This window comes from Leuciscus leuciscus (genome assembly GCF_965113295.1).
Source record: "Leuciscus leuciscus genome assembly, chromosome: 13".
In the NCBI taxonomy this organism is placed as follows: domain Eukaryota; kingdom Metazoa; phylum Chordata; class Actinopteri; order Cypriniformes; family Leuciscidae; genus Leuciscus; species Leuciscus leuciscus.
In genome coordinates, this window is record NC_138737.1 from 11,957,104 (window position 1) to 12,191,720 (window position 234,617).

General features: G+C 38.2%; 12 protein-coding genes and 1 long non-coding RNA gene across 25 annotated transcripts; 5 read left to right on the top strand and 8 right to left on the bottom strand.

Moving 5' to 3' along the window:
- Positions 1 to 4,703: 4,703 nt before the first annotated feature.
- Positions 4,704 to 127,869, top strand: nfic (nuclear factor I/C). 6 transcript variants are annotated; one of them, XM_082187922.1, is made up of 12 exons: positions 4,704 to 4,895; positions 52,734 to 53,265; positions 90,444 to 90,515; positions 92,444 to 92,518; positions 96,643 to 96,766; positions 99,131 to 99,255; positions 102,619 to 102,729; positions 104,186 to 104,370; positions 104,949 to 104,975; positions 108,040 to 108,199; positions 111,784 to 111,869; positions 118,661 to 127,869. In XM_082187922.1, the coding sequence occupies exons 1-12, from the start codon at positions 4,797 to 4,799 to the stop codon at positions 118,679 to 118,681; spliced, it is 1,617 nt and encodes a 538-aa protein (XP_082044048.1). In that variant the 5' UTR covers positions 4,704 to 4,796; the 3' UTR covers positions 118,682 to 127,869. The 6 variants fall into 6 exon arrangements, with proteins under 6 accessions (XP_082044048.1, XP_082044049.1, XP_082044052.1 ...); XM_082187925.1 differs by lacking the exon at positions 4,704 to 4,895 and adding an exon at positions 22,691 to 24,653; XM_082187924.1 differs by lacking the exon at positions 4,704 to 4,895 and adding an exon at positions 24,668 to 27,345.
- Positions 5,512 to 13,990, top strand: LOC309513209 (uncharacterized protein). Its single transcript, XM_082188952.1, has 2 exons — positions 5,512 to 8,282; positions 12,187 to 13,990. Exon 2 carries the CDS (start codon positions 12,202 to 12,204, stop codon positions 13,636 to 13,638), a length of 1,437 nt encoding a protein of 478 aa, XP_082045078.1. The 5' UTR covers positions 5,512 to 8,282; positions 12,187 to 12,201; the 3' UTR covers positions 13,639 to 13,990.
- A 5,493-nt stretch (positions 127,870 to 133,362) lies between the features above and the next one.
- On the bottom strand, positions 133,363 to 135,679 carry smim24 (small integral membrane protein 24). Its single transcript, XM_082187930.1, has 3 exons — positions 135,525 to 135,679; positions 135,192 to 135,327; positions 133,363 to 134,205 (listed from the first exon to the last, which is right to left on the bottom strand). Exons 1-3 carry the CDS (start codon positions 135,589 to 135,591, stop codon positions 134,109 to 134,111), a joined length of 300 nt encoding a protein of 99 aa, XP_082044056.1. The 5' UTR covers positions 135,592 to 135,679; the 3' UTR covers positions 133,363 to 134,108.
- A 9,878-nt stretch (positions 135,680 to 145,557) lies between these two features.
- On the bottom strand, positions 145,558 to 148,781 carry dohh (deoxyhypusine hydroxylase/monooxygenase). The gene is made up of 5 exons (XM_082187929.1): positions 148,641 to 148,781; positions 147,837 to 148,166; positions 147,674 to 147,750; positions 146,708 to 146,957; positions 145,558 to 146,014 (listed from the first exon to the last, which is right to left on the bottom strand). The coding sequence occupies exons 2-5, from the start codon at positions 148,105 to 148,107 to the stop codon at positions 145,698 to 145,700; spliced, it is 915 nt and encodes a 304-aa protein (XP_082044055.1). The 5' UTR covers positions 148,108 to 148,166; positions 148,641 to 148,781; the 3' UTR covers positions 145,558 to 145,697.
- Positions 148,782 to 149,850: 1,069 nt separating this feature from the next.
- LOC309511908 (putative nuclease HARBI1) lies at positions 149,851 to 151,815 on the bottom strand. Its single transcript, XM_082187280.1, has 2 exons — positions 151,489 to 151,815; positions 149,851 to 151,330 (listed from the first exon to the last, which is right to left on the bottom strand). Exons 1-2 carry the CDS (start codon positions 151,672 to 151,674, stop codon positions 150,143 to 150,145), a joined length of 1,374 nt encoding a protein of 457 aa, XP_082043406.1. The 5' UTR covers positions 151,675 to 151,815; the 3' UTR covers positions 149,851 to 150,142.
- Positions 151,816 to 152,815: 1,000 nt separating this feature from the next.
- fzr1a (fizzy/cell division cycle 20 related 1a) lies at positions 152,816 to 157,669 on the top strand. Its single transcript, XM_082188525.1, has 14 exons — positions 152,816 to 153,004; positions 153,665 to 153,787; positions 153,911 to 154,042; positions 154,147 to 154,210; positions 154,751 to 154,881; positions 154,982 to 155,061; positions 155,146 to 155,329; positions 155,455 to 155,520; positions 155,607 to 155,709; positions 156,138 to 156,322; positions 156,407 to 156,640; positions 156,784 to 156,888; positions 156,994 to 157,086; positions 157,175 to 157,669. The coding sequence occupies exons 2-14, from the start codon at positions 153,719 to 153,721 to the stop codon at positions 157,214 to 157,216; spliced, it is 1,488 nt and encodes a 495-aa protein (XP_082044651.1). The 5' UTR covers positions 152,816 to 153,004; positions 153,665 to 153,718; the 3' UTR covers positions 157,217 to 157,669.
- Positions 157,670 to 158,568: 899 nt separating this feature from the next.
- On the bottom strand, positions 158,569 to 165,621 carry haus5 (HAUS augmin-like complex, subunit 5). The gene is made up of 19 exons (XM_082188524.1): positions 165,405 to 165,621; positions 165,263 to 165,325; positions 165,133 to 165,165; positions 164,495 to 164,519; positions 164,265 to 164,397; positions 163,724 to 163,883; positions 162,448 to 162,523; positions 162,147 to 162,232; positions 162,001 to 162,055; positions 161,781 to 161,908; positions 161,607 to 161,685; positions 161,379 to 161,512; positions 161,002 to 161,164; positions 160,841 to 160,921; positions 160,594 to 160,739; positions 160,233 to 160,329; positions 159,872 to 160,010; positions 159,297 to 159,429; positions 158,569 to 159,149 (listed from the first exon to the last, which is right to left on the bottom strand). The coding sequence occupies exons 1-19, from the start codon at positions 165,494 to 165,496 to the stop codon at positions 159,047 to 159,049; spliced, it is 1,926 nt and encodes a 641-aa protein (XP_082044650.1). The 5' UTR covers positions 165,497 to 165,621; the 3' UTR covers positions 158,569 to 159,046.
- A 4,206-nt stretch (positions 165,622 to 169,827) lies between these two features.
- Positions 169,828 to 201,348, top strand: LOC309512647 (uncharacterized protein). Of its 2 annotated transcripts, XR_014211122.1 has the most exons (12): positions 169,828 to 170,003; positions 170,129 to 170,357; positions 170,973 to 171,293; positions 177,571 to 177,716; positions 193,603 to 193,640; positions 193,918 to 194,022; positions 194,133 to 194,210; positions 194,375 to 194,499; positions 194,731 to 194,789; positions 194,965 to 195,114; positions 196,391 to 196,413; positions 199,894 to 201,348. XR_014211122.1 is itself a non-coding variant. In XM_082188342.1 (11 exons), the coding sequence occupies exons 3-11, from the start codon at positions 183,499 to 183,501 to the stop codon at positions 199,993 to 199,995; spliced, it is 723 nt and encodes a 240-aa protein (XP_082044468.1). In that variant the 5' UTR covers positions 171,170 to 171,293; positions 177,571 to 177,716; positions 183,440 to 183,498; the 3' UTR covers positions 199,996 to 201,348. The 2 variants fall into 2 exon arrangements, 1 of the variants encoding a protein (XP_082044468.1); XM_082188342.1 differs by lacking the exons at positions 169,828 to 170,003; positions 170,129 to 170,357 and adding an exon at positions 183,440 to 183,541 and having other exon boundaries at positions 171,170 to 171,293.
- Positions 183,576 to 187,637, bottom strand: LOC309512649. Its single transcript, XR_014211124.1, has 3 exons — positions 185,603 to 187,637; positions 184,900 to 185,557; positions 183,576 to 184,017 (listed from the first exon to the last, which is right to left on the bottom strand). It is a non-coding gene; the product is annotated as an uncharacterized lncRNA (long non-coding RNA).
- On the top strand, positions 187,677 to 192,738 carry LOC309512646 (uncharacterized protein). Of its 3 annotated transcripts, none has more exons than XM_082188341.1 (6): positions 187,677 to 190,026; positions 190,233 to 190,340; positions 190,547 to 190,654; positions 190,853 to 190,972; positions 191,173 to 191,292; positions 192,175 to 192,738. In XM_082188341.1, exons 1-6 carry the CDS (start codon positions 189,885 to 189,887, stop codon positions 192,297 to 192,299), a joined length of 723 nt encoding a protein of 240 aa, XP_082044467.1. In that variant the 5' UTR covers positions 187,677 to 189,884; the 3' UTR covers positions 192,300 to 192,738. The 3 variants fall into 3 exon arrangements, 2 of the variants coding, with proteins under 2 accessions (XP_082044467.1, XP_082044466.1); XM_082188340.1 differs by having other exon boundaries at positions 187,680 to 190,026; positions 190,535 to 190,654; XR_014211121.1 differs by lacking the exon at positions 190,233 to 190,340 and having other exon boundaries at positions 187,701 to 190,026.
- A 2,417-nt stretch (positions 201,349 to 203,765) lies between the features above and the next one.
- On the bottom strand, positions 203,766 to 207,990 carry LOC309512644 (torsin-1A-interacting protein 1). 2 transcript variants are annotated; one of them, XM_082188335.1, is made up of 9 exons: positions 207,778 to 207,990; positions 206,616 to 206,726; positions 206,341 to 206,472; positions 206,043 to 206,228; positions 205,788 to 205,967; positions 205,567 to 205,677; positions 205,302 to 205,415; positions 205,062 to 205,121; positions 203,766 to 204,971 (listed from the first exon to the last, which is right to left on the bottom strand). In XM_082188335.1, exons 1-9 carry the CDS (start codon positions 207,848 to 207,850, stop codon positions 204,178 to 204,180), a joined length of 1,761 nt encoding a protein of 586 aa, XP_082044461.1. In that variant the 5' UTR covers positions 207,851 to 207,990; the 3' UTR covers positions 203,766 to 204,177. The 2 variants fall into 2 exon arrangements, with proteins under 2 accessions (XP_082044461.1, XP_082044462.1); XM_082188336.1 differs by lacking the exon at positions 206,616 to 206,726.
- Positions 207,991 to 208,092: 102 nt separating this feature from the next.
- On the bottom strand, positions 208,093 to 214,568 carry LOC309512645 (torsin-1A-interacting protein 1). Of its 3 annotated transcripts, XM_082188337.1 has the most exons (9): positions 214,441 to 214,568; positions 214,164 to 214,248; positions 213,502 to 213,570; positions 213,162 to 213,230; positions 210,723 to 210,776; positions 210,034 to 210,435; positions 209,622 to 209,813; positions 209,427 to 209,498; positions 208,093 to 209,287 (listed from the first exon to the last, which is right to left on the bottom strand). In XM_082188337.1, the coding sequence occupies exons 2-9, from the start codon at positions 214,183 to 214,185 to the stop codon at positions 208,506 to 208,508; spliced, it is 1,662 nt and encodes a 553-aa protein (XP_082044463.1). In that variant the 5' UTR covers positions 214,186 to 214,248; positions 214,441 to 214,568; the 3' UTR covers positions 208,093 to 208,505. The 3 variants fall into 3 exon arrangements, with proteins under 3 accessions (XP_082044463.1, XP_082044465.1, XP_082044464.1); XM_082188339.1 differs by lacking the exon at positions 213,502 to 213,570; XM_082188338.1 differs by lacking the exon at positions 210,723 to 210,776.
- Positions 214,569 to 218,311: 3,743 nt separating this feature from the next.
- aldh9a1a.1 (aldehyde dehydrogenase 9 family, member A1a, tandem duplicate 1) lies at positions 218,312 to 233,946 on the bottom strand. Of its 2 annotated transcripts, none has more exons than XM_082188991.1 (12): positions 233,793 to 233,946; positions 229,250 to 229,427; positions 227,991 to 228,136; positions 224,734 to 224,863; positions 224,515 to 224,649; positions 224,154 to 224,350; positions 223,367 to 223,507; positions 222,310 to 222,498; positions 221,038 to 221,125; positions 220,749 to 220,890; positions 219,204 to 219,316; positions 218,312 to 219,058 (listed from the first exon to the last, which is right to left on the bottom strand). In XM_082188991.1, the coding sequence occupies exons 2-12, from the start codon at positions 229,398 to 229,400 to the stop codon at positions 218,964 to 218,966; spliced, it is 1,527 nt and encodes a 508-aa protein (XP_082045117.1). In that variant the 5' UTR covers positions 229,401 to 229,427; positions 233,793 to 233,946; the 3' UTR covers positions 218,312 to 218,963. The 2 variants fall into 2 exon arrangements, with proteins under 2 accessions (XP_082045117.1, XP_082045116.1); XM_082188990.1 differs by having other exon boundaries at positions 229,250 to 229,418; positions 233,793 to 233,936.
- Between the last annotated feature and the right edge of the window lie 671 nt (positions 233,947 to 234,617).

Consider the following 234,617-nt stretch of genomic DNA (forward strand, 5'->3'; position numbering starts at 1 on the left):
ATTATAAAAATAATAATAATGTGTCCTCGTAATCTTTAATCAAAATAACTTCCCCTACCTCTTGCAGACATCTCTTCTCCTCTCTGATGACGTGTTCACTGACGCGAGGGCGGGACAACCTGTCACTCATATGACATCACAGCAATAGTAAACCACAATGATCCAATCAATTCCCGACAGACAAAATCAAGTCCTACCCTACAGTTTTTCTTTTTTGAGAAACTGTTTCACTCAAATATACATCACAATAGGGAAAAAAATACTATCACAACTTTCTTTTCATGCCAACTTTGAGGTTGTCTGACAGAAAACAAATACAGAAATACCCTATAATATGGACTTTACACGTTTGCTCATATCCTGTCCTTCAAAAATCCTTTCTAAAGGCTTTTTGTCTCAGAAGGGGAATATGTGGGCATTTGATGCGTCCTTGCAGAGTGACTCTGCAGTTTCACCACACACTCTCCTTCAAAAATCATGAAAAACCTTTAAGAGAAGGCAATTAGAGAGAGGAAAAGGTTACTGGCAAAGAGCATGTGATTATTGTCAGAATAAGGATAGATCACGAATCATTGTGGATGACCAAGGAATGTACATGAGTGAGGTTTCCAGCCCCCAGCTGGGATGGAGGCCTGGCTTGAACCTGTTGGAACTGGATTAGAATTCGTCAAGAATCATCTGCTGTTCTGACTTTCAGTGTTGCTTTTTTGGTGTCAGCCATGATTCATTTCACACAGACCTCATTTGCCATGACCACGTAATAGAGGTTGATGTGCCATGACAGATCATTTGTAAACAAGCAGGGCCAAGTCATTAATGACAGCAATGCATAAACAACATCAGCATTTAGCCAAATCTGATGCAGTGACTAGCAGTTCACACTATCATTTAGGTTAGTCAAAATGACATTCTTGTCTGAGGTTTGCTCTTTGTCTATTGTCATGCCCTTTTCTAAAGTCAAAGAGTGAGTATGGTTCATGTGGTTCGTTTTAGCATCACAGAGAGCTTTGTTTTCTCCTGCATGCTGGATGTGAGTTGAAGTGTCTGACCCAATATCCTGTCCTTACAAAATTGTGGTTGGCCAACAGCCCTCTGGCTGGAATATAAGTCAGAAGTATTACTATGTACTTTGGAGGCCAACAAGCTTCTATAAAAACAAGTTATTTGTTGTTCTGACTTTCCCATTTTTTCAGACTCAAAGATAAAGAATACAGTATATATTATTATTCAGTAGTTAGTTCTCAAATTTGATTGAACAAGCAGCGTTTCTGGAGTGTGAATTGATTCCAACAGCACTGGGAGTTTTTAGTGTTTATTTCACTCCGCTTGTCTGTTCCAGGCAGACTCTCAGTCTGTTCATTAGTGGTGGGTATTTTTTGGGGTATTGGTGGGACTTTTTTCAGGTTACATCTTTACGGCAGTAGGTGTAACTGACCTTTATGAGTTAGTCATTAAGGAAATTATTCATTCAGCTGATTCATTTACTTGACAAAAACAAGTAAGTCTTTATTGGTGAGTCATTGATTCATTCACTCAACTGATTTGTACAGAAAAACTGATGCATTTGTGTTGTTGGGTGACGTGAAACCATTCTGGCGTGACTTCTTTTGAAACAATTGTCTTTGATGGATCAAAAATAGACAAAGTAACTAGCAATATTCAGTGACAGCCTAATATATAAGTTACTCAATATTTTGAATAAAAATATTGATGTATAAAATCTATTTGAATATCAGCATGGCTGAGATTGCTTTCAATCTCCCGACTACCAGCATTCTTGCTCCTATCATACGCTATTGCTTATAGCCTATATATTTTTGCTAATGTAACACCCTGTCTACACTTGACACAAACTATTGTGTCAAAAAAGCAAATATATAACCCATTAAAATCAATGACAATATGATCTGGATTCGTCCTGCCTTGCCTAATCGCCAACAGTAAACGGATTTCCCGTTCTGACTTACTACACATGCGTCTTGCTGTAGGCTACTTTGAAAAATATGTAAAAGGTTTTTAATTAATAAATCTATTTTAATAAAATAAATCTATTTTAAGCATTTATGCAGAACGGTGTTGATTCATTTTTAATATTTATTTGCAAATGTTTTAAAATATTTTTTAATTGTATTGGTTGCAACTTCTAAAATCTTTTAATTAAATTAATTTTAAGGATATTTTTAATTATTTACATTTTTTCTATACTTGTACCATAATATTTTTGCAGTCACCTGCATATTTTAGATTTCTCTTGATGTTTTTTCTTGTATTATTTTATCTATGTACTGTTATAGAACTAAATTTAGTCATATGCTGCGCTATGTTGTAATTACTGTAATTTCGAGATACGATTCGTGATGTTCGCTTCCTCTGACTAGAATCCATAGAATCATGCGTTTCTATGGAAACACTATTGCTAATACAATGCTACAATATATGTAGGCTACAATAACATTACGATGTCCAGCAATCGATTTAAATAGCACATTGGGTTTAATTAGTCGTTTAATGACATCTAATGTTGTCAGTGCCGAGAATTTTCACGTGAACAAATACATAGATCCGACTATTTTACTTGTGAACTTTAATCGCCCAGTGGTAAAACTTTTGCCAAGCGTGTCAGAGGTTCTGGGTTGTAATCCGAATAGAGAGTCTCCGCAACGGATAGAAGCGCGCGTCCGTGTGAAGCCTTGTTTATACTTTCGCCTGGCTCCGCAGCGGCAACGAGCACTTTGATCACTTGATTTAAAAAACAACACATTTCAGCGCTAGATCGTCTCTTATTTAACAAACGACCGAAATAAATGCTGTGCTAGTTAACTGGAGATGTTTTATTTATTTGTATTCATACATCCGTGCCGCGAGATGTTTTAAAAAGTGGTGGGGACAATATCGACCCTGGCAAAAAGTGGTGGGGACATGTCCCACCCGCAAATTACGGCTATGCCAGAAGTAAAAAGCTAAAGGTAGGCTATGAACGAACTACACCACGGTCCCACGACTTCGAAGTCACCACCAGTAAGTGCCAACAACTCTTTCAGTTTTTATCTAAAAACATTTTCCCAGAATGTTTGAGTTATATCAAATATAAGCACAAAGAGGCTGTAAAATCAGACCGAGCTAAACTGTTCAGCTGATGACGTTTACTCTCCTCGACAGCCTCTGTAGTCCGATTTAGCTGCTTGTTAGCAACGACCTTTTTTCAAGCCACGTAACAGCTTAAAAAAAATCAAGAGTGGGGTATTGATGTATTTTATGTTGTAGAATAAAACATGAAAGTGTCTTGAGCTTGTGTTCACCACAGACCTTATTTTAGCAATTCAACCAAAACCTAATTCAAAAACCCCATTGATGATAGAACCGGAAGTGCTAAAATGCTAAATCTGCACCACTCTCTATTGTAATTACAATCTCTATGAGGACATGGATGCTTTGACAAGTTAAAATCTCGTAATTACGAGATTTCTACTTGTATAGTAATAGGTCTATCCACATTACTTTGCAACGCAGAAGTAAGCAATTTAAAAAAAATGTTCCAGACATCCGATTCATCAGGTCCCTTTCCACAGGTGTATAAAATCAAGCACCTAGATTATGAATGCAGACTGCATTGTGCTTGATTAATACACCTGTGGAAAGGGACCTGATGAAACCCATGAATAGGTGATGGAAGCGAACAATATTAAGTCATTCATATTAAGGTTAAAAATGGCCACGCCCGCTCTTTTATGAAAGATAGGGTGGCTAGTAATATGTTTAATTAAAAGGGGGCTTTTGACATTTAGTCCTTTGATGCATGATAAAAACAAAACTTCCAAAATTAAAAAAAGGAAAAGAAAAAGCAAGTAAACCAAACAAACACTGCCCACATGTCCCCCACACTCACTCAGCACTCCTGTGGCCAAGCAAGGGCCAGACTTCTCATTGCCATGTGGTGGATGGAGGTGGTGGGAAAAAAACATTTTAATTTCCACATTTTTGCAAGAAAAAAAAAATTAATTTCTTCTCCCAGAAATGTTTTCTATTCAGGTCTGTGTGAATCAAAGATGATGAAGAGGACAGAATCAGTGCTCTGGTTGCCAGCTGTGTGGTCTCAAAGCGGGAGATTCACTACTGCATGAATACGGGGCTTCTGCAACTCGACTCCAATACACAGCCATACAGATAGGAAACTCGTGATTTAACAAGGTCAAAAGAAAAAAAAAAGTCTGTTGATGTTGGATGACATCATTGTGGCCAGGTCTCGACGTAGGATTGACTTTTTGTTGTTCAATTGTGTGTGTGAGCTGTGCTTGTAAGAAAATAGCATGTTTGAATGCTGCACACTACGTATGTTCTCTCTACCCTCATAAGATTTTTGGCATCAACTCTCAATTTCTTCATACATGTGCTTTATAAAACCAAAGCAGTGTGGTTTTGTGTGAGTGTGTGACTGTTAACACAGCTGGCATTAGCTGGTCTGTCTAGCAGCCGGTGGTGGTGGTGGTGATGTGGTCTGGGTGTATGCATGTTCTGCTTAAAGAGTGTGGACTCTTGAGTGGGAACTGTTGTCGAAATCTTAATCCTTTAGGTCTCACCCTCATGCTCTCTCTCTCTCTCTCTGTCCCTCTAAACTGTCCAGTCTCTCTCTGTGCCACACAGGGAGGTAAAGATGAGAGCAAGAAAGAGGCAGCTGAGGAGGATTTGCACTTCTGTTCCTCTTGTTTCTCCTGTTTGGCTGAATTTGGGACTGCTCTAAGAACATCCATATCTCCTTTTTTTTCTCTCTCTTTCGCTTCCTGTATCTGTCTCTCTTTATGGAGCTCCCCAGCATCACACACACGAGTGGCAACGCGGCAGAGAATGCCGTGAAATGGCAGCTGTGTTATGATATGACAGCCAAGACCTGGTGGATGGTGAGTGTTATTATTTTACCTACTTTAAAGAAACTTCAAGCTAACCTACTTTAACATGTTCAACCTGTTGCAGGTTTTGCATATATGTATCTCTTTTTTTTTTTTTTTTACCAGTCATGATATAATTGTCAGCAGAGTAATTGTTTGAGGAGTCTGACGTGTTATTTGTTGTGTGATGAGCAGGTGACCTCAGATGACTTTGGAAATATAGCTGAGCGCTATGTTGTTGAGAGGAAGCTTTTGTGATCTAGACGCAGTTTCTGGAAATGTGTTCTTCTTCTATAATTCATTGACATTGTAGAAAATGTACTGACTTAAACATTTATTTGACCTAATTTGAATGAATAAATTAAAACATATTTCATATATTTGATAATTTGAGATTTTATGTGCAATACAATATTTTATTTAAATAAGTAAATAAAATAGATATAGATATAATTTGACTTTTTAGATATAATAGATATAATTTGACGTTTAACATCTCTCTCTTTTTATTGTGAAAAACAAACTCATTTTTTATTTAAAGGTTATCAAACCCAAACGTTTTTTTCTTTAACTTACCTCATATAACGGTCCACGGTGCTTTGTTGTAATGATTCCAAAATGACATGTGGCATAAAATCAAGCTGTTTTGGAGCAGAATACTTTGAATATCATTTGAATATCACAATATGTACAGCTCCTGTTCTACATGGGCTGATTTTGTTAGTTTCAGATTATCATTAGCACATGAAGTTCCGTCCACGTGTTTTATTTCACATGCTTTGTGTTTTAGCTTATCCTAACGTGTTCTCCAGAGTTGGAGAGCCCTTTTCTTCTCTCAGCCAGTTTCTGTTGGAACGCTCTTTGTTTGCTCAGTGTTCAAGTGTTCGGTTTTGCTTATTTATTCATCGATAATGGATTGATTCTGTTCCCTGTTTCGTCTCTGTTATAACAAAAGTGATTGCCCACCCTTTATCCTCCTCTTGCTTTCTTTCTTCCTCTCTGTCCTCCCTCCTTTTCACTCTTTACTGCGTTAGCCACCCATACTTTTGTTTAAATTAACTTGGCAATTAACATTTGCTATGAGCCTTTACTAATAACTAATCACAAATGAAGGGCTTTGATTGTTTGTCAAGCCCAGTTTGAGAAATGGCCTTGCTCTCGGAGCCGGTGTTTCACACATGTTCTCACTCATTCACTTCATACTTTGATCCTTCTTGTAAGCTTCACTCGTTCGGTTCCATACATACCCCAAAACTTTCTCTATAAGAGTTTTTTTCATAATTTGGTTAATTTAACAAAAAAAAAAAAATCTGCTATTCTTTAGACTTTTATATGGTATGGTTATACATTCTAGCAAGCTATTTATTTCCTCCTATCTTATAATACATCTTCAATGCATTATGCAGTTGCATTAGGTTTGTTGTTAAGATTATATCAGGTGTAATGCATATAAAGTGTTGAAGTCATATGCGACTTGGTGATGTTTTTTGACTCAGAAGTGCCCAGCTCAAGACATGTGGGTGGGTTACACATGTTGTGCTGTTGTAGCCACAACCTTTTGAAATCACATCTGACAAGCGGAAAATGAAAATCAACTTACAACAGAGAGAAGCAAAAATGTTTTCAAAGTGATCGCAATTCATCTTGTTTTTTGCATTTTACGTGTGGGTGGAGGTGTTTATGTTTGCTTAGCTCCTCTATAGACTCCCTTTTCATAGTAACTTCAGTGCTGGAGGTCTTCTTGGAAACAAGAATATATATGTATGTAGATTTATGTGTGACATGTAAACCTGTGGGTTTCTTAAATGATCAGGTGTGTGGCACTTTGCAGCTCACAAACATTCATTTTATTCACTATACTGTAGCTCAGAAACCGAAGATTGTTTGAATACGGTCAAATCTGATTCCCAAATAAGAGGGAGGGGAGAAAACTTAATCAAAGAAACATCTCCTCAGAATTTGGGATTTCCTTAAGTAGGGCCTAAATTGTGCAGAGGAGATTAGGTTTGGCTAATGGGGTTTTTGAAAGCTCAGGGTAAATCAAACTTTTGGGTTTTAAAGAGCACACACTATTAGAACAATCTCAGATTTTTGTTGGGCAGGGCCATTTGGTCTCTGGGCACACTAGAGGTTTTCTTGTGGCTTAAAGGGATTGTTGTTCATCAAAAAAAAAAAAAAAATCATAATTTACTCTCCTTCATGTTGTTCCAAATCTTTCTTATGTGGAACACAAAGAAGGTGTTTTTTTTTTTTTTATGTCTTGCGTGTTTTTTTTCTTCATACAATGAAAGTCAAAACAGCATTGGACACGACTGACTTTAATTGCATGGACAAACAAATCTATAATAATTTTTTCCCCAAAAAATATCGTTGTTTGTGTTGCTCAGATAAAGAAATGCATACGTTTGGATCAACTTGAATTATTTTTACTAAACGATTTCAAAATTAATTTGGTGAACAATCTCTTTAAGAATTCGAAAAATCAATAGATTTTTGTATATTACTGGCTTAATTGCTTTGTTGATAACCTGCAAAGTGGTGGAAAATGTTAAAATCATTTAAATACTCAATTTGGCCCGGTAAATGTATCAGTTATTCGATTTTCTTATTAAGCAGAACCTTTTTCTGCTGCCATGCTTGACATCCAGCATTGTGACGGTGTAGTGACACACGTGGTCAGGCTTACATCAGCATGACATGAATTGCGAATACCAGCATCCGTAACACTTTAGACTTAACAGGAAGTACGCCTCAGGGTTGTACCGCCAAACCCCATTAAACAGCAGAGTTTGATGGTAACTCAAAACAGAGAGGATGGCAAAATTTGTACCAGAGCCCATGAATCTTTCCCCCGTAGTGATTTTCTACAGCATGAGAGTGGGACAGCATGGGGGTTGTGGTTCCAGCCCGTGACTTCAGACGTCTGGAAACTGACATGAATCATTCCCAGCACTAGAGAGAGCAGAGAGGCTAAAATTAGAGAGAATGGTCATTGAGGAGAGGAGACACACTAACAGGCCTCACAGATGCATCAGTCAGTACCGGCTGAGGTGGGAGGGTGAATCCCCCGGGCATTTACACGTTTCTTTAGCCATTTACCGTATTTGGGATCACGTGATCTGTGACTTTGGGTGTACAGGTGTAGATGAACCTGTGGCTGTACAATGGTACAATGATAGTATCAGTTCCCTATCCGTCTCTCTCTGCGTACGTTGTGACCGACAAATAGGAATCTCGCTAGAGAGGCCAATCTACTTTGAGTGAAACTAAACGAGCCAATGTACATTGGTGTGCAATCATTTGCATTAGCTGTTAGGCGATGCAGCGCGGGTATAAAATGAGCAGCAGGTGCGATTGCACTTCAGCTTTTTGCTTCGGAGCCGAGCACTTCGATGCTGTGTTCTCTACAACAAGAGTGTTATGAAGAGCAAGCCAGGGCTCCAGACTGCGACCATTTTTCCTGCCGGTGCGACCAAATATTTATTCAGGTCGCGCTGGCGCGACCACAACGTTGCCGAGCAGCGAATCCAAACAAAATGAAAGCGGAACGAAAATGCGCTACTCATTTATGCTTCACGGACCGTTTATTAGTTCGGACCAATAATAGACAGCGCAGCGCCCTGAACTTGCCAGTCGCGGGCGTATGGTCGCGGGCCGATCTCGATCACGCGACATTGTTACTTGGAGATCTAGACTCTGGAGATCCAGTGAAGAAATCCATTGAATTCACTTCAGAATTAATAACATCATCGCTGCGAGATCCAGTGAGAAACATTCCGATTCGGCGCAGAGTTCTCTGTTATAAACCATAGATATCAGATCAAACAGCGCTGACGTGGAAACCGGGAGAAACACTTATAGAAGGCTTTCAGTCCACAAATCCGCAACATTCACCATGGTTTTAGGCTAATGTAGTAACTCTAACCATAACTATGGTATTGTGACAGAAATAGTCAAACGCTTACAAGTACTATACATCTTTTTGCAGCACTTCAAAACTATAATATCTTATATAAATGTTATTTTTAATGTGATGACCAACACATTTTTTGTTCATCCTTCAAAGATTGTCCTGAAAGTAAAAAATGTAAGATGTAGGAAAACTCTTTATTTAAACACTTATTAAAAAAAAAAAATTATAATAATAAATTACTATTGTAAACAGTAGGATGTTATTGGCTATTTCACTCTGTAATATCATACATTTTTTCACTCGTTTTGCTTTTTAATTAATATTAAGACATTATGAATGATAATAATTAAAGTTAATTTTATCTACACCCTAAATTAAGCTTAGTGCTTTATTGTCAGCCCCAGTGCTACCAGATATTTTCTGTAGAACTCATTGGCTCCGGTGCTGCTGCCCTCAAATGTTAGTCTGGAGCCCTGTGAACTTAATAATAAATAGACTTAACGTACATATATTACAATGTGCAGTTTTATTTTAAAGAATTTGTCAGTATTACAGTTATTTGGGGGGAAATTTGAATAATTGCATTGCAAGCTGATTTAAGGTGTGCCCCTAAATGTTCTGCTTGCGCTCCTAAAATTTGCAGTCAGGGGCTACAGCGCTCCTAGTAAAAAAAGTTAGTCTGGAGCCCTGCAAGCTCTCAACGGGACCTCTCCAGTCTGGTGCGGGCGATGCGGCGTGGCAGCATGGTCGAATTCTTCTCTCTCTCTATCTTTTTTGTTTTTTGAGCAAAAACAAAAAAGCTGTTTTTACAGCTGGTAAGGTGTGCCGTGAGAGCGCCGAAAGGCTGTTTTTACGGCTGGTAAGATCGCCAGCGAGATAGACATCACACGACAGGTGCACATTCCTGTCTGTGTTCGCTGTGACCATTCCCCTGCGTGCTGAGCACCAAGGGGAGCAGTCTCTAAAAGAGCTTACACGGGCAGAGAGCGTCTTTTTAAAGATGTCACTCTACATGTGTGTTTCTGGATGCGGTCGTTACCTGGGATCACGGGATGGTCACGAGCGCTGTATCGCGTGTCTGGGCATTGAACACGCTGAGGCAGCATTCGTGGATGAGTCATGTACCCATTGTGGGAAGATGACCATCTCGAAGCTACGGTCGAGACTCTCGTTACCGCAAAGGGGCAGAGTCCCTGCACCTTCGCCGCGATCCAACCCTCCTCCGAGTGTTGCTTTAGGCGGTGTTGTGGGTGACCTGAGGGTCACGGTGAGCGCGCTTCCTTCAGGGAACCAATCCCCTAGGAACCCTCATCCCTCCCATTCTCCGCAGCCAGTAGAGCCGCCAACGGAACGTGCTGGACCATCTATGAGGTGTGTACCAGTCATTTCTTTCGGCGCCCCATGATGAACAGATGTCGATCGCTGCATCGAGGGTGGGTCAGACTTCTCTGCGGATGACGATTTGGCGCCGCTGCCCCCTTCGGGTTTGACAGCGGTGCCCACGTCGGACCCGGAGATGATGGCCATGCTTTCCCAGGCCGCCAACAAGATCGGGCTCGTGTGGAACCCTCCACCGTGTCCTGAGCCCTCGAGGCTGGACGATTGATATCTCGGGGTGGCGCGCTGGTTCTCAGCAACCCACCCCGGTGCCTTTCTTCCCGGAGGTGCATGAGGAGCTCACTGGGGCGTGGGCGGCTCCTTTTACTGCCAGAGACTGTCCCGGTGGCTCCTCCTCCCTCACCACCCTTGATGGTGGGGCGGCTAAGGGTTACATGCATATCCCATCAGTGGAGCAGGCCGTTGGTATGCAACTGTGCCCTAAATCTACTTGGAGCAGAGAACTGTGTCTCCCTTCCCGGGGCTGTAAGTACTCGTCGGACTTAACCGGCAAGGCTTACAAGGCCTGTGAGGAAGCCGCCTCTGCCATACACGCCATGGCGTTGTTGCAGGTCCATCAGGGTGAGGCACTGAAGGACCTGCACGAGGGTGGTCATGATCCCCAAGTTCTCCAAGAACTTCTTGCCGTGAATAACCTCATGCTTCGTGCGACGAAGGTGACCGCGCGGTCGGTGGGTTGTGCGATGTCCACTATGGTGGTCCAGGAACGTGATCTCTGGCTGTGTCTGGTTGACATGAGGGAGACTGACAAAGTCAGGTTCCTTAATTCCACCGTGTCCCAGACTGGGCTCTTCGGCGTCGCGGTCGAGAACTTCGCCCAGCAGTTCTTGGCTGTACAAAAGCAGACTGAGGCGATTAAACACATCCTGCCGCAACGGTCGGTTGCTGCCTTCACCCCATCGCCTGCGGCCCCTAAGTCTGATCATCACCGGGGGCGTCCTCTTGCGTCTGCCCTCGCTCCCGCGCAGCAGCAGCAGCCTCCACCTAAGCCCCGCCCATCCAGGCCCCCACCAAGAAGGGCGGCAAAGCCAGGGGTAAGCAGCCCTAGGACGGGCAACCCGGAGGTGGATGGGACTGCTCTCCAGGAGATGGTGACCGCACCGCTTCCTCCCCCGGAAGAGGGCCGGGTGGAAAATCTTTTGTTCCCTTTTATTTGTGTTCCGCCGCTGGCCTTAAAACCAGCGGTACCCAAATTTTCAATAAAAGAGCACTTTCTTCCATCTCTGGGCCCGGAGAGCAGTGGGAGGAGAGAATCCTCACCACCCTCATCCGCCTCTTCTATCGCCAGCGGGCAGCAGCGAGCAGTTCGAGAACGCATCCAAGCCACCTCCTGCCCCGTGGAACCAGGTAAGTGTTGCACAGCACACCCAGACCCCGCCACGGGCCGCCTCCCAGAGAGAGCCCCACTCGCTGCCCCACCGCGGGTACACCTACGGACCCCCTTTGGTCCTGCTTGTACGGTCTCTGCAAGCCTGGTTAGCGCTCCCCAGTCTGTCTCGTTGGCTCATTTGGACCATCAGGCTCGGCTATACGATTCAGTTTGACCGGCGTCCCCCCAAGTTTCCGGCCATCCACTCCACTACAGTGAGAGCAGCCGATGCCTATGTCTTGCGGGCCGAGATCGCAGTCCTACTGGAGAAGGACGCGATAGAGCCGGTCCCTCCAGCTGATGTGAGGTCAGGGTACTACAGTCCCTACTTCACTGTACCCAAGAAAAGTGGTGGGTTACGACCGATCTTGGACCTGCGAGCTTTGAATCAGAGTCTCCACAAGCTACCATTCAAAATACTCACGCAGAGATGCATTTTCGAACGCATCCGTCCCCCAGATTTGTTTGCAGCGATCGACCTGAAGGACGCGTACTTTCATGTCTCGATTCTTCCTCGACACAGGCCGTTTCTGCGCTTTGCGTTTGAGGGCCGGGCATATCAGTACAAGGTTCTGCCCTTCGGGCTGTCCCTGTCTCCCCGTGTCTTCACGAAAGTCACGGAGGGGGCCCTTGTTCCCATGAGAGAACAGGGCGTTCGCATCCTCAACTATCTCGACGACTGGCTCATACTGGCACACTCTCGAGATCAGTTATGGGAACACAGGGACCTCGTGCTCAGGCACCTCAGCCAGTTGGGTCTTCAGGTCAACTGGGAAAAGAGCAAACTCTCCCCCGTGCAGAGGATCTCTTTTCTCAGTATGGAGTTGGATTCGGTCGCACAGACAGTGCACCTCACAGAGGAACACGCTCAGTCGTTGCTGAACTGCTTGAAGATGTTCAAAGGCAAGACGGCGGTCCCACTGAAATATTTTCAGAGGCTCCTGGGGTATATGGCAGCAGCAGCAGCGGTAACTCCGCTTGGGCTGCTCCATATGAGGCCGCTTCAGCACTGGCTTCACAGCCAAGTCCCGAGATGGGCGTGGCATCACGGCACTCACCGGGTGACAATCACACCGCCAGACCTTCAGCCTGTGGTCAGACCCCTCGTTCCTGCGGGCAGGAGTGCCCTTGGAACAGGTGTCCAGTCATGCTGTGGTGTTCACAGATGCCTCTGCCACCGGCTGGGGTGCCACGTACAACGGGCATGCAGTGTCAGGTCTGTGGACGGGCCCCCAACTGCATTGGCACATCAACTGCCTCGAGTTGCTAGCAGTACGTCTCGCTCTGAGCCGCTTAAAAAGCCCGCTACAAGGCAGGGACGTGCTGGTCCGTATGGACAACACTGCGACCATTGCGCACATCAACCGACAAGGTGGTCTACGCTGTCGTCGCATGTCGCAACTTGCCCGCCATCTCCTCCTCTGGAGTCAGAAACATCTGAGGTTGCTTCGCGCCATGTATGTCCCTGGTGTGCTCAACCGTGTGGCCGACGAGCTATCACGAGCTGTGCTCCCGGGAGAATGGCGACTCCACCTCCAGGCGGTTCAGCTGATCTGGAGAGAGTTCGGGGAGGCTCAGGTAGACCTGTTTGCCTCCTCAGAGACCTCCCATTACCAGCTGTTTTACTTCCTGACCAAGGGAACACTCGGCACGGACGCACTGGCACACAGCTGCCCCTGGGGCCTCCGCAAATATGCGTTTCCCCCAGTGAGCCTACTTGCACAGACCCAGTGCAAAGTCAGGAAGGACGAGGAGCATGTCCTTCTGGTGGCTCCCTATTGGCCCATCCAGACTTGGTTCCCAGAACTCATGCTCCTCATGACAGTCACTCCCTGGTCCATTCTTCTAAGGAAGGACTTTCTGACTCAGAGACGCGGCACCCTATGGCACCAACATCCGGACTTCTGGAAACTCCATGTGTGGTCCCTGGATGGGACACAGAGGTTCTAGGTGACTTACCCCCAGAGGTACTTAACACCATCACTTCAGTGCGGGTGCCGTCTACGAGACGTGCGTACGCCTTAAAGTGGAACCTGTTTGTTGAGTGGTGTTCTTCTTGCCGAGAGGACCCCTGAAGATGTTCAATAGGGTCTGTGCTTTCCTTCTTGCAGAGCGAAGGCTGTCTCCCTCCACACTCAAAGTACATGCTGCCGCTATTTCAGCATATCACGACCACATTGATGGCAAAACATTTGGAAAGCACGACCTGGTCGTCAGGTTCCTTAGGGGGGCGAGACGGTTTAATCCTCCTCGACCCCCCTCTTGGGACTTTTCCCTGGTGCTTTGAGCACACCAGGATGCTCCCTTTGAGCATTTGCAATCAGCTGACTTAAAGCTTCTCTCCATGAAGACTTTGCTGCTGGTTGCACTGGCCTCTATCAAGAGGGTAAGGGACCTGCATTTTCGGTCGACGAATCGTGCCTAAAGTTCGGGCCGGGTGACAACCATGTTGTACTGAGACCCTGAGTCTGGCTATGTGGCCAAGGCTCTCAGTTCTCATTTGTATGCTTTGAATATGCTGTAATGTGCGTGCAAGTCATACATGTTTAGAATGACATGAGTGTGAGTAAATGAACACAGATTTTTTTTATTGTTGGTCTATCCTATTAATACAGCTCGTTTTGACAGCTCAGTTCTGCTCATAAATTTACAAACCCTTTGCAGAATATGCAAGATAATATTAACAAAATAAGAGGAATCATGTTTTATATGCTGTCTTGAATAGCTGTTTTAATCACTTAAACATTTTTTACATATAATTCACAAGACAAAATAACAGAATTTCACATATGAATCAGTTAATAGTGAACCACTGTTCTTCAGAAAAATCCTCCATGTCCTGCACATTCTTTGGTTTTCTAGCATCTTCTGCATATTTGAACCCTTTAGTGACTGTATGACTTTGAGATCCATCTTTTCACACAGAACAATTGAGTGACTCATATACAACTATTACAAAAGGTGAAAACGTTCACTGACGCTCAACGCAGCAACACAATACCTGGGAGGTGAACATTATTTTTCCTCCTTATTTATTAATTTAGCACTACCCTTCAGAAGCTACATTAGATATTTACATGTTTCCCCCGAAGACAAAATAAGTAATTTACCATCTAATTCCGGCTCATAATGCACATTCTGTAGGGGGTATGTAAACTTATGAGTAGAACTGTAACTGCTGAAACTGTAGAGCAACTAAATGAAGTCTTAATGCCTCACAATTAAACATTTCCTGTCATGCCAAGTGGATCTTAAAGCTTTAGTGCTCATCTCTTAATGAACTGCAGAGCAGAGGCACTGAAAAAGCAATCTTTTGGCCCCCGGATAATCCACCACCTTAAAAAAGGAAAATATTTTGTTTTGCATTTGCATGCCAGTCGTCCAGTATAATCCTGACACCATCTGTGAGAGGGGATCTTCAGACAGCTGCATGCGATGTTGTGTCTATACTCTCTCAGCCTTTGGTCATCCCTATAAATGCTTTGCTTTAGTACCCACTACCCATACTATCTACTTGATTCAAAATGCAGTTCATAAAATGTTGATACTTTGAACTGTACAGCATGAGGGTTAAGAATCAAACAAAAAAATCCATACAAGTCTACCACTAATATTAACACTAGGGGACAGATGTCTTTATAAGGCTGTCACAACCCTAATCATTTGTAGGGTTCCCAAATACAACTTATTTATCTGATTAACTCATTTGTTACATCAGCCTCATCTTTAACACATTTATGAAAACATCTTAATAAAAAAGGCCTATATATAATTCTGTTTAGGCTGAAATATTACATGTCACCACAAGGGGGAGACAACGCTTCGCTTTTTCGTTTGTCTGGTGTAGTTACGCTAACTATATATTTCTCCAGATAGTTATCCAGAGAATGAAGAAAATATGTTTGTTGTACGATGGCAAACTTACTTAAATAACTAGTCATAGGTTAAGTTAAATAATTAATTGTTTAAAGGTGAAAAAGATTTGACCTATGCATTACTTTTCACCAATATTTATTATTTTATCCTGAGTTGCTTTAATACTCTATGCCTGCGCTAAAGGTACTTTTCATAATTTTTTATTTAGGGTTGTCACACTTAACTCTTTTGTTTTTATTCAGAACAAATCCAACCAGTCTACTCTAGCCAAGGCACCCAGTAACTGGACAGTGTCCCAACTCCGAAACACTGCCGCTTCAGGCCAAACCTCATGCATCATCTTTGTAGTTCTGTAAACATGCGGCATGTAACATTGTTTATCTGTGTTAGAAAATGGAATTAAGCTTTGAGGTGTGTCCAAAACTGAAATACAAAGCACATGAAAATGATTCATATAGTTGGGATAAAGCACAACACCACAGATACACATCTGTAAAGGGTCAAACATCTCATATTGCTTTATTTTTTTTTTATTTTTTTATTTTTTTCATGATTGAACCTTAACCACAACTGAACAGAATTTTTGTGTGACGTGAAGCTGTTAGGTCATAACAATTTACATTTTAATATAATTAAGTAGGTGCTACTTGAACTTAGACAGCCAATCAGGACTAGAGTTTTCTCTTTATGTATTTTATTTGAAGTCAAATAGCTCATTTCAAAAGTTAGCCACTTAGCTCATTTTTAGCTTGTGCGATGCTATCATAACATCTTAATAGTTTTGCATACTGCATACTCTAGTTAGTACATCATCTTTAAAGGAGATGTTAAATATGCTTATAGTTCACCCAAAATGAAAATTCTGTCATCATTTACTCACCCTCGTGTCATTCCAAACGTGTGACCTTTTTTCTCCAACGCGTTGTGATCTAACCCTTTAAGCATCTTAACAAAGTATGTAAATACATAATATGATACTATACACATGCTATTATAGGCCAGGCTAAAATAAAACACTCATGCCAGGTTTCACAGACCAAGCTTAAACCTATAGTCTCAGACAAAAATGCATGTCTGAGCTGTTTTAACTTATCTCTCTCTTTATCCACCCTATAGTGAAAAATGTATATACCAAAATGTATTTGAAATACATTTATTTTATTCTAAGTATACAAATACATTTACATATTTATGTTGGCTACTCAATATAAATACCCTGAAATTGTACTTTTGGTACTAAATTGATACACTTAAAATATGTGTAACACTTAAAACTAATTTAGCTAATAATGATGCACTTTAGTTAATTGGAAGTAGTGCTAAGGTCCAACTAAAGATATACTTAAGTGTGCTTGATTGTGCTAAAGTGGAACTATTGGAAGTATACTTTAGGTACACTTTAAATATCTAGCATTTAAAGACTGATATACAGTGATCTTACCTAATAGTGCTATTAAAACACAGGTTTAATATTAAGAAATGTGCATTGTGCAATAAAAAAGTACACCAAATAAAGTTTAATTACAATAATTATATCAGTAAGTCTCAAGCGATATGTCAGTAAATATGTTAATGGATTTGTAGAATACTTGGTGTGAAATATAGGTATATATTGGTATAGTTTTTTTTTCACTAGGGAAGGAAAACTTGAATGTTAATTTCAATTCCTATAATTGTCAGTTTTATTCTGACTTATTCTGACTTATTTACCAAGCCATTTTCAAGACTCAAATATCAGCAGCTAATCTCTTTTAAATGTAATATATCATTCAATTAACGAAGAGATCATTAGTGATAGCTGCTTTGCTGTAGAATATGAGCACTTGACCTAAGGTCTTGACATGTGCTAACTAATCTGCATGTAATTAGAGTTCTTGGACTCTGCTGCAGGGTGCCGGGTCATTAGCTTATCACAGCATAATCACTGGCAAATTACTGCGGTGTAATCATTTTCTAATAGCCATTAGTGGAGTCCCGCAGAGGATTCGGTGATTCATTTCAAACATTATGCAAATGGTGGATATTTGATGCTGAGCAAAGCTCTTTTCTCAGCATCAGACTGTCTTGTTCATGGCTGCTCCATGAACCATGAATCATGTCATCATGGGAGCATCTACTGTATTATGGATCCATGTGTTAGCTCTGTCAATTAATACTGGAGGTTTTGCCATCGGCTTTGTGGTACATCATTGATTACTTTTGTTGTTTGTATGTTGGGCTTTGCTGTGAAATGAGTAAACTATCTGAACATTGGCTGGTATCTCATTCTCAACTTTATAAAAACTATAGTGTGAATGGAATTACATAAGAAAATGGACAATTCTTGTTTTTATGGACTATTACAGTATTTATTATAAATGATTAATCTTTTTTATTTTATTTAAATTCTTCCCTCTGCAGCAGCGACATCTCTTCTCTTCTCTGATGACGTGTTCACTGGTGTGAGTGCGGGACAACCTGTCACTCACATGACATCACAGCAATAGCAAACGATAACAATCCAAGCAGTTCCCAATAGACAAAATCAAGTCCCGCCCTACATTTGTTCTTGTTTGAGAAGCCATTTCACTCGGATATACGTCACAATATAGGGAAGAAAAAACTATCGCAACATCCGTTTCAAGCCGACTTATGGATGTCTTGCACTTTCAGATTGTATTTGTTTTAAATACGTTTTTGTGATATATTTGTGCAAACAATGATGATTCTTACATTTTGTCGATATACTGTCCAAAACGTATCCTACAGAGAATGTGAAGCGTCGTCATGCCGCATTGCATGCTGGGGTTGCGCTGCTATGTTAAGAGGGTCTCCCTCTGCTACTGATGCTGAAATTAATACAGATACCTGCTTACCTTTTGCTTTGTATTTGCCTTAAATTTAAATATTCACATTCATGGTATTGTCTTCAGGGCTCGGAATTGCCTTACAAATAGCACTGGAGCCCTATTGGTCAATGGCTTGGTGATATGTGTTATGAGTTTATCTATAAAGTGCTGCAGGGATGATGTAAATTTATAGGTCAACCCGGAGCATCACACTGGTTCCCTCGACAAATACCCGATAGGATTTTCCATTGGCTTTTGGAAAAATCGCAAAAAATAAGCTCTGTGACCAACAAAAGTTAATGATACTTTTTGTCCATCAAGATAATTTTCACAAACGAACACAACTTTTTGAATTTTGAAGCCTAAATATAATCGCCAGAATTAAAAAGCTAAAGGTATGCTATGAAAGAACTACCACGGTCCCTCGACTTCCACCAGTAAGTGCAACTCTTTCAGTTTTTCTCTAAAAAACATTTACAAACTATTCTAACTCAAACTTTCAGGGAAAGAGTGCAATTATAAGCACAAAGAGGCTGTAAAAGCAGACTGAGCTAAACTGTTCAGCTGATGACGTTTACTCTCCTCGACAGCCTCTGTAGTCCCATTTAGCCACTTAGCAAACGCCTTTTTCAAGACATGTAAGTTTAAAATAATTATGAGTGGGGTAATACTACTGATGTATTTTGGTGTCTTGAGGTTGTGTTAACCACAGACCTTATTTCAGGCATCTAACCAAAATCCCATTTAAAAAAAAAACCTATCGACTTTTGGACGATGGAACCAGAAGTGCTAAAATGCTAACTCGTTTACAGGTTTAGGCCTACAAAAATGCTTCATCCCTGCACCACTCTATTACTAGTCACGATTAAAGTAACTAAGCAGAAAAATCAAAGACCAGAATTGAAATTATAATGATCTTTATTAATCCAAGGGAGCCAACCAACCCTGTGACGTCGAATGTTTAAGTACTACGTCTGCAAGATAGTGGCGGCCTGGCCACAAAAGCTATAACACAAGTTATTTCCTTTTTTATTTAAAATTGCTACATTGATCGTGTTTGTTATGTAATTTTTGATTAGAGTGGAAATCCATTTACTAAATAATGTTCATTTGACTGACTGCTTCATTTACACTTTAATGTTACACCTCATGATATCTGTTGGCAAGCTTTTATTTAGAGCACTAAATATAGGCTACAGAAATGTTGTTTAATATAGGCTATGTGTTAAAAGAATATATACTTATGACACCATTAAAAAAAATTCTCCCCTCATTTGCACCCTGAAATTGAACCGTTTATTAAAATGTGCACTGAGAGAGAGGCTGACTTGATTTGAACCACTTTTTATAGAATTGCTTGGCTTAGCCTAAAGGTGACTGTAATATAGCTCCACAAATTATCCAAAATGGGAAAATTAAGCACAATTTGCACTTAAGCATTCAGATGGCAAGAGCAGTGAAGGAAAAGTTGTTCCTCTTTGAGAAGAAGGTGCAAAGTCTTGGCAATGGACTGCATGCCATGGATCTGTGTCTTGAGAGAGAGAGTTTCCAGACGTTTCCCCCTCCCCCTCTCATTTTGCAGTAGTTTGGAAAAGTGAAGCTGTATTGGAGACTCGAATTTGCCTAGGGCAGTATATATGCGTCTCTGTGGAGCAGGCCAATCATGTATTACATCCACATGTGATTTCATGACAGAAACGGCCACAACAAGGCAAAGTCCACATGTGCTTAGAGTCTTTACTGCAACTACAATGATGCCATTTGAGGAGGGGGAAGAAAATACAAATATATGACATACTAGATCTGCAAGGCACTTAAACAGCAGTTAAACAGGAAATTAACCAGTCATTAGACGTATTTTAGACTGGTATTACTTTAAAAAGAATTAAGACCATTGTAAGCATCTTCAGGCTTTAACAAATCCACACTTTATTCATGGTACACTGCAGTATTTCCATCTCACCACTAGTAGGAGTATGGCACTGTTTTATTCACTGAACACTTGATAGAGATAGTAATTGATAACCTACCTAGTACTCACTGTACAGTCTTTGTACACTAGAGACCTCATCTGTACAAACTCTTATAGCTCTACACATAGCCAAAATGACATCACATTGTAATTTATTTCTTTATTTTTTATTTTTTAAATAAAAAGGAGCAATTTATAATTTCTTGGGTTGGCTATATCACTCACAGAAAAATTATGTGACTTGTATGTATTAGTTAAATACCATAAATCTACCCAACAGAATCAGGATCAATCACAATAATAAGGATATAGCTAAATATCATTTTTGGTATAGATCTCCCTATGAGCTTTGGATTGCTTTCCACAAAATAATATCACAACCGTTTTTGGTCTGCCCTCTCGAGGATGTCCACTTTTATGAGTCAGAATGATTACTTGCCTGCAGGCTATTTTTTTATATTTTTTTATTTTTTTGAGATTATATCTTACATGCTTGCTTGGGTGAGTTAAGAGGCTAAAAACAGACCAAACATTTTATGAGATGGTTTAGATGACATATGATCTATCAACTCTCACATATCAACACAACAAACCTGTGCAGTTCATTTAACTGGAATGTCTGAATGTTTACTTTATGATTTCTCCTGATACAAACCGAAAACAAGGATAGAGAATTGGTTGAGTCCTTTTTTCACTTAGTGTTTCTCTAATGACATGTCCAAACCAGCTCTATACCTGTCCTGTATACAACAATACGCCAAAACACAGTTCACATATTATACATAGGTATTTTTATATTGAATCACCCATTTAGAGGACAATGCAAATGTCATATTCTCCTTCTAAACGTTATTGTATATGTAAATCTGTCATTTGTGATCTCAGTAAAAATTACATTGGCATCTGGCATATTGGTGGACTTCTATACATTTACTTGTTTAGATGCAAATAATAAAATTGCCACTCTTGCATTGAATTAGAATATAATTACATTATACATTTTTGTTGTAAATAGGAGCATTACACTGTCACTTATTGTTACCTAAAACATGATTCACTTTGAAGAGATGATTTTGCCCCTGTGGGCAGTTTACTCAGCAAACCTGGTATCTGCCCTGCTGTGGTGCTGGTCATTTGTTCTTTGTTACACTCTTCTCTGGATTAAATGCCTGTTCTTTGTCTTTCAGGTACTTTCAGGTTTGACAGTAAAAAATGAATAGTCAATTTGTGTCAAGCTTTTTATTTATTTTTATTATTTTTTTACTTTTACTTTAAGATTTTGTGTGTGGGATATGTGTTTGTCTCTGTTTGAAAGCCTGTACATGTGCCTTGTGTGTTTTCTGAGCATACCTTATAAAGTTAGAACTAGAAATTAAGTGCTCTAGTATAACAATATAGCCTATTGCATTGCATGCGTGCGTAAATATAAGACTGTAAATTACGGGAGTCATCGGGAGATCAGCACCAAAATGTTTTTCAGTTATCCAAAATGTCATTCAGATCTATAAACAAAGTGAAAATAGTTTAGACAAAATCTGTTTGTTTTCATAGAGTGGAGCAGAAGTTTTTTGTTTTGTTTTTTAACTCAGAAGTTTAGTGGGTGAAACAAAAGCGCATGGGGGATGAAGCGACCCAAAATACGCGACTGCTTTCAAAGTTGCCAACAAATACATGAGGACATGTGGATTTTGGAGTCTTGGTTTAAAATGGAAAAACTTATTTAGATTCTTTAAAATAGTTAACTTTTAACATGTTCAATTAAACAGAGCTTATACAAGTATAGCATATATAGGCTAGCATATTTAAGTTAATGTATGTATAGTTCCAGTCATGCGGCCGAAATGTTATTTCAGTTAAGGAATAAGTAGCCTAGGCTAAAAGTAAAATAAAGTGTATTTTATTTATTTAGGAATAAATAAGTATGGTAACAGCATAGGAAATTATACCATACTATTTAACTTGTGTTAAAATAGTATAAAAATAAACGCTTGAAGTTAAAATTAGGCTATACGTAATCTCAGAGACTATACAGATATTTTTGTTTTCATATCTGAATTTACGTGGGTTTGAAAGTTTGCGCCTATAGGAAAGTTATACAAATGAAGCTTCATTCTTAATTTTAGTAAATTATGCTTCAGAATATTAATAAGGGCAAACAATAGCCTAGCATTAAAAAAAATCGCGTCTTTCAAAATATAACAAGTAGGCTAAATAAATGTCATTTTTAATCATATTAATTATTTTAATAAAGACACAAAAATATTGATATTTACTGACCAATACTTTCATATTGACCCACTGCGACTTTTTAATTTTTATGTACATAAATGTAATTTCTCTCTCTCTCTCTCTCTCACACGCGCGCGCACACACACACACACACACACACACACACACACACACACACACACACACACACACACACACACACACACACACACACATATATTATACAATCTTCACTCAGATAGGCTATTTCTCAAAAAAGCCTGCCAAATGACGGGAAGGATAAGCAAATATGTTGCTGGCATAGAGGTTTAATGAACTCGCGGTTTAACGCCTTTGTGCTTTTTCATAAACATACACACAAGATGTGGCCTACCTGTGCAGTGCTCAAAGAGAAACCTTTAATAGAACATTTAACGTTGTCGAAGTTTCAGTCTTGCTTTTCTTCTTCCTTGGAAAAAGCTGCAACAGCTCCCTGAACTCTAAAGCCAAATGTTTAACCTTTCGAGTTCCTCATCGGACACTATCGGCCGGAGCCAAGAATGACAATGAATTTTATTTCTGCATGCAAGCCTAAATCGTACATTACATATAAAAGACCACTAAGTTTTCCTAGGCCTACCTGTCTTTTAGTTTATTTATGCTCTAAATGCCCAAGGTGTCTTGTAATCCTTTGAGATGGGAGTAAGAGTCACGTATAAGGACCCTTCAAATGACTGAGCACTATAACTTAAAACGCAATTTCAAGGGATACTGGCAACGTGGTACCATGCCAAAGGTTGTAGTAAACCTTGTTCAGTTTAACTCGTTCAAAGCAAATACATTTGAGAATAATGATTTTGTTATTTTTCATATAAAGTTAGACACACACGCCCAAAGAGATGTCCACACAAAACAAATGCACTCGCGCGCTTTACGCACGCACACTGAGACAGATTTTTTGTTTTATTGATAGGCCTAGCTATTGTTTATCTTGGCGACAGGGTTGGCACAACTCTACAATCAGGTTTTGAAGTTATTTGAGCACTTTGTGTTTGTTCTGTCATCACTGGTTTAACATTCTTAGCCTTGCACCATGTGGCCATTATAAATAAGGATATCTTAAGTTATAAAAGTTACTAAGTTATATGTATTTTATTTTATTTAAGCTATTAGCTTAAAAGCTGTTTTTATAAAATGTTATAATTTTTTAAACCATTAAGTAGCCTAAGAAGTAGCCAACTTGAACCAATACACTTGAGTGTAGGCTATATAATTTAGTTATAATTAACTTAGGATGTTTTTTCCCCCAAACAATTTTAAGGTTTTTCTTTATGTGTTTACTTTACAAATGTAATTGATTTTTCGGTCATGCATCTCCACAGTATTTTATTTATTTTTTTAATTAGCCTACTCAATTTGACCTGAACAGAATTTGAAAACATGCATGCTCAAAATGTATGCATTGATGAATGTATTGCAGTCATTTCGTGCATTACATTACAATATATATATAAATAACTTATGACAAAAATTGTCACGCCACTGACCCATAAATAAAGTAGCATATAGCCCACACATATAAACTACGCCATCAAGTGCAGTTCTTCTAAGTGAGTGGCTCCACTGCACACACACACATACACACACACACTGACACACTCACGCCACCCCCGTATTTCATCAATTCCTTCTCCGCGAGGACCGTAAGATGTGTATGGAGCTCAGAACAGCGTCTGTGTTGCCATTCGTGTTGTAAGAAACAAAAGAACAGACGAGACATTGATTCCTCTCTATACATAAGGACATCTATGCGTGCCGCATGTGCAATGGTGCAAAGCTATGAGACCGACGTTTCAGCACTGTAAATTAAAGATACACGACCAAAACAACAGCCAGCACCTTCAGCCAGTGCACTGCAGCAAGCCGTGCATTACTGTAAATCCTTTATTTTGTCCTTCTGTACCTTATAACGAGGATTTCCGATTGGACGAGGCTCGAAGACTTCGCGTGGGACGTTTTGTATTTGGTCAGTGTCCGGGTTTATTTCTCCCATCCGAAGAGCACGGATTACTTCTTTGCGAAGATAAATGGATACGGAGTTATAAAAGCACCCGACGAGATGACCAAGCGTTGAACTGCAGAACTACGAAAACCTCGAAGCTGTAACTTTTTTTGGGGGGGAGGTTGGCAGTTTCGCTTCGAAATGGTACGTTAACAAATCACTTTCATCATTATTATGTCGTTGCTCCAAAAGACGAAGGAGATCACGAGTTGTGCACTCTTAAAGTCAAATGAGATCATCATCAACACACAGGCGCCGTGTTTCGGTTTTCCCTCTGCTTCCTCTCTTGCCAGCCGGTTACTCCTTTTCTCGTTGGTTTTCGGCCAAACAAGGTTTTGTGGGAAAGGCTTAAAATGCTGGCGCTTAATTTTCGCTATTGAGACGTGCAATGGTTAAGATAGCTACCCTGCGATTGGGCTTTTCTCCTGTAATGAAAGTTATTTGTTTTGTGACAGCCGAAGAAAAAAATGCGTGTGTGTGTGTGTTAACCACGGGACCCTGAAGGCCAAGTTTAAGTTTAAAGCCAGTAGAGGCAGATGCCCAGCATTCGAGTTTGCACAGCAGAAAATGGCCGCAGGCTCGCCGGCATGAATTTGACATCTACGCCGACAGAGGCGCTCCCTCCACGGCAGAAGTCTCAGTTAGTGCGCCGAATCACAACCGGGAGTTCGGCATTGTTTCAGAAAGTGCTAGAAACTGCAGTTACTTGTCATGTTCGCGTGGCAGTTGCAAACTTAACCTTTAAATAAAACAAAATAAACATGCTTCACGAGACAGTGTCAAAATTGATTTGACCCGGGATGGTTGTTTACAGAATAGTTACACTTAGTTTGATACACTTTTACAAGTGCTATGTTGCAGTTTTCAGGCATGTAGGCTACCATATGCTTGCAAGTTATTGATTATGCAAATATGCAATGCTACATGAATTTCAGTAGGCTACTATTTTAGGCTTATATATCAAAGTAGCCTACAATAGTATGACATCTTTTAAAATAGGCTATGGTACAGTACTTTTTTTTGTAAGGGTAGACTTTCCCTTCAAGGGAAGACATTCAACAACAGACTTAATAGCTATCTTAGTCACTGCTGTTACCTGTTCATTTGTGCGTATATTAACACAAAATAAAATCCTAACATATATAGCCTAGCTTTGCTCTCTGCGGGGATATTTTCAGTTTATGTTGTAGCCTACTTTCAGGAAGTATACGTCTTCCTTTCTCCTTCAGTTTTTGGGTTAATAACATTGCATGTTTACAGTAGCCTAATAATTCAGCCTTTTATAATTGTTTTATGTTTAGGGCTATGTTCATGTTGTACTATCTACTCAAATCTATTCTTTCTCTTTAAAAAATATAATATTCTAATGATCGAGATTGAATATGTGACAGTTTCAGAATAGGTTTAAGGATAAAGAATGACTCTTATGAATATGACTATTTTCTAATGATAGGCACGTTAGGCGATAATGTTTTGAGGCGTCGGGGTTTCAGCAGTGTTATTGATTGTCAGCTCTCTCCCTGGTCGTAGTTCACAACTAGTGTACACGTTTTTTCAGTGCAAATTCTAAAGAAATAACAGGTGTTTGTTTTAATAGCCTGCCTGGTTTTACACTTTAATTTAAGTCAATTGACTCCTAGTTTATTTGATCTGCGTGTGATCACTCCAACAAAGTTAAACCTGATTTCTACAAAGGTTCAAGCTAAAAAAAAAACTCGAAAAGAACACGTTTAAAGTCCTTGATGTGGGTATCTATCCACGAGTGATTATTAGCTACTTGTAGAGTTAGTGATTATAGATATCGAGCCGAGTTATTTTTCTTGCAGTGGCTTTATAAACGTTTGTAATAATCAAAATATGCATTACCAGGGAACATAATCTAAATTAAGAGAATTTAGAATCGCGCGCATGATCTTCTATTTACTATTCATAATTAGACTCGTTTCAGTAAATTAAGTGACTGATTGACAAGTCATTACCTTGTTTTTTAACTTGAGACAGCTTTCTTCTATGTGTAAAGCTAACTTGCCTTATCAGACACTGCCAATAGTAGGCTATTTTACGCGGGGTGATTTTTTTTAATCCACTCCACTCACATGAAGCGATACGCCTCGAACACTTTGTCATGAATGGATGCATGCATGTGCGCTTTCTGTGACGCAATGTCCGCGCGAGCCTGGCTCTAATCGCTACTTTAGCTGGTGAGTGTTGCAGTAAAAGTGTTTGGAATACGCGCGCGGGTGAAGCGCGCAGAACATTGCTGCGCCCGAACTGGATCAGCGCGAGAGGGGAGAGCGGTGCGTGCTCATTGATGAAAAGGGGAGAAAGTCGTTTGCCAGTTTGTTACGCACCAAATGAGCTTCAGAAACCGAGGCAAATAACGTTTTTTTTGTTAATTTCACGGACTTAACGGATGCCCCTGGACAGTGGAAACCAGAGTTAGCCTCTCTTGCTCCTTCAAGTACTTTCTTTGGGATGGGCTATTTTCATAACGTCATTTCATTCCTCCCTCTGTTGAAAACATTTTCTCTTTCTTTGATTCTTTCTCCCACCATTTCCTAAATGGAACAGATTGCAGCACCCCACGCGTTTTCCTGCCTGCAAAGTTTGGTTTCAAACGTGTACACAGTTTGCGCGTTCTCTTTTGCCGGGCGTCCCTTGATTTAACGGACTCTAAGTGGAAGTCAGAAGTGGCGGCGGTGGAAGTGTTAATCATGATGAGGCTTACCATGATTAACTGTGAAAAATGATCCACTAACTTGTCGGTGTTTTGCCACATTTTCAAGTCACGCGCTCCGCTTTCAACATGATGTATTCTCCTCTCTGTCTAACTCAGGTAAAGTGCTTATTTGTCTCTTTCTGAACGAATTGCTCCTGAACGCTCGACGAGATTTCGGTTCATAAAGGGCGGGCTGAGAACTGTGCTTCTCTTTTATACAACACAAAACTGTTTACCCATGAGCGTATTAGTTTATTGAATTGATAAATTTTTCTATTATTGAATTTTACACTCTTAACCAAGTCAAAAATCAATTGGACGAGGTAACATGAATCGTTGTTTATCGTTGTATTTAAGATGGAGTTTATATGCTTTATAAGTAGACATTTGAGTGCATAGTCATCTGCTTTAGTTTTAATCATAAACTAGAGGGGAAAGTTAGCCTACATGATCATTGTTAAGATAAAATAAAACTTTTATTGCAGTTAAACATTTGGGTATGCATTTATATATAATGGAGTATACTATTGTCAATTTTTATCTAGATTGGATTAATATGTATAAACTTAGCCTATGTGCTCATATATACATTAATATTATTCAGTTCTTGCTTATAAGAGGACAATGTAGTAATGTATATATTCTAAAGACTATTAAAACTTTGATGGATTTATTGGTTACAAAATATTTTATAATTACAGAGAGATTTAGGATATCTATACAAATCTGACTTCATTACTGTGGTTTCAGCTCTTGTCTTTTGAGGTTTTTAAGTTTGCAATTATTAGGATATAGCAAAATGTTGTTTATTGAAGTATTTTATTAGTCTGCTCAATTTTATAAAGCCTGACACTTAAAAAGAGATATAAACTGAAATATTCTGGAAAGAATAGCATTGACTTGCCGGCCCCTTTTCTGTAATGTACTTAAACCCTATATTACCTATTATAACTGAATTAATCAGACAATAGTTTAGCATTTTATGCAGTGTGATAATGCTCAGACTTTAAGCAAATGTGTATTTTAAGCAAATGTGTATTTTAAAAGTATTTTTGTCAGCAGTCTGAACTGAGGCAGAGGTTTTTAAGGTCACTTAACTGTCTCAGATTGCCTACTGTATATTGACACGAGTCACTATGATTTTAGATAGCTGATGATCGCTTTGACCTTGGCTTTGATGAGAAAATTGCATCAATAGTGAATAATTTTGCTTCGGTTTGTTTTAAATTTCAGATCGTTTTTTAGCAAGGCCACTCCCCTGTTAAAACATTGTCCATCTTTTCACTTAGAAATGTACATGTTAATAATAATAATAGTTAAAATGTTAAAGTAATACAGCTTGAACTTTGTTGCAGTTTAGCCTTTGTATATGAGAAAAAGATTTTGTGAGGAGAAAAGTGTTTAAAAAAAGTTTTAGATCTCTGCTCGGGAAGAAAGTTGTTCCATATGCTTGATTCGAAAAACGGCCATACTTTCTGACAGGCATAATCATGGCAGTCCATTAAACCTGTCGATTTGACACTGAAAATATGTAAATAGCAGCTGCTTTTGTAAAGGTCTAACTTTTTGTTGACAGTTTATCTTGTGGCATAATTCGGTTCGTAGTTCATATCAAACTTTATTTTAATAACTGCTTGGGAAACCTTAATTGGAATTTGGGCTTTTAAGTCACACAAATATGTATTGTACTTTTCAGCTCTTAGTGAATGTGTTCAAACAGGTAACAGTACAATTTCACGCCTCACCCTCCAGCGCTTGAATTTATTATTAAATTAATTAGATGGGGCTATGTTTCAGTGCTTACTGTGTTTTTAATTCTATATGACAGACGCTTGTTTCAGTATTTTGGATTAGCAAACTCTTTATATTCTGTAAGTAACCATAGTCCACTTTAGCAGTTGTGTAACTTTACTAAATGTAGTTATAGTGAATTATAAACTATCATGCACAGCTGTAAAATCTTAAAACTTGTTAAAAAAAATAGTTTGCTCTTCCTGAACACTTACAAAACACATTTGATCTGCAGGTTGCAGTAAATATTTAGGAACGCAATAATCTCTGTTACATTACAGATCCGGTTTGTGTAAGTCGTATTGAGAGCCAGCAGTGTGGAGGCCTTGGTTTTCTCTGTAACCGCTCGGCATGTCCACTACCTCTTTGTTGTTGCTGATAGGATAATGTAATGTAGCAGCCTGCAGCATTCGAGGGAGAGCGCGCAGTGTGCACAGAGGTTCTGGCCGTAGTCTGAGTGAGTGTGTTGGGCTGAGAGAGAGAGAGCGAGAGGGACAGATGAGGCGTGTGCCAGACTCCACCGCAGTCCCGCTGGCAGCCAGAGGGGCCTTTCGCTCAGACCTTCGATGCACACAGACACTTCACAAAAAAAGTTTTAAGCTCCGAACCTGTTCCGTATGCTATCATTATAACAATTCTGTCTGCAGTAAGCACCATCCGCCTCAAACTTTAGATCTGGTGAAGAAATAAAAATATTTGACAGACGTTTGACGTGTAGGCTACTTTTAGTGTGTTTTTACTTTTACAATTCAAGATATAATAATTTGTACGTTTTAAATGCTTTTATTCTTTTGCATTATTTTATATTCATATTTTAGGTCATTGTGAGGCTGAACAAAGGTCAGCAGGTCACAGTTCAGAGCATGAAGGAAATGCTAATTGTTTAAGTGCAAATGACTAAAACTAAAGAGTGTTGAGCCTATTTCGATATATTTTTTAAATGATTAATCCAGATACTGATCAAATGTATTTAGTTTGGACAGACCCAGTTTGGAGCGTATTTGCCAACAGTGTAGAGTAGTATCAGTGGGAGATCTGAGAGGCTCTATTCCCCTGAGCTGGCAACATGCTGTCCTGCCCCCATTCCTCATCGATTCATTCCTTTAGAGCCGCAATTAGTCCCCCCCGGGAGAGAAGAGGAGGGCCGATCCAAGCGTCGAGCCTTTCTGAGACACTCTCACTTGACTGCGCTGACTGACAAAATACTATACATCTGAAAATGTGCTGATAATAAGACTTGCTCTGCGTTGCATTTTAGTTTTCATATTTCCGTGCAAAATATTCCATAACGGACAGCCTTTTTCTTCCATTTGGGCTTGCAATGATTCATATAAACGTTTTGTTCTCTAAATGAATGCACACATGGTCTGTTATTTATTTTCTCAATTCATATCAGTATATAAGCTTTGCTCATCATGTGCATGGGAAGCCAGTCTAACCAGGATCTGATTTAATGAGCACTGAAATGTTCTCCACCCCTTTCCATGGTCGGGCACTTTGTGTTTGAAGTGTCGTTTTTGGGCTCTCAAATGCCCCAGAACACCCCCGTGGTGTAATCCACTGGTCCTCTCTCAGTCCGCGTGTGTGTGTGCGCGCCTGCCCGCCTGAGGGTTTTTTTTCGTCAGGAGAGTGTTTGCTCTTTCGCTCGGCTCAGAAATGCATGCCCCACTTTCGTCTGACAGCCCTGAGTGGCACAGTCATGGTCGCGTCCCAGCGCGGCGGCTCCCAATGTGCCCGTTAACAGATTAATTAAGCTGTTTTGATCACCCGCTCTTCCTCGCTTGCCATCCGGCCTGCATTTATCACAACTTTTTTAGACGTTCGGCTGCTTATTTGTGTCAGGGAGCGTTTTGGAAAAAAGGGTCAGAATCTTAAGGGGAGCATTAGCTTTCATGTGTTGATCCTAGTGGCTGATATTCATTAGAGGACATCGAGGAGATTTTTAGGGGAGGGGAGGGGAGAGGAGAGGAGGGGAGTCGGGCACAAAGAGTAGCCTCAGTTATAAAGGCCCGAGCTCTTGGCATGAGTAGAGGACTTCATGTGGCCAGAGCTGGAGATGTCTGTGGAAGGTTGGCTGCGTTTCATATCACACCCAGGTTCCTCTGCGGGGAGAATGGTGAGCAACCCTAAATATTTACTCTATGAAGATGTGTTTGAATTCCACCTGAGCCCGCAGCCTCGCTCTCTCATCCATGCCAGTGTATTGCAGCAGAAAAGAAGTTTATTTTAGTTGTTTTCTAGATGAGATGTGGTCCAACGAGTGCCTGAATCACCCTCTGGAGTCTCGCTTTTTAAATGAGCCTTACAAAAAACAGCTCAGACTTCTGGAATAGCTTAATCAACCGTGCAAAGACAAAATACGTTTTATTCCGCTCCGCAAGTAGCCTACCTCTGTGTTGGAAGAGATAATTCATGGTTCGAGTCAGTCAGAATGCTGTTACCTGACAAGAATTATTTTATTTTTTAACTCTGCAGATATTTAAATCTATTCTTTATATTTTCTGTATGATACGGGTTCAGATGCTGGCAGATCCGCTGCTTTGTCTCCAGCAGGGAAAGAGTTTTGTCTTCTGCCCTAGGGTTTGAAGTCACAGTAGTAGGTCATTTTGAGAAGAACCTCCGCTCTTGGCAGAGTCGGCTCTGCTGGGAAGGCTTTAAGAAATGTTTCCAACTGGAAGGCGATCAAGAAGAGCAGTGCTGGCGTGGCAGGGTGCAGCGGGCTGTTTATTTAAAAGATCTCTAAATCTACCTCTGCTTCTCCACTACTGTGCCTGTGTTTTTCTTGTCACACATTTGTTCGCCGGATTAGATTTTTGCCACAAGCCATGACACTTGATTACATTCTTTGGTTATGTCCGAATATCCCAATATTCAGGAATACTTTGCATTGTGCGTTCTTTTTGTATTGTAGATTAAAGTCATCTGTTCTGCAGAATAGTTTGCTCTGAAACAAATACTTAATTATATTTTATATATATATATATATATATATATATATATATATATATATATATATATATATATATATATATATATATATATAAAAGAGTCATATTATAAAAAAGCTTTTTTTTCATTTATACTATACCTTTTAAAATAAAAAATCTCTCTCTCTATATATAATATATTCTATAAATGACAAATATATATTTTAAATGATCATATATAATTTTTATATATTTAATATATAAAAATTATATTATAATTTTTTAATTGGCAATACAAAATAGCTCATTGGCAATAAATGTAGTTTTACCTATAATTAGATTTGCATTCTTTGCAATTATTGCACTTTTTTTGCTTTCTTCAACATACTCTACTTGAGTCTGAACAGATGCGGAGGGATTTTTTTGGCTGTCTCTTTCTTGCCTTCTTGCACCAGTGCTGCAGGCGGTTCACTGTGTGTGATTTACACCTCTCCGCTGCCCTCCAGAGCCGCTGTTGGAACTCTGCGCCATACGATTCCCTTGTTTGTGACGATGCAAGAATATGAATTATGAATGGATAGACTAGCTCTTTTTGATTGCATGTCACTTATGCAAAATTGCCATTGAGAGCTCTGTGCCTTTGGTTCAGGTAGCCTTTGGATGAAATGACAGTGTTTATTGTAGGAAAAATGTATGTTTTCTATGGATTTTCTGGTGCAGAAATATTTGGCCGAGAACAGTTATTGAGCATCATTAACTTAAGTGCCCTTAAAGAAATGTTTTTCTTTTGTTTTCCCACACTTACCCATTTGTATTGTAAGTCTTGAGAAATGGATTAAATAGTACTATAATGCCTCATGTTCCAGAACGTTTGCCTCATGTTGACTGGAAGCACAAAGCTTCCATGTCACTGGACGCATTCCTCATATACCATAATCCATCAGGAGGATCTTCTGTGTTGCAAATGGTTTGAAAGGGTTGTTGAGCAAGCTTTCACCCTCTTTCAATGTGTATAAGTGTGTGTGCCTGGACCGCAGCTGGAGGAAGATGCCGCAGATCTTGTGGTGTAATGGAGACTCTCCAATACTGCAAGATAAGCGACTTGGTTTTTTTTTGTGCATTGAATGCAAAGACCAGGATCCCTGTGGCCTTGCGTAGAGCTGGGCTTTTAGATCTTGTTCCTTTCCCAGCATGGAGTTCTTTAAAATCAGAAAGATTTCATTCTGATAGAGGAGAGCTATCTTTACAGATTGAGCATTTTAATTAATATGTGTGTGTGGTGGGTTGAGGGGGCGGTAGATGACAGAATCTGTTGTGTTATTTTACAGGGAGTTGATGTATCCTCCCTGATGGGCTTTCAAGTTCTCAGCCAAGACAATAATGAGAATGTTTATCGCTGCACGTGCACGTATGCTCTGTCTCTCTTATTGACAGCTCTGATTCATGCGTCCGCCCACTCATTCTGAGCTGCAGGTTAAGACACCTTCTTCAGGAAAAAGGATGATCCAGATCCTGATATATTAAGAAAGCCATGCAAACGGAATCCATAAGGTATGCCGCTGGGGTTCTGACGCATTGTTCATTGTTCCGCTGACATGCAATTGAATAATGACCTGTGGTGATGCATTTAATTTTGTTTTGCAGGAACTTGAAATAGAATGAAACCTGTGGCATTCTTGCGTTCTCAATTACACTCTCGTGTTAAACCACCATCGCCTTATCTCAGCGCTGAGAGCTCCTAAAACTCTTCAGTTCTGATTTCGTGAGATAACGTTTCTCATTGTGCCTGAGTGACAAAACACGAGAATCTGTTTGTGATTCTTGCGTGAAAGTTAAGTATCACCAAGAGCTTTTTTGGACGTGTATGTGGTGAATTAGATGGGGAAAGTTGTATGAAAAGCCCACTGGACTTTGTGGCATTGGCAACATTGGAAACTCTCTCTCTATCACTCTCTCTGGACCTAAAATCATGTTCTAGGCACGCAGCCCAGATATGAGTTAAAATCTTTGTGCTTCTCCAACAAAGAAATATTAAAGTCAAATCATAGGTAAATTATTTCTCGCTCTTGCACTTTGGGATGCAGTGACATCAATTTGTTATTTTGATAAAGGGCAGGAGCTGCTTTAAAACACACCAGAGCAACACTTCATCACAATCTGAGGGCTGCGTTGGAGAAAAGAATGTAGCTGCATGGGATCATTTCGAGGAAGGACAAAGGAGAAAGAAAGCTATTGTATTAGTGGTGTGCAGGAGGATTGGCAAGCTGAGGGCAGAAGTTCTGACCGGCAATTAAGGCTTGATGGCATATTAGCCAAAAAGATATTTTCAGTGACGTATCTCCATAAAAACTGTAGTGATAATATGTCATTATTCAGTATGCTGTCAGGCCCCACTTAGGACTTATGAGTACAGGCATACAGGCATGTAGAATAATTTTTTTCAGTAAAATCTGATAAAAATCCTTTTTAAAATCCCAATTGTTATCGTTTTTATTTTTATTTTTTATAATTTAATAATTTTTAGTTAATCTCACCGCCTCTTTGAGAGAACCTCTGTTTATCTCTGCTTTGTCTCGTTGCAGATGTTGAAGTCCATTCTCTTGACGTGCTCTTTGGCCTCTTTCTCAGGTGTGAGGTGTCTCTGTGCATGTGCGTTTTATTTCTGCCTCACACATATAACAGATAAAAAAAAATCTAAGGTGTCAAAGCTAAAACTGAAGGCAAGCTATAGGCCTCATATATATATATATATATATATATATATATATATATATATATATATATATATATACATGTGTGTGGTTGTGTGTGTTTGCACACTACAGGCCTAGACAGATATCTCTATGAATTAGGATCTGAGCCAAACAGAGCAGTGCTGGGAAAGCAAGAGGACACGTCAACACTTGGCTATGACCTAATATGACTCTGGCTTGCTACATGGCAAAAGTGGGGCAGTCGTTTTTCTAAGCAGCTCGTGCACTGATCAACAAGCCAGTTTAGTGATAATACTTAATTAGTTGGTTTATTATTCATTTGCATTTAAAAATTGGTTATGCGCTGTTCTTTTTGTAGACTGCCATAGCTAAATTTACATTGCGTTTACATTTATGCATTTAGCATAGACCTGAGCAACAAATTGGTACAATACAATGCCAAGCTTCTTTTTCTTCTTCTTAATATAATTTTTATTTGTTTACACAACAGTTGTTGTTTGTTTTGTAATTATCTTCGGTTTCTAAAGCATAAATTATTTAAGCTTTCTTAGTATGACACTGGTTGAGAAAGAATCTATGAATGAAAAGCTTTTGCAAAAGTAAATGATTTATAATGAAAAGCGAAAATAATGAAAGTTCAAGGTTTTTGGGCATTTCGAGTTTGTTGAATGCAATTATTTGTTGTATGTTAAAGTATTTTCTAAAGAAACAGGAAGTTTGGACGGGACATATTGACAGGCTTGCCCCTTTTTTAATAAATTAATAGAATTTTTAAATATACTTTTATTATATAGGCTATTTAAATACATGTAAAAAAATTTTTTTATCAAATATATTAAATATCATTAAATATTATTTTATTAAATATACTATAACAATCCTTTTATTAAATATATCCTTTAATTAGTTATGTCACAGCCATGGTTGCAAATAGTATTGGAGGAAAGACATTGTTATTTAAGGGAATATCTGATCTAAGCGAACACACATGGACAAAAAGCCACAAACTCTAAATTAGATTTTTATGAGGTTTTGACAAATTTAAGGAGCCTCTTTTAAGACACATCATCTGTGAAAAGAAGACAGGTACTTTTGCCTGGTCTGAGTGTGGAAATTACATTTTGTACAGCTTGTAGGAAGCATTGTTCACCAGTCCTGGAGCAAGATGAGAGTTTTTAGTGCAGGCTTTGTTCTTGAGCTCTGTACGGGGCCCTGTTGTGGCATGACTCGGATTATGGAGATTAGCAGGCTAGCTGGTTATGTAATTGAATGTAACCATGAGGAGAGTGAGGGAGAGAAAAAGAAAGCCTTGAGTGAGAGAGGTGTATAGAGAGAAGGGGAAGTAAAAACGCTTTACCTTCATCCTACCTTTTTGTTTTTTTTGAGTGGTGCAAGGTCAGGAAAGGGTCAGGCAGGTTTTGACATCCTCTCGCTCTTTGTTGTTGGGGGGAAACACTGACTTCAAGAGTTCATGCACTTTCAGAGCCCCAGTCAAATAGTTTCTGCATGCTTCAGAAATTATTCGGCTTACTTCTGAGAGAGAACTGACGAGTCTCGAAATCAGTAGCACTGAGGACAATTAGAATTCATCTGCACAGCACTGGTTTCTGCCAAATATCATGTCACGCATAAGGTGAAATATTGATTAGCTTCTACATGTTTTATGTGGAATGTGTAGAACTTTTCCTATTGATGCATTTTGGTATTTAGAGATTTTACAGACATTCACATTGACGGCGTAGTAGAGCTTGCAAAGCAATTTATGAGCACAGAGATAAATTGAATGTTAATCTTTGTTTTATTGTTTTCTGAATTACCAAGTTGCTGAATAATGTCACCAGCATTTCTCCAAAATAGCTATTTGTAACGGTTCTCTCATTTCTTGGTAAAATGAAATCAGAACGTTCTGTTCAACTACCATGAAGTTGTCTGCGTGATGTAATGGCAAAACCAGGTCAAACTGCCTTTTTCAACAAATTATCCACAATTTTGACTCTTTTAAAGTGGAAAAAAATTATTGGAGTGTTTTGTGACTAATGGCCACATTTTAATGGTGGTGAACAAAGCGTTTGCAAAAGGCATGAGCGTTTTACTTGCTAGTGGCACTTTGAGACAGTTGAAACTGTCATATTTTTCTGTGAATGAAGTTGGCAGTTTTCAGTGAAGGCAATGTGAGAACAAATACGGATCTTATGCTGCCTTCATGTGCTGTCAGATTTATCGTAAATACTAGTTTCCTAGTCGAAAATTGGACATGAACGCCCTCTCAAGTCGTATTTACTGCTGGGAAACTCTAAGATACTTTTGAGGCCCGAGTTTCTGAGTTGAGTGTGCCGTAAACTTGCTGCTGTGACTGGTATTCTTTATTCGTTTTTTCCACAACAGCTAAAACATCTCGTCTTGTCGTTAAAGTAGTGCATATTTACATGAATAACCATTTGAATCATATTGTGTTTTATAGACAGCGAAAATAGCATGTACAGTATTTGACCGAAACCTCCGAATTTTACTATCTTGATTCCATGGTGAATGTATACAATACTGTGGGTATCTTTATTTATTGGAAGAGGTAGTCAATACAAGAACAATTAATGGTCTCAGGCTCTGACTGAAGGCCTGTTTGAGATGCGCCTGTTGTCTATCAGACAAATCGACTCTTTAACGGATTTTCTTTGCGAGGACATGAAGTGAAAACACACACTTTAACCTGTTCACTCCAACCGGAGGAGCCAAACTAGGCTGAATTAGAGTTAACTAGCCTGAAATTTAGTTCTGACTCTTAAATAATTAAAATGATCTGTAACTGACCCTTTTTTGGGCTGATAAATTATTCATACTGCTTGGAAGTAGATTTAATTTGATTTGGGATATTTAGATCTGATCTTATCCCATGGTGCACTGAGACCAAAAGATTCAGATGGTGAGGGAAGACCCAGTTCATTTTCCCAGGATTAGAACCGTGCTGTCAGAGAATGAGCCGAAGCCTCAGCTTAATTCAATTACAGGGCTAATGTAATTAAACCTACAGAGAGAAAGACAACGAGTCCTGCTCTGTTTTGGCCATCCAGTATCCAAGACCCTGCAGAACGACCGAAGGCCCCATCACAAGCTTCCACACTTCTGTCATCATTTCCCAAAGTCAAAACACCGGTTTTCCTTTAATTTGGTGCCTTTTCCCATTGTTATTGATTCTGATAAGACCATATATTGGGGTGCAATTATTCATCCAGTAAAATGTATTCATGATAAAAATGTAAGGGAGATTATTCTTGAATGGGTCGATAGAAGGATGTGTGACACTGCAAAGCATTTGAACTGCTTTTGTTAAATAATTTAATTATGCAATAGCGTTATTTAAAAAACTGTGGTGACTTCAAACATGTTTTACTGATGTTATGTATGTTCATTTTGGAAATGAGGGCTGACAAATAGATTTATCCATGGGGTGAAATTCTCAAGATTTATTTAAAATTTTGAAAAAAGAGCCAAAAAAAACAACAACAACAACCATGTGTGTCCTCTTGAGTCCCATATGACACTATTGTAAATGCTATGCTTTTCCATCTTTTAGGGTAATTACTGTAAAAAAAAAATGTGGCTTAAAACTATCCAAACATACAGGACTACCACACAGACTCACAAAAGTTTATCTGATAATGTGGCTGCTATTAATGTTCTTAAAGGGATAGTTCACCCAGAAATGAAAATTTGCTGTTATTTTACTCTCAGGCCTTCCAAGATGTAGGTGTTTCTTCTTCTTCAGTAGAACGGTAAAGAAGATTTTTAGCTGAAGCTGTGGCCCTTGCGGATTCATATAATGTCAACGGCTACCGTCACTTTGGGTGTCAAAAAAACATATACAGGCAAAACAAATAGGTACAATACGTCATTATGTGTCAGGAAGTTTGTGCTCCAGGACCGTTTCCAAAGGCTGTGGATCACAGGTAATAATGTTGTAAATAGTCTAATGTTTCTTGCACCGAACGTTTTGTTTTATAAGACTTCAATATATCGTCAGGAGTACAGGTATATTCAGTATATATTTTTTTACTCTCAAAGTTACGGTAGCTGTTGACATTATATAAATCACCAAGGACCACGGTTTCAGCTAAAAATCTTCTGTAGGGGTGGATTTAAGTCACTGGGGTCATTTAACGTGTTGTGTGCTTCTCTCAAAAACAAGGAGAGAGCACGTTCCAGTGAACATACATGTCATTCTATAACTACCTAAATCTCATAAGCTTGAAGAAATCATTCCAATCGTTTAATATTTTTAATAGGATAAATATTGGTTAATAACTTGATTACCAACCACTCAAAGGATATATATTCCGGAATCCACCCCTTCACTTCTTTACTGTTATACTGAAGAAAAAAGTCACCTACATCTTGGATGGGCTGAGGGTGAGTAAATGAACAGTAAATTTTCATTTTTATGGTGAAATATCCCTTTAAGCTGGTACTCGGAAAAGGTAAATGTGTTAAATAACAAACAAGCATGTACTTTTTACTTTTCAGAACTGAACGTTTTTTGTATTGCTGCACATTGCCCCACTCTGAAGCATTTGAGTTTCTCTTAGCTACATATGCTCATGCTTGGTTGTCCTATACTCATCCATTATTAATATAGCTTGTAAATGCTGAGCTATTGTTTTTCTATTGTTCTGTTGTTTTATGATTGGAAAATGTAAATTCAGCAGGTTTTCCTATAGATCTGGCTTTTATTTGAAAGGTGAATATTTGATTTTGGACTGAGGTTGTAGTATGCTGTAGAACTAGTCTATCTTTTTCAGAATAATTCACCTTGAGTAGCAATATTAGTGTGAAAATTAAATGATCAAATCATCTTCACTGCGACATGTTTTTCAGTGAATTGAAATATTAAGCAATCAGTTGAACAAAGTATTTTCAGTCAGTTGGATATTATTGGAGGAATAATACTGTTATTTTCCATTTTATTGGTTTTAGCTCAATTTGCTATATTGTGCATCCCTAGTTTTTTAATGCACACCTACTGGCCATTATTGTCAACATTACAGAAGAGAGCTCAGTGAAAGCTTTCCGTGTTTAAATGAATGTGTGTGATGATCAGATGAGCGAAACAGCTGGATTATAGTATCCAAATACAGTGTGTATTTAAACTGTGGGATTAAGGTTGCATGGCAGTCACTGAGCGCCGTGTCTAGGTTTTACACCACTATCAGCCTGATTGAAAACGAATAAGCGCTTCAGACTGAAGCTCTGTGATTGGCTGTATTTAACAGTAACAGTTGGTTTACCAGGTGTGCATCGTTCAGTAGTAATGCACTTGAACTGAGAGGAGAGGTGTGGTTGGCTGTTTGTAGAGATATAGAGGCCTAAGTGCACTACCGTGCTAACTGTGTGTGTGTGTGTGTGTGTGTGTGTGTGTGTGTTAGAGTAAGTGAGGGCAGGAAGGGTAATAATCTGAGGTTACCTGAGGTAACTGTGTCATTGTTTGCAGATGTCACATGGTAGGATCCAGAGCTGTCTTCTTCATGGTTTAACTGTGGGAGTTGTCCTGGGATCTGTGACAAGGGCTGTCCAGGTCAACTATGAAAAAAAATTATGAACTATGAACTATGAAATCCCCGACAGGAAGTTAAATTGGAATTTTTATTGGAATTATAGGAAGTGGAATTGACTGAATTCTGGAAAAATTGGCTTTTAGCTTATACTTAATTTAGTTAAGTATACATTTTAGGTGAAATTTCAAAGATATCTGTTTTGTTTGTCTGTCTGTGAGGTATATAAAACATTCAAACGTTCAAGACCTTCTTAAACTTTCAGACCATTTTGTCAAGACATATTTCAAAGTTTGTCTTGACAGGCCTTCCTTTTCTAGATAAAAATAAAACTTTTCATGCAGGTAAATTTTTGCCGTGACATGATTTTTTTTTTCAAATTTCAGTTCAATATTGTTTTACTAATTTCAGTTTCAATTCTGCATCCTGCTTAATTCAAATTTGACACTAGCAAATTAGCAATGCAAAGGCCCTGAAAACATTAACACTAAAAATTGTGTGCCTTCAAGGTGTGTCACTTTGGATAAAAGTGTCATCCAAAAGCGTGTAAATGTAATTGGTAAATAATGAATATGTAAGTGGTGGATTTAATGTATTTTTTAATGTCCACCTCCTGTGGAAAACAGAAACACAATTTCACTTTTGTTTGTATCTATTTTCTATTGATCATGGCAGCAGTTATTCATCAAGCGATGACCAACTGATGGATAAGAGCGTTATAACCATCCAGATGGCTGGTGTAGACGAGCACACTTACGGCATTTTAAAGAGCTGATTCAGGTATCTGAATCACAGTGGTGCATCAATGCTTTACAGATTTTGGCACCGTAACCTGATTTGCATAAATAATTTAGTGAATTGGCCGCTAGTGAATCATTGCAGACAGTGAAAAAATAAAAAAATGGCACTATCAATGGGCACAATGCATTCTTGCTTAATCTTTGAACCTGTAATCAAAGTTAAGCTAAACCCAGAAAAAGTCTGCACTATATTGCAGCAATCTAATCTAAAACACCGGATGCATTTTTGATGTTGGTTGTTTTATTTGTCAAGCAAATGCAGGTTGATGCTTTTATGTATGTCTTACTAGAGTATCTCGGGGTCATGACCTTTGTAAACTGGCTATTGAGAGCGAATGGACGCAAGAGCTGAGCTTAAGCTAGTCTCAGCGGTCAGCCGGGAGGGACCCATTTGTTGAGAGAGAGAGAGAGAGCGAGAGACATTCAGAATCATGCAAAGATTTGGTCTGTAGTTGGGTGACCCAGCTATTCTCTCTAATCCTCTTTTATGGATGCCTATTGTTATGGCATGCAAAGGTCATAGCTCAAGTGGAGTGGATGCATTGCATTTTCCAAACAGCTTGCTGCTCTAATTTACCCTATGAGTCTGGAAAACTCTTGATGCTGGATTCTGGAATCACTGCTCAAACTGTCTGAGACACTTGGCTAATGTAATAGGACTCCAGGAGAGCTGTGGTCTAAAACAGGTTTAAAGGTTTTGATAAACCTTCCAGACCTTTTAAAATGGATTAAATTTGTTTTTTGTTATAGTTTTTATTATTATTATTATTGTGCAAACTTAATCAGTGCATGTGATTCCTATGAAAAATGTTTGTTTTGGTAATCTCTCTTCAAAATGGAATAAATGAAACTGACTGAGCTGATAAACAAACTGTTTACTGTTTTAAAATTAATGCAGTTCATTTGTCTGATAAATTTCCATCATATTTTATTGAGTTATTTGGGTGCATTAAACTTTCAATATGAAATGTTTAACATTTCTAAACACAAACATTTAAACACTTTAAAATTAAATGTTTAATTTGTAAATGGCAAAGCAATTACATTTGGCATTAATTGAACTAAAGTTATATGTTGCTAAGATAAGCATAATTAAATATATCAAATAAATAATAAATCTAATCTAAACCATTTAAGTATTACTTTTGTCAGAGTTTGAGCATTGATTTAATTATACTGTTGTGGGTAATGCATTAAAAAAAAGGTAATATAATAATGATTGCACCAATAATAGCAAATGGCAATAGTTTTGAAGCCATTGGAATAGAATGAGATGATCCTGATATTCCTGATAAATAAAACCAAAATGTGCCCTTCATTTTAAAATATATGTACAGAAGTAAAATGGGTTGTAAACACCAGCAATAATAACCTGCAGCAGTTCAAAATAATACTGGACAAAAGATCAAAAAAAGGAGAGCAACATATAGAGAAATAATTGTAAAGATTTAATCATTCTAGAATGATTGGGGTGATTTTGTAGGGGAGTAAATCTGCATAGAAAATAAACAAATTACAAGCAAATATAAATACAATAGAACAAAGATGCATGAAATTAACAGTGCTTTATGTCTATAGTATTCAGGTACGGAAATACTGTTATAGCACACGTTCTGAATTGAGTTCTCTTTCGTGTCATCTTGTGCTCAAATGGCTTGAAATCGTTTGAATATTTAAACTGACAGGACACATGCAAATGATAATTTTTCGCTCTATGATGGTTAAACTTTGCAATTAATTTGAGAATCGCATATGTTTTGAACCGTGGTGTCTGTTCCGTACGGATCAACTACGATCCCTATACTTGTCATCGCACATCGCAGATGCGCACATGGCATTATCGATGCTAAAATGATATATCGTGCAGCCCTATGGCGGAATACAAGTTGCATTGATTGGCACTCAGATGAGAGCTTTGTGTGGTTTTGTGATTCATTGCGCAAATCAATTCTGGGAAGGCACAGCTGTTTCCCAGGAGCACGGTTATGCCCCAGCCTTTTCTAGCAGTCCCTAATGATCAAACAGCATAAGAACAGACTGCGGCCTGTGTGTTTGTTAGGGAGTGTTTGGGCTTGGAGTCACTGGGCTGTTTGTATTTGTGGTTCTGTGGTCAGCATGTATGCTAAGACGATGAAGCAGCAGCTGTCCCTTTCTCTAAAAGTGTGAATGGGCGGAGCAAAGGAATGAGCTGTATTCACCAGACTATACAGTGGACAGGAAGACAAAGTAGATTATTAATAACTGCTGGCATATTTGTTTGAAGAGGGTATTTAACAGCAACGTTTCAACAATAGTGATTGATGAACGTCACTACTGTGTCTTATTGTGCATAATTCATCACTTCATGTTATTCTGAAGAAAAATTGTTTGTTTTTTAATCTTCATGATAATTTTTCTCTGCCTCTGAAATTACTTTTACAGATGGCATAATCAAGGCTGCATGGATGCTGAAAAATGCTGTTATAATAGGCCCCTTTTCATGATTTAGTCAATTCCTATGGATAACATCAAATCTATTTTCCACTAAAGTTTATTTTTGTTTTGTTTCACTTTGGAAATAGGGCTATATCTTCATTACAGAAGTTAAAAGCATTCCAAATGACGTTTCTTGTCATATTTTAAAGTAGGAAATGCTATACCCATGTGCTTCTCTGCTAAGCAATAGAATACATGTGAAAATGGGAGGGTATTTATCCCCTAGAAAAGAGATGAGATGAGAAAATAAACTGTACAAGTAGAGGTTCAACAATCAAAATTTCTGTATAGTCAATGTCAACTGTCATTCTCAACCCATTTTACTTCCATAATGTGACATGTATTTCCAAGTGAAAGAGGATATTCAGTTAGAAGAAATGTAGAGCAGGGCTTGATTTTATTCAATGGCAATTGATTGGTTGTTATGTACCAGAATGCAACTGTCTCTAAATAGCTATTTGTGTATTGGTCAACATTATCTAGTAGCCCACGCTGCAACACTGTAAAAAAATAAATTACATCCCCAAGTCAAAAATTTCTAGTGACTGATAACATCTAAATTTTTCAATTAGTCTGACGTATTATTTCTCATTGAGCCAATGTTAACAGACTATTGCAACAAGAATTGCACTTGGGCCAATTAAAAAATTTAGATGTGACCAGTCACTAGAAATTTTTGACTTGGAGAGGTTAGAAATGTTTTACAGTGAAGTAATGTCAGTGGAAAAGGGAAGTCATTTCGTAGGACGAGCAAGTCATTGACAAAGTCATTTTTTCCCCCTTTTTCTATAACATGCACCGATGAATCGTTCACAAAATGATCTGGGACGTGCATTGATGGTATTGCGTCAGTTTTGATTTTATGTTGACTTTAATCAGAAAAGAAGAGGTGGAAACTGCATTGGGCCTCATGCATGAAACACAAGCAGAACAGTGTAAATCATTTGTAAAATCATTCTTACAGTACGTAAATTGAATGCAGCAATTTACATGAGAAATGGTATTACGATTGATTTAGCCTACATAGAAATTCATTCTGCTCATGTGTAATGAATAAGACCGAAAAAGGAAAAATACAGAGAGATTTCTCTCTGAAATGAAAATCAAATATTGCTTGATAATTTCAGGGAAAATAGTTGACCTTTTGTGCAGCATCACAGAAAGGTTTGTGTGTGCGTGGGTAAGGTGCAAGGTGTCTGACACCTTTCAGAACTTCATTTCTTTGTTCACAGTGATCTTTTGTCCTCAGTCATTTAGAAACCAGGAAACTTGGGGACATTTTCACAACTGGCATCCCTTTCTGCGAATGAACCAAGCAACTGCTGAGTGGAAAATACCATACGACTGAATTCTTTGCACGCACAATTATACTTTCGTGTTTCGTGAGCCCCAATCTCTGCCAAAATCAGGGTACTGAAAGATGTTTGAAGTTAGTCAGGTTGCTTTCTGGATAGGAAAGGCCTAGCGATAAACTCTTAGCCACTTTTATTAAAAGAGCCATGTTTTAAAGGGACCGTTCACCCAAAAATTTATTTGTTGTCATCATTTACTCACCCACCTCATGTTGTTCCAATCCTGTATGAGTTTCTTTCTTCTGTTGAACACAAAAGAAGATATTTTGAAGAGTATGGGTAACCAAACAGTTAATAGGCCCCATTGACTTTCATAGTATTTTTTTTTCTTCTTTTTTTCTACTTTCAAGGTTAATAGTTTGGTCAATAGTTCAACTGTTTGGTTACCAAAATTCTTCAAAATATATATTTTTGAGTTCAACAGAAGTAAGAAACTCATACAGGTTTGGAACAACTTGAGGTTGAGCGAGTAATAACATTTTAATTTTGGGGTGAACCATCCCTTCAAATTATGTTTTTAATTGAAGGCTTGCAATTGTTCCTTCCCCCACTCCCCTCATTCTATCAGACACATGATGAACAAAGACTTGAAGATCTAGTGATTGTGAGACACTAATTGTTGTAAAGATTGAATCATGCATACAATTATGCTGGTCCATCTTTGTTTAAAATCTTAAGTAAACAACCCCTCTCCTTGTTCCATCAATGGGAGGTTCATGGCATTTCAGATGCTAATGAAACAGGTGCTTTTAGCTGTCATGGTAACATGAACTCTGTGACTTCATCCTATGATAGAAAGTCACATGCGTCTTTTGGAGTATGCTTTCCCGTTGTCCTTTGTGGTTATGAAATGAAATTTTTGCCCCATATTATCATATGATCTTTGTTTTCAGTAGTTCTTTTCTCCTCATAAATTCAATTAGCCTGATTAAAGGGGAAGTATTTATTTGTTGTATTTGAATTTAAATTTTTTGGCAACAAGATTTTAGATTAAGTTTTATCTCAACGTGTAAGGAAAGTGTGTATTTGTAGATACCATATCTGGTCACCATATTAATCACTTTTTTTTTGCTTTTAAATAAGTTCACTTAAGTCCTTGAGTGTGAGAAATTCTAATTCTAAATCTATATACATCAAATCAAATCAAATAAATTAAATTAAATTAAATGCTGATTGATTTAACTTTAGAAGCCAATTTATTTCCATATATTGACTGGATTGCTTTGGACTGTATTTGGACTCTTTTTTTTTTTACATTCAGACTGGCATCTTTGGCCTTTGCACCATATGTTGCTGTTTTGCGCATTTTGCTACATCACATTTTTATATTATTGTTTTAACAGTCCTACTAGATTTCTATTAGTTTCCTACTAGAAATAAAAATGTGACATTAAATAGAAAGAGCAAACAGTGTAACCCAAATACCACTGCAGCACATTGTCCACACACTGCCTTTCCTCCTGAGAGAGGTTGGTTACCCAGCATCCCCCTCCCTACATTATGATGCTGCGTGTCTGAGGGCTGACTCAGCGATTGTGCAGAAGAGAGAAAGAGAGGGAGGAAAAGAAAGAGGCAGTGTGAGTCACAGAACATCCACTTTGATCCACTCAGCATTCAGAACCTCATCTCCCATCAGCCCACTGGGCACAGAGGAATAACCTACTGCAGTGCTCTGTGTCTTTGATAAGCTCTCAGATGTATCCAACAGTGTTTAGACACACAAAGGACTACAGAGATATAACTAGTTGTCATGGTTAAATTTCTAATTCTTTAAAGTACATAGTGCTTTGTTTTTATTTTAGCAAGTGTTTTTTCTTTCTTTCAAGATTTACGTGAGACAGTGTGGACTAATACAGTCTTAAAAATTGGAATTTTGGTAGTGGACATAATGTCAAGCAGTGAGAGCAGAAAACTATCAGAATTTTTATAAATATTTTAATCTTTTTTATTATTTTTTTTATGTGGAGCACAAGGAGCATTAATATTCAATGGATTATATTTCATGTTTTATGGAAATATTGCTTGACATCCATTGTTTAACGCTTTCATCAAAAGAGCAGCTTGGACATTCTGCTAAATATCACCTTTTGTGTTACTCAGAAGATAGCCATACTTGTTTCGCAAGATATGAGGGTGAGTAAATGATGACAAATTTAGCATTTTGTAGTGAACTGTTCCTTTAAAATAAATGGCGATCACTTAGAGCACCTAAAATTGTACTTTCTCTTATACGTTTGTATACATTTTCATAAAAAATCTAAAAAAGTGTCAATTTCCCATTTACTATTTGGCTCAATAGTTCTAAATTATATTTGATTGGTGATATTTTAGTGCATATTTTATTGCTGTAAAACTTGTATAGAAAGGATGCAGGACATTGAAATACCCAGAATATCTCATTCTAAATGCGTCCCAAACAGAAGCATGCCTACTCTTCCCTGTTTTGTTGTGTCTCTGAAAGAATGTCGAAGTTGAATCCATTACCCAGATCCTAGACTATCCACTTCTCAGCCAGTCAGTAGAAAGAGAAAGAAAGTGCTTTTGGCAACAGCAGTGCAACAGTGCAGGAAGGGTGGGGTGGGGGGGGTGAATGTCTGCTGTTAATGCTCAGAGGGCATTCTGGGTAAATTGCAGTGTTACAAAAATTCAAGGCTTACTGGCATTTTCTTTCCCTTGGCGCACTGCTCTCTGCACGAGGTGAAAGGTGAATCATTGCAAAGTATGAAAACAGCGTTATTTAATTGATCGCTACATATGGTTTTACTAAAATAGTAGTTTTAAAAGCAGTAGTTATTTTTATTGCTAATGATGTGTCTTGGAAAATCTTCTAATTTTTCAGGATCATAGTCAATTTTCAATTCCCCCGACTACGTAATTTGGGGAAAACTGTCTGGGAAAAGCTCAGCCCGGGACACATGCTTGTGACACGCAGAGTGACCATAGCAACACTTTGTGTGGGTGTGTGTGACCGCAGCACCCCAATTTTGTCATCATCTGGACTTCTCCACTCCCTCTCTCATTCCCGTTCTGTCTCTCTTTGTCTGTACTTGGAAAAAGATTTGTGCAAAAGAAAAAAAAAATCACATTCTCTGTTTAAGACATAATAAAGATGGTATCCGAGCAACGGACAGGAATAAAAACACATTTCCCTGAGCTCCGCAATAACAAAATGATTCAATTACTGCATAAATACAGCTGTGTGTGTGTGTGCGGCTGACAGAGCGAGAGCGGCTGAGTTGGTAGGCCTGGCTTTTTTAGGACACTCCAGTGGTCACCGTTTCCCTCATGCTATCACAGCCGCCCTGCCATCAGCCTCCGTCAGATCAAAGATGCTCAGTTCATCTGCCATAATGAAGCCATTCATCAGCCGTGTTTATCAATAACATTCTCATCCTTAATGTGCACACGAAATGCAGTCAGAGCGCTCTTCTCAGACTGATTGTAGTAAAAACAGAGCATTCCGTTGGAGCGCGTCCAGGCCTAATATGGAAAAAGACAGAGTAGGCAGGAGAGGGAAAGAAGGAAAGAGAGAAATGCAATATGCTTCTCAGTTCTCCACTAAAAGTCTTCATGTTGGTGTTGTAAATGATGTAGCAGTAAAGCGGAAAGTTTAAAAATATATATTTCCAGGCCGGAGATGTGGCCTTGCGTTCTCTGACACATTGAGCTGTGGTGCTTATGTGGGTGACACAGGTTCAAGTTGAGCTGATGTTGTTTCTCCTCATCATTTACCATTTATTCTTATCAAGGGCTTGGCTGTATGATGGTATATATTGTGTGATGTGTCTGCTGGTAGAAATGATGCTATATTTTGCAGATGTTTTAATGTTATGTACATGTTAGCCTCACAGAAAGTAATACAAAATTGCTACCAAAATAGTCAAAAAGAGGAACAACTTTTAATTAAGAGGTTTCTGTTCATTGTGGCTAGTTATTTGAAACCTAATATTTAAAATTTTATTTTGAAAACTTTCTTTTATGATTTATATAGCTAATCATATGTAACTTGCCACATTAATAAAAAATTCAGCTGATGTATTGTGACATGTTAATATATTATCACTTTAACAGCAGCTTTAAATGTGACTCATCTAATCAGAATTAAATTTTATTCAGTGTTTTGTTTTTGATTTATGTGTTACATAATGTGATGCTGTGTTTGCACTGATGCCAGATCTTTTAATCATTTATGATTAACCATATCTTTTAATTTGCGTCAACAAGTTTCATTTATTAAGTATTTAACTCACCTGATTATCCAAAATTATTAATAACCAAGTTTAATGGTTAATAATAATAATAAAAAAAAATTATAATAAAAAAAAAAAATATATATATATATATATATTATCTTATGTAAGGGATAATCCATGGAGTTTCAATGCACGACGTGGAAGAAAAGAACCACCTGACGCTGACTTGTTTAATGCACAGCTAGCTATAGATTATCCCGCTTATACCATGGTAATTTGCCAGCATTGACAATTTAAAGCTGTTATTGATGTTTGGAGTGCAATATTTGACCAGAAGTGTTAAAATTATGGTTAATATTTTGTCAGTTACGGCTCGTTAGATCTAGCATTCTGCCTGCTTTGAATCAGACACAGAGATAATGTTGTGTGTGAGATTATATTTATTTGAATGAATGAATTTTTGCATTTATTTGAATTAATAATCGAGATCGAGAGAGCGAGAGATGAGAGATGTGTTTGCGTGAATTACCTGTGTCTGTTCAGCGTCTCTCTCTATTAACAACGAAGCTAGGAGTTTAATTACTTTAAAACCAGCAATTTTACCCCCTCGTTGCTGCAAAATATAATGTAGCATTTCAGTAGTGAAGCTATTTTATTCATAAAAGTCACGGGGCAGCGTTGATAACAAGTTTCTGTGTGTGTGCAGCACGATCTCTGCTCTCTGTGTGTGAGTGACGTATGATTGCGTGCGCTTAATATAGAACAGTGATTAAACTGACTTGGAACTACTTGTGCATTAAACCGTTTTATTGCACAACTTTCAGCCAATCAGAATTGAGTATTCAGACAGACCATGATATATATATATATATATATATATATATATATATATATATATACATATATATACACATTTATTTATTTAGTAATTAATTATTTCTTCAGTTATTTTATTTTATTGCAGAAGTGGTCCTTCGTCATACTGTGATTTATAATTTTGGTTATGTTCAGGAAACCTGTTTGCAGTTCTGTTTAGCTACACTAGTTATGCAGAAATTACACAGTTTCCCAGTCCTATGTGTGCCTTATCCTGGTTTGGGCCTCATCTGACATGCCTTTTTTGCAAGGCTGCGGAAAGGAGAAAATGCCCAACAAATGTTTATTTCTGCTGGAGTGGTTGGTGCTGAAGCTAGAGCAATGAAAGGAGCTCTAAAATGAAGAAAATACATCCACACACGTTTGCAGGGAATCTCTAATCCCCCTCTATTCCTGAAATCACTATTTCCTCCTGGCGTTTCCTTCCTGGAAATTTCCGTTGTCACTGGGTGCAAATTGTGTCCAGACTTCACTGAGCTCCCAAGCCAGAATGTCCGTTTGAATATTTGTTCAATGGATCCAAATTTAGTTTGGAAAACTATTTTGGGTCAAACTATTTTGGACATTAACACAGCTAAATAAAACGACCTTACCGTTTCTCTAAACACATGCAGTTGAACCTGAGGAGGGTTTAGCAGTTTTTTGGACATCGTATCTTGTGTCTGTTTGTACAGCTTGGTTCTCTGGTTTTTGTCAGCCTTAACTTCCCATATTCATTCTTTCTTTCTTTCTTTGTAAATCTTTGTAAAGTTTACTCAGTAACTGTATCAGTTCCGTCTGAGTCGGCTGATTACAGATGTTGAGTGTATAGTCTCAACCTCTCAACCTTCCAATTATTGCACCCTGTTTGCTTTCAGCTTTTCCCGGGTCAAAAATTTGAATAGCTGGAAATAAAAACATTTTGCCCTGCTGTTGCTATTGGGTTTAAAAAAATATGTTAAGTATGGTTTTTATTTTCAGCCCATCTCAGCGAGAACACTCTCAAAAGAGGTTTTATAATCTTTTCAACACAGTTGTGAAGCAGCACAAGGACAGGGCAGTCAGTTTTTGTGCTCTCCATGTCTGAATAAATTACACATGCAAATTGGGTCCTTTCAAAATGTTGCACTAAAGAAACTATATTCTGCTCAAAACATAATTTGTGATTAGATTCAAGGAGATTTGGGGCTGTTTTTTCCCACAGTATGCATTGTAATAAACAGAAATGTCTCTAAAATCCTCATACAAAATTGTATACATTTTTATTTATTTATATTCCTCAAGGGAAAAAGGAAGAAATTATTATAATTATTATTGTTTAAAATATTAATAATTATAATAATTCCTTTTTTTCCCTTGAAGCAAGTGTTTTAACATAGTTTTGGTTGTATTTTATTTTAAGTAGAATTGTTCATGGTTGTCATGATTTGTGTCCAACTGTACTATTTTTGAAATGCTATCCTAAATGCATGATTTTGACTAGTTGCATTTATTATTTACATAAAGCATTGTTTTTTCCCCCCTGCTGCTGTCCACGGCCTATCAGAACATGCCTAAGGTTTATTTTTGGCTCATGGCCTGCCAGTTGAGGTCTTGAGGGTTGTGTTTTGAGGAAGGTGTTTAAGGAAAAGGATGTTTTAGGTTAGAAGACAGTAAATGTTCTGGTGTTTCAGGAGATGGTTTCTGTGAAGCAGCTGTAGTAGTGTAAGAGCCTTTCGCTGCCGTAAGCTGTAGATCTGGCTTATCGCATGAGATCCACAGCGTGCCGAAGTCACGTCTCATTATGTTCCTTTAAAACCTGCTCAGTGCTCGCAGCACAACCAGACCGGGGAGCGCTGTGATTCCTCTTTCATTTTTTCTTTATTTCTCTGTTTGAATTACTGCGGCCAAGCAGCCCTTGGCCATTTCTCTCTCTCTCTCTCTCTCTCTCTCTCTCTCTCTCTCTCTCTCTCTCTCTCTCTCTCTCTCTCTCTCTCTCTCTCTCTCTCTGTGCTCTGTGGTTGCATTGTGCCTAAGCAGAAGTGACACGCTGGTAACTATGTCATGCTATATTGATGCAACAGCTGACACCATTCAGCTTGAATCTGAGTTTCATTACTTTGCCATAAGCGCAAAACCCTCCTATTGAACAGCTTCATTCGCATGTGGGGATTTTTCTGGCTGATGATTATCACAGAACTGTAAAGCAGCGCTCTCATTATGACTGTTTTATGCACACACATGCACAAATGGCCACGGCAGTGCGCACAGAGCTTCGAGTCTTGTTAATGATAATTGATAGATGCGCATGTTTAATGTTCGGTTGGGGTTTTAGTAACATTTATAGCACGGCCTGGTGCTAGTTTAGGGTTTTAGAAATGGTCAAATATGGAAGTAATTAGTCAGACCAAATGAATGCCGCACTAAACGGTTAAGAGACTGCGGTCTGCGACGTGCCTGGGAGGTACATCTGTGTGTGTGTTGTTGTTGTTGAAAACTTACCACTGAAAGTGAAAATAGTCAACAAAACATAATTGGATAAATGATGACTGCACATGGGGCTTCGGCAAAAGATGGAAATAATGGAGGACTGTGGGTGCGATAGAAAACTCAACACAATTAACTGAAATCTGTTGAATATCATTGAGGCTTTTTTAAAATAAAAAATTGAATCTGGAATTTACATTTTCTGTTTTGGTAAACAACAGAGAATGGGAAAAAACGCATTTCAATAAATGCGTCAATACAGAAAAGAGCCAAGATGATTCATTTCCTCTTTGTACTCGAATTGAACTGCAGATGTGGCTTTTGCTTGTCAGAAACCGCAATGAGTAAACTACACAATGAATAACTCGTCTTTTGCTGTTCTTTTCCAGGATGAATTCCATCCGTTCATCGAGGCGCTGCTGCCGCATGTGCGTGCCTTCGCCTACACCTGGTTCAACCTGCAGGCCCGCAAGCGCAAATATTTCAAAAAGCACGAGAAGCGGATGACCAAGGATGAAGAGCGCGCCGTCAAGGACGAGCTCTTGGGTGAGAAGCCCGAGGTCAAACAGAAGTGGGCGTCACGCCTCCTCGCAAAGCTCCGCAAGGACATCCGGCCGGAGTGTCGGGAGGACTTTGTTCTGTCCATCACAGGGAAGAAGCCTCCGTGTTGCGTCCTCTCAAACCCAGACCAGAAGGGGAAGATGAGGCGCATAGATTGCCTGCGTCAGGCGGATAAGGTCTGGCGTCTGGACCTGGTGATGGTGATTCTGTTCAAGGGCATCCCACTGGAGAGCACGGACGGTGAACGGCTGGTCAAAGGTGGCCAGTGCTCCAATCCCATTCTCTGCGTCCAGCCCCATCACATCAGCGTGTCCGTCAAAGAGCTGGACCTCTACCTCGCCTACTTTGTGCAGGAGAGAGGTGAGTTTGCACACCTGCTACACTAACATTGGTTTTGCACATGTGATCAAATCCTCGCCCATTCAGTACCTGGGGGAGAGGATGGTTCTCAGAACTACGCTTCCGCTGAACCGTGATGACAGTACTGGGAAGTCCTGTTGTGCACAGAGAAAACTTAAGCTTGTGGAGTGGCAGTTTGGTATGTGGCGTAAATCACTGAAGGATGCTCTGGCTCGCTTTTCTGAGAAAGCTGTTGACTCATCATCCTGTGCTGCTTGGTACCAGTGCAGCTTTGGCTTGCAGGCCACAGAATACACCGTTAGGCACCGCACTAGTCGACTTTTTCAAACCAGAGCTGTGCTGTCAGAATCACCGACGGGAAGTTGGTTTTAATCAGAGAGAAAGAAAGGGAGTTTAAAACATAAGCAAGCCAAACACTGTATATCATTTAAAATAAGTGGGTCTGCTCTGACAGGCAGGTAGATGTGTTTCAAGTTACTAAATGTTTTTTGTTGAAATATAACTTTTATGAAAGCTGTTGGGATACATGAGCTGATGTACCATTTAACCCTGTATTCATCTGTGAATTTTAACCTGTGACCTGTCTCTGCTGAAGTATGAAACCATAATCATTTTGCAGGTATTCAAAGGATATATATGCAGAGATAAACTTCAAATAAAATTTGCAGTCAGTATGATTTTTCTTTTGAAAGAAATTAATACTTTTATTCAGCAAGGACTCATTAAATTGACTCATTAAATATTCAAATAATAATGAAAAAAACTGTATCATGGTTTCCACAGAAATATTAAGCTGCACAACTTTTTAATAATAATAAATATTTCTTGAGCACAAAATCAGCATATTAGGAATGATTTCTGAAGCATCATGTGACGATGAATACTGAAGAAATGGCTGCTAAAAATTCAGCTTTGCCATCACAGAAATAAAATACTTTTTAGAATGTATTCAAAGAGAAAAAAATATTTGAAATAATATTTAAAAATATGACTGTTTTTACTGTATTTATGAAATAAATGCAGCCTTGGTTTGCATAAGAGACCACTTAATTTTTTTTTTACCAATTTAATAATTGTTTAAAAAAGTAGTTTGTAAAAATTAACTTATAAAGCATTTAAAGCCTTTAAAGCCTAACAAGCAACCTTGCACATTGTTTAAAATATATTAATTTAATAAATGTATACATTTAATAATAACTTTAATAAACTGAATGTAAATTTAGTAACTTGGTATTTGCACGAGGATACCAGTAAGCAACATGGAAAGAATATGCTGTATTTATCCATAAAGCAAACTCCAGCGACTCAAACTGATAAGCCGTAACCAGAAGTTCATCCACCTAGAAAAGTAGTCAGACCTCAGAAAGATGATTCGGGCAATTTAACGGCTTAATCAACAACCATGTTTACTGCAAATTTCTTGAACTCAACGACAAACTTCACATTTATGCTCTTCCGCATTTTCCGTTTGTTTTTGAAAACCAGTATGAGTAAAGCATGAGTCAACATTATTTTCTGTGGTAATTAACAGCATGCCACAGATTATGTCTATAGACACTACATAGAAGTTCTAAATATAACTTTAAAGGAAAACCGTTCACTATAATTCTGTAGAAGTATAAGATGTGCAGTCTCTGTGGTGTGTGTGTGTTGAGGATGTGCAATGCATAGAAGTTCAGTTGAGTGGTCAATGTGACAGGATGGTGTGTGTGTGTGTGTGTGTTCAGTGCAGCAGCAGTTAGAGTGACTCAACGTTCCAAGTAGGCCTATGTGTGAAAGTTGCGATAGCATCTCTCTCAAATTCCCTCTGTGCTAGATCGTGTTCCAAACCTTTTATTAAATTACCAGGTCTCAATGGTGTTGGAATTGTGTATTCTCTTTTCCATGGTACTCTAAATCTACATATACAGAAGAGTCTTGTGTTTGTGCACCTTAAATATATGCTAACAATCAGACATGTAAATGGAATTGATTGACTCTCAAAACTCTTTATACAGCAGTAAGTTCCAGTCCTCAAATATGATACTGAAAAACAGTCCAACAACTTTTTATCATTTGTATCACTTCACTTGTGTTTAGTGATACAGACCAGAGTACAGACTTACTCAAAAGTTTTTCGAAAGAAGTCTCACCAAGGCATCATTTATTAGATACAAAATTATAATATATTTCAAAATGTAATTTATTCCTGTCATGGCAAAGCTGAATTTTCTGCAGCCATTACTTCAGACAGTGTCACGTGATCCTTCAGGAATCATTCTAATAATCTGATTTGGTGCTCAAGTAACTTTTTATTAATGTGGAAATCAGTTGTTCTGCTTAATTCTTTTTTGGAAACCGTATTACATTTCTTTCAGTATTTCTTTCAGTATTCTTTGATGAATAGAAAGTTCAAAATAACAGCATTTACTTGAAATAAAATCTTTTGTTGATGAATAAAAGTATTAATTTCTTTTAAAATAAATCTAAATCTTTAAAACGGTAGTTTATTTATTAAACTGATGTCACACCGTTCCACTCACATATTCTGTTCCAGTCTGTTTGTTGTTTGGCGACACATAAAATTAGATTCTTTAGCTCTTTTAGGAACTAAAAACGTTTATTAGTCATCTGTTGTATAAAAACAATAGTGCTGTAGAAGGATAGAAATGCTTGCCAAGCATTTGAAAATCTACGGTTGCTGCATGCCTTTTTTCTCTGTCTTTCACTCCCTTACTCTCTCGTTCTTTCCGCCCCTTTTTTCTCTCCGCCCCCTCAGGCGACCTTCACCCTCAGTTGTCTGGGTCAGACAGGCAGCCTGCATGTCACCTGACCTGCCTAATAGCCTACAAACTCCTTGTTGTAAACAGTCCGATAAGGAACTGTGTCCGTTCTCCCTCACTTCTACTAACGGCAGCCCCACAGAGAAGGAGAGGGAGCGCAAGGAAAAGAAAAAGGGGGAGTGGCTGAAAGAAAGGCGAGAGTGAAAGAGGCATACAGTCAGCATTTGCGCTTAAAGGCACAGGGCCATCTTTCACTTGCAAGGCATGCTCAAATTCCATTCATCTCGGTGAAGTTGAACAGGGCCGGCAGTGTTTCTGCAGCAGCAGCTGTGTGTATTAGTGTGTGTGTGTGCGCGCTGAAACTTTCAGCTCTGTTTCGGTATCTTTGCTAATGGAGCGCAGAGCAGGGTGGGGCGGGGGTCCCGCATGGCGGCCAGATCGAGAAACAGTGGCCATTACTCTTACTGCCCCCCTCCTCTCATTCAACAGACTATTCGCTTCGCAAAACGATTTAACCGCAAGTCTCTCAGGGGGAAACGGCTCCCTCGAAAGATGATCAAATTAATTACATTTTTGAAAGATTAGGCTACCAGCCTCGTTAGAGATATACGATTTATCTAGTTCTCAGTTTTAGCCATATCGGTTTCCAGCAGGGTCACATGACCTGGCTTGTGCCCCAGTCCTCCTCTGATCTTTTTTTATAACTCTCAAGCTCTGAAGGTTTTGCTGGGACAATAAATATTTCACTTGTCAAAACAAACAGAATGGTGGTTTGAGCGAACCAGAAGACACTCTGGTTTGGTGGCACCGGAGCCATCTGTGCCAGATATCAAGCCGAGGCTCAGTCTCCAGGCCCCGGTATCCTGCCCTTCGTGTTCGGTGAACAAAGAGGCAATAAAACATATAGACTCTCTATCCATTTGTTTTACATGTGAGAATGCGCTGTTAGTCAGCCAAGCAGGAAGATGCAGCAAACACACACGTGCACGCACACAAACACACACACGCACACATACACATGTTCAGTAAACACTGAGGAGCTGGAATGTGCTCCAGTGCTCTGGCAGCGGAAATTTGGGAGGGGTGGGAGAAAGAGGGTCAGCTCAGGTCAAGTTCACAGCGCTGTCAGCCTCCAACAGGGGGAGGTGTTCAGCGTGCTTATCTTCTTAAAGGGCCAGCAGCCTGTGAAGCAAAGCAGCACATACTGGGCTATGACGGGAGAATTTTTCAATGTTTCATCTTTTTTTTTTTTTTTTTTTTTTTTTTTTATATATATATATATACATTTTTATATTAACTCTCTTGTACTCTACAGGTATGTCAGTAATAATTGCTTTTGTAAGTTACATTATAATAATTCTGTAATAAGCTGTTACATCAAATATACAATGGGGTACAATGTAGGGACAAACGGCTTGTAGGGACTACACAACATTCCTCCAGGGTTAGTGACATCACCAACCCTAAAATGTACATAAACCCTGTCCCCTGAACACGATTATAGATTATCAAGACAGAATATGCTAATCAATGACTAGAAGATATCTACACATAATCTACATAAATTCATCAACAAACCATTCAGAAACATCCTGTTTTATTCTACATGATGTCACTTCTTCTTGAGTCTCTCCATCATTGTCTGAATCCAGTTTGAACATAAAAGGCTAAAGGTTTTTTTAATTTTGTGCCGGGAGCAGCAGCTCATTTGCATTTAAAGGAACAGACACAAAACGGTGCATTTTTGCTCACCCTCAAAAATAGACAATTTTAACATGCTTTATAAAAATATCTGTGGGGTATTTTGAGCTAAAACTTCACACACACTCTCTGGGGACATCAAAGACTTATTTTACATCTTGTGAAAAGGGCATTATACCACCCCTTTAAAGCAAAGATATCATTACTGACAGCTAAAGGTGTGATTTCCTGAAACAAAACAAGACTTTGGCTGAAACTTGCGGGTCTTATGAAGAAACATCAAAGTGTTCCAACCCCAAAGAACTTTCTTTTCACACTTTACTGATTCTTTAGATAGTTCGGTGAAAGACCTGCTATTTACAGTAAATAACTGTTAGCTTAATACTGCCTGCTTTCTAAACGGCGCTTCCTGAGAGAGAGAAAGCACTCTTGTTAAAAGAGTCTGACATGCAGCCTCTCTGTCTGAAGGGAGAAACCCTTGGAGTTGGAATATGTCAATATTCAGTTCAGTAACAACTCATAGAGGAATCAAAGCTCCATTATATCATGACAACTTTTGTCTTTACACCACTAAAAACTTGCTCTGTTGCATGAGGGTCCTATCTGTTAGATGTCTAGCTTTTTTTTTAAAAAAAGAGAGAGATAAAGACAATGAATAAGGTTTATTTAAATAATCATTTATTTTGTAAATAGGCTAATATATATAATATATGAGTTCTGTTAATAGATTAAAAAAGAACTAATTAATCACACATTTTTCTATAATTAATTGCAATTAATCACACCTTACAAAATAAAGTTTTTAATATGTTTTTATATTTTAATAATTTCACATTGAATCTCCAAATGAATGTAGAAACAACATGAAGAGAGTAGCTATATTTAAAATAGTTGTTTAATGGCATCTTTTTATGAAAGAAGGCCAGTATCACTGATGTCTCTATTAAATAGATGTTTTTGTTTTAGCCATTAATTATATCCATTCAGCATTACAGTAGAATTGAAAGCTATCAATTTTAAAGGGATACTCCACTTTAAAATGAAAATTCTGTCATCATATACTCACCCTCATGTTGTTTCAAACCTGTATGAATTTCTTTCTTCTGCTGAACAGAAAGGAAGATATTTAGAAGAATGTCAGTAACCAGACAGTTTCTGGTCTCATTGACTTCCATAGTAGGAAAAAAATATACTATGGAAGTCAATGAGACCAGAAACTGTCTGGTTACTGATATTCTTCTAAATATCTTCCTTTCTGTTCAGCAGAAGAAAGAAATTCATAAAGGATTGAAACAACATGAGGGTGAGTATATGATGACAGAATTTTCATTTTAAAGTGGAGTATCCCTTTAACATTTATTAGGCTTTAAATATAACAACTTTTAATTTAAGTCAACAATGTTTGGCCCAGTCAGACAAGTTCAGATTTTTACTTGCCCTGCCAATATGCACAAAAAAAGTTATTGTTTATGTTGTTTTTGACCCTTGTAACCTTGTAAACAGAGGCCTGTTCACACCGGGGCCGACGTTTAATGCCTCGTGACTAAACAAAGGGCGCCAATGTGAGTGTGCACACCGACACGAAAAACGCCACGCGTAAAAGCGTGATTTTTAAAAAAACGCCTCGGGTTCGTTTTTTTGGTTTGACGCGCTGCGTCAAAAACTATCCGACCAATGAGATTGGCGCTTTTGCTCACGTGTCTGGAGCTTCTGAAGTTACAGTAAAACACAACTTGGGGGCGCTCAAACACAAAACGGTCTTGCCAAGCACACATACGTAACGGAGAAGAAGATATACGCCAAGTAGCGTCTACACTGCCCATAGACAGACACTGCCGGGAAGAAATAAGACGAGGAAGATGCAAGGCAAGATGAATGTAGAGCTGCTGGTCTCGTTGGTGTTGGAACATAAAGAACTATATGACAAACGCGACAGCGACTACAAAAATCTTGATAAAAGAGAACTGTTATGGAGTGGTATTGCAGAGTATATACTGTTATGGAGTGGTATTGTATTTCTGTTTTACAATAAGCGCCATCTAATGTCAGGGAATGAATTTGCATGTTCACTCGGCTCATCGTCAGTGAAAATCGCTTGGATGTGAACACAAAAAACGCTGGCGAATAACGGGCGCCGATATTCGTCCCGGTGTGTACGGCCCTTAACAGTTAGGAAATATACAAAAATTGTATAAAGTTATCTAACACTTCACAGTCTTCACATAAATTAATTTTAGATTAATCCTTATTAAAGCTAAAAAACGTATTCAGTAAAGAGCAGTGAGTTATTTTCTCTTTTTCTTTTGTTCTTTTACTATCATTAATGACAGACAGCAGCGGGTTTATTAGGCTGCTGTCACTTTAATACCTGCCGCACATGACGTGTATGTGACACGCATCCCATTTTCACAAATCTCTTTACGTTAAGACTTAATCTAACTCATTTAAGACTGTGCTTACGAGGATACTCGACAAAGAGGCATTTTGGCATTATTTTGCATGTTTTTATCCGTGCAAACTCTGAAATGGCTTTCTGTGCCACAGATTGTGCCAGGGGTTTTTAAACTTCTGAGCAGAACATGAATGTGGCAATTATTCATTACCATGGTATATATCTATATTTTTTCATAGTTTCTAAATTAACTAGAGATGAAATGAGTGAAAACCAAGAAATAAATGAAACAACCAAGAGAGTTGAAACTAAATGTGAAGTGACTAACTGAGCAAAAGACACACAGAAAAAATAAAACAGCATGAGAATAAATCAAATAATGTATAAATAAATATATAAGATGGATAGATAAATGTAAAATATATGGCTGGCGAGAGAGAGAGAGAGAGAGAGAGAGAGATGCAGACGGAGGGAGGTCACAGATGAAAGTCAGAAGCATTGCAGTTCTATGGTAATCAATCTGTCAGATCAATGTGTGGGGCAGCCGGACAGAATACAGCTCACAGTGCTGACTGTTCACAACACGCTTACTGCTCCACTCCACGTGAGATACGCTGACCGCCCCTGAGACCGCAGTCAGTGGGACTGGGCATCCAGAAGAGTGCTCAGTGAGTCCAAAATTAATACTCAGGAATCACAGTATAAGAACCAAATAAGTCATCTACAGTAATTTGATTGGACAAGCAGAATTACATTTTATTTTGGGAATTTCTTTTCACCCCTTAATAAATCTGTTGCTTAATTGGGCCTCATATGATTCTATCCTGAGAGAATGGTCTAATCAAATATTTCAACTTTGTGTTCTAGCTAATAAATATTAGCGTCAGGTGATATGACAGGACGGTGTCTTCTATCAACACGCATAGCTGTGCAATGCATTCATAATAAACTACACCTGATGGTTAACATCAGGTCGATCAGAAGTGTGTATGACACATACTCCTCAACCTTATATAGCCTCCTGAAGAGTGCGGTTGATAACCAGACATGGCTCCTCGCTGATTAAACAGTGACTCCCTGATAAACCCCTCATGCATTACTGTATCTCAAACTGCTGTTACAGGTCACCATCATTCAAGCCATCTGGAACTCTTCGCATTTCTGCTTAGTGAAAATTTAATAGAGGCCACCTGAACTATCTGAGCCATGGAGGCCCAATTTACCAGACGTTTGTTTTCACACAACTCTGAGTGTGAAACTCTGCTTTTATTTGATTTTAAAGAGTGGATTTTGAAGAGTGGCTCTTATCCTTGACTTGTCAGGCAGACACACACATTTTAGTCTGCTTTATGATGAAAGGAAGGCGTTTACATGATACCACTGTTTGTGACTCCCTGACTGCCGGTCAGACTCAACTAAACCGCTACTAATTGGGAGTATGTGTGTGTGAGTGAAAGAGAGAAAGTGTTTGAGGTTCTAGCGGGATCAACTTCGCCAGGAGTCTTGGATTACAGATTCTTTATATCAGATAATAGATGGAGGGAATGAATGAAGAAGTGCAGGGAATCTGTTTGAAGCTTTCGGGAGATTGAAAGTGAGAACATTTGTGTGTGATACACCGACGGTGTCCTCGAGCCCTATAAAAATGTTTCCTCTGAAATGCCTTTGCCCTAGCTGTTACAGTGCAGATAGACAACTCCATTGACTTAACTCACCCTGTCTTGCTCTGCCAGGCTGTGTGTGAAGGAGAGTGTCAGCTTCATTTCTCAACCTCAACACAGCTGCCAATGACCACTATGAGGACTATTTGCACTGAGGGGAGGATTCTCTAAACAGTTGCGAAACTTTTGCATGTGGGATTTCAGTGTAAAAGGCTAAAAGCATGCACCTTATTCACTCTTATTCCAGTGTGGCAATGCGCTAAATGTGAATATTAAAGTGATAGTTCACTCGAAAGTGAAAATTCTGTCATTATCACTCACACATATGTCATTTCAAACCTGTATTACTTTTTTCTTCTGTGGAACCCAAAAGAAGATATTTTAAAGAATGTTTCAGTTGTTTTTTCTACTCAATGAAAGTCAATGGGGTCCAAAACAACACTGAAGCTCACTGAATTTCACAGTTAAAAGTTTTAATCTACTTTAATTTTCAAGTAATAGAAAAACATTTGTTTGCCATAACTTATTGATGATATAATTTTTTAGTTTTATCATACATTTATCGTATATTTCATATAATAAAAAAAATAAAAAAATTAACTATCTCTTTCATTTAGATACTGAAGACACATTTAACATGTAACTAAACTGGAAAAATTGTGAATAAGATGCATTTTTAAATTCCAAAACACCATTTTCAAAAGTATTAGTATCGATTTTGGAAACTATAATTTTTGTATAAAACTATAAATGAATAAAAAAAAAATGGAAAAATGGAAATGCCCAAAATTGGACATTATATATCAAGTCACTGAGAACAGTGCTACCGTAAAGAACTTGTTTGGGGATCGAAACCGAAATATTCGATTGAAACCAGGTACATCAAAGTGTCAGCTTTGGCACAGATTTGAAAGCTTTATCAAGTTTGGTTGGAATCCCCTTGATTTAGTTTACTTTCAATACGTGTCTAAACTAATGCTTTTGTGACCACAAATGGGAAATTAAATTGGTATCATTTTCCATCTTGACTCAGAAGGATGCCTGAAATGACGACAACAGAAGCTGTCCCCCCCGAACAGGAAGTGACACTCTCATTTTTCTTTACCGTTGACAGCTTTGTTTAAATGCTGTTACTGAAACTCCTTCGCAATAAATGAAACTTGAAAAATACGCACTTCTACACACACTGACGCAAGTGTCTTAACTTTACAAGAAGCTTTTCTTTGTGACAGCAGTGTTCTTCTTTAATGTGGTGTGTTGTGACAAGACAATTGAAGACATGTTATTCAGCCAGAAAAATTCCCTCTCCGGCTACCATGTTTTAGCTGAATTGATGAGTCTGGCGATTCGGCCTGTCATTTACCCTTTGAGGGGCTTCCTCTGGTTTCCCCCTGACGTCTTTGAGGTTTTGGAAGTCGTTCGCTGTAACTGTTTCGGAGAGTTGCACAGAGATGCAGCCAGCTGTCAACAGATTCAATCACTCAAAGTCAGGCATTTGTGAAGAATCCTTTTTTAGGGTAGTATTTTTAAGGGGAAGGAAGACTTTTATAATTCTATAATATTATATTTAACATCTATTATTTTATTTATAATTATATATTACAATAAATTATATCAAATATATATAGTTTTATATAATAATTATAATAAAAGAGTGCAAATGACTTTACATCCCATCTATATTTGATTTATAGTGAAACAGTTATGAGTCAAATTTATGTTTCGTGTCTCACTGTCCAAACCGTGTTGAATAGCAGCACATTGTCATCTCAGTTAGCGACATTTTTTAAATGACATTTCTGGTACTTTTTTAGCTCTGGTATATCACACAATCCTGCAGCGTCCACAGATATCCGTGCTGTCTGAATTATGCTGTGCATTTTACAGTTACTCAGCTAGGGGAAGGCGATGAAAGAACCTGAGTACTATAGTTCTCTCTCTCTCTCTCTCTGTCTGACTTTAAAGCCGCTTTGGTATTGCTCCATAGAGGCATGAGATCTTAAGGCTGAGGGATGTTTGACAGAGAGCAACAGATCAAAGTGTTGAAAGAGAGAAGTGACAGATGAAAGACAGAGACGAGAGGAGAGGGCAGAACCTCCCAGGTCACACACTGACATCCTCTATAAGGCATAACATGCTATCCTCATTTCAGTGCCCAAGATTGGACACACACATTAAGCCACAATACATGCAAATCAATATATGCATGGGTCATTTTTTACTATGCAGTACATTATAATGGTCCCATCATACATGATTCAATATACTGGATACATTTTTAAAGGTGCAAATCATATTATTTTTTCACAATGTAGGACAGTGAACATAACGGTTCATTTTAAATAATTTAATTATTGTTTAATTTTTTTTATAACAATGTAACAAAATGTTTTTTAGTTTCTATTTTGGTTTGCCACATTTGTCATTATTAACTTAATTAATTAAGAAATGAAATGTTTAAAAAAAAGATGTTTTCTTGGGAATATTGTTTTAATTAGTAAAAAAAAAGGTAAAAAAAAAAAAAAAGTATGTTCTCAGTATCACTTTCCATCTTTGTCATTTGTAATATCCCTTTAACTAGTTAAAGCCATAATCTTCTAGGAAGTATTGTGTTTGTGTTTCATGCTAAAAAGTTTGTTTGTTGAAATTATTTAAATTGTTATGTTTATATTGCCAAAAATATGAAAAATTTATTTCTGTCCTCTTAATTTTTTTACATTATGTAAATAATCAATTTATGATTAATGTAGAAAGTTATTAAAGTGTCCACGCTTGGCCACAGTAGCTACATTTCTGAATGTCTGAGCTCTTTTTATAGAAATACTTAATTCAATTAAATTACAATGCAAGCACATTTTTTTTCAGAGTGAATAATAGTTGCTGCATAACAGGAATGACCCACATCGGGTTCACAGTGTTTGATGTTGACACTTATGTCATGTTTATGCACTTATTTTTCATTTTAGGGGATTTATAAACTCTCCTTACCTTGCGCCAACTGAAAGACTGGTTGTTTTTTGAATATGTGATCGTTTTCAACTGGTTTTGAATGGTGCTGTTGTGTCACATCTGATGCCTGTGTATCTCTTTCAGAGCACATGGTGTCTGTGTAGTGGGTTGTGGCTTTATAATGTCTTGTCTGTCTTGCCTTGCAGCAGCAGAGACTAACCCCCCCCCCAACAACCCTAAACCACACACATAAACACTCATTTTTTCTAATTTCTTCACAGTAGCTCATACGATCAGGATGTGTGGGGTTTTGCATCTTTTGTAAGCTGAAATAAACTGTACTAATTAATACTAATTTGCCATTTAGCTTGTTTGGGCCAAGAGCGACTTGTAGTAGAATTTTGACTTATATTTATAATCATCTATTCAGCTGGTTGTTGGAAAGACTAGCGATCTTAGGGAAAGCATGTGTGACTAGGCTCCACTTGACACATTTCTTGGTGTTAAGTGTTGGTAAAAAATATTTTTAATATGTAGATGCACTGTGCAACACCTGATTCCCCTAACTGTCATTCAACACATAACTCTTAAAGTTTAGCCTCTTTAAATAGCTCTGCGACAGCATTGATGCCTCGTAAGTCTTTGAAATCCCTTCCCAGAAGTCCTTTTTGGGTCTCATGCTAATGATTGCTTCGTGCGCAGTGATTTACACTGGGGAATCCTGGGAGAACTGTAGTCTTGGCCCAGTTTAGGCGCCGGGGTCCTCATCACCTCTCCATTGCCTCTGATCTAATCCTCCCTGCCCTCAAAGGAAGCAATTAAGAGGCTGCCTTTAATCCCCACAGTTAGAGAGGGAGATTGCCCAGTGCTTTGACGGCCAAATGATGCATAAGTGGTTGTTTTGGAGTGGGAGCCCCATTTGAAATTCGCTTGTCCAGACTTTCTTGAGTGGGTCAGACTGTGAACTTCAGCTAACTCCGTTTGAAGTGAAGTGTGTGTGAAGAGTCAAGCGTGAAGCAGTAATAAGCAGTGTCTGTGCATATCAAACTTAAATTACATATTGATTCTCTCGTAAATGTGTTTCAGTGGTCGATTAATGGCATTTTTACAGCATTCACCTTTAATCTACATTTAGTGGTGAAAGAAACATAAGATTTTGTACATCCATCCATCCATCCATCAATCAATCACAGTATTTATTTGTATTATTATTATTATTATTATTATTATTATTATTATTATTATTAGTAGTAGTAGTAGTAGTGGTTATGTCATTTATTTATATATATATATATATATATATATATATATATATATATATATATATATATATATGTGTGTGTGTGTGTGTGTGTGTGTGGTATATTATATTATATATATATATATATATATATACTGTATAGTCAACATTTGAAGTGGATCAAAAAAGTTAATCAAAGTTGTCCTAAGACAAGAACGGGTATTGTTCAAAATTCATGTATAACTTTGATGAAAGGTTTTGATCTACTTCAAATGTTGACTACTGTATATTGTTTACTTATTATATATATATATTACTGTGTGTGTGTGTATATATATATATATATATACACATATGTAAGCAATAAGGTACGAGAGATAAAAAAAAGATTTATCTATGCAACTTTCATGAAGTAAAATCACTAAAAGCATTCCTTCCGCTGGAAAAAATAGTCCCTGACCGTAAACAGCAACGGAAGTACATGATTTTATATTGAAAAGACTCAAACTTGTTTTCACAGAGAAGGAAGACGCAACTGACAGATGACTAAAGTTATAGGCACGGGAAAACCCCTTAACGGTTAACTATTAAAAGGACAAGATATCGCAGCGGACATTCAAACGGATTATTTTATTATGAATATAGGACTAACCTGAAGGAAAATGCAATGTCTACTGTGAATGCAGGTAACTTTACACTCGCTTTCTCGATATACAATACTCCACTATAACTTCAATGAACAATATCAATGAGATCACACATGAGTTTAAGTTGCTAAGAGTGGTTGCTAGGGGTGTTGTAGTGATACATAGAACCATTGGGTGAAGCGGTCATAGCCGTGTTTTATCGTGAATAAAGCACAGCTATTGACCAATCAGAATCAAGGATTGGAACTAACCGTTTTATAAATATAATATATATATTACTGTGTGTGTGTGTATATATATATATATATATATATATATATATATATATATCATAAAAACAAATTATGGTTGACTTTTAAGGTTTCATTTTGAAATAAGGTTTAAAATAAGCAATTTTGGTACCATGTAGGTTCACTCGCAATCTGGTTCCTAAAGTAAAACCAGTTGCCCGACACAGTGAAGTTCTGAATATGTCCTCTAAAACAGCCTCTGATTAACGTGTGCAGGGTTTTTTATGACAAACTTCGCTGCACCGCACAGATGGGAACCATCACTCCTTCAACCTTGCTTGTCTTCCCATTCCTGATATCCACCACAACTCATCCCTTCTGCCATTTCCATTATCAGTCATTTTGTATGATAATGAGAGTAGATCCTGAAGCTTGACCAGATGTGCTGGTTTGTACGAGCGCTGCTTCTACGACATCTCGTTCACATTGGCCAGTTTAGGCATCGTTTGCAACGGCAATGTTTACAACGGGATATAGCAGATCCTTGAAACCAGATATTAGAAGGGCTCTCCCATTTCTTCATGCTTTACTCATTAGCATTACCTTATCGGTAAAATCAGCTGCAGTTTCCAGTCCATGCTGTCCATATTGCCTGATTCATGGTTCAAACCACATTATATGTTAAAGGAAGTCAAACTTAATTAACGTTCTTTGCGGACATCAAATGCAATTACTCTACCATGCAGCTCCTCCTCCTCACCCTCTAATGCTTGGCAAGCATCCTGTGAGATCTTAATCCATATCCTTTGCTCATTTTGCAACACAGGGCTTGAACGAAGTGCACTTTTTACTTTTGGCTGGGGCAAGAGCGATCTGGTTCATCGGCATGACGTATTTCAACTGCCGCTTTAATTTACTGCCCTCACTCTGTAGCAATGCTACAGTTTTTCACAATAACTTTCACTAAGTTAAACTCCTGTCTGACATCAGTAAACTAATATGATCTCCTTTCATGAATTCACGGTATAAAATACATAGATTTGGCTGTGTTTTAAATCACGTTAAAGTAGTTTACTCAAAAATGACAATTCTGTCATCGTTTAATACCCTCATGTCACTCTGTTGTTGTTTTTGAGTGTGTGTGAAGAACAGACCAAAATTGAAGCCATTTTCACTCATATTCTTTCTCTATGCTGCAGTTCAAATCAAATATGTACTTACTGTACAAAATACTTTAGAACTAATAACACTACCACATAAAAAAAAAGAAATTCATATTTTTATTCAGCAAGGATACATATTAGAATGGTTTCTGACGGATCATGTGATATAGTATTTCATGATATTACTGTTTTTACTGTATTTTTTAATCAAATGAATGCAGTCTTGGTGAGCCCAAGAGACTTCTTTCAAAAACGTACAAAAATCGTACTCATCCCAAACTTTTGAACTGTAGTGAACGTTTGATGTTATTGACATACAAAATTGTGCCATAGATTCTGTATTGAATTTTGAGGCTTAAAAGCCTTGGGTCACTATGAACTGTTGTTGTATGGAAAAATAAGAGTGTACTGGTTTGGGATTACATAAGGGTGAATAAATAATGACAGAAATTTGATGTTGCGTGTTTGTTTTTCATTTGCTGTATGTGCAACATAAAAAAATTAACCAATTTTATTTAATCATTTCAAATAAATGTTTAAATGTTTTATTTTATAATACTAATAATATGTGCCAATCTATTTAATTACATACTGTAACATAGCATTAGATATTTTCTTATTGAACATCCGCATATATGTTTGATACTCGCAATAGCTTTCTCCTTCCTTATAGTAGTATTTACTGCACTTTTAAGGGGAAATTACTGTACTATGTACTATGTGCATCTGACCCTAGGTGTTCTCTCGGAAAGCTTTTGATTGACAGTTCCTCACTCCACCTATCTATCTCGCTCTCGTGTGATGATTGGCCTGTTGAGAGAGCCTAACCTCTCTCAATAGGGAGCTGCCACTCTTGTCAAAGCATCCCTGAGGTCAGATCTTGGGCAGCGTTTTTGGTAAATCACCCTGTGTTAGAAACATAAGGTCACACAGAGGGTTTTGATCATATTTTCCTTTGCCCTGGTTGTGTTATTTTGGTTTCTTTCCCTGTTAACTTACATCCTCGCATGTTCTTTTCTCCCGTGCCAATCCTAGCTATCTTCCCTCACATCCTGTCTTCTAATTTGTTTTTTCTTCCTCCTTTGTTATGAGTCCGTCTTTCTTTTCTTTTCCCCCTCTGCCTGCTTTTTTTTTTTTTTTTTGCAGAGAAGCACACGGTTGAACTAGAGTTTTTTGAAGACCCTTTTTTGTACCCTGTGTTTTGGGGCTACCAGGCGATACATTGTCAATATTGATTTTTAAATGATGTAATAAATACAGAGAGCTTGAGTCAAACATAACAATACCGGTAAACGTGGCAAAATATTGTTGCTCAGTCATTGCGGTCACGCCAAGGTCCGTTATTTCTACCATCACTCAAGCGTGTCGTATTTACGTTGAAAAGCCTCATTAAGATCGTGCTCTCCATTAAAACTCAACGCCAAGCGCTGTGTGTGGGTGTTTAAACACGCTCCCATATTGTAGCTTTTTATTGTAGCATTTGGAACACGTTTTAAAGGAATGACATGCGCTGGAAACAATCTGCTCCCTGCAGCTTAAACGTTAACCCTGGTACTAGAACCCTAACTGCCCTTCCCGCTAATAGCTCCTGCGGTCGCCTTGGCCATCCTTTGGGTTCTAATGGCGGAGAGTTGTTTGTGGGATGGAACTGCTGACAGTTGGCCTGGCTCCAGGGAGCATGCTGGGTAAACATTGTTGAGGTGCAGAGCTAGAAGACAGGCCCTGAGGTGCCCTTGGGTCCTGTGGCTCTGTCTTCCAGCTGTCATTTAGGAGGTGATTGGTGTGGCTGAAAGAGGAGGGGAGATTGAAGTCTGTGTGTGAAGTCATTAATCTCAGTAATCACCCTTTCTAGAGATAGTCGCGCACTAACGCTTATATACACTTGAGCTCTGTTCCAAAACCTAGAGAGCTACTGTACCTACATAGGCAGCTGGCTTCTAACGGAAACCTCATAAGTGGCTGATTTGGAGCACTCTACCTAGGCAACAACTCCACATGGAGTACAAATAGCACTCTGTATACATAGCATATGGGATACTCAACACAATTTTAATCGTTTATAATTTTAGTTTTAATTAAAAAAAAAATATATTATATTATATTGAATTAAATATTTGTGAATATTAATATACACTGTATATGTGTGTGTTCTGAGCATTAAGAAACTTTCAGAAAAAAATATATTCAATATGGCAGCTGAAACAAAAAAATACACACACACCCACATAAATGGGATACATGTGCCTGCTTTTGCGAGTAGGCCTACAGCCTCTTGATATACGGGGGTAGATCGAGGATAGTGCAACTCATAGATCGTGATCCACTGACAGGCGCTGCCTTTTTGTTTTTCACGTATGCCAGGGATGAGAACGCTAGCTCCATCTTTGCCCTATCCTGTCAATCTCTGCGTGAAATATAAATTGAGCGCACACCAGTACAGAGGGCGGAGCTGAGTGGAGCGGGCGATTAAAACTTTAAATATGAATGAAATATATCATTGTTGTTTCGCTTATTTGTATTCGATTGGACATGCTCATATGTTGGTCTTTTTATATATTTTCAAAATATTCTATGGTAGGATAGTTATTTTAGGCTGTTTAAGTTGGAAAAAAGCTGAGATTCTGCGGCACCCCTATCTAGTCGCAGCACACACTTTGGGAACTACTGGTCTAGATAGTGTTAGTCTGCACATGCAATACAGACAAAAAGGTGCAAAATTATTGTACCTTTTCCAAATGTCATATGTGTTACAGCCTATTTTGCTTTAAAATACTGCTTTCATAGATTGCTCACTAGGTTTTGAAACGGTATGCTCACTTACACAACAAAGACAACGCAGAAAGGTCTCCTTTAGGTGTGCTAGTCTATCATGTTTCACTAGGGAACAGTTCAAAATAGCTCTTAGGGCTTAGAGCTGTGTCCTGACTCATTTGCGTGTGTGTGTGTGTGTTTTTATGTGCAAGTGCGTGAGCCCATCCAGCAGGTTTCTTGATGGGAGTATATTACAAATCAACCTAAATAAGACATAGATTGATGCTGCCCTGGAGGCAAGTAGATCTTCAAAAACACATACAAAAAGAGAGAGAGGCATGTGTTGTTTAATAGTTTCTCTGCGCATTTGTAATTGAATACACTCGCTCACTTGAGTCTTTTGTTTTTCTCTTTTAACCCTTTACAAATCACGTCATAAGAGCTGCGCTGCTCAGCAGATGCGCTCTGTGCTGTTATTCTCCACACACACATAAACAGGCTGTTTTAAGGAGGTCAGGGCCCTGGTTTCAGACACTCTATACACAGGACAGAAGTGCTTTGGCAGTCCATCTGCTCTGGGACATAGCATGGGACTAATGCTAGCAGGTGCCCACTAGCAATACACTTGCAGCATTGTTAGCGCCAGGAAGTTTGTAGATCTACAAAATGCAATTATGTAGACTTATACTCACTGCATTATTTATTGTATTATTGATATTATCTTGCTCTGCTTTTTCTTTAAACCATCCAATGTCTCACAAAACCTTCCAGTATATGAGGTAATTTAGTTAAACTCTGTGTAGCTGGTTATGTTCAATAGAGTCTCTTTGTGTCGTGTGTTATCGCCTCGCTCCGTCTCCTCCCTTCCCTTCTGCTCCTTGCCCACAGACAGCTGCCAGTCCTGGCATTGGCGGGCAGTATCACTGGTGGCACTGGCCAATTCCAGTGCTACCGCTGGCACGATTGGCATGCAGCCTGGAGGATGAAACAGAGGAAATTATATGGTTGTTTAGGTTTACTCAACTGTCTTACCACGCCACACTTGGCTAATTCATTACGTTTTGATTAAAACCTCTACTCAGCTTGGCTACAGCTGTCGTAAAGAGAGAGAGAAGCAGCTGTCTGAATTCGCAGAACAATTACAAGCGCGCAGGCTGGTGTGCCATACGCTCGCGAGCGCGCTCGAGCTTTCATCCTGCTGTTCATTCACACTGCTCTATATCTGCCCTACTCTACAGTCTACGTCTTTGTCAGCTTTAATTGCATCTATATTTACGAGCAGAAAGGGAAACCCCCAGTCATTCTGTGCCAGTGAATGGAGGTTTTGTGCGCGACACCGTGTTCCAAAACAACCGTGCTTTACACAGGGTATTGTACGGGACACTGAGCTGAAGCGTCACAAACAGACACAAGATCCTGGTGGAAATCTGTGCTGCACACCAAAGATCATCACAACGTCAAAATAGAATAGAAGAATAGAAGTAAAAAAATGTAATTATCACAATTTCTGTTCGAAATTTTACATTGATCTGTCTGTCTGTCAGTCAGTCCGTCAGTCATTGGTGGAGAGTGAACCAACTCCAAGATGCGCTTCCCCTTTAATAACACATTTAAATAGATTTTCTTGAAACAGTTTCAAGTAACGTGACACTTCACGTAAGTAAAATGCCTACGTTCACAAACCACTGTTAAATTTAACAGAAAAGCAAGCATATTGTATGTGGGATTTGGCATGACAGAAGTGCGCAGAGCGCTTCCTTTACAATCACTAAAATGCTGTCACTCGTCTTAGTTCTTTCGCAATCTAGCAAAGTTCTGTTATAATCGATGAAGCTGACTGCACAATGTATCTCTTATTTACATAATGTCGACACTTTGTTATAATGAGAGAATTTGCAAGAGTGCAGATCTCAGAATCCATTTAAAAAAAAACTTTAACGTTCTAGAAGTCAACAGATGTGTTTGTGATTTCTGTTTGTCAAATCTGGTTTACCAATAAGCTATTTATATGGATAAAACTGATTCTAGACCAGCTTTTCCCTCTAAAAGCAATCAGGAGCAGCAGGCAGTGGTTTGAGTGAGAAAATTCCACTCTAGCCTATCTATCTATCTATCTATCTATCTATCTATCTATCTATCCATCTATCCATCTATCCATCTATCCATCTATCCATCTATCCATCTATCCATCTATCCATCTATCCATCTATCCATCTATCCATCTATCCATCTATCCATCTATCCATCTATCCATCTATCCATCTATCCATCTATCCGTCTGTCTGTCTGTCTGTCTGTCTGTCTCTCTGTCTGTCTGTCTGTCTGTCTGTCTCTCTGTCTGTCATTTCTCACAATAGGAAAAAAGAAAACAACAGGTGTGTGTGTGGGAATGTGATGCCTTCAAACTTCAAAAGCTGATTTAATTGACAGGCTGCATTTAAATTTTCTTAAGCAAAAACAGACAGATTATATTAGGGAGAATATGAAAAGCTCTTTGTTGACATTGGCGCAGGCAGTGATATTTAGGAATTGAGGAAACATTGTCATAGATGTGAAGACAAAACATATTTCACCTCTCTTGCATATTATAGTGTGCCTGAAGTGAAATTTGCTTGATTGTGGGGGGTGTTTCTACCGCGAGGGTCCCGTTTACACAGTGATTCGAGGGAGCAATTTAACATTTCTTATATAATCCAGATCACATTTTATAGGGATCAGCCAAGACCCCAAAACCATTGGCCTGGAAAGAGAGGGTCACTCTTTCCACTCTTTCTCTTCCTCTCTCACTCTCACTTTCACTCTTAGTCCCATTCCTTATTAAAGTGATTGAAGGCAGGAAAAACTATGCCTAACTATGCTCGGATGCTTAAGCCCACCCTGAAAAATATGGAACATTTTCTACGGCTGTTTATTTGGAATAAAATGGCATGCTGGGGGATTAGATGGAGAGAGAAAATGCTGGCACCAGCTGTTTCGGAGGTTTGAGTTACACAGCTGCGCTCCTCCGTGACACCCCCCCCCCCCCCCCCCCCCCCACCCCACCCGCAAAGCTTCGCTCAGCCCCTCAGCCTGTTCTGGGTATTTCTGCCCCATAAATTACTCTGAAACTGCATGCTAGATAGATAAATGCTCAGAGGACACTTGACTATATGACTAGGAATTTGAGTTATATTCTTTTCATTGTAGCGGTATGAAGACCGTTTACTTATGCAAAGTATTGACTGTATGAACAGATTTTGCATGTTGAGCTTCATTTATCACTATTTTGTCTTTTGGTCAGAAGAAAAATGGCATTATTATTATTATTATTAATGACATTTTAATAAAAACGTTTACAGAGGTCAGAATTCTGGAGCAACTCTACATTAAAAATCTTAAATGAATAAAAATTTTAATGTTATTTCTGTTTTCTATTGTACTCCTAAATTGGACTAATTTCACTTTTGGCAGATCTAAAAATACATTTTTAAAATAAATTAACATTGAAATGCTCATTTATAATTTTGATTCATTTTCCCAGAAATGCTAATTGTAAATGTGCATTTAAATGTTATTTTAAATGAATTATTGCTCATGGGGGCATATACACATACAGATGCTCTGTATTATGAGAATCTCCCTCCTCTAATACCCGACTAGCAATTAGAATTAGCAATGGCGCACGACTGCGATGTAAAGCAAAGGTTATTGGCTATTTTTTTTAAAGGGGCATTTGATATGTTGGCTGCTTCCTGTTTTGTTGGAAATATGCCAATCCAGGAAAGAAAACTGCACTTGTCAAGCCATTTCATAGGGTATAGTTGGTTGATAGTGCCAAGTGCTAATTCCCCTCTGTGAAACGTTACTGAAGTCAAGCCACTTCTAGACCAAGACTACCAGGCCAATAAAAATCACAACCAAATTTCTGTGTGCATTTGTGGGCAAATGTGTTTGCCATAGCTGAGACTACCTTTAGGCACTCAGGGCCAGACGCTTGCTTGCATGAGGCCGGAGATTGAGTTTCTTGGCTGACTCTTTCTGTCTGTCTCTCTAATATTGATCAGGGTTTTCCATGCTATTTATAACTCAGCCTCCCGGGTCCCTGCAGAACTCTGTAGGACCGGCTCCTCAGCCCTGTAGGGGCTCAGCTCTCATGTCTGTCTCCACTGCGCATTATTTGAAGATTGATGGAGGCCACACTGATAAATGGAAATTTGGCTGAAATGCTCCACAGACAAAACTGGCTTGATTTACTTGAAGCTTCAGTTAACGGTGACATTTGTGGCTTGTGTTAAATCACAGTCTGGTTAAGGTGTTAGCTGTGACCTAATCATGGCTTGACACTGGAGTTTACAGAGTTTGAATGTGAATTATATTGTCTCTATTGCATGCAGTAAACTCTAGATTGTGCACTAGTGCTGAAGTAAACAGGTGATTTTATGCTCACCAAGGCTGCATTTATTTGATTAACAAAATACAGTAAAACAGTAATATTGTAAAATAACATTACAAATTAAAATAACTGTTTTCTTTTTTTATATTGTCAGTTGTCAAAAGTGCCGGTACTTTGGTGCCAAGTTGATATTTAACGGTACCAGTCTTTCTGCAGTACCAATAGTATCATGTGCTGCATTCAAACGCTCCTGTCTGTATTTGTGTGAGCACTCTGTGAATGGTGTCAATGGTTTAAATTTATTTAGTATATTTAATTAAATTCAATTAAAAAATAAAATAAAACAAAGTAGTTACAAAAGATTTTGCTATGGTACCAAAATTTGACTTGGTACCAACTTCTGAATTTGGTACCGTGACAACTCTACATATTAATGCATTAAAACAATATGAAAGAATATTAAATGTAGCTTTTAGTTTAATTACTGTACCTTCTTCCTAGCTTTTTCCAGTTAGCTGGGGTTTTTTTCTGTAGAGTTGTTGGTATCTTAGCTAGCTGCATTGTTTTGAGCAGCGTGCCAAAAAGATTTCCATTAATTGTTCACATCACTGTTTATCTGTGAGCTTGTCGTTAGCTAAATTATTAGTAAGTTAGGAGATGTAGATGTAGAATTTGAAGATTTCGCCATTGTGTCAGAGTGCAACAGTGTTGCAAATGCTGCCGCCATTGATTGTATTTGTCTTTATTGCATTTAAAGCGTTGCATGATATATAATTATTTTCATCAATTGCAGCATTCACTTGGACACAATTCAGGAAACTGCTGAAGTGGGTTAATGTGGCTTTGAGGGAAAATAAAAAAAAAAGAGTAAAAGAGTGAGGGAGGGGGTGAAAAGCAGATATTGCTCTTTTATAATGAGTAGTCCAGATGGCTTGAGGTTAATGTTAATGTTTGCCACATTGCAGCATTGTAGCAGAAAGCATATCATAAAAAGCGAGAAAGGGAGTGAGGTAAAATCGATGGGAGGGAGAGCAAGGGAAAGTGAGATTGCTGAAGGAGGGGCAGAGGCGGCCTCTACTGAAGAGAGGGCATGTGAGGACAGCTACGCTACGTCACTGTTGTAATCTCTGTGCAGCGTGCTCTTCCTGTCTTACACACTTTCTCTGTCTCCAGTTAAATGGGACGGTATCATATTCAATATACAAATACTGTATATATTCTCTCCACATACTGTATATGTTTGATTTTGTAGTGTATTCCATATTTTGTTCTGATATATAGAGCTGCATGAGAGGAGTGTCACGTCCCACTCTGGGTCGGTGGCGTATGTTCACATAACTGTGAAGTTACAGCTGATATTGTCTGGATGTTTGTATTGAATCTTCTCCTTAACCCACATTATAAATGCCAGCTTTGGAATGCCATACATGTGTTTTTTACTTATTTAAAGTCGCATTGCTGTTATGCACTGATTACGGTTTATACGGTTGTTTATTCGTGGAACAGAGAAGGGGGATCAGAGGGGGGCTGTTTCTATTAAATCAGATAGAACATCGGTTGCAATGTGCAATAGTGTAATCAGAGAAAGAGCAGAGTCCTGGAGCAGATCACTGTCTGGGCTGATAATCGACCCGCCCTACGACCTGCACAGATGTGACGTTTTCTTGACGCTAGTCAAGACCCAGAGAGGGTGAGAAGAGGAAAAGGGGGAAAAGGTATAACTGACATCCTTCAGATACGTGACTGTTAGACAGTAGTAGCTTGAAATAGTGAAGCTACAATTCTCAGTAGTGAGTAGCTATAGTTTTTCAAGCATAGCTTGAGCATTACATTTTACCTTACTTGTGTGAGTTGTGTGTCCCGTACTTTCTGTCAACCGGCATTGCCTCAATTGTAAAAATCTATTATATTTAATCAATTAAATATTTTCAATGAATTACTCAGTTCTAAAGGTACAAACATTTAACTAACAAAAAAGTATGAAACTTTACAATAAAGGGGATCTTTTGTTAAAGGGATAGTTTTATATTGTAAAAAGAATGAAAATTCTGTCATCATCATTTACTCAACCTCATGTCATTAAGGTTTATCTTCAAAAAAAACAAAATATTTTTTTATTGAAAGCTAAGAGGTTTCTGTCCCTCTATTAAAAGTCCAGGTAACTAAAACTTAGAAGATCCAAAAAGGTTCATAAAAGTGTCATAAAATGAATCCATCCGGCGGTTTAAGAGAAGAGATCGCTTTATATTATGAATAGATTTAATTTATGTGAACTAACAATGAGCAATATATATTTTTACAGCATTTATTCATCTTTGTTAATGTTAATGTTTGTAAATAAAAATAGAATTGTTCATTATTTGTTAGTTTACAGCGAATTAAGGAATGTTAACATTAGATTAACAGAACAACTTTTGATTCTAAAAATAACATTAACTAAAATTTTTAAAAATGCTACAGAAGTTTTGTTCTTTGTAAGTTCATGTTATGCTAATTCCAAGTAAATGTAGCATGTATAGCTAATTTCTAGCTATCTTTTTAAGTTTAGCTTAGCTAAAAAAAAAAAAATTGTTGTTAGTTTAGGACTCATACAGTTTGGGATGGATTCATGCAAAGTCTGTTTTTGAGTTTTGAGGCCTACAGGGCAGCACTTGCATGAATTCTGTATGTCTGTAATTAACTTTTCTTTCACACAAATGAAATCACTTTTATACAAACTTAAAAGTTTTTACTTAAAATCTCTGCTTTGAATAGACTAAACAATGAAGATTAATTGTGAGATCTCCGGGCTTGGCCTGCATGGCAGTCGGTGTAGGTTTTCCAAGCTTTCTGAATGAGGAAAGCCCTCATCAGTCCTGGACGAAGAGCTTGTTGCAAGCAGCCAAGCCACACTGAAGCAGCGGAGGCTGCCACGTGAGGACTAGAGGATCCAAGAGCCCCAAGACAGAGACAAGGCCAGTGTGTATCAGTGTTTCAGACCACATTCTCCACCACAATGCAAACCACCCGGGGTGGTTAGCACACTCAGACACTCAGCCTGATTTTATGGTTCCCCCAATTCACATGAGGAACAAACATGACATGACATATGACACACGCATGACAAACTCCTGACACTGTGTAGCGGCAGCATTGTGTGATGGCTTTATGAGGCTGTTTATGAGCTTAAACGCTAGATAAATAAATACTCTCTTTGTACTGTATGTTTAATAACTGATCTTTGCGTGCATTTATAATTTAAATAAAGAGATTGGAAAGCCTAAGAGACATTTTTTTTGTTTTAATTTATTAAATTTAATGTTATATAATGGTTATCCGTGGTCCAAACTGTATAATTGAGGGAATTAGTACTGGAAATTTCCATATTTCTATGCAGTTTCAGTATCTGTCAAGATGACACTGGCTCCAACAACGCTGCCCCCTACTGGTGAGACTGACTTTTTGCACCAATCCTATACACACCCAATGTGATGATGATGATAATAATAATAATGACCCCGAAAAAGTTCCTCTAGCTCTTTAGGGTCTTTAGGCAGTTGAGGATGTTTGGATGGTTCACACAATTTTTTTTTCAAATTTAGTCATGTTGTTCCAAACATGTATGACTTTCTTTCTTCTGCGAAACAGAAGATATTTGATGTTCTTTTTGTCCAAACAATGAAAGTCAATGGAATCAGTGGAGTTTCTTTCTATGTACAAAGCAGTTCAAAATATCTTCTTATATATTCCACAGAATTCCACAGGCTTGGAATGACATGAGGGTGAGTAAATGATGCCAGAATTGTGAAATGTTTATATAGGTAAAAGTAAGTAGGTTATCAGCCAGTATTGTTGTGGTTTCTGTTGTATTGTTTGCAATTGGCTCTGTGTCCGGTCCATTCCGGTAAAGTCCGTTACAGTAGAGCGGGAACCCGGGTGTCAGATCAGAGGGGATTGCAGCCTGTCCGACCTCAGCGGAGGAAAATTCGTATTTATTATGGGTCTCCGACCGCATTGCTAGGCCCTAAGAAACCGCAATTTGAAAAGAATCCTGTGCCGAGAAGAGACAGGGAGGGTGATGGAAGTAGCCCAGAGGGTGAGGCCTCTGTGTTGAGGGTCCTGGCGCGACTTTGGCCTTGGAGCCCTCTCCAAACCAAACACCCTCCCAGCGCCCACCCAGACAGCCATGCCCTTCTTCCACTGGGAAGTGCTGGGAAGTGTGCCCTGCGAGATCTGCCCGTCTGCAATGACCTACTGTAGCCTCCGTTCTCCCGTTAGCTCTGACGGCCAATTAGAGATGTCAGTGAATGTTTTGATGGAAACCCAAACTAAGCCTTTTCTCAATTTCATCCCCATAATCATGGAAACCGTGGATTGCGAAGGCACGAACCGGTAGCCGCTAAAGGCTTTTCCACTCACACGTGATGTTGGAACTTTTACAATACTGACTGTTGTGCGTGAGGGTGGCATGTACATATGCATACATGCATTTGCGTGTACACATGATTTGTATAAATGCTGTGTGTGCATATAATCATTTAGCATTATAATTTCACGTGCCAGCGTTTGTGCACTCTGCATGTGTCCTCAAAAATGACATGCTATGCTCAAATTGCAGAGAGAGTGCTTTATAGCTGATCCAAAGGCTATGGTGGGTGGTTTAAGCCATTTTATATAAATATATATTTTAATATGTCTATGAAACTCATCCAAAAATAACTTGAAAGGAATACGCCGTTCACATCTGGTTTTTATATTGTGGTTTGCGGAAAAGCAGAAAAATAGGAGCTTTATAATTCTTTACTTACAATGCGAGTGAAGCCTCAGAGTGCCCTCTTCAACTACAGCCTCAATAACTATTGTTGTTTAATGGCCCTCTGAGTCAGAGTAACGCTGGTTTGGCACTGAACTACTGCTAGTTTATTTCTCTGTTTCAAAAGCTGAACATGACACAATTGTACCTGTGAATGAGATTGATGAGGCTCAAACAACGTTCTGTTGGCCACCTAATTAATCTTAGAGTTGGAGCTTAAGTGTTGTGAGTTGGACAAGAGATGGTATGAAGAAGAGGAGATTATCCACCTGTAGAAAAATGAATGGCAGAAAAGCGTAAAGCGCAATTTGACAGCTGTAGGAATGGTAATCCCACCTTCCAATTGGAAGAGTATGTTTAAAGGACAAGTTCGGTATTTTACACTTAAAGCCCTGTGTTACAGATCGTATCTGATGAAATAGAACGGTTAAGATAAAAATTTGGACACATGCTGCTGTCCCGAGAATTTTAGGTTTATTTCGCTTCCCCCCCCCCCCCCCCCCCCCCACCCCCACAATGGTTGTCTATATGCACTGGAAGATTCCGTCCTAAAAACACATTAAACTTTCGTTTACAAAGACGTGAAACTCACCGAGTGGTCAGGGGGTGTTCACTGATATGTGCACTCAAAAATCGCTGAAAAATATGCATTCCAACAGGTTTTATCGTAGTTTTTGTCCAACTCCATTGACTTAATAGGACGTGCTGTGAGACCGCAGCACCTTTACGGTATTACTCCGCCGCTTCTTCTTCTGCTTCTTCTGTGTATTCAATGAAATGCCCGTGGTTTGCTTACAATTGGCAAAGGTGCATTATCGCCACCATCTGGGCTGGAGTGTCTATTATTCAAGCTCTCAACGGAAGAATCACGGGTGTGACGCGTTTGGCAAAATAGGTCCACAAAAGCGAAATAAACCTAAAATTCTCGGGACAGGAGCATGTGTCCACATTTTTATCTTAACCGTTCTATTTCATCAGATACGATCTGTAAACAGGGCTTTAAGTGTAAAATACCGAACTTGTCCTTTAATCTATGTGTTAAGGGGACATTAACACTTTTCATAAAAACAATTCGTTTTTTTATTTATTAATTTAGTTCTGTAATTGGATAAAGAGCCATTTTAATGTATAATGTGTGTTCCTTCAAAGGGAAGTTTCACCCCAAAATTTGCTCACCTGATGACATCATTTTCTTTTTCATTTAACCTTAAACAAAAAGGTAACGTTTTTGGTTCCTTTAATAAATATGACTTCCATGTGCTCCTCTCGATTTAGATTAGTTGAGCTTTGAGTTTAGGGTAGATATGCTTCTGAGGTGTCATTGTTAGAACGTAACACGTGCATAGAGTGCAAACGTGTGTGTGCGTGTGTGTCTGCACCTGCAGTGTGACTCTTATATAGCCTTGCCTGTCTTCCTCCAGCTGGCAGTGATTTGTCCAGGCGTTCAGATTGAGCAAATAGCTGCAGTGTGTTATTACTGTCAGACTCAGGCAGCCCCATAATACCCCTCTGCCACAGGAAGCTGCAATCTTGCAGAAAAGGTCAGCTGGACCAATTACCTCCGCCTACCATTTTCCCCTTAGTGAGTCCCTCTCAGCGTCCCTCGCCCACTCCTTCCTCACAGGCCCCCCAGTAGTTGAGACGAGAAGTAAAAGACTGTCATTTGGATTTTGCAGCTGTCGGACAGCTCCTCCTCAATTGCATATTTGTGAGGGATTGTCCTCACTGAATATTGTTTTCGAATGCTTATTTTTCCATTCTCATGGAAAATGATAGATTTTTTTATAGATCTGTCTCTTGTTGTTGTGTGTTCAGACCACTTTTTCCTTTTCATTGTTTTATTTTTCATAATACAGGTTGACCAAAATGATTTTTAATACACAATGCCGATATATAACTTATGCTTTGCGTTCAATGTTCAGAAATGATTTTTAGTTTTATTCTTGATAGAAGTTTATTTACTTAAAAAAAGTGAAGAAACCTGTTGCCTTAGTTATTAAGTAAGTCAGCTTATCACTTTTTACAGTGTAGCAATATCATTATAGTGTGTTATTATTATTATTAGTAGTTAATACTAATAATAGTGCCAGTTGTCATAATTTCATGTTCAGCCATGTTTTTGTTTAGTTTTTCTGTGGTCAATTTACAGCTGTTGCCTAAATTGATTAAAAATGTTTTATACAAATGAATGCATTTGAGCATTTATGTAAACAATCATTAAAACAGGCAAGTTAATTTACCTGTGAATAGAGGCAATTTATAGCATTAGTTTTATTTACAGTATTTTTAAGAGACATTTTTATTTCATACTGTAAATGTGACTGTACTCATCTTTCCATGCTCTCTCTGACTCTATAGCACACCAGTTTGCCGGACCACATAAAAGCACAAGCTTCCTTCATTAAATGTCAGCTTTGCGGCATCGACCCTATTCTCCTTACCTCAGCAACTTCAGAGAGAGATTTAAGAGGAGACATTCCCTCTCTCTCCTCTTCTTTTTATCTCTCTCTCACTCTTGTACAGTCTTTCTCAGATTGCTGCATGCAGGTTCCAGAATTGACACTCGCCAAGCACCAAATGCGAGTTTAAATGGGCTTTGGCGAGTAAATAAAATTGAGTTACTCTCCAGTTGGCCGATAACTTGATTACAAACTGCAACATTTAAATTGTATTGTAAGAATGATAGTCTGACCCTCACTGCAAGTACAGACATACAAAGCATCTTATAAAGAAAACATCTGGACTGACTTGTGCCTCAGTGGTAAAACCTAAAGTAAATATATTATTAAATTAAATTAAATAAGATGAACTAAAAAGAAATAGTGCCAAGTACTAAATAAATACAATACAAATGGTCCAATATCCAATTCAACTGCATGTTTTCCCCCCATATTTCCTCTCAGCTGTGAGATTTCATATTCAGAAACTGTTGCCGAACAGAAATTTCCTATCAGTAGTGCTTGTTGACACCTGGCGATCTTGAAAAACAAAACCTTCTGTTGCGTTTCCTTTCTGTTTTACCCTGGCGCTTGTCCATCTAGAGGGTCTGTAATGAATTTAGATGAACACTGATATTCGTAAGATATTAAGATAACCCATTAAAACTTTCCCAGTGGATTCATATCCATGCAGGCCCGGGGGCCAATGCGGTCTGCCAGACTGCTAAATGCATCAAGAGACCCCTCCCTATCAGTCTCGTTCTTACACACACACACTTTTTCAGTCTGACGTTCTCATTCGGTTCTTCTCTAGATGTTAAAGACTTATTGGCCGGCTGTGATGGCGATGGTCAGGATCAATAACTCTTACCCTAACAGCTCTCATGGAGACAGAAAGAGATGCAGACTGAACAGAAAAGAGAGAGAGAGTTTTTAGAGATATGCATTCACTGTGTTTGTTCTTCAGCAGAAAACAGATCAGCAATGAAATCAGAGCTTTGAAACTGATCAGCAGTGCTGAAAAGAGAGACAGAGAATGATACACAGGGACAAAAAAGAGGGAAATGTAGGGGAGAAATGATCAGATTAACAGTGCATGATGTGTGAGACACACATCCATCGATTGGGCTGTGTTACATTATGTTGTATTGCGTTATGTATAGGGATGCACAAAAATCTGTACCATATAGTTTTTATTTATTTATATTGGATATTTAATAGTGGATGCTAATTCCCTCTATTTTTACATTTATATTACATTTGCCATCATCTAACATGCACTTAAAATGATTTAAAGGTTTTTTTTGCTGATTTTCAACCAGCTTTGTATTATTACAATATCAGCAGTATGTAAATGAACAATATGTGCACATTTTCCATGTTACCTGCACCAAGATATCCCATTTTTTTGTCAGCAAAAGCCCACTGGATGATGAAAAAAAGTTTTTGTATCCTTGCTAATGAACAGTCCAAGCAAGCCCAGTGCATTGTGGGTGTTGAAGTTTTCCTATCTTTTTGAGAGGCTGCTCACTCCAGAACCAGTGGGTGAAGTTTGGCATCCAGCTCCTCCTCTCTGCATCTACTTGGTGGAGCTAGAAGGTCCAACCTCACCCTAAGCTTTGACCCTATCATTAAACCTAATTCGTTTAAGCTCAACCCCTTAGATAATAACAGAATTTTAATATCATCCCTGTTTATCATCCCTGTGTTTTATTGTGTTGCTCTGTTTTGTACTGTGTCGTTGTGTTGTTGTGTTGTGTTATGCTTTACAAAAGCCTGGAGTGAATCTAAACTCCAAGAAATTTGGCATAGGATCTTTCATTAATTTCTTTGAGTTTGAGAGCCCAGAATTTGATTTGCAATATGGTTACATTTTGGTTATCCACTTTTTAAACCCAAAACTAAATGTTTATTTTTTTCAAGAAATCATGAGTTGTTGTTACTATTCTATTACTTGGATGTTTTGAGTGTTTTTAGCATGTTGCTGTGTGGTTGCTAGGGACGGGTGTTATGATGGATGAAGTGATTCCTTATTGGCTTATTGGCCAAGCTAAAAGAGCCCACCCCAGGTCAATTTCCCCTTTCAATGGAAATCCAGAGGATTTCTTTTGCCGCTTTACCATCCGCCAAATTGTAGGTCTGATCCCTTAGAAAAATAATAGCGTAGCTCTCCTCAATAAGTTTAATACATTGCTTACCTTAACAAGTGCCACCATGAGACTGTTCCAGGATGCTGTGTGGTTTATACAAGATTCATAAGGGCTGTTTGTGGCTCTAAATGACTCTATGTTTCATACTAAATTCCACAGTTGCAGTGTAAAGGAACAGCTCATAATTGTTTCAGTATTTCGGCAGACTGAATGCCCTCCGGTCCATCTGTCTTATTGGCTCTGCGCTGAGGGAAATAGCACCTCTTCCTCTCAGAGTGATGGAGAACGCTGGGGTGTGGTATGACAAAGGTTGTCACCCTCAATCAGCTCAGCTACAGCTGGAAATGAAACGTTACAAGCTGCTTCAGAAAATGATGTAGACCAAATCCACACACAAAGACACACATTAGCACTCATATAAACACCGTGACAAAATACTGTTAATTTAACGTGATTAAACAGTCAAGCTGTCCGGTCGAACAAGTAGTCAGCTGTGCTAAAGCTATTTAAGGGGTCAGTTTCTTTTCAAATGTATAACTATCTCATGATTTTATTTATGTTGCAATCAGAACAGTATTTATCTGATCGACAAACAATAAGGATCTCAATAAGAGTGACGGCATTAAACCTGCAGAGAACTCAAAGGAATCAGTTCAACTTTTTCTTTAAAATGATTCATTGAAATGAAGCATTTACATGTACTGATTCTTTCAAATGAATTAAACATCGAAACGCTACTTGAGACAGGCAACAGTTTAGGAGTGAACATTTGAGCATTGCAGTTAATTTGGCTGTAAAGCACAATACAGTGAGACATGAACACCAGCAAAGTTGCATTTTGTAGAAGTAGCTAAAAAGGTAGTAGCGAGTAGTGTTGGTCAAGTGTCTCTTTGTTTGTTTTTCTGTACTTTTTGTGTTTTTATTAATTTAGTATAATCTAAGGGTCTTCATGAAGCAGAGACCCTCTGTTATGTATTGTACATAACTTACAGTTGCTTTTTATGTCTTCCGTATATACATTTTATGTACAGTACATTGCTATGCTGCTTACATTACAGGCCATTTAAATAATTGTTGTTAATGTATATACTATAAGTTTGGGGTCAGTATGATTTTTTAATAAGTTACATTTTTAATAATATTTTAAAATAATAATAAAACACTTTTATTTAAAAAAAATTTTTATAATTCTCATATGCTCACAAAGGCTGCATTTATTTGATTAAAATACAGTAACACAGTAATAATGTAAAATGTCATTACAGTTCAAAATGTTTTCTATTTTGATATATTTTCACTTTTTTTTTCCTGTGATGGCAATGCTGAATTTTCATCAGCCATTACTCCAGTCTTCAGTGTCACATGATCCTTCAGAAATAATTTTAATATATTGATCTGATGCTTAAGAACACTGTAAAAAGTGAATAAAGTGAGAAAACCCGTTGCCTTAAAATGATTCAATAATAAACTTCAAGTGTAATTGAAAAAATTAAGTTATGTGAACTTGGCAATTCCACATAACTTAATTTTTTTAATTACGCTTGAAGTTCAATTACTTAATCATTTTAAGACAACGGGTTTCCACACTTTTTTCAATACAAATGATTCAATACAAAGTCAACTGATCACTTTTTACAGTTAAACATTTCTTATCAGTGTTGAAAACAGTTGTTCTGCTTAATATTTTTTGTTAAAACTGAGATACATTTTTTTTTTTGGGATAATTTATTTGAAATACAAATCTTTTGTATAACATTATAAATGTTTTTACTGTCACGTTTGATCAATTTAATGCAACCTTGCTGAATTAATGATTAATTTCTTACTGACCCTAAACTTTTGAATGGTAGTGTACACCAATGTATTATTATTATTATAATTTTTCTGCAGCATGTTTTTTCCACAAAAATTAGAACAAGATGACACAGTAATTTTAGACCCCATGATGACCCCTAATTATCTAGCCGATGACATATTTTGAGGATTTGGAAAGTGTTGCGTTTCTGTGTGTCGGTGTGCAGGATTTCTAGAGGAACATTCTGAACTCAGCTGCAAACTATGTTTATTTTCTTCTGGGTCTGAAAGAGTGAAAGTTTGCTCACTCTTCCTGCCATGACTAACTGCGTAATATCTCATGTTGTTATTTAGCTGTTAGTCACTCTAATGGCTGAGGCAGTGCACAGGAATGTCTTTCACGTAAGGTCACTTCCACAGCTCAAACTTTCTCTCTGACTTTCGCTCTCTGCCCACTCCAACTTTCTAAATCTTCAGAGTCTCTGCCAACCATTTAGCAGCGGCCATTTGCCTTTCTGTCTCTCTGTCTGTCTCCCTCTCACTCTCTCTTCTGCCCTGAACGGAGTGAGTTGGCACATAGGCAAGCTGGCACTCTTCAGTACTGTTACTTAAACTTTGTTCTTGCTTGAGAAAAAGAGGGAGGGATAGAGTGAGTGTGAGAGATAGAGAGAGGGAGTGAAAGCAGAAAGAGTGATCTAAAATGGCTGCCAACGACAAACCTCCTCTCTGCTCATGAAATGTCTGCCAAAAAGAAAAAAAAACCTTAAATGGCTGTGTTGATGACTGATTCCTGGCTTGAAATGTAGCTTGCATGAAAAGAAATAGCTACAACTTTCTCTAGAAGCAACCTCACTTTTACTGAAGTGACAGTTTTAGTATGGAAAACATATACAAGGACAAAAAGTTCTTAAGCTAGAGGCCATTAAATCATCAAGATGCTAAAGATATTACACAAAGAAGTCAGAAGCTAGAGGCAGAAATGATTTTTGGTTTTGTTGAAGGAGAAGGAAGCAGTCCACTTGATAGCTCAGAATATTTCTTGGGTTACTAATCGACTAGACTAACATGTCCAGATTTACACTTTGGATTGTAGTCCAACTAAGGAAAGCTACTATTGCGTTTCAGAATTTGAAAAATGGCTTTACAAAATGGCGCGTGTGAGAGAAAATGGATGTTGTTCAAGCACATTTTATTGCATTATATTTTCTACCTGCATTTCTGCTTTTTTGTTCGCATAAACATTTCTTTTATTTATTTTGTGAATGTCACCTGCGTTTTCTCCCTTAGATTTGTGTGGAAACTAGGTTTTATAATTGGATTAGGTTTTGTTTTGTCATTATTGTTCCACTTTTTGAGAAATCTACTTACAAAATGGCAAACATTTACTCCATGCACCACAAAGAAAATGGCCGTTGTTCAAGCTAATAGTTTTGCATCATACTTTCCATCTGCATTTCTATTTTTTCTTCTTGGACTTATGTTGGAAATTAAATGTTTGGGTACAGTACTTCCACTCTTATTTTCATTTTATGTTTTGGTGTCTTCAGCTTCACGGGCCTTTTTGGACACTGGGATGTGTCAGAGCCTTTCGGTGCCAGTATCTCCCTCAAACTGACACTTTTATTTTTCCTTCCCTCCAATTCTCCTTGCCAGTGATTCTGTCTGAGGGCTGCCTGCCTAGAAACCGCCACAGCTTTTGGCAGGAGCGTATAGGACTCTGAAGACAGTCATGGAGGAGAAAAGCAGAGAGAGAGAGAACTGGAGCATGTCCCTCTTTGTAGCTGGCAGCGCTAATCATCCTGGCCTGCGAAGAATCGCAGCGATGACAGACATGTTTGTTTATGTTTTTTGTGTTGGGTTATTTTTTATTTTTTATTTGTCGCACTTTTAAACATTGCTCGTCTCCTCTGGAACAAACTCCAGACCTCTCAGCATCCATCTGTCTCCTACTGTTTAAGGCCTCTCCAATTTTTCATAATCAAAACATTGAGTATTATGGCCCGTGTCCAACCGCTTCCTTTGGAATGTCATTGAACTTTCGAAGATTTGTAGGGTTTATAATTCTTTCTTTTTTTCTTTTTTTTCAGAGCATGTGTATTTTACTTACAACAACATAATTAGGCTGCACTTTGCACATATATTTTAAGAAAACATTTCATATTTTGTGGCAGGGGAAAATTACGCTGGAATAATTATCTGAGAGGGCGGATTGAAGACTAGTCTTAAAGTTATTTTAAAGTCAACAATCGACCATATTTATTTTCATAATGCACATTCCTGGTCTTATTGTGATTTATTCAGTGGTGGTGTGTCTTATTTCAAAGGCAAAAAATACTTTGTCTTTGCAATTTTTAATCATTATGTAATGACTTTCTCTTTCTCTGAAATTACTTTTCTTTTCTGGTGATATCACCATAGGTAATTTGGGCTATTGGGTAATGTTAATCAATAGCCAAATTTAGCAAAACCACTTTCACTCTGGTTCCATTTTGGTATGTAACGCCCACTTCTTATAATCCAATCCTACCTTGCATTTTGTTTAGCTGAATATCCTGTTTGGAATTATGTCACATTATGGAAGTGAAATTGGTTGCAAACACAAATTCACATGGACTTTTATTGTATTACCTATTTAAAAAAAAAATAAAAAAAAAGATATTTGCTCCGTAATCGCTGTTGTGTTGCTGCTGCCTGTGTGTATTCATGTGTCTTGAGCAGTAGTTTGCGGTCGGCCTCCAAGTCCTGCAGGCCACAAAGAGTGTGATAGTCGTAATGAAGCGTTGCATTCAGACGTGTGCAGCCGGTCGGACTCTCCTCGACTTTGAACTGGCAGTGGCGTGTGGCCCATCTGATAGGGAGCACTCTTATTTATTTATCCAGCTTGAGCTTTTTTACTGGCTTTTCTTTGAACGCCTGCCAGAGTCCTTGCGGTAACCCCTCCATTCTTTCATTCCCTATTCAGAAAATCCTCCGCTGCTTCTTGACTCAAATTCGTTTTATGTGTTTATCTGTGTTTTCCCCTCACATCCGTGTGGCAAAGAGCTGGAACGCTCACAAATGGGAAGGTTTTATGGTTGGATTAGGTTGTTTTGTCATTATTGTGTTGCTTCAATGAGTTTACACTTTGGCAATACAATCCCCATGCTCTGCCAGTGAAGAGGGTTCAACGAGATTACACTCGGCCTTGCCAAACAAGTTGAAAAGAAAGAGAATATTTGAATGGTTTTGGAGCACTTTGATACGGTGTGTTTCTCATTTACAAGGCTTATGAGCCATTTGGCCGAGACTCAGTTTGTCGTGGTATCAGAGCGCACGGCTGTATCAGTAACGTTTGAGTGATTTATATAAAACATACAGAGTGTTCACTTTCTCTGCTGTTTATACAGAAACATGTTCTTATATTGAATTACCAAAGCTATCGCTGACATATCAACCACATGCCAACATGTCAGAGGTTTTTGTTCATTGATCATACACTTGCATTTGGGAAGAACTCAAGACTCTATCTATTCTCTAATCCTGCTGCAGACTACAGCATAGAAACACATTCAACTGCTTATTATTTGTATGTTTTGTATTAATATTCTACTGACCTATTTGTGCCAGTAATTCAGATTTTTACTTACCCTGCCAATATGTCAAAAAGGCACATTTTAAAATATATTTTTATGTGGCAGAAAAATATTAGTTTTTTTTAAAGGTTATTTATATTTTTATTTAATAGTAATAGTATTTAACTATTTCATTTAATAGTTTTATAAAATAGTATTTTTTAATACTGTTTTAAAATGTACAGTTTATTTTCCATTAAAAGAACATGCACAACATATCAACATTTACAGCCTCGGCATACTGTCATGTTACTTTTAGAAAAAATTATGAATTGATGCCAGTCACTTGACCTGAAATGTACAATATTTTCTAAATATTTTTTCAATATAAATTAGGCCAACTCATTCACTATCACTGTTCAGTTCATCACGGAAAACCAAATGTTGAAGATTGCAAGTGAGGATTATTGTACAGTAAGCTGAACCTTGACCTCAACTCTTCAGACCCCTTTTGCCTTTATATATCTATTGATAGAATCTGCTTAGTAGGGGACTAATATCTTTCTGTCTCTTGTTTTTTCTCAGAGGCTGAACAGAGCAGCAGTCCTCGCACGGGCATTGGTTCAGATCAGGAGGACAGTCGAGCAGCCACCATGGGTAAGAGAGCACATGTACACACACACATTCACACAACGTGCAGTATACTGTGTGCTGCAGCATACAGTGCAGTGCAGTCCTGTAAGCGTCCTCTCCTGCACTGTACAAACATCCTGTTTACACAACGCAACCTACATGCACAGCTTCAAACCCAGAGCCACACACTCAACCTCTCTCTATCTATCTCTGCCCAGTTCGTCACACTCCTACACACATTCCCCCGTTTCAACAGAACTAGTCTGAAAGGCCAGCAGTTTATTCTGCATTACATGGTGGATAAAAATCTAGCTCTTTTTAGGGTAATGCTAGATAGGATAGGAATGGTATGTGATTGAGATCAGGGGTGCGTTTCCCGAAAGCATCGTTAGCCAACTATGGTCGCAAGTTCCGTCGTTATCAGCATAGTTCAACGATTTGGTGTTTCCCGAAACCATCGTTCCAACGAACGTTCGCAAACAGCATCGCAAACTTGTGTGGTTGAAACGACAGCTCTCGAGCTGTGGTTAGAAGCATAGTTTCTAGTTTACATGAGATGTAGACTGAATAAGTCCTTATCTTTAGCAAAATAAGCAAGCTGACATTCAGTACAACCCGTGTTATTTATTTAGAATACATACAAATGTAAATTACATCTTTAAGTTTGTCAAGAGATTTAAAGCACCGTTTTTGAAGAGTGCGCATGTGCGAACATGCTCTACTATGTAAGAACGAGCCAAATATTGAGTCTGGTAATAAAGCAAAATAACTGAGAAAAATTTGAAATGGTCTTCAGATGCCATGTCTGTAACTTATATGACAAAATCTAGGATTAATTCGATCTCAAACAGATTAATTAAAATAAGTCATTAGTCCACCACGTGCGAGACGTCATGAACCAACGTGGTTGAATGATACTTTGCGACATACGGTTTCGGGAAACAGTCGTGACTAGCTAGTTGATTTCTCCAACGATGCATCGTACTATGGTAGTTAAGCAGCGAGCTATATAGTTGTACGGGAAACGCACCCCTGGTCGGTGATTCGCATATTCAGACCTGCTCATAATCTTGTGGTATTATTATTGGACTGATGGGATGGACAAGGTACTTTTTCCATTGGCAACTCTTTAAAAATAAGTTAGTCAATCGATTTAAGAATTTAATTGAGTTAAATATGATATTGCATACCGATTAATTTGTGGTTGTTGTAATGTGATTGTTATAATAATATACATTACTGTTCAAAAGGTTGTAGTCAGTAAGATATTTAGTGAAAGAAATGAATGCATTAAATTGTTTAAAAGTGACCATAAAGACTTTTGAAGTATTACAAAGATTTCTGCTTCAAATAAATGCTGTTCTTTTGAATCCTGAATCCTTGAATCCTCCGCTATTTTTCCACTACTGTTTTCAACATTGATAATAAAAAAAAAAATTCTTGAGCACCAAATTAGCATATTATAATTATTTCATTCAACATTTATATGAAATTGTGAAAATATTTCAAAATATTATTGTTTTTATAATTTGATCAAATAAACGCAGCCTTGGTGAGCAGAAGAGACTTCTTTAAAAAAAAAAATCACAGACCCTAAACTTTTGAACGGTGGTGTATGTTTTTATGTATTTCTAAATTGTGTAGTAATCGCAAATATCAATATTTGCTGAGAAACCCCCTCCCTAATGAAGATCATGCAGATTGCACTTTAGCTGAGTAAAACATTGTATCTAAAATTTCCTTTTGTCCATAATTGACTACAACCAGTGTTTACTGGCTGAACAGACTCTGCTTATGTAAAACATTGACATTCATTCATTTAGATGCTTTTATCCAGAGTGACTTAGAAATGAAAACTAAATTGAATTTCTTTGTGCTTGAGATGCCGGTGATATCCTTGTGTTGGAAAGCACTCCGCCATCATTTATTCCATGTTTTCTTTTGTTTAACAGATGCCCCAGAGTTTCAAGAGAGCTTCATAACTTCAGGCGTCTTCAGTGTAACAGAACTGGTGCAAGTATCAAGAAGTGAGATGCTTTTGTATTTTATCAGGGATAGTTCACCCAGAAATGAGAATTGTCATCATTTTCTCACCATTTTCTGTATGTCATACAAGTTTTAGAATTTTCTTTCTTTTTAGAATTATCTTTGAGAGTCTAATCCATTTCATTGAATCAGTTTGTTCGAGTTTCTTGTCTTCGCATCTCAACTGTCCCTTTCCACCTCCCACACAGCCCATGTTCACATATTACACAAAATCGTCAATTTCACAGCCGTTTCATGTCAGGTTTGACAGTTCCTCATTAGAAGGGAAGGAATCTCGCCAGTCTTTCTAACATAATTGATTGTGTTTAGCTGAAATTATTTTATTTTTCCCAGATGGCTTCCTATTGTCTGGTAGTCAGATAAGCAAGGTCATTGTCTATCGCTCCTCACACCTGTGTGCAATCATAGTGTTTTACAAGTTATATACACACTCATAGATTGTGAATGCATGTTAAGGGCCAGAGATTAAGTAAATGTCTTATTTTGCATTATGCAGTTTTATCAGCGTTAACCAACATGCTTAAACCAGGTCTGATTTACTCCTACACAATATTTGATTTTCGTATGCTGTAGGTCACAGTCATACCTCCTGGAACAACAAGCCCATTGTTCCCACATTATATTTACATACAACACATTCAGACATAACTGAGCACACATAATACAGCCTGCCCATTAAACGTACAGTATGGAATTTTTCGCCACTAGGGGTCGCTAACCTATTTACAATAACAAAGGCGTAGTTTGATGACGCAACATTTGCTAAGAATTATGGATCTTGTCGTCAACGTCAAGCCGACCGATCTAATCTATGGATCTAATAATGTTTATGGATGACTGAATACATCGATGCTTTTATCATGACTGTGATATGAAGCAGTTTGGGATTGCTAAGAGACAGCTATCAGCTCCACACGCGACACGAGTCCCGCATAAGGAATATGGACATTTCATTCTACCGAACTAACGTTACATGCGAGTGCAGAATTACTACTCACAGTCACAGGTCAGTTTATTAGACAAATTAAACTTGTGAGGTAACGCAGCGTTGTTTCACTTGGTCTAACATTACACTATCACACTAAACTGCATTTGAATGTGTTGAAATGTATGTGTTAGTTTGTCTGTATGAGACTGGCAGTAAGCTAGATCAACATTAGAGTAACATACAGATCATATTCTAACATTTCATCATGTTGAGCTATATAACATTGATTAGTTTTATGTAAATGTGCTCACCTGTTTAATAAAGTACATGTAGAAGCGGTCGAAGTCTCGGACGTGGAGCTCTCGTTTATATACTGTCTATGGGAGCTCTAGGCATCTCGAAAACACTGCGCTGATATTGATTCTCGTTTTAGTTCTCCTTTTGTATCCAAAGTCTGCTTGCCATGGTCCATAATGTTTGAACGAAACAACAACAGCGTGCAAATAGACTTTGCGAACTACCGCCAGTCGCTTTGGTTACTATCAGAGGGCTCTGGTTCATAGCTCTGGTTTCCATGGCAGTACGAGCGGAAACCAGGGACAACGCGGATATGACACCATTGACGGCGACAAAACGGAAATAAAGAAACGGGACGTTTCTCGAATTAAATTACAAATTTCTCCTGGTTTGAAAGTTGTTGGAAACAGTTGGGATAATGTAAGTACAAGAACTAAAAAAAATATATAACATAGATATAGTGATTTTTGCTATTTTTAAAGCGAAAAAGTTACATATTGTGGCTTTAAGCTTGAGCTATAACTGTGCAGTTGAACATATACAGAGTAATGGAATGATATTAAGAAAGAGATTCATAAGCCTCGCGTTGATTTAGACATGAAGGTGTGAGATTACACCCACCTAACGCAAGCATTTAACAAGTCATGCTGCAAAACCTTGGTTTACTGTACACTAGACTAGATAACAATCACCAGTGTTGAACATGTCAATAAAGAGTCACGGCTCATCCCCAAATATTCCTCTATGTGATGGTGGTGAGGGATTCATCAGGATGTGCACTACAGTATTTATCTTCTAATGCATAAGTACTGTAGCATTACTTTATTTTTTAGCATTTACCATGGTACTGAATGATTACTATTTTCATTTGCCCCTATTTTACTATTTTACTATTTTCATTGTTACCCCTGTCAGGGTTGAGTGGCTGTAGTAACACACGACGAAGGAGATAAGTAACAAACACAGTCTTTTTTTAAATCCACACAGAACACTCGGGAGATCGCAGGATAAAAACAACCATGCTAACATAGATGATACCAGACAAATGAACTGAGGACACTCAGGGCTTAAATACATTGGGGAGTAATCAAGATATGATGTAACTGGTGTGTAGAACTAATTAACAACCAAGGGAACTAACTAGGGAACACAGGCAAACCAGAACAGGGAAAACAGAACCAAAACACAATGACCCTCATTTACGAAACGAGCGTCTGAGAGGAAATTGGGCGTATGGTCGTTTCCACGCAAAAACTTGGCATTTATCAATATGGACATGAGCGGTGGCTACGATCAAATCTCATGTCAGGTTTCAGCTCGTGTTTGCAAGTTTTTGAGTTAGCGTAAACTTGCATGCAACATAGCAAATCTGTTGAAGAATGGTTATGAGAGCATTTTGTTCATTTAGATTATTTTCCTGACCGACAACCAGCGCCTTTTAACGGATCATTATCCATTAAACAACGTTATTGGCCCATTAAAAAATGACTTCCTCTTCTTGGCCAGGTTACGTTTCTCCATGTCGTAAACTCTAGGGGCAAGGCTTCTAAACCGCTTCTAAGGGCATGATATTTAAATGATGATTGTTTTGAGCCGCCACATTTATCAACGTACGATCATTCATACGATGGGATTGGAAGCATACAAATGTTTCATGAATCACACGTGAACCCTGGCATAAAATGATTTCTACGCTCGTTTCTACGTTAGATTGATAGATTGGCAGAATATGCATGTTACAACCACTACTTCAAAACACACAATGGTATAACAATGATGCATGTCCAAATCACATGGTATGTCCAAAAATGGTAAATGGTATCATGGCAATACCATGGTACTTTTTTCAGTATTGTTATAAGTACACTACTGTTCAAAAGTTTGGGGTCAGTAAGATTTATTCTTTTTTTTGGGGGGGAGGGGGGGGAAATAAAGAAATTAATACTTTTGATTCAGCAAGGATGCATTAAATTGATCAAAAGTGACAGTAAATGCATTTATAATGTTACAAAAGCCTAAATAAATGCTGTTCTTTTGACATTTCTATTCATCAAAGAATCCTGCATTTTTTTATCAAGTTTCCACAAACATTTTAAGCAGCCCAACTGTTTTCAACATTGAAATAATCAACGCTATCTCACAACCAATTTGTACAAGTGAGTAAAACGTGGCTAGTTCGTACGAATTCATACAACCTCACACGAGTTGTCAAAACCCCAGTGATGGGTAAGTTTATGGTCAGGGGTAGGTCATTCATACGAATTGGGAAACTCATAAAATATGTACGATTTAGCAAAAATCATACTAATTAGCACGAATTAGCCACCTCGTAAAATTTGTACGAATTGCCGTGAGATCGGGTTGAAATAATAGGTGTATTCAATTTGAAGCAGCTCTGTGCAGACTGATTGGTTTATGACATCAAAGTAACACAAGAGCAATTAGAGAGCAGACGGCTCTGTATGCTTTCGAATCACTTTCGCAGTACTTTGATGTCATACACAGATCGGTCTGCGCAGCCCCACTTCAAGATGAACACACACCTAATATGTTTCTCGAGCGCCAAACCACATGATTAGAAGGATCATGTGACACTGTAGAGTAGACTAATGGCTGCTGAAAATTCAGCTTTCCCATAAAATAAATACATTTATTATAAAATATATTTTAAAATTGTAATTATTTTTCACAATATTGCTGTTTTTACTGTTTTTGATCAAACAAAGGCAGACCCATGCAGCATAAGACACTTTCAGTAACACTTTATATAAATAAATATATTAAATGGTTCTGCAGCCAGTAAATCTTTTTGTATGTTATATTTTTGTTTACAATTATATGCTTATTGTAACCTCTGTATGTCTCCGTTTGTGTGTGCAGCACCGGTAGTGACGGGCACGGGGCCAAACTTCTCTCTCGGAGAGCTGCAGGGGCATCTTGCTTACGACCTGAACCCTTCAGGGGTGGGAATGAGGAGAACCCTGCCCAGCACCTCCTCTAGTGGGTCAGTACTCATGTCTCCACCACACATCTGCCTGCAGTGGGCAGAAATCCTCTTGTCAAAGGCACTCTGTCCTTGAGCTACTTTTGACTGGTGATCTAATCTATGTTTGTGTGTGAATTTATGTGGTTTTAACATAAACGTAAAATAAAGACAGAAATGAAGCAAAATTGCCTCACATTAAAATAAGGATTCCATCTATGTCTAACTTTGAAGTCATGAACATCCTCTGATTCAGTTCAGTGGTTCAGTCTGAAGTTAATTAAAGGGTTATTTCTCCCAAAAATGAAAATTCTGTCAGTAATTACTCACCCTGATGTTGTTCCAACCCCGTTAGACTTTCGTTCATCTTCGGAACACAAATTAAGATATTTTTGATGAAATCTGAGAGCTGGCTCACTCCTTCATAGGCTGCAAGGTAATTGATATCTGCCAGCCCAGAAAAGTTAGTAAAGACATCATTAAAATAGTCCAAGTGACTACAGTGGCTCAACCTTAAGTTTATCAAGCGACGAGAATACTTTTTGTGTGCAAAAAAAAATAAAAAATTAACAACTTTATTCAACTATTCATTTTCTTCTGTGTGGGCCTCTGAGTGAGTTCACGTAGTGTAACAGCGCAAAGCTTCTGGGTTGTACGTCAGAACGTAGGCTCACTATTGGCTGACTCTGATCATGTGTGTGATGCTTGTGATGCTGGCCAATAGTGAGCCTACGTTCTGACGTACAACCCAGAGTTACACTACGTGAACTCACTCAGAGGCATTAATTCATTATCAAATATCATTCATTTAAATAAATTATTAAATATGTAAATATGAATACTTTTAATTTTATCAAAAAATATTCTTTTAATTTGTTATTGATTTATTATAGTATTTTATTTAATAAGTTTGTCATGTAGAGTGTTGTCGAGAGGCCTGGGAGAAGTTTAGAAAGGCTCAGTACAGTGGAGTGGTTTTCAAAATGCCAGTTGTGGTTTATTTTAGAAGCTGCATTTCACAAGGTGCAATCCACATAGTACAAAAAAAAGAAAAAAATGCTGTGAGCAGCATAACTGGCACTAAACAATGCCTAGTGGCATATCCACAAAAATATCAGCATGCCTCACTTCAGACATGTTCAAGCGTTTGCACAGTACACAGGATGCAACATTCCCCCTCAACCATGCTCAGACAATGGTTTAAATATACAAGTTTCCCGCCAAACACTAGTGGGACGAACCATTGTCACGGGGTGGAACTTTCCCCGTAACACTCATCACTGAATTCCACAGCAAAACATTGGCACCTAAATAATATAACTAATGTTCTGACATGCAATAATCATGCTGGTATTGTCCATCCACATATAGATTGTCAACATATAATACGTAGTAAACTATTCCTGCAATCAGCACACCAAGTAAATTCAAAATACCACTAGGCTGGCACTCTAGTGATGATGTCGTTGACCTGGTTCATCATCACAGTTTATGACAATAGTTATTGGTTAATGGCTAAAGGCATATCATTTATATTTTTATGTAAAATTGTATTTTGATTATGTTGTCATTGTGAAGTACATTTGTGCCTTTGTTATTTCATAAAAAGGTTAATTTTTATATAACTTTCCCAACAGCAGCTACAATGTAGATGTTTGTACGCCAGCTGTTGTTTTTGAGTTTTGTGGTCCTCTGTGTTGCTATGAATTCAACAGCCTGCAGCATTTGCTTATTGGTCCAAACCAGAATTTGTTTGGCCTATTTATCTGAACCAGGCTGAAACTGTGGAGCATGTGAGATTTTGGGGCGGTTAGACAATGCTTAAAGAGTTTTAAATGTACCTGTCAGAATCTCGCCATGAGATTAATGTTGGCTGTCGACTATTGCTATATTGGCTGAATTAGACAGAGGAAGCCCGAGGCATTTCGAGCTCAAGACACCAGTACACCACAGTGACAATAAGATTTGTCATGTGTGCATCACGGCAAAAACCACCTCGGGCGATACACAAAGCTGAATAAAAACATCACAAAACTACATGCTTACATGCACCTGGGAAAGATGAGTGAGTGTGAAAGGAACATGGCCCCTCACTCAGGTCTGCTGAGGGCAGTTTATTTGATTTATCTGCTTTTGTGGTTTGCTCAAGCCTCAGTCCTGATTAATGCGCTTATTTTCCATTAAACGCACTGCAAAGCTAAAACAAAAGGTGAATGTTGGCAATCTGCTCGTTGTAGTCAAGTGCCTGGGAAAAGCAGGTCCAAGGGACATGTATAAAGCAGGGCCAGACAGTTTGGGAGAGCATATGTGTCTGAAGGTTCAGCTAAACAATGCTTTGCTCCATCATTCATTTTCTCTTCTCTTTCTCCATTTTGTCTCACACAGAAGTAAGAGACACAAGTCAGGATCCATGGAGGATGATATAGACACCAGCCCAGGGGGCGAGTACTACACCTCTCCCAACTCCCCCGCCAGCAGTTCACGTAACTGGCCAGAGGAGATGGAAGGAGGTCAGTCTTGTGTTTGATCTTACAATTAAGATAAAGATTTCCATATATTTTACTTCAGCTTTATTTCAATTAACGAAAACATTTAGACATTTTTAATACTTGAGTTTTAGTTGGTCCATTGTGTGGTTCATTTTGAACTCTTAAAATATTCAAAACTATTTTGTTGCTATACTGAAGTGCTGCTGACTGAAATGATGTGATCTAGTCGACACAGATCCAAAGCAATGTATAGTGCTAAACCTATTTTTCGACTAGTGGGTGCCTATTGTGCATGGAGATTTTCATCTCCATAAGCATAGTTGTGGAACTCATTTTTGAAGCCCATTCAGATAGTGAATGACAAACATATCAGGTTTTCAACTGCAGTAGAGGAAGTCTAAAATCACAAGCTTAGGCTGGACTTGGATTTGAATTTCCTTAACGTAGTGCCAAATCCTAATTAATTCATGAACTCTCATTTTTTGTGAAAGTCTGCAGAAAGCAGCACTGCACTCTGTTCTGTACCTTGGAGCAGAATTGTTCCGAACTCGGTATTTGCTGTCTTTTCATACTGAGAGAGATCTACTGTATCACTGTAGTCAACCGTTTGGCCTTTGACCCTTCGGTTGTCTGCTCTGCAAATATAATTTTTTCGTTATACTTTTGATTCCTTGGGATCTTCATGAAGCACTTCTAGGTAAATGGCTTATGAATAGAATAACTGAGTTGACTCGGCTGGTTTGCTGCCATGCTCATAATGCTATTTTGTGGTTTTCATTTCTTTTTTTGAAGATTTTTAATTTATGTAGCAGGACTGTACATTGGGACTAGTTTATGTGTGACAGTGCATATCAGATTCACACTTGATGCAAAATCATAACTAATGAATGATATGTGTGTGAAGGATCACTGCCTTTGATGCTGCGAAAAGCTGAGGGGTTTTGACAGCCATCAACGCACCGTAAAGACCCTTAAAAGTCGTATAAAACCATTTTAGACCGCTGTTTTTCTGCTGATGCAGCTCGACTAATTTCAGATAAAGTTAGGCAAGCAGTAGATATAGAAAGCATACTGTAATCCACCTCTGGGTTTATGAAATGTTAGGGGAGTTCAGTTTGTGAGAGCATAAAAGAATATGTGCACATGTAATGTTAATGCTGTTTGTACTGAAATATATTTGATGTTGTGTGACCTTGCTGAGTCTGCTTTTAATACTATGTAAAATTAGTTCAATGAAAGACTGTGTTCTAATACCTAGTGATCTCCCTATTGAAGGAGCATTTTATTTAAGGCAACACACTATAGGCTGTTTATCTGAATTATTTTGCTTTATAATATATCTTGTTTTTGACCAAATTCTAAGGCTTGTATCCTTTGCAGAAAATGTAATCTCATAATGAATTGTGAAGAGCTCAGAATTTTTATTTATTTAAGATCACAGATTATTATAAATGTACTTTTAACAAGTTTAAGGTTGGTACGTTTTTAAGAGTCTCTTATGCTCAGCATATATTTAAAAAAATATTGATTTAGTAGTTTATTCCTGTGATGGCAAAGCTGATTTGTTTAGTCGCGGTCTTCAGTCACATGACCCTTTTAGTGCTCAAGATTTTTTATTTATTATTATCAATGATGAAGTTGTTCTGCTTAATGGAAAAAATCCACTTTTGTGGATTCATAGGAACAGCATTTATTTGAAATAGAATTTTCTTGGAACATTGTAAATGTGTTTACATATCAATTTAATGCATCCTTGCTGAATAAAAAAAGAAAAGAAAATTCTTAAAAAAATCATACTGACCCCAAACTTTTGAATTGCAGTGAATATATAAAATAACATATATTAATATTAATAATATTTAATTTGTTAAAGCATAATATATAATAATAATAAAGCATAATATATTTAATTAGGTGTTGAAAGATTTAAAATAAAAAAAACGGTTTAATGTAATTACAATTATTTTGCCCAGTATTTGATCTATTTTTGTTTATTGAATATTGTGCCATTAGCTTAGCAACATTCTAATGATAATGAGGTTCGATGCCGGTTAGGATGCTGTCTTCTGTAGGAAATAGGTGGCTAGGCAGCTCACTACGTTTTGGAAATGATGAAAAATGCCCTAAAAAACATTATTTTAATTGATTTGCATGCATTTACATACAGTTATTTGTGAGATTAGAAAGGTGCTGAGTTGGCACTTCAGGCCTTGCATAACATCTGACTTCTGTCACACCCTTGTGAATATCAATGAACCCTCCAGGCAAAACTGTAAAGATATCAGGAGACCTGCTTCACCCCTCCCCATTGATCTATAAACAGCAGGCATCTGAAATCTATCACTGTGTATGAAGTAGCATCACTGTTCTCATATCAGCCTCTATGGCAAATCCCATCAACGTACACACAGCTGAACCCCCTGTGGTGGCCCGACCCTGTCCACCTAACTTCCTGTCTAGACGATCCTAATGAGTTTCTCTTTAACAATCCTCCATCTGATTGCTCTGTGCTCTGGCTTTATGCTCACCTTTACAGGTATTTATGGATTGAGACCTGGAGGTTAAAATGTGGCGTCTGTATCCATTTATGATTTGTTTGCCTAATGGTATAGTTCACTTAAAAAAAATTCAATTCTGTCATCATTTACTCATCCTCATGTCGTTCCAAACCTGTATGACTTTTTATCTTCTGTGGAACATTAAACTAATTTTTTTGAAGAGCGTTGGGACTCCATTGACTTTCAGTAAAGAGATTTTTTAAATCTTCTTTTGTGTTCTGCTGAAGAAAGAAAGTCAAACAGGTTTGAAACAACATCAAGGTGATCAGATATAAATGGACATCATATAACCACAAACAATATGAAAGAACATTGAATGAAGATCTTCATATATCCTTCTTTGAAAACAAAGCAATTTCTGGGAACTTAAGAAGTCACTTATTCGGAAAATCTTCCATGTAGAGAAGGTTCTAAATATATCACTCTGGAAACATCCATATGGAGACTGTATCATTGCATTGACCTTAAATAACCAGTGCAGATCATCAGCTACTATTTTCCCATAATCCCATTGGTCTGGCCGCAAGAAGAGAGTGTGCTCTCTGCATTGCACCGCAGCACTGTCAAAACTCCCGGTTCTCTCATCACACTGCGCCACCTTGTGGTCAGTTGTTGTGACTGGAAGCATCTGCTGTGACCTGACAGAAGCATCGAGAGTGACCACGCAGTGCTCGTTAATTAGCTGACGAAGCTTTCCTTTAGACTCAGAAAAGTTTGTCCTTGTATAGAACAATGGAGCTGAATTTGCAGTATCCTGTATTAGTGAAGCACGCGCTTTCCTCCCCCTCCTCCATCTCTCTCTACTTTTCTCTCTTTTTTCACACAGGAATCTCCCCTACAGTTAAGAAGACAGAGATGGATAGTCCATCTCCTCAAGAGAGCTCTCCACGCCTCGGCTTCACACAGCACCACAGACCTGTCATTGCAGTGCACAGCGGTGAGGGGGCAACACACACACGTGCATATATCTGTCTTTTCTGTCATCGCAGGCCCGACGCTGCACACACAAACACAGCAAATGGCTAGTTGGGAGAAACAAATATACAGTTTCTACTCTTGTGTTAAGTTGTCCAAACTGTCTCTGCTAATATAATCATATCATGTACAACCTACTTATATGTGGCCCTGGTAAAAGTCAACATGAATTGCCATCCGCAACCTATTTTGCTTTTTAATGTGACGTTTTCCTGAGTGAAATAAGATACTGAACAAGAAAAAAATGTAGGGACATTATTTTACCCATCAGGAATTGTGAAAGATGGTGAAAAGTTGGAATAACATACCAGAATGGAGCCACACTGATTGAAAAAATGCCTAAATAGCTATTTGGCTATTGGTTAACATTATGTTAAGTGATTAAGGCAAGATTATGATGATTTTGATGTCAAAACTGTTTATTAACCAAAAGTTACGGACTGCAGCTTTAAACGGCCTAAAGGATTGGAGAAGTGCGGCATAGGTCATCAGAGAGAAGTCTGTCGTTTCACTGGAAGAAATTCTGAAAATTTGATGAAAAAATGATGGGGTCAATTAGATTTCTAAAAAAAATGAAACTTGCACGGATAAATCATTTACGATTTTATTGGGCTGAGACGCGGGTGCTGTCTCTGTCAGGTCATTTCTTATTGGAGTACAGTGATCTGTCGTCTCCAAAGCCTCACAGCTGGCTGAGTTATGCTCTAACAATTAGCCTGACTGTTCAGATGACTTGGTGAAGCGTGTCAGCCATATGGTGCCTGCACTGAAACATCCAGCTGATTTTACCTCTCTTTTGGGCATTGCCAAATGTGTTACAGCATACAAAGTACTCTGTAGAGAGTTTTGATGTTCAAATATGACAGGGACGTGACAATTGAACAAAGCTCTTTAATTTAGACATTGGTTATGTGATGCTTTATCAAATGTGTCACTAAAATGCATGTGGTGCACATTAATGTGCTTTCTTATTTATAGATATACTACCATTCAAAAGTTTGAAGTTGGTTTAGTTTTTTTATGTTTTTGAAAGAAGTCTCTTATGCTCACCACGTATTTGATCAAAAATACAGCAAAAACTCCAATATTGTTTTTAATGTTAATATATTTTAAAATCAATTTATTCCTGTGATGGCAAAGCCGAATTTCCAGTTTGTGATCCTTCAGAAATCATTCTGATATGCTGAATTGGAGTTCAAAAAACATTTCTTATTATTATCAATGTTGAAAACAGTTGTGCTGCTTAATATTTTTTAATAAAAATCTTTATTATTATAATCTACATTATAAATGTCTTTACTGTCACTTTTGATTAATTTAATGCATTCTTGCTGAATAAAAGAATATTTTTTAAAAACGCACTAACCGAATAGTTCTTGAATAGTTCCTTAAAGGCAGAATGTCTTTATGTCCTTCAGGTATCTCTCGGAGTCCACATCCCTCCTCGTCTCTGCACTTCCCTGCTGGTCCCATTCTCTCCCAGACCGCCTCCACCTACTTCCCTCACACGGCCATCCGGTACCCCCCACACCTCAGCTCTCAAGACCCGCTCAAGGACCTGGTCTCTCTGGCCTGTGACCCGTCCAATCAACAGCCCAGCCCGGTAAGATCATCCCATGGAGCATTCAGACATACCTTAAATAACTTTCAGCATACATCTCTAACTATCACCGATCAAGGAATGTGAAAACAAATCCCAAATCATCCAAACATCAGCTCCACCAATCAGCAGCCATAATTGTTGCAGGACCCCGTAAGGGAACGTGAGCCAAGCACAACTCTGAGCCTGTCGTGTTTATTATATTCAGCACTGGATTTGTTAACATGTCAAATGAAAAATTAGTTGAATTTGTACTTAAAGAGATCATATTTTCCTGGCCAGTTAAAAACCTCATGGGATACAACAGCAAATCTAAAGCTCCAGACTTAGTGGAGGAAAAGTGCTGTGTCTTATTCTACATGCAACGGGAGAGTTTCTCAAAAGGATATTTACCTAAAAATGACAATTCTATCATCATTTACTCACTTTCATGTTGTTCCAAACCTGTATGAGTTTCTTCTATAGAACATAAAACATATTTTGAGAAATGTCTCGATTATTTTGTCCATACAGTGGAAGTACTGTTTGGTTACCAGCTTTTTTTCAAAAATAATCTTTGTTTGTGTTCCTTGGAGATATAGGCCCTACAGGTTTGGAACGACATGAGGGTGAGTAAATTATGACAGAATTTCTATTTTTTGTGTGTAAACTGTCCCTTTTAAAACGATTACTATTTAACTCTTTAGGTCAGAGAGAAGGTCATTGGGAAAAACTCCAATTTTGACACTTAAATTAATAAAAAAAACACAAGTGGACCTCAGGGAAAACAATTAAATAAATGATACCAGAAAGGATGAATTAAGAAATCAACTGCTTACTTTCTGCATATACAGTATGTTTAAGTGTGTGCAAGTGAGAGAGAGCCAGACAGAGGGAAAAAGAGACAGATAAATATGCCATCATGTTCTGTACATGGATCGTAGCCCATGTAATCTGAGCCAAAAAGAGCTGACCACTGCCTTGGTCAGATTTCACCCTTTCCGTTAAAGCAACCTCAGTCTAAACACCAGCATCCATCAGCCCTGTTTCCTTCACACACACTCACAGACAACAGTTATCGACAAGATTTTATTTCAGATTGTTGGGAGGGAAAAATTTTGTATAAATCGGCCTAAAACTCCTGTAGTCTGAGCTCGGCTTAAAAGATTTTTTAAATCTTATAAGATTTTCATAATGTGAGAGATCACAAACATGATGAAAATAAATCATAGATTTTAACCGTTTTGTTCCTCTAGTGTTTAGAGTGCAAGAAAGAAAGAAACACTTGGTCACAAGAAAGATGTGACTAAGAAAGCACACCATACACTTAACAGATTTCCATTCACAAACAACAAGAGTCCCGCCTGTGAACACGGGAAATCTCGCAAAGTCTCTTGCATCAAACGTGACTTTAAAGTAAACAAACATGGCGGATGGCCGGCAAGAAGAAATGGTGCATTTAGTGTATGGACTGCTTTTCACAGAAAATTCGTGGGGGGAAAAATAAAAATGTTTAGATGAAGTCATGGAGACGGTGTGAATATGGACTTTACATGTTACAGCAGGAGCTGGAGGTTAGTCTTCCGTCAGCTCGCTTTCTGATTGGGTATTGTTTCGTCTCACGTGATAATCTCCTGAGCATATGCGCGTTTGTCCCCGTGGTTCCCCCACACAACAGGATTTCTGATCGTAAATATTCAAGACGTTGAATATTTACGTTTCGAGATCGGGGCGGCTCCGACGTTCTTCCGAGTAGATTCAGTGACTCTTAACACCTCACACCACAGGAAAATCTGAGAAAATAATCTGTAGAACCATCAAGATAATCTGGACTTTACCTAGGATTGTCGGAAAGGGAGAAATCTGTCCAAAATCACCCCAAATATCTTGTAGTGTGTACCTATCATTAAACAGATTTGAGTGAATTTTTAGTAATGTTTAATTGGACATGCTTGTTTCCCCTAACATAAATGTAATCTTAAAAAACTCCAATGAATTAATTTAATATCAATAACTGTTTTGCTTTCCAGGGGTAGTGTCATACATTTAAAATGGCTTAAACAGTGTTATTTCTTCTCTTAATCACTTATCATACACCCCAGGATGCCAACTGAGTAACTTTAATGACTCAACAGAGTGAGACACATTTGGATTGGCTGGATCAGTTCATTCTGACACTGACATAAAGAACTAACACAAAGTGTGAATGACTTATCCTCAGGAGTGCCTGTAGGAGAGTCATGTGCCATTTCCACGTCAGAGAGAGAGAGAGAGAGTGAGAGAACAGGAAATAGAGCCAAGAAAGGAGGAGATCTCTGTGTCTAGGGGTGTTGCTGATGTTGGCAATAAAGGGGGGAAGAGAGAGAGTGTATGAGGGAAAGAAAGAGAGAAACACACATTTATGAATCTTGCCCTGTGGCAGCCGGGCCCAGCCGAATCTGCAGACTCATTGAAATTCCCCCTACTGCAGTCTGACTGTAGCCAAGCAGTCACAAAGAACAGCCGCACCGACCCATAATGCCGCTGACTCACTCACCAGCTATTGTTGTGCAGGGCAGTGAGTGTGCAGTTTTACTCGGCGAGAATGCAAACGAGAGCCAAACCCTCAGAGAGAGAAAGAGAGCATGATGGAGGGTTTTATGGATTTGCGACCATGGTAGGACGGCAGAACGAAGCATAATGGGCCGTTCGCTAGAACAGTGCGCACAGCGTTACTCTGTTTCTCCCACATAACTGCTGATGGAGATACAGTATGTGACTGGACTTTAAAGTTTCATCAGACTGGGACACAAAGTCATTTTTTCCACTTTAAATAATATGTGCCTAAAGAAACAAAGTACTTTAGACAAATACAGCATGTTTGGGAAAAAAAAAAGTCTATTCTTTTGCTTGCATTGTATTTGAATTATTCTGTGTTCCATTCAATGTCGGATGCGGGATATTTTCACTAGATTTTGTGCTAGTTTCTTACAAAAATGTTATCTTGCGCTTGGAAAATGAAGCGCAGTGGCAACGCTAGCATGTTTTGCAGGCGTGCAATTATCAACAGAGATGGTTATTTAAAAAAATTTTTACACAACTGTCTCTGTAAACATTTGCCTAACAGGTTTATTATCTGCAATGTTGGAACTAATTTTGAAATCATTCCTATAGCTCAAACAGTTGCACTAGCAACGACAAGGAGATGGGTTCAATTCCCAGAGAATGCATGAATTGTATACCTTGAATGCAATGCAAGTTGTTTTGGATAAAAGCGTCTGCCATTTATTATGTAAATGTAATTTAAATTAATTTTTACTATTCATTTTGTGCCCTCATGCATCTTTTTCAGTGTCAGGATTGATAAGTTTGAAGTTCTCATGTGGCATATTCCATTGGACTTTTCCAAGTAGGACGCTGGAAATTCCGACTTTTTTAAATGAATGGAACACTGCATTAGTTCTCAAAATCAACATATTATAGAGCTGTTAGAACCTGCTGTGATGTCAAACATGCTATATTTAGTTAGTAGTCCTAAATATGCTGAGACCATTAAGTACTTTAAAGAATTTTACCATTGAGGGACTCTAGAGAGTTAAAGAGAGAGTAACACAAACACAGACAGTAGATGCATGTATTGTGATGTTAGCTGTGTAGAGGCAGTGAGGTGTCCCTCCCCACAGTGGCTGACTGTTGCCCTCTCTTCCTCTGCAGCTGAATGGCAGTGGTCAGGTGAAGGTATCCAGTCACTACATCTCCTCTCAGATGCTGGCCCCCCCACCACCCCCCGGCCTGCCCCGTCTGACGCTGCCCCCAGAGTCCAAATCCAGCACCACCTCTGCAGACGCAGCTGCCAGCTCACCCACATCCCCCAGTAAGTGGGACGCTTGCAACCCGTCCGTTCGTTCGCCCTCTCTGTCCCAGAGACCCAGAGATAGCCAAAAAACCAAACAGCAGCACACACACATCAACAGGTAGAGTTAAACCCCAGGATTTAATAAAGTGTCATTTTTTTTAGAATAATTAAAATGTCAAGCAGAACAAGAAACCTAAGAAACTAATGGCTGGCTCAGAGTTAGTGGTCTGGCTCATGTCACAAACCATTTACACAGTCACAAAGACACACATCTTGGTTTGGTCACCACTACAGTACCTTAATGGAGTCTTGGCTGCTTTTAATTGGATGACACATTTTATACACACACACACACACACACACACACACACACACACACACACACACACACACACACACACAAATACTACAATACAATTTTTTCTTTTTCTATTTCTTTTGAACTTTCTATTCATCAAAACATTCTGAAAAAAATATATCACAGGTTCCACGAGAATATTACGCTAGATTATATATTAAACTGTTTTCAATATTGATTAAAAAGTAATAAAACAAGTTAAATAAAATATTTCTTCAGCAAATAAACATTTTAGAAGGATTTCTGATGGATCCTGTGAAACTGAAGTATGGAGTTATGATGCTGAAAATTCTGCTTTGCATCACAGGAATAAATTACATGTTAAAATATGTTAAAATCCGTATTTTACCGGATACGGTACACAACCTTCCGTATTTTTTACCGTATTTTGATCAAATAAATGCAGCCTGTTGAGCATGAGATACTTTTTTTTTTTTTTTCATGAGAGAGTTTATTTATATTAATAATTAGAATAAACAATGTCTCATAGTTTTTTTGTTAATTAGCATAACTATTGGCTTTTTATAGTTGCCAAGCAATGTTGCAACTTGGCACATTAATATATATTTTAAAACCGTTTCAAACTGGATTGTCAATTATGAAAAAATAAAATAAAATTTGAATAATGATTTCAGTGTGAGAGAAACACAACAAGCATCTTTTCATCAGTAAACGGTATAAAAAGATACATTTGGATGACAAGTCGATCAGCTTCAATGGGCCACTGCTTGCTGCCCTGTTCATTAATCATGCTAATTTCATTATTAATGCAGAGAACAGCTCAATATGTTCACCATCCGCTGTGCTGCAGAATCCCCGATGATCAATCGCCTCAATACGCCATCTCACACTGTCAGACTCAATGCTCAGCATGATTATTCAGCTAAAATCATGTCCCGTAATTATCCAAAGACCCCTTTGATAAAGATGGATGCTTTGATTGTTATGTTGTGTGTTCCCTATTTACCAAAAAGACATGCTGGTAGAATTTCCAAAGAAGCACAAGAAAGCACATCTACTTTTGTAATTGCTGATAATATAGTCTTCAAGAGATGAAGGCGCACATTCACTAACAACAGACTGCATTTACATAAGCAGACAACAGAATCAGCCTCCGCTAGACAGAATATTTATTTACACAGTCTGACGGTAACAAACATAGAAACTGACCCAATTACAGCATCAAACAGATGCACGCCATACACACTCAAACAGTATTCGAGATCTGAATTGAATAGAGTAATATTTACCTGTGATTTAAACACTAAATCCACTAGGAGAGTTGAAACGTTACTTGAAACTGATATCACTGTTTGTGATATCAGAGATTTGCATGAGCATTTTTGACACTCTCGCCACTTTCTCTGTTCTACTCTTAATCTGTTAAGCTGTTTGTTGACTTCAGCTCAGCATTCAACACTGTCATCCCAACTAAGTTAATAGCCAAACTTGGAGACCTGGGCATCAACACCTCCATGTGCAACTGGATTTTGGACTTTTTGACCAACAGACCCCAGAATGTTCGATCAGGCTCCAACTGCTCCACGTCCATCACACTCAACACTGGTGTACCACAGGGCTGTGTGCTAAGCCCGTTTCTCTACTCCCTCTTCACCTCTGACTGCAAGCCTGTGTACGGATCTAATTCCATCGTCAAGTTTGCGGACGACACTACGGTGATTGGTCTCATCAGCAACAACGATGAGACTGCCTATAGGGAGGAGATCAAGCACCTGGCCACATGGTGCACTGAAAATAACCAGCTCCTCAACACCACCAAAACGAAGGAGCTCATCGTGGACTTCAGGAAAGTGTCAAGAGGCACACACGACACCATCCACATCAATGGAATGGCTGTTGAGCGTGTCTCCAGTTTCAAGTTCCTGGGGACCCACATCTCGGCGGACATGACCTGGACAACCAACACCTCCAGCCTGGTCAAGAAGGCTCACCAGCGCCTTTTCTTCCTGAGGACACTGAGGAAGAATCAGCTTTCCTCCACTATCCTGGTGAACTTCTATCGCTGTGCAATAGAAAGCATCCTGACCAACTGTGCTACAGTGTGGTATGGGAGCTGTTCTGTTGCAGAGCGCAAGGCACTGCAGCGGGTGGTGAAAACCGCCCAGCGCATCACTGGGACTCCACTACCTGCCATCGAGCACATCCAGAGGAAACGCTGTCTGCATCGAGCTCGCAGCATCCTTAAGGACTCCTCTCACCCAGCCCACAGACTGTTTTCTCTCCTGCCCTCCGGCAGGCGTTTCAGGTGCCTCCGGACCAGGACCAGCAGACTAAAGAACAGTTTTTTCCCCAGAGCTGTCTCTTTATTAAACTCTAACCCTCATTGATCCCACTCCCCTCATATACTGATTGACTCCTCTCCCTCCTCACACCTGCCTCCATTTTGTTATTTGTTATTTGCAATACTATAATGTTCATTTGCACTGCTGACTGTTATTACAGAAACAACTGTTTACATATGCATCTTGCACTACTACCTTGACTGGAATATGCTCAATTTGCACTGCCGACTGTTTATTTACAGTACCGACTGTTTACATATACATTTGCAATACCATACTTTAACTGTAATATGCAATTACTTCCACTGCACTTTCACTCGGATAGCTTCTGTCCAAACTTTATTTGCACTACTTTAAATCCATTGTTATACTGCTCATTTTAGCCTAACTTATACATATATCTATTTGTAAAATTCTGTTTATAGTAATAGCCATCTGTATATTATGCTCACATTCTGTTTATAGTAACACCCATCTGTATATATATATTCATAGTACATATCTATCTGTAAAATTCTGTTTATAGTAATAGCCATCTGTATATTATGCTCACATTCTGTTTATAGTAACACCCATCTGTATATATATTCAGTACATATCTATCTGTAAAAATTCTGTTTATAGTAATAGCCATCTGTATATTATATTCAGTACATATCTAGCTGTAAATTCTGTTCACAGTAATAGTTATCTGTATATTATATTCATAGGACAAATCTATCTGTAAATTTTTGTTTATAATAGTATTCAACTCTATATTTATTCAGTACATATCCATGTTCTGCACTTATGGAACCACTGTATATCCTGCACTTGCTGCTATTGCACTTCTGGTTAGACCTAAACTGCATTTCGTTGCCTTGTACCTGTACTTGTGTAATGACAATAAAGTTGAATCTAATCTAATCTAATCTAATCGCAGATTTCTCCCTCTCTTTCAGCATATTCTGCTCCCGGGACGCCACCTGCCAACCGCTCCTTCGTAGGAATTGGTTCTCGAGACCCTGGCAGTCTGTATCAGGCACAGGTATCTCAACACAAACCTCCATACACATTTATTCACACACAGATTTACAGATCATCCACTCTCAAACATGCATACACACAGCTCAGATGAAATTGTAATGCTAATTACTAAACTGAATAACTGCATTTTAACTACTGGAAACTTCAACTTTTTCTTGATAACTTTCAGAAACCTAAGCACCATGAAAATGTTGAAAATTCAATCTTGATTTCAAGCAGTACTTGAAAAATTCCCTTGAACCCCAGTGCCCTGATGAAACACTACAGCAGCTCTAGTCTGGACCCTCTGAGAGACCCAAGCCTTCCGTGTTCAATTATAGATCAGAAATAGATCAGATACAGTAACCACTGCTAGACCCTCAGCTGCGAACGAAATGTGGTCTTTCACATTAAATATAGAGCCAGCCAATGTAGATACAACACCTTAACCAATAGATGGTGAATTCATAGAATGTCTACAAAATTACTCATCAGTATTTTTTCTTTTTTTTAGGTGAAAATTGTAAATATACATATTACAAAATTATGTAACATGTTTGTTGTTTTCAAAGAATATTTTTATTTATATAAAAAAAAAAAATGTTTTAAGCATACATTTTTTTTTTGCTCAAACCTTCTTTTATGCTTCTAAAGTAAATTATTATTTACTTTTTATTGTTATTAAAATTATTTGTATATTTTTATTGAAAGAAAGAAAATAACGGAACCCCGCACATACAAAAAAATATGTATATCGTGGCCGCGATTTAACAATGCTTTCCCACGACTTACTAATACGTCAGCATGTTTTACTAATTCGTTCTCTTGTTTTAAATAAATCGTGCACGAGTTATAATCATTAATTCCCTCATCTTACTAAATCGTGGCCATGATTTACTAAAACAAGGGAACAAATGAATAAGTCGTGGGACCGAATTCTTAATTCATGGCCACAATGTATCTATATTCGGGGCTTCTATTAAATGAATGGAACTATTAATATTATTTCTTTTTTTTTCTTTTTTTTTTGCAGTGCACTATATAATAATGCATTCAGCCTTCATATTTATTAATGACATGTTAACTTTTTGCATGCTCAGCAAAATCCTGACCTTATTTTAAAAGGCACAAGATAGCATCTGAAATTTTTGTGATGCTTCACAAATCCTAGAGGACATCAGCCCCTAATAAACAAACTCTTGAAAGGTCTTCCTTAAGTAACAGCTGCAGTTATGTTTGATTTGGCTGGGGAATGCAGCAGTGCTCAGGTAAAATCTGAACTGTGGAGGTGATTGAACTGCATGGCTCAGGAGTCCGAGCGCAATACTGCATTGCAGTGCTTTCAGCTCCATAAAAAAGTGTAAAAGCACTTGACTGAGCCATGCGATGAGAGAAAGAGAGATCGATAAAACAGTGATCAATGAATAATGGAAGACTAGTGTGGGTTAATATGTATTTGAAGTCATTATTTGAAAACCTTCAGCCTAACAACCGTTTAGCAGACACAGCAAGTACACAGTTATAACTTGTTTTTCATGCAAGTTGTGCACTAGAGAAAGTTGAAACTTTTCTGGCTCTCAGCTAGAGGGAGGGGAAAGAAGTCATCAAATGAACAAATGGGGGAAAGGAGGTTCTGTTCACTTGCTCCGAGATGGTCACGTCCAGGGCTGTCTGGTTGCTAGGGGAAACCAGACATGATGTAATTGCCGGATGAACCTGTGCTTGAGGGAGTGGAAAAGGAAGAGTCCACTGCAGACCAATCAAATTGACCAATCTGTCTTGCACAACCGTGACTAACACAGGACTGCCCAGGGAATCACTGACTGTCCAGGCCTAGTTTGACACAACACAGTTGTCTTTTTCTTTCTTTCACTGTAAAAAGTGAGTACAGTTGTTGTACATTTTCTCTTTCCCTGTAAGCTATCTTTAGATATTTCTACCTGATCTGACTATAAAAAACGACGTTATTAGTCTTAAAATAGTTTGTTTATTTTTACCATATAAAAACACCTTCTTTTTTTTTTTTGCACTATGAAAGTGTCACTGAAAAGTGGTCATGAGGATTTCTACCTGATTTAACCATTAAAAATAACTTAAATGATTATTATAATAATTAATATTCACTATTGTTTACATGAATCAGTGTTATTTTAGTATCATTTAAATACTGTGATAGTTAATATGATTTTTATTTTTATTTATCTATATATATGTTTTTTGTTTTTTTTTTAGTTTAAGTTATTTTAGTATATCAAGTTAAGCTGAATGAAAAGAGAAATGTTGCCTTTACAACTAGCAAAAAAAAAAAAAAAATTTATATTTTATTTTATTTCAAGTAAAAAAAAAAAAAGTATAACAATAACACTGAATTTAAATACAACATCCAGGTAAATTATTTTTTTATTACCACATGAAACGCATTTTTTATATACCTGTTTTTTTCCTATTAGATTCTTTCTTTCTTCCCTCATCTTTACTCTCTCGATCTGTGTTTGTATTAAACACAGAGTTTAATGGACTTCTGTTGTTTTCTTTTCTCTGATGAAAAGGGTACTTTACTAACAATCTTTGTTTTTAGAGGAGCTTGTATTTCAGCCTCACCTCCGAGCTCTCCCAAAGCATTGTAATTAAAGGGAGAGACTGTCATTTGTTAGGCCCTTGTGGTCTAATATGTCCCCCTACTTGGACTGTGAACCCGCCCTCGTCTCAGCTTTATATTTTCATAACCTAAACCACCTGTCACCAAGACAAAGCCTGTAGCTTTTATAGGGAACTAAATATTTTGTTTGGAGTGAACGCCTAACCACTGTTAGCCTGGGCTCTACTGGTGGCTGTGTTCTCAAGACAGACTGTTTCAGTGAGAAAGTTTCAGCTTTGGATGTGCCCTAGTGCAAAATGAAAATATCAGGCAGCTGGTAAAAAGAAGAATGGCCTGGAATGGTCGACTCAAACCCATGTGATGAGACAAAGCTGGAATGGTTACACTCCAGATTTTATACTTGGAATAGTATTTTAACACCAGGCCTTAAGCAGTTTGTGTGTGTGTGTGTGTGTGTGTGTGTGTGTGTGTGTGTGTGTGTGTGTGTGTGTGTGTGTGTGTGTGTGTGTGTGTGTGTGTGTGTGTGTGTGTGTGTGTGTGTGTGTGTGTGTGTGTGTGTGTGTGTGTGTGTGTGTGTGTGTGTGTGTGTGTGTGTGTGTGTGCGTGCGCGCGCGCGCGTGTGTGTGTGTGCGTGCGTGCGTGCGTGTGTGTGTGTGTGTGTGTGTGAGATTTTAGAGTGTCTAAATATTTATATATCTTTTGTAAACTGTTTTTAATTATAAAAACAGAATATTTGTCAAATTGTTATAAATATAACAGAAGTTGTGGCTGTATGGTATGCTCACAGTTTAGCTAATCAAGTGTTATTTGATATGTTTTACAGTTTTTAATTAATGCCATCCTTCCTTTAACCCATTTGTTTATTTTTCTTCTAATCAGCCTTAATTTGTTTGATCTGATTCCGCTTACCGAGATAATGACCACTGAAAATGTCCACAAAGAAAGCAAATAGTATGTAATTTCATGGTACTGTTGGGTAATATAAAATATCTGCTTATTTTAACGTCTTTAGTCAACTTCACTAGTGGTTTTGCATTGGTTTGCAAGTATCAACATTTGGATAGATGAATTTGATAATCACTCCACATTTCCTGGCCCGTTCCTGTCGGTCTTCACCACATTATTCAAACAAATGACAGCAGAAACTACACATATTCTCTTAAGCTGTTTTTTTTTTTTATATTTAAGTGTAAATACTAAGCAGGCCATTGGTTTTTGAGGTGAGACAGGAGATTATATCTGCTAAAATATCACAACCAAGAAGAGAGGCATACGTTGCGGCACATTTTTCTACCGAAGAAAAGATTGAGTTTCCATAACATATACTGGAAACATATTAAATCTCAACTCGCCACTCTAGAGAAAGAGAATTGTGGATTTATTTCATCAAGAGACATTTTCAGTATAGTAAAATGGCATGTTGTCACTTCAATGCAAAGCCAAGATGATATCCAGAGCTCTGGGATATATATGTAAATGTGTGTGTGTTACTTCAGAATATATTTATACATTCAGTTTTTCCTCTCGAGTATTCAAGGGTAACATTTAGCCTTTTGGTTTAGGGTGAAATCAATTTTGACAAAGGAGTGGCTGTAATTGTGCTGTCAAAGTCACGAGGCACAAAAACACTTACAATCCCCACACTGCCCACTCTCATGGGCTCGGATTTGATCCAGTAATCAACACAAAATATGATTTGGGAAAATTGCATGCCAATACACTATGGTAATCACTCAGAAAGCAGCATCTTTGCGTTTCCCAGCAGTGTCAGCTGTCATTATAAACATATTTCTCTTCCTGGCAATAGGTTCTAAAGTATGCTTAAGTGTCAAGGGTTGTGTAAGGTTAACCTTAGCTCCAGTTTCAATAGCAGTATCAAATGATTCTCAGCTAGCTAGCAAACAGAAGTAAAAATAAACTGATTTGATTAAAAGATATTGATGCCAGCAGCCAAATCACCCTGTAGCCCAAGACTGGTTGCCTACTGAAGCTAAGCAGGGCTGAGCCTGGTTAGTACCTGGATGGGAGACCTCCTGGGAAAACTAGGTTGCTGCTGGAAGAGGTGTTAGTGAGGCCAGCAGGGGGTGCTCACCCTGTGGTCTGTGGGGGTCCTAACGCCCCAGTAGAGTGACGGGGACACTATACTGTCAAAGAGCACCGACCTTCGGATGAGACGTTAAACCGAGGTCCTGACTCTCTGTGGTCTTTCTTTCGAAACGAGTAGGGGTGTAACCCTGGCATCCTGGCCAAATTTGCCCATTGGCCTCTGTCCATCATCATGGCCAGGCCTCCTAATCATCCCCATATACTGATTGGCTTCATCACTCTGTCTCCTCTCCACCAGTAAGCTGGTGTGTGGTGGGCGTTCTGGTGCAAAATGGCTGTCGTCGCATTATCCAGGTGGATACTTCACATTGGTGGTGGTTGAGGAGATTCCCCCTTCCATGTAAAGCGCTTTGAGTACCCAGAAAAGGTACTCAAAGTACGTAATTTTTTTATTATTACTATATAATTAAAGTTTTAGATTCCTGGTTGTACATGTGGTCCATAGATTGTGATACTGCCCTTTTCATTAATCAATGAGCAAGAGCTGCCAAAACTCCTTGGCGCCACTGCTGTTTTTAATACACAAAATGTGTCAAACTATTTTAACTTAAATTCTCATGGTTGTACGCTATTATCTGGGCACTGCATTGTGGATTTGGGGAGTCATTAGTCTGTGGTTTGGTGTTGTACAAGAATCAAGCCATCAGTCTGATGTATACAAACTTTTCAGCAGGGAATAGGAACACATTTTCCTTTTTTAGCATTATTAAATCAATACATTTGGGGGTAGTTAAAGACGTCTGTTGGACTGCTGTGAAATTACTTAAACCTTAGTGGAAAATATTGAGACAGGGGCTTACGGCATGAACTCCTTCCTTCTGTTTTTAAACCTTGTCAAATTTTAAAAAGACTTCAGCGGTCTGTGAATGAAAGCCAAAATCCTGTTATGCTTTTAAAAGGTTTGGGTGGGATCCTGCTGAGCGCTTTCTCTCTCTCTCTCTCTTTCTCAAACTCATAGCTTTTTTCTCTGTATTAGTTTTAATAGGTTCCTCAGTTCTGGTCCCAGGCTAAGTGTTTTCTGCACATTATCAAAAAAGACACTGATTTGTTCTCATTAGGTTCTGCTTTGAATGGCAGAGTAAGGTGCTTTGCATTATTTAGGTCCTTACGGATAGGAAACATGTACCACCTACTGTCACTGTCACCACCACCACCTTCAAAACCTAAACTCACATACACACACACACACACACACACACACACACACACACACACACACCCCTCACATTCTATCAGGGTATGTGTATGTTTCTTAAGCTACTGACACTTATCCCTGGGTTTGTTTGTTTTTTAAATCAAAACTACTGTTACTGTAATGGCAAATCTGAATTTTCATAACCATTACTCCAGTCTTCAGTGTCACATGATCTGCTAGAAATGATTCTAATATGCTTATTTGCTTATCAAGAAACATTTCTTACTATTATCAATGTTAATTTTGCTGCATAATATTTTTGTGTAAACAGTAATATATTTGATCAGAATTCTTTGATGAACATAATGTCTAAAGGAAAAGCAATTATTTGAAATAGAAAGGCATGTAACAATTCTTCGCTGTCATTTTTGATCAATTTACTGACCCCAGTCTTTTGAACAGTGGTGTACATATCACTCATGAACAGAATACTTTTATTGTGTATCATTTCTAATCAAATAATGTTATCAAATGATGCATTTGGATACATGAAATGTGTTCATGAAAAATGTGTAATTTCAGCCGGAATGCTATTCAACACAATGCATCATTTGAGATGTGATGGAAATGACATTGTGGTGAAAATGTTTGAGGTTTCAGAAAAATGCCAGAATTCTCCTGATTAATGTTTGTCCTGTTTTGGACATTGTTAGTAGAAAAATTAAATCAACTGGTATGAAAAGTGATTTTTAAGAGAGCCAAATGTCCCTGCCCATAGTTGAAGAAACCCATATAAATCAGTGTGCATTCAGTTTTGATGAAATGGATCCATCTCAACAAGACTGCGGTCACGTTCAGATGAGTTTTTATCTGATTTAGGTGGATATCCCATAGCACTCCTCCTATTGTGTTACTTGTGCTTGTACAGATGTCTTAGTCATTTTGATTCTCTCTCTTTCTCTCTCTCTTGCAGTCCTGGTATCTGGGGAACTGATTATCACACACACAGACGAACCTGAGGAGGCACAGACATGGATCTGAAAAATCCATTTTTTTGTGGAATTTACAAGAAAAAAAGTTGTGAACGAGATGCAAGAGGGAAAATCAGATATATATGCAGTATTTGTATATATATACACACACACACACACACACACACATATATATATATACACAATATGTGTGTATAGATATATGTGCACACATATTTATATATGCATAACAACGTACAGTATAAAGATGCTTCAATACACTTTTTTTTTGAAAAAAGACAATGGAAATGGAGAAGAGCGCGAGAGAATTGCCATAGATGGAACGGAAGAAAAGAAGACAAAAGAGGAGGATGTTTTTTCTGGGAGGGCAGCCCAAACTATGGCGTACATTGATGGACTTGTCGAAAAGGCCCACCCTGACTCCCTGCCTCTTGGAATGCCTCTCCTCAACCCCCTCCTTCTGCTACAGGTGCTGCTTCCTCCTATATGCAAAATAAGTATCCTTTATTTTCTTAACGAACAGGGACGAGAAACCTCAAGGAAGGGGTTTTTTCCGCTAGCATTTCGCCACAGGTTTGGAGGTGAGCACGGTCTGTTTTTATTCTTTTTTTAAGTGCGCAAAGGCAACACGCCATGGAAAAGGAAACAAAAAGATTGATGCTTCCGTTCACACAGCATTGTGGAAAAAGAAACAAAAAGGCTACTTTTCATCCAGTTTATTGACAATCATGTTTCTGCGTCCTTGGTTTCGTTCAGAGGGTGATGTTTTCTAAATTACATTCTCCACTGTTTGTAACGGAGTCCACTTTTTGGTGGAAGCCCGTCATGTTTTTTGTACATCGGAGGAATATTAGTGGTACCTCAGTGACATTATACATCACAGTCAGCGTGTATACACACATGCACACACACTTACATGTAAACACACCTATATAGAGGCAATGGCGTGTACTGTTAAAGGCTATACGAGGTGTGTGTGAGCTGTAATACAGCCTTCATAGGATGAGCCAGGGAATAGCAGGGGTGAATTAGCACCTTCCTCTCTTCGCAATATGAAAGCCCCTCATTCCCTGGACCCGCTGTAAGTGTGTGTGTGTGTGTGCGTCTGTGTGTTTGTGCTTGTCATAAACATTGGTAGTCCCTTATTCATCTCTGTGAGTTCACAGATTAGGGGGTTTTTGATTCATGTAGATACGTGGATTTTTCCACATAGTGACAAAGGGAGTTGAAATATAGTTCTGTCATTACTTAGACAGTATTGGGTGTAGAGGATAGAAGTTTTTTCTCTATGTGTAATTTGTTTAAATTCATTGGAAATTACAGGCATTGCACTACTTTGAATTTTTAATTTTCCTCTTTTGCAAATTCCTGTTCGGCCTAATCATACGGAATGCTGCGAGTCTATTATTTTTGTCATGTTCTGATCTCACGGTAGATGAGGGTTGGTTTCCCAGAAGCTAAAAAGCTGATCAGAACAATCCTACATGTTCTATGTAAATGTCTCCATGTTTATGTGATTACTTTTATACAATTCCCATAGTTTAAGAAGAAAACAAAACAGGCTATATTTTTTCCCCATGTTTCTATTTCAAAAAACTATGACTGTTTTTATTTTGAAGCATATTATACACTTTAATCCGTAGGAATGTCAATGATTTGGATGTTTGACGTGAGACGGGCTGTAATGCCCAACGACGACAATACAAAAAGGAGGTCAGTCAGTGGCTAAGCTCCCAGAGTTCATTGGGAGGTGGACGCCTACGACCAGCATGTCTCTGGCTGGTTGCCTCAGAAATGGGTTATTCTGCACTCTGAGATGTGTTGATTTGTACTAATGAAATAACATCAGGGCTTAATCTACAACGCTACCGAACCCAAATCAAGAAGCCATGAAAAGTGCCTGAGACATTGCTAGATTTTCATTTAAATTCTTCCTCTTTTTTTAAAGACTTGGATGTTTTGCTTCATCTACTGTGGGTTGTTGTTGTAGAAGTTCAAGGGGTTGTTTTTATGCCCAGAGAGATATTTTAAACGGCCTAGCAAGCCCCCAAGCCCCTCATCAGCTGCATGGGCTAACGCTTAGCCACAGGAAACGCAGATGGCTGAACAAAACACTCACACACACACACACACACACCCTTATATTCTGCTGGAACATGACAAGATCAACACATATCAGAGATTAACTAGGTACCCTTACAAATACACACACCGATATGAAATAATATCCACACACTCTGGTTGCTTTTGCTAACCTTTTATAATGGCTTTGCATACACATTCTGTTGAGTTGACCATAGACCCAGAATACATACAACATGACTTGTTTTAATGGTGCAGATATGAAAATTATATGGAAATCTCTATATATGAGTTATATATAACTGTGCATGGTGCTTTCAAAAGAAAAATCATGAGAATTAAGCTCAAACGACCACCGTATCGCTGACATGGGTGCATGGCAGATAATCTTAGTATTAGCTCTAAAGCTAAATGCTCCCCGACTTCTCCTTAATGACCCCCCTTGAGCAAAGAGCCAATGACACAGATGGATTTTACCTTTGTACCACATTGGTTTTGACTTTTATCCTATGATCCCTCTTCTACTTTGCACGATATTTTATAAACATATTATGTGCCTTGCCTTTAGTTAAGAACGATAATGCGTAATTTCAAAGGAGTTGATTTTTTTCCCAGATTTTTTTATTTTATGTAACCAGTGTCATCAAGGAAAAAAATGCTGCATGTTTGATTGCCTGTCATAATCAGATTAAGACTAACAGGTTACTTGATAGCTGTAGTTTTGGATGGGTGAGAGAAGCTTTTTTTTTTTTTTTTTTTACCTTCTTCCTCTTTTAAAAGCACCGTAGTTGGCATGAAATCTTCATTGCATTATTTTGTTCCCATTATTTCACTCTACTTTTCATATAATGAGAAAGTAACAAAGTCTGTGAAAGATGCGGTACCAGCTCTCTCCATATCAGCTCTGAGCTGATATTTTGATTCCCTTTCATGTTAGACTTCTCTTAAATTGTTTAGATTGTATGTCATGTATTTAAATGAGTTTGTACCCATTATGGATGTGAAGAGGAGAGGCCAGAGATTAAAACTAGATGGCCATCCTCTATAAACCCATTAACTAGTTTTGGTTAGCTTTAAATTCTACAACTAAGCACTTAGCAAATTATTTTGCAATCAACAAGACTTTACATCCCCACTGCATGATTTTAGCTTTTTGTCAAGGGTCAAATTTACATTTCATTATTTCTGAAAACCTACGCATTTGTTAAAGGGACAGTTCACCACAAAAGGAAAATGTAGTCATTATTTATTCGCCCTCATGTAGTTTCATGACTTTCTTTTCAGTTTTCAATGGAACACAAAACAAGATATTTTGAAAATGCTTGTTCATACAATGAAAGTTAAAGAGAGACTAATGTTGATTTGGACCCCATTGACTTTCAATGTGCATAAAAAAAATTGTAAAAAAATTTTTTCAGTTCCACAGAAAAAAATAAATGAAGTCAAAAGGTTTAGAAAACCATGAGGGCGAATAACTAATGACAAAATGTGAATTGTCCATTTAACCACTTTTTGAGGGCTCACAACACTGGCTGCAATAGAATATGTAATGTTTGATGATTTCTTTAATTAGTGATTAAGTTGTTTTACCAATCGAGTCCCTTGTATATGTCCAATTGTTGATTGTAGAACGCATTCATAGAGAGTAGCTGAAATGTATTTGTCCAATTCAACATACAGACACAAGAACTGCTGACTTTGTGTCTTCTTAGAAAATGAATTAATACACCAGGATGCTTCTTCTTCTTTTTATAAAATTAGATGGTAGGAGATAATTTATAATTTGTAGCATGTAGTGTCAGGGGAGTATATTGCGGAGGAGAAGATATTGTGTATTTCTGGAGCTGGGTCAGGAGAGGCCATGTTGTAGTTTGTGATGCAGTGTACAGTATTGTTTCTGCAATGGATATTGCAACGCTGGTAGCTAATACGATTTGCTGGTAGCTATTTAAAAGTATAAGTCGGATGAGAAAGAACGAGAGATTTTGTTTACATGATGCCTGTGGTAAGATCTTGATCGTGGATGATTTGTGAGTCCCCCGTTGTCCACCCTGGCCGAATCGGAATGCTGAAGCCAAACGGCATTCCATCTTTACCATGATCCAAACCTTTGCAGAAGTGCTAGCTTCATTAAGCAAGCAATTTTTCTTGTGTTTAACAGGACAGGCGATGGGACAGGGGTCTGCCTCGAAGCGTGGGGCGCAGTTGGAATTATTTCATGCTGTTTTTTGTTTATTATAAACCGTATTGAAGCAAAAATGGCAAACTTTTTCGATTTTAATGAGCTGGCGCTCTCACGGCGTCTCTCCGGTACAGACTCACATGGCCCGCCGCCTGTCCCGTGAAGATTTGCACTGCTCCATTTTCATCTTTCTAAAGCTGTCAACCCTCTGGCCAGGGTGCGATGATGGGCTCAGTAGAACAGGGGTCTGAAGGTGGTTTCGCCAGCACACGAGTGTGTGCACGAGTCTTCTTCTTCGTTTGCTTTTTGTATTTGCTAACATTGGCTACACACGGCCGAGAGATCGAAACACTTCAAGAGCAGGTTGTTACCCCCAGTGTGTGCTTTTTAAAGTGGCCACAGGTGATGATTGAACTTTCTATGACGTGAATAATGCATTAGAGCTGATGCATTTAAAAAGAAACATTATCTTACTGTTTGATTTCGAAATCCTTTTTATAGAGCGATGATTATCATTTTTATGCTTGTTGTTGAAATGTTACATTTTGAACACAGTTATCTTGTGTATAAATGCTTACCATATTTCCAGTAGAATGAGGAAAAAGGCGAAATGTATATTAAAAATGTCTTTTTGTAAGAGAAAATATGTTTTTGTTTGTTTGTTTGGATTTAGTAGTCATAAGCTTGTGGTCAAGCCACACAAAAATTTTGAAAGCTCCTTCTAAAGGATCTGCTGTTGAGAATATAATGTCAGCGCCATTAGCACACACCTTTCACACAGTTATCAAGTGTCATTTTGATCACAATATACAAATTTAGTAAATTCAGCATCACTTGTCGTCATTTTAAACCGAGCCAACAGCTTCACCGAGCTTTGAGAGGTTTATGCTGGTTCCATTGCCTTTTTTTGTTATATTCAAGACTTATTTTAAACCTCTGCACTTATTTTTTCTTTTCTGTCATGCAAGCTTCAAGATCTTTAAACACATTTTACTGTACTTCTACTTGGAAGGTTGCACTAGATATTCTGGTATTAATAATAATAATAATACTTCTTTTTAAGGTTTGCTTTTCTGGGGATATTTCTCAGCCTTGATAACGTATCGTAATGAATACAGATTAAAATGAGAATGAAAGAAAGATAGAGAGATGAAGCTGCTTGAATTGCACCCTTTTATTTAGCTGTTGTTATTTATGTGTGAAAATGAAAAAATAACCCTTTTAAGATGCTGCAACAATCATTTTTGAAATCAGTACTTTGCATTTTTCCATTAAAAATCGAAACATCCTTAAAACAAATAAAATATTAAGAGAAAATATCTTGAATTAAGTGAATTTGTCTTACCCACTTAAATTAAATTGATCAAAAGTGAAAAATGTTTCAAAAAACGTTTCTCAAAACAGCATCCATTTATCACAGAATCCTGAGAAAAAGTATTGCAGTTTCCACAAAACTATTAAGCTGCAACATTGATAATAAAAAATGTTGCTTGAGCACCAAATCAGTATATTAGAATGATTTCTAAAGGATCATGTGACACTGAAGACTGGAGTAATGATGCTGAAAATTCAGCTTTGCCATCATAGGAATATGTTAAAATTATATATTAGATATAAGATACTTCTTTCAAAAACATAAAAATGTTACTGACCTTAAACTTTTGAATAGTTGTGTACAGTATAAATGTATTGTAAAAAAAAAAAAATGGATGTTTAGGCCTTTTTACTTGAAAAAAATATAACAATACAGATTTTCTTTTTTTTTTTGCAGTGTAGTTTCTTAAATCACCTGTGGACAATCAGTGGCATGGCTTACTTCAGCCCATTGATAGTTTTATGGAGCATGCATAACTAGCAGGATTTTAGACCTCACTCTTCTGAGTGCCTTCCTGGATTCAGCATAGAGCTGTTGGATGTGGGTTTACGCTGTGTGATCTTCCCCTGTTTTTGTAAGATCAACCTACTCATGCCTGGAATGTGCGTCGCTGAAAAGATTGTTTAATTCCGAGGGCCAGGCACTTTAATTAGTCATTGACACATGTAATTATGCTGAATAGAATGTAAATTTCCCCAGTCCAATTTCCCTGTTCACCCACGGACATAAACAGGATGTGAGGAGACCCTACTCAGGCATACGTGAGAGAATTAGACATGCAAGAGTGTTTCACTCTTACCGTTTCCTTTTGCGGTTTGCGTAATGTAAACCTTGCAATACCATGAGCTTTGAACGGTCGAGTTAGATAGAAACGTGAACATGTGGTCAGATCTTTGTTTTGTCTCCTCTCAGTAAGGGCTGGACATCCTCTTCAGGGCTGAGGCACTGGAATGCAGTTTCTACTCTTTCCTTCCTTCCATTTTCAATGTCGTGACACTTGGCAGGATGCATGTCATAGTTCTTGTCAGCTGATGAATTGATACGTGACATGATTGATACTGGCAGGGACTGGTGAATCTGAAATGGATGATGTGCAGTTATGTCTGTCTGCACTGGTTTGGATCCCATAATAACAGCTCGATCAAGCTGCTTCGTTTGAAATCAGACTAGTAGTAATACACTAAAGGTTTTTAAATGATCTGGAAATTGTACAGCATCTATGCAACTAATCCTGGCTTTACTGAAATCTTTGTGCTGAAACTTCTTGCTAATATTAAGGACAGTTTCAATGTGTGTAAAGCCATCCAAGCTAGGTTAAACCTACTATTGTACCCGGTAGTATAGTGAAACTAATGCTGCGTTTACATCTGGTCAGAATTAGCATAATGAGATTTCAATATGAAATGTTCACAAAATACTTAATCACTACATTAACCCACCTCTTTTTGCTCTTTCAATATATATATAGATATATAGATAGATAGATAGATAGATAGAACAAAAGTTATATTGTTCACACACTTGTTCAAAAGTTTGGGGTCAGTAAGAATTTTCTTTAAGAAATTAATACATTTATTCCGTAAAGATGCATTAAACTGATCAAAAGTGACAGTAAAAACATTTATGATTTTACAAAAGATTTCCATTTAAAATAAATGCTGTTTTTTTTAAAACTTTTTATTCATCAAAGAATCCTGATTTTTTTTTTTTAAATCATAGCTTCCACAAAAAAATTGAATGATTTCTGAAAATTCTGCTTTACCATCACATAAATAAATGACATTTTTAACTATATTAAACAGAAAGCAGTTTTTACTGTATTTGTCGCATTTAAAAGAGACTTAAGTCAAAAACTTACCAAGCCCAAACTTTTGAACTGTATTATATTGTATATAATATATATTATTGCTGTAATTCTGACATGACATGAATGCAGCATTATAAAATTGTTCTTTGCCCAGGTCTAAAACTGTCACTCCCAAGAGTACATTTGTTCAGACATGTGAGGTCATTGATTATACTGACATTTTCCCATTTAAAGTATGTAATTCAAACTTCTCAAACATTGTTTCAGATACTCGTGTTGCTGATTGAGCTGTGGGGGTGATGGAGGGCTTTAATCTGAGTTTCTGGTGTACAGTTCTATAGCAGATAAACATGAATGAAGACCCATCCTTAACTGTAGAATGGCTAATTATTTCTACGCTCCCTTTTTCACTCCTAGCAAACCAGCAATTCAAATCTAAGGTATATACATTGGTATAAATGCCAAAATGGGTTAAAAACAGAATTGTAACATGCAGTGCCTGTCATGTATCGTTTTTCTCTGGTTTCTTTTCCTCACCCATGTGTTCTTTGTAAACCATGAGCTGTTATGTGGGTTTTCGCTGTATTGCTGACATCATCTTTGCAGCGTTGGCCTGGATTGGATACAGCTTTTGTTTATCAAACGCTTTTTGTACGCTGTTGTCCAACCAAGGGGCCAGATTTGCCAAAGCCTCTCAATAACACAACCTCCGAGTGCTGCAACATATTGACCTTAACTAAAGGTTGGTATAGTCTGACGATGCTAAGAATGTTAGCGTGTGCTAAGGGCTTTACTAAATCTGGCCCTAAGGTTAAAATGGCTCAAACGGGGTGAAGAATACCTATTAGTCATGTCTCTGTTCATAGGGGAGAAAAGCCATTTGTGGGCTTTGCAATTTATGCAATATTTTGATAAGTCATTTACAAATGAATTGCCAAAAACACCCTGACGTACCGCCGACTCCTGAATTTTTGAGACCCCCAAAACAATCACGCATCAATATTTCAGGGTGCCCTCTCCCCCATTAGAACAATTGTTTTGTTTTATTCTGTTCAGTGAATTATGGTTTAATTTCTATAAATATTTCTATTGTTGTTGTTGTTTTGTTTGTTTTTAAGCATGCTGTTTTCTCTATCTTTGGACGCTTTGAGTTGAAAGGACGAAGGTTGAAATGTTTTTCAGAGAGCATTCTAATGCAGTGTTAAATTTCAAGGTTTTTGTTAGTTTTTCCTTCCTCTTTTTTTAATCACATTATTCTTTACAAATATTACCATAGTAGTTACTCATTAAATGCTTGCTTGCTGCACAGATAAACACACTTCACACCAGGAAGGGGCATGTGGACATTTAGTTCAGACACATTCACAACTGGCATGATGACATGCATCCATGTTCTTTTGGAAAGCATCGGATATTTGTTATTTGTCTTTGTTTCTCCAAGAACCTCGCTAAATTGTAATCTATCAGCAAAAGTCGGTATGTCGGTTTTGAAACCAATGAGAAAATGTTTTTGTTTTTCTCATGCACAACAAACTAAATTTGCCATGTGTTTTTGAACTGGTGTGAGGGGGAAATTACAGCTTTAACAATATTTCATTATAACATTGTATTCAGCCATCGCTGTTCGCAAAAAAAAAATCGCTCATGAATACAGTACTGGAAGTGAGTATGTTTCCCTATGCAAAAAAATAAAAAAATAAAAAATAAAATAAAAAATAAACAAAGCTATGCTACAACTCAGAAATGAGGTGACTTCGTGTTTTTCTTTTCTAACCGGTTAGACGCAAAGTCTGCTAGAGTTTCTTGGCATGTTTTGAATGTTTGTGTAGATTGATCTTGATTATCAGTGGTGTGTGTTTTGGAGGTGTATTATCATTGCTTTGTGTGTGTTGGATGTATACCTATTCGCTGTTCATTTGTAGATCATCCCTCAACGTGGACCCAGGCGAAAACAGGCCTTGTGCCTGAGGACAAAGCTAATTTTAGCTCAGCCGAAGCTCTTTTGCCATCACAATTGCAGAGGCAGAAAAGGAAAAGATGTTTCCAAGACGTGGCATGACATCTTATATATCGCTCTAATGATGCATTAAAAGAGTCTTGTGGCGAGTAACATTTTGGGTATTATATGTACTGAATTTAACTGAATATAAGAGTCAAACGTGACTGAAGATAAATTAGTAATCACACATCAGCATACTCTACTTGCATTAGACATATTTTTCTTATTTAATAAACTTTGTCATTGTAATCGACACTCAATGGCAGTTACGCAGGAAGAGAATGACTCATTTCAAGGCAGAACAAACTTTGGATCACCAAACATTTTAAATGACAGTTTTAATTCTGTGAGTACGAGCTGCATAAAACAGGAGAATTGGACGAAAGAGAATGAAAGAGCGAACTGAACACTTGCGGTTAGAGGTTTGTTTTCAGTTCAACTTGGCTGAGGAGCGTAACACACCTGACTCTAATCATCCCTCAATCCATTTACCCCAGATACAAGATTGTTGGAGCCGCTTTTGGAAAAGTATAATTTCAGCTCTGGAAAGGAAGTCAAGTTTTATTTCATTTTAATGGTTCAAAATAGCCCAAGCCAGCACAAGGTCCTTTTTCTTTAAACATATGAAGGGGGTGAACGAGTGCAATAGCACTTGTTGAAAGCTTCACATGAACCTCGCCAGGAGCCCCTCATGAGCTCACTGCAGAATGGGGGTCAAATTCCATAACAGACACTAACCAGAGGTACCTGTTCAACTTCAGTATTTAAATGAAACGTTAGCTTTTGGACAGCAAATTACAAACCTGTATGATTTTGTTCTAAAACCAACTCATAGACATCTGACTCATATACAGTGTGTGTGATATATATTTCTACAACAGTTCGATAAACAAGAGCTCGGTACTGAGTAACTTATATTTTAGACACTTTGTATTTTTCTCGCCAAAGAAAATAGTTAAAGGTGCTCTAAGCGATGTCACACGTTTTTTAGGCCAAAACATTTTTTGTCACATCCAGCAAACATGAACACACTGTAATAAAACGCGGTCTCTATAGACAGCCCAGGCTCCACTAACGGCAAGAAAAACAAACTGGCCCAGCCTTGGCCACGAAACATAACAAACAGTGTTCCAGCCAATAACCGACAAGAATGATTTCGGGGGTTGGGGGGTTAGTGCGCGTGCACATGAACTGCACGTGTGGGGAGTGGAGGAGAGAGAAGCATGAAGAGGGAAGTTAGCTAGAGGAGAGATGTCCTAACAACGACTAACGTTAAAATTGTAAATTCTTGAGAATTTTGATATGGCCGACACACGACCAAAGAGACGACGTTCCGATGAACAAATAACACAGAATAGGGAAAAGGAGAAGGAATGCGAAGTCCCGAATTTACATCGGAAAAGCGTTCAAAAGGTGACCAGAACTCCGCCGGCAGAAGGGCTTCCAATCCGACATTCAGGTGGCTCTGTTTTTGCTGGACAGGTGGGTAAATCCAGTTTGTCTAAATGGTTCATGACTGTTTCAGGAAGGGAGGGGGAGGGGACGGGATGAGGAGGAGGGAGGGTGGAGCTAGCCTCCGTTTTGTTTGACAATACTTTGAACGTCAACAACAAGTGACGTCACCCAACATCGCTTAGAGCACCTTTAAGTATGAATGCAAAGCAATGTTTATGAATGAGTGAAGGAATCCATGATTCCTTCATGATCCATGAAGGATTAATAAATAGAGTAGTCAATTGTTCTGAGTGAATCGGTTGAGTAAATGAATCAGTGATTCACTCATAATGACAGTCGCATATCAGCCTATGATGTAACATACTACAAACATAAAGCTTCAAAAGCAAGTGGCTGAGAGCAAAGGAGCCTTGATGTGGTGCCCGGTGTGACTATTTTTTATGACCTTTACTCATGAGCCGCTAACAGCCCAACTCCCCAAAGCCTGGGCCAGTCTTCTCCCAGATCGGTCTGAAACTACAGTTCTCCACTCCAAAGAAAACAGCATGGCCTCGGGAGTTGCCTGAACTGCAGCTCTCAGGCAAGAGGAAACCTAGCTTGATTCACGAGTCTCTAAAGAAACATTTTAATTACAGGCTGAGCTGATGTTGGCCGAACGATGAGGACACCAACACTGCCATGCGCACCAACACAGAGCCTCTAGTCTAAACTATGGTAAAGTTGAGGTTAGGGGTGTAAACATATATAGAGGAAAACAAATGTGCTTTTCTGTAAACATGCCATCATTGTAAACATGTTAATAGGTACCACAGGGTGATACAGTTTTATGAAGTTGATAGCAAAGTAAAGTTTAAAGAGGCTATATGTGGAATTCAGAAACCCTTGTTATTAGTGACACCGGTGGCCATTAAGTGAACTGCAGCCAGCAACTTTTTGTACTCCTTTTGTACTTTTGATTCAGTACTCCCTGTGAATTTCTCTTTTTTTTTTTTTTTTCTTTTTTTTTTTTTTGCTTAAAAGTAAAAAACAACAACAACGAGATGTTGGAAATACCTTTGCTGCGATAGACTTTTAATGAACACCCAGACGCTGTCCATGCTGCCGAGAACTTAAGTACGGTTGCGCGCTCTGCTCTCTATAGAAAAATAAGGTTAGGTTATATGTATATAGATTATAATTTCTTTGGCTCAGAAATTTTCTAAAATGTTTTCATTTAATATGGTTATCTTCTGCGTTTATTCTTTTATGTTGTTCTACTGCATTTATCAATGTGAGAATCACTCCAGGATATGTCCACATACTCATTAAACACTGTAAAAAATATCTAACCTCTCCAAGTCAAAATTTTCTAGTGACTGGTCACATCTAAATTTTTCAATTGGCCCAAGTGTAATTCTTGTTGCAATAGTCTGTTAACATTGGCTCAATGAGAAATAATACGTCAGACTTTTAATTGAAAAATTTAGATGTAACCAGTCACTAGAAATTTTTGACTTGGGGATGTAATTTTTTTTTACAGTGAATCATTTTCCATCACAGAATATTACTTTTAAAAAGCCTACCATAAAAATAAATCATGTCTGGTAACATTTTAATTATTAATGTATTCATTTAAAATGTATTATCAATGCTCAGTCTATTGGTACTCAAACAGAAATTTTATGTTGAATATTTATATATTCATATTTATAATATTTTAAAAAATTTAACAAAAAGTGTGTTTAAATGGTATCTGGGCTTATAACATGCATAGATATTACAGGTACAGGCTGAGGGTGGTCTATTCTTCGCTCTGCACATTGAGAGCTGCAGAAGGTGGAATTGTGGTTGTTTTGATTATATCTATTTAGACTTGAAGGTTCAAAGTGATTTCTCTCTCCTTGGTTTCTCTCTAGCTGTGCTTATGAATTTAATATCTCGATTTACAGTACGCGATGGGAAGGCCTTGTAAAAGCATGCGGCAGTAATGGGCTCCAGATGTCTTAACAAAGGACTGCAACTCCCCGAGGACTCCCTTCTCTGCAACACGATCACAATCAGGTCACTCCGCTATACTGAGACTTCTGGGATTGAGAGCATGTCGATGCAGTATGAACGTGACCCCCGCTTCTCACAGGCACAAGTGTATGTGAGAGTTTTTTACATTGTATATATTACATAATATTTTACCTTTATGCATATGGCAGATGTTTTTATCCAAAGAAACTTACTTTGCATTCACACTATATAGTTATTTATCAGTTCATGCATTCCATGGGAATCAAACCCATGACCTTGGTGTTGCTTGCACCATTGTCTGTTTGTAAGCAATAATTACATACTTTATACATTTACACAAAACTATTAAAATAATCATTGATGTACAGGATCATATACACTGATCAAAATGATTTTGTGGTGAAGTAAATACTACTGAAAAAAAACAACAATGTAATTTCTACATGAAAAAGTTAGTTCAGGTCCATTAGTACTCAATTCAAGCGTGTAGAAATTAAAGCGTAAATATCAACGTTATAAAATTAAGTAAAATTACTCAACTTTTGTGGTACTGGTGTTCCCATCATGCACTGGGGCTTGAATAATTAATGAGGTTGATTTTTCACTGTTTTCCAGATGTATTTACACTGTTTTATCATTGCTTTTGTTGTTAGGATTAGTTTTGGACATTTGGAGTTCATTTTCTACTCAAAATTACACATTCAAACACAAAAACGATCCATCAAATGTTACCGTCATTGTGTATTGTCTACCATGTATTGAGGTCTCTGCGTTCACATGACTTTTAACTACTGATATGTAGATATGGTGTCTCTCACAATATTTATTGTATTAATTACTTGTTTCTAAGTAAAGCATATACTTTAAAAGTGTGGTTTAATTCAATGTTATATTGTTTGAGTAAAATGTATTACAAAGGAAACTTCAACTAAATAGATATTACTCAACCTTTTACTAGCCATGTTAAAATTACTTATTTTCTTTGTTACTCTCACTTAACTTAGGGAAGTAGAGTTTACTTAATTCCATATGTGAAATTTACTTTAAAAATATGCGTGCAAAAAAATTAAAATTAAAATAGAAAACTAAATAAAAATATTTTACAATATTGTTGTTTTTACTCTATTTTTGATCAAATAAATGCAGCCTTGGTGAGCATTAGAGCTCTCTTTCAAATGTACATTGAATTTGGTTTATTGATTCAAGCAAAAAGAAAACGACTTCTGCAGAGCTCAACTGATTCACTGAAGGTTGTTTCATCAGTATCTCTTACCCTTTGGCTTCCAGAATGTTTTTATTTGAGGTTTTGTCATTTAACTTTGCAGTAATGAATGCTAGAAAAGAAAGAATAATTCATCTGTCACCGGCTCCCAAGTAATGCGTGGAGCAAAGATGACGTCGCTCAGAAGCCAGAATAAAAACAACGAAATAAAAATTTCAAGGCACCAGTGAAATGAGAATGGGACTTTAAAGAGGAGACTGAACTGAGGTCTGTCTTTCTCCCTCGCTCTGGTTTAATGCTTCACTTATTGCTGCTGTCTGTAGGCTTAGTTACTGTCACTCATCAGCACGGTTTCAGCTAAACTGTTTCCCATGGATGGGAAACCTTGAGAAACAGTCAGCTGCCTACTTAGAGTTAAATGTTCATTAAAATGCTATGATAAAGTTCACATTAAATAAGCCTTTAGTGTAAACTCACTGCAAGAGTTCCCCTTTAACCTGAAGATTAGCTTAAGCATTAAAGGAGTCACCATATCCATATAAAAAGCATGTTATTATTTTAGGTAGTTTAATGCGTCATAATTAACACATCTTCTAATCACAGATTGTTCATTTAGGCGACGCCTGATCATGGTCTACTTTAAACACAAGTATAATGGTCCCCCATCATTAACACAATTGTACACCTGGCCATTTTTCCTACAAATGATATTTTCATCATATAATCCCCTGGGATGAGCAAATGGTTCCAAAAGCAAAACTGTGTTACATCATTTCACTGGAAGCATTTAACATGTCCAAACTGCCACTCAAAATGAGTAATGGATCTCATACCCTTGTCCATTTAGCATATATACATGCCCAACCCAGAACTGTCACACGAGTCAAAAGCCAGTTAATCGGAGCATTATGTGCACCATGTGACACACTGAGCATCTGCTCTTCTATTCCAATGGTTTCACTATAATGAATGTTTCAAATTTAGGTATTTCAGGTACAGTTACACCATATTAATCAAACTTAAATTGGGAACATGCCCAGAAAAAGACTAGAGAGCACCACTTTATCCTAATCTTTTTGTTTTAACTTTAGGCTAAAGCTGTGATTAAGTGAAGGCTGCTCCATCTAGTGGATGATGTAAGGAACAACTCTTACGAAGACATAAAAACAAAATGTATAAGTTAAAATGATAATGATATATTACATAAGATAATATATAATTATGTAAGAATTACTCTTCACAGTGTTATGGCATGATTTCCAGAGATTGAAAGATTTTTGTGCCGCAGGACTGTGATCATCGGTTCTTCTCAGAAATTGGTCTGCTTGGTCTCCTCATTTGCCTCCAGATCAGCCGCTAGGTTGTCGTAAAATTGATGCTTTTCCTCTTTTTCCTCAAACTCATCTCTGAAAGGGGAGATACACAATAATGAAATGCTTTTTGTTTAAAGAGTCACATTGCACTGAGACTAGACAGCTTGATCATTAATAAAACTCATCAGAAACTGGATGAGGTGGTAAATTGATCAGTTTAAGTTAATCATCTATAAATCATGTATTCACCATAGAAAGCAGTCTCTTATTCTCATTATGCTGCATTTATTTGATCATAAATTCAGTAATATCCGTGATATTGTGAAATAGTTTTCTATTTTAATATATTTTAATGTGTAATTCATTCATGTGATGCAAAGCTGCATTTTCTGCATTATTTATCTAATTAGTCTTCAGTGTCACATGAGAAATTATTCTAATATGCTGATTTGGTGCTCAAAAAACATTTCTTATTATTATCAATATTGAAAACAGTTGCTGCTTAATGATTTTGTGGAAACGTAATACTTTTTTAATTGTTGATGAATAGAAAATTCAAAAGAATAGCATGTCTTTACGGTAACTTTTGATCAATTGAATGCATCTTCGCTTAATAAAAGTATTAATTTCTTCAAAAAATAATCTTACCTACCCCAAACTTTTGAAAAGGAGTGTATACATTCTACACAATAAAAATAGTCAACATGTACGTTGTACATTAATGTTTCGAAATGATATGTATTAGTTTAGTATGGCTTTAGGTGTGTCTTGGCTGATCAGGTGTCTGAATGTGGCCTTGACAGTAAGTGTACAGCCATAAAATCATTCCAAAAACCATAAACTCCTCATCACCATAATGTTATTCAATAACTAATCAAATGATTTGTAACTGCCAGAAGATTATCACCATTTTGAACCTCTAAAATAAGTAACATTTCCTTTTAAATTAAACAAAACTGATTGTATTGTCAAAAGTTACATATAAAGAAGAATCAGTTATTATATGATCAATGTAGCTTTTTTCATCATGACTCGTGTACAGTATATATTTTCCTGAACCATTTCAGGTCACTACTCACTTGTCTTTCTTGAAAAAGAGTCTTTGCACAATGACGAGGACGAAGACGATAAAGAGGAACCCAACAACAGCTGCCAGTCCCACCAGCCACGGCTGTAATGTGACCTTAGATGTATCTGACGCTGCCCGTTGACCACCTGAGGAACATTGTATAACATTGTAAAAAGTTTTTTTTGTCCATAAGGTATTTCACCCTGTGAAGGTTTTTCCTATACAACTTTTACATTAAATCAAATGTGGTTTTACACTGAATAGATTTAGTGAGCAAAATCACAATGAACTTTAGTACATTGAAAAGCTCATACTATAACAAAGAAAGACAAAAATCACTCACCAGCTTGAGCTTGACAAATGGAGACAAAGAGTATTATGAAAGCAACAATATTCTGTGGATGAAACATGGTTAATTTACAGTCTGCACACACCGCTGTGTCCCTCTCAGTCGTCTGTAAATATGTGAAGGATTCTTGGGGTCCAAAGTACAAAATCCATTAGAGAGATCACAGATCACAGCATATCACTCACAGAGTAAGTGTGTATGATTATTGTTAGATAATCTCCCACTGACAATGTGACGTGCTGTTATGTTGTAAAGGCAAAATATTTACTTTCCAGGCTGGCACTGAACAGAAGTCATGCCAGTCTAAACCATAGACTGTAAAAATATCTAAACTGATATAAGAGCTTAAGAATGTCTATTGAGAATTGATGTTGCACAAATATTAAATTAAAAAAAATGGAAAAGGTTTGCTTTTAGTTAATTTGCTTTGAGGTCATCTATATGATAGTGCCCTCTTAAATGTTGACAAATTTCACTTTGAGCATATATAAACATTAAAAATGACAGTGTTTCTCTTCCAGGGAAAACAGAGCAAAAATATTGATGACTCATCCTGCACTTGACAGATTTGTTGTCCAATAAAACTCTCTCTTACAATGATCATTGCCCCCTAATACCACATGCTGCTGACAAATTTTTAGCAAATTTTCTTCATTTCATCTTTCATTAGATATAAATGCCAACTTCATATTTCAGTAGGAAGTATGTCATGACAGAAAACTGTGCCAAACAATTTCATGAGAAAAAAAGATTTAAGCTCAGTAGTGTGAGTATTCAGATGAAAAATGCTGAGTCTTGTTTTCATGCTAGCTGCTGCTAACACTTATTTGAATGGAGGATGGAGCACAAGGCTTAACTCTGTCTGATGTAACCCAGATGGCTGGCAAGTCTTCAGTGCCCTCCATGAGTTCTTGCTCTTCATTCACCATGGCCACCAGCTCAGGCATTGCTTCTGGAATCCAGTCTTCCCTGAACTTATTTCGTCTTTCCCAGGGAATCTCCTGCTCTTCCATAGGCTGCTCTCCAAACAGGTAATCTACAGGATAGCAAAGAGCATTCAGTCTCATGTTATGCTAATAGATTTCTTCAAACGCTTTTGCATTTTTTGGGGATGTCGATAGCGAGTCTAATGAAAAAAAAATGAAACCAACCTTAGCTAGTTTGTGACTGTCTTACATATACAATAATATACACTTTTATACAAAGCAACTTCCATTTGCAAGGTAAACATTTTATTATTCTTTCCCTGGGAATTGAACCCATGACCTTGTTAGCGCCAAGTTTGAGCTTTGCAAACAATGGGCCCTATCATACACCCGGCGCAATGCAGCACCAAGTGCAGTGTTTTTTGCTAGTTTCAGCCTGACGCAGTTATTCTTTTTTACGTCCTGCGCCACGTTGTTTAAATAGCAAATGCATTTGCGCCCATTTGTGCGCCCATGGGCATGCTGGTCTGAAAACGAGGAGTGTTCTGGCGCATTGTTGGCGTGTTGCTATTTTGAGGCAACAGAAATAGACTGCGCCATTGACCAACTGAAGCCTGGTCTAAAGTCAATGACGCAATATTTTTTTTGTTATTTAAAGAGTGCATTAGTAATTAGTAACACTCTGCTTATTACACACACAGGGATGCACAGCAGCACACAAACTAGCCAAATATTAAAAATAAAAGGATTACAATGTAAAAGATTAATATTGTGTACATAAAGATATGGTGGAATCCGGCTTGTCCCGTATGGTCTGCTTGCGCGCTTTGACCTTGCGCACTAGCAGATCCGTTTGCGCTCTGGAGACGTGTTCAGTCTTTCCGCTTGCAAATTCCGTCACGTAAATAGCAATCCGCCATGGCACGAGCGCAACTGTCTAATATTTCGATCCTTCTTGTCTAATAGAAAATTCTCCGTAAATATAGGGAAGCATTCTTCTACTGTAGCACATGTTATATGTGGTGTCCCACAGGGTTCAACTTTAGCACCGTTGCTGTTTTCTTTGTACATGTTACCCATAGGTTCTATATTTAGAAGATTTGGAGTTTCTTATCATTGCTATACTGACGACACTCAGCTTTATATACCATTTAAGCGCAATGACAGGTCTGCCATAAATCAATTGATGGAATGCCTTCAAGAATTGAAAGCATGGCTCAATAATAGCTTTCTCCACTTGAATGACAACAAAACTCAAATAGTCCTGTTTGGGCCAACTGAGAACAGTGATTTGAGCAATGTTGACTTGGGTTCTCTCACCTCATACCGTTCGTTTGCTGCAAAGAATCTGGGTTTCATATTGGATAGTGGACTAAAATTTAACAAACAAATTAATACAGTTGTTAGTTCCAGTTTTTACCACCTCAGGAGACTAGCGAAAGTTAAACCATTCTTAAGCAGGAACAGTTTTGAGATCGTAATTCATGCTTTTATTTCATCACGGATTGATTACTGTAATTCGCTATATCAAGGGCTACCTGCTTCATCTATCCACCGGCTTCAACTGGTCCAAAATGCAGCTGCCCGTCTGCTTATAGGCATTCGCAAACGGGATCACATCACGCCTACATTACGCTCACTGCACTGGCTACCTGTTCAGTACCGTATTGAATTTAAAGTCTTGTTGTTTGTGTATAAATCATTAAACAATCTCGCTCCTCAGTACCTTACTGAGTTGGTTATGGAACACAAACCAGCCAGACTGCTCAGATCACAGACCAATTATCTGTTACGAGTACCCAGATCCAGGTTGAAATGCAGGGGCGACAGAGCCTTTGCAATAGCTGGCCCCAGGTTATGGAACAATCTGCCATTACACATCAAAACAGCGTCCACAGTGTTGGAGTTTAGAAGTCTTTTAAAAACCTATTTGTACTCTTGTGCGTTTAATGTCTTGTGAAAGTGATTTTAGTGATGTTTTACGATTTTAATTCTATGGGATGGACCTAGATATATCTTGTACAGCACTTTGGTCAACCAAGGTTGTTTTAAATGTGCTTTATAAATAAAGTAAACTTGAAACTTGAACTGGCTTTTAAAGAGAATGGGAGATGAGACTCTGGTTGGTTTATTTCACGTTACGCCCAAAACACCCCCATTACTCATTAAGAGAATAGGGACGACCCTTTTAGACCATGCGCCGGGAGCGCCGACCATTTTTCCCTTCGTTACACTAGCAAAAGTGGATTCGGACACGCCCTAAGTGCAATTGCGCCCTGAGCTTTAGACCATGCGCTTAGGTAATTAAAATAGGGCCCAAAGACCTAAAGGTGCAGTATGTAATATTGACAGCTAGCGATTGAAATAGGAACTAGAAAGAGTTGTTTCCCCCACCCCTTCAGACTTGACGCTCACGCGGGTTGCCAGATTAAGGACACACAACAGGAGCAAGCCCAATTGACAATGGAAGGCGTGGAGACTTACACACTTGTAAGTTGATGAGTGGATTTATCCGTATTTTGATATTTCTCCCGTTCAGAGATAATGAGATGGATTCTGAGGCTTTTTAGGTCAGGTAGAATCTGCGATCTCTGACCCAGTTCGTTTTGCTGGCTTCCATGGCCGTAATATGCTGCGTTTTCTGCCGTCAAGCAGTCAAGTGTATTCCAGTTAAAAAGGAACACAATGTCATGCATCTCATTGAAAACTAGCCAGATAACGTTCAAAGAGGATTTGTAATTCTTTAAGTGGACATTTGTACGGATTCCTGTCACATACCTGCCAGATCATGGATGAGATCTTTGATGAGGTGTCTTATGATGGCGAACAGAGTGACGCCTGTCACACTTACAGCCAACAGCAGATATATTACATGCTTGGGTAGAGTGAGCGGATCATTTTCTGTGGGTTTGTAGTCCTCGAGTAAGTCCTCGTCATCAAGACTTTTGTTCTTATTTAAATCCATAAATATTGTTGTTTACTCCACTGCCTTTAAGTTTAACAATTTAACAACAGTTCATCAGTTTTCATTCATTTTCTGATGATCTGGAAGAAAACAATAAGTAAACATCATTATGTATACAGTATATTTCTTTTATATTGTTTTTATTTTAATATATTTTAATTATAATTAATTGCAAAGCTAAATTTTCAGCATCATTACTCCAGTCCTTCAGAAATCATACTAATATGCTGATTTGGGGATTTGGTGCTAAAGAAACATTTTTATAGTCAATGTTGAAAACAGTTGTGCTGCTTAATTTTTGTGTGAAAACTGTGGTACATTTTTAATGCATCCTTGTTGAGTACAATTTTATTTATTTCCCCCCAAAAAAGAGATTTAGAACATTTGAAATGTAACAGTTTATACTTTTTTTAACAGAGCACATAATGCTAACTTATTTTAGGTTAGGTTAAGATTGGGGTTGGACTAGTGATTAGAGGTAGGGTTAGATACAGTATATCTGAATCTCATTATCAGTATAGCCATGTTTATGGTCAGATAATATGTTGTGTACATACCCTCATTGACAGACACTTGCCCTCTTTCTCTCTCTCTTTCTGATGCCGAATGCTCCTCAGCTGTCTTCCCTCTCGTTGCATATTCACAAAATCACGACAAAAGATGTCACAGAATGATAGTTTCTCTGAATGACTGTTTCTTCTTTAGTGACCGTGACAGGACTTCCCTCAGACCTCAAGTTATTAAACAACAGAAAACAATCAAGCTAATGTACTTAGTGGCGTAAGGAGAAGCCTTGAGCCACGATTTAGTCTTTTTTTTATTCCATGTCTACGTCTCGACACCTGTTGGTAATTTCTAAAGTACAGTGGAACCAATGACATCAATGAAAACGAAACTGTAACTTTGCCATGTTACAATTCAGATTCGGTTCGGTTCAGAAAATGAATTACCGTCATTGCTTAAGAAATCTGCTACATTTCTAAAACATATTGCCTAGGTTTCTGTTAAAACAGACTGGTTTTAAATGCCATATAAAAAAAATATTTAAATGTGGTTACGTCTAAATTAACTGGTGTAATTAAAGTTAAAATATTATTTTATTTTTCTGAATAAATTATCTTATTATCTTAAAATGTCTGAATCAGCCTGAAATCGTTACATTACACCAACCAAATTATTTGGTTAGATCAAGTAGCAACAACTTGTAACAACAACGTTACAACTGGACAAGCAAGCCCAAACATATGGTCACATGGATCACAGTACAGGATGTACACTTAAAAAAAAGATTTGTAAATTGTACTTCATAAACTTTAGAGAACAAATGTTATGTCCTGTATGGTGAGTACACAGCACCCTCTGCCTGTGTCGAAGCAGCGCATGCTAATCATGCTAATCATGCTAATCCGCATCAGAGAGGATGACAATTGCCATGTACAGCAGAGTACTCTCTATGTTGTATTCATTTATTATTAAGGGAATGAGACAGATAGATATTGACATCTATTTGGCTAAATCTAGCAAAATATATATAATAATAATAAACCTACAGAGTCGGACTTCAAAGCACATCAGAAGATTTGTATTTTTTGGTAAATTACAACAGGTGGAAATGAGCAGAGCTTACAAAGAAAGATTACATTTTGTTAACTATGGAGGTTGAACAAGAGATTTGGGGCTTTTGGAGAAAGACTAATAGATGAGAGAAATACAGATAGAGAGGATTGTTCATAAATGAATTCAGTGACACCTTTTTAACCTCATGAGTCAAATACATGGATTTAAATCCTGGCAGAATTTCTGTCCGTCCACTTCTGGGTCAAATGTAGTCGGTTCCTCCTTTTATCTTATATTGTCTTCCTCATCCCTCCTTCCTTCCCTCCCAAAGACTTTGGTTCTTCCTCTTCCTCTTCATCGTCAGGGTCACAACCAAGGCCTCAATCTGTGTGGAAAAAGAAACGTTATGTCTTCAGATGTAGATATGAGCTAATAAGACCAGAGTTCATTATACTATTGTAAAGGCCAGTGAATGTGCTGTGACATAGCCTGATATGATTATCTCAATCCCAGTTTAATCCTTTGGCTGATGTCTCGCTGACTCTGATATTCCATTTCTGGTAATGGCAGCTGTCTTTCATGAAGGTGAAAGCTTTTAATCAAGGGTTAGCTATTCTGTAATCGCACCTAATCCTGTCTGAGATGCACTCTCAAGAAGGAGTGGGTTGCGTTTTCTGTGAAGCTGCTTTGAAGCGATATGTATTGTGTAAAGTGCTATACAAATAAATGTGAATTTAATTTAATTGAGTGTGTGTGTTTTAAGAGGGATTAAATGGCATTTTACACCAATTAAAGGTTATACTAAACAAAAATGTACTGTGCCATAATCATTCCAATTAGTTATATTTCCTGTGGATGAGAATACAGAATTATTAGGCACGTTGATTTTCTGATCACAGTTGTCTTCCAGGCACATTTTACCAATTCCAAACCACAATAATCTTAATAACCACTATTCATTTTGTATTTAATCATTTATATGTGATATATAATTGTTCATGAAGGCTGGAAATGAAAAATGTATTATATTAAGGTGTGCATAATTATTAGGCACATTTTCTTTTACAGATAAAATAAGCCAAAAAAGAGATTTAACTCAGACTGAAAAGTCCAAAATTATTAAATTCCCATGAGAAGGATGTAATACTAGAAATTGCAGTTAAGGCAGGACCATTGGACAGTGAAATGCTCAATGGACTGCAAAAGAATTAAGAATTAAGGTGAAGAATTAAGTGTGAAACCATCAGAAACCCTTTAGTCTCAAGCTCCACCATTTTCCAGAACTGCAACCTACCTGGAGTCTCCAGAAGTGCAAGGTGTCAGGATCTCAGAGACTTAGGTTAGGTAAATAATCCTAAAAAATTACCCCCACTTAATAAGAATCACAAGCTGAAGTGTAGTAAAATACATGAAGACTGGTTTTATAGGCTTTATAGACAGACAGATTGAGAGTGACTCTTGAAGGACCTCTTGTACCACTGTTTGAAGAATTCATCTTCCAGAATCTGGCAGTAAGTTTTGGGAGTTCATTTTTAGTCCATCTCCTACCCTGAATCAATGGACCAAAAATTAACTCCACAAACTTACTGCGTTTTTCCAGCCCTCACAAGCAATTATATATCACTTATAAATGATTCAACTCAAAATTAGTAGTAGTTATTAAGATTAATGTGGTTTGGAATTGGTAAAATGTGCCTGGGAAAAAAATATGATCAGAAAATCAACGTGCCTAATAATTCTGCACGCATTGTAGACTGATAACTCAACCTCTGAGTCTGAGATAAAGCAGGTGGTGGAGCAAAGAGCTAAATTAATAAATAACTGAAGACTAGTTTCTGATTAATACTCCAAAAAGCTCAGCAAGGATTTTCTTCCGTAAATCTGTAAGACAGTATACAAACTTTTCTGTTTGTTAAAGGTTTTAGCCTTTTTTTGCATTCCCATTCAAAAGATTTTTCTTTTCTTTTCTTTTCAAGGCTGCATTTATTTGATAAAAAATGCAGTAAAAACAGTGATATTGTGAAATATATTTACAATTAATATATTTAAAAATGATTTTTTTTGGCAAAGATGAATTTTCAGCATCATTACGCCAGTCTTCAGTTTCACATGATCATTCAGAAATCATTCTAATATGCTGATTTAGTGCTCAAGAATCATTTCTTATTATTATCAGTGTTGAACACAGCTGGGCTGCTATATGGGTAACCTAATATAAATCCTTTGTAACATTTGAATGCGTCTTTGTGGAATAAAAGTATTGACGCCATACTTAGGACAGTATCTAACAGGTCATGACACTGAGCCCATTGACTAATAACATCAATGCTACTCACTTAGACTGCAATTTCCTCAGGTTTGTGTGCATCCTTGATCTTCTTGCAGAAAACCTGAGAAAGAATAAAGTTCCAGTACACAACAGTTAAACTTGTGTTGGCAGTCAATATGCCGATCAATAAGGGATCCATGTCTAATTTAAGCTGCGTTGGCGTTCTCTCAGAGCCTGATGTTGCACAAACTCTCTCAGAGTCTCTGACTGACTGACAGGCAGAGGAAGAGCTTTTGTATTTGAGCCACTGACCCAGACAGATCTGATCCTCTGAGTCACACGATCTGATATTATTCATCTCTCCGTCATGTTACTTTAAGTATGTTGTTGTTACACAGATTACACCAAAAAAAGGAATGGACTTGGGGTAGGTTTATTTTTTTATTAAATACATTTTTATATATATATACGCATATCTTAAGGTTTGGACTAGGCAAAGGCTATTGATCATGACTAGGGAAAAAAATTATAGTTCAGTATTGTTAAATTGACACGTTGACCTTTGCAACAACATGTCCCATAGCAGTCATGTATTTATAATGATTTTGAGAAGTATTTTTTTTTTCAATAAAATACTTAATATGAAATTAAAAGGACATTGTCCATAACATTCACTAACATTCACTTTTACTTTTAACGTTAAGTTTGGAGTCAGTAAGATTTTTTCATTATTATTAATTCTTTTATTTAGCAAGGATGCATTAAATTGAACAAAAGTGGCAGCAAAGAGTTTTAAACTGATTTCAAATAGATGTCATTCTTTTGAACTTTCTATTCATTAAAGAATCCTGAAAAAAGTATCATAGTATCCAAAAAATCCAAACTATTTTCAACATTGATTAATAATAATAATAATAATAATAATAATAATATATATATATATATATATATATATATATATATATATATATATATATATATAAAAAATTCAATCTTGAGCACCAAATCAACATATTAGAATGATTTCTGAAGGATCATGTGACACGAAGCCTGGAATTATGATTGTCATCACATGAATAAATTGCATTTTAAAATATATCAATTGTAAATATTACTGTTTTACTGTATTACTTTTATTATTATCAAATTAGAGACTTCTTTCAAAAACATTTTAAAAAATCTTACCGACCCCAACTTTTTTTTTTAATGGTAGTGTCATTTTTCAGAAAAAGAAAACCATAATGAAATTCTAATACATTCAGGAAAAATGGTAACATACAAAAATATTAAACTGTTTTGATAATTAATTAATATTGTCCTCCAATTATGTGCAGAACAAAATAATTCAAAAACTGAATATATTACCTGGAGGTAAACCAGTCCTTGGAGAGTTGAAGTCATGGAATATTTTTACAGATTTTTTCATCTTTCCAAGTTTTCCAAAAAAAAAAACTATATATATATATAAATATATATATGAGACAAAAGACAGTCCACCCTAACCTTCTCTATACATAACTACACGCAGGGTGTGTTGGCTAAGCAGGGCTGACTTTTTCGGTTTCATCGTCAGTCTTCTTATGAAAGGCTTCTGTCAGAATGAAGATCCAGTATGCAATGGTCATGGATGTATTAACCGTGATAATACCAATCATTAAGGGGTGTAACATGTTTGCAAGTTCTGTCCTGACTGCAGCGTTTCTCTGCTTTGTGTTACTTTTAGTGTTTCTCCTGTGGCTTGGTCCTGCCTTTTCTTCAGTACGTGGTCTTCTCTCCTCCCCCAAGCTCAAATAAGGCTTAAACATTTTCAGAGCCTTTGCTGAGCACAACAATCCAGGTTGGTCCCCCTCCACCCACACTATCATCTGTAAATTAGCAGTTTACTTAAATGAAACTGTGCAACAACTGGCCAACTTCTTCTTTTTTTACGTTTGTTCAATTATGCAGATAAAAAATTTATTTAGATACATAAGTAATCAGTGCAATGCTTCACATTTCGGTTTGTTTACAGTAATTGTTTAATATGCTAGAGAGGGATGATCAATTATGGATTAGAGCATTTGGATTTTAATTCCATGTGCTTTTTTAAAGAAGACTCTTATTAAATGAGATAGACCGCTGTGTGGATTAGTTAGTCAGAACATACTGTTATACATGTCTCTTAGCTGTACTAATCACCCCTGCTCATGAGTGGAGGATTTAACATTAGTCACCATGACCTTACTGAAGATAAGAAACTTAGTAAGCGACATCACAAATATTTATGACGTAGTGTTAAAGCTTAAAAACAGAACAACACAGACAAGCATACGTGGTCAAATGAATGCTTTTATTATGTAAAGCTCTTCCTACATTTTCAAGGAAGGAATTTTGTGTTTATTAAATATTTGAAAACCATTCAGTTTGAAATTTGGATCGGCTGTGTAACATTAACGTTTGTGTGAGAGGTTTCACTGAGCGCTTTGCAGTCTGAGCAGTCCGTCTGCGTACTGGAACTGCGAGCTGTTCTCATACTCCAGCATGTCCAGCGCCACCTCACAACTCTCCTTCACCACCCGCTCCTGGTCCTTCCTGTAGCGCTCTAGGATCTGTAAGCACGCCTCCTTCCCGATGGAACCCAGCGCTTCCGCACACTCGTGTCTGACCATGGCGCTCTCATCCGTCTTCTCCAAAGCTGCCCGCAGCTGAGGGATGCTGGCCTCGTGTTGGATCTGACCCAACACATAACCGATCTCATGGCGGAACAAGGCACTGCTGCACTGAAGACCTAAAATACATTTTTGAAAGAAATTATCACTTTTTTTCCATCAAAGATGCAATGAATTGATCAAAAGTGACAGTAATGATGTTAAAAAGTGTTTCTATTTCAAATAAATGCTGTTCTCTCTTCAAAAAAATCCTGAGAAAATTTATCAAATTAAACTCTTTTCAACACTGATGATGATAATAAAGGATTCTTGAGCAGTAAATCAGCATATTAGAATGATTTCTGAAGGATCATGTGACTGAAGACTGGAGTAATGATGCTGAAAATGCAGCTTTAATAGGGTTTGTGCACAAAAAAATATTCTCATCGCTTCATAACATTAAGTTTGAACCACTATTTTAACGATGTCTTTACTACCTTTCTGGGCCTTGGAAGTTGCATTGACGTTAAAGTCTATGGAGGGTCAGAAACCTCTCGGATTTCATCAAAAAGATCTTCATTTGTGTTCTGAAGATGAACGAAGGTCTTACCTGTTTTTGGGTGAACTAACCCTTTAAATTGCAACAATATTTCACAATATTACTGTTTTAATTGCATTCCTAATCATTGGTGAACATAAGGGACTTCTTCCAAAACCATTAAAAAATCTTTCAGACCTCAATTTTTTGGGAACTTTTGTTCAAACGTTCTTGATGTGACCTAGCATTGCATCTTCATCATGTGTGGACAGAGTGCAGTTCAAATCTTTCTCACCATCTCCAAGAGCCAGAACAGCCTCTTCAGTCCCAAGATTCCTCAGGGTAAACATTGCTCTATAGCGATCGAACAGTGACAGGCTTTCGTCTAAGAGCTGCGCCCTCAGTTCCGGGACACTTTTTCTTGGGGCTGGGGGAGCGGGGTCCACGGACGAGTAGGGGTTCTCATCTGTCTTCTTTGCTGTCTTATCCCCACCATTCATGAGCCACTCCAGCCTCCGTAGTGCCAGCTGACATGTTTCTGCCACCTTTACAAAAAAAGAGAATGAATGCAAGTTGTCTGACTGTTCTCATCTTCATATCCATCTCGTTCGTCCCTTCCTTGTTCAATATTTTCCTTCCTGGTATTTTACACTATTTTAGACTTGTATTTTAGATGATTTATAATAGAAATTACAGTTGTTAAATATTTTTTTTTGCTAATTTCATTGTTTGCACACTCAATTCAATGTACTTGTTTTTACAATACATATTGTTTTAAGCAGTTTTACATAGAATATGAACACTAATGAAGTCAAAAGTGACAAAATACTTTATGCTCATTTCCAGTTATGAAATGTTATTTTGTGCTGAATCAAATGTATATTGTTGTTTTAGTAAGATACATAAATTTGCCCATCAACACAAACTACTTAAAAAGCATACAACTTGGCCTCTAGATGGCACTATGTGGTTACTTTCACAGAAAAAATAAATAAATACCACAACACTCGCAATCCAGAGCCAAAATTGCCATGAAAAGATTGATAGTTGTATGTCTAAGAGCTGTATCCATGTGATTCCATGTATCGATACAATATACCCATGCAAAATATCACAATACTATACTGTAATAGTCCCTAAACAGTCCCTATTACAGTCCCATCTGTAATAGTCCCTAAACTATATGTCCCCCCCCCAAATCTATTCTAGAGTTACTGTAACAATGAATGGTGAATAAATGGGTGATATGGGTTTACTGTACCTCAATAACTGGATCTTCTGCATATTCCTTCAATAAATCTAAGACTTTTGGATTTCCAATGGCTCCCAAAGCTTCTCCTAGAATTGAAAATATAACAAAAGCACTGAATGAGACTTCTGCAAAAAAAAAAAAAAGGTAGAGAAAGATTCTCTGTAATCCTCACCTGCTTCATGTCTGACCATTGGCTCTTGATTAGTGTCTTTCAGGACCGTCTCTAGGACAGGAATGGCCCGCTCGTCTTGCATTTGTCCGAGGCAGTACGCCAGCTCATGCTTCAGAAGTGCAGATTCATCCACAAAGGCTTCACTGATCCATCTAATGGCCTCTGGTCCACCAAGGTTGCGGAGAGTAAAAAGTGCTCTAAAGCGAGTTGTCAAGTCCTGCTTCGGGTTGACGAGAATGCCCCCCACCGCAGCTATATCCTTATTTGCCATGAGCAAGCTTTCAGTGTCTGGGTGATGTCCTTATGACCAGTACTCCAGAAAGCAGCAACCTAGATTTAAAAGCAATAAAATAAATTACTTCAATTCTGCTAATAATATTACATTTGATGACTCATATGATGATTCAAAACCTTGTGAGCTGCCAAACTAGACAGCATTTTTGAGCTTCATAGGCTGCAAACAAATCTGATCTTTATGAATCAAGTTTGTTAACCTTTATGGTATGACATAATGATGCCATCATGATATCTGATTTTACTCAAGATTATTTTGGAAAGATTCAGAAATTGATATTAATAGAAAAATGGGGTGTATGATAGAAATGTGTCCTTTTATGTGCTTTTTAATTTCAGAATAACCAACTAACTTACGTGTAAGCGTGTTATGAAAAGAAAAAAAGCGTGTTATGTAGCAGGCAGAATGATGGGTTTAAAAAACATTACAGTGTTAGTGACAGCATGACGCTGACCGAGTATACAATCTGATTCATTACAATGTTTAAATTATTTGTATCTTGAACTTACTACAAGCGGAGATGTTGTTTTTCACTCATATGGTGCTCTCCATCTAGCTCCCCTTCACCGACCACGCATTGCACGCAAAGAGAAGAACTGTTTCACTCGTGTATTCCAGTAGTGAGTTCTGGAATTACTCTACCGCCACCTACTGGATTGGAGTGAAACCACTGTTAAATTTGTAAACAAACAGTAGAGTATACAATTTACAGAAGTGGTTGGTTCTCAACCTTTTTGGCTCGAAAATGTCCAACACTGTGTGTGTGTGTGTGTGTGTGTGTGTGTGTGTGTGTGTGTGTGTGTGTGTGTGTGTGTGTGTGTGTGTGTGTGTGTGTGTGTGTGTGTGTGTGTGTGTGTGTGTGTGTGTGTGTGTGTGTGTGTGTGTGTGTGTGTGTGTGTGTGTGTGTGTGTGTGTGTGTGTGTGTGTGTGTGTGTGTGTGTAAAAACCTCTAAGTTTTTATCAGGCTCCTTTGTATAGGTTTCTACCCAAGTATCGTCATTTCTGAATTGGCTGAGGCTGGGATTTAGTGAGTTTTAAGTGAAAGTATTTGATGAACGTATACTATGTGCTGACAGCATTCACTCAATATTATAATCTCATTTTTGACAAAGGTGTCTTTAGAGGCTTTTGCATCTGAAGTCTTCATATATATATATATATATATATATATATATATATATATATAGGGGGAAAAAATAAATGTGATTTCAGTTTACATCTCAACTGTTTTTAATTAAGTTAGATTGTTTTAATGTATTAATAATAAAATACATTTTATTAATTCTGCAGCCTAATTGTGAGAACCACTGATTTACATTGTTGATGCAGCACTTTTAAATTCTAGGAGAGTCAATGTGGACTGAGACACACAAACATCTTTTGGCCCGGTTTCACATACAGGGTTTAGATTAAGCCAGGATTAGGCCACAGTTCAATTAGGACATTAAGTAGCTTTTATAAATGTGCTTTATAAAAAAAAAAAAACATTACTGGTGTGCATCTTGAGACAAAACAATGGCAGTGATGTATTTTAAGATATGTCAGTGCAAGCTGAACATGCATTTAGTCTGGGACTAGATTTCAGCCTCGTCTGTGAAACCGGAAGATGATGTTCCAAGGGCTAAAAATTAAGTAATATGGGTTGGAACAATATCACGTGAATAAATGATGATCTTTAGGTTTGAAGTCATTCTCAAAAACTTGAAACATACATTGACATCAATATTATTGTTTATTTCAACAAAACAGAAATAAAAATATCTTTCATCGCAACATTTAGATAGATCTACTATTTACAATATCAATACATCAGACACCAAATAAAACTTGTCATATTAAAAGTCATTCATTTATAAAAGTTAATAAAACAAATCACCTTAGAGTCATAAAATATGAGATTGACTTTAAATACAATCATTTTAGACGCTTCCTGCCAGCTAATCAAAGTTAATTTTCAAATATTAAATGACAGCTATAAAAAGGCTAATAAAATGATTAGTCAATACGCAAGCTATGTTGTTCCAGCACAGTCAACTTGAGGAGGCTCAGGTACAGGCAGAACCGGGCTGCTTGTTGGAGACTGATCAAGTGTTTTACTCATCTGTTGTTGCTCAAAATAGCTACAGAGCAGAGAACGAACTGCCTCAGCGTTCGGATCATCTATATAGACCGTAGAAACGTCTGTGGGCTGTGGACATTCATTCTGACTCAGTGCTTCAACCCACTCCTCTTTAAATGGGCTGTTATGCACATTACAGATATTGTGTAAGATACAGCAAGCTACAGCCATCTTGGATACCAAGTCTAAGTTGCTGTCATTTCTGTTGTGCAGACACTGCCAGCGTGCTTTAAGGCGCTGAAAGGCATGTTCGATGACTTTAAGGCCGTGGTTTAACTGGACGTTGAAGGTTAGCTGTTGATGTGTTAGATTCAGCGATGAGGGATAACATTTCAGTAGCCAGGTCTGAAGCGAGTAACCCGCATCCCCCAGCAGCAGAAATCCCAACGGTTGACCCATGAGTTCTTTGGGTGGCTGAGAGCAGAATCCTCCCAGCTCTGCCATAGTCCACAGCTCTGAGCTCTGCAGGATGGTCATGTCATCTGTGCTGCCTGTAAAACCAGAGCAAACGTCCCAGAAAGTACCTTGTGCGTTCACCACACCCTGAAGAACCACGGAGTGCCAACCTCTCTGGTTCCAGCAATCCTGCGTGTCCGTGGCGGGCGATTTAACAGGGATGTGAAGGGAGTCGATGACACCAATGCAGTGAGGAAACCCCCACCGAGTATGAAACTGCTCCGCATTTTCTTCTAGTTCGTGATCTGCAGGTAACTGCATGTAGAGGGGTTTCAGTAACAAAATGATGGCTTCACACACCTCCCGTACACACTGACAGACGACAGGGATGGGCACACCGAAGAGTTCGCTTAAGAAACAATATTCTGTGCTGGTGGACAAACGCATTAAGGCCATGGCGATACATCTCTCTAGTGTAATGGTCTGTCCGGTTTGTTGTATATACATTTGCTCGAGCTGGGGCTTGAGTTTGCTGCTCAGAAGGAGGAAGATGTCTCTTGTGATGTGGAACTTGTCAAGCCAGTCTTCTGGTCCAAACTCTGTCATCACGACTCTCTCCCACCAGTCTGGGTCTGAAGGGATTGGGACATGATTTTGCAGATCTTCTTCATCTGGTGATGGTGACTAGAGCACATGGACAGAACAAATGAGTGTACGGTATGGTTCAGGTGGGATTTTAAACTAGTCACATTGCTGTGCACAACATGATCCGTGATTTCAAATAATAACGTCTATGGATTAAAGTCTTAGAAATACTTTGTAATACAGTAATGACCATTTACCGTTCTCGTGCTGAGATAATTCTGGAATAGATGCCTTCGATATCTTATTCGTTTGTGAACTTCAGCTCTCCTTTCTAATATGTAGTTATGGATTTCTTCTTTTCGACGCCTAATTTTGGATGCAAGCAAATATTTCATCTCCGCAGCATCTCTCGCCTCGTCCGTTTTCAAGTATGAACGTGGCATTTTGTGCGCCGTGAAGTAATACACACTATACACAGGGGAGTGTTTTCGTGATTTAGTGACGCTTGTTCATAATCAAATAAAATAGTAGCACAACAAGTGTTCCCAACACGGACATAAACAACGGTGCGCTAATGAGGGCTACTTCCGGTCTCCTGCGTTCTTGTCAAAATAAAAGATTGTTTTCTAACAATGGAAAACACATTTTAAATTGTATGACTGATTCATTGCTAATTTAAGGAATTTATCTTTTTGATTAAGATATTTCAGCATCTATTGCCTCTCTTCTCTCTTTCCTTTTATTTGTATAAAATAGAATAGGAATAGTTCTCTTAAAAATGAAAATTATGTCATGTTTACTCACCCTCAAGTTGTTTCAAACCTGGATGTATTTCTTTCTTTGCTGAACACAAAAGAAGATATTTTGAAGAATGTTGGTAACCAAACAGTTGATGCAGTATTTTTTTTCCTACTATGGAAGTCAATGGGGTCCATCAACTGTCTGGTTACCGACATTTTTCACAATATCCTCCTTTGTGTTCAGCAACAACCTAGAGGTGCAACGAATTTGAGTCATAGTACCTCACTAACTACTATACCTGTTATTTTGAGGAATCTGTTCTTTACTTGAGTTCTGTTTAAAACTGATTATGTGTACTATCATTTTATTACATATTCAAGGGGGAAATACATTGTAATCTCTTACAATTTCATGTGGACTTTTAATTATGAATTCATGTAGTCATTCATCATGACTCAAATCTTTCCTTAATTATCAATTATTTAAAAATAAATAATAGTAGCATTTATTCTAATGTGACTAACAAGCCAATCAATCATGCTCACATAAGTTTAACTTTTCTTTTATTTAAACAGCAGATGCATTTTTGGCTAGGTACTTACACAAAATTTAAAATATTTGGCATAGTATATGTTCTTTACAATTCCGCAGTACTTTTTTCACATCCCTGGAATAAACATTTAAAAATACAACACACAAACTCTCCATAATATATATAGTATGTGATTTTTAACCAAATGCTTGATACAAATATTTTTTTTGTAGAAAAAAATGTTAATCTTTGCACTTTTAATAATATAGCAACGTTTTTGTTTTGTTTCAAATGTCGTGACGTCAACGTCTAACTCAGTCCCATGATTCCTTGCGGCAGCCATCGATAACAACAGCGGTGTCGACTTGCTAACAATATCGGAGCAGCGTATCCTGTAATCGTTATCAAATTTTTTTTTTTGCAAGGTTTTGACTCGACGCTTTTGTTTTGGTTAAGGCCAAGCCGATCAGATTATAAATTCACCGAGTAACATTGTCAAGGTAGGTCCGATGACTTGTGGGATCAAATTAGCCTAACAAGCTACTCAGTAATCCATTGTGAAACACCGAAATGAAAATAATCAGCGCAGGACTGTATCACAGCTTATGTTGTTTCATAAATGATTATACCCATGTTAATTTGGTTCATTTGATATATAATGATGGGATGATTCTGCTTAAATCAATACTGGTGTTGATAGTTAGCTGTTTTGACAAAGGAATCTAGTAGCTAACGTTAGGTGGTTTCTTCTTGTCATTATATCGATCTTGTGTTTAACATTACCTGTTAGAAAATAAGCATTTAACGTTTTTATTCAGCAGTTGTGTAAATAAAATGTATGCCGTAAAAGTGGCTGTCATTGTTTACTTAGGCCACCCAACGAATACATGATAGACTTGGGTTCTCTTAATAAATTGTCACGCACTTGAAATTGGTGTCCACTGTCCCAGCATATTCTTGTCTCAGTGTTCCTATTGTTTGGACGCGGTCGATTTGAGCAGCTGTTCTCTTACACCTGTTTATGCGGTATTGAACAGATGGCATTTGCTGACGAGTCTTACATCCTTCTGCAAACAGATTAGCTCAAAAGGTGTAGAGCTTTAGCTGTAGTTCCATCATTGTAACCTTCTCATAACCTTCTCGTTTTGTTTCTAATGCAGTTTTAGGCTCCGTGCCTCTGGATCTCCACATTCCCAGACTTCTGAATCACATCCATGGATCAGGACTATGAGCGCCGGTTACTGCGGCAGATCAACGTTCAGAATGACAACACCAGCCCCATGGTGAGTCTATCATCTTCAGTATTGCAGACTTGAAATTGGCTGATTTTGACGTGCTGTTTGCCATTTCCTTTATGCAATTGAAATACATTTTAAAATCTTTCTTTCTTTTTTTTTTGTATACAGAAAGTAAAAGATGTGATCTGTCACCTGACCCCGACCCCTGAGTCACCGCTGTCATCACCAAGCAAGCATGGTGACAGGTTCATACCCTCTCGAGCTGGAGCTAACTGGAGCATTAATTTCCACAGAATAAATGTGAGTGAAATATAAAAATAAACAGTAATGAAGCAAAGTGATTTATTATTTAATTAGAATGTGAAGGGTCAAGTTCATAATATATATTTTTACCCTTATTACAGGAAAACGAGAAGTCTCCAAGCCAGAATAAAAAAACCAAAGACGCAACATCAGATACTGGCAAAGGTGAGTGTGGAGAGGACTGCATTGATTTTTACCTGCTTTCATAAAGCTGTTCAGTCATGATGTCAGTTTATGAAAATACTCATACCACCAAAGACCATTAAATGTTACCATGCATTGTTCATTTAGGGTTATTTATATACTATTATAATATTCATATTGGAGCTTTTATTCCGCTTTAATCCTCATTTTATATGTTTATTAAATATTTATTATTAGTTGTTGTTTTTTATATATATATTTCTATGTAGCTTTACTTGTTTGCTTTTTTTGTTTTAGCTAGAAATAAAATGATTTACAAGTAATTTTAATACTTCAACTTATTTACGTTTTTTTTATTTATTTTTTTTATCTAGTATTTATATTGTATATTATATTTTAGCTTCCTTTCAATGACCAATGCTATTGACAATGCAATTCTTATGGTAACTTCATTATGGCGGACTATGCTTTAAATAAACCTCATTCTTGATGGATGATGCTCGGCCCTTTTATGTCATACAACTTGTTGTAATTTCTCTCATTCCCTGTGTTGTCTGGCAGCGGATGGCTTGGCGTATTCTGCCCTGCTGAAGAATGAGTTGCTTGGGGCTGGGATTGAGAAGGTCCTGGATCCTCAGACAGAAGATAGAAGACTACAGCCCTCCACACCCGAGAGGAGGAGCCTCTTTAGTGTAAGTCTACTTAGTCCTCTAATCTGTTCATTTGATGCCACCTGAGTGTTTTGATCCATGTTTTTAATGCCACCTGTGGACATTGTGTTTGTATGTTTAGTATTCGCTCAGTGCCAAAAGATCCACCCCTGACGATAACAGTGTTTCCCCGTACTCCCTCTCCCCTGTTAGCAGCAAAAGGTAAGTTGAATATTTCTCTTGATAAATATGTGATTGATTAGTAAAATGCATTGTTTTAATTGCGTGCTTTGTTTTTGTTTATAGTCAGAAGCTGCTGCGGTCGCCAAGAAAACCGACGCGCAAAATTTCCAAGATTCCGTTTAAGGTGCTAGATGCACCAGAGCTACAAGATGACTTCTACCTCAACTTAGTAGACTGGTCCTCTTTAAATGTACTTAGTGTTGGACTGGGAACTTGTGTTTACCTTTGGAGTGCCTGCACCAGTCAAGTATGCATGATATACATTTTTCTTATGCTTTTAACATACTTTTGATGTTTATCCAAATTTATGTTCTGTAAATATCCAGGGAACACTTGGTCTAAGTTGTGTTTTTTTCTTTGGTTGGTCTACAGGTAACACGACTATGTGACCTATCAGTGGAGGGAGATTCAGTCACATCTGTGGGATGGTCGGAGAGAGTGAGTTAAGCTTTCATGACTTGGACTTTCGGAAGTTGCTTTCTGGAATTTGTGGTCTAACAGTTGGCCTACTACTTCTCTTATAGGGTAATCTTGTCGCTGTGGGTACACACAAAGGCTTTGTACAAATTTGGGATGCTACTGCTGGCAAAAAGCTGTTTGCCCTAGAGGGACACACAGCAAGAGTTGGTAAGATTATTATTTTTTTTTATCCTTATGAAGTAACTGGAAAAATTAGGCTAAAATCATTGAAATTCATTGTTTTTTTAAAATTAATACTTAAAATCAAATTATATTATATGTTCAAATATATATTTAAATTCAAATAAACACTGATGCAAAAAATTTACTGTACGGTTTCCACAAAAACAATGTTCAACATTGATTATACAAAATGTTTCTTGAGCACCAAATCAGCACATTAGTATGATTTCTGAAGGATCATGTGACACTGAAGACTGGAGTAATGATGCTGAAAATTCACTTAACTAACACAGGAATAAATAATTTTTTTGCAATATATGTGCTTCACGTTCTAGTCACATCATGTGACTGAAATATATGTGCGAGGTAAACCAGTTATGAAAACTTGATGGTTATGAAAAATGTGCCCTCAGGTGCATTGGCCTGGAATGCAGATCAGCTGTCATCAGGCAGCCGGGACCGGATGATCCTTCAGAGAGACATCAGGACGCCCCCTCTGCAGTCAGAGCGCAGGCTGCAGGGTCATAGACAAGAGGTCTGCGGACTCAAGTGGAGCACTGACCATCAGCTGCTGGCCTCTGGTGGAAATGACAACAAGGTGACCGCTTGTGCTTACAGAATAATAAACACAAAAAAGATTTTAGGACTCTGCGATCTAAAAACAATCCTGTGATCCCTGCAGCTGTTAGTGTGGAATCACTCGAGCGTGTTACCGATGCAGCAGTACACCGAGCACCTGGCCGCAGTGAAGGCCATCGCCTGGTCTCCTCACCAGCACGGGCTGCTGGCCTCCGGAGGGGGAACGGCAGATCGCTGCATCCGCTTCTGGAACACCCTCACAGCGCAGCCGCTGCAGTGTATCGACACCGGCTCACAAGTCTGCAACCTGGCCTGGTCCAAACATACCAATGAACTGGTATGTTTATTCTGATCAACTGACCAAATGCTCATTGATGTGGGGTTTTTTTGGTTCGTTATTACATGGATAATAGCTGTAGATACAGACAAATAGGTATGATGGTGGGTCTTATTGAGTGGTCTAATGTTTGTCTTCTCCAGGTCAGCACACATGGTTACTCTCAGAATCAGATCCTCGTGTGGAAATACCCCTCGCTCACTCAAGTAGCCAAATTGACGGGCCACTCGTATAGGGTGCTCTATCTGGTAAGTACCGCTTCCCTCTGTTGTTTTACTTAAATAATGTCTAGACATACTTATTTGTAAAAGTATGAAAATGCTGTTTACTGAAACTATTCTTTTATCTTGAAGGCGATGTCTCCAGATGGAGAAGCAATAGTGACAGGAGCAGGTGATGAAACTCTACGCTTTTGGAATGTATTTAGTAAAACGCGATCAACAAAGGTATGGTATTTTTGGGTAAAATATTGTCTATATTGGCTTTTCCTCAAGTTCATGTCCTCAATGTAATTTTCTCTCTCTTGTCTTTTAGGAATCTGTCTCAGTTTTAAACCTGTTCACCAGAATACGATAATCGTGCTGATAAAACTGATTGAATCTTAATAACATGTCGTCAATCACATGCAGTAGACTGGACATAAAAGACATAAAGATCTACTGCTGTCTCATCCACAACACTTGTTTTTGTCTCCCCTGATATTTCATTTTAAGTTCAATTGTTATGTTTACTTTTATGTGTACAGTTCAGTTCATGGTTTTATGTGATTGTTTTTGGTTAAAAAGAAATGTCTATGATGTATGACGTATGTTATCCAAGCCTTAAGCCAGAAACAATGCCATTGAATCAGGGTGTAAAGAAAAAAATTAGCCATTGTGAAACAGCTTCCTCTGGAATTATTTGTAAGCATTCTAATGAGTGATCGTTTGATTGTGAGGGTGAAAAAAAAAAGTTTATGAAAGGAAATTCAGTTTTTAACTTGAGTTGCTTAAGATTGATATTGAGCATTATAAAACACCCTGAACATTTTTTACGGTTTGTTGTCATTTGTTAATAGAGGATGAATTTGCAAATGTATTCATGTTCTTTACAAGGTTTGAATCAGAAACCATAAGCGTTTTGCACATACTAGAACAGTTTCCCAAACTTGGGTGTGAGAGTTGAGGAAAAGCAAATAATTAAATCATGAAACTATTAAATAAAAAAAAATGTAAATAAAAAAAATACACTTTTGTTTACCTGCATAAAGTGACCAGTAACCAACCAGAGAACCACAAACAGGTGGTCACATTTTTAAAAAATATGAATTACTGAACTAATAAATCTCAGAGTACTTAAAGGGATACTCCACCGAAAAATGAAAATTCTGTCATCATATACTCACTCTTATGTTGTTTCAAACCTGTATGAATTTCTTACTTCTGCTGAACAGAAAGGAAGATATTTAGAAGAATGTGAGTAACCAGACAGTTTTAGATACCATTGACTTCCATAGTATATTTTTTTCCTACTATGGAAGTCAATGGTATCTAAAACTGTCTGGTTACTCACATTCTTCTAAATATCTTCCTTTCTGTTCAGCAGAAGAAAGAAATTCATACAGTTTTGAAACAACATGAGAGTGAGTATATGACGACAGAATTTTCGTTTTTCGGTGGAGTATCCCTTTAAAGTGAATGGTTTAGGTAAAACTGATTCAGCTGACAAAATGATTAGAAAGTACTGTACTATGATTGACAGATGCATATAGGGTTAGAAATACTTTGTACCCATGTAATTGCCCTGCGGCAGTTTTTGTTTGCTGATGGATTTTTGTTATCTTTAGGGAAATATCATTCATAAGAGTAGAGTAAATAGAAAGCAATGTCATGTCAGACAGGAATGACTAAATCACTCTCACCTGAATAACTTAAAGCTCAGACATTCAATACTTTGGAGACAGATATTACTTTTGTTTATGAAAGATGCATTACATTTATCAAAAGTGACAGTAAAGACATTTGAAAACTGCCGATTCAGATTTCCGATCACAGAAAATAAATAACTTAATACATATTCAAATAGAAACATCAGACATTTAAAAATCTTACCAACCCCAAACTTTTGAACAGTTGTATACTTACATAAACTGGATCTCACTAATTTCATCCTTTAGTAGGGTTTAGATTTAGAACACCATAAAACAAAACAATGATTCCTTTATTCCAGTGTCTATTAGATTATTTATTGAGAAATCCAGTAAAAGTTCATATAACATATTTCTTAAACAGGATGTGCCCTCAAACACAAATTGAATATAGTGAAGAAATATTAATGACTGCAAAAAGTGAATTGAAAGTAAGTGAAATGTAAATTGTACAGATAAAGTTGCTTGTTGTGAACTTTACTCTCAAATGCAGAACTAAATCAGGATTCCTTGGTTGCCAGTTTCCACCGCTGAAGCCACTGTTTGAATGTCAGTCCCTCTCTCTGTATGTCTGGCAGGGCAAACTGACCAGGCTGCTCCCACCTGCACCGACAGACACAATCAAACATTGTGTTGATCTCATTCAAATCATAGTTTGAACAATTGAGGATCAGTGCTCCTGTAGCTGTTAGTTTCAAACCATTCCACGAAGGGCCAATATTGGAAACATTTGAGAGGTCCATGTCTTACCAGTGTGTGATGGCAGTCTTCACTTGTTCTGAGTAAAGCAGGCCTTTAGAGCACCTCTGTGTGAGCTCACGGGCCCGCGGGAGCAACGTCTGCAGAATCTCTCCGTCAACAGTCTTCACATGCTGCAGCAAAGCTGAAACCGACAAAAGAGGTGTTCTGAGTTTTTAAAGTCCACCATTATGCTATTTTAAAGGTTCCTAATTTTTTTTTGGAGGGCACCTACAATAAGTTTACATGCTTCCATAGTAAAAAAACAATAACAACCTTTTATCATAATATACATCATAATTTCTCAAAGAGTCTGAAAACTATTTGTTTGAAGATTTGATCCCTCTAAAAAACCCTCCTTTCCATGAGCTACTCTGCTCTGATTGGCCAGACAGCCCAGTCTGCAGTGATTGGTCTACCAAATCAATTCTTACTTTTAGGAGATAACTTTATTTTGTCATGCACTTTGACCTTTAAAAGTTGGCAGACTTTTTACATTCACAAACAGCTATATAAACACACTGCATGAAAGATAATATTTGAAAAAGCATAATAGGGACACTTTAAATATTGCCATGATGACATACTCTGCTGATCGGGAGCTAGAAGCTGTGCCGTCAGCTTCTGCAGGTCTGATGTTGACTCTGAGAAAAGCTGAAGAAGCCTGCACAGATATCGTAACTCCAGCCGTCGGGCTGCTGCCTGAGACCAAAGCTCCTCTGGGGCCTGACAGAAAGAAAGACGAGACTCCTGACACACTCTACCAGCAGATTTGGCTGAATTTTGGGTTGAAAGAAAAGTGTAGGATATGGATACTTAAATATTTAAGCAGCAATTATCAGAAAGGTAGCAATTGCTGTAGGTGGTAAAATAATAGACTTTAAAATGGCATTCAGAAAAATTTGGAATAAATGAAGAGTATTAATACACTATAAGTGAGCATCTCACCATATACATGGGGAATGACAGACTTTCACAGAGTTTGTGGAAAACTGGGGACTGTATCCGGCGGATGGAAAGCTGAGCTGCAGGTAGTTTCTGCCCCCTATTGACAAAAAACAATCAAAGGCTTGGTCACTGCACAGACATTAAGTCTCAGAGAATTTTTTCCCCCAATGATACAGTGATAATTCAATATTAATGTGCACTGCAAACAGACAGTAACTAAGAAAATGTTTTAACATCTTCACTAGCTTCTGACTTTCTGTTTTAAAGCAACTGAAATTCTAATGAAGCATGGTATACTGTACAATGGCATTTAAATCCTACTAAAGGAGAAAGAAAAATGGATTCTGGTTGATTTTCTGACCCCTTCATGACCCTGCAATCCAGTGCAGCCAGTGATACACAGCTAAAGTGCTTGGCCCCTTGTGACACAGAGTTGCGGAGTCCACTGCTGGCTTCAATCACACTGCCAAACTGAGGATTGAGCTTTTCCTGAACAAACTGTCCAACCTGAAAAAGGTTTCTTGTATATGATTACATATACACACACACATATACATATACAAATATAAATATATATACAGTATAGAATGTATTGTATGAGATGATACCTTTGCATGGACACGGCTTAATTCAGTCTTCATGGAGGAGTTCCCCTTGATCAGGCTCCGTATCTGTTCTTGTCTCCTGTCCTATACAGACAAAGCATACACGTAACAACTCCACACTATGAATATACAGTCTTTTGTCAGCAATAAATACAATTGCGTACCACAAGCTGTCTGAAGTCCATGACACTTTGCCACTGTGTCTGCAGGGTTCTGATGGAGTCCAGCCCCTCTCTGGCCTGCAGCTGTAGCTGAGCGCACTGCTCTCTGATGCTGTCTCGAACGGCCACTTGCTTCACTCCCTCCATCTCCAATTCAAACACACACCTGCTCACAAACAGAACAAAACTCATTTGTATTTTACAACATCTATTTGTTTCTTAGATGATAATCCAGTAATCGCTTTGAGGAATTGAGCAAGTAATTTGAAAAATTACTTTGCAACATTATAAATTTGATGAATTTTGCATCAAATAAATTTCATGAGAAAATACAATATTCTTTGCCATAATGATATAGATTGGGCTGAGGGAATTCTCACCTGGACATTGGGTCTGTTTCGTGTGCAGTCTCTGCTTTTCTCATCAAAGCTATGATTTCAGTCTCCAGCTGCCCATGTCTTTTGCGAGTCTGAGACAATTCAAAATAACACTGCTCCACTTCCTCCCAGGCAGACTGCGAGCAAACACACACACACAAATACAACCTGAGCCACAAGAGAAAGAGTGTAAAAAGCTCTCACTGAGGTAGTACCATCTCGATTGATCACCTGTAATAGACTATGGACAGGTGTTAACTCCTCCTGCTCTGACGACACATCTATTAGGTGATCACGCTCATAACGAAACCTGTAATAAACACAAATACTTGAGAAATGAGCTATTCAATAATGTGATACTTTATAGTGTGGGGTTTGATAATACATTATGATGGAAAATTTTACCCTAGAGCTGAAACATCCCGCTCCACATTTAAAGCTGCAATCTTCTCCTCTAACGCCACCTGGTGTCTGGAGGTCAGGGCTTGCAGAGCCGAAAGCACTTGGTTCGGAGGATGAGACCGTAGGAGGTTCTGAGGAATTAAACATGTTGATGTTCTCATAAGGTGTTGATGTGCAGATGATAAACAGACATGCATACTCTTAAAACGAGTGTTTCACCTACCTCCACTGAACTCATCCAGTGTTGGATCACAGCATTCCTTTGATCATGAGTAAATCTAAATGAAAAATAAATGAATTAGCATCAACAAGGCAACAGAGCTAAAGCTCTGTTATCTACAATATCATCGTCAAAGGCCTGTCTCTTACTCTGTGGAGGGATTTGCTTTTAGTTCACTCTCTAGCAGGCACTGGAAGAAGTGAACCCTCTCGCTGCAAAGCTCTCTCACATTCTTCTGAAATGAGACAGAAAAGATATTTCATAAAATCAGTGGAAAGACAAGTTGTTTAATCAAGAGATCAAGTGGAGTTTGGTTTGTTTACATGATCCCTTACTGGAAGATGTTGTAACTGCATCATCTGCCTGAAACATCAACTATGACAGGAGGCCAAAATGTAGCTATATGTTACAGTATGCATCACAAACACCATTAAATACAGCAACACTTACTAAAACTAAGGGATCTGATCCATCTTCACTGTCTGAATTGTCAGATGGCCCAAACACAAGCTTCACCTCTGCTTTCCTGGATAAGAAGAGAAATAGTGTGATTTAGAGCAGTGGTTCTCAACTCCAGTCCTCGGGACCCGCTGCCCTGCACATTTTGTATCTTTCCCTTATTTAACACACCTGAACCAGACCATCAGCTCGTCAGGAGAGACTCCATGAACTGATTTGAGTGTGTCAGATAAGAGAGACATACAAAATGTGCAGAGCAGTGGGTCCCGAGGACTGGAGTTGAGAACCACTGATTTAGAGTATATATACACTAATGTTCAAAAGTCTGGGGTCTATGGAAGCTTGTTTCCATCACAGAATAAAACATTACTTTTTCTCTCACAATTGTGAGTTTACATCTCACAATTCTGACTTTATTTCTCAGAATTGCTAGATATAAAGTCAGAATTGTAAAAATATAAACTCACAATCACGAGAAATAAACTTGTTTATATATTTTTTGTAAACAAGTTTATATTTCGCAATTCTGACTTTATAACACAATTCTGAATTTATCTTCCAATTCTGACATCTTTTCTCAGAATTGTGATATTAACTCAAGTTATAAAGTCCTATTCTAAGGAAAAAAAGATGAACAGAATAGCGAGTTTATATCTCACAATTCTGAATTTATAACACGCAATTGTGACTATATCATGCAATTCTCACTTTATAACACACAATTGAGACTTTATATCACGCAATTCTGACTTTTTAACTAGCAACTGAGACTTTATATTCATATATCATGTTTATATCAAGTTATAAACTCACAATTGTGCAGGAAGTAATGCAGGACTAATGAGTAGTACTACATTAACACTTCAGCTACTACTATTAATTAATATAGAAACAAGCTTAACGAATCAGTAATAATAATAATTTAAGACTAAGTTATTTCCTTATAAGGTAATCAATAATTGCTTAATGAGATTGGCCTTGTTAATAACTATTAACTAACTGACAAATTATGAAGAACATTTTCGTGTCTGAGACGAAAAAGTAATCGATTTTTACTCTGAATATAGTCATAAAATGTATCACTAAAGTGTTACCTAGTTACTATGCAGGAACTGCTAGTGATCCTGCATAGTTACTTAATAATGACGGACCATTATTCTAAAGTGTTACTGAGTACAAACCACAGTTAAGATTTTTCACGTCACCAACGTGTGTGAGATGTCTCTATAACCCAGACAGTCTGGAGGTGATACAGGCATTTGCTCACTTGCTCAACTCTTCCAGGGCATGGCGTTGGGTGCCAATCACGTGTGTGTCCTCTAACAGCACGTTTCTCTCCTCAGAGCAGCGCTGTCTGAACGACTCCAACAGGATCTGTCTGCACCTGCTCTCCATAAAGTCCTCCCAGTCCCTGTTCACGTTCTGCTCTGCTTAGCAGTCACAAGGGAGGAAAGATATTAGTAACAACAACAACATAAAAAGCTTTATTCCGTAATCTGATGTATTTTAAACGGGATATTAAATGGGCAACAAATTATCTTAAAATGAAAGTTGCTGCAGAGGCAGAGCAAGTTATTCTAATACTAAGTTACAATTATAAACACTTTTTCTTAAAAAAAAGAAAAAAGAAGAAGCATACACCGATTTTACAATAAAACCAGTGACGTGCATTTAGTAATTAAGAGACCATTTTGATCTCATTATGACGATTCACATTGTCTGTGGCAGGTGTGTACCACAGGGGTTGGTAGTATAAAAGAGCATCGGGAATAGAAATGGATAGAAATGAACAGAAAAATAAAATTCACCTTCAGTAGCAAGTTGATCCTCCGCTCTACTGATCTTTGTGTCCAGTTGAAGGAGTTCAGTCTGAAGGGCCTTAATCTCTCTCTGAAGCTCAAGCCTTCTTGCATCTTTATTCTGATTTTTCAACTGTTTAAACTACAAAGAACAATCACCTTTTCATACTGTTCATATGAATCCTTATAGGAGCAGATTAGCAAAAAGGAAATTAAGCAAATAAGCTCCTCTTCTTTACCTCTTTATCTTGTAAAACTTTGTACCTAAGGATTCAGAATGTCAAGGAACAATTCCACTGATCAGACAACCACAATTTATCTTAAGTAACAACTTAATTTGCAACATTTTTTACGGTGTAGTATAAACACAAAAACTGTGATGGGCCTACTGAAATCATCAGATCCTGTATTATGCAATGATTTATGCCATATAATCAGTGTTATTTTAATTTTATTTATATACTATTTATTGATATTTTGAATTATCTTCTATTTTGAATTAGCTCAGTACTTTTTATTGTCAATTTGTATGTGCTTTTACCATTTTTATTAGTCTTCGTTTAAATCTATATTTTCTATTTAGCTTTATTAGTATTAGTAATTTTAGTATTCTTTTTGTAATTTCTACTTTCTTTAGTTTTAAGCTTCTCATCTAATATTTATATTTTAATTATATTTCAGCTTTATTTAAATTAACAAAGGCGCATTTATATATATATATATATATATATATATATATATATATATATATATATATATATATATATATATATATATGTGTGTGTGTGTGTGTGTGTGTGTGTGTGTGTGTGTGTGTGTGTGTGTGTGTGTGTGTGTAAATAAAACACATTTACATTACATAAAACTTTAAGGATACCATTGAACATTCCCCCTCATGACCCGAACATTCCTGTAAGATATATTTCAAAAGACATTTGAATCTGTGCATTTTAAAAAAAACACGTAATTTAGTAGAATTAGATATTATAAAAACCTTGAGATCTCACCTCTCTTTATAAACATGTTGCGTTATATATTTCCAAATGGAAGCTCCAGGACCGACGCATAATCTGCACAAAAACGTAAACACATGATCATTCTAAAATCGTTGATGAGGATTAATGTTATAATTCATAACAACCCACTAACGTCTTCATATAGCCGTCATCCGGGAGTCTGGCTCCTGGCAAATCAAGTTCCTCAATAGCCCAGCGCTTTAGTTCCTGACTGAGACTCGACATCTTTTTGAAACTTTTTATAATAAAACAAACCTACAGTATCCAAATCTGAAATCTCACATCTTCTAAATGATGACGAAATGACAACAGTCAAAATCCGCGGGAGACGTTTCTTCGCCCCCGTTTATTCTGCGATTTGTAACTGATTGTGCCGATGCTGCCCCCACAGGTTACTATACAAACATCACCATTCACATGATCCGCGCAAAATGATGTAATATCTTTATCCCAGGACCTGTTTGTCGACTACCCGTTTAATCTCTTTTGTATTGAATGCATTTCTATTTTTCATTTCCTCAGATCTCCAACAGGCTATTGCTTTTAGGATTAAATCCACTGAATAATCTTAATTGTCACATTTTATCATCAAAACAGGTAGTCTATTATCATAATCTATTTTGACTTTTATGTCTTTAGTTTATATAGAAAGATGTAAATTTTACCGTCACTCCCACAGCTGCTAGCTATTATAAACACCCTCACAGCAGCGTTATATTTTTGTAATTTGATGCAATGTTTATATAATACAAAGTATAATGATATAAATGTACAAACATATATATATATATATAAACTGTGCAGGATTTAAATATGCCCTTAACGCGTCATCACAGTCTGTGAAAAGGTTCCGTTCTAAAAAAAATAGATTATGGTTAAACACATCTTTATAATGTCAATTCGCAGTAAAAAAAAAAAAAAAAAAAAAAAAAAAAAAAAGAGCAGTAAATTACTATGATGTCAGCATCATTTTGCTATTGATTAACAGTAACTCGTAAGAAAATGACCAATGCATTAATTTCACTGTAAATTTCTGACTACAATAATTTATTGTAAAATAATAACCTTTAATCCTGTAAATTCCTGGCAATTTTTTTACAGTGTAAGAATTTATATTGTTTATAGTACTGAAATTGTTTTGAAGTCACCATAATAGTTGTAGTGTTCCATAAGCTTGGGATCTTGGATCTTGGACCTTGTATATTCATATTCAAATTTCTGATCTAGTCAAGTCAGAAGTGTGACAAATGAAAACTTTTGTTAAAACAATGACAAGCTAGAATAAAATAAGCCAACTGTCTGATTTTAAGCTTCAAACTACACTGTAAAAAAATTCTAACCCTCCCAAATCAAAAATTTCAAGTGACCGATAACATCAAAATTTTTCAATTGGCCCAAGTGAAAATTCTTGTTGCAATAGTCTGTTAACATTGGCTCAATGAGAAATAATACGTCAGACTAATTGAAAAATGTAGATGTTATCGGTCACTTGAAATTTTTGACTTGGGAATGTAATTTTTTTTTACAGTGTATAATATTATAAGTGTTATTTCAGCATAAAAAATTACCAATATAATTCATAATTTTTTGTAGATGGATATTTCACAATAGTAAAGCAGCTGCTGAGATTTATCTTTGAAAGGTGTGAGATCATCTTGCTACACAAGATTTTATTCTTCCATCAACTAATGATGCACAGACATCAATACTAATCATACAAAACACAACAATGGCACTCAACAAATAATAATAACAAAAAATATATAAATTCAGAACATTACAAAATGAACAAACAACACAAACTGCTAAAAGTGAACCAAAAATAAATTTGGCACTAGAGATAAAACCAACATGAATCAAGAAACTCCACAGCATTATATTCATTCCACATTACATGCTGGGTATATAGGTACATATGCAGTGTTTTTCAAATTTCCAAGAGTACATGCAGATCCAAGAGACGTCCTACTGTGGATTTACTGAGAAAATCATGCAATTATTAACCTGGGATATTGTAATTTCACACTAAAAAATGTAACAGTGTAGCCTAATTGTTTGCAGATTGTTTAGGTTCTGTTATAGATTAAATCCACACACATGTACTGTTTTTGTGTTTTTATTTTTCTACAGAAGTTGTCAGGCTTACAAAATTGAAAATACCTGCACAGTTAATAAAAAACTTTTGTCTACATTCATGAGCATAAACATTAAACAAAATATTACAGAGAATTCTGACAGAGATTGTTTTTGATTTTTAATTGTTTTAGTTTTGTACGCATTATTATTCAAAGTATCATAAAGCATGCAGTGGAGAATCACTTAAGTGCTATTTGTAAATCATCTAGACCTATGAATGTACATCGAATCAAATACATTCCATTTATTTGTTCTGAATAAGCAAACATTGCTTTTAATTTGAATTGATTTCATGTCAACCTTGAAGATTGAGTTCTTTTAAACCATGCCATTTTTGTAGTGTTCATGAATCATGCAATGATCCTAATGATGCACTTTATTTTTGTTCTCAAAGATTGTAAACTCACGCAACAGAAATGTTGCCATGCAGGTTTTCTTTCAGAGAAAATGACCTTTAAGTCATGTGGTCAGGAAACCAGAATCTTGAAACAACAATGTAATTAAATGACTGGAAGATTCTGAAAGCTTATTGCAGTTTAAATAACACGATTAATTATGATTTTACAGTTGTAACTGTAATTTTTTTTTATTTACAATAGTATTGAGATAGCTATTTTTATGGTACATTTGTACGAGAGGATTTATATGTTTTGGTTCATTTTAAATGTCATGGCAACAATTGTTTTGTGTTATTCATGTTAAATGTAGTTATTTTTAAGTTGAATTACACCATTTTTTTTTTTTCATGAGTACAAACTCTTATATGGATTTTGTTAATGTTAAGAGCTCTTAAATAGATACAGGTGTATCTATTTTTATTATTAGACAGGTGTGCCAAAAGGTTACTAAGACTGTTTAGAAAGGTTATCTGTTATGTTGGAGTAAATATTTCATGTTATTGGATCCCTTGTTTTTTTCCAAAATTTTTTCCCCATTTTCTTAGAATTGAGTCATTTGAGTGATGTTTTTTGCCTTTTATTTTGTACCCGCATTTCACTTGAGAAAACAAAAACAAAAGACAATCAAAACAAAAAACCCCAAATGAATTTCTGATTGTATCTCTGATTGACAGTTTTTGTTTTGGTTGGTTACAGACAGACAGTGACACATGTTGTTTTGACACATCTGTTATTCATACAGTTTCCTTATTGGAAGACAGCCAGAATTTTTCTTCTCTGATCTGTTTTATTTGTCATGATTTCCCTTAAGGGTAAGACTCAACCTACACAGTTATTTTTCCAGTGACGTAAATACTCTAATTTTCTTTCCTCAGTCGAACTGAATTCTTTTCTCAGACTCAGTGGGCTCGGCACTGTTTATTTTATTAAACGTACAGCATATTCAATTGTTAAACTACTGTATTATACACTCAAGACATTCAGAGTACTGCCACTTACAGCAAATGGTGTTAATCATTTCTTTGAGCCGAGATTTTATTTTATGTTTTTGTAAACCCCAGAAACTGTTGCAGAATCGTCATTGTCTACATCCCTTCAAATAAAAGATTTAGGTTAGATTTTTTTAGTGTTGAATTTGTATTAGTTTATGGTGTGTGTGTGTGTGTGTGTGTGTGTGTGTGTGTGTGTGTGTGTGTGTGTGTGTGTGTGTGTGTGTGTGTGTGTGTGTGTGTGTGTGTGTGTATGTGTTTAATTGTGATTGTTTTATAGTAATTTTGTATTTATTATAATACTACACAATGCCATTGTCCACATGGGGTGAAGTTTGTGCTAACATCAAGGACCGTAATTGAAACAAGTCCTTAACTTTATTGTTATCCTGATGAACAAGTGTATTTTACTTTTGTCTAATCAAATCTAATCTAATCAAATACATTTTCATAAAGGGCAAATTGTCATTACTGTCTTCCATATTTTATTTGCAGATGGATACAGATTAAATATACTGTAAATAATTACATGCTTTTTGTAACTATTATAGATGGCCAATAACGATATGTTTTGGATTCTGCTTCCAGCTGCTGGTGTGCTGATTTTTGTCTTGTGTTTATGTTAATAAAACACAAGCTGAAGCTTAAGGTTCTTGTTCTCAGAATAGAGACCCAGAGTTCTCTTCTAGCAAAGACGTAGTTGTAGGCTATTTTATCTTCTTTACAAAGGATTGTGACATGAACTTACAATTTAGGTCAAATTATTCTCTCACCTATCAGTTGTATGTTACAAAAGTAACTCTCATTTTATTTAACTCTCTGAAAACTTTGACTTACAAAATGAAGGATTGGCTCTGTATCATCAGGGCTTGCTGTGACCTCATGATCATATTATAAACACTTCTAAAGAACTGTGATAAAAATAAGTCATGTGTAGCCTACTTCCTTATGCACGTTTGTTGTGGGGCAGGAGGACAATTCAAAGTTGCTATCATAAGACCATTTTTCCCCTTCGATCGTAATAACTGAATTCGCCAAAAGAGGGCATTAGAAACCATTTAGCCAACTTAATTGGGCAATAAAATAGCCAATCTGTTGAGCTGACAACGGACTCAGGGACACTATATAAAGAATCAACTGACAACAAGACACTTACTTTTCCTCTCTTATAACTTTAATCAGCAACGCGCACGGTAGGTCTAAAACAAGGTATTGTAATAACTTTATTAGGCTACATGATTTGAACTTCAGTAAAGGCTTAAGTGTCTATGAACGGGAATTGTTACAAGTTAGTAGTTTAAAATTGATGTTATTATTTATATTGGTCGTTTCAGATGTATATTGCAAGAGGTCTCCTTATTCTTTCATTTGGATCCATGCTGAGGTTCATCTCCTGTTTCAGCGATGGAGGTTTGTTGAAGAATCAATGTCAAGACATGAATATTATCCATAACGATGGAAATGATGTACCATTATCACCACAAGACACGGAATCCCCTTTCAAGGTCGAACCGGAAAATGTAACTTTGAAAGACTCGGAATGGAAAAATGTCATTATTAACGGTAGATTCTCTCTCTCTCTCTCTCTCTCTCTCTCTCTCTCTCTCTCTCTCTCTCTCTCTCTCTCTCTCTCGCTCTCTCTCTCTCTCTCAAATGAGCTTTATTGGCATGGCTTGTTCAGTATTGCCAAAGCATCGGCCATTACATAAGCAATGAACAAATAATCAATAAAGTCAATAAATCAATCAGTAAACAAAACATGAATAACATTTTATAAACAAGAAATTACAAGAAAAATAATTAAGAATAAAAAAATAAAAGTAGGCCTATTGTACATTTGTACCTACATTCAGGCATGTTAAGAATATTTCTGACTTTAGTTTTGTCCGCTGGCTGACTATCTTAGTTTGTGGCAGGCTGTTACATAGCCTATTTTGCTGCTGTTGTGATCAAGCTAAAGTTTTCTCCCAAAATATGATTGAATTTTTCTGAATTTGGTAATTACATCTCTCTCTCTCTCTCTCTCTCTCTCTCTCTCTCTCTCTCTCTCTCTCTCTCTCTCTCTCTCTCTCTCTCTCTCTCTCTCTCTCTCTCTCTCTCTCTCTATTGTTTTATTAGTGTAAACAAAATGTTTTTTTTTTCAGATGTGTCACTTTAAAATCTCTCATTTTACCACAGTTACCCTTTCGGGATCGAGAGAGTTTAGGGGGTTTATGTTGGACTCTCGTCAGTGTGATAACTGTAAGTCTGTTGGTACGTTTAGTTTGAAGGACCCAGACAACAGCCTACTCATCTGTGGTGTGAGTCCTGCCGTGCACCCACTGCACATAAGTTATTCTTTACACCATGTGTTAAATGTTAGCAGCTATTAATTCATTAAACTAACGTCAACTGTTTATGTTCATATTTTTAGAACAGAGTTGTTCATCCTAATAACAGAAGGAAAAGTTCAATCAGAGTGTCCTGGACACCCGAAGCGGCAGGGACATTTTTCTTCAGGTAGCCTAGTTCTCTTACGAGAGGTCTCTCGTACTGCGTAAGATATCTTACGCTAGGGGAAAATCCTTTTCCGCGAGATATTGAAGCCAAAAATTATCCTTAATTTTGTAATAATGCAAAACGCGTTGCAGCAGCAATGCAGACATAGGCGAGACAGCTCGCGCGCCTATTGGCTGCTCTGCGGCAACTGCAGCAGCCTATCGAGCGAGGCCTGGCGTGACGTCAGACCCAATCAGGGCACTTCGCGCCCGCTGCGTCACGTCCCGCCGAAATGGGCGTGGTCTAGGCCTATAAATATCGCTCGCAGGCAGCTATTATCTGATTTTTCATCCTTCAAGTGAAGCACACGCATCGCTGGAGCTGGATTAGAAGCCGCGCCGTCTGAAAGAGAGCACCTTCAGCGGGACGAGTCACTGAAGTCGCTGGCCGCGCCGCCTTCCTTGCCTTCCTGCTGCGCTTTCCGGCATTATATCCTTTCTCTGCTACTGTGTTTATGTATGTGTGTGTGCTCGCCGCCGCGACACACACTCCCATTGCACTAAAAGAGCTGGGCGTCTTTTTCAAGACGCCCCTTTTCCTGATCACGCAGCTCTCGCACTCGCTGACGGCGACTGCCCTCACTGCGAGTTAGGTACTGCCTATGGTGACTCTGAGGACTCACCTGGCATCCTTCTCCGAGACTGCTCCTCCGCCCCCCCCCCCCAACCCGCAAAGCTTGCCGGTTCGCCCGCTTGCCTTGCCTGCTTGGGGGACGATACCTGTTCTCCCTCTGTTCGAGCCGCGCACACCGCGCCGCTCACAGAGGATGTCAGGAGCGGGCGGTCACGGGGCTAGCTTTCTCTCTCCCTCTGTTCAAGCCGCGCAAACTGCGCCGCTCACAAGGGAGGCTGGAAGCGGACGGTCGGGGTTAGTTTTTCTTTACGTTATAAGAAAGCTACCCTGCCTTCTGCGCCCCATTCATGCGTCACTCACCGGCGAAAGGAGAAAGATGTGTTTTTTAGTCCCTCCGAGGATGGACTGACCTTCAATTTCTCATACATATTCCCAGTTCCCTGATCATGCGACTGGAAATATCAATATTGCAGCAGGCGAGCCTGTTTTAATACAAGCGCGCCTGCAAGCATACGCCGAAGAAAGCATGTGACGCTCTTATATGCTCGTGCATCCGAAAACCTTTGCGTTCCCCCCTGTGGCTCAGTGGCGGAATCATTGGTTTTTCTCACGAGAGACCGGAGTTCGAATCCCGGTCTAGCGGCAGTTAAAATTATGCCGCCAATGCTTCGCTCTGTCAGTTCCCTGAAAAGCGACTGCAGACGTGCATTTTGCAGCCAACGAGCGCGTTGCACAACCCGCTCGCCTGCACCCAAACACCGTTTCTATGGTTTCCGTGCGTCACTGGCGAAAGGAGAAAAGAGCGTTTTCTGGTCCCCCCGCGGACGGACCGACCTCCTCTTTCTCGTACATTTCTCATTCCCCTCGGAAGTTCGGGCGACTGGAAATGTCTGTATTGCAGTGAGCAAGCCTGTTGTAATACACGCATGCCTGCAAACAAACGCCAGCACGTTGACGCTCCTCTTATAATACTCGCGCTAACTGAGTTACAATGTGTCTCCCCCTGTGGCCCAGTGGCAGACTCTCAGGTTTTTGCACGCGAGAGACCCGCGTTCGATCCCCGGGTCTACCGGCAGATAAAATTATGCCGTCAATGCTCGCTCTGTCAGTTCCCTGAAAAGGCGACTGCAGATGTGTATTTTGCAGCCAACGAGCGCGTTGTACAACCCGCTCGCCTGCACCCAAACACTGTCAATATTGCAGTGAACAAGCCTGTTGTAATGCACGCAGGCCTGCAATAAACGCCAGCATGTTGACGCTCTGTTTCTATGGCAACTTCTCGCTCGTTCAGTTCCAGTAAATGTGACTGTTCCAGTGTATCCTGCAGTAAACAAGTCGGTTCTGTCACCTGCTTGCCTGCACACAAACGCCGTTTTTACGGCTACCCAGATAAATCCCATAAGTGTGAATTTTTTCTGGTGTCCCGGCCACGGCCGATGGTGCTTTATGTGTAAGAAGAATGCCCACTGCCCAGTGCCCATCTCTACACACAAGCACAGCCCGTCACACAGGGCTCGCGCACATGAATCGGCTCAGACCGATTGCGCTTCAAACATGGTGAATGTGCCCACTAACACCACGTTATGCATGTCTCACGGTTTCTGTAAAAACGAAACCAACGTGCACTCGCTTCACGCAAGCGGACGATGCTTTCGGTGTGATAAATGTGCCCGCTGTCCCGCGCCCACATCCACACATAGACATGACAGTTCCCACGGGAACCGCCCAGCCCTCCCCCTTGCGGTTAACCACCGCAGAGGAGTCGAGCGCGGGCAATCTGCCCGCTGTCATCAGCGCGCCCCATGCCTCAAATGTCACGAGCGACACGCTTGTGTTACAGCACACCGAAGCTTCTCCATCGCTGAGCGAGCGGAGCGCGCTTCGTATTCGACCCCTAGCTATCCATGCAGACGCATGGGCAAAGCTACCCGGGGTTTCGAAGTGGGTGCTGAACATTATAGAAAGAGGCTATTCGCTGAAGTTTCGCCGACGCCCTCGCCGCTATGTGGCGCGCGTCGAGACCACGGTAAAAACAGAAGTAGCACATCTACTTCGAGCCGAAGTGACGAAACTATTGAGCAAAGGGGCCATAGAACCTCTCTCTCAAGATCAGAGCGAGGGAGGGCTATACAGCAGATACTTCCTGGTACCGAAAAAAGACGGGGGTCTCAGACCCATACTAGATCTAAGGCAACTGAACAAAGTGCTTGTGAAGCGACAGTTCAGGATGCTCACGACCAGGCAAATCCTTGTGCAGATTCGCCAAGGAGATTGGTTTGTGTCAATAGATCTGAAAGACGCGTATTTTCAAATACAGATAGCGTCACGTCACAGGCGATATTTGAGATTCGCCTTCGAGGGCCAGGCATATCAGTACACAGTCCTGCCGTTCGGTTTGTCCCTAGCACCCCGTACATTTACGAAGTGCATGGATGCGGCGCTCGCACCCCTCAGAATGAGAGGCATGCGAGTGCTGAACTATTTGGACGATTGGCTGATTCTAGCGCAATCTCGCGCAGTGCTCATAGAACACACGACCATTTTACTCGATCACCTCGAGGATTTGGGTCTGAGTGTCAATTGGGCGAAGAGCTCCCTGTCACCCAGTCAGAAAATATCTTTCCTGGGCACAGAACTGGACTCACTATCCATGATAGCGCGACTATCACAACAGCGCGCGGTAGACATTCGACGCACAGCGAACTCTTTTCGCTGCGGCGCGTCTGTCCCGCTCAAGAGATTTCAGAAGATGCTAGGTCTCATGGCCTCAGCATCGTCAGTGCTCCAGCTGGGTCTGCTCCGCATGCGCCCGCTGCAGTTTTGGCTGAAAGCGCGAGTCCCACGCGAAGCGTGGGCACCCGGTTTGCTTCGCCTCAGGGTCAATCAGAAATGCGTTACAGCTCTGAAACCCTGGAAAGCGAACGACTGGTACCAATCAGGTGTAAGCCTGGGGACTTCCTCGAGGGTGAAAGTGGTGTCCACGGACGCGTCCACCTCGGGATGGGGAGCGCTGCTCGAGGGCAGACCGTTCTTCGGCCAGTGGTCAGAACGGGAGAAGCTCCTGCACATAAACTGCCTCGAAATGCTGGCAGTAGACAACGCGCTGACGCGTTTTTGTCCCCAAATAAAAGGTCACCACGTCTTGGTCCGTTCGGACAACATGTCTGTGGTGTCCTACATAAATCGCCAGGGCGGCATCAGATCCGAGAAACTGTACAGGCTGGCAGAACGCCTCCTGGTATGGGCTCAGTGCAACCTGCGCTCGCTCAGAGCAGCGCACGTGCCAGGGATCATGAATATAGGACCAGACAGACTGTCCAGGAACAATGTTCCGGCAGGCGAATGGTCTCTACACCCACAGACAGTCCAACTGCTGTGGAAGAAATTCGGCAGAGCGGAAGTGGACCTGTTTGCGTCTCAAGAAAACGCTCACTGTCAAGAATTTTTTTCTCCAAGAGCAGGAGCGCGCTGGCCCATGTGTGGCCCCGCCGCCCGCTCTATGCTTTTCCCCCCGTCTCTCTCCTGCCTCAGGTGATAGAACGGATCAGGGAAGAAGGATGCTCAGTACTGCTGGTAGCACCGTTCTGGAAAAACCAACCTTGGTTCCCAGCCGTGATGCAGTTAGCAAGTACTGCCCCGTGGCCAGTACCAGTGAGGAGAGATCTCCTCTCACAGGCCCGCGGCTCGATCTGGCATCCTCACCCGGAACTATGGTCCCTTCATGTCTGGGCCATCAACGGGTACATGTTGGACTCCCTAAAGGAGTATTAAACACGATCACGCAGGCTAGAGCTCCGTCTACAAGACGACTCTATTCTTCGAAATGGTCAGTGTTTTCGGGCTGGTGCACAGCCCGTGGTGTGTCACCCACAAACTGTGATGTGACGGAGGTGCTTTCCTTCCTACAAGAGCTGTTGGATGGGGGCAGGGCCCCCTCCACGCTCAAAGTTTATGTGGCGGCTATAGCAGCGTTCTCAGAAACAACGCTTGGTCAGTCAATAGGAAGGAACGATTTAGTCATCCGCTTCCTTAGAGGAGCTAAGAGACTGAATCCTCCCAGACCTCCCTCAGTCCCCGTATGGGACCTTTCTACGGTTCTGGAAGCCATGAAAGGTGCGCCATTTGAGCCTTTACAGTCAATCGATTTGAAACACCTGTCTTTCAAAACGGTGTTTTTGCTGGCTCTCGCTTCAGTGAAGCGCATAGGGGATCTGCACGCGCTCTCTGTGAGCGCGGCGTGCATGGAGTTTGGGCCCAATGACTCAAAAGTTATACTCAAACCTAAGCACGGTTATGTTCCAAAATCCCTCAACACACCGTTTAGGGCGCAGATTATCTCTCTGTCAGCCCTACCGGTCCCTGATGAGGAAAGAGACGCGAGCCTCCTTTGCCCAGTCAGGGCATTACGAGCTTATGTGTCTCGCTCGTCTGTTTTCAGACAGACGGAACAGCTCTTTGTTTCGTTTAGCGGACGTTCTAAGGGACTAGCCGCGTCGAAACAGAGCCTATCCAGATGGATAGTTGATGCTATAGCGCTGGCATACGCCTCCAAGGGCATGCAGTGCCCTTTGGGTGTCAGAGCGCATTCCACGAGAGGCATGGCCTCTTCGTGGGCCTGGTCAAGTGGGATTGCCTTGCAAGATATTTGTATGGCGGCAGGCTGGGCCTCCCCGTCTACATTTATAAGGTTTTATAACCTAGAGGTTCCCGCCCTGCAGGCCAGGCTGCTGTCGGTCTAAACTACCAGTATTATCTGACCTGATGCGTTCAGCTCAGAATGCTGCGTTTGCTGAGCACAGCTCAATGTTCGACAGTTTAAAGCTGGGCAAACTGTGTAAGACCCACATTTTTCCCCATCAGTTCAGGCCGTACCCCGCCCTGTCTGTATGATGAAATTCGCGTCCCATCGACGCTACTTTATGTGGAAAAGTGAGGCTGCACCCCTCCTTCTTCCCGGACTCTCTGTGAGTTCACTGAGTGATTGTGCACTATATGTACCCCGGGCTTTCGCCCTTGGGTCTTTGGTGTCAGATCTCAGCATGCACGGCGTTTTACATTGGGTCCCCTAGCGTAAGATATCTTACGCAGTACGAGAGACCTCTCGTAAGAGAACGTACTCGGTTACTAACGTAACCTCGGTTCTCTCTAGAAGAGGGAACGAGTACTGCGTATCTTGCCGTGCATGCACACGCTCTGGTTGCTTCGATGATGAAAAACCAGATAATAGCTGCCTGCGAGCGATATTTATAGGCCTAGACCACGCCCATTTCGGCGGGACGTGACGCAGCGGGCGCGAAGTGCCCTGATTGGGTCTGACGTCACGCCAGGCCTCGCTCGATAGGCTGCTGCAGTTGCCGCAGAGCAGCCAATAGGCGCGCGAGCTGTCTCGCCTATGTCTGCATTGCTGCTGCAACGCGTTTTGCATTATTACAAAATTAAGGATAATTTTTGGCTTCAATATCTCGCGGAAAAGGATTTTCCCCTAGCGTAAGATATCTTACGCAGTACTCGTTCCCTCTTCTAGAGAGAACCGAGGTTACGTTAGTAACCGAGTACGTTTTACTGTGGAGCCTAATAAAACTAAATGAAACAGAATAGCATCATTATAATTTTGTTACGTTTCGTATTATTAGCTTGCAAATCTGATCTTCAATTTCCTTTTCAGAGCTGCATTTGCAGAAGACTTTTGGACGTTTTGGCGAAGGAAGCGGATAGATGAACCGTCCACAACACCACCGCCAACTGAAACCAGTGCGCATACAATACTAACTACAAGCCCAACAATATTACCAACAGATTCACATGCCTCGGGTAAGAAAAAAATACCGTACGCTATCGTAATTTGTAACCTAGGCTACTGTTTTTTTTATTTTTTTATTTTTTTTATTTTTTTAAGTAGGACTAGTTTAAGTCATCACCATACAATCAATAATCACAATTCTCAGTAAAAGTAATTGCGGTATTCATTATAAATTATTCATCCATGCACATCAATATTTATTTTAATTTACATGCCTTCGTAATTTTTTTTATTAAAATAGTGTCCCCTCCCATGCCAGGACATCAGGACATCAATTTTTTTTTTCTTGTAGACTTTTCATAACCTTTTGAGTTAGTTAAAAATGTAGGTTGGACTAATTTAATTCTAATGAGGATAGGCATTTTTCAACCTCTTTACCTGATTTGCTAAAAATGAGTGGGAGATTATTTTGGTACAACACCGGAAAAACACTGACCCCAGAGAGGCCTGTTTCACAAAACAAGTTTACCAAATAAGCCACGCTTATTTCAGTTAGTCTGACTCATTGTCAAATGATTTGGTTTCATATAGCTAATTTAACATTGCTCAAGCTCAGTCACTCTGGCAACTTATGCTGGGAGGGCGTATACGTTTGATTTTGAGTTTGGTGGAGATATCCCAAGAAGCTGAGGAATCAGGAAATGAATAGGATAATGTATTAAAGTTTTTAGTCTATATTGACCTTAACATTAGCCTACGTTAATTAATGAATTCTGAAATGTTACAGGTAACTAATAAAAACAAAGAGGTAGTTTAGAGTCTTGACTTTACTCCGTTCATAGTGCAATGCAATTGTCAATGTTTCTACTGTCTTGTTCCTTGCTTTTTGAAGAAGCCAAAAACATGTCTGCATCTGTCATTAAAGGAATTTTATTGCAATGTTGATAACTGCAAAAACTCGTCATCACAGTCTGTGAAAAGGTCCGCTGCAAACCACAACGATCTAACAATCCAATCAATTCCCAATGGACAAAGTCACTTCCTGCCCTATATTTTTTCTTGTTCGAGAAGCCATCACACTTATATGACCGAGATTCACTGGGGGGACACTAGTTGGGAACATATTTTATATTTGTTAACCACAGAAGCAGTAAATCCTACTATATAAATACATTGGAGCTTATTACGTGGATAAAACGTAATCAGTCTCGGTTCTAAAATGCTTATTGTGAAAAAAGCTCAACTATTCTTAGTGTAGGCTACTGAGATAGTCAAATTGAAGTGCCAAATTCAGTATGCACCTTATTGATTGCCCATGGTGTTATACTGCATCTCTGTCAGTGTGTGAAGTGACAACTACAGCTTGTTTATAGGCAGCTGTTTTTGTTTGATTCATTTTGTCCAATTCTTCTTCATTTAGTGAGTGCCCCACCAAAGAGATGTTTTTTTTTGTTGTTTTTTGGAAAAGTTATCCCTAGTGAAAATACTTCTATATTTAATGCACATTTTTCATTACTAATTATATTGTCAGCATAACAATTTGAGTAAAAGTAGCTGTGTAGGGGAGGATGTTCCCTTTTAAAACAATGTGCATTTTTACGTTTAAATTGTAAGATATTCAGATATAAGCTCAAGGGTGCCCAATTCCTGGGACAAGAAGGTACACTTGGCCCAACTGATTTTAATTAAATATCAAATACATCTGATATCACTAACACTATTTTTCATTTAATATAGAATAAATAAACAAAAATAGTCTGTGTAATAATGTAATTCTGCATTTAAGTTGCAAAATAATAGCCTGGTTAAAACCAGACCATTCTCAGTAGTAACTGAGTTATAGTCTGGCAAAGCTTCATTAATAACTCATTTCCAAAGGGGCGTCACCAACGGACGTCGCTCAAATGCCTCTGGGCGCAATTGGATAAACCTAAAACCAATCAGAGCGATCGTCATCGTGTAAAGCCATATGCTGCGTCCCAATTTGCCTAAGTTACACTACGCCATAAAAGAATGTAAGTTACTCTTTTTGTGAAGAAAATGTATTTACTTTTGAATGTGTAGCAAAAAAGTAGGCAAGCTTTGGGACATAGGCCTACTACTTCGTCATCTTTATCGGACGGATCTGTCGCGTGCGTCCTGTCACGTAAACTGCCCTGTCAATCATCTTGTCACAGTTAAAATCCTCTATTAAATCTAATTTCATTTCCTATCGTTTCGGAGAGAAATGTAGTAGCACGTTCATCTGCCAGTGGGTCTTTCATGGAGACTGTCCTCATGTGTTTGCAATTTTAATATAATAATGCATTTAAAAGTTGCTGCGCTTCACCAACGGACGTCGCTCAAATGCCTCTGGGCACAATTGGATAGACCTAAAACCAATCAGAGCGATCGTCATCGTGTAAAGCCCGCCCCAACGTTTCTGATTGGTGCCGCGATTTCGACGAATTAGAAATGGGCTTGAATGAGCTCTTTGCCAGACTACTTGCAGAGCAAATCTAAATTTGCCGGAAGTTGTCTGGGTTTTTTCCCAGGCAAGCAAAATAACAGACAAATCATAAGTGTCTTTTAAGGCCTATTAATGGATATTTTAAGGGGCGTCAAAATGGCAATACTGAATTAGAAGTTAAGAAAAAATTACTTATGTGTTCTTTAATCAAGCATTACTTTTGTAGAATTAAGGGTTCCCCCCACCTCAAAATCCTAGTTAACCCCTGGTTATCACTTATACTATTGGGCTGGCTGCTGAGATTTATGCCATATTAGCATTCTATAGCCTACTATATGGAATTACTTTGTTATTAGTGTTAGCTCACTATCTTTGCCTATATCAGTGCATTAGGCGAGGTTAACGGTTTCATAATATTAGTGATTCTCACAAAATGCTAAAACTTGCACTGTTTTGGAGATTAATTTAGAGAGAATTTTTTAGAGAGAACCCTTTTTTTAACCCATCTCTGAAGTGTGATACTGACCTGAATTCTATATGAGTTTCTAAAGGTTTTTTAATTATTTGTACAGTTCAGTACAAATACTGTTTTATGTGCAACCAGGCCCGGGGTGGGTAATCGGGAGAATCGGGAGAATTCCCGGTGGGCCGCTTCACTTTTGGGCCGGTCGAGGATTTTTTATTTATTTATTTTATTTTACATTTACGCCCTCATTATGCTTCTGCGTCAACTCCACGGCGTAGCTACGCCGTCACTCCAACGGCGTCGTGACCGTTTTATGGTTCTGCGTCGGGTTGCGTTGCATCGCGGTGCATTTCACCGCCAGAACGCTAGGGGGGTGGTGTGGTTCGCGAATCTCTTTCCTAGTTTGTTTTGGTTCCATGCGCCGGTTCCGCTTTTTCATTTCCGACAATGGCGAGCGAAAGAGAGAGAGTGTTGTTGCAGCTGGAGCTAATCAACGTTGAACAACAAATGATTTTATTGCAAATGTTTAATCGTAGAAGAAAAAGAAGACGTCAGCGAAGGTGGTCTGTACGACCAGTGCACGAAGACAGGGGAAGGATTGGCGAATTTGTTACGGTTGTTCGACCGCTGAGGGACTTGGACGAAGAAATGCACTTTAAGTATTTTCGGATGTCGAAAGGTCGATTTGACGATCTTGTTCATCGTTTAAAGCCGTTAATACAGCATCAGACTACACACAGTATGCCTATTGACCTCGCTCAGAGACTGGCAGTGACTTTAAAGATTTTATCTTCGGGTGCAAACCAACAGATCACCGGGTTGGGCTACAAAATGGGTTCGACCACGGTGCCATGGCAGGATAATGTAGTGTCCCGTGGCAGACTTGGTTAATTACTTGATATCCATGATGTACCCGTGAACATTGTATTGTAAATAAACAACAAACTTTTTTTCAAAACAAACATTGATTTGATTGATTGAAGTTTATTTCTAGCAACAACAAAAAAAAGAAAATAATATATATAAATATATACATATACACTACCGGTCAAAAGTTTTAGATCGGTAAGATTTTTAATGTTTTTAAAAGAAGTCTCTTCTGCTCACCAAGGCTGTGTTTAGTATATAAAAAACAATAAAACAAAACATATTTTATGACAATTTAAAATGACTGTTTTCTATTTTAATATATTTTACTCCGGAAATGATGTAGCCTATAATCTGACCAATCACAGCCCCTGCGGTCTGCGTCACCGCGACGCGTAGTTACAATTTTTTGGAGGTGCACGTCAAGCTACGGCGGAGGGGTCGCGTCGAGGTTCGCGTCGACGCAGAGGGGTCCGCGGGGGTACGCCATCGATTCGACGCAGAAGCATAAAACAGGCTTTCTGACACCGCAGCGCGCAGCCTCTTCATGGGTTGTACCATGAGAGGGAGTTCTCCCCTCCCCTCCCATAGAGTTGGTTGGGTCCATAGCCCGTCTTTTCCAAAACGTTTTCTTAGGTAGGCTACCGCGGCACCGCCGGCGCCTACCGATAGCTGGGCCGGCCCTATGGCGGCAAATCAATGACAAAATTAACGGAGCGCACAACTGATGCTGGCGCATGACATCTCCTCTGCACGCAATACAAGCCCTCGCGCGCGCGCATGATCATTCCCCACGCTCTCGCGCTTGATCTCCTGCTTTTGCTCGCTCGAACACTTTTATTTTTGGCAGTCGATGGGCGGGACTTACTGTTTTAATAACCTCAAGTGTCATTAGGTATCACGTTTTTTGATTAAAAAAGCATTATTTTTGAATATTTTTGAATACAAATAAATCTGTAAACATTAGTTCAATATGCCTCTTTGTGGAAGAGTGGGATACATTTCAAATGCGTTCTTTCTTTCTTTCTTTCTTTCTTTCTTTCTTTCTGCTTTTGTTAATTTATCAACCTATCCTTGTGGAATAGTGGAACATTTTTTGTTAACTTTCTCAGCTTAAGTGAATTATTATTTAACCTTTACATTATTTGTTGAACCATGTTATTAATAAAAACTACACAATAGTAAGAGCTGAACTGTTGCTTCATTTTTCCAATTTGGAAAAAGTGCTAATTTGGAATTCCACCATGGAAAAAGAGTCTTGGGCCTGTGTGCAACTATAGTTTGATGTATTTAAAAAAGTTGGCAGTCAAAACTAAAACCATCAGAGGATCAGTGTTCTAAATTTTTTTCTGACAAACAGCAAATGGGAATGTGTGTATTAGCCTACAGTATGTACAGTGTTTTCTAAATTTTTAAATTGCAGTGTACAGTTTTTATTATTAGAGGGGTAGAATCCATAGCTCAGTTCTCACTACTCATGAGAACTTTTATTCTCACAGTACTCAGTAGTTTTTTTTATATGTACATTTAACACAAATATTTTAGGAATCTGTCAAAAACTTGTTTAAAACTAAAAATGATATTGTCATTTATTAGGCAAATAACAAATTGAAAAAACTAAATAGTCTTTATTCACATATAATAACCAAAAAACTTATATTTTGTATGGCGTCCTTTGGCCTTGATAACAGCTTGTATTCTTGTTGGCATTGTTTTTATGTACAGTACTTTTCCACAGTCTCTGTTGTAATTGACTTCCAAATAGTCTCTAGTTGTTCCCAAATACTTGCTTTTGGTGAAACTTTTTTGCAATATATCTTTGAATCCACTAAATCCCAGACTTTGACCTGGCCAACTGTGACTAAAGAGCTTAGACATACTGGTGGATCAACCAATATATACAGTATATATTTACGTTATGTTTCAGATACAATGTTATCAAAGACATTCATTGGCCTTTCTAAGTCAGTGTAAACACTGATGCTCTGTGATGCTTTCACCTCTCCTCACAAGCACATCCACAGCACCATCGATCTCTGAAGCCAACAGTGCACAAATAAACCTAACAAGCATGACAAAACTTACAACATCAAATATAGACTCACAGGCTCCAGGTAAAAAAAATTATATATAATGGATGTATATATCTGATGTGTGATGCTGAACTAAACTCTACATGAGTTTCTAAAGGTTTTTGTATTCTTTTCACTGTTCTGAACAGAGACTGTTTTATGTGCAACAATAGCTTGCTCAGTGTTCATTAAGAGCAGGCTAGACCCTTTAAACGAAACAGGATTTTAATTCTTTAATTTTTTTCATACAGTATGATTTAAAATAGTGATGAGTTTAGTGAAAAAACCTTTCCATCTTTTCATCTCTGTAATCCCCCCGCCTGTTATTTTTGGAAGTAGATATTTTATCACTGATAAGTGATGCATTTTAAAAAGTTGGCAATCAAAACTAAAACTGTTGGAGGATCAGTATTTTTCTGACTAACATCTGCAGAGATGAGGATCTAAATGCGAACAGTTTATTCCACATGTGCACAGTTACAAACAGACAAGGAAGCGAGGGCATGACACAAGGGGCCCTATTTTAACGATCTGAAACGCAAGTGTCAAGCGCAAAGCGCAAGTAACTTTGTGGGCGGGTCTCGGCGCTGTTGCTATTTTCCCGGCGGGATAAATGACTCTTGCGCCCGGCGCAAATCTAAAAGGGGTTGGTCTGAAGTAGCTTCATTATTCATAGGTGTGGTTTGGGCGTAATGTGAAATAAACCAATCAGAGCGACATCTCACATTCCCTTTAAGAGCAGGCACGCTTGCGGATTCCTATTTTAACGGCGGATTTGCCAGGCGCGCGCCAGGAGCGGTTCACAGCCGAGGAGACCGACGTTCTCGTCAGGGACATTGGGGATGGAGAAACCCACCCAAATTAACTTCGGTTAAACAGGCGTATGATAATTTGGGTAAATGTGTAAGCTAGATGTATGCTTTTATAATAAATTGTCTATCTATCTATCTATCTATCTATCTATCTATCTATCTATCTATATCTATCTATCTATCTATCGTAATAATGTATGATTTGCAAAAATGAAAACTGCTGCTTCTGTGTAGATGAGAGAATCAAAGTGCGCGTTGTGCACGCTACATTGATTATGGCCAAGCATGCGCCCTTAAAATAGCATATGAATAACATGCGCAACGCGCCACTGACTTTAAACAATTTTTGCCTGGTTAGTGGCGCAATTGTTTTCTAAACCTTCAAAATAGCATGAAGGAACGTTTGCGCGGGAACACGCCTCCTCTTTGCGCTGAACCGCCCCCGGGAGCGCAAGTGTATTTCCTAACTTACCGACGTGCGTCTGAGGAGGGAAAAGTCCGCTTTGCGCGGGTGCAAAATAGGAATGATACATGCGTCGGTGTACAAAGTCACTTGCGCTGGGTGCAAGATAGGGCCCAAGGTGAGACAAGACATGGCAAAACCACACTTCAACATAAGTCCCAAACTCAGACAGCACATTACTGAGTTCGTTACACAGCCCCCTGCTTAAGGAGCGGATTACAGACGGGCCACACTAAAGAGTTTATGAAGGTAGTGTCGAGGGGCATAACGGAGGGCCAGGCCCGTGAAGGGGGAGAGGACTTTGACCGTGGAGCATGGGAGGATCTGGGACGTGGAGCGCTGGCATGGCGGTGGCTTAGCAGATGGCCCTGGAGTGGCAGCCTGGACCTGGCGGTGGCCATCTTGGCAGATGGCCCTGGACTGGCGGCGGCCATCTTGGCCGAGGGCCTTGGTGTGGCAGCGGCCATCTTGGGACGAGACTCTGGAGGGGCGGTAGCCACCTTGGCCGAGGGCTCAACGGGTTGGATCTGATGTGTGTGTTGCCCACACACAAAACAGCCGTGGCCACGATGATCAGCGCTGCATCTTCAAGAGCTGACTCAAGCGCGACGGCCATCTTGTCCGAAGACACAGGCGTGGCATGCATGGCGTGAACAGTCTTTGGCTGGGCTTGTATAACCCGAAGAAGCTCTGGCTTGGCAGGCCTGACGTGAAGAAGTTCAGGCTCGGCAGGCCTGACGGGGAAGAAGCTCAGGCTCGGCAGGCCTGAAGCTCAGGCTCAGGCTCGGCAGGCCTGACGCGAAGAAGCTCAGGCTCGGCAGGCCTGACGCGAAGAAGCTCAGGCTCGGCAGGCCTGACGCGAAGAAGCTCAGGCTCGGCAGGCCTGGCGTGAATGTCATGACAGAAGAGGCTCAGTGTTTTCGATGGAGCATGAAGACTAGTCCGATAAAAAATAAGCGACTTATCTGAAAAGTCACTTTGGTGAGCAAGGTCCAGGAAGTCCTGTGTATGATCCTCTATAGAACGGTTGCATTGACGTAGAAGGAGGAGACGGGCTCCAGGGGGTAAAACTGCTGCTAGATCCATCTGAGGGTTGGTTATTCTGTAACATCTGCAGCGTTGTCTCAAATAAAGAGATGAGGATCTAAATGCGAACAGTTCATCCCACACGTGCACAGTTACAATAATCCACAAACAGGCAAGACATGAATCTTGGCAAGGCAATAACATGAACTCCAAGGCAGACGAGGCATGAACACCACGACAAGACAACTCAACAAACATACAATGAGAAACTCAAACAATAACCAACAAACCACTCAACCACTCAAAAATGGTCCTATTTATACACCAGGGAGCTAACTAGATAACAAGGGGAGGGGCGTGTTGTTGGGGAAACTAACAAGGACAACCATGGTAACAGACAAGGAAGTGAGGGCATGACACAAGGTGAGACAAGACATGACAAGGCAAAAGCACACTTCAACATAAAAGTCCCAAACTCAGACAGCACAGTACTGAGTTTGTTACACTGACAAACAGCAAATGGGAATGTGTGTAATGTGTATTACAGTATGTACAGGCTTTTCTACATTTGTAAATTGCAATGTACAGTTATTATTAGAGGGGTAGAATCCATAGCTCATTACTCACTACTCATGAGTACTTTTAAAGAAGCTACTCTTTTACTCAAACTCAATTAGTATTTTTGACAAGCACATGATTTATCACACTACATTTTTTTAAAGTAATGGTGCTTTGACTTGAGTATTGTTTCAGTACTCTTTCAAAGTGTAAATGCTGTTGGTCTGTGGCCCCGTTTACACCTGGTATTACAGTTTTTTCAAATAGCTTACACACAATTTCTGAAACTATGGCTCTTGAAACTCTACACACAAAACCATAAAACACGCACACAACATGCAACATCTGACATCTCTTGCAAAAGCAAACACATCATTCAAAACCGTTGTAACTCTACACACAAACATAAAATGATTAGCCACACAAACTACACACGGATGTGAAAAATGTAAAACACTTCTATCTTGTGTCTTTTGCTTGTTCAGTGTGCAGTGGAGTATACAGGAGTTTCTCACACGTACATGTATGTGCACAAATTAGGGCTGCTCGATTATGGAAAAAATCATAATCACGATTATTTTGGTCAGTATTGAAATCACGATTATGTAACACGATTATTTCACATGACTTTGGGAACGTGTTGCATTTATTAAAAATACACCTTTCAACAATTCTTAAAAAATTACAATTTGAACATTTATTGTACTTTTTGAACTATAAAAATAAATAATATAACAGATAATAGTTCAACAAGTATTTTAATTTTACCGCAGGTCTACCACTTATAATGTGGGACATTCCCCCACAAACATTGATTCACTTTAGCAAGTAGATTGTATGAGTAGCCTAAATTAATCCATACAGATTATAAAATCAAATCTATCATTTTAAAACTTTTGCAAAGACGCAATTTCACAGCAATTTTCGCAGCGGTACTGCATCTTCTCTCTCTCCGTCTCTCAAAATGGGTTGGACAAAGCAAGCGTCGAAACTACACTCTCGCGTTTAGGAGTCGGGACATGACAGAATTGTCACTTGCACAATCAGGCCAGTATTGCATCGTAACTAAAGTTGATAATTTACACTTCTTTAAGTCTAATCAGTTTAAACATTCAAGCTGAGAGAGTTTATGGCTTCGGGAGGGGCGGAAGTGCGCGTGCGCGTGTCATTCAGAACACAAGACAAAATAAGTGTGTTCTTGCAAAACAGAACATGGCAAAATAATCGTTTTTACTCGATTGTACTATTTTGGTGATCGTTGGGAGCCAAAATCGAAATCGAAATTGCATCCCGAAGTGTCCTGCACAGAACATCCAACGCACACACAAAAGCACTAGGGAATCGCAGTTTCTCCAAGGTTGAAGGCCCAGGGCCTGAGCTAACTATCATCAGGACAAACTACCAAAACATACTGATAATACATTTCCTCCTCAGGAAGAAGTACAGATACTATTCACTTTAGTTTCTAGAGAAATACACATGAAAGAGGAACAATTCTGTAAATCAGTTGAAGTCACGTATAGTTGGACCCCTGTAACCTTAACTCGTCAGCTAGAAACAGATAATATAGACAACACATGTTGAGGGTCACATCAGAATGTAAGCAGCTGGTTAACACTCAGAGCAAACATGTGATTAAAAGTATATTTTAATCACTCATTGAATATAGAAATGATTTATGTAGAAATGCTTATCCTTGATTATTAATAACTTATTACATATATATTGAAGCAGCAGTGGATTCCAATCCACCCCCTTCAACACTATAAACAAAAATTCAAGGGGGTAAAAATAATTTCTTTCTTTCTCAAAACTGAGTTTTGATTTCTATGTGATCTATTCTATGTCATCAGTAAATGAGTGTGGCATGTAGAGAACTGTGTTTAGAGTTTTGCAAAAAGTTTTGTTTTTCAATTTCAAACTGAGTGTAAAGTTCCACTTTAAGTGTGTAAGCAATTTGAAAAAGCTTTAAGATGTGTTTTGGACGATTGGGTACCAAGTGGATAACACTAAATACAGGTGTATTTATGTATGCAGGGTCTAAAAGGTTTTGAGCTTGTCCACTTTCTACCACTTCCAGAGGTAGTAAAAAAAAAAAACATTCGACCGAATTGCTTTATTACGAAAGTAATGTAAACTAGTAAAGCAATGTGTGTGTGTGTGTGTGTGTGTGTGTGTGTGTGTGTGTGTGTGTGTGTGTGCGTTGTAAGCCAGTTTATCGGTCCAAATGGCAGTTTCCAATAATACGGGTTACTGTCTTTCCTTTTACGCAACACAATAAGATTAAATTAAACATCTGACTCCATAAATGAAAAAGGTTTTAATTATATCTTAGCATCATTAAAAGTGAGCGAATGTTTGATTATTCTTTTTAACTCTTTACTTATATTTTACCCATTCATATTAGGAAGCTATGTTGCTCAGAGGTCCTCACGCCTGGTTTAACATGGGTCTCACGATCACAATCTCATCAGTTTTGGTCACTAAACAGAGGAAAATGCTATATACCTGAGATTGGTCGCGATTCACGCTTACACAATCAAAGATACTTTGATATAGCCCCTGTGATTGCATACACTTGAAATTAAAGTAATGTTTACTTCAGTAGAGGTATGGCCACTACTACAGATATAAGTCAACCAACTTTACTTGTCTTATAATAGCTTTGGATTGGCCATTTTATCCGTTTAATCTACTTGGGAAAACAATTTCAGAGTCAGTCGGAATAAAATCAAATGTAACAATTTGTTATGTCAGGTAAATGGATCATGCCAATTTCATAATCATTTCAAAGGTAATAAATACAAAACATCAAATGCTCTGGAATAAAGAGAAAAGATGCGAACCTGACATTAAAAAATACATGATTGCTGAGTCTCGGCCACTCTCAGCATCACGGGTTAATTTGAGCAACAAATCGCCCTGAGCCTCTTGTTGCAATTCATTATATAACCAGACCAAGACAGAAACTTTCACATGGAAACATTTGCTAACAAGGGGAATTTGCATTCAGAGTTTACACCTTTTGTGAGCAGAATGCCATTTGCCTGGAAGACACGCCCTTCTCGGTGTGCAGGTTATCTCTAAACTCTTAAAAACTTTATTTACCTTTTGGTTTACTTCTTTGGGAATGAGACATTTGTATCAGTCGCACTGAGACATTTCAAATGAGACCAAACATGTATAAAACTGTATGATAATAATTCACATTTAAACCATATAGATTTTGGGGTGAATTTCAGGTGTTCTCAGCATGAGAGAGTGGGGGAAGAGGGAAAGAGATGTATTCTGAGGTGAGACTTGCGTCTCAAATGGTGATGCTAACTTCACAAGAGAGAGTTCAAATGTTAATTTCCAGAAAGGTCCTTTGTCTTCTTGGGGAGTGGTGGTTCCTCAACCAGACTGCCCAGCATTTTCTAATTTCTCAAGTCTTACAGTGTTTTTTTAATGTAAAAATACTTCCTCATGTTAAAATCATTCATTGGTAACCTCCCTTCTGTGTCAGTGTAAATACTGTTGCTCTTTGATGCTTTCAACTTTCTTTGCAGCAGCACTACCTCTCCTAGGCATGTCCACAGCACCACTGACCACTGAAGCCAACAGTTCACAAACAAACCTAACTACAAGCCCAACAATATCTGCAACACTATCAAATATACAGATTAAAGGTAAAATATATAAACCAAAAGCATTACATATAGAACAATCAAATATAACCACTAATGCAGGGCTGGTAATATATTTAAATATGTGTTTTTGAATGCAAAATACTTCCTTATGTTTCAGAGACAATTATACATGACACATTCATAAGATACTTCCCTGTTGAGTCAGTGTAAATACTGTTGCTCTGTGATTTCACCTCTCCTCGCAGGCATGTCCACAGCACCACTGACCACTGAAGCCAACAGTGCACAAACAAACCCACCTACAATCAAAATAATATCTGCAACACTATTAAATATAAGCTTACAGATTCAAGGTAAAATATATAAACCAAAAGCAAAATATATATAAGACAAACAAATATAACCACTAATGCAGGGCTGGTAATATTTAAATATGTGTTTTTGAATGCAAAATACTTCTTTATGTTTCAGAGACAATTATACATTACACATTCATAGGTTACTTCCCTGTTGAGTCAGTGTAAATACTGTTGCTCTGTGATTTCACCTCTCCTCGCAGGCATGTCCACAGCACCACTGACCACTGAAGCCAACAGTACACAAACGAACCCACCTACAATCAAAATAATATCTGCAACACTATCAAATATAAGCTTACAGATTCAAGGTAAAATGTATAAACCAAAAGCATTACATATAGAACAATCAAATATAACCACTAATGCAGGGCTGGTGATATATTTAAATATGTGTTTTTGAATGCAAAAATACTTCCTTATGTTTCAGAGACAATTAGACATTACACATTCATAGGTTACTTCCCTGTTGAGTCAGTGTAAATACTGTTGCTCTGTGATACTTTCAGCTCTCCTCTCAAGCATGTCCGCAGCACCACTGACCACTGAAGCCAACAGTACACAAACAAACCCACCTACAATCAAAATAATATCTGCAACACTATCAAATATAAGCTTACAGATTCAAGGTAAAATATATAAACCAAAAGCAAAATATATATAAGACAAACAAATATAACCACTAATGCAGGGCTGGTGATATATTTAAATATGTGTTTTTGAATGCAAAAATACTTCCTTATGTTTCAGAGACATTTATATATTACACATTCATAGGTTACTTCCCTTCTGTGTCAGTGTAAACACTTTTGCTCTGTGATGCTTTCAGCTCTCCTCGCACGCATGTCCACAGCACCACTGACCACTGAAGCCAACAGTGCACAAACTAACCCACCTACAAGCACAACAAAATTTGTATCAATATCAAATACAGTCTCACACACACCAGGTAAAATATATAAACCAAATGCATTACATATAAAACAATTAAATATAACCACTAATGCAGGGCTGGTGATATCTGTAAATATGTGTTTTTGAATTAAAAAATACTTCCTTATGTTTCAGAGACATTTGTATATTACACATTCTTACTGTAGGTTACTTCTCTGTTGAGTCAGTGTAAACACTGTTGCTCTGTGATGCTTTCAGCATTCCTCTTAAGCATGTCCGCTACAAGCTCTACAAGCTCAACAAAATTTACAACAACATCAAAAACAAACTCACAGGCTACAGGTTAAAAAAAAAAAGAAAGAGAATATAAACTACTGTTTGGTATTTTAATAATATGTATTTTTTTTATAATATTAGAATATATTTTAAAATGTAATTTATTCCTTGGATGACAAAGCTGAATTTTAAGCCGCTATTACTTCAGTCTTATATGCTGATTTGATGCTCAAGAAACATTTTCAATGTTAAAAAGCAGCTGAAGGATCATGTGACACTGGAGTAATGGCTGCTGAAAATTTAGCTTTGCCATCACTGGAATAAATTACATTTTTAAATATATTAAAATAGAAAACAGTCATTTTAAATAGCTATAAAAAATATCTCACAATATTTCTGTTTATACTGTATTTTGTAACAAATAAATGTAGCAATGGGACTTATTTCAAAATCGCTGGGCTGGTATTAACTTAAATAACTTTAATTTATTAACTTTAAATAAATAAGCAAAAATGTAAAAAATATGTGTGTTTTTAATATAAATAAACTTGTGTTTCAGAGACAATTAAACACTGTAAAAACTGAAGTTGCCTCAATCTTATCCTGTTGAGGAACTTCAAAATGTATTTTAAGTGCCTCAAAACTCTTTCTTTTATAATAGGGTTACTGTGGCAACCATCGACAGTCTGCAGTTCTTGTCGAAACTTATGGGATCCTTCAAGCACTTTGAATCCAGTTCTGATATTCTGGAGTCACTTTTTTTGTTACAAGTTTCTTCTTTGTTAAAGGGTTAAATGTTACATCTTATGTTGCTAAATTACTGGTTATTGCATTATTTTAGTGTCGTGTGTTACTATTACTAGTGTACTACTACAGTGTGACTGGCACAATGGTCTCATACCCACAGAAGTAAACCAAAAGTTTATAAGGGTTTTAAGAGTTTAGAGATACTTTAGTTACTGTGGTGGATGTGCCCTCTCCCAGGGTCTTTGCAAATTCCTATCTTAAATTCATTCCTCAATTTGGGGGATGTTTTGTCTTGGTCTGGTATTTAAAGAAATGTTGCAAAAAGTGATTCTGTATAGCCAGATCAGGACACTGTAAGTGTCTATTGTACTGAGTGTCTATTTTTCTGATGTTAGGTATGCATCCTTTACTCTTTATTTCTGAGCAATTGTCATGATACATTTACCTGACAAATAATAAATTGTTACATTTGAATTTATTCTGACTTACTCTGAAATTATGAACTTTAGTAGATTACATTGTATCCATTGTAACTGCAAATCTGCGTTCAGGTTAGTAACGGACTAAAGTCCAGGATTGAGTGGAGCATAGCCAACTGAGATTTTAGAGCGCCGGCTAACTGGTTCAAGTGTACTGTAAAGGCTAAAAAGGGAATTTCCATATAGGACAAAAGAATTTTGACCGACCAACCTAAATAGTGTGAGCCTTACCTCTGTTTATTGTAATGTTACTCTAGCTAAGTGTAGGCCTACATGGGAAACCATGGCATGACCAAACCAAAGCTACCATCAGAGAAAGTAATATTGGTCGGCTTATATCTGTAGTAGTGAACGTGAGCTCTGACTAGAGATAGTGTTGCTTTATTCAAGTGTATACAGATCTATGGGGACTAAACAAAATACTTTCAGAGAGAGCAAGCATTGGAGCGGCCATCTAAATAGTATAGTCAATTACCTCTGTCTAGTGACCAAGACTGGCGAGTGGAATCTGCGTAAAAGAACGGCCAGCGCAAGACCCATGAGCGCCATTGGTATCTGAATGAACTAGTACAAAAAGAGTAAAGAGTTAAATAGAATAATCAATTGTCGTGATAACTTATTATATAAATGGTCAATAATCAATTGTCATTCTAATCTATATTCGAGGTCGTGATAAAATGGAGTCAGATAAAAGTTTAATTGGAATTAAACTACTTTTTCACAAAAGACAGAACCCGCAGGTATCCTTCACTCGCTCTATTGGAAACCGTCGTTGGACCAGCGGGCGGGCCTTACACCAATAAAGCACCTTTATATTTAAGAGCATGATGATAAATCTTGTCATTTGTTTTCATTTATTGTAGTTACATCAACACCACCTTCTCAGTGTGCGCAATATATGGTATGTAGACTGTGCATGTTGCTAAGTGGTATTTTATAGTAGCAAGCATGTTTATAAATCAAATTTTCTCATGATGAATCTACAATGCAATTAGGTTTTGCAGTCTTGCACGGCTTGCTTGCCTTTATCTCACTAATTTTGCCTTTTTGCCTCTTGCTTCCATGAATATAATTTCTTGATCTGCATGTTAGTTATTAAAATATGTATATTTGACTATCAATGTTGTTTTTTCTACTTTACATGAGTGTGTTTGTATTTGTACATGTATATCTTTTAGTATACATGTCAGAGATGTGTTTTAGCACTGTTATTGTTCAGTCGCCTCTGTTTTCTTGGAGGCTCTTCACTCCTGATTATCATTAGACCAGTTTTGAAAAAAACGGTAAGTGTGTCAAAAAACTTTATGACCTCCATTTTAAATGAACAGATTCACACTAAATCCATAATTTTAACATAATTTCCGCATATGGCAAATAATGTATCTCTTCACAGGCAACCATGAGTGCGTCTGTCCTTGAACTAGCATCCAAAACTATTGCTGTCATCCTCGTACTAATAAAAGCAATTAAAGTAAGGACTATTTGTCTACTACATTACATTTTACTTTATGACAGACAGTATTACATGTTTAAACTGAATATTACACTTTATATTAAGAATAAAAAGTAAAAGCATTAAAGGAAATTAACATCCAATTTAGTTCCCATTTCAATCTGTGCATATTTCTGTGTTAGTATGAGTGCGCGTACGAGTGTTCTGGTTTCAGGACTGTGTTTACCGCTTTGACGGTGGTTGCCATGGTTTCAAGCCTGCTGCACACTATCACTGTTTTCCTTCACTGTGGGCCAAGCCATGAATTGTGAGTGTTATATTTAGAATAGCAACATATCAGGTCACTGGTGTGACCGAAGAGAAATGCAGAAAATAGAAATTATAACCTTTTCCAAACGGGTTTTGTCTGCTAGCTTCGCCCCGAACTCACACCATTGGTTGATTTAGTGTTGCAAACAATGAGTTGTTTATGGTCAGGCTGTTAGACTGTAAAACGTCTGTGTTTTGAATTTAACACTCTAAAAACCTTGACTTACAGAAGGATGTGTTGGCTCTGTGCCATCGTAATGGTTGACCTAATGAATACTACCATTACAAGTAAGGTTCAGTATTTCACATTCTTTATTAGTAAATTACATTTTTCTGTTATGTTGTATAAGTTTGGTGTAGGTATAAATACTAATTTACTCATCCAAACGTATTAAAAGCTAATTCAGATTTATCTAATTTATTTATTTATTTTTTTATAATCCTTTTCTTTCATGTACTATAGCCACTGCGATCTTTCTTGGAATGTCGTGCTTTGAGGAGTACTGGCTGCCAATATTAATGGGAGTTTATGTTGTTTGGGAGATCATGTTGTACCTTGGTTCAGGTTGCTATGAACATTTGGAAAAATACCAGACAAGAAAAAATGTCATTAGTAAGTATCCTTGGTACCAGTTGATTCAAAGCACTAGACTGGAGTACGGTGGCCGAGAGAGCTCAACGCGCTGCAACTGAAGAAAACACATGCAAATAGAAAAACACCTGCAAATTAAGAAAACATCTTCATCAGTTTCACAACACATGTGTGCTCCAAATACTCACAACACAACCAAATACAGAAACGCGCTGCAAAAGTTCACAACACAAACAATACAGAAACGCGCTGCAAAAGTTAACAACACAAACAAATCAGAAACGCGCTGCAAATAGGACAGAACACAACGGAAATGTTTCCGGGGAAGCCAATAAGTGACGGACCCGGCTGGGACGTGCTTACAGCTGTCTACTTTAATTTAATGTATTATTTTATTTTTGTTGCAAAACATACAGAGATTACACGTTTATGACATACAACTTTGTATAGCCTACAATATACAAAATGTATTTATAATATGTTCAATGTCATAAGAATACTAATCAGAAAAGAACAAGCTGAAGACTAAAATAAATGAAAGAAAAAAAGATAGAGAAAAAGAACATGAGGGAAAGATATTAATATATATATATATATATCAGTTACATTGTACACATTCATGTTATGTTAAAATAAGTTTCATAAGAAATGTTAGAATGAAGGGTCCAAATCATAGACCGTAGGCTATATAAGAGGTCAAAATTATGAGACGGCTCTGCGTTGTCATGGGAACATCCCAGGTGAAAATAATGAGGAAATTACATTGGCTTTCGTTGCTCCCTTCATCAAGTCCGTTCCCCTCCAAAGTGCCCACTTCAAGGGCTCTGCCGTCTGCCCTTTTAAGGGAGTAACGTTAGGGCATAGGTAATGCTCACGAGCAATAAAAAACGTCCCAGCCGGGTCCGTCACTTATTGGGTTCCCCGGAAACATTTCCGTTGTGTTCTGTCCTATTTGCAGCGCGTTTCTGTATTTGGTTGTGTTGTGAACTTTTGCAGCGCGTTTCTGTATTTGGTTGTGTTTTGAGTATTTGGAGCACACATGTGTTGTGAAACTGATGAAGATGTTTTCTTAATTTGCAGGTGTTTTTCTATTTGCATGTGTTTTCTTCAGTTGCAGCGCGTTGAGCTCTCTCGGCCACCGTACTGGAGAGATTCCCACACAAGCCTCATACTATCATAAATGGATTTTAAAGAATGCTATGTGTTATCTTTCACACCCAGACAGTTTTGTGTACTTATTTATGCATGTCCTAGAATTTATTTACAACCTCATTTGTTTGCATTTGTATGTCTGCAGAGAATCGTAGTTGGGGGAAGAGGGTAAGTGAACTTTACATCTGTATATCTTAGATCTGTAAAGATAAAGCCATTCCAGTTTCAGTCAACCTGCTTAATACACATAGATAAAGCCATTCCAGTTTCAGTCAACCTGCTTAATACACATGTATATCACTATAAAATAAACTTTACAGTGTATAGCAACACACACAGACCCAAACAGATGTTATGGCACGAGATCCTTGCAGATAAAAAAAGGTTTATACACCCCATTTAAATCTGCTGGTTTTTTTGTGATGAAGAAATGAAACAAAAATAAATCATATCAGAACATTTGCACAATTAATGTAAACATTACAACATATGCAATGCCACTGAAAACCAAAGTGACACATTTCAAAGGAAAAAAAGGTGTGCACCCTTTAATACTTGTGTATCTGTTGAGAATGACTAATCATCAAGTTCAAGCTCATAAACTTACACAACACTGTCAACACATCATGAGTGTGCACACTTATGCAGTTAGTTATTCCAAGTTCCTATTTTGTCCCACTTTATATTAAGTGGCTTTAAGTACTATGTGCTTACATTGAAATTATTAATTTGATACACTGGACTTATTGTGTACATCTTTTTTTTTTTTTTTACATTGTACTTATATTTTGAAAATATCTGCATGTAATTACAGCTGTAATTAATGTATGTAATTACATTTGTAATTACACTGTTGACCCTTCTCTTACACCTTAACCCACCCTTAAACCTAGTCATACCACTACACCTGTCCCTAACCTTATCACACCACAATAGCAGCAAAAGTGTTTTACAATACAAAATGAACACAATACGTACATTGTACTTATTTTTCGATGTAAATACATAGTACTTAAGTAAGGAATAATTGACGACAGGTCGTTGAATTATTAGAAAAATAATGCATTATTGTGCATTATTTTTTCTAATAATTCAACGGCCTGGAGTCAATTATTCCGCTTATACTACAGTTACCACACCTCGAAACATTGTTCAGATTATGTATATCAAGACGTTTGTCAAGTTTTTGTCATTAAAACGCTCTTGTATGTAGGACTAATTTCTTACGCATCAATTCCCATGCCTTCGTTGTTACTGCTACTGGAGGTTTGAGCCACTGATAGCAGACTAGTGCAGTTATTAGTGCAGTTATTAGATAGACAGATAGAGAGACAGAGAGAGGTTGCAATAATGAGACAGAAAAGCATATGCGTCAATATTATTTAATTTATTTATTAATTCATTCGTTTTAATTCATTCGTTAATTTTATTTTTCTATTATTGACAGTAGGTTTTAACGAAAACCCATGCAGCAGGACTATCTATTTATGTATATTCAGTTCAATTTTCTATTGATTATAGATAGGACTATATACTTTATTAAAATTAAACTGCACATTTCCATTGATTGTGAAGTTAGACATCGAAAATGGCAGTTTAAGCGCATGGGGCAGCATGTTAGCAGAGTTTTTTTTTTTTCTGATGATCCTTGGCTTGATTTTCGTTTGTACTTTTGTTTCATGAGAGGATCAAGCTCCATTTCTTTCTTTCTGTAGTGGAAGGTGCCCAGTAGCTTGTCAGGCTTGTTTCACACTTGTGCCCTGTGACAAACATGATCTGCCTGCTCTCCAGCCCTGCCTCTGACAGCATTTGAACTGTAGTGCTTCTTAATGAATGGTTGGTGTATCTTTTGGATAACCCGACTGCCCCGCTGATGTGCGGAAGCATGTTTCCAAGATAGTTCACACCCATCGGTTCGTGGGAATACCAGCAATCTCTCGTGTCAAGCTTCACCTGTGAATCTTTCAGTGGATGAAGATAGAATGCATCAGGTGGGCATTCGGCGATGTACTTTCTGAAACTTTTAACCGGGCAAAGGGGGTCCCCTGGATTGGCAAACATGAATCCTCGGTAGCAGTCTTTGTTGGGATCGGTGGGCTTTTTGTGTTTTTTTGTTTCTGCATTATTATAAGACAAGCAAATATATTCATCATCATTTTCGTCTTTTTTAATGACTAATGAATGCTTTCTTAATTCTCGATTTCCTTCAGGCCCCCTCCTTGCCAGGTTCAGCTGAATGTCAAACCAGCCCGGCTGCTGTGTCTGGTGACAGATACGTAGAGTTACGAATGCGCTCTATTTCAGTGGTCAAAATGGGAGGATGATGAGAACTGGAGTCTTTCCCAGCTTTGCGAAACTTTTTGAGGACGGCCTTGAATTCGTCATTGGATGATTTGAATTCTGACTGCCCAATGATGTTGTATTTGGATATATAGCGGTTCAGTCCAGCTCGTAGGGAGAGAAAACTTGACACTGAATACGCTGATTTCACGCAGCCGTTATTTTGAAATCGAAAGCGAGGCTCCGGTGGGAAGAAAACCGGAAGTGTCGCCTTTAATCACAGGAGAGTCGTGAATGCGATGGCGTATTGTTGTGTTTAATGATGGTGTGTCAATTCTAAAAATGTACAAACATTTCTTTCATACTTTAGACAATATACAGTGAAATTCATTTATAAATAAAATAATTTTTTTATATATAATTCAGAATGTAAAAACCGAAGCAGGAATGGACTATATACATATCCTATATTGAATATTAACATCCAATAGTGTAAATCGCGGCAGCAGCTTCAGGTTGGTAATCCAAGGCATTGTTGTTTATCTTTACTTCCGGGGTTCTTCCCACCGGAGCCTCACTTTCGATTTCAAAATGGCGGCTGCGTGAAATCAGCGTATACTCTGTGCCTGATGCGTTTCGGACAGTGGCATAGAAAGCCCGCAGTTGGGTATTTAAAGCGTCTGCCCCATCTCTCTCTACTTTGTCCACAGACGTATTTTTGGCCTTAAGCCAGTCGTTAAACACATTGACAGCCCAAGCTGGGAGTTTTTCGCCCTCGAGTCTGTCCAGCTGTTCTTCGCTGATTGTTTTATGTCTTTTGTTGTTGCCTGCTGCTTTTGATGTCCTCTTCCGTTTATTTGTTTTTTCATCTGGGTTATCCAATATTGCCGTCGGCCAGTTGTTAAAATTTTCATGTTCACCATAAATATTAAAATTTCCTTCCGGAAAATCAAAATTGTCGGTAATTTTTTTTCTTGTTATGAATTGTATCCTATTTTCCGTTATTACAGTTAACTACGCGAAGTGATATGGAACTGTAATGCGGTCAAGACCTACCTGGAACTACTTTAGCCGTGCGTTTCCCTTTAAATAATTGCACACCTTAGAACATTCGTCAACCAATCAGATACAAGCATTCAACAGCCCTGTAGTATAAAGCCACTTAATATAAAGTGGGACCTTTTATTTTTCTTTGAAATGTGTCACTTTGGTTTTCAGTGGCATTGCATGGTTGTAATATTTACATACACTGTAACTGGTTGACCTCAACATCTTAGGAACTCACAAAATGATAAGACCATACAATTGGTTATATTACGATATTACCTTAAATTAAGACTTTTCTCTTTTTTTTCCTTTTTTTTTCAGATATCCCTATGGTTGTTTATGTTTATAATCTTTACAATTCTTAATGTAATGTTGACAACAGCACTTATGACAGGAGTGTCTTTAGTCAGAATGAGAAATTGAGAGACCGTCTGCAGATTCTTCATGTCACAGATAGCCTGTGACCTAAGACTAAAAGGACTTTTATTTTGAAAGGACTGCTGAAATGCACACACACTACATGCCGGCAAAATAACATCGTATACTAGATGTGTGGTTATTTTTCTGTTTAGGTGGTGTAATAGGCCATTGTAATAGGCCAATTTTTCTTTTGTTGGTTGTTTGTTTTGTCTCAATGCTAAATGTTTTGTTTTGTTATATGATTTAACATTCAAAGAAACCACACCAAACTCTTTTTCAAATGTTAACAGTTTATTTCCCCTGTAACAAACTAACATATACACATAAAATACTGTTATACTCACATTGTTGGTCACCTCTCTACTGGCGTTTGCCATGTGCAGCGACGGCTGCCATTTTAAAGCTTCTAATTGCCCAGTAGGAAGGGCACTTTCATTGTCAGTGACATCACAGGGGGAAATCAGGGAAACTATAATTTCTCAGACATTTTTCTTTGCAACGTTTCGACATCATTTTGTAATTCATAGTGTGATGCTTAGGTTGCATGTTAATACCATTTGTTTAAAATATTTGTGTAGTTTTATCTTGCTTTAAAATGATCATTTATTTATACATGGTATGTTCCAGAAATGGGAGGAGCGTAACTCTATAAAAGGGCTCCTGGTAGCCATTTTTAGGAGAGTGTTTGGAGCATAGACATGTATAGAAAGGCTAGATAGCTTACCGGCGCTGAGAGCCAATGGGACCCGACGACGTCACACGGCGGCCATCTTAGGACAGAACCGCTCGTCCAGTTATAACATTAAAGTCTATTGTGCATGTAGTGCTGAAATAACTATATTTTGCTCAATTTTCAACCGATTTTCAAACGGCTTGGTGTGTCATAAACGTCAGGGATGCGGCTATTTAACTGCATACTTGTGAAAAATTATAGCCACAAACGGCATCAGCACAAATCATAGCCACGTTAATAAGGTTTGTAATAAACCAAACCGTTTGTAAATCAGTCAAGAATTCAGCAAGTTACGAGCATTTTAGTTGGCGTATGTCACTCACCTTCCGTCCACAGCAGCAGGGAGCAGCAGCGCAGTCTCCTGACCTAAGATGGCCGCCAAGTGACGACACAGCTGACTCCGCCTTGAGCCATCTAGCCTTTCCAGCCTTTCTATACATGTCTATGGTTTGGAGTGTGGGATCACTCCTTGTATTTTTGGGCCTGTATATTGGCATAGCCAGAATACACATGTGAACCTCTTATGGATATATATATATAATTTTTTTTGCCTTAGATTTTGTTACTGTATATTTTTGCTTGGGAATCACTTTTGCACCCAAATAAATACCCTGGATTGAGAATTCTTCTCTATCGTCATTGATTTTACACCTTCACCGACGGTACACCCTATCACTTCAGTTGGCAATTTTTTAATCTTGCTAATCTTGGCTGAGCAAAGTGGGTGCAACTCTTTCCAGTCGTAGTAGTACATCAGTATTCAGTAATCATTTTAAAGGATACATGTGAATTAAAGATGGAAAAATGCCCTTCATCATCATAACTTTGTCTGCTTTTGATGAGAATCCTTCCTTTTATCACTGATAATGTTGAACGCTAAAGTGATTGTATAACTTCTGTTATCTAAACGTTCAGGTTAAATCCTGTTCAGTTCTAAGAAAAAATGTAACCTTGAACAATAAGAGGTTAAATAATGACAACAACTTTAATGGAGATTAATTATATTGGAGTCAGATAAACTGAAATCTGCACTATATATTATAAATGCTTTTTGTTCTGATTATTGGCTCAAAATAGCAACGTATGCTCCCAGCCTCACACTTTTTTTTTTTTTACACCTTTTTATTAATTCTTATGAATTATGTATCTGAGTTTGTCTGTTTTAGTATTTTGACACTAAAATATTTATGCAATTACAATTATACAAGGCTACATAGCAAAATAAACAAAGAACAGTTTCGATGTATATGTTTCCTGTTTCGATGCGTCATTTTTACTGTTGTTTTTCTCATTCCATCAACATTAAAAAGCAGTTGCTTGGGAAAAACCAATTCTCTGTTTATCTTTCTGCTCAACTGTCATCAGCTCAAACCTCTGCCAAATGCTTTGTTTGGGTGTTTCTCAAATGGAAGGCTTCATTCTTGTAAAGCTGCATATCTCGTTTCCCGCACAACGATGAATACAACAGATGGATCCTTCGCGGCCTTGCCTAACCCAGAATTAATTCGGTGCCAGTGACAACAGGATTTCTTTTTGAAAGACATTGCCAAATTACACTTTTAAAGGCAAGTATTGGGTTTCAACTCACTCAAATATCTAACGATACAAAAGTAAAACAAAAGAAAACAACAACTTAAAAGTGGTTCAAATATTAACTATATCTTATTAAGATGTGATTATACTATTATATACAAAAAAATTTACCATGGTGAACATATTTAGACAGTTTGTGAACCCTGTTTTGTTTTCAGACAGTTTAATATAACTTTCAAAAATGTCTAGTAGCTAGGCGACAAGAACAATTCTCGGTAGACTAGACAGACAGTCCCATTTAACAACGCTCGGTTCTGTCCGACCTTCGCGGCCTTCAAAGGATGCAGCCTCTGAATTTGGACACAGCTGAGCAGTAACACTTGTTTACCTAATTCCTAAAGCTCACGACGCTTTGCGTGAACTTTGGGAGTAACTTGTAAACTGTTAAACTGTAAAAAAAAAAAAAAAACTGTTAAACTGTAAAAAAAGTTTCGCTCTATGAACACAATATAAGCATTATCCTCCCATAATCTAAACCGCAGTATAGGCTCATTAGGAAAAAAAGTGGATAAAACAATGGAACTATTCTTGAAGCACTTTGAACTTGTAGATGTCTGGTTAATAATTTTCTTCTTGTGGCATTAAAGTGCATGGTGAGTCATGTCACCAGACACAAGCAATTTCGCAGGATTACACACCCTTTCAAGTTGGTACTCACTGCAGAGTCAAATGACACTCCTCCTCTCTGGACGTCTAATGGGGTGGAGGGATAGAGTTCTGGGTAGCGTTAGGGTGTGGTTGGATATTTTAGCTCCACCCATTAGGCCCAAATTACATTCGCTCCTCCTGTTTTAGATGTGGTTAAAAGCAATAAAAATACACATTACAGTTCAAAAGTTTGTTGTCAGTAAGATTTTTTTTTAAATAGAAAAATAAATTATATTATTTAGCATGGTTGCATTAAATTGGTCAAGTGATAGTAGAGACATTTGTAACAAAAATCTATTTAAAATAAATGCAGTTCTTTTTTTTTTTTACTTTCTATTCATCAAAGAATCCTGCAAAAGCAGTTTTCACAGAAATATCATGCAGCACAACTTAACATTGATAATAATAATAATAAGAAATATTTCTTGATCACCAAATCAGCATATTAGAATGGTTTCTGAAGGATCATGTGACACTGAAAACAGCTGCTGAAAATTCAGCTTTGCCATCACAGAAATATATTAATTTTAAAATGTATACATAAAAAAATTGAAAATAGTTATTTTAAATGGTAAATCACAATATTGCCATTTTTACTGTAGTTTTGATCAAATAAATGTAGTCTTAGTAAACATAAGGCTTTCAAAAACATTTTAAAAAATCCAATCAACCCCACACTTTTGAATTATACTGTATCTACGTATATATAAACTAAATAAAATGTTACAAAAATAGGAACTATGACAAAATAGCATTATCCAGAGGATAAGAAAATGAAAACTCACAAGAAGAAAACAAATATAGCCTGACTTTTAATTATTATAATCTTATTCAAGCAAATATATGAACCCAAACTACATTTTGATTGGTAAAAAGAGTATAGTTTACAATTCAGAGCTTAACTTCAAACATCAGTGCAAAACTTCAGTCATTATTCAGTCATGGCCTTGGGAAGAAATGTACAACTGTAAGCCAAATGCTGTTGCATTATTATTATTATGTCTGCCTTCACACATATATTATCATCAAAGAAAACAAAGAACCAAAATCGAATACAAAACCATTTGTATAAAACATTTATAAACAAACACATGTTTTAAAAACCTCTTTGGAATTAAGATCCTCTATGTACATTTATATGGTCCTTGGACTCTACAAAATGACATATCCAGCCCAATACAGTGATTTAATCTTACGATTTTCTGTTAAGGTTAGTAAGCACATCCCTGCTGTTCAATTTCCTCCTCTGGAGCCACCGGCAAGATGACGTGAGAAATTCTGCTCCACAGTCCACTCAGTTTATCCACGTCCATTTGATTAAACTTTGTAGATTTATCTGAGGAGACAAACTTCTGTTTTACATGGTCATGTACCATGTCCTCAACTGCACTCAGACTGGCCGTAGGGTCTATTTCATGAACCGAAAGCATCACAGTGAAGACAAGGAAAACTTTTTTGTAAGCTGCATTCTCATGGTCACAGTAACGATAGAATATGAGCGTAGATCCAGGAGGGAGCTCCTCAAAACGGTGCACAACAGCTGCAGGTTTATCACCTTCAAACGCTTCCTTAAGCGCTTCATCAATCTCCAGCTTGACCTGATCACTGTCTTTTGCTTTTTTGGTGGTCCCGTTGATTTCTAAGATTGAAGCGTTATGGAACCTGGAGTACGTCGTGGCTAAGCTTCGAGCAAGGCAGCCCAGCGTCGTTTCAGCCTGAAGGCCAGCAGTCAGAATTACACTGACCGGTTCAGTGGGGCTGACCATCTCCAGGTGGCGCTTAAGATGTTTCCCACTCCTCTTCCAGAACACTGAACGCTGACTGGGAAAAAGTTTCCGTAAAGCATCTATGTCCAGACCAAATTTCTCTATGGTTTCAGAATGGGACACATCAGTTTGACGCAAATGGAAGCATAGAAAGATCCAATAGGCCAAAAAGCTCAAAGCCAGGACTCCTGTCAGTATCAGAGAACACCAAAGAAGCTTGTTCCTGTACCACAACCAGCCTAGGAAAACATGCATAATAAAGCATAGTGAATGTGAGACAAATCTGCTCGTTTAAACTATGTGGAATGGATGAAGGACACAAAAAATACCTCGAGAGGAAGAGACTGGACTTGCTTTTGAGGTGACTGGTTTCTGCAAATTCTTCCATTCTTGAAGACAAAGTAAAGTAAAAGAATTATGATCTACAAATTCTTAAATATTAACCATTTTACTTTATTGGCTATTTTTCTTAATAGACTAAATTATGAATGTAAAAATGATTATAAATCTTTTTTCAAGTCATAAAATAAGAGAATAGTAAGTGACAAATACAAAACATAATTTTTTACCTTTGTTTTTGAGATGAGTGGTTGGTTTTGTAATGGGATGCGTAATTGTTGGGTAGACATTGCTCATCCGGGGTGTAGATTGGTATCTGTTCCAGTTACCAGGACATGGGGCAACTAGTGATGGGATATAAACTTTAATCAACTAAAATTCATGAACAATTGTGACATATACATTAAGAATGTTAAGCATCATAATGTGCACTTTTACCAGTGAACAATTTGCTTACTCTAATATATATAATTACAATATAAAGATTTTACAAACTTTTGGATTTCTGCGTTGTGGGATTCTGATTCTGATATTTCAGGCTATTCTTATTTCTCATGAAAGCGTCTTGTTGGTTTTCCAGTGGTACAGCACCCAAACTAGAGGGATCTGCAATGAAAAAGATACTTTTGAGTAAAATCAACTACAACTGACATATCTATGCATTTCAATGCAAATGAGTTGGAAACTGAAAGGTAATTTTCTTAATGATAACAAACCTCCAGATGTTGTGTTTGGTCTGTAGTTTCTTGTTTGGGTTTTAGGTCTGTGTATTTCATGGTCCATATGTTTTTGATGAATGGGCATTCGGCTGCCCAGTATTTCCTCACTTTTCAGATTTTCTCCACATGCATAGGCAGGGTGCTTTTCTACTGTCCCAGGCTGGGCTGAGGAATCCACTGAAGAAATATAGCACCACCTGTTTAATATTATTTGACCTAACACTTATGCTTGTTTCTCAAATAGCATCTTACCTTTCAAACCGGGCTCATTGTCCTGCTCAGCCTCAGCCTCCTCATCTGAATTCATATCTTGATCCTGGTCTTCATCCTCACCCATCTCCACATCTGCTTCATCTGTGCGTTTAAATCCATCACCTCTCTCATTTATATCTCTTTCCTTCTCTGTCTCTTCAGGCTTTTTCTTCTTAACAGGGGATTCTGCATTGGTTTAATATAAATGAGTGAAAACATTAGAATAACAAATACGGTTTGCCTGAGAAACAAAATGTTAGACAATTTATTAATTTTATTTTTATTTAATTTGATGTACCATCATCATCCCCTTTCTCAAGGCTCTTGGACTTTTTGGATCCATTGACAGTACTGGATGCACCATCATCTTCCCTTATTTGCCAGGTTCTTTTTAGTTGGGGTCTGGGTTTAAGATCAGCACTGTATAAAGCTTAGAGGACGTGGTTAAAAGCAATAAAAATACACATTACAGTTAAAAACTGTGGGGTCAGTACATTTTTTTTTAAATAGACAAATTTATTCTATTATTTAGCATGGATGCATTAAATTGGTCAATATAAAGATTTTACAAACTTTTGGCTTTCTTCGTTGTGGGATTCTGATTCTGATATTTCAGGCTATTCTTATTTCTCATTAAGGTGTCTTGTTGGTTTTCCAGTGGTACAGCACCCAAACTAGAGGGATCTTGCAATGGAAAAAAAATACTTGTGAGTAAAATGAACTACAACTGACACATCTATGCATTTCAATGCAAATGAGTTGGAAACTTAAGGGTATTGTCTTAATGATAACAAACCTCCAGATGTTGAGTTTGGCCTGTAATTTTTTGTTTGGGTTTTGGGTCTGTGTATTTCATGGTCCACATGTTTTTGAGGAATGGACATTCGGCTGCCCAGTAAAAAATTATAAAGCTAAAGCCAAGATAAAGCTAAGATAGAGGACGAACCGAGAAATGATCTTACAGAAATAACAACAAACGACAAGTTTTTGTCAAGTACTTTGTGCATTAGCGGAAACTGACACAGCGACAACCGATTTTGAGGGGATCTTTAAACAGACATATAAACAACTGCACATTGTGATCTTCAATAATAGCCTACAAAGAAATGTTAATGAAATGTTTACACTAAACGACTTTTTAAGAATATATAAAAAAATATGTAACTATTAGCTAATTAGCTTATATGCTCAAGCTAACCAGTGGATATTTTAACAATTTCGCCTAGTTAGCGAATCCAAGCTATATAATTCTAAATAACTTGTGTTTTACACAGAGAGAAGCTTTGGAAGAACAGTTTTGCTCCGTTTTATAAAGAGCATTCCGAGGTGCACAAACGTATGAGACAATCTGATCGCAAATTGCGAAGCTTTACGTTATCATTTAAAACCGCTGTAATAAACCTGATGTACGGAGACAATGACCTTGAAATAATTTGATTAGCATTTTATTGATAAAAAAAAAAAAATACTGTTAAGACAGAGGACTGAGCCCAGAATGTAAACTCAAACAGCAAGGTTTACTAAGCAACGTTAGACTGTTTACTTAACAGCATAACGTTACTGACAATGAAACCCCTAACATAAAATATTTAAAATATATTTACCGTGATTTACGGTATCGTTCTTTTGGCATTAGATAATATTTATTTAAGGTTAAGTAGCATTTGGCTCAATTTACTTTTCTGTAGTACGGTAACGTTATTGAAGTCACGTTAAGAGTTTTATAAAGTCAAACCTGTCTTAGATGAAGTTCTGGCGCTTCTTCTCCTAATTGTAGTTCCATCTTCTTTAGAAACACCCGAATCCATTTGTTTTATATCACACACTTCTTTTAACAAACTTTTTACTTTTCCTATGCTGCTGAAACCGGAAAGCGGAACATTAAGGATGCTTTTCGTCGGAGCGACTTTAGTGGAACACAACTTAACTCCCGGAAATAGTTCACAATTACAGTTACTTTCATTTCACAAATGCGCCAGTAGGTCTGAAAGCATTCATTGGTCTTAATTTCTGTTTTATCTGTAATCCGTCACAAGCGAGTCAAAGGAAGCACAAGGCAGATTAATTTATTAAGGCACATTTATTTTATCTAATACAGCTTAGATAAAATACTTTTTGAGTAGGAAAACCTCAACAATTCATCAAATATATTACACGTTCATCCCTGGTCAACCAAATTTACAGATTAAAAATAACTTTAATGTAAGACATAATTTAAATACAAAAAGATCTACATGAAAGCAAAGAAAATCAATACAAATGGGAAAATTACTTCGTTTTATCCTTCTATAAAATGTCAATCTGAAAAGTTATTATTTAGTGTGAAATAAAGAAAATTGTGAGGACCATCATTCATACAGCAGCACATACAAATATGAATCTTTAAATTTTAAGTACAAGCCCTCATTTGTGAGGCAACACATGAGTATAACATTTAAAGTCGTAATAAAAAAAAAAACTATTTCAAAATGATTTACCACAGTCCCCACCACAGCCCTGATGTTCAATTTTCTCTTCTGCAGCCACAGGCAAGATAAGATGTGAAATTCTGCTCCACAGTCCACTCAGTTTGTCCACATCCATTTGATTGAACGTAGCTAACTTGTCTGAGGAGACAAACTTCTGTTTTACGTGCTCTTGAACCATCTCCTCAACTCTCCCTAGACCGACATTGGATGGCACTTCCACTTCTGTATCAAGCATTACAGTAAAGGCCAGGAAGACGTCTTTATAAGCCGCGTTCTCATGGTCACAGTATCGGTAAAAGATGAGAGTGGATCCAGGAGGGAGCTCCTCAAATCGGTGGATTACCGCAGCAAACTTTTTACCCCCAAAGGCATTTCTCAACTCACTATCAATGTCCAGCTTGACCTGATCACTGTCTTGTGACGCTTTGTTTTTTCCATCAATGTTCAGAACTGATGAGTTACGAGCAGTGGAAAAAGCATGAGCCAAGCATTGAGCCAGACAACCAAGTGTCCTTTCAGCCCTGTGACCAGACGTTAGAATAAGGCTGACGGGTTCTGTGGGCTGCTCAGTTTTTAGGTGGCGTCTGAGATGAATTAGACTCCTCCTCCAGAGTTCTGGCCGCTGATTTGGAAAGCTAGTCTTAAGTTTTTCCATTTCCTGATTGAACACATCCACCACATTAAACTCTTTTGGTTCAGGTGGAGTTGAGTCAGACAAATATAATGTACCATAGACAGATGCAAGAAGGACAACAACAGCACAAATCCAAAACAGTTCTGTAAGAAAAAAAATTATTAGAGTGATATTATTGGCTGCTTAACGATAATCATTTGACAGCCATTCTTCATAATGGTAAAGACTTTTTTTAGTCAAGTAATTTCTTTATAGACAGTCAGAATGGAGAGAACAACTCACTGTCATTTCCTCCAACTCTCATCTGTGATTGGCTTTCTTGTAGAAATCCAGAAGACTTATGTTGTAGTGACTCTAAATGTAAAAAGCAAGGCAACAGCTTTTAAATGTAAGAACAAAATACCAATTTTCAAATTGCAACAATTCACCTAATCTATAAAAATTTGAAACTGACTGACTTCTCAAATAATATTTTACCTTCCGAACTGGGCGTAGGTTCCTTCTCAGCTTCTGCATCCAAGTTCATATCTCGATCCTGGCCTTCATCCTCACCCATCTCCTTATTTTCTTCATCTGTGTCTTTAAATCCATCACCTCTCTCATTTATATCTCTTGCCTTCTCTGTTTCTTTAGAAGTTTTAGTCTCTGAAGGAGCCACCATTCTGTCGTCTATAAGAAAATATTAAATACTGATGAATATTGAATACTAAAATCGCACAAAATAAAAGTTAATACTTGACCTTTAACTCCCTGCATTTTTATATTTACCTGTTTAGAGACCATTATGACAAGAATTAATTCTGTTTGCTATACAAATGCTTATAAATGACAAAAACACACATTGATAGCAAACAAATGCAGTAATCTGCTTCATTCTAAGAAAAAATACCTCTTTCTCTCTTCCCACTCTTATTGACGTTCTCTTGATCCTCTTTTGTTGTAGATCCAGGTTCAGTGTGAGGGACAGTCCCGGTCTGAGTATCCTTTTTTTTCTCTTGATCCTCTTTTGTTGTAGATCCAGGTTCAGTGTGAGGAACAGTCCCGGTCTGAGTATCCTTTTTTTTCTCTTGATCCTCTTTTGTTGTAGATCCAGGTTCAGTGTGAGGGACAGTCCCGGTCTGAGTATCCTCTTTTTTCTCTTTACCCTCTTTTACTGTAGATCCAGGATCAGTGTGAGGGACAGTCCCGGTCTGAGTATCCTCTTTTTTCTCTTTACCCTCTTTTACTGTAGATCCAGGATCAGTGTGAGGGACAGTCCCGGTCTGAGTACTGCCGAGAAGTCTCATCTTGTCTGTGTCATACAACAAAAAGTATATAGTGTTGTGTGCATTACTGAGCGTAAACAGCACTATAAAACATTACAACAAATATTAAATCTGTATTAGTGCCACACTTATTTTTTCTTTATATATATATATATATATATATATATTTATATTCATACATATACATACATACATATCTAAATAATACAAAACGTACAATAATATCTTTCAAAATTAAAGTTAATACTTGAATTCTGACTCACTGCATTCTTATATTTCCCAGTACAGAGACCATTATGAAAACCAAACTTACCATCCTTATCTTTACCTCCAGTCTCTGGAGAACAATCAGCAGACAAGTCAACATCTGTAAAGTAGCAGTAGAAGAGCAGTTTTTGCTATTTATTTGAACTTTCTGATTCCTAACCTGATTCCAATCCAATTCCAATTAAAAGTCTTTAGTGTTGTGTGCAATAACTGAGCATAAACATCGCTATAAACCGTTATGACATTAAATTTGTAATGGTCGACTTCATACACTTACGTACTCTATATATTTTTGTTGTATGACAAAGACAACGTTACACAACAGTGATATGAAATGCAGTTTAAAAAACATACACACACTCTCTCATTCTCTGGCACACTGATCTGCGGTCCAGAAGAAGCCGTATATGATGTATTGACCCTAACAGCCGTTTCACAGCGCAAGTGTGAGCAGCGCGTCAAAAAAAACAAAAAAAACGCACACTCTAGTTTTATTTGGGTAGTGCCAGAGAATGTCTAATAAGGGGAGAACTTCCACTCTCAGTAAACTCGCTCGTGAGGGCGCTCACAGGACGAGTGCAGAATGAATGGAGGTCTATGGCGCTATACCCCTCAAAATCCACTTTTCTCAGGATATAATTTTTTGTCTAGTAATTTGAATGTTGTATTCGAAAGGAGAAGCAAAGAAATTACACATTGCTGGGTGTTAGATTTTTTAGAGTCACTTATTTGCTTAAAAAAGTCTTTTAAAATGTCAATGACGTCATACACATCGTACGACCAGAGATACTGCTTTACGGCAATCCTTCAGTCACTTTGGTGATTTCGCGCTCTGCACTTTCTTTTCTCTCGAGGCATCGACAACACAGCTGACACAGGTAAATACAGAGTTTTGTTTGTTTCTGGTCCCGCTTCGGACGGCTTGATGGTCCTGCCATCAAGCCGTATCTCTGGTCGTAATCAGTCCTTCACTGACCAATCAGCGTTCATTAGTAGAATGCTAGCGTGTTATGGGCAACAACAACTCAACCTGTAAGAAATCGAAAGGACATAAGTACGCATTCAACTTTCGACCTATAACCCATGTTGAACTTGCAAAACCTACAATCAAATCTGAGATTTCTCAACGGCAATCGGGTGAAAGAGACAAATTTAGCCGTCTAGTTCCATAGACTCCCATTCATTTTGTACTCATGGGCGATCGCCCCCAGTGGAACTCTGGTGGAACTACAACCAAAATTCGGTACAATAGGACTTAATAGGGAGTGGCCAGGCTCTCATTAGACGGGCTCTGGTAGTGCTATCCGATTGTTAAGTCTGACGTCACGCGTGACGTTTAGCCTTTTCCGGGTCCAAGCACTCCTCTCGTCCAGAAATAACAATGGTGGAACCTGTACATTTATTTACGATCACGTCCTTCTTAGTGAGGCACCCTTGGCAGTCAAAAAGGGTTTAAATTCCTTTAACACCAACAGAGTGGTTAGTGTAGCTCATCACTCAGGTGGCATAATTAAGGGTAGAGTCCAGGCATCAATGAAAAAGAAGATTTACGAGGTTGAAGTGAGTTAGCTCGGGACACGGGACACGGGACACGGGACACAGCACTGCGGCATTGTAAAAACACTCAATAATAACCAAAACACTAGCGAAAGCGGTAGGTAGGTAGAGAGGACCTGGACTTTGGACCCGGAAAGAGTATTATCGGAGAGTGGTTACGTCACGACTTAACAACCGAATTGGCTAGCCTCTTGTGTATTACATAAACTAAAAGAAAGTTAATAAATCATTATGTTCTGGCTTTTATAATAGGCTACACCATACTTTCACCCAAAATGAATAAGTAAAAACAATTTAAATGGGTAAATCTTCAGTAAATATTTTTGAGTTTTCATTTCCTTTTCTGAAATAATCCAGTTCTTGTTCAAAAACACTGGACATGCTTATTCTGTGAATTTTGGCCACTTTTTGTGTGAAATCATATTTATTTTGTCCATCAAAAGTGTGCAGCGCAGCAAAAATGGAGTCAGCGCTAAAACCCACGCTTCACTGCTCCCGGTGTGAATGCACTCATTGGTTAACATGCACGCCGGAAAAACATAGGATAATAATAATGAAACAACACTTTACAAATTGCAACAATAATTCACCTAATCTAGTAATGAGGTTCTAAAATGTACACAATTATTTAACATGACATAGGCTACTGCCAGTGAAATAGCCTCATTTATCTTAACAATAAATGTGAAATGTACAACTAATATCACACAAAATTAAAAGTTAATCCTTGACCTCTGAATGCCAACATTTTTATATTTCCCTGTTCAGAGAACATTTTGACAAGCATTAATTCTGTTTGAAATCCAGATATACCACTCTCTTTGGGTGCATTATCTGGAAATGCACTATACAAAGAAGGACTACATATAGCACTGTTAAACTCCCTCTGTTAATCAATGATATGATGTGATGTAAAAATGCAACTCACTCTCATTCTCTGCAACTCTGATCTGCTGTTGGTTGTCTTGTGCAGAAGAGGCGGTATGTTGTATCGATGCTAAATGCAAACACAGTCAAAAGCTTTTAAATGTAAAAATTAAACCACTTTTCAAATTGCTAAAACATTTCACCTAATCTATAGAAATTAGATTCCTAAATGTTGCTTAGTGTCTAGAAGGTTGCCCAGCCTTCTCTGTCAGATAAGGGAACAGCACATTGCATCAAATCTGTGGAATTACTTAAATCCCTAAAAACCACTTGAACAAACATAAATTCTATCATGACGATCGTGATAATAAAAGTTTGACTTCATGCAACACGTCACTTACCACCCTCTACTGTAGTTTTGTCATCTGACAAAGAACCACTAAATGGATCAGTCACTGCAGATGTTAATTCTGCATTTGAAAAGAGGAAAGGAGCAGTTCAGGGTTTTAAAGACCCATTAAATTATTTGAGCACAGTTTTCATTCTTTCTTTCTTGTTTCCTATTGTTGTTTTTTCATGTCAATTTTGAGATTTTGGGTTAATTTGCTTCCATAATACGTCTTCTTTCAGGCTAGTGGAAAGAAAACATCCAAAATACACATCCAAGTGTTTATTTTAGTACACTTTATTTATTTGCATCTCTGGATTTCAATTATATTACCTTTAAAGGCCGTTTTCTCAAGATTTTTTTCCAGAATTCTCCACTAAAGTAGCACTTACATACATTAAACTTTCCAATTATGTTCCTATCTATATTCTTAAGGTTTTTACAGAGGAGTTTGTTCATACATCATTTGCCTGATTTATATAACATTTTATTCATTAAAAACAGTATCTTTATTCTGGTGATGACAGTATCTTTTTCCTGGCTGTTGACAGTATATTAAATCTAAAACATTTAATATGTCAGCAAAATGAAACAAGTTATGGACATGTATGCAGATTAGTCCATTTTTTTAATTAGCATAAAACATACAATTTCAGAACCATTTTATATATTTACCACTGTCGACTTCGTTTGCCATTGCTCTTGCACAAATGCCTCCTTTATCAATGAGTTGTGTTAAAGCAGGGAATTTGAAATGGACCTGAATGTAGAAACAACACCACATAAACAAACTTATAAACCACAAATGATCCAGTGACATGAAAATACAGACAGATAATAAGATAGTAGATTATAACCTGAAATACAGCAAACACAGTTGCTAAAAATCAACGTTGACACGTACAACAAAACCCCCAGAAACTTGTTCTTATAGTCTGAAAAACTTACTCACCAATTATCTAGCTGGCATAACACAGATAATATTTCGGATTTTGCCCTATGTTCCGGACAACTCACATTTTCCGAATGCGACTGCGCCAATGTGGTTCCGGGTATCGCTAGGAACTGTTTGACTTTGTGAATTGTTTCCTTCGGAAGTTTTCGGAAGAGGGACATCATGTGCGCAATAATAATAAATAAATAAATATTGTTTAAATATCTTAAAATAACAAAGAGGAATTATTCATTGTTAAACAGACCCATAATAAACCAAGCAGCATACACTCAAAGCAAAACGATATCTTAAATAAATTACTTACAAATAATAAAATTCCATAAACTCTATGCTACAAGTCACTCACAAACCAAAGTTTTTCTAACAGTTTCAATTATTTAATGGAATCTTTTATATATATATATATATATATATATATATATATATATATATATATATATATATATATATATATATATATATATATATATATATATAAAGCTTTATCCACAAAAAACTATTTAGACATAGGCAAGGCAAGGCAAGGCAAGTTTATTTATATAGCAAATTTCATACACAATGGCAATTCAAAGTGCTTTACATAGAAGAAATTAAAATAATAAAAAGAAATAAGAATAATTAAAACAGTTTAGAAAAATTAAATAAAATACAGTAAACAGTCGGACGAACAGCGGCACAGTGCTCATTCAGTAAATGCACAGCTAAACAGAAGTGGTTTGAGTCTGGATTTGAATGTGACCACTGTAGGAGCACATCTGATCTCTTCTGGAAGCTGGTTCCAGCTGCGGCTGGCATAATAGCTAAAAGCGGACTCGCCATGCTTTGAGTGAACCCTTGGTATTTCTAGCTGATATGATCCTAATGATCTGAGTGATCTGTTGGGTTTATATTCAGTGAGCATATCTGCAATGTATTGAGGTCCTAGGCCATTGAATGATTTATATACCAGTAATAATACTTTAAAATCAATCCTAAATCTAACTGGGAGCCAGTGTAAAGACCTGAGGACTGGTGTGATATGTTCATATTTTCTGGTTCAGAATCCTAGCGGCAGCGTTCTGTATGAGCTGCAACTGTCTTATGGTCTTTTTGGGAAGGCCAGTGAGGAGTCCATTACAATAATCCACCCTGCTGGTGATGAAAGCATGAACAAGTTTCTCTAAGTCTTGTCTGGAAACAAAGCATCTAATTCTTGCAATATTTTTCAGATGAGAGTATGCTTTAGTTAAGCCGTATATGATGTATTGACCCTAACAGTTATGATTTAGTTATTGCTTTGACGTGACTACTGAAACTAAGGTCTGACTCTAGTGTCACACCAAGATTCCTGACTTGATTTTTAGTTGTTTGACCCCCTAGAGTGAAGGTATGCATTCACTTTGAGAACTTCATCTTTGTTTCCAAACGCAATGACTTCAGTTTTGTCTTTGTTTAACTGAAGAAAGTTTTGGCACATCCAACTGCTGACTTCATCAATGCATTGGCACAGTGAGTCAATGGGGCTGTAATCGTTAGGTGATAGGGCTAAGTTCTGTGTGTCGTCTGCATAGCTGTGGTAAGCAATTTGGTTCTTTCTCATTATTTGGCTCATTGGGAGCATATGAAGAGTTCAGATGCAAAAACCTCTAAATGCCATCTGAAATTTTCTTCTAGAATGATCATTTTTATCAAGCTCGTATATTTAATTTCAATAATTTCACTTAAATGGCAATTAATAGGTAATTTTCATTGCCATTTAAGTGAAATTACTGAACTTAAATATACGAGCTTCATAAAAATGATCATTCTAGGAGGAAATTTCAGATGGCATTTAGAGGTTTTTGCATCTGAACTCTTCATATACAGGTTGAACAGGAGTGGCACAAGAATTGAGCCTTGAGGGACTCCGCATGTCATGGATGTCCACTCAGACTTATGGTCTCCTATACTAACATAATAACCTCTCCCTTCTAAGTATGACCTGAACCATTTTAGGACTATCCCAGAAAGCCCCACTCAGTTTTCCAGCCTGTCAAGAAGTATGTTGAGATCGACAGTGTCAAATGCAGCACTGAGGTCGAGCAGTACCAGCACTCTTAATTTGCCTGAATATTTAAGCGAATATCATTTATTATCTTTATGAGCGCTGTCTCTGTGCTGTTGTGCGGTCGGAAACCAGATTGAAAATTGTCAAAGTATCCATTTGAGCATAAGAATTTGTTCAGCTGATTGAAGACAACTTTTTCAATGATCTTGCCTGAAAGGAAGATTTGAGATCGGTCTATAGTTGCTCAATATGGTCTTATCCGGGAGGGGCTTGACAACTGCAGTTTTCAGGCAGTTTGGAAAACTCCCAGAGAGAAGTGAGGCATTTACCACTTCTAGAAGATCTGCTTCTAAACTGTTTAAAACACTTTTGAAAAAAGATGTGGGAAGTGTGTCAAGAGCGCATGTTGATGTTTTAAGGTGCTGTACGGTTTCTTCCAAAATTTTGCCATCAATTTCTTTGAAATCAGACATAGTAACTACTTTCTCATGTGGCCTGATCTGTCTGACCCCAGCACAACTCAAGGATGTGCTGATCACCTTTCTGATATTATTGATTTTCTCAGAGAAGAAAGAAGCAAACTCACTGCACTTGCTGTCTGAGAGCATTTCACTGGGAATCTGGCTTGGGGGGTTTGTCAGTCTCTCTACAGTAGCAAAAAGAGTGCGTGTGTTGTTTAAATTGCTGTTTATAATATTTGAGAAGAAAGTCCGTCTAGCTTTGCCTAGTTCCATATTGAAAGCATGAAGGCTGTCTTTGTAGATGTTATAATGGACTACAAGTTTTGTCTTCCGCCACATGCGCTTTGCTTTTCTGCATTGTCTTTTCATATTTTGCAATGCTGTTGAGTTTCTCCAAGGTGCTTTTTGTCTGCCACTCTTCTTCCTGACTTTCACAGGAGCAATATCATCAATTACACTTTTAAATTTTGAGTTAAAAGAATCAAGGAGAAAATCAAGAGTCAGCAGATATGCTTGGTGTTAAAGATATAGCCTTCATAAACAGTACACTAGTGTTCTCATTTAAGCATCTCTTCTTGACAGACACAGATCTAGCTTCAGTGGCAGGAGAGATCAATATATCAAAGAAAATACAGAAATGATCAGACAGTGCTACATCCTTAATAACAATCGATGAAATGTTTAAACCCTTACTGATAAGTAAATCTAGAGTGTGTCCGCGATTGTGTGTGGGTCCATGTACATGCTGAGTCAGATCAAAAGTTTTTAAAACAGTTTTGATTTCTTTTGCCATATTGTTTTCTGCATTATCTATGTGAATGTTAAAATCTCCAGCAATGCAAAACAGTCAAAGTCTGAGGTAATTGTTGATAACAGTTCTGTAAAGTCCTCAGCAAAGGCTGGAGAGTATTTTGGAGGCCTGTAAATAATGATAAGTAAAATGCGTAGAGCACCTTTTAACACAATACCCAGATATTCAAAAGACTTGTAATTCCCAAATGATATTTGCTTACATTGATAAATATCTTTAAAAAGAGCAGCTAGACCCCCACCTTTTTAATTCTTTTTTTCATAGTTTTGTTTGTGCATACCTTGTTCATAACCTAAGAGACAATTTCTGACAATTTTTCTTTTAAGACACACATTTTGCATCCATGTTTCAGCAATCTAGTAGAATGCACACTGACTCCAGTGGCATTGTTTTAATCTTATCTTTATTTAACTGAGGAATAAATAGAATTGAATTAAATTGTAGAACACACTTTCTGATGTTATTACAAAGTTAAGGTGTTTATGTTTCATTCACAATAGCCCCACAAACTTGTGGAAACTGTGACGCCACAGACACAGGTTACATAAAAGTGAAGGAAAAGAGTACCACTTCTTTACTCTTGAAATCCAAGGTACTTTTATTTGAAATGCTACCAACTTGTCATCCACTAGTCTAACACAAATTCTTCATGGCATTGAGAGTTAGGAACAAAGGAATGGTAAACAAACAAGTGTAGCATACCCTGAACACTCAGTTGAGTAAACCAAACCTTACTTGCTCGAGGTATGCTGGTTCCAATAATGCATCCAGGAGCAAGTTTATGAGTATGTTCATGGTTAGGTTTGGTTTAATCAACCTTGAGTTTAGGTTATGTTTGACGGTAACATAACCTTTTCTGGAATACACCCCTGACCATACATGACTGTCATACAAAACATCAGGCACTTGCTTTTGATTGAATTAGTGAGCTATGCACATTAAAAATATATACATGGCACTATTTGTCAAACATGTTTCACAGTACTGAAAAAGTTAACAGTTAAGCCTGTTGTAGTGTTCTCACATGTTGGTAATATCATACCAACACAATTTAAGGCATAATGGAATTTGGAGACAGACATATGGACTGTCAAAGCAACAACAGCGTAGATCTTGGCTACTTCAGGTAACTGAGTGCAAGTTGTAAATTGTATTTTTAAGATGCAAACTAGATCTGAAAACTTGGAAATCACATGGCTGTCAGGAATGCTGGTGGGGTAGCCTAAAAGAAGTTTTCCACATCTCCCATTTCCACCACAACAGTCTTGAGCTGAGAGTAGTACTCAATCGTCACTTGCCCATTCTCCCTTCCAAACCCTAAAAGAAAAGGGGAAAGTAATAACATGTTAGATCTCTCTAGCATTTACGAAGTATACTTATATGTACTGAAACACTTGGCCGAACAGATTTAGGTTTAAGTTTTTCCTGATAATCGTTTCGTGAAACGATAAGCTTAGAGTACCTGACATCTTGTAGCCTCCAAAAGGAACTTCTACAGGGCCAACATTGTAGTTGTTGATATAGCACGTTCCTGCCTGAATGTTTTCAGCAACTCTGTGGGCACGAGCTATATCCCTAAAAACAAAGCACAGGAGAATGTTAAATCTATTATTTTGTTTACTGAATTCATTTAGTCCAATTAATAAAAACTAAATATGAAAAAAGTTGTTAAAATTCACCGAAATGTATTATATAAAAAAATTTGTTGTAGATAACAGATTCAGTTAAAAGACAACTAAATCATAGCACTTCCCACAAAACAACATTGAAAATAAACATAATAAATAAACCATAAAAAAGATCTCCTGATTCAAAACTAGGTTTAAGGCCCATTCAAAGACCCATGCTTTTATTTCTGTAAGACTAGATTATTGTAACTCGCTATATGTTGGTGTCAGCCAAGCACTTCTGAACCGTCTTCAATTGGTTATAAATGCGTCTGCTAGACTTTTAACAGGGACTCGTAAAAAGCAGCATGTAACACCGATTTTAGCCTCACTTAAATGGTTGCCGGTGGAGTTCAGAATTGATTATAAATTACTGATATTTGTGTACAAAGCCTTGCATAATTTGGCTCCATCATACCTTGCGCATCTTCTTCATATACATAAACCTCTTAGGTCTCTCAGATCAGCAAATCAGATGATCTTAGACATTCCAAGGACGAGATTAAAATTGAGTGGTGATCGGGCATTTTCTGTGGCAGCTCCAAAGCGCTGGAATAACCTGCCTCTACATCTCAGACTGGCTCCTTCCTTAGGTTATTTTAAACGAAATCTGAAACTGTATTTGCTAGAATTAGCGTTTGGTTCAGTAGGTTAACTAGTAAGAGGCTCTTTTCAGATGTTTGTTAGTCATTGTTCTGTCTGAAAAAAGAAACATTTTATTATGAAATTTTATTGTGTGACTGTACAGCACATTGGTCAACATCACGTTGTTTTAATTGTGCTTTATAAATAAAGTAAATGAAATGAAATGAAAGAATAACTATAAAGATAACAATAAATATATATCGTCCACACCAATGGACAATAACGTTTATTACTGCAGTTATGTTGTCTGCCACTTTAAATGCTCAAGCTCTTTAAAGTTAGATTTTGATTGGCTCTCTTTTTTATAGTTTTATCAACTGGAAAAAAAATCTGGAAGTGATTCAAATTATATTGTTCCTGTGGGTTGTTATTATAGTGGTGTGGACTTCCTTGTTCTCAGAATTAGAATGATTATTAAAACTGTATAGTTAGTTATCATTATAGTTATTGTTCTTGGTGTAAACGGGCCATTTCAAAGTAGGGTTGGGGACAGAAAATATTATTATCTTAGTAAAGTCCTTACCAAGATAATACGTGTGTGTGTGTGTGTGTGTGTGTGTGTGTGTGTGTGTGTGTGTGTGTGTGTCTCCGATCAATTCCAATGTGACGTTTAGTTAAACATTTGTATTTAAATGACGTGTGTTAACTTTGGGAGACCCAAATTTTTAAACAATATATATTCTGTATGGAGTCACCTAGTGAAGACTCCAGACGCCAGGCCAAAGGTTGTGTCGTTGGCTCTTTGAAGAACCTCCTCCTCTGTGTCAAAAGGCAGAACAGACATCACAGGGCCAAAGATCTCCTCCTTTACACAGGTCATATCATCCCTGCAGTTATCTGTGTGTGTAGCATAGCAAAAGTATAAGTATAAGTACAGGTAAAGAAAAAGGAGATCAGATTCAAGCTGATTGTGAGATAAAAAGTTAAAACATTTGTTTAAGAAAATGTAATATCAAGGTGATGATAATAATACGGCTTTCTCACCCAACACACATGGGGACACAAAGTATCCGTCTTTCAGTTTGGAATCACTGGGAACAAATCGTTCTCCTCCACATAAAACCTTTGCACCCTAAAACAAAAATGATCAAGTTTTCACAACTATATGAATAATATTTTAAACAGTGAAAAGTTTAAATAAGCATGAGTGTCGTGTTTGTGATGTGGCCATTGTGTTAAAAAGTCAATTATGGAGGGCCGGGGTTTAAGCAGACTAAATGATTGGAGAAGTCATATATCATCAAAGAAAAGTCTGTTGTGTTTACCTGAAGATCAAGTTGACATTTTGATTAAACAGTATGAGGTAAAAAAAAAAAAAAAACGTTACAAGTGAGTTGTTCACACCTAAGATTTATTTACTGTTACCTACTATTAGATAATATTACCGCCCCTTAATCTGCACGTTTCCACCCACGGTGCCACCATTTGGTTTTTGCAAGCCACAACAGTGTAACCAGTTCAAATGCAATGGCAAAAGTTTGAGCAAAGCATGTAAACTGTTCTGTCGTTGGTTGCACTATTTAGAGTCCCAGCCTCAGATGAGACAAGAGAGCAGTGGATTCACTTTATTTTCAACAGAAATCCCCCAGAAACAGATGAATCAATGTAACTCCACAACTACATAAATGTATCTATTAACCATTCAGAAACGTCCAGGTGCATCTAAAAGTTGCAACCTCTTCCTGAGTCTCTCTGTAAGGCTGCACTCCGCTACAGGTTATTTCTGAGATTTTGGATGAGTGAGATTATTCGTGTGTTTTGTTATTGAATCCGAAGCTCGTGTAAAGGATCGGCCATCTTCTGAACAGGGGCGGGGAGCTCATTTGCATTTAAAGGGATACACACAAAAACAGTGCGTTTTTGCTCACGCCCAAAAAGGGGCAAATTTGACAATCTATAATAAATTATCTGGGGGGTATTTTGAGCTGAAATTTCACAGACACATTTTGGGGACACCATAGATTTATATTATATCTTGTGAAAAGAGGCATAATATGTCACCTTTAACAATTTGGATGGGACGACTTTTCATTTCATGCTGAGTAGTAGTAGTATAGATTTTTATGCCATGTCAGCATCTAAGGCTATTTTCATGGTAAAAAAACGTACATAAACACAATAAAAAATAAAATCCAAACAAAAAGAAAAATACAGCAGTTAAAATTACACAAGTTGTTTTACATGTTTTATGTTTTATGATAAAGTTACCTTAAGTGAGATTTCATTTCATGCTCACAAGTAGCTGTACTACAGTACCTGTTCTTTAGCTTGTTTGATGAAGCCCAGCACTTTTTCCATGTGGGGTTTACTGATCAAAGCCCCCATGCGTGTCCCGTCACACATGGGATCTCCAACAGAAATAGCCTTGGTCCTCTTCACCACTTCCTCCAAGAACTGTGGCATGATCTCCCTCTGTACAAACACCCGTGTTCCATTGCAGCACACCTGGGAAAAATTCAACACATTTACAGTCTTTAAAGAGAGCGGCCCGTCTGTTCTGTTCTAATAATGTTTTTTGCAGGTTTGGTTTATTTATAAAGAAGCTGTCTTGAAGAAATGTGTTCAAATTTACATGCAGTACTACACTAGTCCAGCAACACATTAGTGAAAACTGATGCTTTTGGGTTTGAGTCCCATCTGGGTCACATAAAAGCATCTGGGGAAGCCAGTGATGTGCAATGCACTCACTTTCATTAGCTATGTTTCCATCCAAAGGAATATTGCATAAAACGTTTGCAAATAAAGCACTGTTTCCATCCCATGTGTTCAAGTCAAGAGAACAAAATTGTTACTTCCTGAGAAATTGGCGCAAAATATATGTAAGTTTATTCAATGGGGGAAGCCACTGTGGCTCTTTTATGCTACATCATAATTGACATGTGCCTCAGAGCGTGCGCAGATGATGCAGCATATCAGATAAATGCTGTGTTCGGATGCCTGGTGTTTGGAAACACAATTCTGGGAGGGAATTTAACCAAATTGAAGACAGACTTTGGCTCAGGCATTTCAGAACGACCAAACCATAATCTGAGATGCTGTGCAATGAATTTGGGCCACTGGTTAGTCCAGTTATCCAATCATATCCTCTGTTAAGGCAAAGTCATGTGAATTAGTTGCATGGTAGCATTTCCATCCAGCGTTTTTTGTTTTTTTTGACATCCCAAAATGTGCATAAAAATAGGTAGATGGAAACATAGCTAGTGACAACAAAAACAGACACCCTTTAAAAGTGCAAAAAACAAATGTCCAAATGTCTGTGTTTATAATAAAAAGTGTGTGGTTGACAGAAATTATGTTATTGTTTTTTACACACCTCTCCCTGGGTGAGGAAGTTAGCCATGAGGGCCCCTTTGATTGCATTTTCCAGCTCACAGTCTTTAAAGATGATCAGTGGTGACTTTCCTCCAAGCTCCAGAGTCACCTGCTTCACACCTTTGGCTGCCATTTCCATAACCTTTATAAGAAGGGCACACCACATCAGAAATACATTTTAAATGTCAATGTCTATTGTTTTTATTGAAGAACATATAGTTCTGGAATACAGAACATAACTTCTGGAATCACAAAATTGTGATTAATTAATTATATATATATAAAATGAATTAAATTCTGCCTTTGCTGTGGCAGCTCCAAAATTGTGGAATGACCTGCCTCAGCCGGTAAAACAGGCCACTTCACTTACTCATTTTAAATCTCTTTTAAAAACTCATCTATTTTCCTTGGCCTTTAACACCGGGAGTTGACATTTTGTATGTTATTGTTTGTTTTATATGTTTTAATTTTAACTTACTTCACTATGTATTTTATAGTGCATTAGCTGTGTTGTGTTATGGTTTGTTTTGTACAGCACTTTGGGCTACTTCGGTCGTTGTAAAGGGCTTTATAAATAAAGTTTGCTTGCTTGCTTGCTAAATGTTAATTAGCTAAATGTAAAAAAAAGCAGCTTTGTCATAATTTTAGCAGAACTACTGGAAAGAGAGAAGACTAGAAGAGTGAGGATGTAAGACTTCAAAGGGAAACCAAAATGTTTATAATGATCGCTAACTCCTAGCACTGATGTTACTGATTTTCTCCTGGTTTGTTTTGTTTACATGCTATACCTTCTTTCCGGTGGGAACACTGCCTGTGAAGGACACTTTAGCCACCATGGGATGGTGACACAGCAGCCCTCCAGTCTCGGCTCCTCCTTGTACCACGTTAAAGAGTCCATCTGGGACACCTGCCTCTTTATAGATCTCTGCCAACATGACTGCTGTGATTGGGGTCATGGGAGATGGTTTAAACACCATGGCATTGCCTAAGAGGGGAAGATAATCATATGTTTGCATATGAGACAGAAACAGACATGGGGGGAGCAAGGAAATGATAGAGGACCACTTCATTAAGTAAACACAATCATGGGGACTGCATGTAAAAATATCCTGACACAAATTACAGATATGTAAAGCAATATTCTCATACCGCAGGCCATAGCTGGGGCTGACTTCCAGGCAGCTATCTGGAATGGGTAGTTCCAAGCTCCAATGCCGACACACACTCCCAGTGGCTCCCTTCTGGTGTAGGCAAAAGATCCTCCTGGAAGCTGTATGTGCTGGCCTGAGTTTAGAAAAGAACATTTCCATTTAGATTTTGAGAATATTAGTCACCTTTTCATGTTTATCAACCAGTATCCAAACCTACCTGACAGTGTGGGGGCAATGCCAGCATAGTACTCAATACACTGCCAAGCAACGTCAATATCCACCTGAGCCTCAGTGATAGATTTGCCATTGTTGGCCACTTCTACTCTCGCAATTTCATCTCTGCGCTCCTGCATGTGAGAACAGAAGTTCAGAAACAATTCTATGAAGCATTGTGAATGAGAATCAAATTAAACATGGAGGAATATAAAACTAGAAACAATATATTTTGGGTTTATTGCAAAATATGCATATTATTTATATAAATGTTTAAGTAGTTTGAGAGTGTAGAGAGACTGACTTGTTTACATCAATTGTAGTTCTTCATAGGATTGGGTGGGCACAGTTCTTTAGGTGTGATTTACATGTTGCGATACTCCGATTGGTGGAGTTTTCTTAGCAGAATCATGTAGCTCTACACTAGAAATTCCGCTGTTGAATGTGATTATTTCAAAAATAAGTTGAAATATAGCTGCAAGCAGCGATACGGGGCCAAGCCCCTGAAGCAGCTGCAACTGCAGTGCAGAGCAGGAAGAGCAAAATCAGCAGAAATTGAACATGCATGAAAAAACAACTGGTTCAGAAGTACAGGTGAAAATGAACTCAAAATGAACAGAAGTTCAGATGAGAATGAACACAATCGTCCCACGCAGGACTCAAACCCACTATATCTGGATGAGAAGCCGGTAATTTATCTCGTTGTGCCACTGCGAAGACGTGCATTCACCAAGATACTGATGTGCCATAATTCAAGTGAGAATCAACTCAAAATGAATAATTATTATATGCACCACATGTCTTATTTATGGAGTTCCTTCTCAGATAGAAACCATGTCTGGAACTGAAGCATCGCTTCTGGCCACAGTATCTATTGCTGTCTGGGCATGTGCAACACAGGATTCAAACCCATGACCTGAATGGTTCGGGGCTCATGGCACGTGGTTTAGCAGCTTGCACCACTCAGTTGATGCTGACTTACCAAACTGCCGAGGAGAGGCTTCAGTGTAAAAATTCGCACACAAAAGCATGTTAACCAGATTAGGATGTTAAGCTATCTTAATGCTTATGTAGCTTATGGTTAACCTGATAGCTGAAGAGCCACAATGCATTCGTAAAGTGTAGCATTTAATATCATGATATTGTAATTAATGGCAATGTCCTTGTTTTATTCTATTATAGCACTACCAAGTGATGCAGTTCCACCATTTTTTTTTATGTGTTCTCAGAGTGAGCCCATACATGTGTGTGTCAAATTTGGTGAAAATATCTAATTTTGTTTTAGAGTTATAGACATTTAGATGTATGAGAGCATAAAAAATGACCCATGGAAGACATTGATTGGATTTTTTTGCCACTTAGGGCGCTTTCACACTGGCAGTTTAGTGCGGACCGGGGCACGGCTCGCATGAAAAATCGCTAATGTGAACGCTGTCATCGGACCCGGGTGCGCACTAGAGTACCGAACCCGAGACTACCTGGAGGAGGTGGTCTGAGCTCGGTTGCTCCCGAACCGTGGCGCGGTTCGCGTTAATGTGCAAGCAACACGGACTCGGGTGCGTGCTTGTTCAGGAAGTATAGTATCCCGCGCATGCGTATCACTGTCGCATCAGTGAAAAATCTTCTGCGAGCAGCAGAAACACGGTGTCCCCTGGATATGTGCTGAATTACACCATGTAATGAACATTAAACGTAGTTGTCTCTCACTATGTTGTGCATAATAGCACCAAAAAATGCTCAGTCGAGTTGTATTCTCCATGCGTTTTCCGTGTGCGTTTGCGATGACGTAAGATCACTGCAAACGCACCTGGGTTCGATACAACTAATTGAGTGTGAAACCAGACCAACGCTGCGGGGGGCGCCGGGAACTAGCGCACTCGGGTTCGGACCGCAGCAAACGAACCCAGTGGAAAAACGCCCTTACTATAAAAATGTTGACATTTGGGCATTAGTGTCTGGCCAACGACCTATGTTTCCAAACTTCCTGCGGTGGTTTTGTCTTGAACGGTCTAACGGTTTCGAAGATATTAGCAAATGTTTTTTTAAGCGCTAAATCACAACGCTGGAATCTAAGGAGATCCCGTAAAAATAAGTCAACCACACCCAGAGTTATAAGCATTTGAAAATTTAATTTTACCACTAGGTGGCGCTGGTTCGAAACTTCTCAGGCTCCTTCAGGGCATCGTACTGATGACCCATACCAAGTTTCATAACGATACGTTCGTGCGTTCATAAAATACAGGATTTTGGTACAAAATTCAAAATGGCTGACGCCTAAAATAGTCCATATGGATATCAGATGACTCTGAATCTATCGAGACCACCTTTATGATTTTTGGACAAACCATTCAGAAGTTACAGGCAAAATTAGCCATTTTTCGTATCTCCGGACCAGTAGGTGGCGTTGCGCCGAAACGCAGCATGTAGCCTTAGGTCATGCTTGTGATGACATGTACCAAGTTTGGTCTGAATACGATAAAGCGTTGCGGAGATACAGCCTTACATCTGTTTTCGCAAGCACTACGTAAAATTTGTTTGCGCGGTTGAATTCCACTTGAATTCCATAACTTTTTGTCGCCATGGTCTGAAGATGATCTGGTTCAATTTTCATGAAAATCGGAGCAACCGTCTAGGAGGAGTTCGAAAAAGTAGGTTTTTCAGAGAATTCAAAGATTTCCATGACAGAAAATGACGTCATAGGTGCAAACGAATCGTCTTGAGCCAAGGAATCAGAGGAAACAAGATTTTTGTCTTTTGAGCCTTTATGGTTCAAAAGTTATTAGCATAAACATGAGTGAAACTTTGGACAGTTGGTGGCGCTAGAGGGATTGAGTTAGAGATTACAAATTTGCTATGGTGACTGTTCAGACTGTCCTCTATCAGTGTGCCAAATTTCATAACTTTCCCGCAAGCTGTTCTATGGGCTGCCATAGACTTTCATACGGAAGAAGAAGAAGAAGAACGCTAACAATTTCAAGAGGTGCCTACGCACTTTCAGTGCTTGGCCCCTAAATAATGCAGGCAGATGACTTCAAAAGCAATATACAAAAACATGTACCCTCTCAACAAAAGCATATACCCTCAATAAACACCCTCTGAGGTCTGTCTGAAAGGTGTATAATCTATCATTAAAAATGATTTCCCCTATGGAGAAAATGAATCAGATTTATACTTACAGAATCCGACTGTTGCACTCAATTGACTACTACACTGTTCATGAGAACATCTTTAGAAGCAGCATTATACATTATATGTGTTTACCCTAATAATTCTGGCAGCCTCCAGCATGATCCGGGCCCTCTCCATTCCTGATAATTTACTCCATTTTAGGTATGCAGACTGAGCACTTTTTATGGCCTGATCTACCTCCTCCTCTCCACAGGGAATCATATCACACAGCACACGACCTGGGAACAGAACAGAGGGTTGAACATGTGAACTTGTCCAAAGTACAAGCATTGAACATGATAAAGTAAGGCTGTTTGTGAGCACATACTTTGTTACATTAAATGAAAGGTGTTCAGGATTTTTATATTTAGACTTAACATACTAGTTTCAAAGTAATGTTTCTATAATTGTCTATTTAGATGTGAGCAGGATAGTTATAGTAAATCAATAACTCCATGCACAGCCTGTAAAACTATGGCATTGTGATTAAAGGCTCCGTTTAGAACTACAAACACAAATAAAAAGAACTAAAAACATGACAGATCTGTGTGAGACCAACGTTTAATTAGAGATTTGGGTAAATGGGGTGAAGTGATTAATAATCAGTATCTAAACCTGATGAAAAATAATTATTTCATGTTATCTAGTTACTATTTCACCTGCAACAACGTGCTGTTCACATCTTTATAAAAGTTCACAATAGCAATATAAATTGCTATTAAATGACCCAGGACTGGCAGATAAACATGCTACTGCTATTTCTTTTCCCTCCAATATGGAAGGATGAATTGTTGAGATTGTACAGTATTAAATTAAATTAAATGCGGAGTGTGTATGAAGAAATTAACCGACAAGATTATTGACCTGCAGTACACAGTTACAGGATGCATATGCAGCACAACAATCTGTGGATTCCCAGACACAATTATGATTTGGTAGTATATACTACTCTTCTGCTTTTTTTATTATTATTCTTTTTTTTATGTTATACTGACATCAATTGGCCTGCCCTGGATACATGAAGTTTGTTTACCAACTGCTCCTGCTTCACACTAAGGCTATTTGTTTATTTTTTGTTTTGTCTTTTCATCTATGCTGTTAACTTGGGCTCCAGTGTCTATAATATGATATTATGTTCATTGTTTTAGTAGCTAAGTCCTAGCCACATCATGTTTAATGCATTATATAGTTGGTCAATTGCATGACATGCTGATCATATGATGTCAAATGGAAATGCACATGAGGGGGCAACCCGCTCCATAGTAGGATAAAAAAAAATAAAAAAAATAAAATAAAAAATTATATATACATACATAACCTAAAAGTAATTTAATATGGTTAATAAATCATACCAGTTGCAGGTTCGTATACTGGTTCCGAATTCTTTGTGTCCTTCGGCTTCACTCTCACTCCTCCCCAGAAATTCAGCGGCTCCTTCACCACCAAAGTACCCGTGGAAACTTTCTGAAACTCGGGCAGCGACAGTAGCATTTGCTGAGCCATTCTGGTCTGGACGGGAACCTAAATACTCTATCAATGTCAATACTTGTTAGTAGTATATTTTGTTTCCAATCAATCATGAATCATTGGCTGCAGTAGTTTTAATATTAATTGGCAACGTGTACTACAGGAATTTGTGCAAAGTTAAAGTTTTATGCATGCACAGACTTCAAATAATAACGTACTCTGTTACTAACGTAACCTCGGTTCCCTGAGATAATGGGAATGAGTAGTGCGACGCTAGATAGAATGGGAAAACTCCTTCTCAGATTACTGAAGATTATTATTCTGGAAATCCAGAGTTCTCGCGAGAGCACAATTTGAATTTGCTCAGCGAGTTACTCTGGCATTGAGTAATGATGCTCATTAACTATGCCCTTGTAGCCGAGCTGCATCAATCACATCGGTGTATCTGATATAGGCGGGCCAGAGGCGAGCTAAACAGATGATGACAGCGCTAGTGACAGCGCAATCACGACAGTGATTGGTCGTAGTTTTATCCAATTGCGTGCAGTGAGACTTTCAAATGCATGCTTGGTACCGCCCCTCGAGTTTCATTACTCAATGCCAGACCCTTAATCTTTCGGATTTGGGTCTGGATTTCCAGGCTAGAAGATTATAGAGTAACACAGTGAAACGGCATGAGCCTATGGAGAGAAGGCCGCCGAAATAGGCAGGGCTATCTTTCTATACAAGCAGCATTCTGGCATAGGGAATAAGGTTAATTCGACTACAGCGACAAGCAACGAATGCCGAGTTGTGGAGCTTGATAACATGGCCAGGGACACAGTACTTGTTCCCGTTATCTCAGGGAACCGAGGTTGCATTAGTAACCAAGTACGTTTCCCCTTTTTTTAAATGGTTCACTCGTACTGCATTGCTAGACACAATGGGAACCCAGTACAATCGCTGGGCAGTGCTTAGAACGGCAGACCGACAATTGTTCTGGGGCCCTGGCCAAGGGTGCTTGAATAAGGGCCACGAGTACCAGGGTTAGGATAGGCATTATAATAGCCCAAAAAACAAAGACTCAGACTACATGTTGGAGTCGCATGGAGGGTTCTAGCAGGTTGAGCTCACATAGAGGTCAAAGACTAGCTTACACAGACAGGACCTATGCTTGTAGCGCAGGGACATCCAGGTTATAGAATCGGGCGAATGTGGACGGCGAGGATCAGCCGGCCGCTGCACAAACCATCCAGTGGGACAGTCTTTGCTTCGTGACCTGATGCCATTTGGTGCGGCTGCCAAAGCACACAAAGAGTTGCTCTGACTGCCTGAATGGGGCAGAGCGCTCAGTAAATACTCCTAAGGCCCGAACAGGGCAGAGTAGATGAGACTTCTGCTCGCCGTCAGATGGGGGAAGCAGAGAGCGTAATTACCTGTGCCCTGAACGGGGTTAAGAGCATCTTCGGCACATAGCGATGCCATGGTTCGAGGATGACCTTACAGTTGTTAGGCCCAAACTCAAGGCAAGAAGCACTCACAGAGAGCGTTTCTAAGTCACCCACTCGGTTGACCGATGCTAAGGCTAGCATGACAGCGGCCTTTAGCGAAAGGGGCCATAATTCAGCCAGCTGGAGTGACTCGAAGGGATGGCCCTTGAGGGCCCTGAGGACTGTAGACAGGTCCCATGTATAAACTGTGAGGGTGTGGGGCGGGTTTAGCCTCGTAGACCCCTTCAGAAAATGAACAACCAAGTTTTTCTTGCCTACGGACTGGCCGGCCACAGGAGTTTTTTCCAAATTGTTCCTTTCGCTTGGGAGAGGAGGTCCTTCCTCAGGGGAATTGGCCACTATTACTCAATGTGACCTTATGTGCCAGAGAAACAAGGGTGCAGCCATCTTTAGAATATTGTCTTTGAACTTCTGTTTTTGCGGTCGCTCTGTATATCTCTATGGCATTGCTGTCTAGGGGTAATTATCTTTTGAAGTGGATTTACTTAATGTAAAGTTGACAAAAGTTATCATGAGGATTTTAATGTTTAAAGCAGATGTCTTAACAAATGTCAGTAGAACGGGAAGATTTTTTAGACCATTTAAAATATTTTTGATTTAAGCAAAGTTATCAAGAGATTGCAGTTTTGGGGTGTGGCACGGCTCATTAATGCAATTCAAACTTTAAGAGTGCATTAAAATAGAAACAAGACAAAGTCCTTGAGCATGAAAAGCAATATAAATTTAGTAGCATCTGGCTTTATTTGGGACAAGAGCTCATGTTTTCTCCCAATATTCCAAAGCAAATTAAACTGTTTGTAAATGGTCAGAAAATCGAATTAGAAATTCTGCATGAGCAAGTACAGCATCCCAGTGCTTTTATACTAATCTCACCACACTTTAATACAACGCTGTTTTCTTTTCTCCCTGCAGTATCTCCGGAGATCCTCTCAGGGTTCAGTCCAGTCCAGTCCGATGCGCCGGAAGTGGAGTAAGCTGATGTGGATAATGTCATTTAAAATGTGTTTTTTTTTTTTGCCTGCTGATAGGTTAGGGTTAGGTAAAGAGGAAGTTTTAGTTTTGTTTCATGTTTCATTATTTTGAAGTTTAATCAGTTTGTTCTATGTTTAGTCCAGGTTTATTTTCATGTTAATTTCATATTTCAATTCAACCCAAGTCGGTTTCAATTGTATCTGTATCTTGAAATAAACCACACTTTGGTTCACTCCAGCTTGCCTTCAGTGGACTACATTACACATATTATAGACATGATTCATGGGTCTTTTAGATTTTAATTATCTTAGATCTTTTGTCTTAATAAGGTGCTTTCATAAAATGATTGTCATATATTATTTACATTATTTGCAAAAACATTGAGAATGTTTAAACAAGTGAATGGAATGTTTTAAGAACGTTTTTCATAATCTTAGAAAAACATTAAGAGAACGTTTATATAACGGGAGAACTGAACGTTCTAATAACGTTCTTAAAACCAAGCAAGAACGTTAATATATATATAACGTTTATATTACAAGATAATTGAATGTTCTAATAAGGTTTTGAATAACATTCTCATAACCAAGCAATAACGTTAATACGTTTTATAACGAGATAATTCAACGTTTGAATAACGTTCTTATAACCAATAAATAACAACGGTTAAAAAACTGGACATTTTCAACGTTCCTAGAACATTCAGAAATAACGTTTTAATAACTTAATGGGAACGTTATGGAAATGTTCTTATAACCTAAAATTGTTAGCTGCATGGGCTGTCGCCGATTACGTTCCCCTCCAGTGGGCGTAGTTCTCAGAGTAATATGCTCTGGATATAGGCTAGTAGTTATCATAGACAGCATATAAACTGGACACAGCGACCCCAAAGGTTTCAACGGAGAAAAGTGAAGCACATTAGAAGCACTCACTTCCTGATGGCTGAGCGTACTGCGCAGACTCACACTGAGCTTGACGACGTGGATGTGACGTGAGCAGCCTGTCTGACAGTTGTAAGTTTTCTAGTAGCTGTGCCAAGTGAAATCTGAATCATTCCCTTCCGAATCTTGCAGAAACGGAGAGCGTGAGTAGGAGCCGTCCATGAGCTAGAAGCAGGAGCAACTTTATGACTCTCTATGGGCTTCTCCCTTGACTTTATGCCTCCACGTCCCCCCGATTGACTGCGAGCTTCTCCTCCTGTCTATACGGTAATTTCCAGAGAGTCGCGTGGTTATGACGCAATAGTTAGCCTACTTTTACAAAAACTGTTTTTACGGGGCCATAACGAAAGATACAAGGTAATGGAGCCTTTTATACATTGTCGTGTTTCTTTAGAAATAAACAATGGACAAATGGAGTCTTTAAACGCCTCAGATGTAAAGTTATTCGCTGTCAAAGTGACGCCAAAATGAATGGGAGTCCAACAGCAGGTGATGGCTTGTTAGCCAATGGCGGCTCCCGGGGGTGGTACGGAATTCAAGCGCTGGATTGACAACCTGGGTTAACGGGCTGCTTTGGTAATGACGTAGACGTACCCATGTATGTGACAAGGCTTTTAAAAACCAATGCAGGTGCATCATCTCGCTCTCCAAATAAGTTAGTTATCTCCAACATGGTCGATGAAGGGAAAAATGGCAGGAATAAATGTTGTTGTTGATGTGCTTGAAGGTGAAGACACTCCTCTTCGCGCAAGTGCAAGAAACATCCCTCGAGTAAATTAAAGCGAGTCACCCGATGGTAATATTCCCTTCGCTTTTGATGTGCACACACATAATATTAAGTAATCGGCGAAAAATTAGTTTTCCCATTGCGTCTAGCTCGGCTGATCCACACCACTGCCAGTTCCACAACAATGCAGCACCAACGCATCTAGCCTAGTTCATGCATTAATTCTACAAAAACAACAGTATTTTAAAAGAACTGCATACGACGCACTAAAAAGTCTTTCCGAGATCAAGTTGCTTACCTTTTCGAAATCAAACTGTTTACTGCACAAAAGACAAGTAGATCGTTCGCCTTCTATGGTTGTGGGGCGAAAAGAAGGTGTGTCAGTTGTTTTCGCCTTTAAATATGGTTGCTCAAACCGACCCCGTGGTTTGCTTGCATAAATGGTGGGGTGGGGTATAATATGAGCACCTCCTTTGGACCACATTTTTATGGTTACTTTCAACATATTTTGGCCAACGTTCCAAAGGGCAAAAATTGCGCAAACCATCCAGATAAGCATCTTCAAATTGAATTGCACTCTCTCACATGTAATTGTCAGCACATTTTATCTGCATTTTGGCTGTTCAAGTGTTGTTTCAGTTCCGTTGTAAAGATCATCAATTATTAAATTAGTTCATTTAATCTATAAAGCAGTTCTGCAAAAAAATTTAAATAAAAATGTTATCAGTTGAGCTCGATTCAGTTTTCACACAACAGTGTCAATACAGTCAAATCAATAATAATTTGGAATATTAAGTGTCCCCAACTAAGCAAGCCAGACTCCATCAAGTGACAGAATGCAGAAATAACTTTGGGAGAAACCAGGTTCAGTCTGGAGGCCAGTTCAAACTGGCCAACGAACAAACACTGTGTGATTATGATTCAGTCTGCATCAAAAGTCAGAAATCAAATATTCATCCAGTTCCTTTTGTTTGAAGATCGGCTTCATCACGCCAGCATGGAGCCGAAGCTGGCCATAGGATCTGTGCTGAGGTCTGTCTGGTTCTTTTAGTCTTGAAAACTTGAAATGTCCATTTTACAACAATCTGTAAAATGTATGCAATCTTCATACCTGCCTAAACAA

What these genes read in the sequence shown, in the direction of transcription:
- nfic (XM_082187922.1), top strand. Translation starts at nt 4,797, where the DNA reads ATGGAGCTCCCCAGCATCACACACACGAGTGGCAACGCGGCAGAGAAT. An exon ending in AGGTTTGGAACGACATGAGG is followed by an intron (nt 104,976 to 108,039) that starts GTGAGTAAATTA and finishes CTTCCTCTGCAG; the next exon opens with CTGAATGGCAGTGGTCAGGT. An exon ending in GCAGTCTGTATCAGGCACAG is followed by an intron (nt 111,870 to 118,660) that starts GTATCTCAACAC and finishes TCTCTCTTGCAG; the next exon opens with TCCTGGTATCTGGGGAACTG.
- LOC309513209 (XM_082188952.1), top strand. Translation starts at nt 12,202, where the DNA reads ATGAGAGAACAGGGCGTTCGCATCCTCAACTATCTCGACGACTGGCTC.
- smim24 (XM_082187930.1), bottom strand. Translation starts at nt 135,591, where the DNA reads ATGTTTCATCCACAGAATATTGTTGCTTTCATAATACTCTTTGTCTCC. An exon ending in CATTTGTCAAGCTCAAGCTG is followed by an intron (nt 135,328 to 135,524) that starts GTGAGTGATTTT and finishes AATGTTCCTCAG; the next exon opens with GTGGTCAACGGGCAGCGTCA. An exon ending in CTCTTTTTCAAGAAAGACAA is followed by an intron (nt 134,206 to 135,191) that starts GTGAGTAGTGAC and finishes CTCCCCTTTCAG; the next exon opens with AGATGAGTTTGAGGAAAAAG.
- dohh (XM_082187929.1), bottom strand. Translation starts at nt 148,107, where the DNA reads ATGGCAAATAAGGATATAGCTGCGGTGGGGGGCATTCTCGTCAACCCG. An exon ending in AATGGTCAGACATGAAGCAG is followed by an intron (nt 147,751 to 147,836) that starts GTGAGGATTACA and finishes TTTCAATTCTAG; the next exon opens with GAGAAGCTTTGGGAGCCATT. An exon ending in CAGAAGATCCAGTTATTGAG is followed by an intron (nt 146,958 to 147,673) that starts GTACAGTAAACC and finishes TTTTTTGTAAAG; the next exon opens with GTGGCAGAAACATGTCAGCT.
- LOC309511908 (XM_082187280.1), bottom strand. Translation starts at nt 151,674, where the DNA reads ATGCCACGTTCATACTTGAAAACGGACGAGGCGAGAGATGCTGCGGAG. An exon ending in ATTATCTCAGCACGAGAACG is followed by an intron (nt 151,331 to 151,488) that starts GTAAATGGTCAT and finishes CATGTGCTCTAG; the next exon opens with TCACCATCACCAGATGAAGA.
- fzr1a (XM_082188525.1), top strand. Translation starts at nt 153,719, where the DNA reads ATGGATCAGGACTATGAGCGCCGGTTACTGCGGCAGATCAACGTTCAG. An exon ending in AGAGGAGGAGCCTCTTTAGT is followed by an intron (nt 154,882 to 154,981) that starts GTAAGTCTACTT and finishes TTGTATGTTTAG; the next exon opens with TATTCGCTCAGTGCCAAAAG. An exon ending in GGGACACACAGCAAGAGTTG is followed by an intron (nt 155,710 to 156,137) that starts GTAAGATTATTA and finishes ATGTGCCCTCAG; the next exon opens with GTGCATTGGCCTGGAATGCA.
- haus5 (XM_082188524.1), bottom strand. Translation starts at nt 165,496, where the DNA reads ATGTCGAGTCTCAGTCAGGAACTAAAGCGCTGGGCTATTGAGGAACTT. An exon ending in CAACATGTTTATAAAGAGAG is followed by an intron (nt 165,166 to 165,262) that starts GTGAGATCTCAA and finishes TATATCTTACAG; the next exon opens with GAATGTTCGGGTCATGAGGG. An exon ending in TCTAGCTCCCGATCAGCAGA is followed by an intron (nt 159,430 to 159,871) that starts GTATGTCATCAT and finishes TGTCGGTTTCAG; the next exon opens with CTTTGCTGCAGCATGTGAAG.
- LOC309512647 (XM_082188342.1), top strand. Translation starts at nt 183,499, where the DNA reads ATGACAAAACTTACAACATCAAATATAGACTCACAGGCTCCAG. An exon ending in GACAAGAAAAAATGTCATTA is followed by an intron (nt 195,115 to 196,390) that starts GTAAGTATCCTT and finishes GTATGTCTGCAG; the next exon opens with AGAATCGTAGTTGGGGGAAG. An exon ending in ATCGTAGTTGGGGGAAGAGG is followed by an intron (nt 196,414 to 199,893) that starts GTAAGTGAACTT and finishes TTTTTTTTTCAG; the next exon opens with ATATCCCTATGGTTGTTTAT.
- LOC309512646 (XM_082188340.1), top strand. Translation starts at nt 189,885, where the DNA reads ATGCTTTCAACTTTCTTTGCAGCAGCACTACCTCTCCTAGGCATGTCC. An exon ending in TATAAGCTTACAGATTCAAG is followed by an intron (nt 190,973 to 191,172) that starts GTAAAATATATA and finishes TGATGCTTTCAG; the next exon opens with CTCTCCTCGCACGCATGTCC. An exon ending in TACAGTCTCACACACACCAG is followed by an intron (nt 191,293 to 192,174) that starts GTAAAATATATA and finishes CTTTTATAATAG; the next exon opens with GGTTACTGTGGCAACCATCG.
- LOC309512644 (XM_082188335.1), bottom strand. Translation starts at nt 207,850, where the DNA reads ATGGATTCGGGTGTTTCTAAAGAAGATGGAACTACAATTAGGAGAAGA. An exon ending in CAGAACTTCATCTAAGACAG is followed by an intron (nt 206,727 to 207,777) that starts GTTTGACTTTAT and finishes TTCCATTGCAAG; the next exon opens with ATCCCTCTAGTTTGGGTGCT. An exon ending in CACAACGCAGAAATCCAAAA is followed by an intron (nt 205,416 to 205,566) that starts GTTTGTAAAATC and finishes TCCCATCACTAG; the next exon opens with TTGCCCCATGTCCTGGTAAC.
- LOC309512645 (XM_082188337.1), bottom strand. Translation starts at nt 214,185, where the DNA reads ATGGCAAACGAAGTCGACAGTG. An exon ending in GGCAAACGAAGTCGACAGTG is followed by an intron (nt 213,571 to 214,163) that starts GTAAATATATAA and finishes TTTCAAATGCAG; the next exon opens with AATTAACATCTGCAGTGACT. An exon ending in CAGAGTTGCAGAGAATGAGA is followed by an intron (nt 210,777 to 213,161) that starts GTGAGTTGCATT and finishes GCTACTTTACAG; the next exon opens with ATGTTGACTTGTCTGCTGAT.
- aldh9a1a.1 (XM_082188991.1), bottom strand. Translation starts at nt 229,400, where the DNA reads ATGGCTCAGCAAATGCTACTGTCGCTGCCCGAGTTTCAGAAAGTTTCC. An exon ending in GTGTTCCCACCGGAAAGAAG is followed by an intron (nt 223,508 to 224,153) that starts GTATAGCATGTA and finishes CTTCTTATAAAG; the next exon opens with GTTATGGAAATGGCAGCCAA. An exon ending in TGTGTCCCCATGTGTGTTGG is followed by an intron (nt 220,891 to 221,037) that starts GTGAGAAAGCCG and finishes CTACACACACAG; the next exon opens with ATAACTGCAGGGATGATATG.